Here is a 288358-nt window from a genome sequence, read left to right on the forward strand (position 1 = left end):
TCAAGTAATCGTTGAAGTAATTTATCAAGGAAACATTAAATATTTGCTGGTTCAAGCCTTTAAATATGAGGATTTGCTGCGCTTCTGTCTTTTTATTTTATTGTAAATTGAATATGTTTGTGTTTTGGAATCTTGATATCGACAAAACAAGCTATTTGAAAATGTTACATTGAGCTCTTGGAACTTGTGATTTGCATTTTTCACTATTTTTATTATTTTTCACTATTAAACTAAATGATTAATTGATTAATCAAAGAAAATAATCAACAGATTAAACGATAATAACAATAATTGTTAGTTGCAGCCCTATTGTGCACTAATAGCACTAGGATTTGCAGCAGTATTGACTGGTATGACTTTTGGAATTAAAACTTACCCAGCACTGCAGGGACACTGCTGATTGACAATTGTATAATTCTTGGGCTCTTTAAGATTGTCTTTCTCTCATTTGTATTTGGACTGAATGACGTTTTGTGGAATTTTTGCTACTGGATTCTCGCATATTAAAAAATCCTTACAATGTGTTCCAAAGCCCTTGCAACTGCGATATAAACAATAAAACTGTCATTCATCCACTGCGGCAGAACATAATAGAACGGCCAGTTGTCAAAGAGTTCTCAGACGTAGCGAAGGGTGGGTGGAGCTCAGGAGATGTCAGTTAAGTTAAATTAAAATATACAAAGATATATGAACATATCTGTAATTTATATGGTTAAAATCATTTCACTTTGTAACTCTTATTAGGGTCAGGACCCTCCTGCTAATCTATTTCTGTCAGTGAGCTTTACCACTGTTCCATTTCCACTCATTATTATGTCACAGAAGAGTGGTCACTCTGTATCTTTTGCAGTTTTTGTAGCCAGTTTACCTGCAAAGAGACACTATTTTGCTTCTGTAGAGCTCTTTTATTGCTTTGTGTTGCCTTGAAAATCTGGGTACAAAAGTGAAAATCAACAGAAACCAAAGACTATAAATAGAGCTTTTTTGAAGTTGACATACTGCTAATTGGGACTCAACAGATTCACCTTAATATCTTATTACTTCAAAGATAGTCATTTGTTTTGATTATTTTACTTTGTCCCTGTTATTATCGTGTTATATTCTATTAAAAAGAAAAGAAAAAGTAAAGCAAAACCATTTCTGAAATTAGAATTGTTTTTTGTTCACATCACTTGTTCGCCTTATGCTGCTCATCAGTGTTTACAACAATATAAGATTAGTGGTCAAGAGGGGTAAATTATGTGCTAAATGAGGGCAATGCAGGTTAGGTTAGACTTCTCTTTTTTTCTGTCTGTAAATTGGACCCTTGGGCCCTGCAAAACTGGGTGCATTTCCACCAGTGAGCCACACGGGGCGCTGCTGCTCACCCAACCCAGGACGCTTGATGGGATATTCAAAGTTTATGCAGGGCTTGCAGCATATGAGGGACCGGCGGAGGGGAGAGTTGAACAGTAGTTTTGACACCAGCAAGAGCGTGCAAGTTGCAAAGATCACTTTTGGGCACGCCACACACACACATGAGGTGTGATAAAGCAGCCTGCGCGTTAATTTCACTGAATTTCTTGCGGATGCGAGCTGTCAGCGGGCCTGTCAGTCAGTCAGTCAGTCAGCCCGCAGCACGGCCAGCGCTCTCTGAGAAATCCTCTCATCTCATACGGCGGAGACACACAGGGAGTGTGTGGGCGCCCGGTGCCCGGTACGCCTGTATGTGCGTCTGTGTGTGCGCGCGCGTGTTTGTGAGTTGTCAGAGCACAAAGTCAAAGAGTGGGGGAGCACGCACAGTGTGAGTGAGGAGTTAAGAGAAAGAGAGAGACTGGAGAAAAGAGAGGAGGAGAGTTGAGTGAGTGGGAGAGAGAGAGAGAGAGAGAGAGAGAGAGAGAGAGAGAGAGAGAGAGAGAGAGAGAGAGAGAGAGAGAGAGACCTCGGCGGAGAGGAGGAGAGAGAGAGGGGAGGAGAGCTCCGTCTCTCCCGGTGCACTTGGCAGTCTAGTTGCGGGCTGCTGTGCTGTTGCTGTCGTGGCGTGGCTGGTAGCGCCAGGCGGGGAACTTCACCACACTGGAGCCCGGAGTCCCACTCTCTCACCTGCGCAGTTCGGAGCTGCCATGGGTCTCTCGCCTGGATTTACTGTCCTAATTATTCTACCGGCCTTTCTGCTGCACACCAGCGGCCTTTACATCGCCAGTAGCGTTGGTACGTACAGTACAGTTAAACGTGGTCAGTGTTTATGTTGTTCTACGTATCTGCTGATCTCTTATCAGCAGGGCTCTTCATGCGCTCACTGGAAGTCTGGAGCTCAACGTAGCGGCAAAACACTGTCCGGTTTCTCCCGCTTGTGTTTAATTTTTGGCATGCTTTTGCAGTTTTTACAAACAACATTGTAGGACGCATTTGCAACTTCTGTGTGTCCTGCTGTGATGTTTGCAGGGTCTTTCCGGAGGTCCCTCAGCGGTGCAAGCAGTGTTGAGATTTGCTTTTCTCCCATCCAGAGGATAATGTTATCTGGGGTGTAAAGGGGCATCAGATGCACCGGTTTACTGTCGGATTTTTGCAGTGAAGTAGCCTAACATTATCTGATTCAGCCGCTGTCGCATCTATCGATTTGTCACAGGACGCTGGAGTCGGATGTCAGCCTATTGATCACACTATTATCAAATCATTCCTCTAACATGGGGGCTGAAGAAATATTAACAGTGTGTGTTGGGTTTTATCAGTCAGCAAACTTTATAAATTAGATATGACAGATGGATAACCAAATAATAATACCAAGTGCACCTGAGGTCCACGTATAAGGTGAAGCCTAACTGTCTCTCACTCTGTGATGGCACTGGCACCATAAATTGGCCTTGGCTCAGTGTGTGTGTGTGTGTGTGTGTGTGTGTGTGGGCGCAGGGAGAATCTCTCAGGTCTCCTCCAAAATGCACCTGTGTTGTCATTGTCACATGTGAGCAAGAGACATTCAAAACGTGTATCCTTTAGTAATTAGCATTAGTTAAGATACAATGATGATGATGATGAAAGGATGAATTATTGCAAAATACATCCCAATGTCCGTCATATTAATTAAAAGCGCTTTATAATTTCACTTGTGGGATCAGTTTTTTTTTATTCAGTCGGTGTCGAGGTTACAGAAATCGTTTTTCTCAGATCGAGCAGCCTGACAGTGAGAAAACAGCGCGAGAAAGCCGCAATTAGCACCTTGATCTTGTGCTGGCTTTTATTTTGACGGTGGAAGGGCACAGAAGGTGTCAGGAGCGCAGCGCGCACTGCTGAGGCTGCCTTTCCAAACGCGCACTGCTGAGCACTGGGGTCGCCTCTGGGTTCATGGGTGGGGCTGTGTATGTGTGTGTGAGAAAGGTTACTGCTTTTATTTTTTTTATTATTGTGTTCCTTCTGACACAGATTAAGGAATAAATAATTCCATGGCATGCTTGACATTTTTCTAATCCCTTATTTTTCCTCCCACTTTTTTTCCATCCTCCTATTCACCCTCTACCCATGACTCCCCATTTTCTCCACTGTTTATTCCTCATGTTTCTTCCATGACGTGTCCACCATTCCTTCTCCTCCTTAACCTCTAATTTTCTTTCTTCCCACCCTTTTCCACATATTCACATGTTACTCACTAAATAACAACCTTTCCCTCTCTCACCTGCTCCTGCCTCATCCTCTCCTCTTGCCCATTACCCCCTCCTCCTCTCCTAAACTGTCCTGTTCCCAGACTCCCTGCAGCATGTCCTGGGGGAGTATGGACTGGTGAGGCCGTTCAGTGTGGACGCAGAGGGCCGCTTCCTGTCACACGCCGTCTCGGCTGGCCGCATGGCAGGAGGGCAGCCCCGTAGGCGCCGGAGGAGGGAGGTAGGAGTAGGCAATGATGAGTGGGAAGGATCAAGAGGAGAGCCAGTGGCCTCTCGGGAAAGGCTTTACTACAACGTCACCATCTTTGGCCGGGAGTTCCACCTGCGCCTGCACCACAATGCCAGGCTGGTGGCCCCCGGAGCCAAGATGGAGTGGCGTGATGACAATGACAGCACCGGACACTCTGAGCTTCTGCACGATGAATGCTTGTACGTGGGTGACATCACCGACACACCAGGAGCCACTGTAGCTATCAGCAACTGTGACGGCTTGGTGAGTGGACAACTTGTGTTACCTGTGCTGTGCTCTCACCTTTCTGACTGCTGTAGTGTTCACTGAGCATGCTGTAAAGGTGTCTGTGGACAGAATGACATGAAGGGACACAAGAGTGCGGATAATGCATGTCTTGAGTTTGTAGGGGAACTCTGTGGTATGAAAAATTGTATAAATATACAATCATAATAGCAAAAGCAAGAGATTTGTGCCCCTTTACCCTGTCGCAATCGCTAGTGACTCTTTCTGATGAGTTGACCCCATAGCTTAGAGGCTATGGTGTCAACCATCATGGGGTCAAACTTATGATTTATACCGCTGCTCTCCCTGGTGTCCTCTAAACTGGTTGTAACAACAGGTCCGGCATGAGAAATACCTGAGTCATGTTCTCATCCCTATGTCCTCTGCCCATTTTAGTTCACTCATGTAAAAGGGGGGAGGGATTATTAAAGGAATACACTGATGTTTTACAGATAACCTCAATATTTAAGACTATATCTCAGCACAATGCTTTTAGAATAACATTTAGCTGGCTTGCACAGCTCACTACACATAGAGGCAGAAGCACTAGTAGCTGACACTACAACAGCATTTGAATTGAAACCGCCACCATAAAATATTTTGGTTGCACAACAGTTGCTCAGAGAGCCTGAATCGTAGATGCTTTTAATAGAGCTGACGATGAATAGAGGAAAAGGAAAAGAGATGACAAACAGTTGGTGAATGGCTGTCGGCAAGGGAGAGAAGTGAGATATAGACAGTGTGAAGAATGTGCACAGGAACTGCTGAGATGAGAGGATGCAGAAAGATGGAGTCCAGTGCCTGAGGAAGAGGTGGAAGGGACAAGTGTGAGAGATAAGCCTCGGGGCAGAGGAAAAAAGGCAAGTAAATAGGAGTAAAAACGGGCAAAGGATGTGTACAGGGAATGATGAGATTGGGGGGAGGAGTTCCCCTCATTAGGTAAAGTGTTCATTAGTCAGCCAGATCAGCCCACCACTGGAGCTGAGTAGCAGTGACTGGATCCGTTTAGGGTTGAGGACACAGGGGACTGAGCAAGCAGCTGAGAGAGCAGGCAAGGAGCCAGGACAGCACAGGCCTGACATGCCCACTTAGCCTGACACCAGCCAGCAGCAACTCACTGCTGCTGCTTCTTGCTCCGGCCTATCATTCCAGGGCCTATTGGCATTTTCTAAGAAAGGTTACTGTCAAGTGTAGTTGGTTACAGACATCAGATCTCCAGTTAGCATCAGTCACTAGTTTGTTGAGTGGCTGACTGCACCATCAGGCATGTCAGAATTTTAAAGGATAATTTCACGTTTTCAAGTCTGTGTAATGTAAAATAATAGTCACATGCCCATGTGTACACTGAAATTGTTTTTGTTTGCTATAATCATTCCTCCTGTCCACATTGACCGCGAAGAGATCCCTTCCTAATTTGACTCCAATTTAAGAGATGAGAAATCCTTCTTATCTGCAGAAATGCATTCTTAAAGGAACCCTCTAGAGTTTTTGGCCACTAGTAGTGCTATGGAACAGTGTTTGTACGAGTGGGTCCCCATTTTGTTTGTATCATGCACATGCACGACGACGGACATGCATGCACACAAGCATATAAAATATTCAAATAGTCGGCTTTGCAAATGTTTTATAATGGAGGAAATACGTTTATCACATTTGTCAGGCCTCAAGGATTCACACAATGCATTTTGGTGAAAAACAGTGAATGCAAACACTTAATGTAACTTTTTTTGTTTACAAGAAAACTGCACAGGGCTGCTTTAAGTGCAGTCAAAGCTATGTTAGGTTAAGTTATGATATTTTTAGTACAGAATTCTCTCTTTATTTTACTGTCCCTCCAAAGTGATGTTGATAGGTTTTCAATGTAGTGAGTCCCACTCAAATGACCACCTGTGGGTCCCAGGAAAATTGAGTGGGTCCCCAATAAAATTTGTGTTTTTTGACAAATTGTAGTGTTAAACTCATGTTTAGGGATGGGTATCGTTAGGTTCTTTATTAATAGTACTACTCTTTTTAGTTCTTTTTCATTACTAAATAATTGCTTTTAAAAATATATATTATTTAAAAAACAAATACATTCAGAACAGGATTAGAATTTAATATTTTAAATATAACTAAATGTTGTTTCTAGAGCAGCAACAGTGTTTACAACAGCAAAATCTATATAAACTCAATAATATCGCACTGCAAACAAATCTAAAATGTCAGTAAAATATATCATATACCTGACATCAAACTACTGAGTGATGTCTGTGTTATTCATTCTTTCTAACATCAGTCATATCAGTTTTTCCTCCTGTCGTCTGTCCTCCTCCCTCTGCTGCTACTGTGAATCACTGCAGGTAAGTTACCGCTGGTAGAGGGAGGAGGGGCTGGTTTGTCTCAGCCAAGTTTACAAGAATTTGCCAAATTTTCAGATTTGTAGCAGACTAAGCTAAAAACACTACAAACACACAGCTTTCATTTTAGCTTGTTTGTAAGAGTTTGCTTTTAGCTGAGCTAGCATGCTGTGCTTGTGTAAAACATAGCGGCGGTGGATGAAAGCAGATTAAAATATATCTTTCTGCATTTTTACATGTTTATGCTTGTTGAACAGGTGTATTGATAAAATTGGCGTTTTACATATGGTCTTGTGAGTATGTGAACCCATCCTTTAAAATCATGTTTCTTGAGGCTAAAGTTACTTTACTTACTTATTACCAAATATGTACATGTTGGAGTAAAACAATTTTGTTATAATGAAAATGTATTAAAAAATAGTATTGAAATCAGTGCTGTGATAGTCACACTGAATAGTGAAAACAAAAAACCCCTTTAAATAATCACATTAGTGCTGTCCACTTGTATTTAATTTGTTTCTCCCCGCCCCTGAACAACTCATGTCATTACTAATCAATTCTTACAACCTACTCAGGCATGCCAAGAAATACAGCCAAGCTCTCTCAGGCTCTGCCTAAGCTCTGCCCATATCTGCCTTTTTAAACTCAGCAGAGCCACGTAGCCCAGCTCTGCCCTGCTGTGCCCACTTCCTTAGTGACCCAGACACCTGGTTAGAGCCTTCTCTGCCCTGTGTTGCCATTCACAGCCAAGAACCTCTTGTTGGCTGTGATTCAGGGTGTGTGATGAGGGGGAGGAGGCAGAGAGCCAAGACAGGGGCAGATAGGGTTCAAACCAAAACACAAAAAAATAATAATAAAGAGGCAGTGGAGGGAAAATGAAGAGGGCAAAGGGTATAGATTTCAAGAAGTACGAAATGACCAGAATAAATAAGAGAGGATGAGAGAGCACAGAAAAAAATGAAAATCTTTGAATGGACAAATGACCTTTGGAGGGAATTGGATTTCTGTGAACAGAAGCTGTGATCAGCTGGTTAGTTCTCTGGATGGTTGAGAGCAGGCAGTACACTGTACAGTATGAGAACTAGGGAGAGTACTGTGTGTCTGTGTGTGTGTTTTTAGTCCTAGATCGGTGCAGTGCAAAATGAAATTAAACTGCAGCTGAGACTGCGTGTGTGTGTGTGTGTGTGTGTGTGTGTGTGTGTGTGTGTGTGTGTGTGTGTGTGCAGAGGGCAGAATGGGGGACTGCATGAATCAAACAAAATAAAACTCGTAAGATTAGGAGGCTTCCACTTCATGCATGAATGTTGGTGTGTTCAGTGTTTGTGTCTATGTGTCTGTGAACACCTATTTGTGCATTTGAACTATCACTGACTAAAAATGACAAGACATGTCACAGCACAGGTGTAAAAAAAATAAAAGGAATGATGGCTGAATGCCATTTAGCTCACTTTAGTGGTTTTACACTTAAACACTAAAATGGAGCCATCGTTAATATTACAGTAACACCTGTGCTTTTCCTGCTATGACACCTAAAACTGTCTGCTGTGAAAAAGGCCTACTTTTTGATTTAACTGTTTGACTTTAAAACATAGAACTGCAAATAATCACAGAATGTTGTGTATTCAAATGTTCTGTAGTCATTCTTTAGTCCTTGTTAGATAAGGATCATACAACAATTCCAAATAACGTACGAACATTTTTTAGGGCTGATCTTAATGCATGCAGCCTTTTCAGAAAGGTTTTTATTCAGTGGTGGAGGTTAACGGTGCAGGAGAATTGTTTTGTTTTGGTGTATTATTAAGGCTCTGCTATATTGATGTAAAGGGATGGAGGCTTGCATGTTGGGTGAAGTCATTTGTTGAACTGCATGTATATTTCATCTGTAGTTATATTTCAGATTTTGTACGAAAATTCTGTCTTACAGTTTAACTGTAAGCAGCCATTTTAGCATTAAAGGTAATAAGAAGAAACACCTGCAGGATTAAATTTCTTCTCAGACACACAGGCATACATGCTAACAATGCCGGAAACCTGCAGAAATGTTTCTCTGCAAAAGGGAGTGGATTCTGGTGAGAAATCACAGTAAATGCCGGGATCTCAATTCCTGAACTTGAATTCCATGTGAATGCATACGTGCATGTATTTGTTTGTGTGTCTGAACCTCTGGCCCCTCTTGTGGTCTTTTCCTTCAGTCTCACCTACAGTATTTGTTCAGAGATGTGGAGGCTGTGTTGTGCACATGTGGGTGTGAGGTCAGGTGCATTCATGTGTGTGTGTCTTTTGGGGATCTTATGTGGAATGTTGAGTGTCAGCCGAGCTCCTGCTTTTCCTCTTTCTAGAGGAGACAGACATAGTGATGGGAGCTCAAGGGTTACAAAATTATTACTATTTCATTTTTCCATCAAAAGTAATGCACAGTTCATTCATTTTCACCATATAAATCAGTGGCACTCTTCTATCTAAGCTTCTTTTCTTCTACTGTGTATGAGCCCTGTTTACTAGAGCATAGTCAGAACATGTTCTCCAAGCACACTGTCTCCAAGCGCCTCCCTCACCCAGTCATGATTTAACAAGGTGAAGTGGTCTTGTCCTTTAAGTAGCCAAAAGCACAGACTGAAACAGAGATTTTGTTGAAAGTGATTAGTATTATATGCGATAAAAGAGAAACTGAGAGAAAGAAAGAGAAGAATCTTGAATAGACCATCTTCAGAAAAATGCAAAACAAAAACTGGAAAAGTAAGAATAGACAGAAGGTAATAGAGTAAAATCCTTTTAAGTCACCAAAAATTCTTAAGTGTTATTCTCCACCAATATTCTTTCAAACCAAGCCATAAACAAGTACAGATACATGTACAGCCATAATGTGAAGCAAAACATGTCATGACAACATGCAATGTTTAAATAATCCCTGCAACTGAAACGAATGATCGCGCGCACGCACACACACACACACACACACACACATAAACACATACTCTCGTAGCGCTGCACATCCAGATATCTACCTCTAGTGAGAGGCTTCTAGTCTTCCAGATGGGCCACAGCACCTGAGATAATCAGTGAGTTCTGACAAATGGTAGGGCAGCTTCAGGTTACCGTGGGAACAGAGGGTCACACAGGTCTATGGAGCCGCTAGGTGTGCACGCAGGCCAGATGTGAGATCCAGCTGGGTGAGTGATCTTCATGTCTCAGCGTTTATAACAGAGGAAGTGTGTTGCCTGTCATTTTGGGGTTTACTCCTAATAATATTCAGGTGGATGCACACCTGAATGATGTGACACAAGTTGCCACAGCTGTAATGTACAATGTACACCTTCGCACATACATGCAATAAACACACTGCACACATTTGGTGAAGTGGGAATCATGTGCTCCAGCTCAACTGATCATACCTACAGTATGGTCAGATGCTCAGACACAGGGCGGGGACAGACAGCAGCAAAAAAGCAAAGTTCCCCTGAGCCATCTTTACCTTGCTGCATGACAAAAACCTGTGCACACATTTCTCTTATTGTCTCCACCCCTCGCTCTCTCTGTCTCGTGTTTCTTGGCCAGCAGCGGTAGCAGCAAGCAGGAGAGCTCTCCTAATGATGGTATTAAAAGAGTCAGGGAAATGACAGAGAAAGAGAAAGAAAAAGAATGTGGCAGACAGCTTTTTGCTCCCCAACACCCACAGATTCAGAGCTCCGGCAAAAAAAGAAAGAGACAGCAAGAGACAGTGTTCCTTTAGTGAGCAGTCTTTGTCTGTTTTTAGCAGCAGCTCTGCTCCCAAGTGTTGATCAGACAAGTGGTGTTGATGGTTAAGGGTATTGCCCGTTGTCTATGCAGAAGAAAGTTTAGAGCCAAGAAGCTAGGTCTAGATCTTACTAACTAGAAGATATTTTATGCCTGCGAATTGTACAATATGGGCATCATCATTTGTTGGCAGATAATTAGTCCTGATCCTGTGCCCTTTGTATATTCTGATATGTATGGAAGTTTTTATTGGACTTTATTATTTGTAAACTACAGAAGACAATCCACAAATGTGTAGCATAATACACAAATATTTCACTATCCACTAATGTATTTTTTAATTTGTGTTGTGTAAAGTCATATCCACAAAAATACAGAGCAATTTGCAAATACGCAAAAGAAATCCACAGGTTTTACTTTTACTTACTCTGTAAAAACGTATTCAGAAAAGTAGGGTTAGTGCAGCCTTTAAGATCAGGAAACAAACAAGTAAAAGACTTATTCCATCATTTCGATTATACTTTGTTCATACAAGACTGTTTACTACAAGACACAATTCTCAAAATTAGGCTCATATTTATTTAAATATAAATGTAAAACCAATACATTGTGATAAATTATTCAAAATTTAGATGAAGATGAAAATCAGAGAAGAGTCCAAAGTCGTCCAGCAGCAGTATAATGCAGTGTTGATGGTGCCTTGGAGTCTGGTGATGGTAATAGGACAGGAGAGATGAGGCCAAGGTGCTGCTGAGAAGACGGACAGAAAGAAAAGGATGAAAGGGTCAGTGATATCTCGGAGAAAATCCACAAGTCACATCATTCCCATAAACCTGTAGTAGAATCACACTAGAGACATCATGGCTTACAAAGCATTTAACTTTTAAATTACTGCCACTTTTTTACCATTTAAACTGAGATTACACATTATGTGCAACAAACATTTTAGTGGAGCTGCTCTAACAAACTGACAGGTTTGTTTAAGAAAACCTGCCAGCGAGCAGGCTAGGTTCTCAGTCAGTTACCATGGTAACATGGTAAGTTACCTCTCTTTCTGGAACTGAAAACCCAGTTTCGCTCAGTTTTCACTCAACCCGCTTTCGAAACAGGGCCCCGACCTAAATGATCTAACATGAGCTAGCTTGTACACCACTGCCACAGCTAGCTTACATTAACGTTAGCAAGTGGTAACGGCAGTAAGTAAGCAAGCACAGCACAGGACACTCACCTGGAGATGACAATGATGAACCTGATGCTAAATCACGACCTTTGGGTTAAATAAAGATGCTCCACCTTGTTTTCTCCTGTTGTACAATGACTATTTTTCAGCCTTCTTCCAGTAGCTTACAGACTGTAGTTCCGTCAGCTCATGTGAGGGAATCTTGCCACCTGTTAATGTAGCTAGTAACTGCACCTCAGTTTACAGATTCCTTTTTACAGATCTGCTGGTACAAATTGGACACAATTCCCCAAATAAATAAGAGGGAAGTCACAAATGTCACGTGGCCCGCAAGCTGACAGGAAGAAATCTATAAATGTGCAAAACCCGTTTCACGAGTAAAAATAGATCTACAAATGCGTAAATATCACTTCATTAAATCGCTCTGTATTTTTGTGAATAGTGAGATAATTGTATATTATGGTACACATTTGTGGATTGTCTTCTGTGGGTTACAAATAATAAAATAATAGAAACCTACAAAGATATGCCATATTTATGTATGGCCGTGTGCTTCAGTCTGTTCATGTGTGTTATTAGTGCACAGCAGGAATGCTGGAAGGCGGCGGTGTTATTTTGGTGCTTTCATTGAAAAGACTCAGACATCAACAACAAGGAGAAACGCCAGAGCATTGACAGGTGTTTTATTTACTTCTTTTCTGTGGGCGGGTGCTTGGAGATGGCCCATTCTTTGCAAATACTATAAAAATTATCTTCAGGGTTACAGTACTACTTTAATGTGATGATATTGTGATTGTAATATGACCAAAATTAGATAGGTTGTAAAGTTACTTAACATTACAAAGCCACTAAACACACACACAGTCTGCATGCATGCATCATACACCCAAATCTGTGCCAGCAGAGGGCTTAATCATGCCAGAGTGTGTTGACAGAGGGGCAGGCCAATCATAATAATAGCCCCAGAACTGCACTAAATGCCAGCGACACGGACACTTGCGCCAGCCATGCCACTGGAATACTCTCAGTCATTACCTCCGCATTAAGAGTCAATAGAGAAGGCAGCCCTGGGCTGAGCCAACTCATCCATCCATCCAGCCCGGCAGTTAAGCTTGGTCAGGCGTGGCAGCTCACTGGGCCCTACAGTGTGTTATTCCACCCCGGGTCACACGATAAGCAGCTCTCAACTGTAATCAGCTCAAATTGAAATGATGACATCAATTACAGCACGGCGCACAGCTGTTATTGACCCTAGCCCTCACTGGCTGTGCAGAGTAGGCTGTGTGTAGAAAAAAAAACGTGGAGAGGTGATGGTTGAGGAGCGCCTGCAGGAACCACGTGGCTGGAGGGAGGGCCGGGTGTGGAGAGGCCAGACTGCTGAGGCATGGTATGAATGGAGAGACAGACAGCGAGAGAGAGAAACGTGTTCTCGGTATCTGATTGCAGGTTCCACCCTGCAGTGTAGCTCCACTCAAACACACAATTACTCAATCTAGAGCTATTATCAGACAGAGAGAGAAATAGAGGAAGAGAGAGAGAGTCAGACAGAGAGCAGGCCCATTTTGAGGAACACTATACAGAGCAAAGGGGTGCTTTTACCAGAGCTGTGATTACTGCCGCTCACTCAGTGCACTTAACCAGCCCCCTTGACTCCCTTTCCTCTCTCTCTCTGTCATTCACAGAGTGCTGGCTCAGAGCACATGGTTTATTTGAGTGGTCGAAATAACAGGTATCATCCGAGAAAATAGAGCAGTGGAACCCCAATAATTATAGGGAAACACTTCTGTGATGTCATGATTACAGCAGGTTATTTTAATACTAAAATCAGCTCACTGGGATGTTGTAGTAGTGGAGATGAAATAATGCACTGTACATGTGATGTCATGATGCAATGCGGGTTTCCTGGATTCTGTGATGTCACTGTGATATTCCAGATTTGGGGCTTTTTGTTCAGCAGTGGAATGACCAGTGCACAGTTTATATATGTGTGTTTTGCACCATAGGTGGGTGATGTGGAATAACAGAGGGTGTTCAGTAGTAATTATATTCTCAGCCAGGCACATTACTTCATACCATTTAAACAGCTGGGACAGTCAAAACCGCACATGATGAAAATTACTCTACCTCCATCCCAATGTATATGTGAGTGCAGATTCCCTAAGCAGGAAAAGTATGCTGTCTGAGAGGTGCAGAGTGGTAACGTGTGAACATAGGAAAGACAAACTACATCCCTTTGTATGTTGAGTTTATGTTTGTGCAGATGTCCAGCGTGGACACCATGTTTTCCATGCAAAATGATGCACAGTTTAATGCAAACATGTTATGGCTCTCATAACATATACCCAAATACCAAATGAATGGACAAAAAGCATTTCATGGTCGAACGAAACATTTTGTCCATTGTGTCTTGCACATTTTGAAGAATCAGGAGTCACAATGAGGAAAACAACTGTGATGTTTCAGTGACCAAAATAAAGTTTATTCTTCGAAATCCACATGGGCCAAGAGGGTAGTAGTGCACAAAATGGATAACGTTATTCTGCAGAGTCAATGGAACTAAAAAAAGTAATAAAATAGAAAGGCCTTGTTGGAAATTTGTTTCTTGCCTGCCAAACAGCCACCACCAGCTCATCTGTCAGTCAGTCACTCAGTCAATCAGTCAGCCAGCTAGTCCCACAGGCCACAGGGCCGTGCAGGAAACTGATCGATGCTAGCCACATCAGCAGTTCTCACACTTACAGGCCCCAGCAGCCTCTGTGGAGGATCTTGGAAACAGGACGAGACATTCTCCCCGTGTTCCACGGTCTTAACAACCCTTCTGCCTGCCTACCCCTGGCTGACCTGGCCCATGTCTCCTGTGGCCATGCTGTTTTACCTCCCAGCCACCACACAGGTGGCTTTGTACTCTTAAAGTTTTCCCCACATAATCCTCACAAACAAAACACAACATGAGAGAGAGGAAGACAGAGAAAGGAGGGAGTGAGGGAGGGTAGGTGAAGGAAAACAACAGTAACACAAAGGGGGAGGGAGGAAGAGTGCGGTGGAATCTTAATGTGCCCAAACCTGAACGAGAACAACAGCAGCATCATAATCGTCACCACCAGCTCAGTCAGAAGGGCTGGAGTATGGGGGGGCTCTTCTTGATTAGCATAAAGAATTTCGCTTTTTATTGTCTGTTCCTCTTGGCTAAGGTCACTTGCCTTCTTCCAAGTACACTTAGTACAAGTGCATACTCAAACCCCCTACTACTCTAAAAATATGTGTGCATTTTGTCCTAGCCTGATCTAATTAGTTGTATTTGTTCTTCCTCTAGGTTGAATTGTTCAGCTGTCTCTTTTGTATTTTCTGTTTGCATGTTCCTTAATGGAACAGAGCCCATCTGTCTGTCTGCATCTCTGTCTGTCTGCATACAGTATCAACAGTTGAAAGTCATTTTGCTTGGCGCTTGGTGCAGCAGGCAGCTAAGCGGCAAGAATCGCACCTCATAACAGAAACTCACACCCTCCTCATCTTACTAAGGCTGCCTGTTTTTGTTTTCTGCAATAGAGAAATAATCACTTTTTCTCTCCCAGTGTATTTTGTTTGGGGTTTTTTGCCAGTGCATGAGGACCTCGGGAATTGTTAGTGTACCAGCATATGTAATATATTATATAATAATATATTGTATTCTAATAACTGACTCTGTGGGGGCTGGAGTGAAGCAGCAGAAACAAAGAAACAGATCTAGCGCTTTGATCACTGTGACTGATCGTCTGCCAGTGTGTACAAGGAAAGCTTTGGATACTGCCTTACAATTATATAATCTGTTTGCCAAGATGTAATGGAGACTTTGAGATGACCTTGTCCATGTATAGCTCTGCGTGAGATTGGGTTACTGTATAGTTGGGCTTCCAAGGTCTTCTGGATGTATCCTCTGAAACAGGGATAGGGCCAAACACCTTATCAACACTCGCAACAGCAGGCTGATATAGTTAGGCCGGACGATATGGTAAAAATCATCGCAATAATGTTTTAATATCAGTCTGTATAACAATAATAACAATATGTGTGAGCAGCAAACAGGAAATCTTTTTAAATTTATTAAAATTATTAGGGATGCACCAATTGTGAAATTCTGGGCCGATACCGATGATATTAATATAACCATCTTTCACATGAAAAGGATTCTTTTTTTTAAAATAACTGCTTCAAAAGCCTATTTTGCCTGCTATACAACAAATACAAATAACCAGCACAAAATTTAGCCAGCGCAAAATTGATGCGACACAACAGATACACGTTGGCCACTGCCATCTGTGAATGCCATCCTATTTGCCGACAGCAGTCAACACAGAGAATATATATATAATGTAATGTTATGGTTTGTTGCAGGGCTTGCTGCTCGTTCCTGGGGATAGGTCTAATTAATGGTGAAAATGCAAGCGCTTGCATTGATTGTAATGGTAATGCTGGTAATGCTTCAGGTGATTAAATTATTTTGTGGTATTTGCTATCTTTGTTGCCACCTATCTGCTTCATGTTGGATTTTAAGTGTCATTAGCCTAGTCCCGTTTGAGACTGTCTCATCCACTGCGTGGCCAAATGGGACTTTAAGTAGCCAAGGTATCGCCACACCTCTGACGTTGTTACCTCATGTATCCACTAAAGCTCTAATTTAAGGTTGTGACTGTTGAGCTGTCGCTTTCTGTGCAGACACAAAAACGTTTCTTCAGAGGGAGTGCTCGTCTCTCCTGTGTAACTATCCAACCTCTGATACCAAAATAATAGCGTGTGGTGTGTAAAGCTCGCTCCAACCCCGCAGTGCCTATTTTGTGAAGGGGGCTGTCTGTTACTAAAAGACTGCCATATGAGGGCCTAGAAACAGCTTAGTTTCTGTGCTGGGATGGGGCTATTATTACGTTGTCAAGCAATATAACTTATCAACAGTATATTGAAGTTTCTGAATTTCTATTGTGATCAGTGTTTATATGGTTTGTATCGCCCAGCCCTTTTTGCAAGTATATGATTCAAACCCTCATATCGCCTCTGCTCTGTTGAAGTGTCCTTGAGCAAAACTCCTTACTAGCTGCAAGCTGCTGCTTGTTGCCAGCACTGACCTCTGGCCTCCCTAAAAAGAGGAAAGAAATGCCGAGCAGGGATCAATAAAGAAGCATGTTAATAGTTAGCAGTTTTCTACTGCACGGTGCCTATGTTTGTGCATTAAGGGCTGTTGAGGCCTCCTATGTTAGGAGTGTGTTGTGATATTTGTGTGGCTTAGTGTGGCATATAGCGCATTAAGTTCTCAGCTATTAAAATAGGAATGAAGGAGCAAAAGATAAATGATAAAATAGTTCTGCTGTCAGACTTAGGCTATTATTGGTTATGTTTATGGCCATAGCTAGAATTGTGCATCCTTATAACTGCTATCCTCACACACACACACACACACGCACACTCACAGCTCCTCATACAGTGCGATGATTGACAGCATCACTTGGAACACAAATGGAAATGATTTTTTTCTCATAAGCTAATCCTTTGCCTCTCTCTTTCACACACACTGACACTCCGACGCAGACACACTGGGGAAAAGGGACTTATTGTCAGGTTGTGCTCTATCTCCACAGTTCATTTCTAATCTTCTTTCTCCCTTTCTGTGCCATCTCCCCACTTCCACCCACTTCTACACACGCTACCACCACCCAGACTGTAGTCTAGTAGCTCTGTCTCAAGGCTGGAATCCACCACACAAGTCCCCATTGTGGCCAAATCAGGCAACATGGTGAGAGTGGAGGGAGACTGCTGTATGTGAGGCATGCTAGATGAGGAATGAGATACAATTGAAATGAGACACACAGGAGAGGAGAGACTAGTGGAGGAATAGAGCAGAAGGGGATGTCCTTTATCCTCTCCTCTCCTCTCCTCCTCTCCCAGCAGCAGGGTGTATGCTCGCAGGGAGGGTGTGGCTGCAGCTGACTCTAATGCAATGTGACAGGGCCCTCCTCTGTGTCCTTTTTGCTGGTGTGTGACAGCATGAAGCCGCCATCCACCTCCGTCTCTTTTCCCTTCCCATCTCTTCATTTCTCTCACCGGTTGGGGAAAGAAAACATTTCTGGGACTAGCTATGTGCCCTTCCTCTAAGACTGTCTCTCTGTGTGGAGGAGGTGTGTGTACCTTTCTCTGTGTCATCTTTAGCCATATTTTCAATTCAACTGAGCATGAAACACAAAAGTTTTTCTGGCCAAAGCAACATGACAATATAATAAATAAGGAATAACAGATGTTCAATTATAATTCTCTTAGAGAAAATGTAATCAATCCAAATAAACATTAGTTATGATTAAACATGAAAGGAAACCTGTTCCATCTGATCAGAGTGGCATTTAGTGTGGCACTCTTTACTCTTACTATTATTGACTGGAGTTGCACATTAGGGGTGAGGAATTTCAGATTACATTTAATCTGGAAATTTGGGAAGTATGTACTAGTACTAATATTTGGCTGTGTTTGCAGCACACACATTTCTTTTTGAGCGCAGGGTGACCACCCAATTAGCATTTCTGTAGTTGTGTTGACCTGTTTCCACAGCCACTCTGTGCTGACAAAGGCTCTATCTGGAATTTCTTAGTTTAGGGTCACAATGGCAAGGCAGTCTTCCACTGTGTATAGCCTGTTTAAAGCCAAGTATGTTCTCCTTTTTTCTATTTCTTCCCAATACCACAGATTTTTGTTATGTCTTTTTGTGTGGTTGTGTTGTGTTTGGGCTAGAGGAACTGAGGCGGTGAAGTGAGCCCCAGAGCCAGTAGTCAGATGTAATGGGACCATTCATACACTTATACTGAAGGTCCAAGTTGTAGTAGGTGTCATGGATCACTGGTTTTTATGGCCCATTTTTGAAGATTGAATATTAGTGGGTGTACTGTAGGCCTCAAGCAGCCCAGCATGCATTTTTAGAAGCTGCTTTTTAACTCCAAATACCAATCTTGTAAATTTGGGCAAGTAATTCTGATTCTGAAGTAATTGTCTAAAGTAATTGCCTAAATTACTTGTTGAGTAAATGTAAAGTTCAAGGTAGTTGTAAAATCTAGTGAGCTCACCTAGTATGCCCCCTAATTTATATAACTGAAATGTGGATTTGGAAATTAATTTTATTCAAATTACAGTCAAATCCCATGTCTGCCTGATTTTTTAAATTTTTTGTAAAGATTGCCAAAGAGGACATTTATAAAGATTTGTGTCCCAGATGATTTAAAACGGTCACAGGAGACAGGAAATACGGTAATATCAGACATTACCTTACACCGGTTTTAGTCAGCTGCCAAATGACAATTCTCTATTTTTGAGATTGAAAATCAAAAGTGTTTCACAGAGTCATAGTATGACTCAACACAATCAGCTCTAAAATTGTCATTGCCTCCAAATGTTTCGTGGGATTCTGTATTACTCACACCATCTTCGTTGTAGTAGTGTTACTGTAAGGTTGTCACTTCCATGGGTTTCCCGCCAAATTGGTCTAGTTGGAAAGCAAAGTAGTCCAATAATTCCTGCAGATGAAGGTGACCAATAATTATAGTTGATCATGAGTAAGGGATTTGTTTTGCTGAGGCCCTTATGATTTTTTCATGGGCACAAGGGGCAGAAAGCAGAAGAACAAACTAACAAGAAGGATTTGTTTTCATGTTCCTGGTAGTTTGGCGCCTGTTGGGGGCTTTGTAGTTTGGAGCTCTTTCCAGTGACTCTTATAGGTATATTTAAAAAATTTCTTGATATGACAACACAGTTATTAGTTGCTGAGCATGTGTCTCTGAAACTGCAGATTTTATCACCATTAGAAGTGGTAACCTCTAACTAAATGCATGTATCGTGTGTTGGTAGGATGAGAGGTCTGGAGCCTGACAGAGGCAGAGAAAGGTGCTCACTTTAGGTTGATGTTTTGGACTGAAGCACTCTGTGTCTGATGTGCGTTTTTTTCTTGCTGGTTCTCTTTCCTCCACTGCCCATCCATCTTTATCTCTCTTTTGCCCTCTCCACGTCTCCCTCCCTCCCTCCCTCCCACTACAGTGCGTAGAGGTCATAGCCCCAGCTGAGCCACAAGCTGTTGTTTCCTTACACTGACTATTCTACCTGCTAATATGACCAGCGAGCCCAGTTTATCACGTTACTCTCAAGCTCTGCATGGGGAAGATCACACAGACAGCTTTAATACTTTAGTAGAAATGGCAAAAAGATGGTGTGGGACTGAACACTTCATGAAAAACTCGAATAATTATAACAACCACACCTGGACTGGCATTAGTAATTTTTGTGTTAAGGTGAAAACCTGACATCAATTGTTTTATGTTGATGGCATATTCAATGTTAAGCGATCAGTGTTGTTGTTTTTGCATTCCACCCCCACAGATAAAATGGTAATAAGTCTTTGTGTTACAAAATACAGCATTGCTTAATAATTATACCATTGTTCATACTACAGGTTTTTACTGGCATGCAAATGGTAGGGGTGGAAAAATGACTTACCAGAGAGGGCGGTGTAACTTTATTGTGCTGCCTCATCAACAAGTTTATGTGCCCCAAAAGTTACTATTCTGCTCTACCTTTTTCCTCAGAGAGTGCAGGTTGTTGTCTGTTTATTTGTTTGTTAATGAAGAGTGAGTTTTGTAGGTGGTTGTATTTTCTTTTTCTGCGTGGCAGCGGCAGCTCTTTGCTTGCATTCGTCTACTTATTTCAAACAAACTGCTCCTTGCTGCTCTCCTGTGTGCCAGATGATTTTCACTAAATGTAAAAGCTTTCATGAACAGGCTATAAATGTTATAGGACCGGTGATGAACAGTAGTAAAATGGACAAGTATTTATATGAAAATGTCAGGGATTTTCATTTTCATTGAATAAATGTTACTCATTCATTTTCTAAGGCTTTGTTCAGACTGCAGGCAAATCAGATTTGTTTCTCAAATGCAAAAATTACATCTCATGTGGTTTTTTGCTGTCCAGACTTTCTAAAATCAATCTGGATAAAATCTGGATATGCCAAAAAACGGATTTGGGCTGAACAAGGCCTAAACGTCTTTCGATTTCCAGCAGAAATATGACAGCCAGGATCTTTGTTTGTTTGTTTACTCTCATTTCTGCTCAAATGCTGCTGGACAGTGCTGCTGTCTTTCTGAGGCAGCTGTTTCTGAAGCTCATCTCTCAGTGTCTACAGGAGGAGGGGGTGGGTGAGGTGGGGTTGGTGGGGTAATTTGGTTAGGGGAGGTAACTATGAGATATGGCGGAGAGGAAGGCAGGCTTTTTGACACAGCCACTCGCTGGTGCTGTGCTGTGATGTATAATGGCAATACGAGTGAGCTTGCAGAGAGCAGAATGGCCTGCACGAACCACACACATACACACACACACACACACACACACACACACACACACACACACACAGCAAATTGCACATAAATTGAACCTATGGGCTTTCCTTCTACCATATGAACTACCAAGCACAAGCCCCTGTGTGTTTTCAGGATTAAGGTATCCATTTGATCTCAGTGAACAAATTACATGAAAAAGAATAATGTGGAGGACGTCTCGCCTCAAAATCGTATAGAATCCTTTTCCACAAAGAGCTCAAATAATTTTTGCTCTCTTTCAGAATATGATAGTTTAAGTGGCTTTTGCTGAAGCCTGGCCGGCAGTGCGCAGCTCAAAGCAGAAGCGAAAGGTGGCTTATTTCCACCCAGACAATGCGATTGTATACTACTGTGGCTGTTGACTCCGCTTCCAGGCCCCAGTAATTGGGGGCAATAGAGGAGCCTGGTGTTTCCCCTCTAGATGAAATCTCTGGTTTAGCTCAGACAGGGTGTGAATTACAGTGTCTACTGTATTCCTCAGCTCAGGAAGAGAATGATGCACATGTGTGTCCCTGTGTGTGTGTGTGTGTGCAGGAGAGGTGGGACAATTCTGAGGGCACATATTTATTCATTTGAAAGTGGTGGGATTCCCCGGTGATTGACTTTTATTTTTCTGGTGGTGACTTTTCTCTGAGGAGACTCTGTATAAATGTTTTATTTTTTTCTGTATATGTGACTGCATGTGTGCACGAGTTTATAAAGCTGTAGATGGGAGGACAGGCTTTGGTTTCTCGTTTGCACGTCTGAGATTAGAGATTTCTGTTTTCAGCCTGATATGTTGTATTAACAAAAGCCTGTGGATCAGATGTTGGAACGGGAACGCTGTGTGGATGTGTCAGTGTTTTAATTGGCACCCACAAATGTATGCAGTACAACATAGACTCATGTATGCATTCACACACTCACACAGCCTCAGGCTACATCCTTAACCCTTCTTCCCCTGTGTGTGTGTGTGTGTGTGCTTGCTTACGTGCAATATATTTCAATGGCAGGGTGTAATTTTACACTCTGTTTAATGAGGATACATTTAAGCAAGTCATATTTGGCATATATAGCATTATAACAGGCTAACAAAATACAACAAGAATGTTTTTATTTGGATCAAACATAATTTAGAAATTATTATAAATTGGTGAGAGTAATAATAATACTTTATTTATAGAGCACTTATCAAAACAAAGTACAAAGTGCTTCACAACAAGAGGAATAAAATACCACAGTGATAATAATGATAAGTACTTATAAGGATGACATTAAAGCGTATGTGCCCAATTTTGTGTGCATTTTTAATGGATTTAATAATATTAACAATGTAAAGCAATTCAATACAATAAATAGTGAGAGATAACTTTGTAAAGCTCATTATGCCTGATTTTGGTTTAGACTGTATTATTGCTTAGACTTCCTTTCAACGTCATCAAGGACAATATGTGACGGTGGCACTACTGCACATAGGAGGAATCTTCCATCTTTTAGCTGATATTACAACATGATATAAATGGTGTCACTGTGAAACACAGTTACAACCTGTTGTCTTTCCAAAAGTCAGATAAATTCACCACCATAATCACACAACCAAGGCTTATTTAGCTGTTGCTATGGTCCATAATTAAGCATGCATTCTTTCAGTTGAAGATGCAAATGCGTGGTATGTGTGCAGTGTGAAATGTCTGCAGGTATTTAATCGCAATGTCCTCTAAGGAGCACCACTCTTGAGCACAAAGACAGACCACATACTGTAGTGTATTTTGTCAATAACCCCTTTTCAGACAAAGCAGTAAGACAATGGTTGTCCCTTTTTTTCATTGATCTGTTGTATATGCCACAAATCCTGATGAAATGTTCCTAGATCAGTCCAAATTTGAAATACATCTCTTGCTGTACTAGGTAGAAGATTTTGCATTAAGTTTAAACAACAAATAAGTCACTTGCGTCCATTTATAGCAATAGTTAGACTTGTCGGAAAAGGCTCTGCTGTTTGAGGGAGCTCTCAATGAATTCCAGCAGCAACGAGGATTCTGCTGAGAGAGCAAATGATGTTGTAATTGAAGTGAAATAATATTACATGATTAATGTTCAGCTCTGTATGCTTGTCCAACAAGTCTCCATCTTTTCAAGCCTCGGGTATGTCTGATGACAAACACAACAGAGCTGCTTTGTAAACCTAGTTTCCTAAGAGGGAACCGTCTTCTAAATGACTGCAAAAGTTCCTGGACCTCATCTACTAAGAGGCCCAAGAATCAGTCTACATTGAGCATTTAAGCTCTGCTAAAAAAGGTTCTCCATTCACATCCTTTTATACTTGACCATCTACTGTACATCTCCACGTATAGATTCAGAAATTAGCTGCTTTCTCCATTCTTCACTTTGTTTGCACAAACCCAGTTCTTTTAACAAGTGCCTCCAGGGACCGCTGCACACTTCTGTAACAATAAGACTGTAGTGGAAAGAAGAATATTTGACCTTCTGTAAGTCAGAGTCACATTTCTTTCTTGACATTCTCTGTGGGTGTTTGTAGAACAGGACATAAGGGCGTATTTTGCACCTTTGTACTATTTCGTCTTATAGGTTTCCTCCATTGTGTACATTATGCACTTTGGACAAACAACATACTGCAAAAATACCCCTCCATTTCCTCAAGGACAACAGGGAATGCAGTATATGTCTATAATCATATTTTAGCAGTGTGTAAAAGAAAATAAAACGACACAACAATAAATTGGACCCAGAAATATGAAAAAACCCCAAAAAACATCATTAATTGCAGTTTATAAACAGGTTGAAATTGCTTCAGGGTGGATTTCACCTTGAGTTCCTCATGTGGTAGGAATAAGATGTGGAATAGTGGGGGAAGGGTTGACACATCACCTCAAAGTTGTGTTCACAAGACCTCCATGAAACCTTAGAATACTTGGAAACAGGCATACATTGAAGTCTCTGCTAGTCTTGTTATCTTTCTCCACACCCAATGACACACACACACACACACACACAGCTCTAAGCTCCATACAAATGTAATTCTCACTTGCAGGAATGCATATCATGCTAGAATTATAATGTGAGAAAAAAAGTCTCATCATCATTGTGGGATATTTGTGTGTGTGTATATGCTGTGCAGGTGCTTGCATGCATGTATTTTAGTGTAAACCGCCGTTAAACAATGTGTGTGTGTGTATGACTGAAGGTTTACAAAGAGTGCAAAGATCTTTTTTCTGTCCCTCAGCTTGATAAATCCTAATATTCCAAGTGTTTTTAATACAACAAGAGGAATGCAATTTCTCTCTCTCACTCACACACACACACAAACACACACACACACACACCTCTCCAGGCAAAGAGAGTGAAGCTTGGAGCATGCCTGGGAATATTCTTTCTCAATTTGTGTGTCAGTGCTGTGGTTACACGGGTGCTGGCGGAGGCCCTCCTTTGTCATGGAAACACCAATTTTTAATCTTGGGTCCTTAAACCAATGAATACAAGCCTCTCACATCGGCTAACTAACTCACTGACTAATGCATGCGCCCTGTTAGATCAGGCACACACACGGTATATTGGAACCAGAGGTGTGCAAAGACGCAGAATAAGACGATGCGATGAGGTGCAAAGGATTAAACAACACATGGATTGTTAATAACATGTGGTTGGATTAGTATTGAGGCGAGGCATGCTGATAATTGTTAAAGTGCTTAAAGTGCTAACTGAGACATGGAAAGAATAATACTTCCTTCACAACATATGAAAAAACAAAACTGTGACAGGCTATGGAAGGATTAGCAAAATCAGCTTTACACATTTGACACATAGGAAATGTGAAATTTCAGCCTACTTTATTATTAAAGATTTAATCAGTAAAATATCATTTGGTTCAATGAAACCGTAACAAGCAGTTACACTGTTTTTAATATATAAATATGTATTTTGGAGCATAAGATTGTGTCCTTAATTGTGGAATTTTTGACATGAACATGTTGCCGTCGACCAACTAGACTTTGGTCACACCCATTTTCTACATTTTCACAGGCGGCTCCGACGGTATCCCTGGCTACCGCTGGTAACCTTGGTGATACTGGTGGAGATATGCTGCAGTCAGTGGGCGTTGCCAGGGCGTGATATGAAAGCATAGCTGGAGCAGTGTGTGTGTGTGTCTGAGATCCCGATAGCAGCCTCTGCCAGAGCCTTCATTTTGACGTATCCTTTGATGACGGCATTGGCATTCGAACAGCCACACACACACACGAGAGGGGAAGGGGGAGAAATCGAGGGAAAGCTGTGAAATATGAAACAGGAGTATCTAAGTTCAGGTACACTCTTGCATAAACATCTATTAATTAATTGTAGAAGCTGCCAGCTCATAAGAGAAGAGGTTGTTAAGTGTTTTTTATAGTTTATATACTTCTACTGCTTAAACTGTAGTGTGTTCATGCCTTTCCCGGTGGGCCTGTGAGGCCAGAGAACCAGGACTTCTCTCTCTCTCTCTGTGATTTATGTCCAAATAATTGTGCCTTATCAACAGTATTGTATACTGTATCTCCACAGCAACACAGCTACCCCTCTTCAGCAGGGCCACTACTTCTATATTTGTTTGGCTATTAGGATTGGATAATAAGCTAATCAATAGAGGAATTAGCATTTGGAACTACACAGTGCGAACATAATGCAACTGCAGAGCTGCAGTTGGGGCATAATAAATTAAATCAGTTTTTTAGGTTTATTTAGTAAAATTTTCCAAGTATTTTACACAACAGCATTTGTTTTCCCATTATACTTAGTTTTAGTTCTTAAATCCAGCCCATTTGTCTTTCACATTGTGAGTTCAACACTGATAACATGTGAAAGTAAAATATATATATATATATATATATATATATATATATATATATATATATATATATATATATATATATATATATGTATGAACACACCGATGAGAACGTTTTTCATTCTGCTACTTTGTGCTAATCCTACACACTCCTGCCTTTTAATGTGCATAATCCCTCCCCGTGTTATCTCAGGCTAATGTACACGGAGAAGCACAGTAGAGTGGAGGAGATGCACTCGCAGGCTGAAGCTAGCAGCTTCCCAGAGAGGGTTGAGGCGGAGGCCAGCGATGTTCACTCGTCTGTCGAACACGCACACTGTCTGTCCTCCACCAGAGAGAGACTCCCTTAGCCTGGGCTGTCTTCATCAACACATTAGCAATATGCTGCGGCCAGCGTTTTCAACTTACTACAACAACACACAGATGCTATCCAGAGACAGAGGGAAAAGTGGGGAGGAGGTGTGAGGAACATAGTCACTGACTATAGACAATATGTAGATGACTTTATTGCCATTCTGTTGCTGTTTTTCCTTGTTTCCTTGTCATCAACCTTGCAACCTTCACTGATGTCCCTTTCCTCTCCTGTCCTCCTTTTCTTCCCACCCTCCCCTAAACAGAAGAGGTCATCACTAGACCCCCCCCCCCAGGTTCTTCATAATCAAATATTTGACCTAATGAAGGGATTTAATTACTGGTTGCTCAGCACTAGAGGTGTCAGATTACTGCTCCCCCTTTTCATTTTCCCTGCAATTTATCACTATCCTGACAACAAGGGTGTGTACGCATGAGTAACAATGTGTGTATGTGTGTGGTGCATGAGTGTGGGAAAGTATTCTTTGAAGCTGCATGTTGAAGGAGTGAGGGTGGACCTGTGTACAAATTTGTAGTTAGTTGGCCACTTGAGACTGTGATAGCAGAATGGTTTTGTTTGAAATTGCATCTAAACTATGCTAATGCTTATAGTTTTTCAGCACAAGTACAGCCATACTTTACATTCTTTCTGTGAAGTGTCCAAAAAATATGATCATCATAGCTGTGCGCTGTTTGCTAGTCAATTGAGAAGGCCAAAAAAACATGACTTCTTCACGTTAATACACAGAGAAGTTGCTATGCATTCAAATGAGAGAGAAAAAAGTGTGTGTCTTTATGGGCACATGTGTGAAAGAGCATGTACATGTGTATGCATACATGCGTGTTTCTATGCATGCGTGTTTGGACATTAGTGTGTGGGGGTGCACAGTGGTGGCCCTCTCAAGTGTGAAATGAACAGCAGTGGAAGGGTTATGTGAGTGTCCAGACTGTTTAGATTTAACTATGAATTAATAACCAGACAGGATCACAGCGCTGGAAGAAGGGCAGGCGGCTGAGGGGGCGAGACAAAGGAGAACAACAGAGGACTGAAGGGTGGAAATTACTCCTAAAGCCATTCTCTCAGCACGTTTGAGGATGCCAGAAAATATTACACAGCTTGACTTATCCTCATACTGTATATACATACAGTTTAGAGAGAGATGAGGTAAATAGGGAAAAATACCACACATAGGCAACTTCTTCTAGATCACTGGTTGATTTAAATTAACCAACTATTTTGTGATTCTGACAAGGCCGCAATGAAAGCACTTGGCGGACATTTGCTTAACATGAGGCATTTGTCATCTAGGACAGCTGCTACCAACCATCTTTAACTGCTGTTTACTATTGAAAATTACTAATTCTTCATAATTACACTGCAGACAAACATTCTTGAGTCATAAAGTCAGATACTGACAGACTTACAAAAAAACACAAATGTTTTTGCCAAACCACTTAATGCTGGAACAAACTTCTCTGGGCTGAAAGTAGGTGAGCATGCATGGGGGTACGTTCGGAGACCTTTTGCGTGACTTTCTTATATGCTTTAATGGATTTTAAGTGTAACTTTTAAGTGGTATTTTTTTCTTTAACGTTATGAAACTGCCTTCGGACAGGAGTTGGATTGACCAATCATCTTGCTTGACGCTAAGGTCTGGACAAAGTGTTTAAATTTGTGAGATGTGTGGTGCGTGTTCTCTGCATAGACCTGCAGAGATGTGTACTTATATCTTCTTCGGTGAACCATGATTCCAGCCGTAATGATCTGCAGTGTATCAACATCGTATATCCTTGTGTTAGATTATATTTATCAATCCTCTATGTTTCTCTTTCTGAATACTCTGCCCCTCTGGCCCTCAAGGTCAAAACACAATGAACATTTCAGAAAACACAACAACATTTCAGAAAAAAACATTTTTAGAAAACACATTTCACAAAACACAACATTTCAGAATACAAAACATTTCACAAAACACAACATTTCACAAATCAAAACATTTCACAAAACAACATTTTACAAAAAACATTGAGACTTCACAAAACAACATTTCAAAAAACATTTCACAAAACAAAACATTTCACAAAACAGGACATTTCACAAAATACAACATTTCAGATTACAAAACATTTCACAAAACACAACATTTCACAAAACAACATTTTACAAAACACTGAGATTTCACAAAACATTTCACAAAACAAAACATTTCGCAAAACACAACAACATTTCACAAAACATTTCACAAAACAAAACATTTCACAAAACACAACGAAAACTTCACAAAACATTTCACAAAACACATTTCAGAATAGAAAACAACATTTCACAAAACACGACATTTCACAAAGCAAAACATTTCACAAAACACAACATTTTGCAAAACTACATTTCAGAAAACACAACATTTCACAAAACATTTTACAAAACAATGAGATTTCACAAAACACAATGAGATTTCACAAAACACAACATTTCACAAAACACAACAAAATTTCACAAAACATTTCACAAAACACGACGAAATTTCACAAAACACGACATTTCATAAAACACAACGAAATTTCACAAAACATTTCACAAAACACAATGAAATTTCACAAAACATTTCACAAAACAGAACATTTCACAAAACACAACAAAATTTCACAAAACAATTTCACAAAACAATGAAATTTCACAAAACACAACATTTCAGAATACAAAACACTTCACAAAACACAACATTTCAGAATACAAAACATTTCACAAAACAACATTTCAGAAAACACATTTCACAAACACATTTCACAAATACAGCATTTCACAAAACAACGAAATTTCATAAAACATTTCACAAAACACAACATTTCACAAAACATTTCACAAAACACCACGAAATTTCACGAAACATTTCACAAAACATTTCACAAAACACAACGAAATTTCACAAAACATTTCACAAAACACAGCATTTCAGAACGGAAAACATTTTACAAAACACGACATTTCACAAAGCAAAACATTTCACAAAACAACATTTTACAAAATATAATGAGATTTTACAAAACACAACAAAATTTCACAAAACATTTCACAAAACAAAACATTTCACAAAACATTTCATAAAACACAACATTTCACAAAACATTTCACAAAACACAACGAAATTTCACAAAACATTTCACAAAACAAAACATTTCACAAAACACAACGAAATTTCACAAAACATTTCACAAAACAAAACATTTCACAAAATACGACATTTCACAAAACAATAAAATTTCACAAAACACAACATTTCAGAATACAAAACATTTCACAAAACACAACATTTCAAAATACAAATGTGGTAGTTTTGGTGTTGACATTTCCTGTTTTATTTTGTAGTAGTCTCCTTCCCTTGTGTGTCTTGTGTTTTTACTTCCTGTCTGTGTTTTCCCTCCAGTTTTGATTGTTGGTCCTCCCTTGATTGTTTGCACCTGTGTCTCGTTGTCTCACCTCCCCTTGGGTATTTAGTCTTGGTCTTTTCTTTGTTCTGTGTTGGATCATTGTTGTACACATGGTGTCGTTCCTTGCCAAGCCCGTGACTGTGTTATCTTGGATTCTTTGTTCTCCTGTCGACCTATTTTGGATTTTGGTTTTTGTCTGCTCATTACCTGTCTGCTCACCTCTGCCTGTTCTTGCCTGCATTCCACCCAACAATAAACACGGTAGTCATCCAGCTACTTCCGCTTCCTCGTCATCTGCTTTTGGGTCCACATACCTGCCTATAGCACCTCGCCATACGACAACAAAACATTTCACAAAACAAAACACATTTTACAAAACAACATTTTAGAAAACACATTTCGCAAAACATTTCACAAACCACAACATTTCAGAATAGAAAACAACATTTCACAAAACATTTCAGAAAACACATTTCACAAAACATTTTACAAAACATAGAGATTTGACAAAACACAACGAAATTTCACAAAACATTTCACAAATATGACATTTCACAACACAAATCCTTTCTTAAAACAACATTTCACAAAACATTTCACAAAACCAATATACTACTTTTCCAGTTCAAATATGACACAGATAATTACAGTTACCACAGAGCAGCATCATGATGGGGACAAACACTTTGAGAGTAAATTGAGTTCTCAGCCATTCTGCCTGCTGCGGATAAGATACAGTATATCCAGACACAAAGAGGCAATGTTAGTAGAAGGATGATCTGTAGATCCAGTTGTGCTCCACTTCTGCATAACACGCAACCATTTGTTCATCATTGCCCATATCCCAGCCCCTGTCTCCACTATCCAGACCAAGCCCCTGAGGCCTGATCCTGTTCTGTCATTCCTGTCTCTGCCTCCTGACCCAGTGCAGGTTAAATAAGTGTGAGGAGATTTGAGGGAATGTGGCAGTTTTCCCAGTCCCATTCCCTTTCCCAGGCCTGTCCAGGAATTATAAGGCTAATTCCAGCTAATGAGGGAGGTCATGCTGGATGTTGGATAGATGTAGACATGGAGGCAGTGTGAGTGTGTGCGATAAATGGCTGGCATCACTTAACTGCTAAACCACACGTATGCCTGACCTACTGATCCCTGCGTTACTGTGGAAACCAGGGGTGGTTAAACACTGAGTGTACTGATTTTAATTTCATGGAACTTATGGTGTGTGATACTTGCTTTGAAAGGTTGCCGTCCGTTATCTGCGCTTTCATCTGCAGCCTCATGTAACCCCTTCAAAATCAACTGTGTTTCTATGAAATTGAAAACAGCTTTGTTTCGCTGATTCTGTTCTCAGTGTCTAAATAGTTCTGTCTTTTCAAAGAGGCCGGTTTCATTTGAAAGCAGTCCTCTGTAACCTTACAGCTTGCAGGAATATCAATAGCATTACCACTGTGCATTCCTTGACACATCGTGAAGCAGCTCCTCCACACAGATTGCACAAGATTCTAGCTGATAGATGTGATGCTTTTCAAAAGGCTGGCTGCTCTGACAGATATCTTTGCTGTGCACACTGTGCCCTTCTCTCTAGTGTCTTGCCTGCTGTGCAGCGCTATTATGGCTGCTATTCACTGGGTGGCCTTCTACAAGGTTTCTGGCATAAAGACGACCTCCAGTGTGCTTGTGTGTATGTGTGTGCGTGCGTGCTTGATCACTGAAAGACATGGGGGCAAAGGGTTAAGCAGAAATGCAGTAAAGCTATGTTTGTGTATGCCCCTACCAACTTTACCAACCAACTAACTACCAACTTTATCCTCACAAGTTACCATACAAACCTAGTTATACAGTAGCCTGTTCATTGAGCACAAAGTTGATGCCCTGACCATAACAAAACAACAAAATGGAAAAAGAGAATGACTTGAAAACTGAATTCTTATGATTCATAAAATGCCTTTTGCATCAGGAATCATTCATATGTAAGTTGCATGGCTCACAGTGTGTCTGTCATCTCTCACTCTGATTAGCTGCTTGACCACAAACAAACTGCCACAGCTGGTGAGAGCAGAAGCAGAGTGGCCAAGGTTGTGCTGTTGAGTGGATTTGCTTACCTTGCAAAAGCTAACAGCTTAATTACCAGCTAAATGTCCTGCTAAACATGAGCTACTCATCACAGAACATCAATAAAAAATGTGTCTATTAGTGGAATGAGCTGGAGGGGAACACTTCAGCGCAGTATCTAGGAATTACATCCAGATGGTTGACCACACCTTACGATTTACGTCCAAGTGCCAATGCAGGAAGTAGTATGTAGTGAGGCAGACAGTAAGGGTGTGAAGGTTGGGGTGGTGGATTGTAATCCGGGGTTTTTCAGATTTGTCCAATATCGACATTATTCTCTGGTGAACAAGGGTTGGAAAAGTTAGAGCGACAGCTGGGTTGGACCGTAGTTGATGCAAGGAAGTGGGTGATATGGATAGTATCCTCTATCCTGGTATAGGTAATGTTATATTTATTATTATTATTAACTATTTCAATATATATCATTATTCTGTAAATAATTTTGAAAATCAGTTGAGAAATAAAATAACCAGACAGAAATGTCATAAGAATCAAGTTACTTCATCACATTTATGCAAAAATCATATAAAAATCCAGTATTGCTATAAACAGTCCTTCTTACAGTATTTTAAATATTGCCCACAATGTACACCCAGAGATATTAAAATCATAGGTACCCTTGTATAAACGGTATGGCAAAATATCTGACACTTGACAAATTTATATTGTCTCACACAAAATAAAACACTATCTCCCCATCAGGAAGCAGTGAGTAAACAAAAGTATTTTAGCCACATTTCCATTGGCCTATTCTTAATTATTAAACCGACGTGATGCATAATGTGCTGTAATGGAGTATTTTATCCTCTCATCTCACTCAGTCTTTCAGTCTCTCTGTCTCCCTCATTTTCCCTCATGTTCTTGATAATCAGAAGCACTCCATTTTGATCAGTGCAAACGTCAGTCATCACACTGTATCTAGTTCAGTCCTTGAATACAACATCTTTAAGCTATTTGAGTTGTAGCCTGATGTAAGAGGGAGAGGATACAACATTTACATGATCATCTTTTGAGTCATGTTTATTTTTTATGCATCCTGCACGTGTTCGAAGAAAATATGTGTAAAATAAAACATGTAAATAACTTCCTTTGAATAACTTATTATTGCTTAATAAATTGATTAATCTATTGATTTGGTAATGTAATGACTAGAGACAGGATGGCCTCCACTTTAACATGGCTGGTGCTCAAATGTTGATGGCAAATTATTGTGTGGTTGTTCAGCCAGTGTATATAGTCCTTTACAGTAGCTTCCTCTCCTAGTTTGCCACCGCCTCTAAAGAGAACAATTCTCACACTGAAAAGTATGGTTCGGGTGTCCCTTAGTGTCATTTATCTCAGCACATTACACAGCTAGAATGTGTAAAAAAGATGGCTGATAGATGTGATTTTAAAGCTTGTAGACCTCAGAGGATCGTATCTAACCTCCTCTCTGTAAACACTGAGTCTGTTGACTGTGTCAGAGGGCTTAATAGTTCCATTTCCAAATACTCCCTGTGGAACTCGAGATCTGATTTTATCACTTTCTGTGCTCTGGATTTTTCTTGGCCTGATGTTGATATTTCTCTCAATGTTCTCAGGGATATATGTTTCTGAATAGGTTGAGGTTATCTGGTCATGTGGAGGACTCCCAGTCATTTATAGTGCTGAGACATTTATTCCATTTATCAATTAGTTGATTAATTGAAAATTGATTAATTAAAATGTCAACTATTTTGACAGCTGACAATTGTTTGAGTCATTTATCAAGCAAAAATGTCAAACATCTTTCAGCTTTTTGTGTTTTTGAATTGGTCGGACAAAACAGGCAATTTCAATGTGTCACCTTTGGCTCTGGAAATAGTGGTAGGCAATGGTGACACGTTGTAGACAAAATGATTAATCAATTAATTGAGAAAATAATAATGAGTTGTAGCCCTAGTCATTTACAAAACCAGGAAAAAGGGTGTTATTATTTTTCTTTTGACAGTGTCGTAATTAGGAGACTTTAATGATAAGCATAAGCTCGCATCTCGAGTTCCATGATTTCACCAGTACCTTTGACGGTAATTAGCACGTTTTAGACCATACCTTTGATTTGTTAATTTAGGGATGTAAACTTGTTATGTATTAAAATTGCTCACTTATTTTGACATAAACAAACATACTGTATGTTTGGTATTTCTAGGTGATAAATGACTAACATAGTTAATCCATTATAGAAATTTTAACAACCACCTTTCAAGCCTACAGGAGGTGAATATTTGATACTAAAATAAATTTCACAAACCACAATGGAAAACCCTCCTCATGTTGCCTTTTTTCATGCCAACAATGACAAGAGGAATGAAGGCTCTTAAATCCCTGCCAAACACACTAACACACACACATACACACAGAGAGAGGACCCCATTGGCAGGTAACTTTCTGTCTCAGTATCCAGTCGCCTCTGCTGCAGCGCCAAGGGTGCCAGAGGCCTCGCAGTTGTGTTTGAAGTGCAACAAGCCGCCTCTGTCCTCGTACATGTCGCAGATGGGGAATCTAAGTTTGGCATCAGGAGAGAAAAGGGGCATCCCAGTGACACAGGAAACAGATAAGAGTACAAAAACTTGGACACGTAGAAAGGGAAAGTACATGGCACACACATAGTTGGCCACAATTTTGACTAATCGTTTTCAGTCATTTTAGCAAAAGCAAAAATGGCAAAAAATGAATTGGTTCCAGCCTCTAAAATGTGAATATCTGCTGGTTTTCTTTTGTCTTCTTTGAAAGTACACTGATTATCTTTTGGTTTTGGATTGTTGGTCAAACAACACAAGCTATTGTAATGGACATTTTGAAACTATTTTTCTGAAATTCAGACCAAAAGATGAATCGATAAATTGACAAAATCTTCAGCTAACTGATAATGAAAATAATTGTTAGTTGCAGCCCTAGTTGGATAAGTCTATATCTCATACATACAAACATCTACTGGATTGTGTTTATTTGTGTTGTTGTAGGGGGCGGCTGTGGCCTAGGGGTAGAGCAGTTCGTCCACTTATCAGAAGATTGGCGGTTCGATCCCCAGCTTGTCGATGTGTCCATGAGCAAGATACTGAACCCCAAATTGCTCCCGAAGGCATGTGTGAATGACTTAGTTTCTTTGGACTGATGAGCAGTTGGCACCTGCCATCAGTGTGTGAATGACATGTAGTGTTAAGCACTTGGAGTGGTCGGAAGACTAGAAAGCGGCTATACATGTATTGTTCCTAGCTCATTTAATACCAAGCATGTGCAATTTATATCAGCCTTTCTTTTATTGTTTTGACCAAGAATTTGCTCAAAACTGTATGCAGACATGCTTGTATGAATGCTTGTAAAAACCATCATATTCACAGACAGAAAGTACAGACAGGTTATGTCTAGATACACACATAATAGGCCCACTTAGGGAAACACACACACACATAGTACATACACACAGTCAGACAGAGGAAAGACCAGAGATCAGATGTACACAGACGGTTCAGTGCAGACGGTGCCGCTCACATCTCTATTGGCGTCTGGGCCAGAAGAGGAGACATCAGGTAATTAAAAAGAAAAGTGTGAGAAAGAACAAGAGAGGGGGGAGAGTGGGAGGGAAGGAGAGAAAGATGCCAGTAGGGAGAAAGATAATGGACAACCTCATGCAGCTTTGCCTGAAAACATAACTTGTCATTAGCAGTGCCATCAGCAACCGTCATGTTAAAGCCTGTGGGTTCTGCCACAGAAAGTTCTCCTGGATGGACAGCTGCCTCTTTTAGTTGTCACCGTCACCATCAAACTTTACATTTTGCATTTGAACTTTTAGATTTGCTTGCATCTGTGCACGAATGCATTTCTGTGCATGTCCATCTCCATGTGTACAATACAGTATTGCTGTGCATAGGTGTGTGTGTGTGCGTGCCTGTCCTGTGGTTAAATATTAAGCTGAAACTGTCAGGCTTCCTCAGGAGGAACTTTGCTTCCAGACACGTCCACCTCGGGCTCCCAGCGAGCAGGAGAGGAAAAATTAGATGGAGAAGGTGAAGAAGTTCAATCATTTGCAGTTGAATGTGAAAACAAAAACACTACTACAGAAAGAGAGAGAAAGTTTCACAGGGAAGGAAGAACACAAGTGACAGATTTCTGTCTCTCTTCCCACATCCTTCGCTCCAGTCACCTGATCAGTCTAAGAAAGGGAGAGAGACACTGAGCTCTCATTATGAAAATACAATATGTTTGTTTTGTGTTGTCATGGCAGCAGTAAGTGAAGTTAGCTTGTTTCAGGTGCCTGTTGGTTTGACCCCTGTCTTTGAAGCTGACAAGCGCTCGAAAAAACTCACTGAGGAGTTTGGATGGTTCACTTTCACGCACCCACACATGTTCACGCACATGCACAGAGAAACCGAGCATACACACACTCACAGTAAACCAGATCTCAAATACTAAGTATGGCAGGGGTGGGATTTTGGCCTGTCAGTCATGAGAACATCCTCTTTATCACCCCACATCATATATGAGGAGAGTCCATTGCATCTTATAGATAGATATGGAAGGTAGTAGAAGAGATGCAAAGAAAAAGTTGTGAAAGAGACTAGATTAGGCCTCTGGTCCAAAAGCACATCCGACATGAAAATAATTAGCACAAAACTTTAAATAAAGCTCTTGTGTGCATGAATGAGCACAGAGACAAACTAGAAAAAAAACATGTTTAGATGAGACACTACAAAAGCAAACAGAGACAAATAAGTTTGTCTCTGCACTTCCTCATCTTTAACCTTCTCCTGTAAACAAACTGAAGCAAAGGTCCAACATGCCAAGGCAAAAATGAATAAGTAAAACAAAAAGTCACACATGCACATTATTCATGTGGTGCTGTCCATTTGACTGCATGTGCTGTTACCTAGTGCAATGAAGAAGTAGCAAAGTGGCCCAGCTCTCTCTCTCTCTCTCTCTCTGCTCCAGCTGATTTGAAGTGAACGAGTCTCTCGTTCTGTACGCCGTGTAAATATTTCAGCAGTTCAGGCGCCTGTGCTAAGCCTAGCCACAGCGCTAACATGTCATTGACCATTAGTGCTAACCTGCTTCTTCAGCTTCTCAGCTTTATCCTCCCCCTCTTTTGTTTCTCAAAACTTTACTTTCCTCCTTTTGCTCCATTTCCTGTGTGTTATGCCTGTTAAAAGACTTCCTGCAAACAAGGTGTTAACCATGGAGACATCTGCTGTGGTGGTGTTTATTCCGATTATGAAAAATAATAAATTGTGAGAGCTTGAGAGGCAACACTTCACTTGCTTTCACACCTAACCTGTTTCGGTTGGGTTCAAACCATCTCTGGTGTATTTGCCCTTTTGGTTTGATTTGTTTGTGCTGGTGTGAATACTGTCAGTCAAACTCTGGTGCTGACTAAACAGCCATCCTCTGGTGGTAAACCATCAAGGAAGTGATCTTACATTTACAGTACATTCATGCAAATCATTTGGTAACCATGGTAAGGTGTCACCATGTGAGTTTAGAAAGCAAAAAGAAGTTAAAACAGAGGTTGTGTTGTGTTATTGTCCTGCTTTGTGTATTTTAGCAGCTCCTCAATAAAAAGGGTGTGAAACTAGTGAAGCATAGTGACCACACAGTAATAATAATAATAATAATAATAATAATGATAATAATAAAACTTTATTTATAGAGCACTTATCAAAACAAAGTACAAAGTGCTTCACAACAAGAGAAATAAAATACCACAGTGAATGATGAAATATAAAGAAATAAAATACACAAAAGCAATAAAATAAACAGCCAGTTCAGGTAAAATCAGGATATGCTTTCCGATAAAAATGTGTTTTCATCTGCGTTTTGCTCTTCTGCATTTCCTTTTACAGCTTCGAATACTATTATTTAACCATGGCTGTTTTCTAGTCTTTGTGTTTGGTCTAGTTTTCTATTGAGATCTAAGGTTGAAGAACACAGGTAGTTAAAAGAATCAACCAACTCGTTGGTGTTGGAGGAATCAGGAAACACATTCCCAGGAGAATTGAACAGTGTACAGAATTTTGAGGCACTATGCTCATTAAGGACGCGTGTATACTTAGAGCGGGATAAGTTCACAGTTAAAAACAATGCATAGGTGATCAGATACAAATTAATGAAGCGGATATTCCTTACTATGGAATCTACAACTATCATAGTTGGGGCGCTGAGAGGAGGCAGAGTCGGTGATCGTGGAGACCGCTGAGTTCCATCAGCGGATAGTCGTGGCCGGGGACTGCTGCGGTGAGGGGGCGGCGTCCTTCTTAGCAGAGGGGTTCTCTGCTGTCTCAGGGCGAATGAGACCTCCAGAGCGTCTCCTGATCACGGCCTCTTTTAGTAACTTGCGGCGTGAGGAGGAGGAAGACTTGACTGCTGGAAAAAGGGAGCGTCCCTCCAGTGGAGGAAAGTCCTGCGTATCCAGGATGTCAAACCTGTTGGCCAGCGGGAGGTCCTGATGTGAAGGTGGAGGAGGCAGGCGCTTTGCACCAGGTCTGTCCTTACAGGATACAGTCCAAGAAGGGATGGTCGCATTGCCTCAGTCAGAGGAGCTGAGGACTGCAAGGTGTTTTGCCTGGGCCGAGGCGACAGTGGAAAACTCCAGGATGAGCTTGTCTTTTTCTCTGAGCTCGGCTTCCAGACAGGCGATACTTTTCTTCAGCTTTGAGACGGTAAGGTGACAAGATCCATACTCAGCCATCATGCTTGCAGTTAGTCCATGAGAGTGCTCAAACCTTAAAATCCACAGTAAAGTCCATAAAAGTGCTAAAGAGCTTAAATCCTTAGTAAAAGCGACTGGCTAGCCTAGCTGCTGGGCTAAAAACAAACCTAGCTGAACTAGCAGCAGTGGAGGCAGTCCGGTAAACTACGTTGAGTTGCAGCCAGCTTAAAATCACTTAAGATCCATACGTCCGATGACTGAAAACTTTTACCGAATTAAAACATAGAGGTAAAACAATGGCCAGGAAAACAGTGTAGCGTAGAAACTTGGCTTAAAAACTTGATAAAATGTCAATTATGATGGTTTAAGACAAAGTAACTATCCTCCCGTGATATTACTATACAAGCTGCCTCTTTTTTTGGCCCGTTTCAACCAGTTTGTCACTAATTATGATATATGAGGTACAAGTGCAATCTTGACTTTTAAGCTTTACAATACATTTTTTGTGAGCTCTTTGTGGCCACAGGAGGAGATAAATAAGCCCATAAGGTTCAGTGAAGTGCTGCATGACTTGCTGTCAGTCACCGGATTTCCCCATGTGGGGTCATGTAGCGCTTATGTAGAATTAGGTACCTGTCAGTCTTCATGTTTACTCCTCTTGGTTTTGTTTTGTAATTAGCCAGTGTGAACACGAACTGCACCATGGTATCAAGTCAGTATTTTGTTGGTACTGACTGATGTTTGTCTGTGGCTCAGAGTATCAAAAGTATCAAAAGCTGGCAATGAGTGCTTTCTAGGTTCATACTTTGATTTCCTTACAGTTTCTAACCGTTTCTGATTTGAATTAGACAACTTATTTCATTTGAGTTGAGAGGTGCTTCTTTTTTTAATGAAATAAATGGGTTTTGTAGAAAAACGTGTCTAGATTCCTCAAAGTAAGGTCTTGAGAAAGGTATTTGTTTGGTATCAGTAGCGAAATGTAGGTATCAGCACTGGTTTCAAACAATTTTCAAACAATACCTGGCCCTAGTGGTAAATGAAACTTTGGCCCAAAGAAATGAAGATGAAACTTGTGTTGATTTTGACAGTAGGTAAGATGTGATGAGATCATGGTTGAGCATGTGCAGTATGTGTTTAGAGGTACACAAATCAGGATTTTTGTTAAAGGTCTTTAAACAGAGCATGGTTACACAGGGAACAGAACAAAAACCTCCCACAAAATACACACACATATTTTAATGACTTTATAAACCTTTCTTTTCTGTCTTTTGTATGCGCAGACACATTCACATAACACAGAGGTTGGATCAATCAAGAGAACAACAGGTCCGGCCTGTCAACTGAGGCACAGTCTGAGTCCAATCGATGCAGAGGCAGATCTTATTGGTGTACACTCTATTTGGGCTGGAACACACACACACACACACACACACACACACACACACACTGTACAGACTCCGACGTGAGTCATAAGCTCTAGGTCGGAATCTTTTATAGCGGCTTTGGTCCTGGTTGCTAATCCGTCTCTACCACATAGATGCTTTTGTGGGGATGTCTGTGTATGAGTCGTGTGCGTGTCTGTGTGTGTAGGAGCGAGTGTCTCTGGAAAATATCGAGGGAATTAATGGATAAAACAGGCTCCTTTAAGAGTCCCAGTTCTGCGCTTAACCTGCCAACGATTCACACTGAAATAAAAAGACTGGGAGAAGATGGAGAGGTGGTGGTGACAGAGAGAGAGATATGAAGCTGTCAGTGCACCTTCCCTCTTTTTCTCTTTGCTGGGTGTGAATGACCGCCAGACTCTTTCATGTCAAGAAAACAACTTTAAAGTGATTTGGTTTGTGTCATTTTCTTAACAATTTCACCCACGTCCAGCAGAGTTTCCTGAAAGTGTTGCTGCCAAACAATTGTCACAAAGAGCTACACCTCCAGAGGTGTAGTTAGAAGTGTAGTTGAAATCCACCTGATTGTAGTCACACTGTGCTAATGAGGAAACAATTGTGATGTTTATGTAACTACATTAATCCATCAAGAAAAGACAAAACCTCATAACAGTGTTGGGAAACAGGCTTAAATACAATGTGAGCTTGAGCATTTGAAGAGACACACAAGTGATAAAATATTCCAAACTCAAGGATCACTTACTTGCTTTTTCTGGAGCTTTTGATTGTGTCCCATGGCCTTCTTCAGCGAATGGAACTTGCTCAGGTGTCATCAGGTGACTTAAGTACAGAAGTTCAATACGGAAGTTTAGTCAAGTGTTTTTTCGGATTTGAATAGAAATAGTTAGGTTAGAAATATAAACTATAGCTCCAGTGTAATTAAGTTCTGATGCACTGGTATTTTAACACTCTGGACATGGCTGAACAGCATTATGGTCATGAAGGCTCTCATTTGTCTGCTAACATGTTAAGCTTAAGAATATTATAGTGATAATAGGTCAGGGTTGTGTTATCTTAAGTTTGTGTTTTTCTGCCTCTAGTGGCCAAGCATTGGTTAATGCAGCTTTGTATGTGATGTGGACTCATTTAAAAAAATAAAGTTCAAACAAATGAGCACCAAAACTAAATTATATCCAAACTAATTTGGACACAACCCTTGTAGCCTCATGCTAAATTAACATTACACTGTTAAACTGATGTGGTTCCATTTAATTTGTGGTGCCTCTGTTCCCCCCCCCCAAGTAGCAAGCGAACAGGTGACTTCAGATTTGTTGTTGTGGTAAGACAGCTGCATTTTTGAAAGGCAGTAAACAGCCTTACCTAAATTCACAATTTTTACACGATTATACATTCAGCATGGCTTGATAGTTTTCTCCATTTTGTGTTAATGAAGGGAACAACGATTGCCTAGTTTACTGAGCAACAGAGAAGTACAAGAAGAGTACAGTCTGTTGCACTTATACACTGTGAGTTTTGAATGTGGTAAGACCATTACATTTTTTCTCACTTTCAAAAACAGTAGTTCAAATTTTGAATAAGAAGTGTCAACCCTTGTGTGTGAACGAACATGTACATGGTGCCAAGCTATGATGAAGTAGTAATAGTTCTGGGGAGTTGCTATGACTATGTAGGTCCATCAAACTAGGATGGTTAAGCAGTGACCTCTGCCATATTTTGGGAAACACATCTCTGGGCAACTGCAGTCCAAGCATGTTATCCTGCTAACAAGATAACTTTCACACAATGTTGTTAACTTTGTCTCAACATTTTGTCAGGTTTTACACCAGTATTAGTATAAACACCATCTCTCGCTCATATTTTCATATCTGCCACTCCCTTTTTAGGCCACTCAAAACTAAATGTCCCCCACTGTGTGTTTGGTTCTGTTTGACGATTACCCTGTCTACGTTAAAGTGAGGTCCATGTCTCTGTGTCCCAGCTAATTAAAGCTGAATTATTGATACTCTAGTGAATTATTCAGAGGGTATAATTAGACATAGAAACAATGGTAAACACAGGTACAACTGCGCAGTAGAAGAAGAGAGGGAGATGGGGACGGTATGGCCTTTATTCCTCTGGCTCTTTGCCAGCCCTCTCACTCTCTGTGCCTCCTCCCTCCTATTTCATTCCCTTTACTCCATGTTTCTATCTTTCACATAACTCCCAGCCTGATATCTCTGTCCTTGACTCTGCAGTGTTCATCTCTCTGTTTCACCCCTTCTTCTGTTCCTCCTTCCTTCATTTCATCCTTCCTCACTCAGTTTCTTCCTTCCTTACCTCCTCTTCCTCGTCTGTACCTGCTCTTTACTCCTCTCCTCTGTGCCGCACCCATTAGACTTTCCTTCTCCCTGTTGCTATGACATTAGCTAGCTGTAGCACTGTCAGGCCGGTCTTGAGAGATGAGACTAAAGAGCTAAGTCTTGCTCTTTTCATTTAATTACTCCTCCCTCTCTTTTCTCCTTGCCTCCCTCCCTCCTCCCAGCCTTACTCTCCCTCCCCTTCTTTTCTCTCACATCCTTCTGCTTCTTTGCCTATTCCTCTTTTTCTACCTGACTCTGCCTTTCTTCATGCACGCATCCTCTCCCTCATGTTCTTTCTGTCTCTCTGTCTTCATCTTGCAAAAAGAAGAGGAGGAGACTGGAGGGACAAAACATCACACCTACATCCTCCTTCTGAAACTGTTTGGATCATTTGGGATCCTATAAAACTCCACCCATTTGCCTCTTGCTTTTGTCAGTGTCTTTTTTGTTTTTTTTGGCGTAAATCCGTATAAAGTGAGGCTACTGATTGTAAATGTGCCGCTAAATCCAGCTGTGCACACATACACATGCGCACTGTGGCTCTGCAAAGTGTGTGAAGGTGTGTGTGTCTGTTTCTGTGTGTTGGCCTAGGCTTGACCTTGATTACCACGGTGACGGTGAGGCTCCTCATTAGTGCTGGAAACAGTTGGGTAATGAGGGAGCAGTATTGTCCTTAGGCACACAAACACACACACATACACACACACAGATGCCAATGCACCACTTTGTATTAGTGCTTGCATGCACCTGCTGACACCTGCGCTTATGCAAGATCTCATACATAAGCTTCACGCACACACACACACACACTCACACACATACACACGCTCATACACACACACACACACATTCCTTCTGAGTACATCTCAGTCTCATGGCCCCCCACTCAGTTGTCTCGCCTCACCTTCTGTTTAGTGTTTTTTTCTCTCCCACACACATTCTGCCTCTACCCCCCGTCTCTGTCTTCCTCTCTCTGTTCTGCCCACCAGACAGACCTCGCAGACCTCGCTGCCCACTGAGTTCCTACGGGTCTGGAACATCACAGTGTCGCCCTCTGGTGGTAGCGCTTACGCGTCAGAGGGAAGTGCCTTGAAATCTCCATACGGAGTTTCATGAAAAATGTTATCTCAGGCTACACTGAAACATCAAAGTAGTGAAAAGTGACTTAGATTAGATTTGTGTCAAATTTTATTTATTCTGAATTCACAGAAAACTAAACTTTTTTTATTCGAAGTTTTTTAATAGTAGTTGTATATATACTGAAAAGCCTGTTGTTGTTGTTGTTAAATAAAGATTTTTCTCTAGAGCAACCCAATCACAGTGCAGGTCAACACGTTCCTTTCACATCCATTGGCCTCCCAATGTCACTGTTATTCATTTGTCTTTACTCGTGTTTTTGTTCTGATCAAAAAAATTTTGGTCAGCCACTAAAGTACCTTGTGAAAAAATAGGTGTGATCATTAAGTGTGATTTTGTCATTAAAATCAATTTCTAGTTTTACTGCTGCCATGCATTATGTGGGATTGTGACCCTATTTTGTAGTTAAGTGTTCATATGTTTGATCCTTTCATTGCTTTTATTTTGAAATTTGGTCTACTACAAGCAGCAACCTCTGGGGCTGAAAAATTAATCCAATGCGGATGTGCCAAAAACTGCAGTTCCTTGAATGGCCACCTAAGGCTGCCCAAAAGCTAGTTAATCCCTAAAGAGCCATATGTTAAAATTCCCAACTTTACAGCAGAAATATATGTTTACAGCCTAGTACAAAAAAACGGTTTTGGTCTCTATAGCTTTTTCCCCCTTCATGAAAACTGTGAGGGGGATGAATTTTTATATATCTCACCCGTTCTTATTATAATAAGTTATGCGTAATTAAGGACGTGGCCACTTTGAGTGACGGGTGGGAGCCCTATCAGATCGCTAGCCGCTAGGTGGTTCAACAACCAGGCTTCATTTGGCCCACCTCAGCTCCACCTCTTTGGCCATTTTTGGATTAGCCAGTCAGGCACTGCCAAGATAGCGACGGCCGCAGCCACTGGGAACCACCCACTTTGAGCTTCACAACGGCTCTTCAGAAACCTATGGGTGACGCCACTACGTCCATGTTTTATAGTCTACCTCTACTTATTTCTTATGTATGTATATACTGAATACTACATTTCTTGCCACATTGTAGCCAAGAATTGACCATTCACTAACACTCCACCCCTGAACAGCGATTGTCCAATCACAGTTTAGCAACTTCAACTGGGCGCAACAGGTCATCAAGCTTTGGATTTCTCCTCATGTTGAAATGGTGAATGGTGCTATAGTAAGAGCGATACTCTGCCTTTCAAGAGTTTAGAGAATTGTGTATTTTTTTTTCTAGCTTTCCAAAACCAAATATACAAGAGCAAAAGATAAGGAATGGATTAAACACTGCGTTTATCTGCTATAACCTGCAATCGGTAGCATGTCCAGCTAACTAGCTTACTACCTCCAGTAGTAATTGATCGTTACTTCAAATGTCATTAACTAAATACATTACAGTAGTTTGTGGGGTTACATGTTTAAAGAAGATCTGTTCACCTAAGTTTAGTGCAACATTAGCAGCTCCCTCCTGCTAAACTGACGGTTGCTTGCTAGAAATGAGAGGGCTGTCTGAAATCAAAGACTAAATGTTTCAAAAGACACTATGAATTTTCAAGTTGTAGATCAGCCACAGTTGTAAACCACATGTGTGACATGCGAGAATGGAAAGCATGACAGGCATAGCAACAGTAACTAAGTGTGGTGGGGCTTAGCGAACGGTCAATTTCTCTTTGGTTTTGTGCCAGATGTGTGCACGTAAATTTAAATGAATTGTAGCGTGATGTTGACGCTGTTTGGGATACAGTATGGGATTTACTGTATAATCCTACATTCTGCTTGGTAGTACACATACAGACACCCAAGGTGCGCACTTTAGCCCATAAAAGGTGGTTTATCTTGCACTCTCTTTCACTTGTGTATGCAGATTCTAGTTTGTTGTCTATGAGCTCTCATACATGTTGGTGGCTCTACAATAAGAATGAAAGCGAGAGTAAGAGAGAATGAGTTGGGTGGAGAACAAAGAGGCTCTGTGGTCCTTGTGGCCTCAGTTCACTGACACTCCCATTGTTTGCTTCTAAAGACTCCAATATGCTTCACGCACCAGCCATTCGCAACCACTCAAGTATACATTGTTGGCGCACTCTCGTCCTTGCACTTTCTTGGAGAGCGTTGACATAGTTTTGAAAAAAACGCGCTGACATGCTGGGCTGGTGATCCTCTTTGCCTTTATGTAACTGGAAGTAAAGTCGAAACAGTCTTTTGGGTCAATTTTAGGTCTTTATAAATACAGTAATTTGAGGAGATACCAGCTCTCACTGTAATGTACTAAAAGTCCATTAATGCTTAGGCACAACAATATTAGTTAAATATGTGGGTAACAACGTTTCATTTTGAAACTTTTTGGGAACATTAGTACATGAATTGTATACATTTATAAACTTTAGGTGTATAGGTTTTAGCTTTTGCAATTATTAGTAATAAAACTGATGAATGAATGAACAACAATTCATTATTCCAACTTTCTGTCTGCTTCAGTGTCCAGCCCGTTGATATCCAGGAGTCATGTAACGTTGAGTTTGGGTTCAGTCCAAGCTGCAGCCAGAGCTATGAGTGAAATAATTTTCATCCCTGCAGAGATGAAAATAAGTTTCCACTAAGATGAAGTGATACAGGCACGAAAGATTTTCCGTAGAAATAACTTGAGAGGAAATAATAATGTGATGTACATCAAGTAAAAAGTGTGTACAGTACCATAGGAATAGCACCGTTATTTCTCCATAAGGCTGGTCTATAAATTAAATATTGTATAAACATTTACAATCCTGCTACAGGAATACTATTAGATAGGTAATGGATAAGAGCTCTTTTGAAATACTACAGCAATATTACAGTGATTCCACCATTAAAGTAATTTCTCCAGCATTATTTATACTGCAGCAGAACTATAGCAATACTTTTCTCGTGAGCAGAGTCACAGCTATCAAAAACATTTGGTGGTACAAACAAGACTTTATGCAAACACTTGCCACCGACAATGAACCACCCGCAGTCGGCGTTGGCAGACTGAGATGTTTTAATGTTCATGTCTGGGGTGCACACTAAACAAAACGACAGTTGGCCTTAATACTACCTCCTCACGTCATCAGCACTCTACCAAACACACATACATACACATTGACATACATACCTTCACATGCACACGCACAGTTGTTCATACAGAGCTACACTGGATTTCATACCTGGAATTCTTGAAATACTAATCAGAGGCCTTTGTTGTCTTTTTCTGTTGGAAACATGGCTTGTAAAAAGATTAAATGTCTCAGCTTCCATCACGGTCAACACGTCCATGATAGTGGGATTTGGAATTTCAAAGTTTGCTGCTCTGATTATGCTTTAATGCTGGTGATTTTCCTTTACTAGTAAGTGGATTGTATATCTGTATGTGCAGATGAAGTCAAGGCGCACATGAAAGGGAATGTCTGTAGTAACAGATGTGTAGATTTGTGTGACCCAAGATGTCTCTCCTTTTTCCCTGTTTCTTCTCGCTCTGTCTCACTTCTCCATCTATCCAACAAGTCTGATTAATTCTCACAATTTCCCCGCTTTGATCGCTCCCCTCAGAAGCAGTACAACCTGAGCCGTCGACAGAGCGAGAGAGGGAGTTCTTACAATTACAAAAAGGTAGATAAGGGACTTTCTCCCTCACATGCTGCCTTCCCCGTATCCACTTCTATGGCGTTTTGACAGATTCCAGTAGAAAAGGGGAGGAATGTGAAAATAAAAGAAGCAGGAGGCAAGGAGACAGGCTAAAGAAAAAGATAGAGGGAGATGAAAGAGGGGTGGGGTAGGTTAAGGATAAAATCCGTAGATGATAGAATAAAATGAATAAAAATATGCAATACGAATAGCACTCATTTAAAACAAAAATATTACAAAGTGCTACAGAGAAAGACACGACAAAAGCAACACTTGAACAAAAATTGATTGATAAGCTACATCAAAAGTCTAAAAAAAAGTGAGTGAGTCCCTAACTGTCAGGCAGTCTTCCACAGTCTGAGCTCGGTCAGCAAAGGGGTGGTCGCCTTTTGGCTTAAGTCTAGATTCTGGTACAGCCAGAAGTGACCTGTCTGAGCATCTGAGACTCTGTTCAGACTCATGGGAACAAATTGGAAATGTAGTTCAGAGCTGTAAAAGTTACAATCAATCCTATTTTTAAGTCATAGCATAAGCGCCAAAATAAGGGTTATATGATGTATGGTGCTCTTAGCTACAGCTAGAGGTGTGCCTCCTTACCCAAGATCAACCTAAGACTAAATAGGTTTTACTTCAGAAAAAGGTTATAGCACTTAACATCTGCTTATGCACTACCTCCAGTTTGTTTTAACCTGCAGAGACTGCTCGCTTCTGTTACCTTATCCAGCTCTGAGCCAGGAAAAATTTGGGAAACATGGCTCTTAAATGGCACTCAAAACTTCCATTGGTTGGTCAGGTTATCTCACAAAGTTGTTTTTATTTCTTTCAACATTTTTCATGGACTCTCTAGATGCAGGACATAAACATCCTTCAAAGAACCTATGGCTGTAATCTCTTTCTTTGAAGGTGTGGTGGCTTATTGTATGTGACAACTTAAAGTAATTGTGTAGTCAATTCCTTCAGTTTTTAAATAGAATCTTTGCTTTGCAAAAAGAAATCTTAATAGCTGGCACTTCACATTGAGGCTCTGACTGTGGGGACCCCTGATCACTTGGGATCCTGGTTCTGTGCCCAGTCAGTTAGGTAATCCATCCATGTGGAGGAGGGAGACCTGAAAAGAATAATTTCTGATTTGTAGGGATTTTGAGACATTCAGTTCTGAATGTCTTTGTGGGAGTTGTTAAGAATATAGCTTAGGTCTCTTAGTTTTAGCCAAAGGTGTAATGTATCTGGGTATAACTTGTGTAACAAAAAAGGTGCTATTATTGTATGTCTACTCTACCAAGAGGGAGGACGAAAATGTCACCTAGGATAGAGTTCTAGTGCATGGAAAGGAAATAAAGAAGAGATGGGGGGAGGAAGAGAGGCTTTGAACACAACATGCCTTATGTTATATAGGCACATAGCAACACCAGTGCCTATAGACAGACACAACAGAGAGGAAATATGGTCTGACAGTACAGAATGAACTGGCCTTACAGATAGAGCTCGTTCTGATATGAAATGGAAACATTACACTGTGCATTTTCTGAACATCTTGAACAGCTTTATATAGCTCATCATGGAAGCTTAGTTTAGCAGTTTTTCATCAAAATTTACACTCAACTAAACACTCACACGTGTGTTATGTGTTTCCTCACTCTGCTAATGAAACATTGGTTGTTATGAAATCAACAGGCAAGTCAGCCCAATCCTGTGATCTCTCCCGGGGGCCCAAGAGACTTGTGCTTGTGTGTGTGTGTGTTAGCATCTGTATGAGGTAGTGAGTGCACAAGCATGCGTTATACATGTAAGGGCATGCGCATGCTCGTTTCTTTCTTTCTATGTGGGGTCAAAAGGATGGAGAGCAGGGGGCAACTCCAAGTTATAGCAAAGGTTTGATTGGCTCTTGTTGCTGCCCTGACAGAATTTGACTGGCTGTCAGGTCCAGCAGTCAGAGCAGTGAGCAGGTAGGGGAGGGTCTTCACTCTGCTCTGTTGCTAGGTTACAGGTATACCCAATAGATGTGGAGATATAGAGATAGAGTAGAGATAAGGATGGGGATGGGTGTGGATCTGAGCATGGATCTGTGTGTGCAAGTGTGTGGATGTATGTGTGTGTGTGTGTGTGTGTGTGTGTGTGTGTGTGTGTGTGTGTGTGATTGTCAGCATCCGGGAGGGGTCGATAGGACTGAGGGGTCAGCAGGGTGGAAGGAAGAGTGAGACAGAAGGAGAGCGACAACAAGTGAGAAATACAGAGGGATTTCTTGAAATTGAGAAGAAAAAAAGCAGGTTTATTGTGTTTTTGCGCAGAGTCTTGTTCATACAGACAAACATCATTTATCCATATTCCAACAATCCAAACTGACAGCTTATCCAAACAACTGAAATGGATTGAATATGGAGAGATCTGAAAATGCCAGAATTTTCTCGCTGTTTCATTTTGTTGTTTTTAAACACAAATGACACCAGATTCTTCACTTTGGAATGTTTATACAAGAGCCAGATAACCTCAAAATGTCATGTTTTTCCACTGACTTGCTCAAAATGTATAGGTGAAGAGATGTAATTATCACTGGCCAGCAGATCCCAGGCTTGTGGTTGGTTTGTAATTCATTAAAGTGCTGTTGTATTAATCACAGACTGCTCTAGACAACACTGCTCTGAGAACAGCTGTTCCGCTGCACTTAGATTGCAATCATAGAGCGGTCAGTTGCCACTAATCGGGGTCATTTATCAATCCGGAAGACCACACACACAAATGTGAACACACAAAAATACACACACACACACACACACACTGATCGATGGCTGGGCTAGACCGGTAAAAGGGATTGATGGGCGCTTGGCTGGTGCTCTTTACGCGTGTGTGTGTGTGTGTGTGTGTGTGTGTGTGTGTGTGTGTGTGTGTGTGTGTGTGTGTGTGTGTGTGTGTGTGTGCGTGTGTGTGTGTGTAAAAATGCGTGTTACTGTGCTGGTATGAGCACAGCGAGGGCAGGGAGCACACAAAGGCCAAACATCTGTAAAGATTAACCTCCAGTTGATTAAAATGTGTGTCATTTGTGTCATTTACAAACTAGTTTGGCTGCACAATGAATTGCAAACCTTTTGTTTTTCTGACATATTTCCACAATTCCACAATTTTCATACCAAAAACTGTACACATTCATTATAGTCTGATAAAAAAAATCTTAACTCAAGGTCTTACTGGCTTGTTCCACAGCTTTCAGTCACATCTCACAGTCTTCCTCAGTGTCCTAAGTTGTCATTCAGATAACTCAGTCTAATCTATCTCCATCAACTCTATTAAATCTCCATGGCAACTGAGCTAACTCCATCCACTCAGGATGACCATGAGATGTGGTTCAAATCACAGGAAAAAGCTACTAAGTGGAGACTTTTTTGTCTGTTTCCAAGATCAAGAATGAATTTTCATGATCAATGTACAAATATGGACATTTATTACTGTAAGCAACAAGTTAGCATTCCACTCTTCAGTATACAGTACAATACATACCTGCAGCTGCTTCACAGTAAAGGCCTCCAGAATTCTGACAAAAGCATTAAGCAAGGAGGCAACATGACGTACATGACGTGTTGAATTAAGGCTGAAACATGCTTCTCTGGGCTGGTCATTGGGAGATGTTCGTGTGACCTTTTCTTTTATACTTGTACGTAACTTGTATAATGTTTAGGCTCTCTTTCCACTCTGTTTTGAAACCACCTCCTGACAGGTTGCTTGATGTGCAGGTCCACATGATGTGCACAGTGGCTTCTCTGCGTGCTTCTACGACCTCCAAACATGCACTCTACTGTGCCGTTACCCATAACACCTTTCACTGCGTAAGTTTGCAGAGACATTTACATGTATCTTTGCAGAAACATGTTGATTGTACATAATATTAATTAATTAAGTTATTTTGATACTATTGCACAACCAGGAATCACAAAGAAGTGAAACCCCAGTTTTCTATAAATGTGTCTGTTCATGGCCTGTATGTTGGGATCATAAGTGTCTTGCAGAAATCACTTATACCCCTAAACCTGTAAAGTAAACGCAGGTCTCATTTTGTCAGGCTCCTGAATTTGTTTCAGTAGTATTATTATGGAGCTCCGCTTGTTCCTCAATTTACACAAGATAAAATTAGGTTTTTCAAGGCTTAAACAAACATTTCCTCAGAGATTGCCTTTGGTGCACTGCCCCAGGGTCTGTTTGGAGTTCTGAGCTTTTCTTAATGGTGCTTTGGCATTGTTTGGGGATGCTGTAAATGTAACACAACATCAGCTACTCTGAACCTTCCTCTGGGGCTGGAGTAAGTTTGATCCAACTATATATCAGCTTTATGTTATACAGCCTCTGGCCCTCTGCAGCAAACAGCCACCCTCTTTAGAAAGTACAGGCCCTCTGCTAATACCTGAGCCACACTGTGAAAAGACAACAGTGGAGACCAAGTGTGGATGCTTCTTATGATTTGATCTGGTAAACATTCCCTACACTTGTCCTGACTCCTCCATGTTGGTCAGGCCAAGAACATTTGGCTGTCTGGGAAAGCTGTCAGACTGTCAGACAGCTGAGAGAAAAAGAACGAAAGGGTGAGACAGAGACAGGAGAGAAAGGGACAACGGGGGAGGAGGAGGAGGACCTTTGCTTTATTTTAGTGCTGAGCTGATTATGAAGTAAATACTGTAATCTCCTATCTCTAATTTCTAATTCGTAAATTCTCCCCTATATTTTTTCCTTTCTATCTCTGTCTATTGACCCAAAATTCCTTTCCGCCTTTTTCTCAAATCGTTCTTGTTTCCACTGCTTTTCTTTTGTCTTTTCTCAAATGTTCTATTCTTTGTTAATTCTCATCTGTCACTTTCAAATTGTCTCATTTTTACCTACCACTTCCTTTCCCCATCACCTCTTCTCTGGCTGGTTATCACACATTTCATCTGCTTTAACTCCTCTGCTCATTCTGTCTTTATTTCCTCTCCTTTTCCCTTCCTCGTACTGCTGATTCATAATCTCTGTTTGGACAGAAAACAGAGGGCTGGAGCTTCTGTCCTGATGAATAACAACAGGAATTGGGAGAGAGAAAGCGAGAACGGGATACTGAGGCAGCCTCTTTTGCAAACTGTCTGTCTGGCTGGCACTCTGTCTCTCTGTCTATATGCCAGACTGTCAGCGGCTGTGTTTCTGTCTGTGTCAACGCTGTTGCCCTGAACCAAAATTTCCACAGATCATGTGGTCAGGCTAACCAGGTTTTCAGAGTCTGTTTAAATAATACTGCCTGTGCTCTGTTGTCTTTTGTCCATCTTCTTTTTCCAACACCTGGGCCTGTCTTCACTCTCACACATTTAGAGTGCCCCTACCACTTAGTATTATGAGAAACGGAAAGAGACGGAGTAAGGGAGGATGGGATACTAATGGAATTGTAAGGAAAAAATGAGGGAGAAACAAAAAGAGAGATGAAAAAGAAAAGAGGAAAGCAGCAAGCAATGGAGAAGCACATTATATGGCAGCAAGGAGATGGAGCAGATGAAGGAAGAGTGCAAATATGGAGAGGAATATGAGGGCGGAAACAGAAAACTGTTTAACCAAAGTGCACTAGTGGGGGTCTGACTCAAAAGTAGGAAGATGTTCCTGGAGATAACAGACTAAAGCCTCAGAGTGGTGTTGTAGGGAAGTCACAGAGGGCCTTTCCTGTTTATTCATGTCTCCTCCACTTCCTTTCACTGCTGTATTTTTACAATTCCCCTTTTTTCTTTCAGGGGGTCGCAGACAGTTGATGTGTATGAGCTGGCCTGGAGAGTTAAAACCTGAAATGACCCAGAACTCTGTATGTGTGTGCGCGTGTGAGAGAGATAGAGAGTGTGTGTGTAGTTTGGGTGACATACTGTGATCAAAAATTCAGGTCAAAGATGAACAATTTGCAAATGAGGTGGAGAAAGCAGGGAAAGAGAAATAGAGGGTAAGTCAGACAGGGCTACCATGCATGTTTATGTATGTGAGGTTGTGTAGGTGTGTTTTAGTGACCATTTTTAAGACACCACTCTATGTAATGAGCTGAGCAGGGTGACAGGGATGGGGCCACATTGCTAAGTCCTGCACGGCTTAAACCACACTGGTGTGTGGCTTCCACACGCACACATACACACAGCCTGAGTGTGTGTGCATGTGTGTGTGCGTGTGTGTGTGTGTGTGTGTGTGTGTTAGAGCAACTGACAGAGTAGAAAAAAGGTATGAGATGGTTTAAGTATGACAAGGCCTCCCTCCTTTCATGTGTTTACATTTGATACATTTTCTTTGCTGCATCGGATTTATTCTCCTCATCCTCTTTGCATATCCCTGATAACCATAATTGGGCAGTCACCTCGCTCTTCAGGACATTAAGCAAATAATTTAATTCACTTAATGAATCTGTCTTAATACTTAACCTTAATTGCAGTTCTCTCCCTTCTCCTGCTCCTTCTGCTCTCCACTTTTCTCCTGTGAGAGTGGAGCAGCAGAGAGGAAAGGTTTGCTAAGGGTCATAATAGCTTTGCTTCATGCTGCCTTCATGAATTTCAGATAAATTCTACATTTTTGCCAGAGCCATATTCATAATCCAAACACAAAACTTGGCTTTCTCAGAGCTTGGCGGGGGAGCATAAAGGTACAATTTGCTGCTGATGCGATTAAATACAAAACTATTAATATTTGCGGTGACGTGTCCTCTTAATCTCTCTCTGAAGTGTGTCTAATTTTTCAAATCAGCCTTACTATTGTACGAGCCTGATTCTCTTATGACTCAAAGAGTGAATGAATTGGAGGGTTACACAGTATGAGTGAGTCACTATCAAAGCTATATTTGTGCGTGGATGCGTGTGTTTGTGTTTGTGCTTGTGTGTGACTGTGTCTGCCCTGACTGCCTGCTTGTGGATGCATGTGTGCAACTGTGTGTGAAGTTAGCCAGCAGTAGCAGGGTTATGAATCAGATCAAACACACACTTACGCATACATAGTGACACCAGATCAAACACACACACACTGCCTGTGGTGGTCCGAGCTAAAGGGCCCCGACCAGGTGTGACTTTGATCCTCACCACAACATCCCCTCTTCCACTCCTACACTGCTTTTCTGCCACTCGTCTGTCTCACGTGCCCCTCAGGACACTTACCCAGGACTCAAGTTACTCCTTTCAGATCCTCAAATAGAGCTTGGTGTGCCTTTAAACACAGAGGATCCTCCTGTTGTAACTGGACACTCAGTGTGTAGGATCCAGATTTGGAGCCTGCAGATGGGCTTCAGGTCTCAGAGGGAGAGTTGTGGTTAGTGTCACCATCTCAATGTCCATGAGAGTAATAATAACCCAGTTATATATGCTGAGTTCTGAGCATATATGGGTGTTTTGTTTGATGATAAGCCAGATCTGAATATGTGGTGCAGGTTGCACTTTTCAGAATGTGCTAATGCTTTCTCTTCTTTAATCTTGATGATAAATGAATTCCTCGTGAAAGAGATCTATTCAAGGAAGTGCTTAAATTGATTGAAATGTGACCTGAAATAGATCTGACAGCTCACCAGTAAGACATCTTTCTAGCTTTGTCTTTGTTTGTTAATGTGAGTCTTTGCGAAGAAGCACACAGTCTATTGGCTTTCTTCAGCGTCAGAAAGGTTGCGGAATGATTATTGCATTTATTGTGGCATTGATTCCCATGATTCAGATGGTTTACTGAGTAGATGAATTCCACTTAAATATTTATGGTAACCAAGTGATGCAGATTTGACACTCACTACAGATAGTAGACAAAGTATCTACTGTAATAAGCTCAAATCAAAGGTCCTCACCTGAGGCATAATTGATGTGAGAGGACTGGGGGTGTAAAATGTTTATATAGATTGATCACAAAGGGGTTAAAAGGGTCAGTTAATCCCATAAAACAACAAACAAACAGATTTTTTTCTTAGTCCTACTGGTATCCAGCCATGCAGATAATTCTGAGATGTCACTGCCACCCCAGGACATTAGAGGTGAATTCAGGTTTGTTTGAAGCGCTCAAGACATTGACAGTGACATTTGAAAACATCAACAGCAGTGTTTCTTACCAGAAAATAATTCCCAGTTGCTCCAAATAATACACAGACGTGGCTATGGACACTTTCCATTGGAACTGTTTACTACAGGAAGAACTAAAAGAGTGAAAACCGTCTACAGCGACGTCTGTGGATTCGTTTTGTGGATTCATTTGTATTTTCTTGAAATCTTTCTAATAGCATTATTTTGGCATCATTAGCATTTAATGCAGAAACCATGGCCGTATTTCTACCAAGAAGCAATCGAGCAGGTGGTGTTTTTTTTTTCCATCACCATGCTGTTTACAGTATATATTGCCTCGACTATATGCAAATGATCAGGTGTTGTGGTGTCAAGGAGACACAAACCCAGAAACCTGGAAATATATAATAGAAATTTATGTGAACTAGATGCTCAGCTGTAACCATTTCAGCCAGCTGTGCAGTGATACTTCCTGCATGTGATGTCCTTTATAATCAATGAAGATGATGATAAGATGCAGAAAGCAACTGTGTCAGATTTAAGCTCATGAGGGGAGTAGAGCTAATAAGCTAAACACGTCAAACCTAATAAAACATCTTCAGGCTCATCACCCAAAGGAGCACAATGAATTTACTGTAATAAGAGAACAGCAACTGATTATATCATCTCATGTTTCACCTTGAGCTAAGACACACTCGACCTGTTGAACTAACTTGATCATACCACATCTTTAAATAACTGTACACTGCTAATAGGTGTGATGTATATGTCATTTAAATTTAAGTAGTTTCATGATTTCTTTTTGAAAAGATGGTGTCAGATAATGTTGTAGCTCATAGAAGAATGTGATAGCTCACTACACTGATTATTTTGTTCGGTGAACCAGTCACAGATAAAATTGTTGTGTGAGTTTTTGACCATCAATTGGGTAACCGAGTACGAATGCATCATTTGGATATGATTAAACAGTGTGCTTTGAACAGATACAAATAACATAAAGTTTTTTTTCCCCATCACCCAATTGACACAATTTGCCACAAACATCACACCTCATTTCTCAGAAACACACAGACATCACATACTCACTGCTAGAATCAACTCACCCTTTACAGTGATGTCCATCGAGGATACATTTCCATAAATCAGTTAAGAAATTATATAATATGGTGTTTCTTAAGGCGTCTCATAAGTCATCAGATTCAGCCTTTTTTTCACTATTAAAAGTAATCCAGGTGATTTTTGTCTGAATAGTGTGAACAGAACAGCTAATTGCCAAAGCAGCAGGACTTTCCATAATGCAGATTTGCCTAAATATAAACAAACAGATGATAGGCTAACAAATAGAAACATTACACAGGTTAAATAGTTTTAAGTTTAATATTCGGTCATTCTGCAAGGTTCATCTTCAATAACTTCTAAACAGTTTCATCACTTTTCACCATCCAGTGTTTGTTTGGGAGTGCAGGATAAAGCTTGAGTTTAAGTTAGGGACTGTCTTAAAAGTGCATGCAAAATGGCAAACAGAGCTTTTACACAGCTTGTGCAGTTCTTAGACTCAGTTTAGACTTGTTTTTTTTCTGAGATGATATTCAAATACGGTTCTTTCTTTAACATTTGATTAATTTAGGTACATACTTAAAAAAAATGTTATTTTGTAAATTTCACACACTTACACTACACTTCTTGTGTAAATCCAGTAAATTAACAGATGCAGATAGTATTATATAGATAGTATATAGTTGCATTACACCCCTACCAATAATGTGTCATGTCATGGTTGAGCTTTACATTTAGCTTATCTCTATGTGTCCCTTAACCCTGTCTTTAAATAACCAAACTGGTGTTGGCACATTAAGGCTGGTGGTGTACTGATGAATCTGAATTTCTCTCAGTTGTTCTGGACACAGTGTTTGGACAAGCCTCCCTGTAATCCCCTCGACTTGGCTGCTCCTGCTTTAGAGGAGATGAAGACAATGCTTCTCACTATGAAAATGTGTGCAGACACTTTGATGCTTTATTCATTTTGGCTTTTCAAAGGACGTGTCCAGTTCTTTGGCTCCCTCACACCTTCCCCTCTCTCTAACCCTCCGCCCCCACTATGCCTGCTCTGATCGATCCAACCATGTCTCCCAGTCCCACATGTCATCTTTTTTCTTTGACACGGCTCTCCTCTCCCCACTGCTTGGTATTCTGGAGTGGGAATGCATGCACCATCGCAGATCCATCAGCTCCGATTGGAATGCCGCACCACGGCTCGGGGAAATGGAGGGATGAGAAGAGAGAGAGAGGTGAAGAGAGAAAGAGAAGGGGGGCAGGTCAGTGGCTTGTTGACATCCTTCCGGGACCAAAGCCTCAGACTGACAGGCAGAAAGAGAGAGATAGAAGAATGGGAGAGGACAAGAGTAAAGGCAAGAAAAAGAGATCCTTTTTATTTCTGAGGGGCCACTTTTGTTAATATCCATTTCCTTTCAAATCAGCCTCTCTGAGGAATTCAAGGAGCATACAAGTTCATATACCACATTTCCTTTAGAGCTCAAAGGATTCAATAAGTAGTATCCATACTTCTATCCACAAAAGAATAGATTTCTAGAGTCTAGGTGCTTTCATAAATTAAAACTCCTCTCAAATTTGCTGTGTTCAGGCTCCATGCAGGTACTGTACTGTAGCTCATCATGGATACAGATGTGGCCAGTGAAATGACTTCTCACATGGCCGCACTTCACACAGCGGGCCCCTGAGAGAGTCAAAGGATATATTATATTCAAGTGAAGTCAAATCGATTTTATTTATATAGTACAGTGGACGGGACAGCTCAACTCTCTACAACTTAAGAAAACACGTGCAAATAGACAAGAGAAGCAAAGGATAAAACATAGTCCACACTTTAACAACACATAGGCAGCAGTTAGAAAAAAACATTGCAAATAAGTAAAACACAGGCAAATAAATAAACAGAGAGATGTTTTGGATTGACAGGCTCAACACTATGGTCCCCACAGGCCTTAATGATAGTTTCACTTTATTTTGATGCATGATATAGCATATAGTTGTATTTTTGTATTAATATTCTCTACACTAGATTGTATTTGGTTAGAGTTACTAAGCCTGGGTGTCTTTTTCTGTCCCTTCCTTGCCTCTGATGGCTATCTGAGTTTTTACACCCCTTTTGGGTGTGGTCTGCTGTCCACCTGTGATGAATGAGGTCATTGCCTTGATTTTCTTGTATATAAGTGAATTGCTGTTAACACTATTCATCCTCCACGAGGGGGGAAGCGGAAACAAATTGTAAACACAAAACTGACACATTATCACCTTTTAAGTTGATATGCCAAACTTGTTAGCATATGATTGCCTATTTACACATCCAGCGTGCAGAGTTGTAATTTTGGCCACCCAAATGAAGTAAGTCTAATATTCACCCTCCTCCACCAACTCCTGAGAAAAATATCTGGCTGCTAAATGCTCCACTACATTCACCAGCTTGTTGCCAACTTTCTGTGGTAGCTGTTTGGTGCTGGGCAGATGGCATTACAGACAGTTTTTTTGGGCAGTTTTATATATGACTGCTGTGCAAAGCCCCCTAAAAGTCACGGCGAGAATTTTTTGAGCACTACTTTTGCATTCCCTTGCAATATGTTTCGCATTACCTCTCAATATGCTTTGTGTTACCTCGCAAAATTTTGCGTTCTTTCGAAATACTTTAGTACTTTAAATGTCTATTCCCGCTCAGCTGCTCCCTGCGTAATGCAACAGTATATCCGCTCATTGAACTTTACTTTGAACTGGGCATTAAGTATACTGATATAGTACTACTGCTCAATAGGCATGCATCGTTATGTAATTAGTGAAAGTAAAATTAAACGAATTCTTAGATCAAGAGATCTCTCCAGAAGAAAGCAATACGGTAATCTGCAGGATGCTGTCGGTTTCATTCGTGAACAGTTACTGTACTCTGTGCTGTACTGGACCCCAGAGGGGTTTCACTGAGGATAAAGAGATGTCTCCAGAGGCAGAATTTCAGATGTGCAGTTCAATCTACCTCATAAAGCTAACGTGTTGTATTTGTATGATTCAAAAAAAGCAACAAACAAAAAGGCGACTGAAATGTTGCAGTCTGTGGTTCTGTCACAGAAAGAGCAGACAGCATTGAGCCACTTGCACAGATACATCAGGAATGCAGACCAACGCAGGTTGGAAAGCTTTTTGCGTTTTAGCACAGGGTCCTCTGTTCTTTGCACAAAACAAATTAAAGTAACCTTCAATGCTGAAACAGGTTTTGGTAGAAGGCCTATTGCTATAAGTATGGTGCAATAATTGATGTTCCTTATACATACAGCTCTGACCCAGATGTTTGATAATGTTTCATGTGATAACTTCTTTGCAATTGACATCATATAACGTAAGGTGTCCATAAACAATACTTAATGCATTAACTTGAGAATCTCCACACTACCTTCCATTACAAATAGACATACGGCTCAGAAGGAATGGAAGAAGAAAAGTATTGTGAGGTAACGCAAAATGTATTGAGAGGTAACGCAAAAAATATTGCGAAGGAATGCAAAAGTAGTCCTCAAAAAATTCTCGCCATGACCTTTAAGGGGATCCTTATTAATGAGAGCGGTGAGAGTGAACCAAAACAATGTGACCCAAAAACCAAAGCAATAAGCTGAAAGATGCTAAAACACTCCGTATAGCTGAGGGGAGCTGCAGATTCGGGTGATATGATCTCTGTAGGTTTGTCACAACCAATGTACAAGAAGTCATGTGATCTTGTGAATCTTATGTTGTGTTTCAGCATTTCTGTATTTACTTGCTGTGTATTTGCTTTCAAACTGTGTGTTATGAAAGTTACAGTGCATTGAGATCCCTCTGCTGCCATAATATATAGCCCAACATGTAGCACAGATTTGTTTTAGAGGGCTTTACAATCAGAAATACTTTATTGATCCCCGAGGGGAAACTCTTTATCTGAACAATCTGAAGTCTACTGAATTCCACAGTTCGGATAAGGAAAACACGCAAACACCTTCACACACTCACAAAACAAAACAAAAAAAAAACTCTTTAACATAATAAAAATGGGAAAAACTTCATGAAGTCATGAAGAGCAACAGAGGAAGGATTCCAGGGCAAACAGACCTGCAATGGGTGGTGTATATAAATCGTAGACAGAGTTAGTAGCAGTAATAGAATTACAGAATGGAGACAATTAATTACAATACATAAATAAATTACATAACATTAATATTCACTGTGATAAGTTAGGGGGTTTCTCACAAAGAGTGCAAAGTGTTTATCCTCTCAAAAAATATATATATAATAATTTTTCATCCATCCCTGAAATATGCCTATAGAGTTTGAAAGCATGACTGTACTAATGTCATTATGTGCAGTACTTGTAGGCCTTTGTCTATCACCATAAAATTCATATTAACTCAGGTTGTAGTTTAAATGTGATATATATACAGTATACTCCCACAGAGGCTAATAGAGTCAGCCATGTGTAGCCGGTCATTGTGCCCCAGGGTGGGATTTCTGACTCGAGCATCTTTCAGCAAAACTCAGTACAGTCCACACACAGCTTTTCATTGCACATTCCTCTGTAATGTATGCTGTATTTTTTTATCATCAGCTCACTTTCCTCCCTTCAACTCGCTCATCATCCCTTCCTTCTCCTGTCAGAGCGGAGGGAGAAGCAGACAAGCGCTTATCATATCGATGTTGTCTCTCTTCTTCATTTATCGCTCTCTTTCCTTTGCACTCTTCCTCTCCAAAGCCTCTCCATCCTCTCTGTGTGTTCTCCCCCATGGTTTTCCTCTACAGCAGTGCGTTGCCTTGGTAATTACCAGTTGTCTTAAACAGACAGATGGAATAAGAGAGAGTGACGGGCAATTTTCCCAGTGCCTGTTTTCCCCGTGTATGTGCACACAACTCCTTTTTGCGTGTGTGTTCTGTATGCACACTTCTTTACTTCTGGCCATCTCTTTCACCGTCTCTTTCCTCACTCCCCCTCTCACTCTCTCCCTGTGAGTTTGCATTTGTGCACGGCTGATGTGTGTTTGTGTGAGCGTGTGTACGAGGCGGATGTGGGGAATTACCTGACAGAATGTGTTAGTCCAGGATGGGAGAGGGACAGTCTCATCTCCTGTTGGTGTGTTGGCCATTTTAGATGCCAGGTGTCATTCTGGACCTCTGCAGGGACCCAGGAGGGATCACTGCTGTCCCCTCCTCTTGTCTTTTCTCCCAGCATGCCCCTAACACAGCAATGGAGTAAAGAAAAGAAATTCTTTAAACTGTCAGGGCAAGAGAGGATGTGAAGGGTGGATGGAGAAGAGAGTAGGAGGCAAACCAGGGTGGAGCAGAAGCTGGGTGTTATATGTGGTTATGTGAGGGACTGGCACACATTAATATGATATCAGAGTTCACGTACGTGTACCAATTAATTTTCCACACTCTCTTTCAGGCTGGTATGATCAGGATGGAGCAAGAGGAGTTTTTTATCGAGCCGGTCGAGAGGGGCGATGGAGTGATGGAAGAGGAGGACGAGGCGGGAGGAGGGGGAAGGACACACATCGTGTATCGCTCCTCAGCCGTAAAGAAAGCGTCCATTAGCAGCACGGCGGCAGACTACCACTCCAGAGGTCAGTCTGTGGCTCCCACTGTGCCATCCTCCACTTTTATACACCCTTCACTGGATGCTTCTCATGCATGCTTCAGTTCTCTGCTCTATTTAACTCTATCTTCTCCATTTTTACATGTGGAAGTTATTTAATGACACCGACTGCAAGTTAAGTCCCTGATTCTTCATCCTAAATTTAGAATGTAAAAGTATGAACCTTTTTCTTGACTTTTTGTTATAATTAATGTTCTCTGCAGTACAAAGGCTATACTCCCCTGAAATAAACTAGCATCTTAAACCATTCTTCCCTCATACACACCTGGTTATATAATCATATCAAACTATTGTATGCAAAGACAGTGAGTCACAGCATGAGCATACCCTGCTGTCAAAAAGATTACACCTACACACACTCAAACGCATCCTCCTGTCACGGCACTAATTTTCCAGTGGTAAAGGAGTGACATATGGAGACACACATGTTTGACTGTTAAGGCAGCACCCTCTGTGTCTTTTATAGAATAATACGCTGCCTTGGCTGCCTTAACAATTAACAGCTGGCACTCAAGTCTTTGGTTTCTCATTGTGTCTGCCTCTATTTTCCACTCTACAGATGAAATAAATGAACTGAAACAAGAAGGGCTATTATTTTAGAGGAAGAAAGATAGTAGTAACAGTTTGACATAGCATGTTGACTCTAGGATTAGAGGGAAGGAAGACAAATATGTATTCAAATAGGTTTTAATACTCAAGGTCTGAACATGTTCACACAAGCAAAATTACTTACTTGCAAATGTAATTCCTTTACAATTAAATTAGAAAAACAAAATCTTGCCTTTAAATGCAGTAAAATGAGGTTGTTGAACTTGCTTCAAGGAATTGTCCTTCAATCAGTTTAATCAAATAAATGTATCTTTATGTGTTTTTAGTTTATCTTTTAGCTGAACACAAAATAAATAGAAGTTTTGATCAATTTGGAAGTTGGTAGAATGCATATGTTTATTATTTTATATAACCCAAAGGGACAAAAGCATCAAAAGTGTCTCTTTAATTGCACAATTCTCAGTCCAGTGTTCCACCTTCCAAAGCACTTAATGATGCTGCTCTGTTTCAGAAACTCTACAGTAAGATGTACAAAAAACAAACAAAAAAACATAGAGACAATTGTGTTTCAATCTTTTATTAATCTTAAGCCTGGGTGGAGCATTTAATATGCATGAACAATAAGGATGTGGAAGAGCAATGTCATAATATGGAGTTCCGCACATATGATCCACTACACCTAATAACAGAGCATATATTGTGCTTTCATTCAATAGATAACACTTGCATTTAGTGTGACACTTTATTACTTTCAAACTAATGTCAAAATGAATACCAGGAAACCTGGAGCATACAGTGTCATACAGTATCTATTGTCAGACTTGCATATCAGATGCTTTAATTGTTGCTTTAATGTTTGATAAATAATATTGAGGGTTTTTATTGAAAGTGTAAAATGGATTTGCTGTGAGAAAGAATGTTACTTATTATTCAGTACACGTAAAATATGAATAATGCAGTTTGGAAAAGTTGTTATTTTTGCTAATTGAACAGCAATTATGGCAAATTACAATACTATTGTCTCCTTGATTTGTTTTTCTTTTGGGTATTGAGTAGTTTTTGAAATGGTGCACATCTTATTGTTGAAGAGAACAGAAGAAAAAAAGAAAGAAAGAAAAGAATAACAGGATATTCAGTATTGTCAGCTGTACTGTCACGGGTTTAAGAACTTGGCTTGCTGGGAACAATATTACTGCAATGCATGCCTCAGGCTTGTGTCAGTAGAAGTGGCTGCCCAATCACTATGATTGATCTGATGCCTACAAGTCAATCAATTGTCACCCCGACCAGCGCGATAGTCTGCATCTCAACTAATCACCAAACCAAGTCACCCATGTTGTACAGGAGCGAGTGGAAACGCTTTATAACGAGTGTATCGCAATAGATGAGATCTGTCTTCCTATTCTGAGCAGTTGACTCAAGAATGTCTAATAATATACAGAGAGAGAGAGAGAGTTTCCATAGGAACACCCAGTGAGGACAGACTGCATTAGAGTAACACAGATCTGCTCCCACTGTTACTGATACCTGGCAGTACATCCACGTACATACACACACACATATGAGCACGAGCATGCACACACTGAAAAAAACCTATACGGAAAGCAACACACACATATAGGATGTAACCGCATGCAGCTTACACAACTCCCTTGATCATACGTTTACACTTCTGAACAGACATACATGCTGCATGCACAGACACGCAGACACACACACAACACGTCTCACTGCTCCTTGTTGCCTTTGAATCTTTCTTTCTAATGAAGAGTGGGGTGCAGATCAATAGCGTAGGATAGAACAGGCCACAGTGTGTGTGTGTGTGTGTGTGTGTGTGTGTGTGTGTGTGTGTGTGTGTGTGTGTGTGTGTGTCTGTGTGCGTGTGTGCGTGTATGTATGGCGTGGGCATGAGTTCTGTGGTCGTCTGGCTTTGAGTGCTGGGATTTTCAAGGCTAAACAGACAGACTGACAGACAGACAGACAGACAAGCAGGCATGTGCTGCTCCCAGAAGCATTTGATGTGAATCTCTTGCTTTGTTACTCTTTTTCCTTTTTATCTTTGTCTTAGCTATTTTAGACCACAACATTATGTAAACATAGGTTTACCTTCCAGTTGTTACATCATATCATTGTAATATCACAGCCACATGGACACATATAAAGCAAATCATAAATCCTACTGCCTTCACACTCCTCCATTCTCCAGTTAAAACCAAATCAAATCCTTTCCTCTCCTCTTTTATTCTCTCATATTCTCTTTCTCAGACAATCACTCCCCCTTGTAGATCAATCAGGGACATTAGCGAATTAATTAATAATCAATCAATCATTTCTGGTGATCTCCTTCACCAAGCCTGCTTAATTCACAGCCAGTTATTGAATGTTGGACTCATTTCCTGGCTAAAGACAGAGGGAAGGAAGTTATATTTAGCAAGGTAATAGAGGAGCTCAAGAAGAAGAGAAAGAGAGATGAAGAAGGCGCAAGATTGATCAGCTTCTTACACCATAAGCCTAGGAGGTGTGAATCAATGTCCTAAGTGGAGAGAGCAAGCTTTATTATTAATGTGGCACATTCGTCAATTAATCGCTGCAGCGATAGAAAACGAAGGATTGCCATTCATTTTTTGCTGGGCAGACAGTGCTCCATCCTTCAATCTGTCTTTTCTTAGCCCCTTACAATTTCATTTTATCTCCTCCTTTTATCTGTGGTTTTGATCAATGTCTTTCTATTCTACTAATTTTATTTTATCTTCCTCTCTTCCCTGTTTTTCCCTGGGTTTAGCTTCTGTTGCTACTTTTTGCCCCAAACAAACTCTCGTCTCGCTTTCTGGTGTCTGCAGACATGTTTTTTTTTCTCTGAGGCTGGACAGTGAGGGTGGGGTTTAGTATTTTGTCTAGTGGGGCTGGACTGTCTGTGTGGGTGTGTTGCTTCAACTGTGTGTATACAAGCATGTGTATGCGTGCCAGTGCAGTGTTGTGTCCAGGGTACTGAGACATGCCCAAACAGATGGACTACCAGAGGGCTTTTTTCCCATAATCCCCCTCACCTAGTCTGCTACCTGGACTAAACTCCCACATAAGACATCTTTTCTTACTTTTTTCTTGTCTAGTTAAGCTGTTTAGTGCTACAGAAACAACATGTTAGGCTGTTGTCTGTTATATTTTGGTAGCATTCAGCTCTGTTCTGAACTCACATACACAGCAGGTTATAGAATTGTGTTAGAAAAAAGTCCTTTGCTGCTGACTTGTTTTCATTGACATTTCCGAGATCTGTATTGTTCTCAAGGCAGAAAGGCTCCCTGCAGCCTCTGGGGCAAAGCAATTGCAATTAGCTGGTGGGCTGACACTGGGTGGAGGACTGAGGCACATGGACCCCATGCATCTGCACAAAGCCAGCATTTGTTTTACCCCTTAGGCGCTGCTGTTCTGTGCTGATGTGAGCAGTTGTTAGGTCACTGTTGCTGAGTTGTTGGTGTATGCCATGTCGCGCAGCACAGATACAATGACGCGTCATCTTCATCCTGAGCTGAGAGGAAGTTAGAGAGGGTCAGACTGAGGCCAGTGTTGCTAGTCACTGTAGCTTAATGTCTGCCTCTCGCATCCAGAAAATGAAGGGGGCTCCCTCGAGAACCCACTCTCTCTATAGCTCTTTGTCTCTCTCTCACTTTACTCCCTCCTCCTTGCTCCCCTCTGCCCCGTATCTGTCTCTTCTGGTGTGACACAAGGATAGTCATGTGGTGCAAGGGTTTTAAGAGGAGACTCGTGACTAAGCACTTATAGATGTGAGCACACACAAACACACGCACACACCAACACATTAATGGCCTGAACTCATCTTCAGCATGTAACAGGGGGTCCCAGCAGACGCTTTGCAGTACAGCATGCCTCTTGTTGGAATCCCAAATAGCCACCTGAAAACCAGGGAAAGGTGGCATTCTTCTGATGTCATGAGGGTTATTTAAGAGACTGTGCTATGAACATCCTCTAAAGCCTTTGCTTTGGACCTCTACTACCACAAGCTGTAAGTGCATGTGGACGACAACTTTGAAGGGAAATTCCGTTTTTATACAACCCAGGTCTTATTTTTGTAGTTTTTGTAGTTTTTCATAAAAATGTCCGTTGTAAATATCTATCACAGTTTAAAGACCAGCGTCCTAGTTCAACTTTGACCTACTGTACTTGTGTACTGTAGTTGTGCAACATAGTTTTCCTGTGCATTGACCTGCTTTACAGTTGCTTACTTTTCGTTTTACCTCCAAATAAAGTGATTTCAATAATTTAACGAAACTGTTAACTTGTTTCCCACCAGTCTGATTGTCTGACCACTACATTAAAGTAAACAGGAAATTTCCTTTAATCATTACTTAGCAGATATAATGCATTTACACAACCTGGTTCCTCAAGACACTGCTCATCTCATTTCTGTCAGATTAATGCCTCTTTCCATTTCCATTACCTGGCCCAGTTCTCTGAAGCAACATATTTCCATTTCAGCACAGTCTTCCCATTCGCCCCAAAGAAAAATTGGCTGTCTAAACCCAAGTATGAATGAAATCAGGAGCTGTCTGCCCTTTAGGCTGCTGTTTTAAGCTCTAAAACCAGTAGTTTTAGAGGAGAATTTATTCACCATGTAAACAATGTCATTTGCCAAGGCATGTCTGAGGTAAAGAATTTTTAGCACAAAAAACCCAAAGCTTTGTGGCAAATTCCAGAATTTGGAAACATAAACATAAATGGTAAACCATTATATGGGCTGTAGAGCTCAAGATAGCAATCCAGAATGTCAATAGCCTATTCAGTAAAAGAAGGAGTTAATTGGAAAGCATTCAGTTAAGACTTACACAGGATCCAATGTGTGAAAATAAAAACAAGGTACTGGTCTCAGATCAGCTCGTTGTTCAGTTCTGGCCACATTGTAGCAGCAGCTGCTGCTGATTTCAGGTCAGCAGAGCAGCAACACTGCACTCTGTTTCACTGCTTGCATTATGTGCGGAACATGTGTTTTATGTATGTAATAATGTGTAATGCAATATAATAATATGGGTGTTATATTGGCCAGTAGGGATCCACTATAGATCAGCAGTGTGCATTAGCGCATACCTGCATAAACATGTGCACATGCAGCCATACACACACACACACACACACACACACACACACATACACACACACACAGATACAGTATAAATGTGTGAATGAGTGCTGGCCCAGGTGTGCCTCTGGGAGGAAATTACAGTGCTAGGAGGGGAAGTATTTCAGCAGCCAGCTGCTTCCTCTCTCCCTCTCTGTGGCCACTGGCTCTATCCCTGGAGAGCAGGACTGCCTTTTTACCACACTAAGCATATGTGTGTGTCTGTGCACATGTGTGCGTCCCTGTACATTTGCAGGCTTTATTTCGTGTTTCATTCATGACTGACTGACAGCATTTGTGTGTCCACCGGTGTGTAAGTGTGTATTTGTCCGTGTGCCTGCACTGCGTCCCTCTGTGTGTGTTCTCCCTCTGGCTCGTCTGACTCCTCACCTGCTAGTAAGCTCCCAGCAGGCCTTCCATTGAGCCATCACTCAGTGTGCCACAGCTCTGCCTTTAAACAGAGCAGGACTCCGGGGATAATAACAGGGTGCGGCCAACCTCTGCTCCAGTCTACACCGCTGCCGCACTGACCCACACACTGACTGTGTGTGTGTCTGTGTGAGGGTTTCTGTCTGTCTCTGAGACAAAGAGAGAGTGAGCTAGGAGAGGATGAGGTGGAGAAGAAGGGAAGCCTTGAAGGGATGAAGGGGTATAGTGTTATTACAGCCTCAGTGATTGTGAGAGTGTCACTATAATCATGGTGATCATAGTGTTTTGACAAGATTAGCACCTTTCTGAGCCTTAGTGCTGCCTCTGATGTGGTGTTCATATGTTCAGTACCAGGCTGTTGATGTCGAAATCCTGCTACATAGCTACATGTGTGTCCTTGCATTTTCATATTTGTGATGAACAATGATTATCCTGTATGACTTGGGTTCAGGGCAAAGGTTGTGATTAACAAAGCGGTAGTTCCCATTCTGGGGTCGGGACCCCTCAAGAGGTCATGAGATGATTACCTGTGTAGAAAATACTGTAAGTACGGGTGTGGAGGTCACGTCGGTGGGTGGGCATGTAGTGAGGAGTTTGCGTCTAGTCACAGACCTGCAATTAATGCCTAACTCCTAACTCTAACTTTTTTTTGTTTTCATGTATTTATTTTATAGTCTTTCCGTGACCTTAACCAAGTGTTTTAGTTGCTTAACCTTAACCATTGTTTATTTGCCATAACAATCTTTCTCTAACCTAACCTAATCGAAATAAAGAATATTAAGTGTTTACATTAAAAGTTTAAAAATGTTGGCATTAAATGTAAAAAAAACCCAAAACACTGTCACTGAACGTAATACAGGGCTTTGCTGAATCAAAATACAGTATGATTTTACCCTTTCAGAACCCTAAAGTTTAGAGTAAGATTAGGGATATAATGTAGAGAGAAGTATAGGGTTAGTGTATTCACAGTACAGTATGTATGTGATGACATTAGAGAACCTAATCAGGCATTATACTTAGATCATATAGCTGTCTAGACTTGTTATTTCTTTAACTCCTTAACAAAGACAAAAATAAGTGTAGTATTAATCTTAAATAAAAAACAAATGTATTGCTTGAAAACTTCACTCTGTTTTAAATGCATTTTATTGATCCCATGGCCAAGAAATCCACTCAGCACATAATAATAGTAATGATAATCATCAGAAAGTACAATTTGTATTTTAGATTCTGTGAGCAATGTATGGTTGCATGCAGTAGCTGGACTATGAATGTGCAACGATAATATAATATAAACGTAATATCATAGTATCTTAATTTTTATGTATGTAGGCTTAAATGCAGGGCTTGCACACAGCAGCAGGTACAACTGTGTGACTCCCTAGAGGTGGCCAGTGTTCTGTGTTAGCATCAGTTATGTAACCAGCCAACCTAAGGGACAGAAGCTCATGGAAGATGAGATGGCGTGTGACTTCCTTCCACCCACTACTGTCACAATGCCGCAAACAGGATCTATACACACGCACACACACACACACACACACACACACACACACACACACACACACGCTGTGTTAAATCTGGCACTCCTCAGAGAAGTGTGGGAGCCACTGCCATCGCTGAAAAGGCTTCATTGATGTGTGCACGCTTGAGCAGGAAAATTTGACATTGTTTTCTAATGTTAAAGCTTCTACACGGCCATGGTGAAGGAAAAAAAACAGATGTTTTCAGTTATTTTGGATGATTATGGCTCCTCTCAGACAATGTGGGTGATCTCCTTTTAGGGGATGGACAACTAGCACCTTTGTCATCTTTATAAGTACACAGAGTTTAGTGACTCCCAGCACAGCTCCACCTAACATCACCCTGACATGAAGTCCAATCAGGTAGAATTACTGAAAACACCTGGGCGCACAGGGCCTTTAAACTGCAATATAATGGTCCCCCAGTATGAGCAGCCTAAAACACTGCGTAGGTTAATGTAGTAATGTGTGTGTAAAGAGGATGTAATACTATGGCAGCTGATTCAGAGGTTAATGGAGCCTCTCATGTGAATGAGGCTTTCATCACTCTGGAGACCCAAATACATTCACTGCTATTACAGCAGTTTCCTCATTCTGTGTGTCTGTTTGTTGTGTGTGTGTGTGTGTGTGTGTGTGTGTGTGCACTAGTTATCTACTTCAGTGAGGAGTAAACATGTTCCTCAAGTGCAAAATCATTAGAGCTATGGTGAAGTGCGTGGTTTTGGCCTTTTAGTAGTATGTGTCTGTGATCAAATCTATATTGCTATGATAAATGTGTATTTTGTCAACAAGTCTCCCAAAGCCAGAAACATTAAAACAACAATTCTAAAAAGTTGACAGAACAATCCTAACTCAAGGTCCACCTACTAGCTTTTTTTGGTGCTTTCAACCGTATTGCATGATCTTCATCAGCTGATGGCGTGTGATCAGTTGTCATGGCGATGGCTCTGTTGACATGCAAGCCCAGAAGCAGAAGTTATGATTTCATCCATAGCACGTCTTGACTGTGTTAGTTAAGCATAAAGGTTTGTTGTTGACCTTCGGCGTAGTATTTTTCCAACCTTGGAAACTACTCCAAGATGAATAATGAACTTTGATGCTTAGCATTCTGATGTTTACATTGACTTTGACTTCAAAACAAGCTTTATGTATTTGTGTTAACTTTTCTGAAATTGACATTGCTAGAAAACAATGGGTTTTTTTAAAGTTCTTGACCTGTATTTATCAAACTTCTTCTTCACATTAATCACACATATGTTCAGAACAGGAATTACCAATCAGAGATGTGAATTTACTCAACATCTGCTATTTTGTCCTTTATTTTAACAAAATCATTGCATTTTACTCAGCAGTATGTTACTCTGCAAAAGTAAATGTCATTTTAATTTTGAAATTTTATTTGTGTAAATCAACAACAATGTAGTATATTTATAATATATAAATAGGAATTAATAAACAAAATTAAAAGCATTTAATGTCGTAAGAAGTATGATCAATTTGTGAGGCGGAAAAGTAAATAATGTTTACTTTTATTTTTCACAAGTCCAAAATTATACTTTTAGCAGTTTGTTAAACACAGACAGCTACAGTACCATTCTCCCTTTCACTTTTAAGCAAAGGGTACCTCATATTTCTTGTTGACCTTATAGACAATTTAAGATATCTTGGAATAAAGGTTTTTCTTTTAATCTGCACAAACAAAGACAAATAAACAAAGAATATTTTTCTATTTGTGGACACAATGGCAATAATGCACATACATCCATGTAGTGAAAATTAAATTGTCAAAGAGGAGTTTGCGCCTCATGGCTACTGTCTGATTAGCAGAGTGATGTGTGGTGGTGGGAGTTTGTTAGGCTGCAGTTCATTTGCCCCTGCATTCCCTAGGGAAGTTTAATTGAATGAAACACAGCTATGTGCTTCTTCATTCAACAATGGCTATAATACTAGCCATCGAGGACAGACACACTGATCTATGGCTCAGATAGTTAATAGGTTAAAAACAGGTAGGACAGATAATAAATGGATGTTTATTTTATTTTAAATGTGATGAAGAACTGTTGGATCTCCATACATAAGAGAGAGGGGGGAGGGAAAGGCAAATTCCAATCATCTCCATCTTCCCATGTTGTCAGTTCTTTGCTCCCACTGATGTGGCTGATATGTCTTGTAGCATTAGTCTGATGTGTTCAGATTTAGCTCAAATAAAAGTGGAGAATGGCTGTAGAAAAGAGAGGCTGAAGAGAGGGAGGAGAAAACAAGGCCTGCTTAAAGCTTAGCAGGAGTTGAAAATACACATTTGCCATTCTGTTTACTGCACCCAATGAACCGGAGTGACTGTCAAATCCAGACGGGTCATGTTGTGGTTGTCTGTACACTGTTGATCCCTGACCTTTTAATGGTGTGTGCTTGTGTGGAGCAATTACAGTAACACGGTGATGGTAGGATGCAAACTTCAGGCTGGGTTATTAGTCTTCATTTTTCAAAACTGCAATAATCTAATGATACATTTTAATTGTATTTCCCTTGTCTCGCAGACTCTGTTCACACCCTGTATATCATGGCTGCAGCAACATAATTTGGTAACTCTGTGGTTGAAAGGTCATGTAGGGCAATAGATGCATAATCCATAAGATACCATAATTAATTGCAATTTAATAGAATGCATACACTGACAATGAATGCTATGCAGATACGTTCAGAATGAACATTTTCTGTTGGCAGATACGTTCAGTGTATCTATAATATATATTACAGAAAACGTATTTGATAATGCAAAAGTTTCTGTGTGAGAACAATGCTGATAATCTCATAATAACCATATCAAAAGCTACATAAATTAGATCAGGGTCAGTTTGAAGTGTCAGTTTTACAGCCAGACCGGAGGGGTCGTCACTTTTTAGTATTCAGTTTGTTTCACTGTGGGATGATCTGCATCTGAGGAGCGTGTAATAGATATAATTGAGCCACTTATTTACACAGTCAGTTGAAACTGGCTGCTTTTATGTAATGGGTCCTCTGCAGCTGTGGTCACAATCATGCTGAGACTATTACCGAGCACGCTGGCATGTCTTCAGTGCCATGCTCTTTGCGTGTGTGTGGGTTGTCACAGAGCAGCTTATGTGCGAACTCTACTTCTCCAGCCATATGTGTCGTCTTGTAGCGACGAGAGGGAGATAGATCATCCTCCTCAGCAGATGTGCTGACGCCAAAGAAAAGTTCACTTCTCTGGCATATTACCTACATTCCTCCTGTGATCCTTCTCTTTCTCCAGACCTCCTACTATTGCTCAGAACTCTGGGAGATTTCTGAAAAGATTCCCAGTCAAGCTGATAAACCCCAGTGTTCTGGCTTGTGACCATCTATGTGTGTGTGTCTTCCACTTTTTCCCTGCTCATACACAGTAGCTAAACCCTCCCTTTTCTCCCCTTTGATTTCTTCTTTTGACCTCTGTTCCCTTTCTGGTTAAAGGTTTCAAGTCTTGTTTCATCTCTGACCAGCATCACTGCTGGGTGTGGTTGGGTGTGGTTAGAAGTGTGCTCTGTTGCACCCGTAACTACATCGAACAGTGATGTTATGGTGTACTGATACACCCTGGAGAACACTTCTACATCACTGCAGCAAGGTGAGAAGTTGAACCACTGGAGGTAAGGAAAAACAAGATTTTCAGGGGTTAATCGCTTTAAAGAGAAACTTAAAGGAATAGTTAATGAGAAGATCAATACCAAGGCAATTTGAGTGCAGGAATGTCACTTTAATTTTCTCCCTGCTCTGGCAGTCCTTAACGCTGTATGTTATACTGTGAAACTAGTCAGATATTGGTTAAAATGTAGGCACAAGGTGATCATTAGCAGCAGATGTCAATCTACACAATGCCACACATCCCCACTTCTGGTGTAGACAGGAAGTTAGAGCTGGAGCACTTCCTTGTAACTGAAAAGCATTAGATCAATATAAAGAGGTAATTACAGAATGTAAATAAATTAAATGTCTATTGCTCAAAAAAGCAAAGCATAAATAATGTTTAAAAGGGGGTTTGATTTCATGACAATTTTAAGGATTATAACTTTAAGTTAAGTTAGTTTCTCACTCCTTGCCCATTTTTCCTGCCCCTGAAAACCCTCTGGCCTCCCTGCTGTAATGACTTTGAGCCAGGTTTAAGATCACAGCATGTCTGACTATGCAAAGAATGACTCACATACAGTACACTACGGGCCAAGTTCTGTTCTGGCTCCTGTTCTTCCACGTTTCCTCCCACTATGTCTCTCTGCATTTGAATTCTTGTATGGCATCAATATCACTAAAGCGTAGTATATGTTGTTGACTTTCTCATAACTCCACTTGTAGTTCATATTTCATCACTTAGTTTAAGAATGTGAAGTGCGATAAATATGCATACCTGGGATGTTTGCAGTGCATTTTGAATCCATCCTGTGTATAGTGTCTTCCATATGCTGTTTGTTGTCTTTGGAGATGAACCAGTAGTAAGTCAGCAAAGATTTCAAAGGTTTCTCTTATTAGAGAGATAAACAAGAAAGAAGATAGAAACAGAATCGTAAGTAGCAAATCAGCAGAAGACACATAAGAGAAGTAAAAAGAAAGATGAGGAGATGAGAGGCCAAGTGCCTTCTCATTAAACTCCAGTTCAAACTCAGAGGCTGAAGTTCATGGCAGGTCTATCTGTAATTGAGCTGTTTATATGATGTTAAAACCATTAAAAAGAGAAAACAGAGGGGAAAAAAGAGAAACACTGTAAACAATTAACGTCTTCTTAAAATAACTGCTGGGAACACTGTTAAATGTTTCACCAACAAAGCTATAATCGAGGCCTTTCAGAAGAAAAAAAATTTAATCTGCCACGAGGAGCTGATTTCAGATTTCAGCGAACAAAACAGGAATATTGTTTTGCTGAAAGCAGCCACACTGTCACAACCTCTCTATGTGGGTTATTTTTACTCTGAAAGCAGATAAACACGGCAATTACTAATGTTTAGCTGAGCTGCTAAAACACCAAGCCTGCTAAATCCTGCTAATTAAGTCCAGAGAGGTAAGAAAAGAATGATTCTGTTGAGATATAAGAAGACATAATTTTTGTTTTAGTTGAGAAGTTCTAATCTGCTTTAATCACAGCTTTGATGGGTTTGTGGCTTTAATTCTTCTACTCTATTGACACACCCACGCAATCTAAAAATGAGGAGATCCCTCAGTATGTCTTGTTGTGTGTTTGTGTGTATTTGTGTGATGTTCTTTGAAACTGTTATTTCATGATACTAGCAGGCAAATTTATTTCCCGCAGCAAAATTTACTCGGAGCACATGAAAAACACACACAGAGGCAGACGCGGTGGCGGTGTCTTCCTGTGGCAAGCGTGTTTCTCTCTCTGTCTGGGTAGTCAGGGCTGAGATTGCCAATAAATAGTGGCCGGTGGCCTTCAGTATCACCAGCAGGGAGAGATTTGTGTCCTCGTGCCTGATTGGTCCAGGCCTGAGGAAGAGAACAAACCATCTCGTTAATCAGGGAACATTGTGGGGACACAGTGTGTGTGTTTCTGTGCCACTCACACTCAAAATACTGTCTGTGTGTGTGTGTGTGTGTGTGTGTGTGTGTGTGTGTGTGTGTGTGTGTATGCATGAGCGCGAGAGAGAGAGAGAGAGAGAGAGAGAGAGACAGAGAAAGTGAGTGTTGTGTGTGTGCAATATTATGTCAGGCGATTGAGACGGCAGCAGTGCAGAGCTGAGCTGATGGGTGACAGATGAATGGGTGTTAAAGGCCGCTGGAGCAGCCATGACTCACACACACACATGTGTGCGCACAAACTCCATGCTGCTGAAGCTGTAACATTACAATCCTACCTGTGCTTACATTCTTCCTAGCACCAATTTTCACCTTTAGGGCTGCCAAATAAAGTCTAGTGCGATGTCAGGTTTTAGTATCATCACTCTGTCGTCTTTTAGGGACCTTAAACAATGTGCTAAATTCTCAGCTTTTTTCCAAATACTGAACTTTTCAGGAATAAGAAAAGCAGCCAGGATTGATAGCTTAACTTTTTCAAGCTGTTGAATTAGTTTGTGCTCCCATAAGGGTTGAAACTCATAACAACTGTGTTTGCTTTCTTGGTACTGTATGCCTAACTGTGTCAAACTATCAGGTTTAGGGGCTCACACCCAAGCTGTAAATGTATACCTTATGGTGCTGCAAAGCAAATGTTGGTCTTGTTTTTATTCAAAAGCAACAAAACCCAGCAAGAGAAGAATTATGTGATTGTAATCAGCCAGAGCGTGTGTGGTATAGTGTTGTGCTAACATATGGAGAACAATTGAAATTCAGAGTGAGAACATGAATAAACACTGGATCATGGGATTTACATTTCAGTAAGCTGAGTCTCTCCACTCTGATCTCATATTAGCTCACACCAGGATACGGTTACACAGAAAGGTGTATGGTACATGTAAATGCTTATGAAATCAAAGGTATCTGTGTAGCTTTTGTACTGTGTGAAAAAATATCCCATCCCCTGTGCATTTCTAGTAAGTCAGAGCTGACTGCAATTCCTTAAAATAGCACCCAAAAATGGATATTCCCACAGTGCATCTGTCATCATAACATCGCAATGGAGCAACATTCATTTTACCTAAGTCTTTGTAACCTAGAGCTTAAGTATGGAAGCTGGTTTTTCCTACTCCTACTCTTTGCCAAAACCACTGCCATGACAGCAGTCAACTATGATTATATCTGACAACACAATGACAGGAAAAATATCATCTTGTACAAGATTCAGCTTTGCACTCCTATAACGTTGTCAGACTCAAGATGGACAGTTTACAAAACAGGATCAAAATCATTGCAGCACAACCAGAGATTTTTTATTTGGCACATTCTTCTTCCTTGTCAAAACCTGGCGCCCACATTTCCTGCAATGGAGCTCGACAGTCGACAGTCCGGTCGGAGATCGAGTGTGTTATGCTAGTAGCAGCTAATAGGCTACATTAACTGGCCTGAAGCAGAGATGAGGAGCAAGCTACAGAGGTCTGGTAAGATCACCTTTTTCTAACTCCACACCCTCAGCTTTTTCTTCAGCCCCAACTGACGCTGACTCAAGTGACATCACTTGAGGCAATTTATCAGACTTCACGCAGCTCCCTCTGAAGCCACAAAAGGATTTATATAACTTTTTCACATACGCAGTAGTACTCCCTAAGACCTGTAAACAGACTTAGAGATATCAAATCGGCGCTGTTCCCTTTTAAATATGACAGGGATCACACTCATACCGTATCTCCAGTTGGGTTTTTTTTTTTTTTACTTTACACAGCAAAATCACCTTGTAGTCACCCTGGGAAGAAATGGTTAGTAATGCAGCTTGCAAACTTTTACAATAAAAAGGAGCTGATCATATTTAACCTCCAGCAGCTTTTGTTGTGCTGGACATTTCAAGAGTGAAAAGGAAAATGCCTGCTTCACTATAAACCAATTAGACTGTGAGTGCACATCATTCTCTACAGATACAGTTCCTGATCATTGCAGAATATGTCTGGGTGATCCCATATTCAGAACAAGACTGAAGGTTGCTGTTATCACAATAATAAGGCACAATACCACAAAACCAACACGGCCAACAAAATAATAGTTGATCTTAATGACCTTATGATGCATTATATGATAACACAACTTTTGAATTAGCTACCAAATGAATTGTGATGAATTAAATCACACTCCTTGTGTTTTCCTTTCCTTCCTCCAGCTCCATCATCCCTTCTGTCCTAGGGGTAGCCCCAGGGCTGCCACGTGTGTGTGTGTGTGCATGTGTGCTTATGTATGTGCGTGTGTGTGCATTTCTGAGTGAGTGACGAGTTCACCTGCAATTTTTCACATGACATCTTGAACATTATGATTGTTGACATTTTTCAGTAATTGCTGGGGTCATGAGAATTTTGTGACCTAAAAACTAAGTTACAGGCCAGAAAAGATGAAGAAATTGTGCTCCATAGATCAAAAATAGAGGAGGTAGCACATGATTAACGGCAACTCACCATGTAATCCATAAATTCCCTATCGAAATCAACTCCTTAATAAATCCATTTCACTCATACTGTTGACAAAACATGCCTTAACCATCCTCTGATACAAAAAAAAATCCAAAGCAATATTGTGGCGGGTCACTGTGAAAATAATTTCCCATCATCTATATTCCCCGTCTGACATACTGAGCAGCCAGCCACGGGGTCAGAGTCAGCGAAGGGAAAGGTGATGTGCTGTATTTAAACGAATGAAATATTAATAGTCACCCAATTAAAATAGGGGCAGCCGGAGTGTCTCAGGAATCCAGAGGAGACGTTAGCACAGCGCTAATAAGATGATTTCCATCCGCCATAGCCAGACAATGCAGGTAATGACAGCCAGGGCCAGAGAGACCCGGGGTGGGTGGGGGCTCATTGGGAACTGAAGTCTGACTTGTGCCTCTGCTTGAGGGGTGGAGGAGGGATGGGTGGCGAGAAGGGTATCAGTCAGGTGGGAGAAGAGCAGCAGGACGGCCTGAAAAGATGGACAAAAGCAGGATCATGAAGCGTATGTTGCATGGATTGTAGATATGTATGTGTCAGTGAGTGATAAAAGATTGGGGAGCACTGGTTCTTTTCAATTCCTAAACAGTGTGTTCAGTTGCCCTGTAACTGCATTACAATCTAAAGACACACTGATTACCTTTTCTCTCTCTCTCTCTCTCTCCCGTACTTTCTTTTCTTCCCTCCCCCTCCTTGTCTCAATGCAGTTCAATGTAATAAATCAGGGAAACGTGAATTTTGTAGGTTTGTACACACACACGCAGCAGGGCACACACACCAACATACAGTATACACAAACAGATATACACGCCAAACAAAAAAAACATCTGGTATACTGTCCTGTCATATAAAGGCAGAATAATTAAAGTTTTAGCATAGTAGACCATTTTTCCACAAAAATAGTAAAATGGTAATAATAAATAAATAAATATAAGTAAATAATAATAAGTAATGCCAGCAGAATTTTGAAATTGGTGAATACCTTAGTTTGGATTGCTTTCCATTTACCACGTGTTACTGTAATTCGCTGACTCATCATTACTAAAAGACACACAGCTCATCATATCACACTCCTCTTTCTACCTGCAGCCTCCCTTTCTCTCTTCTTTCATGGCTAGCTACAGTATTGCTATTCTTAGCAGGGGGACGCAAAGTTCTCCATTACAACCCAACGGATTCTGATGTCTACTCATGCTTTTTGTTGGCCCCAGTGTGTGTGTGTGTGTGTGTGTGTGTGTGTATTGTGTCTAGTACTAAGCTAGCTTAAACCAGCTGCATCTCACACTCCTCATGCATGGCTTAACTGAGCGAATGCCCGTCTGTGTGGGCGTTTCTGTATATTTCTAACATATATTGTTATATATTGTATATTTCTGATGCATTTGTATCTGTGTGTATGTGTGTGTGTTGCTTATCCATGTTTAATTCTTTGTCATGTGTGTATAGTGCATGTCTGCGCATATTATTCATACACCCTCCATACCCACTTCTTTTCTCGCTCACACACAGTAACACACACACACACTGACACAAACCGACAATAGATTTATCACCATATATTAATCTTTAACATTCTCACTGTTATGTAATTCAATATTATTTAATTTACCTCAGTAATGCAATGTCAGTAATCCTTTTGGAGTGATTCACAGTGTAATATGCCAGCGACGGGCAGAACAAATACTTGGCTCACACATTGTGAGTAGGCACACTTCCATATGTGTACACACTCACACACACACGTCAACACACACACATACATACACAGTGGTATTCACAGAGTAATCAGCGCTGCAGCTATTATTAATGAGAGAGAACCAGGTCATTAATATTTAAGCAGTTTCACTGGGGCCACCGCCATGAGAGTGTGTGTGTGTGTCCACATATAGAAGAGGGGCAGAGGGACTATAAGGCAATTTCCTCAGGCAGCGTAGTGAGACCTACTCCATTACAATAGGAAGACAGAGATGGAGACATATTACTCCCTTAAACAGAGAGAGAGAGAGAGAGAGAGAGAGAGAGAGAGAGATAGAGAGAGAGAGAGAGAGAGAGGAAGACAGAAACAGAGGAATCTGATTTTGCTCCTTGTCCTCTAGTTCCTCTCCTCTCCTCTCCGTCAGTTGTTTTTGTTCTGTGGAGGATGAAGAGGCTCGAATGGGAAACAGCAGATATCTCATTACATCACACTGGATTGGATGGGCCTGGGAGCTTCCTGTGTGTGTGTGTGTGTGTGTGTGTGTGTGTGTGTGTGTGTGTGTCCGCACTGCCAGCGTGAACCCTTCTAAATGAACACTGTTGGGGATTGGGACTCTTTGGTCTGTGTCTAGTCCTTCACACTGTACATGCTCTGGTGACAGCACACACACATGAACACACACCGACACACACACACTTTTTCTCACACACGCAGACCAACATGATGGAGTTTAAGGGTGACGGTGTGAATAGTTGAAGAAAGGACTTATCATAAAAACTGTAAATGACATTAGCTCTTGCTCTCTCTCTCTCTCTCTCTCTCTCTCTCTCTCTCTCTCTCTCTCTCTCCTCTTCTCTCTCGTCCCCACAGCCTCTTTCTGTGTCTAGGATTAGTGGGTATTACTTGCTCAGCAGAGCGAGGAGAATGAGACAGGTCATACTGCCAGTTCCTAGATTGGGAGAGCAGGGTAAATATTCCTTTATAATAACCTCTCTTTATTAAATCTAGTCGGAGGACATACAGGAGCCTATTTCGCCCCCCCGAGCCGGTCGTCTGTATAGCTGCCAACAGTTGTCCTTAGATAATGCCAAGTTTTTCTGATTGAGTCATTGTTAACATATTGACTGAAAGGTAATTAGTTAATGGTGAATCCTATAATATGTAGGGGATTATTGCTATGAATGGGATTAGTTTAAATATGAGTTTCATCCCAACATAAAGCAGATCATAGTTTACTAGGAAATGAATATGTCATTTTCAAAACCTATCCATGCATAAAAGTTACAGTTTTTAGAATCAACTTAAACATTTTATCCCCCACAATCCCCCATGGATCAGCATGATAATTATATGTCCATCATGCAATTTTCATTTGGACTAAACTTTGGAGAACGACACGGTTCACTACACCATTGAAGCTGTTGAGGTTGTACTGATTGGTGCGAAGGGAGGGGTTATTGAGTAGTGATGTGGAAGAAGCCAAAGGTTCCAGAATTACACTTCCCCACTGTAAATTAGCTTTTGATAGTTTACTTAAATGATGGTTATGTTAAAGACACAGTTAAATAAAGATACACTGCTCCAGTTCTAATCACGTTTCTGTATGATAATTACTTCTTGGGATATGGCAAATATATGTCATTTTTCAGTAGGACGGTGTAGTCATTTTTGAGTAGTTTAATATAAAAATCACTCTTGTCTCTTCCTATAAAATGTTAAACTTGTAGCTAGCAGAGCATTGTAGGAGATGTGTTTGTTGTAGGAGATGTGTTTGTTTGGATATCGGCTGTTTACATTTCTAGAGAACATGGTTGAGGCTTAAAGTATTCATTTCTCCCCCATCCTCTGTGAGGGAGGTGTGGAGGCCAACGTTCCCCTAAAACTCCGAATCCACTGTATTCACTAAGCCACGCCTATGTTTGATTGATCCAATCCAATCTGAAGGATTTTTATTTAAATCCCTCTTGTAATTAAACACTGCCCACATATTGTGTCACTCAGAAATACGTCACATTACAGAAGCTACAAAAGCTCTAAATGCTGTTTTACTGTTACCTTCAAGGTTATACATTGGTTATAAATATGTTAACTTCGTTTCTGAGAAATTCTATTTTTACTGTCAGTTTGGTATATGGTAAATTGCTTGAAGCATTTGATACCTATGAGCCTCTGCCACCGTTGCTGTGTTGAAGAAATTAGTTAGAAGTGGAAATCAGAGCTTTAGAAAATTCAAAATGTGTCATAGTCACTTAAGTTCCCTTCGCTTAACTCGTACGTAACTTAACTCTCCTGAAGTTTGTATGTACACAGTTTATCTTTGACTTTCTATCTAGATCCAGAGTTTTTTCAATCCATCCATTGTCCATCTTGTACTTTACATGTCGTTTTGCTTTCTGAATAAATTGCATTAACCGGAATTTTGATAGCGTTACTAGCATCAAAGCACTTGATTCTTTATTGTTCCTTTATTGTTCATATTCACAGACGTTTTTCACAGCAGACATTTGCCTGGTTTATGCACAGAATGAACAGGACTTTTACTTCCAGAAACCCTGGATGCCTGAAATAACTCCTCCCGCTTCGCAACTTTAGTCCAGTCGAGCAAATAAATATGCATCTTCAGCCATATTCAGCAGAGATCAGCATGTTTTCTCCTCGTCTCTTTGTCAAACTTCATCAGTGATAGTGATGTAAAGGGCACTCTGAAATAAATGACACATTGAGCATTTTAAACTCTCATACTCCATGTTCAATCAGTTTTGGTTACGCTAAATAGGGGAGAGAGCGAGGATAAATCACTTATTTGTAAGTTTAAAAACTTTGTCGTAATCCCATCAAAGAGCCCCGGTGGTTGTTCCCTTATTGGCCATCTGCCTGTGTGTACAGTGATTTGATTACCTGGGAGCTTCATTAGGATAGAAAGACAGGGAGGCCGCACTGGTAGCTCCCCTATCCTCCCTACTCAAGTATAGAGTTACTTTTGTACGGAAGAGGCTGCATTGATTAGCCATATGCTTGGGAGGTGGGGGGGTGTAGCCTCACCCTGCGCCATCACGATCGCCTCTGGGGGACTGAGAGCTGGGGAAGATGGATGTGCAGAGATATATTGTGTATGGGATAGGGCTTGCAGTGATAATCTGGATATTAATATGGGAAGCTTTGGCGAGGGTTTTCCAGGAAAGAAGCGACACAGGAAACTGTATGTCAATCAACAGAATGCACACAGATAGACAAGTACATGGTTTCGAAGTCAAGCAGACACATGCCGTACTGATGATTGCCAAGGGCCTATGGATGGACTTGTTTGTGTGATTTCTCTAGCATGTTTTGAAGCTTCTTCGCAGCTTGACTTTAAGCCTGTTCTTATGCTGTTTTCTCCCGTGTTGTCACTTTTTCTGCACAGATTTTGCTTCAGTGGCCATGTGTTTGTTTGATGGACGTGCGCAGCATTCTGTCCAGTGGAGCTAGTTGGAGGTGTGATCTTTACATAAACATACCTCGGCTCTGTCAACATTAGCCTCTGTTAAAGAGCGCTAGCTGATTATGGTTTTGATTATATTTTATCAGCTTCTCTGTCAGTGCTGCTCCCTGTTCGGAGCCGGCTTTGTAAGAATGATGAATGGCTCTTTTAATTGTTTCTAATTGATAATTGCTCTGAAAGACTTTGTTATGAAACACTGCCAATTTAGTAACCGATACACTGTAGTGCCTTATTAATTCTCTCCCGTCTGGCTCGAGCACTGTGCAATTGAAAAGAACACCGTCTGTGCATTTGTGGGCCGACTAGGCAGTAATAACTCCTGGTGTAATAGCATGCCAGTTTTTAAATGCCAAAACACTTTTATTTTTATTCACCTCCCTGTGTCCAAGTCTTTGTGTATTCAAGTACTCCACGCCTTAATTCTTTAATATATTACAATATCTCTGTTGATTTACTACCCTGTTTATGTAGCTAGGTTAGAGATGGTGTATAACTATGTTACAGCCTGGCTTATGTGTTTATCATTATCATTTATGATGTGATATTGGATGATAAATCCTCATCCTGCTGCCCCATGGCAGGCATGCTTGGGCTCGGCTCTGCTGGTGAGCTTCTTAGAGAGAGCATTTGCATACATATTGTCTCACACCTTTAGATAGACTTTCTCTTTCTCTCACCCTCTTACTCCATATCTACCCTTTCAAAAGCACTTTCAAAGGTACATTTAATGAATAAAAGAGGAAATGAAGGCCGTAGGAAAGGAGATGAATGTAAAGAGAGAAGGATACTTAAAGGAAAACTTGTAGGTGGTCGTTGGTCAGACACCTGTAACCTGGTCATTTGGTATTTATGTAAGCAATTCACACAGGTGAACTGTTGTAGTATCTTTTGTTATTTGGCTGTTACCACCTGCTTTGCCTATGGGACAAGTAATTACTGGTCCACCTGTGATTGTCTTGTCAAATCATTTCTCTTCTCTTGACTTTTTCTCTTCAGAAAATCTGAATACTAATAATGAGTGAAAAATATGAGAAAGACAGAGTGATGTAGAGATATGAATGAACTCAAAGAGAAGGAGTGACTATAGTACCTTGACTGAAGGGCCAAATGCATTAGACACGATTGTTGACACACCTTGTTTGACATCTCTGTTTGATTGCAGGTTGGCAATTTGAAGCATTAACACCAAAACATTGCCATTTGCACTTTGCCAAGTATATTTTAGCATGCCATGAGTCCTGTTTATAGCATGTTAATCGACTGTTTGATTGTCATTTGGCAGTTTTAGAAAACTTTTACAAATCAGCGGACATCCCAAGCTGCCAAATGGTGCTAATTAAAAAAATGAAAACCCTTTAATGTAGAACTGCAAAATGAAAAGAGAATCGTGCAAAATGCATGAATCATGCATGCAAAAAAAAAGTAAAGAATTTAATGAGATTAAAACTTTTTTGTTGATTTTGCACTATGGCCAGCTATGCTACCCTCTATTCATGCTCCCAAAATCAAATCAAGACCTTAGTGAGGCATCAAAGCAATTTGACATTCTATAGGACAACTTGAGCGCGCATTTGATCATTTACACAGGATGGTTTGAACCTTATGCCCAAATTCAACTTTCTCATTATTATCTCACTTTCTCACCTCAGGGTTTTTTTTATCTTGTCTCCGCCATGTTTCTCCTTCTCCACTTTTATATTTCTCCTCTTCTGGCCCCTTTCCTCCTCTCCCTCCATCCCTACAGTGCTCAAGTTGACAGATGTTTGGCTGGCTGGCCTGTCATAATAACTGTGGTGCTGGGTGTCTCAGGTGGCTGGCGTTGGCTGTTCTTTGAGTACTTCACAGCCAGGACAGAACAGGACAGGACAGGACAGGACATTTCCTGGGGCTATGGATGAAGGAAGGAGAAATGAGGTTATGAGCAGGGAGGACAGGAGAAACGAGGAACAGACACAAGAGTTTTAATTTATTTTGTTTTTGTCTTTTTACATAAGATACATACAGTTGTTACATCTCAGTAAAAAAAAAGTAAACATGCAGTCCATCTGTAACCAATCAGTAACACATTTGTCAACCCACTGCAGCCTGATGAGCCAGTTAGTGTTATGTAGAATATGGTAGAGGACAGAGGTGAAGAGCAAACAGAGGAAAGGTAGCAGCAGAAGTAAGCGATAAAAGCATGTATGGTTGTAGGCTTCTAAAAATGATTACAAATTTGCTTTGCCAAATACAATTGTGAAGCAATGTAATTGATGTCTAGATTACTTTGATTGGTAATGGTTTTCCAATCCAGACAGAATGGCATTCCCTTACTGCAGAGAAGTCGCAGGGAAGAGGTCAGGTTGGGTGGTTGGGTGTACAAAGCACAGGACGTTGCTATACTTAATATTTTACAGCTAAAAAACCAAAGAGCACAGCTGAGGTAGAAGTGAATATTGGACTTACATTCTTTAAAAGAATGCTAATATTGCTCTCTGTTTGCTGGGTGTATAAATAAGCCACTGTTTGCTAACTAGTTTGCCATATTACCTTTTTAAGGTGATACAATGTCAGTATTGTGTTTACATCTTGTTGCACTGCCCCCAAGTGGCCAAAAAAATTTATTATCGCATTGGTCAAATATTTAAAAAAGTCAACGAGTCCTTCAGCTCAAACAAAAAACATTTTTAAATTGCTTAAAACTTTTTTTTCCCATAAAAGCTGTCCTAGAATACATATAGTACAGCTCACATACAAATTGATCTGCCAAAAGCCTATAAAGGGAGTCAAAATTTAGCAAAAAAGTTTTACCAAGACCACAATCTTTTGGGTTGCCCAAGCATAGACCTAAAAAGAAAAATGAGATATGCTGACAGTGATGGTTTTGCAGGTACGTTCCATTTCCTCTTTATGTTGATGAAAATATAATCCAGGCAGCATGACGCTTCCTACAAAACGTATTTGCTGATACAAATGAGTCGTATATGAACATATTTTTAGGAGACAGAGTTGATATATATGATTATAGGATGAGGTTACAGAAGGAGAGAGGTGACAGGCAGAAAGGGGTTGCAGGGTTGGGGAGAGAGGTGGCAAGGGGGCCACAAACCCTTCAAGCCAGTGGGAGGCTGTCTTCGCTGAGATTTATCATTTTCTTGAAGCCGGACCTTGCATCTCGCTGTCAGCCTCTCTCTCTTTATCTCCCTCTTGATGCACACACCGTTTTCCAGTAAGATTGATCAATAGCTGTAGAAGTTTTCTTAAAGCTTGATAAGACAGTAATAAGAGATGTATATGAAGAACGAGCCTTGTCTGCTTAAGTTGTAGTCTGCATACTGGTGCTGTTATGTGTTTATCTTTGATGCCCTGTCATGGCTGGAGATGTTTTCATACTTTTTGATTTCATAAGAGACCTTTATAAATGTCTGGCTTTCTGAGGCAGATATAGACAGACACAGGGAAGGACAGGCAGACAGGCACTCAGACAGGTCAGTTTCAGACTGGATGAGACCTGCATTAAGCCCTATATCAGCCTGGCTTTGCAGTCTTATTGGACACTAAGGCTCTCCAGTTTACATCGAGCTCCGTCGATTCAACCACAGAGCGAAGAGAGGGAGAGAGTTTGGGGACATGATTGATCTTTGCCAACAATATTGCCTCTGTGGATGGCAATGATTGGATTACTGTGTTTTGAGATGTGTTTGCGATGTTTACATGGGCTGCTCTTCTTTGCTGCAATTATTGATGTGACAAGAGGCACTCACTGGGTTCCTTGCGGCTCGTGAGAAATATCACCACTCAATTTAGGCTCATTTGTGACAACATGGGCAATCTTGAGTGTGAATTATGTCAAACCACAGTAGAGATTATTTTATTTGGTGGCCTTGCATTATGAATGTGTAGATAACTCTGCATACATTATATACTTTATGAAGAAATGGCTCAGCTCGGCTAATGAAACCGTGGTACAGCAGGACACAGGGGGGAATCAGTGTGCACCACATCACCTCCCCAGCAGCCAACAGCCCTGTGTGTTTCTGACAGACAGACAGTTATGTAAGAGGGGAGAGCTAAAGGTTGCCTTGTCTCCTGAACCACCAGAAATCCACACAGACACATCGAGCAGCGGTGAGGATAGGTGGCCCTCTCGCCTTCTGATTATAAAAAGGCTGCTTCATGCAATATTAAAAATGGTCCTCTACTCCACTTCAGGGAGCACAGATAGATATAATGCATCTTAAATATTATGGATCTTTGGACATGAAACTCACAGCCAAGCCTCGACCACTCAAAACATCTCATCAGCATTATAGAACTCAGTTAAAAATAAACAGCCCTAATCTAAAGCAGTTATTAATGAATGGGCAAAGTTCAGTGCTTGATGTATGAATAATTATTATGGTCTTCAGGGGGCTGTCCATGTAAAATTAGTTTGCTGATTGCCAGTCTAAATAATTAACGGCAGTATGATTATGGGAAGCGTAGTTCACTATGTGTTCCACACTCTGTAGCCTTTACAGCTGTCATATAGTAGCAGCTTAGAAATAATGAGCATTCAGTATGGGGACATTGTGTGGGACAGTGTGGCATGTTGCTACCTGCCCAGATGCTAGCAACAGCGTTAACAGTCCGGCCTCCGAGACACTCATCACCTTGACAGCCCATAAAGCTGTCTCCGGGGAGACAAAATGTCCATGCCCTGAGCTATGTGGCCAAGACGTGTCTGTAAGTAAATTAGTTCACGTGTGTGGATAACTGTGCCTCGCTGTGGACAGACAGCCTTGAACTCAGGTGAGCACTAACGAGTTCAACATCTCCCCTCCTGCCTGCTGCCACTAAGTAAGCACTGTGTTAGAAAAATAACCAAAATACACAATAACACTAAAGATTTTAATCATTCCCGAGGGAAGACTGTGTGTGTAGGCAGACACCCTCAAAGTCATTTGAGTATGCAAATAATTTTCATGCTATTAATATCATAATTATATTACTATTTCATAATAGGCAACCTTTTCACAGTAAGAACTGAAACAAACAAGCAGATTTCTCAAATAACTTCCACATCTCTACAACTAATACAGCAAATAATCTATCATTATTCCTTTTCCTCTAAGACTTCACATACCAAATAAACACATAGTAGTGCATTTAAGTCACATAATCTTGTGTAATTTAGCAGCCCTAACCGCACTTATCCACTCAAGTTAACACCAGCTTTATTTTCTAAGACTTAATTGTATGCACTTTAAAGTCAAGACCTTACCACATGAAAAGTGGCAGAAATAGTTGTGTAAAGAATAACAAAGGAGAGCTAGAGAAAGAAGTTCAAGCGCAGCTTACTTTCTCACCTCCATACACCTGGCCTGACCATTCTCAATAATTGGCCTCCTTGTTTATTTTCTGTTTCTGCTATTTTGTTTCTTTTATTCTGTTTTAGAAGTAAACGGGGTGTTGCTATAAAAGAGCATGTATTGCCAGCCAACCAACCCAGTTAAATAAATGTATTGTCACCATGTGGTTATGTGTCTGTCTCTTATGTGTGTGTGTATTTACAATATGATATTGTATAACTCGCTATATTGTAATTCCTCTATGTAAATACTGGATTTACTGAGTCTACTTTGCTACATAAATCACCATTTACAAGATGCTGTGTTACAAATAAGTGGCAGTTATTTTGTTGTGTTGGAGGCCCATGAAACATACAGTACATACTGTAACATGCAAACTCATCCAAATCCTTATGTTTGCACACACAAACTCTGGTGCACACCAACCTTGAGGCTGGCCAGAGTGACCATTAAAAGGTCAAAGCCAGTCATTATACAGTAGAGCTCCTGAATGCGGAGCACAGTGATGTGCCACACCTGACTTCTGAACAGTCACCTTAAACCAAAGACCACTGCTCAGTAGTAAGATGTGGCTTGACCTGAATTATCATCACCATTCTCTCTCTCTCTCTCTCTCTTGTTGTGGCTTATAGTCTCTCCATACTCTCAACCCCCCTCTCCCCCCACCTCGTATTCAGCGGGCAACCAGACATTCTTGACATTTTGCAAAGGTTGAAAGACAAAGAACCTTTGTCTCCTAATAAGGCTGTGTTCTATACCCCACCTGAATGAGAAAACTGCGAGAGAGGGGGTGGTGTGTGTGTGAGGAGGTGTGCAGTGTAGGGTGGGGTGTTTGTGTGTGATGGTGAAGGTGGAGGGGGGCGATGTATATGGGGATACAGACCGGAGTGTGAAAATGTAAATGAGGATTGAGAATGGGTGGGTAGGACAGGAAAAGGAAAGTTTCAGTTAGGAGGGGACATGTGTGTGTTTTTGTGTGTGTGCATGCAGGTAAGGGGAGTGGGAGGACTGAAAATGATACTCCGTAGAGAAAGGAAAAATGAACATTGTTATGATCAATCCCCTTTCTGTAGGTTGAGAGTGATAACAGTTAGATTTCAGAGGCTAATGAAAGCTATTGCTGTGAGAAACACGGCACTGCACCCTGATGCTTCGCCCGCAGTCACACAGACGGACTCGTATGCTCTACAAGAGAGCGATATTCTCTATCACTGCAATGGCTTGAAGCGGAACTCGCAACACCCAAGGTCCTTCTGGTCTCTTCTCATATCTCTCTCTCATCCATCACACCCCTCAGCTCTACCTCTCACCTCCCTCACCGCCTCCCTCAATCTCCCTTGCACCTCATTCCTCCACAGTTTTCTCTGAAAGACTTGCTCCAAAACAGCTAAAGCGAGAGAAAAATAGTGCTATGGCAGAGTGTAAGCAAGGACAGAGGTGCAATGAAATGGAGAGGTTTAAATAGTTAGAGCTCACCACCTGGTCAAGCCCCTTCCAACCTTTGGTTTAGAAACTTCTTGTTTTCCACTCTGCCAGTGTCACTTTGAGTTATCTCTACCTTATTCCTTCCACTTACTATACAGCTGTGGCCCTTATATGCAATGTCCCCAGATTGTCTCATGTAATTTTGCGAAGGCGCAGAGTTAAAAGTGAGAACACAATAGTGTCTTTTTTCTCAACATTACATAAGCAAAAGGTAAAAATATCTGGACCTGTCTTTAAAAGCAGATGGTGTGGTTATGACATCAGGCTCGTTAAAGGCAACTATAACTAGGAAGAGCCAAGGATTGTTGTGAAGTGCACTGCCTTAAATCCAGCTCTACTAACAAGGAGAAGAAATGTTCTGTGTGTGTGTGTGTGTGTGTGTGTGTGTGTGAGAGAGAGAGAGAGAGAGAGAGAGAGAGAGAGAGAGACAATCTATGAAACAGAACAAAAGTATGTGCTGCAGAAATCTTTAAATTCTCCTCTCATAGTCTCTTGTCTTTCTCTATATTAGTCTCCATCTTTGCCCCCCCCCTGTTTCTCTCCCTTTCTGTGTGGGTATTCTGTCACTCACTGGAATGTGGGCAGATATGGGATCATATTCAGACTTCCAGATTCATTCTGCTAGCGACTCAGGAGCCAATATTAGCCACGCGGTCGTTGTTTTACCCATGAGCCCGTTGCCTTGGAAACGTTGCATAAGAGGGAGTGGGAAAGCGGGATGCCCCTTGCTGATTGGGAGATAAGGTGGCAGATCTTTCTTTCTCTTCCCTTGTCTTCCCTGTATCTTCCTCTTGCATCTTGTTCTTTTCCCTCCACTCGACACTTGCTCCAACTGTATGTGTCAAAACACTGGAGCTCCAACTGTCCCCTCATGCCACGTGTTGAATCAACTCACCACCCAACACCTCCAAATAAAGCTCCACAGTCAAAAACAGCATATCTATTACAGTTAGTCGGCCCTGCACCCAAGCTACAACTAAATTAAAGTTCCTGTTGGAACAGTGATTTATAGCCCAATTGGAAACGTTTGTCCTCATAGTGCTCACACACAAGCACCTGCATGCACACTTGCACATACACACACACCGCTCCATGAGCTGTGTTGTGTGTCATCCTTGGCTGTGGGAGGCCTTGGCTGGAGTCAGGGAGGATAGTGCTTTGTTGAATCCACTGAGACCACATGTTCAAGACTGCATGACTTTGCCTTCCATGGCTTCCATACAAGCAAGGCCACGCTGTGTCTACATACCAGGAAGATGACGGGGAGGGGGGAGATGATGAGGGAGGACAGCAAGTGAGGGAAGGATGGCCTTGGCTCTGGAGACAGGAGGATTTATCTTCTGTATCCTCACTAACTCTGACTCTTTGCCAAGAAAAAAGGAAACGGGATCAGACTAGACACTTAAAACCTAATGCAGTCATTTAGGAGTCAGGACTGCAGTTTATCCAAAAATGTCCAAACAACATAACAACACACTGTCTGACGTACCTGTGTAGGCAAAAGAGAAGTGATTAGTGACCTGAACAAATCAGGTCTGCTGTAGGTTGCCCACTTTCCGATGGAATAACCTTAAATTGAGTTTCTTGTGTAATTTGCATTTTTTCCAGCATGTAGAAAGCCAAGAAAAGAGCAGGGTGGGCAGCCCCTGTGTGAGGGAGCTGTCTTATTCCATGTGTTTAGCAAGCACCATCTGCTGCTTTTATTCAGATGGGAGTAGAAATATTTGGTTGATTAGGAGAGGATCTGTGCAGGATAGCCGCACCGTTACCACCGGTTACAAGAGACACACATGCTTGATTCTGTCAACTGGTGTCTTGGAAAGCAAATAACATCAACATGCAAGTGCTCAAATAAGTACACATGTGCAAATGGATGTTAATGTGTAGCACACGTTAAACACACACCATAAGTGCTCAAAACACTAACACTGTAGAGAGGCAGACATGTGGAGACACACACTAGCTGAGCAGATTTGAAAGAATGCAAACTTAATTAGATTAAAAAGAAATGTCTGCTCAGTGATGTAATGGTAAAGAAACAGGACAATACACAACAATATGACCTAGGTTTGGTAAATGTCAGGACACACTTAATTGTGGTTTATATATGTATATATCATTAAAGTTCATTTGTGAATTGTTTCTTTCCAGTAAAAGAAGGTTAATGCACAATGTGCCACCATGGTACAGATCTGCAGAGATTGCATGTTTAAGCCTGAGTCTTGCTTTAGTTTGAGTTTAGCTCAGCTGGTAAAAAATTGGTTTGTGACAACATATAATTCAGTTTTAATCCACTGATTAATGCTGGCTGACCTTGTGCTTGTCCAAGCTTCTGGCTGGTTGCAGTTTATCACAGATTACCTGCTTATGTTATTAAAATACCCTATCCTTGTAGAGAATTACATAGAATTTGTTTGATGCTCTTTAATGAGATTCATACACCAACATTTCAATCAATTATAGTTTCCAAATAGAAAAGAAGGGAGTTTGGGTCTTTTTTTCCAGAGTTCATGGGCCAGTTTTTTATACTTTTCATCCCTGTTCATTTCAAAACTTGTGTGTGTTTTTTCTATCTCCAGGTGCTGATCTCAGTGGTCTGATGGACCTGGAGGCTCTGTACCGCGGTGTGCAGCAGAGCATCAACCACACGCGAGCGGGGCGAACGCGCAGACAGAGCCTGGACAGGGCCTACAACATCGAGGTGCTGCTGGGTGTCGACGACTCGGTGGTCCAGTTTCACGGGAAGGAGCATGTCCAAAAGTACCTGCTCACACTCATGAACATTGTAAGTGTTGGTGGCTCACACAGTCAGGTACTCACAATAACTATCTCAATTAAGGGGATGTGTCATTGAATTAAGCACCCGTCATGTAAACTGCTGACATTTAAGATTATTTTTTATTTATCTGAGGTATAACATCAGACACACAGTATTATATCACACACCCATCATCCCAAATACCCAAAAATGACATTTGTTGTCTCGCTTTAATGGGAAATGGGAAAACTGTTCCATTTGAGTTGAATGGGAAGTAAGTCACAGAGAGGTCAAAGAAAGAGGGTGGCACACACACACACACACCTACTGAATGAGGATTCAATTCCCTTCCTACATGTTCTCATCCAGCAATCAGCCGCGGGTAATCCTTTCTTCTCTATCTGAATATGATGAGATTTCATTTGTTTGAGAGTGTGTGTGTGTGTGTTTGGGGGGGGGGTAGGTGAGCCCTGTGCTCCGAAGGGGCTCCTACATATCATTTCATCAGGCTTTGTGTCATGCCATCATTCATTGTGAGTGATTCAGTGTGTTTGTTTGTGTGTGTGTGTGTGTGTGTGTGTGTATGCGAGAGAGAGAAACAGAGAGAGAGATGCAGAAACAGCAGGCAGTATGCTCTAGGCCACAACAACACTTAGCCAAGCACTCAAACTCCCAGGTGTTTTTACGTGTGTGTGTGTGTGTGTGTGTGTGTGTGCGACATTTAACACGCTGCAGACTTTAATCTTTGCAAATTAAACCTGTGGTGAGAGTACTGTTTGCACGTTTTTGTACGCGTGCGTGCGCGCTTGTGTGCGTGCATGGGTCTGTTTGTGTTCATGCTCCCGTTTGCTTTTGCCTGTACTGCGACCCACTGCGCAAGTAACCAATCTCCGACTGTTAAACAGGTGCAAGCATACAGCAACAAATCCTACCACACCTCTTTGTCTCAGCTCAGCGCTTGAGAAAGAACAAGAGCCGCTATGCTCTCTGCCTCCCCTTTTAGATATTTGTTAGACAATATAGGAGAAGGGAATTCGCAGCCCTGTCGCAGCCCCCCTCTAATCTGTGGGGAAGAGATGGAGAGACAGAGGGAGAAACAGTATTTTAAACAGCGCATTCAGAATAAATTACTGACAGCCAGATAAACAGAAATAAATAAATAAAGGGCTGCCTCCCACGCGTGGCATCTGGGCGACTTTCTTCTTGAAAGTTTGCTTTGCTCACTTCAGGATGGGTGTGCTTTCTCTCTCTCTCTCTCTCTCTCTCTCTCTCCCAGTCTCTCAGCAGCGCTCTACGCTGAGCTCTTTTGCATTCTTACTCCTCCCTGACTTGGGTACTGGCAACAAATCCTTAATGATGTTAAAAAACTTTATAATGTAATCAAGTATAATGTGAGTAAAAACGCAGGTTTATGAGAAGACATACAAGGTAAATTTAGGATAAGAGATTTTGAGATTTGAGAATATGTATTTGCCATAGGTGCCCTCTAAAGGCATTCATACGCAGGACAGGTTTTTAAGTTATTGTAATATTGTGGCTGTTTAGCCACACAGAAAGATAGGAATACTTTTCTTCTCTTTATTGTCCTTTCCTTGAAAGAAGATATTAGGAGGAAATAAGGACACTATAAAACCATCACATTTATCTCATGATGTCTCTTCTGCCACTCCAGTATTTTTCCTGCTTCCACCTGCTCTTCTCTTCTCAAATTCCTCTACCCAATTTCTGTCCTTACTTTCAGGCTGAATTGAGTGTATCTGACAGAAAGGCTTCTGTATGCGTGTTCATGTTTTTCAACACACCAAAAACAGTGTGTGAAGTGATCCTCTGTCATTTGTTGCAGCAGCTGTTAGACTGTTGTAGATACCTTCAAAGGATAAACAAAGCGCTTGTGTTTTAGTACAAAAGGTTATTCTGTAAAACTACAATGTATGCAGAGCTTCTCAAAGTTTATTTTCACTCATTTATTGTGTTTTTATAATTACTCTCTGCATCTTCCTCCTCTACGTCTTGCCTGTATCTCTGTCTGTCTGTTTGAATGACTGCCGAAGTGAGCTAAGGGTCAAGGTGGACAATTTGGTCTTGCATGTATGTGTGTGTGTGTGTGTGTGTGTGTTGGAGGATAGGGGGCGGTACTGCTGTCTGCAGGACATCAAAGCGCTCCCACAGAAAACCACTAAATCCTGTCTGCGAAGTTCAACAGGGGTGTCAAAGTGTGCGTTTGTGTGTGTGTGTGTGTGTGTGTGTGTGCGTGTTGAGTTAAATGTGTGTATTGGTAATTCTGCTTCCCACTCCTTTCCCATGTGTTTACCTTCCTTCCCCACATTGTGTTTTCGTTCAATTGCATAAATGGACAAGAATGGGTCTGACAACGAGGCTTAATTATTCAATAACCATTTCAAAATCTATCAGTGGATGAGAATGTGCATGCAAATATATGCATAAACACAAATAAACATGGACGGTGTAGTCCCTCATTCGTCCAGGAGTGTTCTATCAGAGAAAAGGTTTCAGTCGTAGTCATCTGGACACTGTTTTTCAGAATCAAGACGTTTGGCTCCCATCCGGAAGTCATTCACAATTGAGAATGACTTCCGGATGGGAGCCAAACGCCTTGATTCTGAAAACAGTGTCCAGATGACTACGACTGAAACCTTTTCTACGATACAAATAAACATGCACTTTGTAAAACAAAAATGACCTGTTTCGACAATGGAGAACAGAGGAGAGGAAGAATAAATGGTCTGTATTGAAAAACTCACTCAACAAAAAATGATAAATTGAGGATTTCTTTTGTGATGATTTCTATGACTTTAAAGAGATCTGGGGAGACGTCTGGATAAAGGGCAAAGTTGGACACTGGAGGTTTCTTCACCTTCTTATTACCTTTCGCAACCCAAGATCTCACTCAAACTTGCGTTATCCAGCACGACTTTTGACTTTTTGCCCTCTGTTTATTTTTAAAAAGTGTGTAAATTTGAACCAGGATATCTTTTCCTAACAACAGTCAATGTTGGTTTCTTTTAACCATAGCCAATATTATTCCCTAATCTCAACCAAAAAGATTTAGTTGTCTAAACTTAACCAAACCTGATATATAGTGGTGGCATGTCAAAAAACCTTAATCTGGGTCATTTTGGAAGGCAATGACAAACAGTTTGGAGGACCTGTTGCCTGACTCTTGATCTGCCCTCTTCTTTTAGAAAGTACAGTAATATCAGGCTACTTTGCTTAATGGTTAATGTTATTAACTGAAGTGTGACTCTATCACCACATTTTTTGTAGCAGATAATGCCTGTACATTTGTACATGGAAACAATATTGGAATTGTATGTAGATTTACAGTCAAATTTCCACAATAATTTACATTTTGCACTTTTTGTTTCTTAGATACAGTGAAGATAATTTATACAAAAAAATTAAATAAGATAAAATTATAGGGGGGAGAAGTGTTGATGTGGGGTCTTTTTATTGAAAGACAAGAGAGAGACACTGACATCAAACACTACGGAGTGTGTCACATGTATTGAGTGTGATTTAAACATGGAAGAACACACAAACAAGAAAAAACTAACCAGAAATGCAAGGCAATTACCATTGTCGAATCTAGGTGCAGTAAGGTTCACTCAGCTGGGTAAGTGGTATGAGATAATATGTGTTGGTGTGTGAGGGCAAAGAGAAAGAGAGAAAGAGTGAAAAACAAACAACACAAAAGGGGACAATTAATAATTAAGATACAATAAAAGTGAGTTGGGAAAAAGTAAAAAAAAAAAATAGAAAGGTGAAGGGGAGGAGAAATGGCTGGCCAGGTAGCTCTGTTCATTGTTTCTTGTCTGGTGACAAAGTGGGCTGATATGGGCTCTTGAAAACAAGAGTTGTGGTAAATCCTGTAAAATGTGCTGTGTGCCAAATGCCAAGTAGAGGCCATTGTGCAGTAATCTTCCTGTGGCTGACATCATAGTGATAGATTTAGTGGCCAACAGTGATCTGTCTGTCTACCTGTCTTTCTCACCTGTTAATGGAGACCTTTAGAGAGGTGCCGCAAAGTGTTAATCACACTCTCCATGGATATGATACTGCTGATAAGGGAGGCATGTTTGTGCGTGTGTGTGTATTGGGGGTGGTGGTGGTGGAAGTGGTGCCAATCGTTCAGTCTTGTCTTTACCAAAGATCCTGGAGGCAGTGACAAGTCAAATTAATAAGTGGTAATAAGAGCTGGGAAAGGAGAGGTAGTCTAGGCATTGATAGACACCTTGTTAGCTGGAGCACTGTCAGACTGAGAGCTCAAATTCTGGGTCTCAGTTTTTAAAGATTCCCGTGTGTGTCGACCAAAAGATGTCCAAAGTCTTATCTAATTTATGTAGCATTTGAGCCAGATTTTATTTGATGACTCAGTTCTGTCTCATCAGCAGCTGAGAGTGTTTTTGATGCATATTTTCAAATTGTTTTCAGAAAAAATAATGTCATTGCCTACTAAACCCACTCTCAATTATGAGTTGATAAAAACACTTAGTGCTAAGCTCAGTGTATGAAGCACTGTGAAAATATTCATGTTATTACACAGCTTGAATGTATTTTAGGCCTTTATGGGCTTATTACTACTATAATAATAATAATAATAATAAAACTTTATTTATAGAGCACTTATCAAAACAAAGTACAAAGTGCTTCACAACAAGAAAAATAAAATAACACAGTGAATGACGAAATATAAAGAAATAAAACACATGACATACAGAAAAACAATAAAATAAACAGTAAAATAAACAGCCGGTTCAAGTAAAATCAGGATATGCTTTCAGATAAAAATGTGTTTTGAGACGAGATTTAAACGAAGACACTGACTCAGACAACCTAATTTCTTCGAGCAAGTTGTTACAGAGCCTCGGGGCCCTGATAGCAAAAGCTCTGCCCCCCTTAGTTTTCATCCTAGACTCAGGAACAGACAGGAGACCCCTGCCCGAAGATCTCAAACTACGTGAAGGTTCATAAGGGATTACAAGGTCTAAAATATAATCTGGGGCCAGGCCATGAAGAGCCTTAAAAGTAATCAACAACATCTTAAAATCAATCCTAAAACCAACAGGGAGCCAGTGTAAAGAGGCTAAAACAGGTGTTATGTGGTCATACTTCTTAGTCCTGGTTAACAGCCTAGCAGCTGAGTTTTGTACAGTCTGCAGTCGTGTCAGAGTTTTTTGATTAAGACAAGTGAACAGGCTGTTACAATAATCAAGGCGTGTGGAGATAAAAGCATGCACAACAGTTTCTGCATTACTAAGATTTAAAATAGATCGTATTTTTGCAATATTTCTGAGGTGATAGAAACATGATTGGACAAGCTTAGTGATATGTTGCTCAAAACATAAATTGCTATCAAACAGGACACCAAGATTTCGTGCAACAGGCTTGATATGTTGTGACAGGTTACCAGTGGATGGCAGTATTTGTTTAGTGATGTGTTGGGGCCCAATAACAAGGATTTCAGTTTTATTTGAGTTGAGCTGAAGAAAATTTATCGACATCCAATTTTTTATGTCAGACAGGTAGTCCTGCAGAGAACTCAGCGTACTAAGGTCAGTGGGCTTGACAGGGAGGTACAACTGTGTGTCATCCGCATAACAATGAAAAGAAATACCATGTCTGTGGATTACATCACCCAAGGGAAGCATGTATAAGGAGAACAATATTGGTCCCAGAATTGAACCTTGAGGCACACCATACTTGATATGGGAAAAGGATGACTTGAAGTTATTAATGCTAACACAGAATTTTCTATTGGACAGATAAGATGCGAACCAGTCTAGTGCAGTGCCAGATATGCCCACCCAGTGCCTCAGTCTGTCTAAAAGAATGCCATGATCAATTGTGTCAAAGGCAGCACTTATGTCCAACAGCACAAGAATTGAACACATGCCTGCGTCTGCATTCATTAAAAGGTCATTAGTGACTTTGAGAAGGGCTGTCTCAGTGCTGTGGTGTTGACGAAAGCCAGATTGGAACTTTTCAAAGGTATTATTGTTTTCCACAGCAGCAAGGAGCTGCTTAGATACAAGTTTTTCGAGAATCTTCGAAATAAAATGCAATTTGGATATTGGGCGGTAGTTATCCAGGAGGGTGGGATCAAGCCCAGGTTTTTTTAAGACTGGCTGGACACAAACAGTTTTAAAGAAATCAGGGACGCAGCCAGTAGACAGCGAGCTGTTAAAAATAATTTGTAAAAGGGGCGCAACTATCCCTTAGTCTTTGTAAGTCTTTACAGAAATAGACAAATTCTTACCTTATATGTAATTTATAAAGTAAGGTATCGTTGTAATACTAAATGTAGGTGTGAACCTGTGGATGAGCAGCTAATAAAGTGCAGATTAAGAGTAGCAACCTCTTGCTGCCCTGTGACACAACTGCTCGTGTCTGAACTACCCCTCCTTCTCTCTTTTAGCACTTACTCCCGTTTGCTTTGCTTTTGCAGCAGTTATCATCTCTATGCCCTCCTTCCTTTTCATACTCGAGATTTTAATTTAATCTCTAACCCATCACTGAAATTGAAAAAAAAAACAATGTGATTGACAGGTTGTAAATGCACAGACCAACAACAGCAGAAGTGAAGTTATTAATGGTTTCTGATGCCACTAAAGGTTAATTTACATGAGTTTTGTTTGTAAACATGAATCAAACAGGCCTGTTTCCAATTATGATGTGCATAAACAAACAAAATCCTCATTATTCATTTTTAAGTCAAACATTGGAATTATTTATGTGGTTAAACAATTACCAATGGTGCCTTAAATATCACTCCTTTATTTCATCTTCCCTCTTCCAGACTTAAATGAGAGGCCCTGGCTGCATTATTTATCTGATAGTAATGGTTTTGTGCCTTGCTGACCTCTAGGCCTGCATTAGTTACTCCACAGACAGACAGACAAATCTAGGTTACCTTGGATACCTGTAGCCTGGGTGGTAAGTAATGACACCTGGCGTCACCCTTCAGAACGTCAGAGCACAGCCAGCAGCATTAATGAGAGACAGGTCTGTACAGTTGTTAACAAGGAACTGTGTGTGTGTGTGTGTGTGTGTGTGTGTGTGTGTGTGTGTGTTTTTTGTGAGTGTGGGTGTTTATGTGTGCATGCATGGGTAAGCACATTTCAGTGAATATGTGGGTGTGTTTGGTATTATGAATTGCTGTGCCATATCTGTCCTCTAGTGTACAACAGCATCTGGGTGTGAAGTGTCCAACTGTATGCGAGTGTTAAAGTACATGAAGACATAAAACTAAAGTTGGGACTGAAAGTACACTACGCTGCCTCTGTGTGTGTGTGTGTGTGTGTGTGTGTGTGTGTGTGTGTGTGTGTGTGTGTGTGTGTCTCATTAGAGTGGAACTTGCGGTGTCGGGGTCACCTGGAAGTCAACCGTTCCTAATTGGCCTAACAGTTGTCAAGGAAACGGGCTGGATCAGGCCAAGTGTGAACTGACCCACCCAAGTGTCCATGTCATCTCAGACAAACAAACACAGCTATACACACACACACACACATGCACACACGAGACAAATGTTACCAAATGAGAGACCAGTAGCGAAACAGACAGGCAAGATGAAAACTGCAGACACACACACACACACACACACACACACACACACACACACACACACAGAGTCTCAGATAGGGTTAAACTGAGAAGACAACAGAACCCTCTTGGTGGTTGCTTTTTTTAATGTGTAAAAGGAGCATCCAAAACATGGAACTGAAGGTCACTGAAAGAAAACTTTTACTTGTGTCCCTCACTCTAAAACTCTTCTCTACCACTCCTCTGTCGCTCACTTCAGGAACTAAAGCCCATTATCAAATACTAAACGTATATTTAAAAAAAATTACATTAGTTGTAACACCATAGGTTGTTGCCCCTGAACTTTGTATATCGTATATATATTATATATTAAGTACAATTTTAAATTACTACTTTCAACTCCATGACATTTCAGAGGCAAATATTGTATTTTTCACTCCACTAAATTTATCTGACAGCTATAGTTACTAGTTACTTTGCATATTAGGATTTGACATTCAAAACATATAATCAATTTATAAAATATGATGCATTGTTATAGATTACCACTTTTGGAAACTACAGCAGAAAAATGTTACTTACATAATAAGATAACATTTTTCTGCATAATGAGTACTTCACTTTTGATACTTTAAGTACATTTTGCTGATAATATATTCACAACAAGAGTTGAATAATGGACAAAAAAGTCACTCAGGAATATGTGTCAGTTATAGTCCTGGATGAATTATGCAGGTATTATGCAGAACTGAATTGTCCTGCAGGACTTTTTTGCTCACTTGACAAATCTCAGTTTAGGCTTTTGGCTCAGTTTCAAAGATGTGGCTGTTAGGCATGGATCATACCACTGCCCAGAACTCAGTCACCTTTCCGCCTTCATCAGACCACATGCCAAGAACCTGGGTGATATATTTTATGGCGATCTAAGTTTAAACAGGCAGGTAAATTCCGTTGTCAGGTCCAGCTTCTTCCAACTTAGAACCATCTCCAAAATTAGGCATTTCCTAAAACCCTCTGATTTAGAAAAAGTCATTTATGCACTAATATCATCCAGAATGGACTATTGTAACTCCCTTTACCTAGGCATCTCTCAGGCTACCATTTCCCTTCTACATCTAATTCAAAACGCTGCTGCCCGGTTACTAACAAGGTCCAGGAAACGAGACCACATCACCCCTAACCTTGCATCCTTACACTGGCTCCCTGTTCATTTCAGGATAAACTTTGAAATCCGTCTAATTGTCTAGAAATCTCTCCATGGTCTCGCCCCGACATATATCTCAGAACTTCTCACCCCCTGCAGCAGCACCAGACCCCTCAGATCCTCAGCAAATTGAATTATGGGAAGTGTAGGATCCAATGTTTTTGACCCATACAAGGGATTACAACTCAGGAAATCTCACCCTCTTCCACATCAGTTTGACCATTTATATTTTAATCTGTCTCTTGCAAGACCCCCGACTTTAGGGGGACTTGCAAGAGACAAATAGCTGGAGTGCTCTTTTAATGTGGTTGCATTGCCTTATATTGCCTTATGATCACAACTTCTAGTATTACTCTTTCCTTTCCCTCACGTAATACTCTGTTCCATTCACAGTTGAAGGTCAAAAAGTCCCAGTTACTTTCACAGACTAATTACAGCATTACTCCATTATTTCTAGTGTTCCAGCTTGGAAAACCAACAAATGGATGCCTACAAGATTTGACTTTCCTGACATAAAATGCTGCTTCCACTGAAACCGCTAATGTTATTTTAGTGCTACATTAGCAAATTAGCTTAGAATGCTGGCAACTGTAAACTTTACATTTCAGAAGGTTAATTAGTATATTTGATCATTTACCAGATAAATGCTCCTCATAAACACAGAGCTGAAAATGCTGAAAATCAAACACATGATTTTATTTTGAGGTTTCTGAAAATGATGTAAAGCTGTTAAGCCTTTACATTGCAGCCATGCTTATATGTTGATGTAATCAAATACAATTATTCCAGATGGTTTGTGGTTAACAAATTAGGATTCTGACTAGAAGGATCACTCCACTGGATTTTTCCTAATAGGATGCTGGAATTTCCGACTTTACGCCACGTATGGAACAGAGCATTAGGTTACTCCAAATTTCTCCTCTCTTCTTTAAAAACCCTTCTCCGCAGCTCTATGCTACATTTGTTTTCTAAGAATGCACCGTTTCCGCTCTCATTCAAGCTTTTTCTCTTTTCTCACTTTGCCTCTGTGCTCCTTCTCCCCTCTCTGCTCAACTTCTTGTCTCTTTCCCTCTGCCTCTCTGTCTCAATTCGAAGCATTCCTCAACTCACTCTCATACCTTTCTCTCGCTGGGTGTGTCTGCAGTTTTGTTCTTCATCTCTGTACCTATGTGTGTGTGTGTGTGTGTGAGTTTCTTTCTCCACAGCATGTCCATCAGCCATCTCATTATGGCTGTCTGTTTTTACATCCCTTTGCCTCATTAGGCACCGCACACAGCCACTGAGGACAGCAGGCCTCAAATCCTGCGCCAATTTACCCTTCTCTCTCTCTCTCTCTCTCTGTCACGTGTGTGTGTGTGTGTGTTTTTCGCCAGTATAATGCTCTCTGCATCTCCCTTGTCACACATTACTTTGTTTCCTTGCATGAGGCTCTTTCCTTCTTTTGCATCTTTTTTCCTTCATCTTGTCTCCATCTGTGCTTATGGGAAACTGAGTTCCTTGCATTCTGCTCAACTTTCTTTTCTGTCTTTTTTTGGTTCCTTCTCTTCCCTTCTAGTCTCTCATGTCACTGTGTTGCTGGCTGCTCTTTATTGTTTTGTGTTCTATTTACCACTTTCTAATAATCAGGTTTATAATTTGTAACTAATGGATTTATTCATGGTTAATTAGTCATATAAGAAGGGTTTATAAATCAGTTAAGCCATAAGCCATTTATAAGAACAACTTTTGGGTGTCTTGGTTGTGAAAAAATATATTTGTTTGGTGTTTATTCTCATCTAGCATGCCACTTGCTTAATTTCTTTTTAGCTATCTCTTTTATTAATAAAAAACCCCACTCCAACTGACTAATTACCTTTTTGGAAAAGGACTGCAGAGCATCTAGACCAAAAAGCCATTTTTTAAAGGAATAGTTTGACATTTTGGGAAATACACTTTTACGGTATCTTACAGAGAGTTAGACAAAAATGTTGATAGCCCGATCATATCTGGCCGTTATGAAGCTGCAGCCATCAGCTGGTTAACATAGTTTAGCATAGTGACTCCAGGTAGTCACTGCAACCACACAAGAAATAGAAATAGTAAACATGGTTTAAAAACAACCACGACTTGTTGTTTTTACACTTCAGTTTTTGTACGAATTAGACAAATAAGATATAATGTGTTAGTTTGTGAGCTTTAGAGGTGCTGGTAGGTGGCTTTTGTTACCTTTAGACAAAGCCAGGCTAGCTCTTCTCTCATGTTTTCAGTCTTGATCTTAACCTAAGCGTCTCCTGGCTGTAGCTTCATATTTACTGTATAGACATGAGAGTGGTATCGATCTTCTCATTTAACGCTCGGCAGAAAGACAATATGGGCATTTCCCAAAATGTCATACTATTCCTTTAACTTTTTATTAACATTTACAACTGCAAACTTGATGAATTATTATAAAAACCCTTCTTTATGACTTACTAACATGTATAACAGACCTGGTGGCTTATTAGAAAGTGAGCACTTAATGAGCATTAATTAATGGATTACTACCATCACAACCTGGAAACTCAACCATTAATAAAGCTATTAGTTGCAACTTACAAACCCTTTGATATTAGATTAGATTTTGTTATATTTCTTCCACTGAGATTTGTGTTCCCTCTTGTGTTTCTCTGTGCAACTCCAGGTGAATGAGATCTACCATGACCAGTCTTTGGGAGCAAAGATCAATGTGGTGCTGGTGCGGATTATCATGCTTAGCTACAGCAAGGTAAGACCTGACGAGACACGAGTTCTACTGAAAAGTCGACTGAGACAATCACTTTAAGTACCTACAGTAAGCACAGCCAAGTCATACACAAACACACACTCATAAACAAACACACAGACACAAACACGCGCGCACTCATCAGCACGCACTGTTGCCCGGAGCCTGTTATTCCAGTGGACTGAGCAAAAGAGGAACTAAAAGCATGCAGCATCCCAGGGGAGTGTTTTCAAGTCGCACGCCTTCATAGTTCAGCACCAAAGCACACAGAAACTCTGTTATGCAATCAGCCTTCCTCCCATTAGCCTGTAGCACAGAATCATGGGAAGTCCAGGCAAAGATAAACAATCAATGGTAGCCCTCCCTCATTCATAAACAGAGCGACCGGACAATGGGGGTAGCATCCTTTTCTTCTTGACTGTAACTCTATCTACCTGTCTGTGCTGAAGGGAAGAAGAGAGGAAGAGTGGGAAAAAGAGAGATAAAGCAAGAGATGGCAGGAATGGAGGAGGGCAGGGATAACCGCACAGGATGATTTTATTGCTGGTTAGGTGCTCTGTGATACACTTATGCAGCTGTAGCCTTATCTCTTCCTCTTCTATCTACATGTCTACAGTCCCAGTGGAGCCCTGGAAACACACACTCCCACACACACACACACACACACGCACACACTCCTGCATTGGTCATTCTGGACCAGCCCCTGTGCAGCTTCAGCCAAAGCTCCGGCTGTCCATCATCCCCAATTACCGTGGCAACAGAGCTGCACCCAGACAGCCTGCAGATTGGCTATGTGACCCTGAATGAAGGCGCACCCACATACCCACACTTCATACACACACACTCCAACACAACATGCACGACACACCATTACAAATACATCTTTAAAGATCACAAAAACACACTGAAACACACACACAAGCACCTGATGAACATGATAAAGCACACATACACGTATTCGGTGTACTCTGTCTTAGGGGTGTTTGTGCAGAGGCAGGCCATATGTCTTCACTGCAGCACACTCACACTACACAATACACTCTTTGCTGTTTGATTCAGCTGTGCATTGTGCATGTGAGAAAACAGCGAGGAAATGTTGAAAGCGAGGCAAAAAGGAAGCAGTGGAAGAGAGAGACGGAAAGACTGTACAGCAGAATGTAGGGAGGAAGAGGAGGGGAGCGGAGATCATAATGAGGAAGAGAATGAGAGTTGAAGGTGAATGGAAGGAATTGCTGGCATCTGGGTGTCAGTATTATGCATTTAATCATAAGTAAATATTCTGTAATTGGACATGTTTTGACTATTAGTGCATAGCTCATTAATAGGCAGCTCTGTGTTCAGTTTCATGTTCATTATTGAAACCATCAAGATTACAGCATCCTAAGCATTATTGTGTGAGCACTCTGGATCCCTCAGTGTGTGTGTGTGTGTGTGTGTGTGTGTGTGTGTGTGTGTGTGTGTGTGTGTGTGTGTGTGTGAGTGTGTTGTACACCTCAGCAATTTGCAAGATGTGCTGACAAGATATAACATTGTGACACTGCCCCCTACAGGGTTGAATAAAATGTTGTTGTACCAAAGCTGAAGCAAGAAGCTAATCTTTACACCCTCGTCTCTCTTACCCTGTGTGTGTCTCCCACTTTCCAGTCCATGAGTTTGATTGAACTGGGTAACCCGTCTCAGAGTCTGGAGAATGTGTGTCGCTGGGCCTTCCTGCAGCAGAAGCAGGACACAGGGGACGCAGAGTATCACGACCACGCCATCTTCCTCACACGACAGGAATTTGGCCCCACAGGCATGCAGGGTAATGAAAGACATGAACATATACTGAACCCTTTCTGTTTAACATATAGTACATACATCCAAACTGCACGCCCACCCTCTTGAGGACCTAAAACTCATATGTACGCGCAGAAAACTCCCTTCTTCCTTCCTTTGCCTCATATAGCTGCATAGTGCACTGTGGGTTTGGTGGTTGGTGGTTTTCTGTGCAGCAGAGTGCAGGCTAACAGGCAGGCCCAGGGGAGAGGCCTCTAAAGGCAGTGGCCTAGCTATCCAGAAGCACCTTCAGCTGCCCTTGGGCTCAGCCTTCAGCAGCAGAAAATCAATAGGCAGAGCAGGGCCAGCCACAGTCCCACAATTAAAGGCAATACAGAACAAACAAGCACACAGGGAGTTGAAGATTGGCATATATAGGGGTGGAAGGCGACAGTTTAGGGTTAGGATTAGACACACAAAAGTGCACACTTTTGCGTATGTGTGTGTGTGTCTCTTTCTGTAAGTAGCATACATTATGCATATCTTTTCATAGAAAAGTCTCAGATTTAAGGTAAAAAGTGAGTATAGTTAACCGAAATCAGTTTCATCTCACGGATCCCTTGACTGACATGAATGCACATGCTTTAAACAGATGTGTATTTTAGTATATGGAGTCAAATTAAAGAGTCACCTAGAGACTGACTTCAAATATTGTTCATATATTATTCAATTTTCAGAAAATGTATACAAATCGAATAATTTGACAATATGAACTTAATGAGTTATTTATGTGTATTGGGATGTCACTGATGTGTATATTTTGGTAGGCTTGGGTATTTTGCAGCAAAAGTTGTTGAAAGAAATAGCAGATAATTTATCTATCTTACCTATTTATTTTGAGAAGGGGGTAGGTAATAAAAGTTGTGTATATTTTGTGCGAAATGTTGTGTTGGTTATATACTGTACTCTGAAATGAGCAAAAATGTAATTCATTTAAGTGAAACTTTACCTTTGACTGTCCAAGCAAATTGTCTTGTTTTAGCATTGGCAATGGTTTTTGCACTCTCTACAGCTTTCAGTACAACACAACAGTAAGTCTACAAATCCTGACGATTGTGTTTCTCTTCCTGGTTGCCTAGGTTACGCCCCAGTGACGGGCATGTGCCATCCGGTGAGGAGCTGCACTTTGAACCATGAGGATGGTTTCTCATCTGCCTTTGTGGTGGCACACGAGACCGGACACGTGTAAGTGCATTTTGCCATGGTGATGCCTTCAAGCCTGCTCTCGTGGTACAGCAAACGACAACAAATCAGTCAAAGCAGACCATATTGATTTAGATTTATTACAGTTTTGGTCCATTGGTCACCTTAGTCAATATCTGATGAGAAAATTGCTACTACCTCCCTCCCTTTGTTCCTAGTTCTTCTACTCCTCCCACATGTTCCCAATCTGTCTCCACTGGTTCATCTCCTTTCCCTTCACTTCCCTCCTGAGTCCTCTCTTTTCCCTCTCACTCTCTCTGCAGGCTGGGGATGGAGCACGATGGCCAGGGGAACCGTTGCGGAGATGAGGTGCACATGGGCAGCATCATGGCTCCGCTGGTGCAAGCTGCCTTCCACCGCTTTCACTGGTCAAGATGTAGCATGCAAGAGCTGGGACGCTACCTTCAGTGAGACACAAACACACACACACTCACACACTCATGAGAGGATTTCATACTTTCATCAATATAATACAATATTAGTTGTCATTATCCTAAAAGCTATTATTATTACGAAGCGTACAAGTCTTATTGCCAAAATGACAGGGAGGTGGTTTTCAAGGTGAGAAAGCCTAAATTGTAAGGTCAGGGGACTCTTTCCATGAAATCAATTTAAATGATATTTTAGGTAAGTTAAATTGAAAGTATAGTGATTCTCCACACATGCTACATGTAAAGCACTAGGGCTTTAAATTAATATTAGACCTAGAAGTATTTTAGGTCTAAAATGACAGAAAATTAGTCATCTATTTTGATTAATTAATTTTGTTTTTAAGTGAAAGTGCCAAAAATTCATGTTACAACTTTTCAAATGTGAATATTTGCTTCTTCTTTTTTTTTACTCCTTTTGCAGTTCCTATGACTGTCTCCGGGACGACCCCTTTGACCACAACTGGCCATCTTTGCCTCAGCTTCCTGGTTTACACTACTCCATGAATGAACAGTGTCGCTTTGACTTCGGTGTGGGCTACACGATGTGCACCGCGGTAAGCGATCCCCATAGTTTGATAGTGACTTTACTACCATAGCTAGACTTTACCAACACTAACTAACTGCACTAACATACTGAAGGTAACTTCTACAACAGTTGGCATCAATCAAGCTTAGCATCACTCTATCTTCTGAGATGATGCAGTTTGTCAGAGTTGGGGTAAAATCACTTTGAAGTCTGTTTATTCAGAATTTGCTGAATTTCACAGTGGAAGATACATTTGTATGGGAACTCCTGAGCTGTGAGGGTTTTCCTAGTGAAGCGAAGTGAAGCACTGACATCTATCTCTGATCTACATTGTAATGAAAGAGTCACACATATACATCTATTCACATTCTTCTGATGTCCTCTGCTTTCCTCTCCCGGCCACTGGTGGGATTGGCATCTTGCTTAAAAGCAGGTAATTGGTTTTTGTAGCTATTTCTTTTGTCTGTTATTAATGTTAATTATGATAAAGAATATTTATTTTACTAGACACTTACATTTAACACTTACCTTGATACCACAGTGCCTTTACATGAACCTGTCACAAACAGTATTATTGTAAACACAAAACATCAGCAGTAGACGAGCCTCACCCAGCTTCAGCACCTTGCCCCTGTCACCCTCACCCACTCTTTGACTGTGAAGCCACTGTGGCACGCTGTTGGGAAGCTGTTTCTTGATTGACAAAGGGCTTGTTCAGGGGCTTTGCACACATTGCTAGATTACCCTCTATTCTCTTGTCAAACCCATTCCCCTCAGCTACAAAAGGCGGGCCAGTCAGGAACGCAGGTAAGGTAACCCCACCTCCCGGAAGACATGTGGCCCGTCATTTGTTTTCTCAGATTTTCTTTTTTCTATTTGTCCTCTGAAGTTGTAATTGTTTGTAATGTTGCTCCTTACTTTTCTTTTTTACTGTACTTTGTTTCTCTGTTCTACCCATCGTCATATTTTGGACGTTAGTCTGCAGGATTCTAAAATGCTCATTTCCAGAGAAAGTGGCTGTAAAATCCCTAAAAACTGTGACTCTACTGGTTCAGTGGCTATGGTGCAGTTCAATAGTTGAACCGTACCATACCCCGATTTTTATCCTGCAACTATGTGTTAAATCACAGCAGCGCTGGCAGGAAGAGCCTCATTATATTGGCACACCCACAACTATAAACGAGTGGAAAAGATTGGAAAGATGTCTTTCCTATCCAAGGGGAAAGAGCTGAGCCAGAACAGAGGCTGTTTTTCCATGTTTCACTTCAGCTTTTAGGATCCTCCAGTCTGATGTCATTGATGATTACCTACCACAGTCTAACCATTGATTGTGACTCGCCCTCTGACCTGCAAAGGTCCCCTGGGCTCATGGTGGGTAGGGAAGTCTGTGGAAAGGAGGGAGGAGGGCACGGCCCCTCAGACACTGGACTGCAGGTTGGTTTGGTGGTATCCTCATCATCAGACAAGGAAGAGAATTTGGTCCTTGATCTGTGTCAAGGGGCATTTTAGAGGTCAATGAAACCTCACCTTTTGGCCTTTTAACCTTTTGCCCTCTGCCCTCTGACCTCCCTTGTGACCTAATTAAACCACAGGCTGTCTCATTCTGAGAGTCTTGTCTCTCTCTCTCATCCTTTGGTTTAGTTTGCATGAATGGCTGTGTGTTTCTCAGTGGAGCGTAGTGTACAGTGACACAGTGCAGGGTCGTTGTTGTTATTGTTGGGTATAATACTGTTGTGGTTATTGTTTAGTGATACTTCTCTTCTCATCTCTATTTTTATTATCATCTATTTTCAGTGTTAAGTCTCATTCCAGCTGTCTCATGACAGTTGACTTGTATTATTGAAGGTCAGTCTGTTACCCAGTGTGTGTACTGTATGGTAGACTTTTCATTGAAAGAAGGAGTCTCTCTCTGTGCCCTGCAGTATCGCACATTTGACCCATGTAAGCAGCTGTGGTGTAGCCACCCAGACAATCCCTTCTTCTGCAAGACCAAGAAAGGGCCGCCCATTGATGGCACCATGTGTGGGAATGGGAAGGTATTTTTACTTTAACATACATTCTGTCAAAGAAAGACAATTTGAATGCACACTGTATCCGAATAGCAACTTTGTCTTGTATGCTTGGCCTATTACAGCACTGCTTTAAAGGTCACTGCATCTGGTTGACTCCTGACATCATAAAGCAAGATGGAAATTGGGGTTCGTGGAGTGAGTTTGGCCAGTGCTCCCGCATCTGCGGTGGAGGAGTACAGTTTCGCACACGCGACTGTGACAATCCCAGGTATGAAACTGTGTTTTCCAGTGTGTGTATATATGTGTGTATAAAAAAAGTGAAATTTCAAGTTTTCAGCCTGTGATTAATTATGCTAAATTCAACTGAAGCTCTCTTTTTTTTTTTTTTTTTTTTTTAGCAAGCATACCTCAATATAAGTTTGTGATAGTAACCTCTGATATTTGTTGTGCTGACTCTTCATAGTGATAATTGCAGAGGTAATTTAATATTTAACATAGATCAAGCTAATTTGTACAAGTGTTAAATGTATCATTTCTAGCCCAAGTTTCCAATGAATTTTAGAAGTGAAACACAACACACATTTTGAATGATTACAAAAAAAAGTCCTCTGCCCCGCAACCCTCTCAGACCAGCCAACGGAGGCCGTACCTGCATGGGGGCGACTTACCAGTTCCAGATGTGTAACACCAACGAGTGTGAGGATATCTACAGTGACACACGAGAGGAGCAATGCCACGCTTGGGATCCTCGCTTTGAACTCAACAGCAACAAGCACCACTGGCTGCCTTACGAACACTCAGACCGTGAGTATATACCCACAGATGGAAAGGGGATGAAGTAGTTTGGTGGAGAGATGGATGCAGAAAGAGGCTGTCATAACAAAGATACCAGCCTGAGAATGACAAACCCTAAGTGATGATACACTGTGGAAGTTGTAAATACGAATGAAAGCCAAAAAGAGGAAGCAAACACATAGTTCTTGAATGCGGTTGGGTTTTATAGGGTTTTCTATAGAGATTGTGTTCTGTTATGGTCATTGACATCTGGCTGTCCTGCCGAGTACAGCTTTGAGCTACGACTACGCCCTCCCATAAAAACACGGCACAATCTTCTTTGAACTTCTCTTTCTTCACCCTATCGCTGATGTCATTTGAACCTCACTAACCCCGTCTTCCTCCAACTTTTTCTTAAGACAAACTATCAGATTCACAAAGGGATCCCATCCTAAAGTTCTCCACCCAATATCCAAAACCTCTTTACTGTACATTATAGAGAAGTTTTAAAATGTATGTGTGTGGGGGGCGGGGGTTTTAAGACCAACCCTGTCTCTAAGTGGAGATGTCACTGCCTTCCTGGTAGGTATTAAATTATCATCCAACTAAAGGGCAGCCCTAGAGAAAAGTGCTGAGCTGTCTCCATATCTAATCGGAGGTCATGCTACGCACACTCCGCTAAGAGGGGCCTTGCTAAATTGTTTTTCTCCGTTCTTATCATTTCTAAATGCCATATTTTTCAGCAAGGCTTTCTCAGTCTCAAATTACTTTTCCGTGAGTGTGTGTTAGTATGCGAGCACTGACGTCTATGTGTATGTGAGAGAGAGAGAAAAAAAAGTGAACAGGGAGGTGAAATTGAATTCCATTCATGATCTGTCATCTCCTGAGTTCTAGATAGTGTGAGGAAAGAAAAAGAGTGTCTGCTTCGCGTGTGAAATTGTAGTATTTATTTAGAGACGTTTGACACACTGTTGTTTTTTTGTCTCTATTTGGGTCTTTTCCCAAGTCAACAGATATACTATAAAATACTCTGGAGCAAAGAAACATGAAACGTAAGGCTGCCCTGTGTGTGTGGCTGTTCAAGCTGCTGTTTACAGGGATTCATCCAACCCTTTGGTCCATCTCTCTCGTTGAGCAGCGTACGAACTATGGTGGATTTTTGGATGGTCTCTGAGCCGTTAATTAACACCTTGGACCTCCTGAAAATCTCAAAATCTAATTTTGGGGGATTTATCAACACTGTAAATTTATTTGCATGTGAAAATGTTAAAAGGTGAGGAGCAGCACGGAAAATGTACTGGCAGCTAAAGTACAGTGTTTGTTGCTGGTGCGTGGAAAATAAAAATACACTCTGCTATAGCTATTTAACCTCTGCAGTTCTGCTACAACACTGCATATTTGAAAATCCTCATTGCCCTTAAAGTCCAGTAAACGTACAGTAAACCAATCTTCATATCCCTTAAACCACAAATGGGTGGCTAATACGGACATGCTTGGAGGTTTATATAAACATATTATAAATCTACCTACACTGTGACTCATAAGTATAATTACACCTGTAATGCACAAGCACGGCACAGGCCCCCTCGATTATCATAGTGTATTCAGCACACTGTAGAAGAGAATTCATTCAGATCACTGAGAAGAGAATTATTATTATTATTATTATTATTTCTGTGCATTCTCAGTTCAACCTGAGAAAAGTGTGTTTTCTCCACATATTATAATTCTACAGTAGCACGTCTGCCACCTGCTTATTACGGTCAAAGCACCATAAGACAAGGTCTCTGGATTTTATCCATCTGTGATAAACATGATGAAGTAGGAGTGTTCGTTCTCGCTGGGATGAACTGCCAGGTTTTGTCTCTGGAGGCTCATGTAGTCGTAGTATGAGTCACACAGACAGACACAATGAGACAGAGCATCACGCTGACTCATGGAGAGCTAATTCAGAAAAAATACAAAAAATCACATGTTGGTTGTTAAGATGAAATCAAAAAGCATCCCACATGTACCATTCTGACAGTCATTTGAATAACTGGGTCATTTTTGTGTGTTTGTATTTGTTTCCCAGCTAACAAACGCTGCCACCTGCATTGCCAATCCAAGGAGACACGAGACGTGGTCTTTATGCAGAGAATGGTCCTGGATGGCACACGCTGCTCATACAAGGACCCGCACAGTGTGTGTGTGCGTGGGGAGTGTGAGGTGAGTGATGTTATGTGTGTGTGTGTGTGTGTGTGTGAGAGAGAGAGACAGAGACCAAGACAGCTGCATGTGTTCAGATCTACATGTGTTAAACTTTCCATGTTCTCATGAACAGAAAGTGGGCTGTGACAATGTGGTCGGCTCCTCAAAGCAGGAGGACAAGTGTGGAGTTTGTGGAGGAGACAACTCCAGCTGCAAAACCTTCAAAGACACCATCACACGTACTGCCAAGAAACAAGGTGAACACTCTAATAGTCACAGTAATCCTTATCTAAATCTAGGACAGACTTGACATGGTTCCATCAGTGTAGCAGCTGCCTATCATTGTTGTTACTGTAAGTACAGATAAATAGTTGGCCAGTTCTTTTGCTTATAGACTGTGCACATTTCGCCCCATGTTTAGTTATGTTCAGCTAAACATCGCCCTCTAGAGGAAGATTTGTAACAATGTCCAATTCTGAGTGGACATGTTTCCATGTGAGTCGAGCATTGCCTAGAGGTTACGTCAAACCTCACTCTACAAATGTATGTTTATTAGTATATTATCTAACTCCTGACGTCAGAACAGACCTACATTACAGCACCAAAATTCCCAGAATCAGATGTTTACACTGGATGAAAACAGTCACGACTGTAACGGTTTTAACTAGTGAGCAGGGATACTTGGTTGAAATGAGTAAGAGCTCTTTACTGGATTAGCTGAGGCTCTCTCAGGAAACTGTAAAATGAGCTTTTGATGATGTTGGAGTCACGAACCAGATGTGTGTTTTCTTTTCAGGTTTCCTCAAAGTTCTTGAAATCCCCAGAGGAGCGAGACACTTACTGATCCAAGAGCTGAAAGCGACCTCACACACTTTAGGTATTTGAAATTGTACATTGTTTTTCTTTTCAGGGTGTATATGTTGTATTGTATTGTATATATATGTGTAGTACAAGTGTAATCAATGTATATTTCTCACCTATCTACAGCTGTAAAGAACATTGCGTCAGGACTGTTCTTCTTGAACGGGGAAAATGAATACCCAGAATCCCGCTCACTTATAGAGAAGGGCGTGGAGTGGGAATATGAGAATGACAACGACAAGGAGACACTTCAGACCACTGGTCCTCTCAGACATGGAATTCTGATCATGGTACACATTGAAATGAATGAAGACATTGGTTATACACAAACATTTTCTGCATACCAAATGATCTAAAAAAAACACTCAGTGTCACTTTTTGCCTGAAATAATGTTGGTTATCTAAAGTGTTAATTAAATTTTCTCACTTATTTTATGATGATCTTTCTGTTTGTAGATGAAATTACATGGAGACGAGGATGTGAATTTGTCTTATAAGTACATGATGAACATGGACAGTGACTCTGCCATTCAGAACAACATGCTGGTAGAGGACAGTGCCTACAAGTGGGCTCCGAAGAGATGGTCCTACTGCTCCAAGTCCTGCGGTGGAGGTACAGTAGAGCGAGAAATATACTTGTTGTGAAACTGTTGTGTCTCTGAGATCAACTATGTGCATTTAGCATGCCTGTCTTTATGTTTCTGTACTTACATTTGTTACATTTTCCATCTCCTGTAGGGAAGCAGTACCTGCGCTACGGCTGCAGAAGAAAAGTTGACAGTAAGATGGTTCACAAGAGCTTCTGTAACAAATCCAACATGAAACCTAGAGGAGACACCAGAGACTGCAACCAGAAGCCCTGCCCTCCCCCCATGTATGCAGTGTATTATATGTCACCTTACTGTAAAAAATGTAACTTGATACAGACAACTTCCTCTTTCATTGTTTACTGCATTTTGACATTTTGGATGCCCTCAGAACTCCTGTTTCTCTCTTTCCTGTGATGTTCTCCAGTTGGGTGACAGGGGAGTGGCAGAACTGCAGCAAACAATGTGGAAAGACGGGGATGCAGATCCGCTCGGTCAGCTGTGTCCAGCCCTCGGATGACAACACCACACGCTCCATCCACAATAAACACTGCAACGATGACCGGCCAGAGGCTCGCAGACCCTGCAACCGACACCCCTGCCCCACCCAGTGGAGAGTGGGGCCGTGGTCACAGGTACGGAGGCTGAACATGGGTCAACGAGAATCGGGAAAACAGAAAAGAATGTTTGGCCAATTTGGGTTTTTGCTGGAAAATACTTGAACTGCTATTTTTGTATTAAAGCCCAACAGCTGGTATTTTTGTTAGACATTCAGTGTTTTAGATGTCAGAAGACTACCTCAGAACTGTATTCTTGGCAGGTTTGACAAGCCTATGAGAAACAGATCATAACCACCAAGTATAATGATTAAAACAACAGTCATGATGTTCATGTACATGCATTTTTACTGCTTTACCATGAATTTGAAAACATTTTATGTCCATATTTACTAAGTGATTTTATAATGTGTGGTTTGTGTATCTCCAGTGCTCAGTGACATGTGGTAATGGGACCCAGCAAAGGCAGGCTCTGTGCCACACCAGGGACAACACCATCGGCCTGTGTCTGGACAGTAAGCCCGACACCATCAGAGTCTGTCGCCAGGATCCATGTCCCAGTGAGTGTTAAGGAACCTCCAACCCATAGATAAATTGCCAGGGCAAACCGTACTATGTGGAAGTAGATACTGAAATTAATGTATTAATTTATTTGTCTTTAAATCAGTTAAAATCAGTTTATTACAACATGGATCTTTATTTTCATGGTTTCGGCTAACATCTACAATACCAACATCATTGTACTCAGTAAATAGTAAACAGTAAATAGCTGTTAAAAATAAGTGCAGTATGATGCATCAAGAAACACAAGCAGTCAAACAATTATACAGATTTTAAACAAACCCCACATTAGCCAAAATGATTTAGAAGTTGTAATCATCCATCACAGTTTACAAACCGACTTTATGGTTCAACTTCGAAATACTGTACTTACCATATTAATGCGCTTACACAGTTATTCATGTGCAATGAGGGATTATTAAAGACATCATGGGTGTGCTGACTTTCGGTTCTTCCCCAAAATGTAGTGGTTCAGTTAACCTGGCAAAAAATCACGTATTTCATTGCCCCCTTGAAATTTTTTGGGGAATATCACCATGTTGCCAGATCTCAGCAATTACTTGTAATAAATTGGAACCATCCTTGAGTAGCTAAACAGGCCCTAATATCAGTGTAGAAAAAAGAGGGCAAAGGTGATTACAATAACCATAAAATAGTTCCCTTCACACCTTAACTACTCCATCATTCTCTCTTCTTTTCTCTGCAGAGGGCTCATCAGACCTCAACAAGAACGGCAACATCCTGATCCAGTGGCTGTCTCGCCCCAACACCAACTTCCCGAAGATCTCCTCACGTAAAACCTCCCTCTATAGTTCCCAGCCTGGTCTCCACAGCAGCAGCCGCAGCTGCATGTCTGTCCTCTGCTGGGCCCTGCCCATCTCTGTCCTCCTGTCTCTGCAGGGCCGGCCCCGGCTGGCCCCCTGACCTGCCCTCCCCCACACCCCGTGCCTGTGCCCACGCCCGTGAGCAAGCGGCAAAGCTTTCGCTTCTCTTTTGGAGGGGGGGATGTTGCCTCTCTCTCTGTGTGTCTGAGACGGCTCTGACTGGGGGGAGGTCTCTGGCTCCTGTGTGTGCTAGTTGGTTCTCTCTTGCTCTGTCTCTCTCTCTATCTCTCTCTCTCTCTCCTTTGTGGAGCATTGTGTTGTAACCGCTGGCCAGTCGAAAACTCAAAAGATCAACAAAAAAATTGATGTGAAAAGGATTCGAAGCGGCAAGGCGAACAGGTTTTCATTGGCACCTCCTGAGACGTGTCGAAGAGCCGTTCATATGTGAGGGACCCCCTCTGCATTTGGCGGCCATGTTTTGCGCGAGCTAGCTGCGTGTTGTCATGGGTTACCACTCCTGAGATGCAGCTGCGCTTTTTTCTTTTTGTAGCGCACTGTCATTGTGGGGAGAAACAGGTGTGAAAATAAACAGAAAAGGTATATAAATATCTATATAGAAAAAAAAGTTATAAAAAAATATGAAAGCTTTATTGTGAATGTGATCTTGTCACAATGAGGACATCTTTGCTAAAGTGCTCATCTGACATCCTGGTTCCATTCGGGGATGTGAATGGTGTCTCATTCTACATTCCATTCTCAGATTGACAGGAACTCAGCACAGGGACAGGAAGTGACATCAGTAAACCTTTTGATTTTTGGGGGAGGGAACTGTGAGGTGAAGAATCTTGAAGTAAAGGCTAATTTAAAGAAAAAAAAACAAAAAAACAGGGTAGTCTGACCGCTTGAGGTTGCTTCCCATTTCACCTCATCATCAGCCATCCTCTCTTTGACTGTTATACTAAAGTTCAATAAATGCAGCTTATTTGTGCTTGCAGACTTTAAACAAATACATCTATAAATATATTTGTATTTATATATACCTATAAATCTAAATCTATATGAGTAACAATAATATTAATAATGTTTTACCATGAATAAGCTGTAGCTTATTTGCCTAAAACCTTTGGACTGCTATTGATCGCTTAGATCCTTGACTGTTACGTGTATTTTTTTATTGATTTTACATGACTACAGATGAATATTTAATAAAGGTAAAGTGTTTCGGGGGGAAGGGGTTAGACCTATAATATGCAGGACTTGGTCAGTTAGTTGCCTCTCCATTCTCTCAGATGGATCAGTGGTTTACTGTCGCTTCTTGTTTTCTTTAAGGATAGGATCACATTTTGTCATGCACATTTGCATCCATCACCTTTATGTATGTGTATATATGTGTGTGAGTGTGTTAGTGCATCTGCGTGTGTGTGTCTATGTGTATATGTGCATGGATGCATGGGTGTCTTGTGTGTAAACTTAGATGAGTGAATATATTAATGCATGATTGAATGAGATATACTAGTCTTGTCAGTGAAAGTGTGTTTGTGTGACTGTGTGTGTGTGTGTGCGTGTGTACGTGTGTGTGCATGTGTATGTGTGTAAGGAAGCTTCATCATTCTGGCTTTTACACATCGCAATCAGATACAGAAATACCTCATAAACTTTGAGTTGAGAGCGTCCGATGATCTCATTTTATTTTGATGAACATTAACCACATGAACAATGCCTTATCTTGGATTGAATGTAATGGCATTTATCTGTGAAAGAGATGGCTTTACTCATTCAAAGTTTCACTGGGAATAGAGGCAGCTTCAAACCAACTTAAACTCACACCCGCCAACCATCAAACCTACCAAGGTGATGTTGGACCAATGTCCGACTACTGGGAAGGGTTTACAAAAGGCCTAGGGTATTGACACATGGCATCTAGAAAAAAAAAACACTTCAGACTTGTCATTGTATTGTGATCACATATTTCTGTTGTGACTATGTAGCGAGCTATCCAAGGTTTCCTTCTGCTGGAGTTGGACTGTATGAGACCAAGCCAGACCTAGCAGTGCGACTGTATATAACATTGGTGTTGACTGTATTTAATAATGTTCATGACTGTTATCTTCTTCTATAATATTCTATACTATGGGTAACTGTTTTGTGGCTTCACTGGCCTGCTGCGTGGGGCTGGCTAACGTTTGGCTAACGTTGAAGAAACATTCAGATGGACTACGTGCACTGCGTCTATATGCACTTTGATTTATCAGGGAAATTTTATTAATGTTTTGTAAATGTTTCATATGACACTTAATGTGCCATTCCAGTTTTTACATCATCATGGAAATTATGTATTTTATTTAAACAGCAAATATCATTTATGTACTTCATGTTTTTTCTTTTCCAATCGATAAACAGATTGACTGGTTGATTTCCAAGTAATGAAGTGTTTTACCAAAGTGACTGTGAACTTGTAACTTTCGATACAGTTGAATTATTTTTCTTAAGAAAAGAATATATCTATATATTGAGCAGGGGGGGGGGCAAACATCTCATTGTTTCAGTTACTGTCATTCTCAACAGCAAAGTTGTATCAATAAAAATGTTTTAAAAAGTGTGATCTTTCTCTCACCAGGAATGTTCACTGGCTAGATGTCAAAATACCAAACATTGCCAGGAGAACATGTTTATTTTGATTGGCATGGTACAAAAAGGTTACAAGTCAAGTGGTAGAGGATTAATATTTGACAACTGAAAAATGATACACAACCAGTCAAAATTAGATATCAGATTTAGATGAAAAATTCAGACTTGAATCACAGTTATATTTACAGCACAAGACTGGCGACCTTTCTTTTTCCATTTCAGTTATTGCTCTGGACTAATCTCATGACTGCTCTTGATGTTTGGGTTTTTCTCCTCTTCCTTCCTGCATCCTCTGCTAATGGTCTGGCTTTACTACTGTACTTTGCACGGTGTGGAACCAACACACACACACACACTCACACACACACACATATGCATGTACTTTATGTATAAACGAACATGCACACAAAGACTAATACTAATGTAAAATATTCTTATTGTTGAACATTCTTTCGCATACAAAGACATATCCAGGCAATCGGACACATACACACACACCTCTTCATAGTCTCTACCCCTGGCTGCACCCAGTCTCAGCTCTCTGTTCTCTCCTTCACAGGCCAGCGTTGTCATGGAGACCGCTCAATGTTCTGTCGTATGGAAGTACTGAAGCGCTACTGCTCTCTACCGGACTTCCAGCGTATGTGCTGCAAGTCCTGCAGCAATGTCACCATCACGGAGCCTTCACCCAACTCCATCTCCAGATCCACCCCCATCACCTTCATCCGACCCAGTGTTACAGCTTCTCCACCCACCAGCACCCTCAGCTCTGGCTCCACCATCCAACCCACCAAAGCTGTCATCACCACCATTTCAGCTTCTACCATCAATCCCTGGACCACCACTCATCCCCCTACCTCCACCACTGCTGTTCCTCATTCCACCCCCTACCCACTAAGTGCTACACAAATGATCACCACTCATCCTCCAACTGCCACCAGTGCTCCTGTCCTCCGCACTACATTTTCCATGGCAACCACCTCAGTTATTACAACCTCTCCCAGCGTTACTGCTCACTCCCTGCCTCTGCCTACCCCAGACATAGACAAGAGCACAGAGCCACAGTTACAGAGCACTACAAATAGTCCAACAACATCTGGTATAACTACCACACACCTTCCAGCAACAACCTGTCCAACTATGACAAATCCAACAGAAAGCAGTACAAAAACAGACACCTGGCTAAAATCCAAGCCCAAAAAGTATATTCTGCCAAAGAAAACCCCCAAAAAGATGATTCCACCTAAGATCAGTCCAAAAAAGAAAACAAACACTACTCCAAAGAAGAATACTTCAGGGAACAGCAATCCCCCAAAAAGTAAGCCAGCAAAAGCAACTTCCAAAAAGACTACTTCGGCAAACACTGCTCCCAAAAAGACTGCTCCGGCAGAAACTACTCTCAAAAAGACTACTCCGGCAAAAACTGCTCTCAAAAAGACTACTCCGGCAAACACCACTCCCAAAAAGACTACTCTGGCAAACATTACTCCCAAAAAGACTCCCCCTGTAAAGACTACTCTTAAAAAGACTCCTCCAGTGAAGACTACTCCCAAGAAAAAACCCAAACCTAATCCCAAAAAGAACATTCAGCCAAACACAAAAGTTACAAAGCAAACTCAAACAAAGACAAATCCCGAAAAGAACCCAAAACCAGGGCCCAAAAGTACCACAAACTCTCAGGCCAAGGTTAATCAGAATAAGGCTACGGTGAAAAAGACAAATCCAAGAAGGAAAACACTTAAAACAATGTCTTCATATTATACCACAGCTCCCACTCCACATACAAGTCCAGAGCAACTGAGAGAGTACTTTTCTTCCACTATCTCATCTAGCACTAGTGTATATGCGACAGCTGCAGGCATGCCTTTCCCTGAGTCCAGAATCAATGTCACGTACATCAGTAACAACACAGCAACTACAGATGAATCTCCATTCTGGTACCGTGATGCTTTAGCCACAACACCCAGCGCTTTTGATGATGTCATAACACCGACTGGAACTGTTCATTTTGAAGATGTCAACATTCCTAGTAGAACCATGCCATATAGTGATGTCACAATGACCAGCAGCGGTGATGTCACAGTAACCAGCGGGACCATTCTCAGTGGTGATGACATCACATTGTCCTACGGCAACGTGGGAGTGATCAGTGACACCATGGTGCTAGACGACAGCCTCACCATGGAGATTCCGACCATCAATAGCAAGGATATGATGGACCTTGCATCCTCACCCTGGCTGGACCTGTCTGAGTACATCCCTGTGAGCATCCCTGTTCCGACGACAACCTCAGACCCTGCCACAGCCTCAACTCTCACCACCATCACTCCGAAAACAGAAAAACCAGCCATCACAACCATCACCACCTCTACTATAAGACCTCAGCGAAGACCCGAGGAGAATAGTGAGAACAACTCCGTCGACGTCATATACAACAGGATCGTCGGCGTAGATAACGACATCTCCCAGAACAACCTGATCCCAAAGCGCCGGGTCAACCTCAGAGAGAGAACCAGAAACAAACGCATTCAGGAGCTTCTGGAGGAGAAGCGGAACTTTCTCCTCAGGATGAAGAGAGGCCACGCAGCATGATAGACCAAGCCTTTGCATTTCTCTTATAGAGATGAATGTTGTCTTTACAGACTTGCGTAAGCCCTGTTTAAAACCCTCAGGCCTTTCCACCAAAAAAAACCTCTCTGCCATATCACTATCATGACAATCAGGACTGTTGCAGACAGAGAATATCATGGCCAAATGTTTGAACAGTTGCTCTGATTAAAGAAAAGCCCTTTGGAGCACAGACTGTTGCAGATTTGAAGCAAATCGCCCCACCCGTGTAAACACAATAATGAGAAACAGAAGGGATGAAAAGTGTACATCCAGTTTGACCAGCACTTTACAAAGCAAGTAAATAAGGTGTAATGTAGTTTGTGGAATGGTATTATCCCTACTGGCACTTATGGAACAACAAAATCTACCACCTTGAATTCATATCTCCTTTTTTATAATTATGTTATAATACAGCTCAGGATTGCAGCTCATTTCCCAACAAACAGATATTAATACCCCTCAGCCCTTTAAACCTCTTTAACATGAGCTACTGTAGGACAAGATGAAAATGTCTCCTCGTTAAGTGGCCAGCACTCTGGATATCCTATACACACTGCAAATTGGAGCTTTTGGAGGCCTGAAAGCAATATGGTAATGCTATACAATCAGAAAGTCAAAGTTTCCTCTTGGTTTAATTGAATTGTGAAAGTTTACACTGTTTGGATTGTGTTTCCAAAGCAAACGTCTGTTTGACTGCATGGGGTCTCTCATCTCTCAGGAAGTTAAGATATAGTATGGAAGACTGGTGAGGGACATTGCCAAACACTTGGTGCTTCCTGAATTTTGATGATATATTGTGATATCTCATTAAGCTAGGTGGAAAAACAAAATAACTGAAGAGAAAAAAATATTTTTCTTTTTCTCTTTTTTTTAACGGTCAGTCAAGTATGGTGCTTTTTTTGTCAGTGTTGCTAAAAGCAATGTCCCTCATGTATTCATTTATGTACAAAAATACAAAGATATAATGATAAAATAAACGAGCCTGTTTGTATTAACTGTATCCAAATAGAAGCTTTGAGGGCCTGTTTGTTTTCTTTGTAAAAATTGTATTATTGGTACATCGCTAACTTGCAGCAGCTGCAAAAGCCCTTACGGATCTCTTTGTACGATATCTGTACATATGAAAAAGAACTTAATGTTTAATATTTATTAAAGTTTAAGTGCCTGTGGTATTTTGCAAACTGTCAGTGTTGTGTGATTTTTGTTCCAGTGACTATTATCATGCTGCCCCTCATTATCTTTTTGGCTGCAACCAGTAGTTGTTACTTAGTCACAGCTGCTGTAAGCCTCACTGCTGTTTTAGGTCAACCCAGTGATATAAGATTTCACAACTTCTAACTCAGTTTGAGTCAGTTAATCATCAAATTATCAATATCATGCTTTCAAACTGTTCTTCAATCAACTGATTTAACCCGATTGCACAGTAATGCAATATGACACATAGGGGGTGACATAACACTTCACGTCACTGTATTGCCTGTACATGCCTGTGTAAGCCTCAAACCAGTCTTTTTATTGCCTTTCCTTTGTCTTGACAGAATCAGAATATCAGGTTCAGAGGATATCAGGTTCATTGGACTGATGTTATTTCCAAAATATAAAGTCACTGATTGCTAAAATGAAGTCTGATATATTAAAGATAAGCTCAGTCTCTTCATTCTTGATGGAGGAGCTCCAGTACGAGTCAGCATGACTTAACCAAATGTCTGACTTCAGTGGAGTTGTTCTCACCCGTAGGATTCAAAATTTAACCCAGGAAATTACTTGCCTACATTTTTTCATGGGGAAATCTTTTCTACAGAAGGTTAAAACAGTAGTGAAAATTGTTCACATTGAGGTCTGGATACTGTTTCTGAAAAAGCATAATCAATGCTATTGATTTTTTTTTTATGTAATTTTTCTTCACTTTGAGCACTGCAGGATTCCATTCACCTCTGTTGTATTGGGGATGCAGATAATCAAAACCATTGTAAATAAAACACAATCTGCATGGCTAGATATCCTTGGGGTAAGACAGATTTTTTTGTCTGATTTGGGTTAACTGACCCTTTAACATGAGATGTGCCCCAGAATAATAATAATAATAATAATAATAATAATAAAAAACTTTATTTATAGAGCACTTATCAAAACAAAGTACAAAGTGCTTCACAACAAGAGAAATAAAATACCGCAGCCATATTTCTATGAGCAGATATTAGTTGTAAACACATTTTATTTGATTATATGTGAATATACCACTACAATGCACTCCAAGATTAGGCTGCACATCTAACTTTGCATTTGGTTATACTGTCTTCTTTTCCCTTTTGGTTGTTTTACAAAGCTGGCCACAACTGGCCTCTGTAAAGTGTCCACACCACTCTTGTTACAGTTATTGAAGGTTCCACTGTGTCAACATGACGCATCAGAATATTAGATTACTCATAAATTCTTGTCAGGAACGCTGTGCAGCAAATTCGGACTGCATGGTTAATAATGCTAACTGTCGGTTAACATTTTTCCCCACTGGGAGAACAAAGAGTGTAGTGTACGCCCAAATAATACCATAAAAGAAATTACTAAGGTCTAACATTTGCATCCTCAAAAGTTTGGGTGATACATTTCGGTGGTTTGTGCTTGTTAATTTATTCAGACTAATTTTTTGTCGGATTGAAATTATCATAATTAAAACACTGCAGTTTCCCACCTAATACAGTATAATGTCAGCCCTCAGAGCCACAAATTGTAAGGCTCATTGATTTTTTTTCCCTTTCTGGTCTTGTGAGATGAATAGATTCCTCCTCATATGAAATCCGGTTTGTCTTGTTTAGGCCTACTTCTCCTTTAAACACAGTAGTGGTGAAACTGGTGTCTTCTTTGAAAGAAAACTAACAAGCTCATAATAGCTCTTGTGACTCATTTTGGATAACTTACCCCTTGTGCTTCATACTCATGCTCAAACTCAAGGGGTCGATTAAAACGTACAATAACAGCAACACCTTAGAGTCTAATGTAATCAAAATAGCCCTGCAATCAGTGCCACCATGGTGAAGATTATGATTGTGATCATTATCATGATACTGTTTCAGAGAAGTGTTGAACCAATTCTGTTGATTCTTTTAGGTAATAGTTTGAAGTTTTGTTGCAATGGATTGCTCAATGTTGAAAGTCTTCATAAAATTTAAATGACAAAAATTGAACACTACAAGCTTCATGAATCTAGATGCATTGCAATGTGATTACATTTACTGTAACTGCATTATATTGTAATGTGCTCTTGTTATTTATTTTGCCCACCCACTTTGATTTCATTTTTTCCCAAAAATATTTCAAGACAACTTGTTCTAAAAGAGGTAGTCATCTTTCAGAGAAAGCTTCCCTCTCTGCTCTTCAGAGAACAGCTATATGACCATTTCTCACAATCCCTCTGGCAGCTGGAAGCTCAGTGATAAAAAATCAATGACCAGGCTCAACAGTCAGAGCCATTCCATGTATCCATCCTTCAACTCAAAGTGTCTAGCTCTTTCTACCTGTACACTGAAGCTTTTATCAGCCATAAAACATAAGCATCCTCCTGTATCAATGTAATTCTCATTGAACCCATAAATGGATGAGAACAAGAGGTTCAAGACAGAGAAGAGGCACATTTAACAGGAATGGAAGTGTTTTAACCCTCCTTTTGCCTTTGCGTATAAAAACATGCCTTTTCCGTACAGTATTCTGAACATACTATGCTGACATTGTATGTCACTGGGATAAACTGTTCAGAATTATCACTGCATACTGTTGTAAGCTTGGATAAAAGATTGAATTTGATAGTTGGAAGAGTATTAAATCTTGATTTCACGGCAGACACAGAACAGCAGGCCATTTTTCACAGAAAACATTTTGACATGTCACAGTAGGAAAAGCACAGGTGTGAATAATACACTTAATGATTCCATTTAGCTGCTTCAGTTTCAGGGCCCTGGTGTTGTTCATGTTGGCTCCCTGTCGTACTGTGACACCTGAATATAACAGAGCCATTGTTAATGTTATTAGTAAACCTGTGCTTTTCCTACTATGACAAGTCAAAATGTTTGCTGTGAAAAAGGCCTGTTTGTATGTGCAAAAGATCCCTCTGTTGAGTATTTATTGATGATATTATAAATCTGGGGCTAAAAAGAGGAAAAAGGGAATTTAGAGAACGAAGGAGAGTTTTTTACTCAGAAGAAAAACTAAAAAATAATTGCAATGTTTTTCTGCCAGATCCCATTATTTCAAATCTATGTGCTGCAGTGGGCAGGACCTTAACAATCTATACATACATTCATACATATATAAACATACAGTCTTAGTTGTCCAAGAATATGACTTTGCTGTGGCTAACTGTCTTTCTACAGTACACACCTCATAAACACGTCAGTGTCAGCAGGCTCTGGGTTGGTGTTCAGCTGAGAGCCATCAAGAAGCAACTCGACCCATTCGTAATCTCTTTAATATGCCTTCCTTGTGACTAGTCCATTAGAGACCCATAAAAAGCCAGGGATCTTTTTATAGGTTGGATGCAAAGAAGTTGTGACTCATCTGACTCATCAGAGGTCATGCTGCTCCCAACAGACAGACACACACACACATGCAAACACTCCATAAGGCTGAAAGCCTTTTTCTCCAGACACAGGGGCAGCTTGTTGACCGACCCTTCAGCAGGATGTTCCTGTGTATAAATCCTCTGGTGAGCAGTCCTGTGATCCTACACAAATATATACACCATGTGAAATATTGATGGTGAATGTGTCACATTCACCACCATATTTTCTTAAGAATATCTATATATATGTAAAAAAGTAAATTGTAAAATGTGTCTGAAATTTGATAAAGCATAACTTGCTGTTTGCCAGAGATCACATTTGTGAAATGAACACCTGTGAAATTAATGTAATTATTACATATATGAGGCTTTTGTTTACAAACCCATAGCTGAATAAACACAGTGGTCAGAACCCTGAATCTCACAAAATGTCACATGGCCTCAAAACAACTTGAGTGTCAAAGAAACAAGCTTCTCAATGCAAATGAAATCAACTCATTTTCAGACAGTAATCAGAATCTGAGCAAGGGAAATAAAAAAGCGTTGCCTCCATCCAACTACCTGCTGCCCCATTTTTATTATAAGCTCTGCTCTTAAGCAAAGCAGCCAATTTAACCACAAAGCTGCCCAATGCTTATGTAAGTCTGCCCCAAATCCTTAACAATGAGTTATTCTTCAAATTGTCCAGTTTACAAGCTGAAATGGTTGTTTGGGAGTAAACAATATCTGCTTTATTATTCATTGCTTCTAAATACGTCAGAAATTCAGAAAGTGTGGTCTTTGCCGGAGGTCACATCTGCCTAAAATTTCTTAGTGGGACTCAAGTCTTAATTTACATGAACTACAGTCTATAGGGCCCACCACACACACACACAAACACACACAAGTAAAAATGTGCAAGCCTCTCACACGCGCATCAGATTTGATGCATGTTACATGCTTTACACAGTTAAGGTCAAATATTTTTACAACAGCACCACACTATGTAAATTTCTTGTCACAAAGCATCATTTATTTTGGCATTTACCAAAATTACAGGGGGCGACTGTGTTCACTAAGTAATTTTTAGAAATAGCACGTCTTGAAAAAAATAAGAAAAAATAAACCATCTCTTTTCCTCCCCGTTTTCCTGTTTCGTTTTTCCGTCTGTCTCCTCTTTCTCTCTCACTCTCATCACCCTCTTTCTCTGTCTATTTCTTAGTCCGTTCTCTCTCTTCCCTATTTCTCTGCCTCTGTTTTTCTCTCTCCATCAATACGTGTCGGCCAATGACAGTCCTGGGGCTGAGGAAATGGATGGTGTGTCTATTTTTAGAACCAGGGAAGGAGGGCAAACCTAAGCTAGGGAGGGAGGAGGAGGGATGTGAGGAGAAGATAAATCTGCATTCTACCGTTGCCTCTGGTCAGAGACAGTTGGAGCTACAGTGAAGCAGCATCACTGGCTGGAGACAGAGCATCATACATTTAAAACATACTCAGCTGCAAAAAGGCTGCAAGCTGATATTTGAGATTGCAAGAGCGGAGAAAAGACGAAACGATCAACTGGACTCGACAAAGACACAGGTGAGTGGGAAAGCAAACTGTGCAGAAAAACCTTACATTATTACTGAAAACGCATGACGTAAAAAATACACAGGGTGCCTGTTCTGTGCTTCAACCCAGGGCTGCTGCCGTAGAACCATTTTTAGCCGCTGTATATCGAAGGTGTGGTCTAAATTTAGCTATGGTTACACCTTGGAAGAAACTGGGAGAGGCTGGCATTTTGGTTTGGCTTGCACTATTTTTGGCACGGAGGTTGAGACGAAAATATATCATGAGCTACACGCAGGGTTATAACAATATTGGGTTACATAACAAAATACACATTCTGTGGCTCTACATGACTGAGATGGCATTTAAAATAGCCATCTATTTATGTTGCCTCTTGCTGCTCCTTGCTGGGATTGTTTGTATTTTGGGCTGTTTACACTGCCCCTCCAAAGTAAGCAGAGGATGGAATGGGGAAGAGGAGAGTCAGGAGGAGGAGAGGAAGGTTTGCATGTGAATTAAATTTGATTGATACAGTCAGGGGCAAAAATAGACGGTTGTGTTTTGAAATGCTACAGGCTACTAAAAGTAATTTATGGTGTGAACAATGTCCAGATGTGACAGCAAAATTATGTCATTGGAAAAATACATACATCAGATGAGGTATTTGCATAATGGACTCTGGAAAACTCTGCTATTGGATCCACAATAGTGTGTATGAATATGATGTTGCATAGCATTTTACACGTGCTGTTGAATCAAATAATGTTTTCTTGGACGGATAGCGCACAGATGTGGTGATATAAACTGTTTTCTAATAAAGCAGAACCTGGCACAGCCTTTATTACACCTGATTACAGGGGTGCCACCAGAGATTTTGGATCCCATGAAAGAATATATTATTGGGCCCCCATAAATCACCCACATAGGCTACATTACTGTAACTAACCACACCTGCAAAATCCATTTGACGACCCCAAATATTAATAATAAATTGATCTTTGCAGGCTGGAATCTCTACTGTAGTCCAATGTTAATTACCTCAACATCATAATTTCAACTACCAACATTTTCTGGTGACTGACTGGGCAGGTCTGCACATACTACTTTCAAAATCTTGCTGTCTCTCGGTAGTTTCTCCAACGTTACCTACCTTAGCTTTAAGTGAAATCTAACCACCAGAGTGATGTTAATGTACTGTATTGTACTGTTGACTGCCTTCAACATTAAGCCAGGATATCAACAAAATGCTAACATGGCTGTGTAAAGGTTTTCATGGGAACTACATGGGCACATGCATTTCTTGGATAAAAATTGGGCAACAAATTGTTGCCCTTTGTTCTCCCTTTCAGCCCTTTTCTGCCTGTTTTTCCATTTCTGGCATCCTGATTTTGGTTTTGAGTTTGACATTCTGTAGAGACAGCTCCCCTGCCCGTTCAAATCACATCATCATTTCAATTTGAGCACTAATACTATCAGCCAATCATTGTCCACTGATCCAGTTACTGTGTTTAAATCTTCTTTTGCAAGAAAAACCTCAAAAGATTCAGTGAATTTACTGTAAAACTGAAATCAATAGAAAATGGCTTTCCTGAGGCTTATACTGTACATTAGTCTGTCTGTATGTTCCCAAATATTTGACAGATGTTTTGGCTCTAAACATGACCTCTTTCCTTCTTGTCTTTCTTTCAGCTATGCGGCCGCGGTCCAGACTGCTGTCCAAGCGAAGACTCCTGCTACCCACAATTAGAGAGGGCACAGAGGAGACAGTGAGGGATTTGAATGAGGCCAACACACTCCATATCGCTGGCCACGGCCAGGCTGTCTCCTCAGAGGACTACCTCCTCTCCATCTGCCACCTGGCCCACCCCACCTTCACCACCAGAGATGTGTCCCCCTACAACATCCACACACGGCAGCTGGACTCTGTGCACCAGAGGCTGCGGCTGTCACGGCTCAGTGGGAATTTAACCACCTTTGAATTCAGCCCCACAGAGGAGACGCATGCCACCGATATGCAGCAGGGAGAGGGGAAAGAACTGATCGGCGAGCTGATGTTTGGCAACTCTGACCCTCTGGAGTATCTTTATGGACACCAGAACAACATCTCAGGGGGTGTGAGAAGGGCATTTGTCGAGGGAAGGTTTATAAGGCAACATGGGAGTACATGGGAGGGCCAGACTCGCTCCAGAGCTCACAGCATCCCCCGTGCTTCAAGTCCAGACCTCCCACACCAGCGCAAGAGCAGCTGCCCTGAGTTACACACCAGCAATGACACTTCTATACCAAACGTCTCCCCAAAACACAGCTTATCCAGGTTGGAGGCCAGGAAAGGAAGCCCAGCAGACAGAGGAGCTGAGGGGGAGAGACAGAATCCAACCATCAAACAATCCCTCATCTCCCAGTGGATCTCTGACTGCAGGTTGGCGTGGAGGGAGGCGCGTGTACGAGCCTGCATGCTGCCCGCCATTGCTGAGATATAGGGTGCAAATGGACAGACACTGTGACAGAAGACATTCCTCAATAAAGTATCCTAATCTTTTTCTGTCAGTGCATGAGACATTGACGTTAGGAGATATGTAGATGACTATTATGCAGATATATATAAGATATATGATTAAATACACATTTGAAAACATACAGAGGCAAGTAAATATTGTCATAATTGTCCATCTGTAATGTTACATCAATGTCATTATTTACTATTATGACCTACCTACACTTGATGTATGCTGATGATCATACAAAATCTTTTTTTACCCTCCAGTCTTTTGTGAACTAAGTATGAATAAATACACAAATCTTTTGATACTCTCAACCAAACTGTCTGATGAGTGTTTTTCCCCGTGCCATGATCTGTGTTTTCTTGCATGTGTAAATCCTTCGAAAATTAACTCCACTCTCGGCTCTGCTGATGCCAGGCGCTGGAGTTTCTATGGTAACTGTCGTGGGATCCTGCTCTGGTAAACACAAGTGTGGAGAAATAAAGGCTGAGCACAGATGACACCGCTGAACCCAAACACGCAAGATGCAGGTCATGTGTTGCGACTGCATATCACAATCAATATTAGGGAAACTGCAGGTGTAATAATGAACTGACTAGTGAAATTACTGATTCACATGAATACATTTCAATATTATTAGAAGATTCTGAATTTAGTTGTCGGCTATGATTGATGAGAATTGTTTCCATCTTAGTAGGTTTAGCCAGAAAACACACTTCAACAACACAAGTGACCTTTGGATGTAGTTTTAAATCTTAAACACTAGAGGACAGGCTTATGTCATTCATTACTATAGAAAATTCTTTACATAATGTCACACATTTTATGACCTCAAATCTATAAGCCCTGAAGGGCCTTAAAATACACATTTTATTGAAAACTGGTACATCAGAGGTCATTATAAAAGTGTCAATTTACCCAAATACCAAAAAGAAAAACAAAAAACATATACCTTTAGGTATCGAGCCATGCACTTAGTTTTGGTTTTATTTGACCAGGATTTGATATATCTGCCTCTGAGATTTCTGCCTCCACCCCAATACAATGAAGGTGAATCAAATTGTGTTTGTGCTGATTAAAAGATTCACAATTTACATTTGAAAAATTTCAAGTGTCTTTCCAGATACAATGTCCATGCATCATACACTGTGAACAATTTTGATTGGAGCTACTTTTTACAGTCCCTGAAAACAGTTGACAGCATGTTCTGAGGATTATCCAGAGCAACAGGGACACTGTGTCTGGAAAGTGAGGCTGCTGCTGTTGTTGCTGTTTCATATATGCATTTTCAATTATATAAGCACCAAAAACTAAATTTCATTTATTTGCATTTTGTTGGGGTGGAGGCAGAAAACCTGCGTGGCCAAAACTAACTCCATGATTCAATACAACCACAGTAAGTGGTAAAATATGTTACTTGTAATTTCAGTGAATAAAATCAAAAGTAAAATTATCTTGCAGGTAATTAAATCCTGAACATGAACGACACATAATAACAACATAGAAGACACGACAAGTTCTTCCATTCCAACAAGGTGGGTGATGAAAAAGCCCATGCTGAACTCTCTGATGGAGATCACCGTGACTACAGGTGGAAACCCTTTTTGAATCATTTGGTTTTGCACTTTAGAAGCTGAAAGTTAAAGTGTAGTTGGGCCAGGCTGAGACTCTTCTTTCCCAGAAAGAGACAGCAATGGCTGTTTATTCAAATAGCTTAAAGGATCGTTCTGGCTTACACAACTTGGTTCTTAATGTAGCAGTTTTAGCGAACCATCCTATTGGTAATAATATTGTTATTATACCCCATCTTTAATTGCTAAGATACGGGAATGCGGCAACATTACTAAAATTAAGTCTGATGGGGGAAGGGCCAACCTACTTGCCGTAGATGTGCCCAAACACAGTTTTCCTGTGCAATGAGGGATTATTAACAACATTTTTGGTGCTCACTTTTGGTTTACCACCAAATAAATTAGTTCATGTGTCTGAATTGTTGGCTTGTTTACAACCTGTCTGAGTGCCTGAACACGTGTTTCTTTCTATTCGTGTGACTTTGTTGGGGAGATGTCGCCATGCACCCAGATCTCAGCTTTCTTTTTTCTTTTTTTTCTTTTTGGTGAGTGCAATGTTATCATAACTAATTGTATTGACAGCCAAACCTACCAAACAAAGATGTTGTAATAAACCAGAATTATTATTTAAAACAGCTATTAAGAAGCTTATTTGTTAACACTGAGACTTGGACATAAACTGGAAAAAACGTCAGAATGAAAGGGTGAAACATACACATGGTTGGTTCCAGTGAGAAAAAAAACACCACAACTGTCACAGGAAAATAATTGTTTAGGGGCTGGAAACTCTTGAAGACTCTCATGCGGTCATGTCGACTCTCAATTCTTTCTTTCTTTTCACACTTACCTCAACACACAGAAATGTATGGCGAGGTCTCTTGTTACCAACATGATAGTCAAGACAGGTGGTGCCATGACAGTATATAAACTGTATATTAAGACATTTTCATGCATTTAGTTTAATTGGTTTAATGTAAAATGATAAATCTGTCTTCCTGCAGGCTGTTTCAGACAAACTGTTTTAATCTTGGATGACTATGGCAGGCATGTTTCATTATTTTTACTGCTCTGTCTCTGAGGCTAAAACAACACCCTATTTAATGACATGTATTTGTAAAATATCATTCTTATCTTTAGCCATAATCTATTTGAAAACAACATGAAAACTTAATCATATGGGACTTATGACAAATAAAGAATCATCTCGGTCATGCCGTGGAGGGGATCAACCACACTTAGGAACCAAACAAAGGAACTATCCTCAAAATGTCAAATGAAACTACTGTGTACCCTTTTGACCTTTACCATCAACTCAGCAACACAAAAACTCTGCCCTCTTTGTACAACAGTCTGAGGCAATGGGTCACTTACAATGCAGAGTTGTTTATGTCCAGAGAAGAGTCTACTTAACTTTTATGTATACAATGTATAAAATAATGTACAGGCTGCCCCCACTTTGTGTAGACATTGACCAATCAGGATTTGATGTTATGCAGTGGTGGAAAGTTAATTTACTAAACTATGTTTATATTTTTATATTACTATACTAAAGTACAAGTTTAAGGTACTAGTGCTTTACTTGAGTATTTCAATATTATGCTACTTTATACTTCTACTTCACTAAATTTCAGATGGAAATATTGTACTTTCATTACATCCATTACATTCACAGTTACTGGTCACTTGAGGTTTTACATAAAATTATATATAATACATAATAAGTTAAAAAATAAAACCCACTGTTATAGATTAAACCAGTGGTTCCCAATCATTTTGGCTTCTGACCTCTTACAAAAAAGCTGTGTCTATTTGGAGCCCCCACTTGTCACATTTCAGATGTCTAATATGAGTTGTTAGCAGTTCCACCAAAGAGTGATTTCCCTTCTAAACTAAGCACAAAAAGGTAAAATTATCCAATATTTCATAAAAAGCAAAGATTAGAGAAAAGTCCAAAAATACAAATTTGTGTATAGCTGACCTTCTTCTTTCCAGCCCTCATTAATCATCTCATGACCCCCCCAGATTTATATTGTGACCCTTTGGAGGGGCAGGACCCCCTAGTTGGGAACCACTGGACAAATCTAACTGCATTTAAGGTAGTTAAACTTTTAAAATCTCAAGCAGCTACAGCAGTAAAATGCTAATTACGAATTGATGCATCGTGATGTATCATGTTTATGCAGAATGAGAACTTTTACTGTTGATACTTCTGTAGTTTGACTGAAGTACTTTGACATTGTTGTATTAGTACTTTAACTTAAGTAAATCTGAGTACCACTGATTTTGTGTATGTTTTCAAGTCAGCATTTTTTAACTTTTAACTTTTTTAACACTTTTCACTTTGTATTGTATTGTATTGTATTTCATCACAGCCTTTCTGCTGACTGTAGAAATCACTTAAATGAAATGAGAAGTGTAACCACATCAGGCTGTATACCCAAAGTCTACAGAGGAAGAGACTTTGTGGCTTTTCGTGAAGAGCTGCACTGCTTCACAAAAAGGAAACATGAATTGTTAAAGATAGTTGGCAATTCCCTTGCATACCCAAACTCACAATCACCCCCTACACAGCTAACAGGGCAACTACAAAAAACAACAATTTTCCATGAACCATGATGGTCATGTATGTACTGCCACTGAAAGGTGGGCCGCAGAGTCACCCTTTTCTGTTCTGTCAGAGTGTATGAAGGAACATGCTGTACTTTACTGATGTGAGCTGGTGCACTCTCCAGTCCCTATTAACTAAAACCCGTGAAATATTAACTGAAAGGAAATATAAAATATTCAAGCTTGCTAAGTACAATCTGTCTGTCAGAGTTCATCAGAGGTGGCAGCAGCATACTGTATCACCGCAAAGCACCGTGTGATCACTAAATCCCCCGATAAGTCAATCAGAGCTCTTGATATGACTCACATTTTCCTACGCTCATGCTTTTTTGTGTTTTATAGTATTTAATTTGTGTCATAAGCTCTCTTTTGTGACAAAGTCACTCTTGCTGAGCAACTGACCACTGTTGTTTTGTCTGTATCACATGCAGAAATAGATGAAAGTCCCTTTCACTTATTGTCAGGGAAGACCCCTGTGTCATAAATTAGCACAGCTTTTGTTTTTAAAGAATTCAACAAACTCAATCTTCAAGGGTTAAGAAATGTGTAACATCAAGCAAAAATCAATTTTTAAAAAAAAAAAAAAAAACAATTTTCAAGTCCTCACCTGAAGACAGTAAAAAGTACCAAAGTACCTCAGGGTTAACAACTGAGAACTATGAATATCCAGCTATGATGATTTTTAAGATACACTGTAGGATTATTATATGCTCCCACTTGCTCACAAAACCTTTTCAAAACGCATTGGATTGTTTAAAAATGCACTGTAACCATGTTTAAAGGGTCAGTTCACCCAGATTAGAACATAACATATTTTCACACTTACCTCTGGTGGTTTCTAACAATGCAGATGGTTTTGGTTTTACTTGCCCAGGTTTTATTTTGAATTTTAAACTATCTGCATGGCTAGAACCTGTTACAGGTAGGTGGGAAAATGTGCTTTATTTATTTATTTATTAATTTTTGTAGTTTTTGTGAACTAACCCTGTAAAACTAGCCAGTTTTTTCCCAAGTTTCTGAAACTTGACATTTTGGGGATATGTGGCTTTCACAGGACACAAAACTGCTTTTATCAGTGATATGGCAATATAGCAGTCACCTTCCTTTGCCTTTAGGGTCCTTTATCATTCTATTTAATGGTCATGTGTTTCCTAATACCTGTCATTACAAATGGCATAGCACATTACAGGAAATTAGGATCTTCAGTACAATTTCAGTGTTTTTCACACTACATCCTCATTTTGTTTCATTCCGTCTTTGTGGCAGAAGAAAAGAGAAGGATATCAGAAATAGGGAAGGAAAAAATGTTGTGATGGGATTTCATTTTGTCCAGAAAAGTGAAAGAGGATATAAAACTGAAACTAACTTTCAGACCATGATTTCTGTTGAAACCAAGCATTTCCTTTCAAACCTGTGACCTTAGGAGGGGATATCATATCAGGTCTATCTGATGGTGCTGTTAATATCTAAGTACAGAAAATAATACATAATACAATACAAGTACAGAAGTGCATCAGAATCAATAAGATAATGCTGATATTGTTGATTTATTCACACCACAAATGTCATGACAGTGTAACTGCAATGCAACTACAGTGGAAATCATAATGAAATCATACGTGCCTTCATTTTTTTTCCGAGCACGCACCCATTTGATTTGGTGCTGTAAATGCTAAAGGTGTTAACCACTGATGCACACGAAATACAGACAGAACCTGATGTTGTAAAAGATCACCAGCCCACACTTTGTGCTTGCAAATATAACATAGCCCACACATATCTAAACTAGCCTGATTTAAAAGTTCATCCGAAAACTTTTTTTTAACAAGTATATCAGAAATGTAGGAATGTAATGATGTCAAATAATTTGGCATTTTTTATGTTTTACATTAATTTCCTGATTGTGGCAGAAGGGATGTAACAATATGCCAAAATAAGAGATTTAGTGTGTCATTCTTTTTTCTTTATTATTGTATTTTATTTTACATTTATTTCAGTTGTGTCTTGTGTGATATAATTGTATGAACCCCATGTACTTATTCGCAATCAACCCAACTCAGCTCAACAGGAAGACACAAATGTCACTTTCCAGCACTGTACTCATATGACATGAGCTTTGTGTTAACTTTATATTGCAAATAGGTAAAAAAAAAAAAAAAAAAAAAAAAAAGAGAGAAATAAAAACACAGGTGACCCAAATGCCATCATTAACTTATAAAATATATAATAATTTTTAAATGGCCCATTTGTTTGGATCTTTGTTCTTCATGGTATCAAAATGGTATGTGCAAAATGTCCAAAAAGATTTGTTTCTAGGTCATATGACAATTTACACAAACAGCGTAAGTTTAATTGTACATACAGGTTTACAGTTCCAACAAGTTAAACTGCTGTTTATATATTCTTATTTTCATGCATAATATTTAAATTTACTTTTAAAATCTAAAAATCTGGTTAAATTATTAGTATATATAACAGAGGGGATAGAGAGTGGAAGGAGTGAGTGGCTTTTTTTTTTGTGGTTTTGGAGTTTCACTTTCCAACCTCAAAAAAATTCCCTTGATCACAGGAAAGATGAGATATGTGTCTGAAGAGAGTATTTAAGACGACCCTCAGCCTCTATCCCTCACAGCACTCCTGTCAACAAACTTTGCTTTCTTTGACTCTAGCTGATCTCTCTAGCTGCACTTATTACAGCTCCTTTCTAACATTTTCACCACAAAGACCAAGATTTTTCTAGCATCAGTGTCATCTTGACCAAAGAGGAAACCAACAATGTCCAGCATCATGAAAGTGTTTCTGCTCCTGGCTGTCGTGGTTTGCATCTCTAAAGCCCAACGTAAGTTTATATATTTTTCCGTCATTTACAAATATAACATTTAGTTTAGTTGACAGACAATGAGAATAGAAGAAAAACATTTTGATATGATTTTTGATACATTTTGGTATTTTGGTGAGCAGAAATCTGTGCAGTGAAATAGATTTTAATTAAATTAATTAATAGATTTGTCTATTAAATCTTGTCTTTCTCTCTAGTCCACGAATCAGGACAGTGTCTGTGTAATCGTGTCAGGAGCAAAATTGCCTCAAAGTCTGAAGTAAAGGACATCCATATCTACCCAGCAACCACCTTCTGTGACAGAGTGGAGATTGTGTAAGTTACAGTAAAATCTTTAATTATGATTGTTGGAATGTGGGATTTTAACATGTCATAACATCTACTGCATTTGGTGAAGAGAGTGTGCCTTTCCTAAGTCACTTCACCTGAGCTCACCTTTACTGTCCCTTTCAACAGCGTCACCCTCAACAACAGCCTTCGTTATTGCCTGGACCCCAAGATTAAAGCAATGAAAAAACTCCTGACTAACATCATGTGAGTATATTTACAGACATGAATCCAAGCTTCATCTTCAGAATACACTGACCACCCAACTACTAATATTAATCGTCCAGTGAATTACCATATTTGGTAGAAACAACAGTAACGAGTGACATAATGCCTTCTCCGCTCTGTTGTAATGTGTCTAATGTGCGTCCTCCTTGTTTTACTGTCATTTCTAGGAAACAGAAAACCTCTACAACAGCCAGACCAACTGAGCTCACTTCCACCCCAGGCAGCACCAACACAGCTCGCATCTGACTCTCTCTTTAACTCCTTGGATCAATAAGAAGCTCAGTTGACCTCTGACCCCCAACAAAGGCACCTTAAACAAATGTAGAAACAAATGTGAAATGAATGAACCTTTTTGTCTTTATCATCTATTTATACTGATGTGCACTTACAGTACATTTCCGTTCTATTTTTTTCCATTTGAATTGTTTTTGTAAATAGATGTGTTGTAAACCAAGTTTTCTGCATTTTGGTAAATTCAGCTATTTTGATAATAAATTTTAAAAAAAATCAAGTGAGCATGGAGTAGTTGTTTTCTGTTCCAAGTCTGATACCATTTGTGTCCTGTATCAACAGTGCTGCCTTGTGGTTCAGGGCTGCCAATGCAAGAAATACAGTATGTGTGTCAGTTCACACATCCTGTAATCTCATGCAGAATTACATTGCCAAGAATTAAATATCAGAGGGAGTTACACTCTAAGGTGTCTTCTAGACACGATTAATGGTCTTACTAGTACTTACATGTATCAGATACCAGAGGACACCAAAGCTGCAGGCAGACTCTGGGATTACAAGTTCAATATCCAGCCAATACCATGTGTTCCCGCTCTATGACAGGGGCGGCTCAAATCGGTTGAGTCTCATAGGCTGCAATCCTCTACACCATTCACAGACACACACACACACACACACCCACACCCACACACACACACACACACACACACTGGCATCCATTCCCTGGAGATTTACCCTAATCTTATTCCTAACTTTAACCAAAACCAAGCAGGCTATAACCCTAAATTGTATTGGTTTTCCTTACAGGGACCAGCTTTTTGACCCCAAATGGGTATCGAGCATCCATTATGGGACTGTGTGTGAACAGATTTTTGCCCCCACAAAGTGAGCAATACCAGGACACACACACACACACACACACACACACACACCCACAAACACACATTTGGGGAGTTAAATATGCTCCATACATAAAAGATGATATTTAAGGCCGTTTTTGATGCAATTTAAATTCTTACCCAAATTTTACAGCAAACCTTCTATACTTTATTGCCTGAGCATCTCAATTTTGAAATATGACATTTGAATTGTGTGTTTTCCTCACACTTGCTGGCATTGTTGTATATAAAACGGTAACACTTCACAATGCCGTTATACTGCAAAACAGGCTGCAGGCTTTAAGTTTGGGATGATCACTTCCGCCGGCTTTGTTGCCGGAGAGGTGCGTTCACTGGTGCTGTGTGGACGTCTCAGCGCTCTGTTCACTCTTTGCTTGTCCAAAAGTCATGGATGAACCAACCCGTGAACAAACATACAGTGTTTGGTCATTCAGTCTGTCAACGCGGCGCGACTGTGACAAAGAAATCACTGCAGCTGTGGAATAATTCCAACAGGAGAGGAGAGGAAATATTGACAGGTTGAGGTAAGTGTTATTTTAGCATTCATTACAAGCTCTTGCCCTTCATGTAAACGCTGCAAATGACAGAACAATATAAAAAAATGGCTTCAATGAAATTTAACGCATGGAGAGATTAACACACCAATCAATAAATGGTTTAAATACTCGACAGTTTTTAGTGTTTAGGTGGCCTCCAGAAAAGTAAGTGTTTTTGTAGGCTATAGCCTAGTTTACAGATTGTTTAAAATGTTATTCCCACACGCCCATGGCGTGACTCCGGTTCCTGTTTTAGCAAGTCACTGTATTTGGCTCCCCATAGTGCTGACGTGAGCAACAGCAGATAGATGTCAGCTGTCTGCAAGTAGACACCGACCTAAATCTGCAAAATATCAACTCTGCCAGAATTTAGACTCATATTTTGCATATAGTCCTATCATCATTCGTTTATGATGCAGGTGGATTCCAATGGAAAGTGAGCTCAGACCACAGGATAATTAGCACTGATAAGGCAGACAGGTTCACCATAACGCAAGAGGACTAATGAGAGTGGTTTTCTTTGTATTTTACACAATGAGGAAGTAACTGTAGAACAGGTTGCATTCTTTAAAAAACAAACAGTATTTCCTTAATTCAAAAGGATTCATTTCCTTGTGAAAATGAACTTTAACTCACAGTTTGTCTGTTTTTCTCTGCCATGGGCAGACCAGAGGCAGGTATGTGGCGGGGGACTCTAACATAAACTGATATTGATGAGTATGCTGTAACCAGACTCTCTGGTTCTATTTGGAGTAGGTCAGAAACAGGACACTATGTGCTGTGTACAGTCAAAACAAGTCTGACTTAACTATGGTTAGGCTAATAAAACATGCATGCATACATTTATTTCTTAGCCTCACTTCTTCTCCAAGGCTGTAGTGACATCAACATGTTGTTGCACTACACACTTTGCTTCCATTGGAGCAGGCCTTTGTCTGTCTAATGACCCTATAACACTGTGTGGTGTCATGTGATGAAGTGATCAGATTTGGAGTCCAAAGCAAAGCAGAGTGGACCTCCACACTGTCACCCTCCAGTCTCCTGTGGTCAGCCCCTCGAAACTGGTTTCAAAATGGCCTCAAGACAGGGAGGCATTCCAGGTAATTTTAGATTTGGCAAATTAACAGACATATTTAGACATGTTGGGGATATTCTTTACATTTTCTAACTTGTGAAATGATTGCTGGTTTTCTTCAGCACTTGAGCCTGGCACGTCATCCGGACCCTTTGGTGCCTTTTCGTCTCCCATTGGAATGACTCGGCACAATATCAGCTATGACGAGCACATGGATGCCCCCATGCATTCACCACCTCCAGACATGACTGTCAACACCTTATGGAAAGACCCTGTCATCCCACAGCACAAGTTCAGAAACACTGCAGAGGTGCTTTCCTGTTTGTTCTTTCTATCTGATCTAAATGGTTGCCCGAACAAAACACTGTTTGTATTGGCTTGTGTGAAACTTGATTTGCTCGTCCATTTGTTATGTAACTGTGTGTGATTTGTAAATTAATCCTAACAGCATAAACTTGTGCAACTAGGAAGGCGAGAGTGGTGGGAAGTTGCTGACTTTTGAGGCAGCAGCGCCAGCTAAGTCCCCAGTGCCTGTTGTGAAAGCCAAAGCCACCTCTTTAATGAGCTCACTTATGATCAGTAAGTCAACAAAACCAACTGTGTAACTTAATTGAAAAACATTTTTCTTCATTTTGATAAATATGTAGACTTACAAGTTACAAAGACACAGATAAACTAAGTTTCTTCACTACATGTCACAGAATTATGTAAGCTTTGCCTATGATTGTCCAAATGGCTGCTGCCTTGGCTGCCAAATATGGATAAACAATCTTCAGAGTGGGCTTTAATGGAGTGCAGCATGTTAAAACATTGACTAATTTTGTCTCCACTGTTGACTGTATGCCTGTCTTCACTTAGAGCACACCCAGGAGAACCTACAGAAGTTTGAGCACCAGGCAGGGCTGACAGATGCTGGGTATTCTCCCCACAAGGGGCTCTCTGCGGAGGACACACGCTTTCACCGATTAGGTGACGGCACACTGCCAGTAAGTATGAATGTGAGGTAGAAGCCTCACGTGCCAAGGAGCAGTGAAATGTTTCTCTCTGGCTTCAAATAATAATAAATAACAAACAATATAAGTGTGGCAGGTGTGTTAGAGGGCAGCACAACTTGAATAAAAGTGGGGAACAAACTCCTACACACTGTCTTGCTAACTGCTGGTTTAAGTTTAGGCCTTGTGAAAGGTCACAGGTCTCACCTTCATCAGAGATACCTGATAAACCTGATCACAAAGTCTGTTTAGGCTGGAATGTCATAAAAAGTGTAAGAGTTTTTAAGTTTTTTTTCTACCTCCAGTGAACTTTTGGCAAGATTGAGTTTATGAGATTACAGCAAGTTGGAGAAATTTGGTTTGTAAATATGAGGGGCCGTTATTCAGATTTACCATGCATGTACATGTACTTTTCCTCTCACATACACAAATGAAACCAAACTCATTCACATACTATACTGAAAACCACACACACATACAACTGAAATGCATTTACATACACAACTGAAACACTCACACAAACAACTGAAAAATAATACGCTCACATACACAACTGAAAAGGTCTCATATAAACTATTGAAAAGCTTTCACATATACTAGTAAAGTGTGCTCATATACACAGTTAAAATGCTCTCATAGTATTGTGAAAACCTTTTACATAAACTATTACCTTGTAAATAAAGTTACCTTGTACCTTGTACCTTTTTATGGTAATTCTGAATAATGTCCCTGCCCCTCATACTCATATACCTTTGTGCATCCACGCAGTACCTGTGACTGCATGTATGCACAAAGGTTGTGTTTTCTTTTCTGTCTAAATTTGTACAGTTTCCCTGCCCACTATAGCCCCCGCTCACATATCAAGTGCTATCAACTGACCTGTCACAAGTACAACAACATTCCACAGTGTTGTGATGTTGAACACACAAGATCACAAGCACAAGAGGAGGACTATATTCTTACTAAAATAATTACAGTGTCTGTGTTATGACTTAAAATATTATTGTGAGAAATTATGTGATAATACCATATTTGTGGTGGCAGTTAAGCATAATATGCATTTGTGATAAAAGCAGCACATTATAGATATAGGGGAGCTGCAAATTTGGCCCCTGAGGGACATGGCAGCCATTTTCCAAAATGGCTATGTGTGGGGACAGGCACTACTGCCATCACCTGCATAACCTTTACCAACTAGCTAGGGTTGGGCCAAGACAGATGAGGGTCTGTATGAACCTCACTGGACCATCCTAGCAGAGGCATCCAAAGCCTCAGGGGCCAACAATGCAGCGCACCGATATCTACATCTTTTCATAACATATAAACCTATATATACACATATAAATCTGTGCCAAATTTGTTACTTTCATCAATTGTTATGAATATTTCGACCTAGCTGCCCCACTATATTGTTGTAGCCTGTTGAGTGATTGCAGGCTAAACATGGAAAAACATCTTGGTAAACAAATTACGTAATTAGCCCTGTGCTGGTTCCATGGACTGGAGCTTCTATCGGTAGCGTTGCCAGGCAACGCCCTTAAATGAATTAAGCTCCCTTATTTTCCTCAAACGGACCAATCACCGAGCTCCTAACAAATGAGACGTTTCTAAGGCCCGCTGTGTTGTGTACAGACGGTATCGTCTGTGTTTTCGAGAAATAGTCCCTTAAACTTGGTAAAACAGCTAATTATGGACAAATTTAAGGAATCTATCGGACTGGAACGCCGAAGAAACCTAATCATAAAAAGGTATGGCAAGGAATTATTGTGTTTAGCTATATATATTTGTACATTCCGGACGGAAAGCAGGCCCTTAGCAAAGCAACATTGTAGGCTAGCTAGCAAAGCTGGCATTCGAGCCAGGTTAACCCGAGTAAACAGACTAATTTCTTCATAACGTTAACTGTCAGTTATCAACCTAAGTCAAACTACTTAAGCAGTTAAACTACTGTGGCGCTCATAACTAAGTCAGAAGCGTATAGAGTCTGTTTGCTGATGTTAAGTTGGCTAGCTTTAAGTGACGTTAGCTTAGCGTCTGCTAACTAACGTTAGCGGTACACTTAATGGTAACACTGCTTAATGTGAATGGAAGCTACAGAGAAGGAAATTCATCAGAGACTGCTCCTATGACTCTAGAGGGCTGTGGGTTTTTGAACTGCTGAGGACACCGTTAAGCCCCTATATCCCCCCAGCCTCATGAGGGGAAACTAGCTTCAATCTGTGCCCCTCATGTATTATCATGCAAGCTAGCTTAATAATAAAGCAGAAGCACAAACTGGGGATAGTTCCACTTGCCTTCACGTTTGCTAGGTTTATTTAAAACATATTCCACACTAGCCCCATGTCTACCTGCCATGAGCTATCATGAAGTGATAATAGGATTTTTTTTATAAAAGTATTTGTAATAACATGTAGCGTTACCTGCCTGTCTTTTATAAATACACGAGAAGCACTGGATCTAGTGTGGAACATGTTTTTGTTTGGCTTTTCCCTGTCTCCACTGTCCGCACAATTTTATAAATCACACTAAAATAGTTTCATCTGCCAAAATGTTGTAGAGGCCTGATTTGGAATATTCTGGCAGAGGTCCAGCAGGGTTGGAGCAATGATTGCTAAATTTAACAGGATACTGATCCAAATAATACACAGGGGATTAGAAGGCAAGGGGTCGCTCACTGTTATTCATTTGCACGATGTCCACTGCCCTGAACCGAATGCAGGACCCCATATGCAAGATTGATATGAGTTTGGATGGAAGTTCAACATATGGATGGGAATATACCCACATTGAATGGAGACTGAACATTGAAAATATTCTTCCAGAGATCATTACTGAAATAAACCTTAATGCTAAGGCAAGTATGGTTAAACATGTACTTAGTGGTTTAGTTATCAGGATCTAAAATTAGCTTTTGCACATTTATTCTTCGAATAGAAGAGGAGTGATACAAAAATCAGAGCATGTTATATTTACTTTGCCTGGTGGTTTTGCAGGTGTTGCAAGTAGAGCAACCCGTTTTCTGAGTGAGTTTCAAGCAGTTTATATTCATAGCAGTAATGGCCTTTTAAATAAAACTTCTTGGCTCAGTGCTTATGTTATGAAAGCTTATTTTGATGTTTAATAATAATGTGGCTCATCAACAAATCACCATTATTTTATCATAGAGCACTCCTCTCTGCGTCTCTCCTCTCTTTCTTTTCCCACCCACACCCCGTGGTCACAGGTGATAGGCTCAGAGGGTCTGTGACGCACTTTGTTGTTATTTTTGACCTGCAGGTCCAGAAAAACACTGCTGACCTTGTGCATTGTGTGTTCAGGGAGTGTTTGCTCTTTAAATAAGATAAATGCTGTGTCTCTGACACATCTGTCACAAACGTGCTGTTAATCTAACATGGACATTGGTGGTGGGGTGGGGGTGGGGGGGTGCCACAGTTTTGCTGTTTGTACAGCGTGCATAAGTCAAAAACAAACAACCAGCCAACCGTGGTAATAAATATTAAAACTTGTTTTAATCACTTTCAAATGTACAGGGTGATTCTGGATCAGTGGAGGGTATTCCTTCAGTGTCTGTTTGTTTCATTGCTTGTTTTTTCTGTTTGTGCAGAAGTTGAGAATGCCAAGCGGGGACTTCAAGGAGGACAGGCTTACAACATCAGCACAATCCACCCCAAGTGGCACCCCGTCTGTCACCCCCTCCGTCACCCCCTGTGTTAGTCCCCATACATCACCGGCTCTTAGTCGCAGGTAAATGTCATGCTACTGAATTGGTTAGCACATATTATTATTTGATCTAAACCCAGATCCAACATGTTATGTTGAAATGGGTTGAACCGGAACCCCCAAATCTTAACATGCTTCATTTCCCAACATGGCCCATATTAAGTGCCATGTGGCATATACTTCCCATATTTGCTTGTATGTTCATGTCTTTCTCTTGCTTGGTGGTAATACAGGAGCTGGCTGCAGCTCAGTTCTGCGCCTTTTCTTGCCACCCCAGAGCTCAACAGTCCCAACCCCAGCTCAGACATGGGAGGAAATGAGGGAGGAGGAGGAGAGAGGTGGAGCTTCTTTGGAACTCGGTCTGTGGTGCAGAAGTCCCCCACTGACCCAGGCTCTGACACCAGCACAGGTGAGAGATTTATACCCAGTCCTGCATCTGGATCTTGACTGTATTTTTATGTTATTAATGCACAGCAGATGGTATAGATTCTCTTAGCAGTAGGTTGAACCCCGTGCCACGACAAACTGTGGTGAGGCCCCCGCTTTTTGTTTTTTCTCCGAATACAATAATGATGGTTCCACTGCCACAGATGAACCCTGGTTGCAACTCAATAGGTCTTGAAATCAGTGGGTATTTTCCAGTGACAGGGTGGGGCTATGTTGAAGCCACAATCTGTGATCCAAATGTAAACGTAAGAGTTGCCCCACCACCCAAAAATCAAGACACTAGATGGGACCCTCTTGTATTACATGTGTACGACGGTGAGTAAGATGTTGGGTAGTTGATTCTGTCTCAACTTTATTGGAGTTTGTGTGCATTTGCATAAATAGGGCAGTGCAGGCAGAGTACTTTCATAATGGCTGGTGCTCCTTATTTTTCCCCAGAAGAATGCACAATGATAATGTTTAAAGAAACGTTAACAGCCAAATCTAACAGCAGGGGCTTGTTGGCAGCGCATTGCCCACAGAGTAAATTCATAAGTAACTTTACAGTGTTCTTGTTGTAGGCCTATATTCTCCATTTTGTCTTACTGACTTGCCTTTCATTTGTAATATGATTGAGGTGCAAGGTACAACGGCGTATTAGAGTGAGGGTTAATAATCAGAGGAAACATTATTATGACATTATAGTCATAAATTTACAAGAGAAACCCTCTGAAAACTCGCTTCACTTTGCCAGGCTAAGGCAACCTCATCACACCACAGATGCGGCAAGCCTCAGCTTACTGTATATTAGGTCTATGCCTGCAGTTCAGGACCTAATCAAATTATACCATCACCATATTTTCGTAAGCACCGGGACTTTATAGACATTGCCATGAAGGGGGGTTAAAGTTACTCTTTAACATCAGGGCACTAAAGCTGCTCCCTATAACTGCTGGATTTAGGTCATCAATAATAACATCTACCACTTCCTTCTCTCTCCTGCAGGCTTCTCACTGCAGTCCTACTTTGGCATGCAGAAGTCCTCTACTATGGATGGCACCAACAGCCAGGTCAACTTCAAGGTGGAGGACCCTGCTAAATTCATGCCCCCCAAAATTGAAATCTCGGGCATTGAGGCCAAGCAGGTGCACCCACGGCCACACAAACTTAAACCTCGGGACATGAATGTTTTAACACCTTCAGGCTTCTGAAGCAAGACCAGCTGTGTAGTTACACTTCTGTACCACATCTGAATCTGTTTGCTCATTTGTTTTCCTGCCTTCCACTGTTCCCTCCACCACCCTGCAAATTCACTGAGGCTGAGAAGAATGAGGACCACCTATAGTATTAGCTCATCAGCCCCAGAGCCATCACCGCACTGTTACTCCTCCCTTGACCTAATTAGTTGGATTGCTATCTTCTATTAGTTCACACCATCCCCTTCCTATCTCTTCCAACTCATTGGCCAAAATATAACACTGTATAAAGTAACTTCAATTGTCATTCCTCAAGATGGCACTGCTTTGTATTATTATTATTGTTGTTCTGCCACGTAACGGGTACATTGGCATGCATTGCCTTGCTGTCCTCATTCCATTGTCAGTGATGGCATGAGATTGAAGTTGTTGAAATATCTTGTCAGTCCTTCGCTCAAGCTAGTCACTTTAGCATTGCTTCTCATACTAAAACTGACCAGCTATTTCAATTCATAATGCTCAGTTGCCTCATTTGTATTGTAATTTTATTATTTTAAATAAGCTCACAGATTTGTAGTTGTGTAGTGCTTTTCTGTTAGCATGCAGAGTATAGTGAGTATAGTATGACTGATATTGTGCCTGAACTTGCAGTGTGTTTGCGTTTGGCATTCTTACCATCTAAGCTCGCCTTTTGTTTTGTTTTTTTTTGTTTTTATTGTGTGGAAGAGCATCTTAATTTACTTTGTGAGAGTATGACTGCTGACCTGAAGTGATTTTTTTATTTTTTTATTTTTTTTATTATTATTTCAACTTTTCATCATTGTTCATTTCAACATTGTTCATTCTAAATAGTTAGTATGTTGGGTTTATCACATTTTTATAGTAATTCATTACATGCATCGAGATATTGTTTCAACATGCTATAAAAATACAAAGCATTGAAGTGGTCATTTTCAATTTTGCATTTTCTGTGCCACAATCCAAGAATCCCTGCTGTTTTATTTGGAAAAAAATAGATGAATTCCAGTAAGAAATTGCACAAGGGAGATCGTCTCCCACTTACAGCTGTAAATAAATCTGATACTAACAAGCAAAAATGGTTCTCTGGTTCCTTTTTTCTTTATGCAAACACATGGAAATGTGAGTACATGGAGCCTGTATAAGCACCCCACTCTCTTATTGTACTGTGCACTCTTTTTGTATCTACATAGTGCACACAAATGTATAAATGAATTCCATGTGTATTCACAGCATCATGCATTTTTTTTATTGTAAGGAAACACTATTTTGTGATTAGCATATGCAATATCATAGCAGTTGTGTTTCAGAAGAATAGTGTTCTTAACTGACCAGAGTTTTGAGCGTCACAGGATATTTCCTTATGTATTTACGGTTGCTTAGTAAATCAAACTATAGCAGAATATGAATTGTGCTGTGAAAGTACAGCCTAATAAGCAGACTGAGATGCCACTTAATATATTTGAATTACTGAACAAATCAGGGATGTGGGTGGTGATTCAGAGGCCTGGAACCAGGCAATATAAAATAGGCATTCTTTTCACATATATTAATTGTATACCATGCTTCAAAGTAAAAGTAACAATAATAGTAAATTTTCCTTGTCATGGAAAACAAATCAACTAGCAACAACCTGAATTTTCTATTGCCATGATGTCAATACATAAAATGTGGTGATAATGTGCAAGGATTTTACACCAACCTTTAGCTACAGTCTTTGGCCAGAAGATGGTGCAATAAGCTCAACATGAAATCACAGGGTTGTTGCAAAATAAGTTTTATACTCATTCTTTTGACTTTAATATTCCATTATGTGTTATATTAAATGGTAAATGGACTGTACTTGTATAGCGCCTTACACTACATGTCATTCACCCCATTCACACGCTGATGGCAGGTGCCAGCTGATCATCAGAACAAAGAAACTAACTCATTCACACACACTCACTTGATCAGAATCTTGCCCAAGGACACTTCGACATGTGGGCTGGGGGAAGCTGGGATCGAACCGCCCATCTTCTGATTAGAGGACTTTACCTCTATTAAGTAGCCATGATATACATTTTTTTTCCCAAAATGAAAAGTGTGAGGAGGAAATTAATTTTGCCATGAAGACATGAAGGGCAGAGTTGAGAAGAATCAGAATGAGAGTATAAGTCTCTCTGTTGACTTTTCCAAAAGGGTGTGTGCACTAATTAGTCTTGTCCTATTGTTGTCAGAGAGATTGATGTTACTGAAACAGCAATTATATTGCCAACAATACCAAACGATACTAAATATTATTAACTTCTCGACCTGCTCTCTCCACATCAAAGCAAACATCCAGGCCATCAGACAATGAGCCAGCAGGTAGAAACGGTAGATTCCTCCCACGTAGGCTCAGCCATGAACTGGAAGCTCTCAGCAGTTACTGTCTGATGCTCTGTGTGTGTGTGTGTGCACGTAGTAGATTTATTACTAGGTGTGTCTGTTGCCCCATTTTGCTGTTACTAAATGCACCAGGATGCAGATACACAACATTTAAATTGTACAGTATGTTCTCATTCTCAAATGTATAAGCCAATAATGAATCGTCCTTTCGATTTGGTGCTGTAGTTCTAACAGAAGCGAGCCCTCGACTTGAGGCGAAACGTCACTTTCTTTCTCATCAACTTTAAACTTTGACTTTCATTTACTCAGAAATTAGCTGGAGCTCCTAAAGGGAACATTCCCTTACTCAATTACAGGCTGTAGAGTGTCCCTGTCTGGTTTTCAGGTGGTGCTACAGGAGCAAAGGTGAACATCAAATGAGACAGGCAAGTGCAGACAGAGAGCTGCAAGTCAAAAGCTGGAGGTGGCAAATAGACTGATGGATAGACACAAGATGAGAGGCAGAAAGAAGACAGGATGAAGAAGCCACAGAGAAAGACATTTGGTAAAAGTACAAACACAGATGGAGATATTCAGTCTTGGGTCACATTTCTGTTAGAGGCATGCAGCATGGCACATAAACAACTGGGCAGCGATGACTGTGTCAGTAACACTAAACCAAAAACACACACAGCAGTTAAGCAAAAGGCAAGAGAAACTGGGTGGGGGAGTCTGCGTGGGAGAGAAATGGGGAAATATAGAGAGTAAAGGGTGGGGTGCCCCTGCAGCCATGACATAATACAGATGGCTCTCTCTCTGGGTCCGACATGACGTGGTTGCGTAGCCCACACTTCTCGGGTCCCCGCCCCCACCTCTGCTCTGATCCCACACAAATCATTTAGCTCACTCACAGATGTGCAATGGCAAGCACCACCCCGCCAGAGTCACCACGCACCAAAACAAACACCAGAGCCCCATCTGCACTCTGACATGGCACACTCACTTAGTCATCTATATTTTGAAAAAACAGTCTAGCCTAATTCCCCCCTTAACAACCTCAAAACAATGACTTTAAGTCCACAGACTATATTTTAATTCCTCATACCCCTGTGACACAACTTAGACTTGCGGACACAAATAGGAATCAATGCCAGTGCCAGTTTATAAGAAACCACAACATTTTTTTTAAGATCAGTTGGCTCCAGTGACACAGATTTGTGTGTTAGTGATATTGTTAACGTCTAAATGTGCCCTTTGAGGAAGATTGTGTAAACTTTCATCCAATACATGTAGGAGTGGTAGAAGAACTTTATGTCAGGGTGACTTCAGGAATATGCCAGGAAATCCTCTCACCAGCTCTCGAGTGCATGAATTCCAGTACAGACTACATAACAACTGCTGATACCTGACCTACACAGAGTAATTACCCTCAAGCAGCAATAAACTCTTTTAAAGGCTCCTGTGATGCAAAGTGTTTGTTTTGTGTTTTCTACATTATCTGTACATGACATGTTACTTACTAACCTATGAAGAAAATCTAGGTCTAAGTTAAGATCTTAAGTTACGCTGAAGAAAGCTGCTGTGATAAGATAATATCTACAAGAGACAGACATGCCTTTATTACTGGAATTATGTTTTGTTTATAGCTTATACAGCATATATAGTAACTCTTATCCATTAAACTCACAGCGTGTTGTGTAACAAGCTTCACCAACCACAGTGATGACTAATGTGGTGTTACTGGAGGTAATTTAGTCATTCAGACAATGACACAAACAGCTGCTGATAAAACTTGTCAAGGGATTTGATGGGGGGCGGTCCCTTTTGACGTTTGCTGCTGGGTGGGTTCCCTGTGTCGTATGCTACACCATCAGAGCCACATCTGGGGCTGATTCACAGTGAGCTGGCCCGGATGTGAACCCACCAAGCTGAGAGGAGTTTGGGAGTGGGACGGTGGGGGACACAGGGACCTAAGCAAAGCTGATGACTGTCTTCAGGTACTGTATCCTGTGAAAGTAAACATCAATCGTGGAAACATTGAACGTTTTCTCCAGTGTGAGGCAAAGTAAGTCTCATTTGACCCATTTCTGATTTCCTGAGCTTTACCGCTTACCTTGAGTCTCTTTGCTGCTGATCTGAAACTATCAAAAGGTTGTTAGCCTCTGTACCCTGCTGGCAAAAAACTGTCAATGAAAAACAAAACAAAAACGAAACTGAAGGGTCAGCTGTTGACATGAAAAAGCTAACATACACTATATGAGGTCATCCATTCCAAATGTTAGGGGGCTGTACACTGTTTATGTATAGCAGTATGAACATGTATGTTTTTCATGTGTGTTTGTCATTCTTTTTCTTCTTTTTTTGTTTATCATGTTATGTATGTATGGGGAGAGGTATTACCTTTGTGTACTGCACTGTTTTGTTTTTGCTCTGCTCTATATTGTGTCTTTGGGAGAAAAAAAAGACAAAAATCAATGGATAAAAAATGTTACCTGTTTTATATAACCCAGTTTCCAGCCTCTGGCCATCAGGCTGTGTGTCTGTGCTGTTCATCAGGCATTCTCCTGCCATCCCCCACTGAGAAAGAGAGAGAGAAGCTGAGTGTACTGTTGGGCCCTCCTGTACTGGCCCCCAGGGCCTAACATGAAGCAGATGTGGAACGGGAGATCCCCTACAACAAGGTCTGAACAGTCAGCTGGAGGTGCTCAGTTCACTAGGGCCACATCCGGTTGATGCACTCAGACCTTCATTTGGAAGCTACACACACCCAGAGAGCTGCTGATGCCTAACACCGCTTCCTAACATACAGTGAGCGAGAGAACTCTTGTGGATGGAGCGCGAAAAATTGTCCACATATACTACGAGCAATGTCGCCCATGTTGACTACTGACTGAAGGGGAAACGGAAACGTCAAGGACGTCAGCGTCGATTTTGACCAACGAAAATAGGTTGGAGGTGGAGCAAGTGCACGAAACTTTGCAAAAATAGAACCAGGGCTGTCGGTTTTTCAAACAAGCAACATGCCGCTTGGCATGTTCGCTGACGCACAAAGCACGTTAAGACATCATCATTACGAAACACTGAAACAATCTGATGTTCACTCGTTCGCATCAGTGTAATGGTATGTTCAGACCAAAAGTGAAGTGAATTTTTCACGCAACGTGATTACATACAAAGTCAATGCAAAGATGCAAATAGATGTGTTAATTGTAAAAACTTTTTTTACAATCAACACTTGAAATGATGAAAGCACTTGCAAATGACAAGGTAATACAAAATGTAAACCATACTTTGGTGCTTTACTTTAAACGCTTCTTTTTTTCTCTTACTCAAATAAACCAAAACACTGACAAAGAGGAAGATCTTGGACACGAATACGCATCCGCCCGAGTTGAAAATGTTTCAACTTGAGCGAAAAATTTGCTGATGCAGTGTGGCGAAAGCCTATCAGCGTTGTTATTCCAAAAAACACTCCAGCAGGGGTGCCCCAAATAGCTCACTTGGTAGAGCGCCATGTCATCCACCTCTCTCTCTTCCACACATTTCCTGTCTCTCTTCAGCTGTCCCAATCTAAAAAATGAAATAACAGCGGCCGTATTCGTTTGAGTAATGCAAGGTGAATATTCACGTCGCGTTTGGTCTGAACACACCTTAACGCTTAAAGAGAAAATACAAAAAAGCATTTTTACAATGTGTATGTGACAATTAGAGAAGATCAATCACCAATGTACAGAAATCAAGTAATATCATAACCTAACAAACTAGATAACAGAAGTGAAAGGTTAAACTGTCAAAAGATAAAAGTGAAGATGAATTAAAATGTTGAAACTCCCTGAAATTCCTTGATTGGCAGCAAAACCTTGCTGTTTGTCCATCATTTTATATCACCATAGTAGTTAAGGAACCTTTGATCTTTGGGGTGGATCTCATTAGATAACAAAGTCATGGTGCACACATATTTATACTTATTAATCCCTTAAGCCCGAGAGGAATGTGGTTCTTTGGCTCCTGTCACTGGTTCTCACTCACGCACATCTACAGCACACCCAAACACATGTTAACCTGCAGGATAAAGACAGATGCTCATATGTAAAATCATAGAGTTGTGCACTGCGCAAAAGGGGCTTCAGCTCAACATCAGGAAAAATATTCTTAATAGTTAGCATATACAGTATATAAAAACATAAAAATACATGGGAAGACATATGCACAAACACAGGCTTGGTATTCAGATAAACATTTAATGTATGGAGTTTTGTGTAGCAGTTCCAAGGTGTGGGGCTGGGAGAGGTTTCAAAACAAATGTGAAATTATATGTTTCCATACACTCACAATAGGCCTCTTGTAAAATGGTCCATCCCTGTTCTCTTTCATCATGATCACATATTGGCTGATGTGGTTTGGACAAAGCGAGGTGAGGCGTGTGACTTGGCGAGACGCTAACACATTCCTCAAGCAGAGACGTGGACAGTAAGTGGACATGATGTGGTCAGTGAGAACACACGAGCACCCATTTCATACTTCTCTGATTCTGGTTTTGTGCATTTCTTAGTCATTTTTATACCTCTTCCTGCCTACACACTGTCTCACACACTCTCTGTGTCCTTCTATCCACTCAGTGCCTGTTGGTACCCATCCAGCTGAGAAACAGTCAAAGACTGAGATAAGCAGTGTCTCTGTCTCTCACTGACATCTTTCATATGTTTTTAAATATTCCAACCATAGTTCAAATGTAGTTTGAATAGATTATTAAACCATAGCAGTTTATAGTTTATTTTATACAAAAATGTAATCTCCCTTACTAACTAGCTTCTGCAAATGCACATTAAGCCTGTCCAAGTAAATTAGTTTCTATCATTTATTGCTCTAAATGTTGCCTGGCATTAGATCTGAGCTCTGGCAAGACATTCGCACAGGGAAAACTAGAAGCAGTGGGAATCATCAAAGTAATAAGGTTACAGTAGGTGCGTGACGTCAGTGCTGGAAAGCTGTTTCAGTTGGAATTTTGGTTCGGTAACCTGGTAATACAACTCAAGCGCTGAAACAATTTTGTGAATGATACATCGGAATAAATAATAAATAAATCTGCTTCATCCAGTCATTTTTCAAATCAATAGTTTTGTAGTCTCTGACCTGGCATTTCACAAGACTGTCATCACTGTTATTACAGCTCATCTGTTTGATACCTGAGACGTCTATAAATCTGCTTTCCTGGAGCATACAATAGAATGATATATATTCATATCAACATAACAGCTTTCGCTCTAACTGCACAGGCTACTAAAGTAACAAATGTTACAGAGTCCAGGAAATATTCAGAGATGATAAGGAAGCAACCTGTATCAAGCAGGATAGGATTAAAGAGGTGCCAGTGGAATTAACTCCCTCAGTTTCTTCTAAAACAACTTACCTACGTGCTACACACACATATACAGTACATATAAATATAAAATACATATAATCTTGCTCTCAGGGTCTTTCAGAAATCCATTACTCAAAATATTTCACGTTCTTATTTCCTGAGTTGCGACTTGTTCTTTCTAAGTCCTGACAGGCTTGATGTCAGATCATCATCAGTAGAAGTAGAAACAAGTGAAGGGTTTTATTTATTTTTTTAATTCCACACAGAGTACAATTCATAACTGCTCGACCAATGTTGAAGAATTTGTAATGCCCCACTGCAGTAACTTGAGTCAACTTGAACCAAAAAAAAAAGACAACAGATTTCAATACAAGAGTTTTGACATTATTCTCTGTAACGGCATGTCACTCCCTCTTCAACAGAACTAAGCAGCTCCACCTGACAATAGTATGCATCGAGATAAGGTGTGCTTATTGAGAGTTATTACCTGGAAATGAGGAAATAAGATTAGTAAATAGTTAAGGAATGAGTAACAAATAAACAAGTAGCTCCGAAATAACACTGAATGAAGGCCTGACTACATGACGTAAACCTTTTCACTTCTATAGGGCATTTACACTGGCAACCCATTGCCATTTTGTGCCGCTTTCACTGTCGTTTCCTCCCAAAATCCAAACCAGTATCTTCATCCTGGGATGCAGAACCATGCAAAGTACAGGATTGCCAAACAGGGGGATGGATGCTGGGTAGCTTTGCCACCTGGGCCAGCACAGTTTGAATACATTGGCCAACGAGGCTCTGGTGAACCTGAGTGAGCCGATTTCCTGCCCACAGTGGAGTCAGTGGATTACAGAGACAACCACAGTGATGATACAGGAAGTTGTTTCACACAGAATCAGTCAATAGAGGTCAATCGGTAGATTCAACATGTTCTTGACCCAGTATAATTAGTTCAGAAAACTGTAAACCCCTTATCATTCCTGAATCATGTTTCTATTTTTGTGTTTCCTTCCTTGAAAAGTTGTACAACTGTAGTAACTGCAGTTATTCAGGAACTCACTTCATTAATTAGCACTTAGTTCCTTCTTTGTTGCTCACTCATTCCTTAGTAACTACTTTCCCATTGTTGGGTAAGTACAGTAGAATTAAATGTAACTTAGAAACAGTACAATAATATAAATAGGTTCCTTACTATGTAGAAACAAATATATGAAATTGCTAAAGAAATATTAAGTTAATCTCCAAAAATATGATGATATCTTCCCATTTTTTTAACATTACATTCAGTTAGATTAATTACTATTAATTTCAAAGATTAATTAATGTATACAGTGCGCTAGATTTTCAACAGAGTTAATAGAAAAACAGAAATACTTTTATAACCTTTAGGGAAAAGGTTTTATTATAAACAGGGACCAACAAGTCTGTCAGCTAAAGCTTTAGAGAAAGCAAAAGTAACTGAGTATACAATTAAACCTGTTCTGCATCGTTAAGCACAATAAATGAATCATCTTCCTTATCATCAAGATGCCTGCTAAAAAAAACAACATAGGCTGTTCTGTTTCATTTACATTCTGATTCTTCATTCACAGCCTAAAAGCTTGGTGAAAACGGTTCAAGTTGACGCAAAGAAGTCAGGACCAAACTTTTAGCAAATAAATGAAATAACTGACAAGTGAAAGTAATAATTTTAGTTGTACTGTACGTATGTCAAACTGACAGATGCAAAAGCTGAACCATCACCTATCACCTATTGTTTCTCATTGAAAGTCGACAAAGGGTTGACAAATAATTGGGTTAATAGGTGCCTGTCCATCAATGACAGATGAAGTGGTGAATACCTGTGAGGCAGCAGGACCGTGTTGTCAGGACTGGAGAGCTGTCAGAGGAGGTGGGGCCGCCGCCTCTCCAGGAAACACCATTTAAATGAATAGTGGGAGTGTGCAGTTGCTGGATTTAACACGGGAGAGGCACAAGCATCACTCCAACCGGGAAACTACAAGTCGTTTTCTCACAGAAAGGTGTCCAGCAACGACGGCAAAGCTTGAGCCATGTGTGGTAAGTTTGCGTTTTATCGAGTTCATTTTTTTTTAACTTGTTGGAAGAAATTGCGCGTATTACGCACGAAAATTGCCTTGACGGGCTCCCGCAGTGCTATAATGCCGATGTCATCCGTGTAACCTGAGCGATACAGCGATCAATTTGCAAAGTTATCATATCATACAATTGGTCTCGTGTAGTTATTCCGATCTTGTTAGATTTCAGTGGTAATGAAAATATTAATTCTTAACTGCAACAGTTAGATAAATGTCTCTGTTTTCTGATCTGTGTGGATCCCTGAAGAGTTTTTAACACAACTGCTACGTGTCAGTGTTTTCACTCACTGGTGAAGACAAAAGGACAGGCAAGTCATACCAGCTACTGTCAGAATGTGTTACAAGTGCTTGCGTTCATGAAGTGACTCACATCCACCCGCCACAACTACCTAAAGTGGAACCATTAGTGCACTTCGCACATTTTGACAGCCTCACATGTCGCACTCTCGAACAGGGGGGGGGGCGTTTATAGCTCAAAGTAAATCTTTAACAGCACTTCGGCCTCTCCTCGTTCTCTTCAAGGAAGAGGCCAAGGCTGTGGGAGTTACCAGCAGCCTGCCTACCTGGCTGCTCCAACACTGCGCGCAATGTGCGTCCGTCAATGGCCAGCTGTGTGCCTGCGGGAGCAGAGCTGCCCGGAACATTCCTACACACACACATACACACACACACACACACACACACACACACACACACGGGCAGGCATATATGGACAACATACCCAGCAGCCTCGCACTGTATACACTGCTATTTTAATTTAAAGTAAGGATGCATCAGCTCTATGAGCTCATGTAATAAAATGTATTTCTTGTTTCTATTCAGCCTGTTGTGAGTTCTTGTCCTTCCTAAGCATATTAGTGTTAGGTGAAGATTATTGACATTAAAATAATGCAGCTGGAAGCTAGGAGGTGACCTCATTGGTCAGCCATGTTCTTCCGCAATCATGTATTAATGAACCAGAACATGGATATTAATGTCATGTAACAACCATTGGCCACTGCTCTGTCCCTGTCTAAATTATAGATTTATCCTTCAACAAAATATGATGATACTTAACTCAAAAGATGCCTCTGTGCTCTTTGCAGTCGTGTAAACTCTGGTTTGAGCATCTCAGAGGATTCAAGTTCTGTTTCTCTTTCTCCCTCACTAAAAGGGATCTTTGCCTACCTGAATTACCGAGTGCCTCGCACCAGGAAGGAGATATTTGAGACGCTGGTGAAGGGACTGCAGAGGCTGGAGTACAGAGGGTACGATTCAGCAGGTAAGACACTCGGCTTCACAGCGTTGCCACACACACAAACACACACCATGCACAAAAGCTTATAGTACTCTCTGGCAGCACCTGTCATGTCCTTAGCAACATTTGACAACATTCAAAGCATTAAGAAAAACAATTTGCCAGAAATGTAATGATTTGGATTTGATTTTGAAACACATATATACATGCTTGAATCATGTTTAACTGACAGTCAGTAAATTCTGGGGTCTCTTGTTGGATTGGTAATGTAAGGACATGAGCACACCCATGTCCTGTGAACTGCTTTCTACTGCACATGTGATTCTTGTTATTTTGTTACGTTGAATGAAATGAAGAGAAACTGGTATAACAGCTAACACCTATAACTGCTTTTCAGAGTGAGGCGGGTGTCATGAGGGCCCACATGGCATATATCCAGAGAGGCAGTATCTAATAGACACACTGCTTCTAGGAATATTATATTTTAGCTACTCCAGTGACTTCTAACTCAGAACATCCTGCCACCTGGATGTTCACACACACACATACACAAACACACACACACACACGTACACACTATGTGTTTATTCATCCTATTTGAGCAGGATGAAGCCACGCAACTAAGAGGCCCTTTCATTGCTGTTAAACACCATATCCTGCACACACACACACACACACACATATACACACACACACACACACACACACACCGCCAGTAACTAATAACTAATACCTCAGTAACGCAGTAAACAAATAGCCTATCTGCCTTTTCATGAGGAAGTTGAATCTGACCTCTCATCACTAATATATGGAAAACTTTGTGTGCCTTTCTTACCACATCATGAAAGTATCTATATCATTCCCCTTCTGGTCTGTTTGCAGGTATCGCTGTGGACGGCCCTACCAAGACCACCACCGACGACAACAACAACACCACCATCTGCTTGATCAAGAAGAAGGGGAAGGTCAAATCTCTGGATGAGGAGCTATACAGTGGGTTTATGCACATTTGCATTGACTGATTTTCTATGTAAAACTTAGTTTCAGATTTTTGTTGCTTAGTATTTCACTTTGGATAAATTGTCCTCCATGTATACTGTTTGAAAAGCGTCCTTTTAGTTGGTCAGGGTTATTTCCATTTTGAAGAAATTCTCATAAAATCAAAAGCTCTATGCCCCACCTTCATTGAACATAATGTGCTGCATTTTTCTGTCTTTAAAATTCCCTGCTGTCTGGTCATGTCAGTAAAGGGATTGGTGTTGTGTTTTGCTTGTTCAGAGAAAGACTCACTGGACCTGGACGAGGAGCTGTGCACACACTTTGGCCTCGCTCACACTCGCTGGGCCACACACGGAGAGCCGAATGCTGTCAACAGCCACCCTCATCGCTCGGACAAGAATAACGGTAATATGTACTAATGTACTTTCATGCATGCTCACATATACAGTACAGTACAGTGTATAAAGGTATTTAACACCCATGCTCAACCAATTACAGATCTATGCAAAACATACTGTAGGAATGTCAATATTAATGGTTGTTTCAGGGTCTCAGTGCAACACAGTAGCTTCATTTGATAATCAGGGAAAAAAAAGGAAAAATCAAGATCAACTCTGACCTTTTTTTCCTTTTTTGAATCAATTCACTGTCATCCTGTTATAATAGCCTATACATCTTGTCTGAGCATTCAAGTAAAAGGTTAAAATGCTATATACATTTATTTAACAAACCCTCACACACTCTCTCTTCTAACCGAATTTACACCCACCTCTTTGTTATTAGTATGCCAGGTCCAAAGTGTATCTTTACACCTAGGTATAAACGCTCATTAAAGTCCAAAGTGTGAGAGTCCATATTACAGAAAAACTGTGCTATAAACATATTTGTATTATATTATGGTTTATTATTATATTATAATATAGGCCTATTATTACTTGGTTATCATATATGCTAACTTTCACCTTGTTGTAACCCTTTTGGTTGTATTTGGCTGCTACAACACATCATTGTGCTCATACTGTATCCGTGTTATTTCAGTTGCTGCTAAATCCACTGCTTTGTCTACATGCATTAACTTCTATTGTTGAAAGTAAGATTCTTTGAATAACAACAATCTGCCAAAAAATAAATTTAACATATAATTTTTTGGATTTATAGGTGTGGCAGATGTCATAGCTTTATTTTTAGTTTGTTTGGACCGCAGACAAAATGTAAACCCCATTAGAGTGTGAATCCAAATTAGTTTCAAATCAGGAAGGAATATGCAAGTGGTCTTATTACGACTTCATAGACTCGTTTTTGACATTAAGCCCCTTTGTCTCATCTGTTCACTCTCATTGCCTTTCTCAGAATTTATCGTTATCCACAATGGCATCATCACTAACTACAAAGAGCTGAAGAAGTATCTGGTAAGTCATCTTATCATCAGAAATTCCTCTTGTACAAACAAATGAGTTAGAATCCTGTTTATTGTCCTTCTCAGACCCTCCCTTCAGGTTAAAGCTCATCATACAATTAAAAGGTTTCAAGCAGTTCTGTCACTGTCTCTTTGAGAAGTCACAACATCCCTCAGATGAGTCTATACTGTATAATGTGGCAATGAATGTCATGTTGTTCTGTTTACAAGTTAGACAAATGTAAATATTTGCCTGTGTCATTTGTTATGTATATTCAGTTGGGGTTTTTTGTGAATCAGTCTGCCCACTAGGTAACCACTGCAAGCAAAAGACCTACAAAACAACAATATCATATTAATGGACCAAATGAATATAAGCTAGATATTCAGAAAACATTAGACTACAATAACATGTTATAACATTTATGAGGAAAAACAAATCAGAGTATTTGACTTTTGTTTTGTTTTTAAATCACTCCATCTGTCATCACTAGAACTATTGAGGCAGCATTATGCAGTACTACTGATTAACTATGAAGTGATGTGTTGCTGCATTATGCATGGGACAAAAGTCAGTCTTGACTGGAATATACCAACTTGTGCCACATAACTTCCATGTTATCCCTCTACAAGAAGCATGGAGGTTGCTTAGTAGAAGGGGAATGCATTTTTGTTGATGGAGGATGAAAATCAAATTATTAAATGCTGAAATAAACTTTTTTTTAATATAGCACAATTCAGCTAACAATACTAATGAAGTCTGTTCAAACTAGAGTGTTGTACATAAAACATTCAGTGTGAAATTACTTCATCGGCCCATGCAACTTAAGTGTGTAATATCACCACTTTAGCAAATAAAGTATTGAAGAGCTTACTTGGTCAGTCGAGGACATTTTCATTTATTTGAGTAGGTATTTGTTTACACACAACAATGATATGAGACACAAGTGCGACTCTGGATGCTTAGCCAAAAATGTTGTCTTTTGAACATAATTTCCGTTTCCTTTAATCAGCGACATGCAGAGAGATATGGATTACCACCTTAAAACTGAAAGCTTTTATCTTTGTTTGATATTAATTAATTTGATATTTGTACAGTCCTGCTTGTGTTTACAGCAGTTAATAAACCCTTTAAATATACGATGGTGAGAATTAACAGCACAGTGTACTGTCACCAACCTGTGACTGTCAAAACCTGCTGCAGTTAGATCTTTGCAGGATGACTGACAGTATATATCCTCAGTGTGTTTATGTTTCTATTAATATAAACTGTATCTCGCACCTTCCTCAGATCACCAAAGGATATGAGTTTGAGTCAGAGACAGACACGGAGGTGATTCCGAAATTGATCAAATATGTTTATGACAACCGAGAGAGCGACAACGTCACCTTCTCCACCCTGGTAGAGAGGGTTATTCAGCAGCTGGTGAGTAGCTCACACACAGCAACACATAATTTACAACACTGACTACTACCATGCCTCAAAAACACACCAACCCACTTTACAGCAGCACAGGTAGTGTTAGCATGCTACACATACACACACACTAATTTGCTCATTCTGCAATGTGTGAAACTGCTTGAATTTCCTGTCCATAAAAACTCTGTACACCATCACAGAAACAGTCTCTATAGCAACCGCCCTAGCAGCATCACAAGTTACATCATCGCTTGTAGAAACTGATTTTTTTCGGGTAAGATTGAGCAAGCCTCTCTTTTCCATTGTGTGACTTTTATGCTTCAGAGCTTCACACTTTTGGTTGGAGTGGGTTCTCTTAAAAGTAGCCATTCTGGATTTGTAGTAATGGGAACCACAAAGTTAGACCCACTAACATCCTCACGACCATGACACCCTCCCCTCGCCTCCCTCTCCATGCTTATCCCCCCACTTTCAACACCACACACAAACACACTGCTGGCCAGTTCTGCTTCTAACCACCACAGGCAGCATTGCAGTCAGTGCTTTTGAAACACAGCTGATGTTATACAATAGAGGTCTTATTTCTCTTAACCCACCCCCTGCCTCTACCCCACTAATTCCCAACACTCCTCCACACCCCCACCACAATTGCCAAACCCCACAGGGCCAGAAGAAATGAAGGTTTGTGTATAGAAATCATTTCTCTTAAAGGTTACATACTGTCTAGGAATACACGACTAACTTTACTTTATTTTTATATTTTGAATAGTTTCTCCTCCTCTTCGCTAACAATCAACTTCAACATTGGTGTATTTCAGTCTTTCATCAAGCTCAATGTTTCGTCTGATTCTTTCTGTCTCAGGAGGGGGCCTTCGCTCTGGTGTTTAAAAGCTGTCATTTCCCTGGAGAGGCTGTGTCCACCAGGTTTGTGCACGCGCACACACGCACACACACACGCACACACACACACACACACACACTGTGACTGACATTTCACTTCACATTTTGGTCCAGTATATGTGCAGCGAGCCAGACTCATGGAGGTGAGTCATCCCTGCTATTACTACTATGAAGCAATCCCAAAAATGATTTGAGGAGACTCCTTTTATTCAGTCATTGTGGCTTATCTTAGCTAAAATCCATTACATGTGGCATGTTATGAGTCTGGAACATGCTTTGCTTATGATAATGGACCATTGTGCTGTTTTTCAAACGAGTGTGTAAATTCCCGTCCGCCTGCGTGTGTCAGTCCTATCTGGTGTCTTAAGACCCAGGCAGAGTAGGAGAGCAGAGCAGAGGTTGAATTCAGGTTTTCCCTCTCCCTCCTGGGCCTCTGGCCTCTGGGCTGCTGGCCCTACGCCGGCTTCTCTGTGACTCATTAAGGGAAAGAGTAGAAAGTTTCCTGTTTCGGCTCTAGGAAATGCTCCTGCCAGAAAGACTCCTGGTTAATCACTTCTCATCATTTTATTTTACTTTATACCTTCCCCCGGTTCAGTGAGCCGTTATGGATCAGGGGAAGGTAAGAGAGTAAGAGAATAAGAGAGGGAAAAAGGAGGAGGGCAGAAGGGCAACAAAATGAAGAGAGATAAGTGGGCCATTACTTGTGGTTTATGCAAACAGATTTGGTGTCATTGTTGGCAAGGCTGCTCTTGGCACACATTCTGCTAAAGTCAGGAACCTTTGGCACGTCAACTGTGTATTGTGTGCTTGTAGTTTCTGGTAGCTTATATCAGTATACTGCACATATTGCATTGTCTCCCAGGATGGAAGAATGTTTGTAATTATCTACTGATGCTAGTCACCACCTGCCCTTTGCCATCAAGGATCAACCTTCAAGCTGGGCTTTTACTCTCTTTTTTTAACTTTCTATCAATTGATTGTTCTTCCATTCTCTTTCTTTACACCCCCTGTCTTTCACTTACTTACTCCTCACTTTTCTGACATCCTTTGCTTCCCTCCCTCAGGATAAATATTGTACTGGATAGCGACCTCATGTTTCTGTTTGCAAGCCTCCCTTTTCAAGCCCCACACCCCTTAAAAACACCCAGTGGTCTTACATCAGCACAGCCGAGCAGCAGAGACTAAGCAGAGAGAAAAGAGGGATCCAGACAGAGAGACAAGAAATTAGGGGATTTGGAATGCAGTTTCTCAAGAGTTGGTGTCATAATAACACATCCGCCATGAAGAGGTTTTGTTTTGAGACTGTTTGCACTGCAGCAACAAAATGTGTGTAAAGGCTAATAATCTATATTAAGGTTGGTCTCCTCATACCCTCCTCCCTCACCTGTCAAATCTACATGTGGTTGCACCTTCTCTGCCTCCACAGCCAATAGAAGAAGCCCACGTGGAATCAGTAGCCAATGAGGAAGCAGTGACTCAGACCAGGAACTGTGAGCAAATCCTAGAGGGATGTAGACGAACGGAGGATCAGTTTACCTGTCTGATGTTCAAGCTTAGAAAGTTTAAAAGAGATTTGGAATAAGTGGGAGGATATCTGAGCCTCTGTCTGCACATGGACAAACTCAATCTCAGAATTGTGTACAAAATGAGGTAAAACTAATGTTACAAAGATTGAATTTGTGGTGGTACAGGGAGGAAAAAATGAATAGATGGAGGAAAAGAGAGAAGAGATCATAAGGAGTGCCACAGAACTGTTTTGTTTGGAACAATACAGTAGGATTGGATGTCAGTTTACCTCAACATTCATACTCTTACAAAGCACCACGTGAGAGTGTGTGTATCTGATATTGCTGTGTGTCTACAACGTTTAATCCTCCCCTTTTCTCTCTTTGCTTCATACTTGTCCCGGCAGGAGAGGAAGTCCATTGCTCATTGGTGTGCGAAGCGAGCATGAGCAGTTGACCGAAAACATCCCCATCCAGTACAGCAGTGGTGAGCGCTGTTCCTCTCTCTGCCATTATCCGCTTACACTGCACCCTAAATATCAGTAAATACACACTCACAGACATACTGTAGGTACACGCATTCACAGCAGCATACACAAAGCTCGGATAAATTAAATGTAAGAAGAGTATTCATAATTCATTAGCATATTCAGTTTAAAAGCACAGTAACTTATCTGAAATAATCTTGTTCCTAAATCACCTGACAGTATCTTTGTCTCTGAGCTGCAAATATACTCCAACAATCACAGTTTCATTGGTCAAGTGTGTTTGTAAATACAGGGATTTTGACTTCTGAAGCTGCTTGCTTAGTCACAACACAGCAAAGAAGTATAAAAAAAATTAAGAAATTAAATATGGACTTCCAGATTCACCACCTTAATAGGAAGTTACAAAATACTTTAGTTTATCAAGCATGGTAGCAGGGAAAGGACACAAATACAGACAGGTAGGTGCAGATCAACCATTTAATGATAAGAAACACAAAAGGCTTACACAAATTTCAGGCCTTCCAACAGAGGCAAAACAATACAGACAGGGAGCAGGCAAGCAGTCAAAGCCGAAAAAACAAATCCGATGGCAAGCAGGGAAATCCAAAATCCACAGACAGGCAAGGTACAGGGAAACAATGAATCCACAGAACAACAAACCAGCACGTTTGACATGGGTATAATGATGAACTGAACAAAGGAAAAACTCAGGACACAGGTGCAACTAATTAGGGCGGGGCAAACAATCAAAAATAGAGGGAAAAGCAAACAAAGACAGGAAGTAAAACAACAAGACACATGAGGAGAGGAAAACACTACAAAATAAAACAGGAAATAACAGGACAAAAACCCAAAACCATGACAGTGTTGTGAACAACTCTATTTCATCACTGTTTAAGAACTATATTACTATGTGGGAAATTATGTCAATTATGATCAATTTAAAGTGAGAGGAATCATGATGTTTCCCCCTCTTCATATTGTGTGTTATCACATTTTTTAGATGTTCTAAAACCACTTTTAAACACATCTTAAGAGGATAAGGCAAGTGAAGACCCAAACCAATAATGCATTAGTCTGTCTCTCAACACTCACTGACTTGAGCCCATTCATTCCTACTGAAGTTGTAAATCTTGAAAATGGGTCATAAATATATACTTTCATTTTAGAAAAGGACTAAATCATTTCCCCAAACAGTTAAGCACTGTAGTTTTGAGCCAACTCAAACAGGAGTAAATATTTGTTGGGGGCTATTTTCAGCCACTGATATGGTGCGCTAGTGAATATTTACAGCAGCAGGATGGTGTTGACTCAAAAAAACTATACAGTGCCTGTGTTTATTGTAATAATAAGGAACATGTCACCCAGTGTGCACCGATGTGGCCCAATGATGTGTTTTTAATGGTTTTTGGACCACACTAGATCTCTATGGCATAGAGGAATAAGCTAAACCAGGCTTTGGCTACGCTGGTATACTTGTTAGTAGGATAAATTCATTGTTGGTTTTGGCCTTCATGGAATTTTTTTGACAAAAAAAAAATTATATATATATTACCAGACCTATCCTTTCATGGGTTATTAGTAAATGCACTATAGGTTAAAACTGTTTCTGATTCAGCATGATATGTAGAAAGTAGCCCTAAACAGTAGCCTATACAGTCCTCAATGGAGTGAATACAGTGTAATACTGCTCTAACTATTGATTTTCTCAGATGCACTGTAACAAATCTACAATGACTCAGTCAAAGTGATGCTCTTGGCTAACTGTAGAAGTACAAGAAATGTTGTGGTTATGTTATTTATTGCGCAATAATTCTGTTAAAAACTTTGTTAGAAAGCTGTTTGTGTTGCCAGGGATTTCTGTGTGTAGTATTAGAGTGTAGTGGTCCTTTGGAAATTCATTTGGAAACTTCCTGCAAAGAATGTGGTTCTCATAGAGTTCACAGCAATTGAGAAAGAGTTTAAGACAGAGTTTCTCTTGTAGTCTTTCACATACTCTTGTTACAATGAAAGCATCTGTCATTATGATTATTTATTGTTAGCAACAACCTGCTTGTTGCTTCATCACTTCTGCGCGCAGGACTGCGTCTTCACTGTCTTATCGATTTACTTAACATTTATGGTTCTTTATGGCTCAAGCGAGACCAGTCCAAAGTCCAAAGCAGAGTTCGGTGGTTCAGGGCTGGGAGGGAACAAAGCAGGGTGTGTCCTTTTAATGGTCGAAAAAAAAAATCCTTTCTATTCTCTTTGGCCCTCTCTTTTTATAACATATATAATAAATATTATCTTAATTATCACATCTTCTGTTAAAGTGGTTTGTCGTTTAAACAATATATAAAATACGATAGCAAAATTACCAAATAAGATAGTAGATGTTTCCATTGAATTTTGTTGCCACTGCAAGAAAACCCCCTCTGAAATCATTATAATCGTTTGCACTTAGAAAGCGTCCTCATGTGCTGTAAAGTAGTTTGGCAGATTTCCTCTAAAGTTTGATTTTAAAGCAGTATGTACAATTTGAAATTTCCCAGCTTTGACGCCCCTGAATGGTAGCATCAAGAAAAACAGTGTCAGTCAGAAATGTACGCTGCTGATTCAGCAAAAGCGAACAAATCTGATTACATATAACATTCACTGATGATTGCCACCAGGTACTAGCCAGTGACATCAGTTTAACATCATTTTCATTTGTTAACATAATGCAATATGGCCGTATATTGATGATCATAATCTGTTATAGATATTCTGTCTTGTGCCAACTGCTGTTATCAGTTGAATGTTCCACCTCAAATGTTTTCTGATCTTACATAAAATCACAATTTCATGACATGACAAACCCATTTCCACAGCAGTGACTTGACTACATCTGAAAGTTGAGGGGAATAATTCAAGCGATGGCCACATTGTGATTGTTTTAGTCACTCAAAGTCACTGTGCGACCTCTGACCTTTGACCTCTGACTTTGGACCCTGTAGCTCGCTTTAAGGAGGGAGTCCAGGAGAAGAATAGCCATAATCGTCCTGACTGCTCCAATGCCATCAACTCTGTGGGGGATGGCAGGGCTGTGGAGTATTACTTTGCCTCTGATGCCAGGTGAGATACCAATTGTCTGCATGTTTTGTGGTAAATGCAATATGGAACCATATCATGTCTCCCTGTCTCTCTCTACCACATCTATCAAGTATGAGTGAAAATAATCTGAAAAGAAACACGTTTAGTGCCCTTTGTAAATATCAGACTATTGGACATCATCATCAGTTCACCACATGTATCCATCTTATCTCTACGTGCAGTGCCATCATTGAGCACACCAACAAGGTGTTGTACATGGAGGACGATGACATTGCAGTGGTGACCTGCGGGAAACTCTCCATCCACAGGGTGAACCGGCAGGCTGGTGAGAACCCAGTGAGGGCAATCCAGACCCTACAGATGGAGCTGCAACAGATCATGAAAGGTCAGATAATGGTCAAAAAAGATAACTGTTTTATCTGTTGGATATGAGGACAAGACATTGCCTTTATTTTATCTTATTTTAGAAAGTTTTAAATGAAATTCTTAAAACAAATAAGAGCAGAGGTTTTAAAGAACACTAACAACACAGCTTCTAACAAATCCTACTGAATACAATGAGAACATACTGTATGCATGCAGTGCTACCAATTAAGTCTAGTTTGTAGATTTATACTTGCTCACCCTCTGCTGGCTGAAAGTGGAAACATAACAGTGCTGTCAGTTTGTCAGCCTCTTTCAGCACAGACCCTACCTCTATATGATACGGAGGACCATATACAGTACCACTGTTTTCTGTCTTATTTTATTTTATGAGGTGTACTGACCAGATAATCTGATGTACATGTATGCTCCTCCCTTTTGCAGGTAACTTTGATTCCTTCATGCAGAAGGAGATCTTTGAGCAGTCGGAGTCAGTAGTCAACACTATGAGAGGCCGGATTTGTTTCGACTCCAGCACAGGTGACCAGTGATCTTACAACCTGCTCTGCCTTCAAGGTTTAGGGATATGTAGGGCAGCTGAACAGGTTCCTGATCCCTTGAATCAATATTAGCAGGGACTAATTCAGGCTATGCACGCATGATCTGCTGTTTGTTTGTATGCCCTTCAATAGATAATGGTAACATTGTCTATTTGAAAGACAAACAGCAATCAGGGACTATAACATTTCCACTATTTCCTCAGTGGTTCTTGGTGGGCTGAAGGACCACCTGAAAGAAATCAAGCGTTGCAGACGGCTAATCATGATTGGCTGTGGCACTAGCTTCCACGCTGCAGTGGCTGTGAGTAGAGCTATCAATGGGATAAGGATGATGATGATCATTTTGTGACAGTGTGACAGTTATGATTAGTAAAAGTAAAGTTCAAAACATGAAATTACTGTTTGTATGGAGAGTGGTGGTGATGATGATCATAGTGAAACTGCTGCTTTTGTTTTACCAAATTTTCAGACCAGACAGATCCTCGAGGAGCTGACGGAGCTGCCTGTTATGGTGGAGCTGGCAAGCGACTTCCTGGACCGCAACACGCCTGTTTTCAGAGACGACGTTTGCTTCTTCATCAGCCAGTCAGGTGAAACCACCACACAAAAACATGAAAGGCCTGTCCTTACAGTAGGTCTGAGGTCATATTTTTGGGGTCACTGGTTTAATTTTGTTGGATTTTAATTTATCATAAACAGTCATTTGAGATGACGGTCTTTTGTTCCTAAGACAATTCTGACCATGACACTGGCTTTAAAGAGAAACTTGCTTCACACTGTCAGGTCCTATGTGAAACCTGTTGATAGCATCATCATCTTTTTATTTTTTTTCCTCCAACAGTGGCCTTATTGTGCTGTAATTCAGTATTGTAAGCATATCTTTTCATTGCCTCTGCTCCCTCAGGAGAGACAGCAGACACCTTGATGGCATTACGCTACTGCAAGGAACAAGGTGCTCTGACAGTTGGTATAACCAACACTGTGGGCAGCTCCATTTGTAGAGAAACAGACTGCGGAGTCCACATCAATGCTGGGCCTGAGATAGGAGTGGCTAGCACAAAGGTATAGTTTATACTCTACATCCCATATGTTTATAAAATCTTTTCAAAATCTGGCAACAGCAATATGTTTTTCATACTAAATATTTAAGTTTGATGATGAAATTGATCTCAAGGATACATAATAACACAGGACTGTGCTAATTGCTAGATAGGCTCTTCTTGCCACACTGTTCAGCACAGCTTAGGGTTATATGAGTGTTTCTTGTGTATGTGACCCAGGCCTACACCAGTCAGTTTGTGGCCCTCACCATGTTTGGCCTGATGATGAGTGAGGACAAGCTCTCCCTACAGAAGAGAAGACTGGAGATCATCAACGGCTTCAGGGTGCTACCTGGTCAGTGAAACAAACACCAGTAAATCACAAACACAAAGTCTTTGTGGCCTCAACATGAGCAAACAACATCTTTAAATGGAGACAGACAGATTCTCAACCATGTTCGACCACCACTGACAAAATACTGTATCTTTTGTTTAAAAAATGTGCACTCGTATTCTCACTGTTACTTACAATAATATCTCCATCTCCACATGACTCATTCGTCTGCTCTCCTAGAGCTGATAAAGAAGGTGTTGGCCCTGGATAAGAAGATCAAGGCCATCGCAGATGACCTGTATCAGCAGAGGTCTCTTCTGGTCATGGGCCGAGGTTTCAACTACGCTACCTGCCTAGAGGGGGCGCTGGTGAGTTAAGAAAGACACAGTAGTCTGTAATTCATTTCTGCTAGAATAAGATAAAATATGAGGTCATGGCAGAAACATTAGATGAAATAACAGAGTTGTAATGTCTTTTGTGCTGTATGTGTTTTGTTATTATCCAGGATAATGTACTGAGCTAGTTTTATTCTTCTTCTTCTTCTAATGCAGAAAATCAAGGAGATCACTTACATGCACTCAGAGGGCATCCTGGCTGGGGAGCTGAAGCACGGTCCTCTGGCACTTATAGACAAAGACATGCCCGTCATCATGATCATCATGAGAGACGGCTGCTACACCAAGTGCCAGAATGCTCTGCAACAAGTCACTGCCAGATCGGTAGGTCCTGGATTAACACATACTACTGTAATAGACGTGCAGGCACTGAAACACACACTTGGACACATGCACAAATGTTACATACCAAGTGCCACAAATGTAACAAAATGAACTGACTGACTGACTGACTGACTAATGTTAATGTTCTTGCTTGTGACTCTCTCTCCATCAGGGTCGGCCCATCATCCTTTGTTGCCAGGACGACCCTGAGGTGACTAAGAATGCCTACCAGACCATCGAGCTACCACATACTGTGGACTGTCTGCAGGGCATTCTCTGTGTCATCCCCCTGCAGATCCTGTCCTTTCACTTGGCCGTCCTGCGAGGATATGACGTAAGTAGTCTACCAAAACCTCAAGGAGATGTGTTAGACTTTTTGTCTGCTAATTTCAGTACTAATCTGAAATAAGGGAGATCATACAAATAATGAAATATTATGTCATTACCTTTCTATGTAATCTTATCAGGACACAATCTTCATATTGAGATATTGTGGCTCATAACTATTATGTCTTAATACTGAAAATGTCATTGTTATGTTTTATTAAAACACCACTTGACTCACTGTGATTTATCATGTGATTTTGAAAAGGTCAGTAAATATTGTCACATATCAATATCAAGATTATGCTATGAAAATTATAACAATATTAATTTTGTCTATACTCAAAACTGTTTAAGAATATGAAATTTAAATGCACATACATTCTAAAACATCTTGTGCTTGTATAATTTGCTATTGAAATGCTTTCAATTGCCTCTATTTGCATATGGCTTTGATATAGTTACATATTAGTTTTAATGACGCGCTAAGTCTGAAGTTCAGATACATGCAGTGTTCCTAACTAGCCGATGTAGCACTGAGCAGTACAACATGAAATGTAAATCGCGTAGAGTCTTTTTTAATTTAACAATAATTATGAAAATCAAAGTATAATTTCAACATTTCAATGGAATTTGATTTGCATGCAAAACAATACTCTGGGAGAGTCTATTTATTGCCTGCAGTTGATTAATTATTAACATATATATACAGTGGTTGAGGAGACCAGCTTACCAAGCTGCACTTGCTAAAGCCTTATTTGTATCTGTGTGTATGGGCAGTATGTTCCACTTTGAAATGTTTGAAAGGCTTGGTTTTACATATTAATCTCATGTTTTCACCCTTGCTTTAAAAGTCTCCCACCAATTTGGACAGGCACCATGTCTATACATTTATGTTACACAGTTATGGCATGTGTAATGTCCACTGACTTTACTTATCATTAGAACAGGAACTGGTCAGTGACTTAGGCATCAACATGTACATTGTGGCACCATTTTTCATCCACCCTTTCTTTGCTCGTTAATGTTTGATTGTTTTAGCGTAAAAGGGAAGTGTATGTTTCCATGTTAACATAAAGTGAGAGCACTTTATGTGACACAGCATGTAAACCTTAATACATATGGCACATCTCTACCAGTGTGCCACTTGTTATACCCACCACCCTAATATGACGTGAGTGGCAAAGTGTTAAAAATATGTACATTACAGCCACAGTCCTGATCACAAGTAATTTGCTCTAACAAACTGCTTTCTCTTTTTGCAGGTTGACTTTCCCAGAAACTTGGCCAAGTCTGTCACTGTGGAATAATTGCAGTTCACAAAGCACGAGAGCGGTATAAGAAGACTCATAGATTTACAGTGCAATTGTGCAATTGAACGTTCACTATGTTTGTATGTGTGTGTGTGTGTGTGTGGCAAGTTTGGTGTAGTAGGTGGCTATGTATGTGTGTGTGCACAGATGAGGGTGTGAGTGAGAGTGAGAGAAAGTAACAGATGAAAGGGGAGATATACGGTACAATGACTTTTAAAAAAACAAAACAAAGAGAATGTGAAGTCCGATTCAATACACTGCTGAGGAAGTGCCATTGCCACTGAGGCCTCGCGTACCAATCTATGAAAACAACTTTCATACATCCAAAGCAACATGCTATGCCTTTTGTCTTATCTCGAGTTGAGCCAAGAACACATACAACAGGCTTAGCAGAAAAGCATTGATATGGTATATTGAAGTGTTTACAGTTGTGCAATATGTGGACCAAATGTGCATTATTTATGTACACAATCATGAATGAGGTGATTAATTCTATTCCTGTTTTATTAATTTCTTATTTCTTAGGGCTTCTTACCTCTCTTTGCAGAATGGGAAATGTAGGAATTAAATAGTTTTATTCCAGAGAGTTCTCTGAAAATTCTGAAAATCAGATGGGCCATTAACCCATAACTTCAATATTTTTTACCAGAAACTACCATAAGGAAGTTCCTCTATCTAACCTTTACATTATTACTTGATTTTTTTTTATGTGTTTCTGCTCTATTTTATTGTTATTTCATTTTAATTCAAAACATTTTGAATTCTGTTTCTGTCTAAGAATTGCAGTTTAAAGTCAGTTCATGGTAAAACCTTTTTTCCAGACTTTCTTTATACTTATTCTTGTCATAGGGTGGAGTATTTCCACACAGACGAGAATTATTTAAAGAGCACTCATGCAGCAAAAAAAAGTAAAGTAAAAGTGACTTTCAGTAATACTTTTTTGTCAGCCATTTGTATGGGTTTGTGATAATGACAATATTGTGTATTTATCTGATTTTTGATTTTATAGGGGCTTAAGAGAGGGTTTGATTTATATGATTGTCTTTTATACTGTATGGTTTAAAGACATAAACAGGCACTATCAATCAATAAATAGATGAAGCATTCTATTCAAAGTGTGCAGTTGTTTTTCTTTATTTCTCCTTACCTGCCAGTTTTTGTTATAGTAAGTAATATCACATTTAGATGCTATATTACTATGACAGGAGGATAATAGCTGCAGGTACAGTTCTGAGTTTCTTTTGACAAGAGGTGGTATGAGCCTGCATGGCCATTAATTCAGTCTAGTTCAGTCTAGTCTAATTTATCATCATTATGAGATGTCTATGAATGCATAGATAAGATATATTGCAGACTGAAATGACAGTAATGGAGCCAGTTAACAAAAATATTTAGAATAAAAGTGTATATTTTACGATCCCTTCTGACCTCTTGTTATCTTTTGGAAGTACAGAGTTTGCTGGATAGTTAGGCAGTGGTGGAATGTAGCTACTGTAAGTGCATTTATTTAAGTACATTACCTAAGCACAGTTTTGTTGTACTTGTACTTTAGTTGGAGAGTACTTCCATTTTATTCTTCTTCTCCTCCACTACTTTTCAAAAGCAAATATTTTTTACTCCACATTTTTTTCACCGCTACAGGTACAGCTACTTTTACATACAAAAAATGTTAATGAGGCAAACAGTTAAAATTTGCTTCTATCAGCTATAACAGTAAAATGTTATTTACATGTTAATGCATCAGTAATAATGTCAGTGTTATATAATAATATAACACTGACAGGGGTGATTCTAATGTATAATGTGTACTTTTACTTTTGTTACTTTAGGTAGACTAATGCTGTATCTTAAATGCAATATTTATGTTATACATTAGTATATTTTAATTAATAACGTGCAAAACAAAAAGTTTTTCCACAAAGTTTTTGTGGAGAAAAAAGTTTGCGCCCACGTAAACTATGCGTGATGACATCATCCGCATGCTCGCTCCCTGCATGCTGTGGCGTTCCCTCCCTCCGCACCCGTCCCTCCGTCCGTGCTGCCGCTGGAGTTAGCTAGGAACTGGAGGAAGGTTTGTCTATCGTGACAGCCCGTTCTCCTAAACTTTTCCAAGTATAGGTCGTGCCTGAAAGACGGAGAGAGTGTGTTATCTGTCTTTTCGATGCATGGGAGTGCCCTGGGAGCGGTGAAGGGAGAAGGTAGGTCTCGCTGCCGCCTCTGCCGCCTCCTTTGCCGTCCGTTGGTCCGTCAGAGCTTGCAGTTCAGCCCCGGCCCGACTACCGCATTGCTGCCGACAGAAGTGAAAAAGACGGGAAGTGTAGGCCTAGGTAACTTTGTAAGCTACCAAACGCGACGTGAATTTAACCGGCGTTTATGTTAGTGTGACTTAGGCTGTGTGGACCGATGATTTCTGACTGTGTTAAACCACCGAGTGGCAGCGGTGCTGCGGCCGCAGTGTGTCATACATTGGTGACTTCATACCTCTGTGTGTGTCTGTGTGTATTTTAGAGTAGGCATGCTGCGTGATGAAATTATAAAACAAATCTCTGTTTTACTCCTATGTTATAACACAGGGTTGTCAGCGTTCATAGCTTACCTATTATAGACCTACGCTGATAACTACGTTTAGCCAAATGAATGACATTTCTGTAGGCCGGGTACGCTCAGGTTTTCAAACCAATACCACAGTTACCACGAAAACAGGTGTAGATGTGATGAAAGCTAATGCTAGTGCAATAGATCACCTCCCTCTAGTTTATTTGGCATGGTTTGTCAGAGGCAAGTTCCAGCTTGTCAACAAATCAGGCACCATGTGTACACGGGATTAGTGTGTCATGTCTAAAGTCTAAGCATAAACAGGTTGGCTTGGGTTGTTTTAGTCAACAATACAGTGGGATCATACATACACACACAGTACACACATGAAAGGATACCAAGAGTGTTTCTAGCTGTGCTATGTTTCAAGAGCAACACATGTGGTTCTGGCATCTTTTTCCATTAACACATCTTTAGCCTCCTTCATCCTCTTCAAGAGACTGGTTTTACAGTCTCAGCGGACATCTCCAGTGCAGCAGCATAGATGTAGTTTTACCCGCCCCTGTGCGTTTTGTAACTCTGCTACATTAGGGTGAGATGCTGAGTCTTCAGGCCATGCTAATCTGATATCACAGCCAGCTCACTGACTCCCATCCAACTGAGAGCCACGGCCACGTCAGACCCCAAGGCTGGACAGGACTGAACTGTACAGCGTGAAGGTCAGGTGTTGAAATTAACAGAATCACATGCCTTTATAACTATGGATTTTAAGCGACAAGGAAAAGAGTGTGTGTATATATATCACCCTTAAACATCAAACTATACTAAAAAAACATAAATGAAACTTAACTTTTAATCAAAAATATAGTAAATAAGTTTGTCAGTCTGTCTCTCTAGCAAAATATAAATGAAATTGGATCACTAATGTTCCCAAAGAGAAAGCAACCAGCTAAATTATTCCTACATAGAAAACACTGTTACATTATACTGGCAGGCTGTCTTTGCAGTGAACGCGCACTTGCATGCAGCCTTAATAATGTTTGGGAATCAGAGACTGGTTAATTACAGCGTTCTCTGAAGAAATGTCTATGATCAGGCAGTTTGTACCTTAGCAACTGGCAGTTTTGTTGTAAGTTAATATTGTGACTGGTCAGGTTTAATTAATTGTTGAAGCCAAAATCGTGATCACCATTATTATATGGTTAATTGTTCGCCCCTACCTGTGGTATTTTGCCATTGTATGATTTCCTTCTCATATTGATGTGTTGTAGATAATGATATGAATATTACATTCATTTATTTATTTTATTTATTAATATTACAATATTAGCTGTATCATGATACTGTCATTACTGAGGTCAAGCAATGTGATTGTACTGCTATGATTAATGCTATGATCACATCTTTATTAAATATGTCAATATGTTAAAGCTGGAGTGCAGAACTTTTGTCTCCCCCTTCTGGTAGTGAGAGTAATCACACAAACACTGTTGACGTGTGCTTATGATGTATGCCTACAGTGAGCTCACCCCAGGCTCGTGTTCAGAAATATTTACAAAAATACAGAGAAATTTCCACAGTTCCAAGACAATAATCCATTATTCAGGTAGAGTAAATGTAGCTACATAGCCTACTCCAAATATTTTACCAACCTGTCCAAGAGCAGTAACATGACATCTGTGTCTGCCCTCATCCTTCTCTCAGCACTCTCCAACAAGGTAAAGCTAAAGCTACACCAATGGTTATCCGTGTTTGTCCTCGCCGTCGAGCGCTTTCTTTTTTTGATTGTAATCCTTCCTCTGAAAGCTGAGTTTCTTTTTTATCTGGAGCATCAGAAACGTTTCTTGGACGCTTCTTAGGTTTTACTCCTAGTTGATGTAACCTGCTCCATCGCTACGGTTTCTCCAGAGCCGTGTACAGAGAGAGAGAGAGTTGCATCAACTTTGTTCAATTTAATTTCAAGTGGATTTATTAGCATGACTGCATACAAACATTGCCAAAGCACATTAACACAAACTATAAAATCATAATAAACATAAATAAACAAAATAAATAATAAACAATTCTCAACAATAAATATTCTCTATTTTTTTTTTTACAACAATTGCGGACCGCAGAGATGCATGGCTCTGGGTTTCACCCCACTTCTGCTCTGGCAAACCAGTCATTGCTGGTTGGTGTAAAACGCATCATTACCGGTGCGCCAGCATGGGAATGTCACCACAGACACCAGATTTAAAAACTCTACTATACTGCCAAATACAGAGAGATTCACCTGGTGGTGATAGGTTTATCAGCATTGTGTGCACTTGTTTGGCAAGGGCTTGAATGTTACGGATGTCCATTTATATGAAAATGTCCCGCACTCTAGCTTTACGCATGTTTATTCTTTCTGTCTTTATATCCTATTAGTCTTTGATGTGTCCCACTTGTAGCCTACCTGCAATGGCCTATTTCCCTTGGGGACATTAACATTCATCTACACTAATCGAATCCACTTTGAATTCGAACAAATTCCTCAATGCCTGCTGGCCAGAACCTTAACAGGTGCCTGCTGGCATCTGTCTGGCTTTCTCAGCTTACATGCAATTTTCACCTGACTTCAGTTGTTCCCTGTCAGTGTCCGTATATCTGTGCTGAGTCAACTGTACATTTAACCTATAGTTGTGCCTAGCGTGGCAGCAAGTGAAGGATTGTACATTCACCGTGCCCGTTGCAGCTGAAATGGGTTTTGGTTATGATTAATGGCCCCTTCATAGTGTTCTTTAGCTTGATGTGTGTGTTGTGAATCTGTGCACCAGACCTTGAGGTAAAAACTGGAGAAAAATATCCAAGTGCCACTGTTAGCCAATGCACCTTCCAAGCTAAAACAGCATAGCCTGTATTTTCCTCAGAGGGAAATGTGTTGCAGAAAGTGTTTATGTGCTGTGTTGAATCCATGGCCTGGAATCCATGCTGCCTGCATGTCAAGGGAAACTTTAGATTTATACTAAATTGAGCACAGCCAAGGCCTTAGCATGTTGTTTTTTGTACTTGCATTTTAAACAAGTATGTAACCAAGTGGGAAAAGCTCTGCTTACATGTCATAATCCCCTCAGTGGGGATATCTTTGAGGAAGCCGCAGGGAAGATGGGAGAAAGCCAGAAAAGGGCAGAGGAGTGAGGGAATGTCAGAAGCATAAAATAACGACAAAGGAAGACAAAGGTGAGGAAAATGGAAAGAGTCAGAGAAGCACAAAGGAAGTAAAGGTCTTTGCAGCACGTCTTTACATACGTGAGGAGGAGAAAAGGCTGGGGAGACAGAAGAAAGCAGATAGAGATGAGAAGGATTAATTTTTCATCTGCGTAATGGTGCAGTTGAAGACCCACACCTACTACATGTAAAGACATATTTTGTCAGTGTTTGTGCATTTACAAAGCAACACAGAAAAGAGAAAAGATGGCATGTTCAAGAGAGTTTAAAAACCCAAGCATATAAAACACACAAACAATTCAGAACAAACCAACATAGGAAATAAACAAAAAAACAAAATGACAAGCAGATACTCTGTGGGATTAGATAACACAGTCAAATGAAGACATAAACACAGTGGGAAATACCTCAACAAGATGCATGTTTCTTACATATGTTGGAAAGCAGTCACATAATCAGGATGGACAAGTAAGATTAGTGTAGACAGGTTAGTCACACGACAGACCATGTTCAGCAGAGGAAATCACACATCAGAAATCTCACACAATGTGACACAAAGGGCAAAACAGAAATCTACAAATGTAGAAATATATACAAAACATCTTAAAACCTCTTATTATTTAAGTGTTCAGTACATACAGGCATGACGGCACATAACATTTTTCAAAGAAGAAGAAGACAAGACAGTTTCAGAAAAGGAGAGGAGTCAATTTCCCCATTCAAACCAGGGTATTGCGTAGCTTTCAATGTATATATCCAAACGATTATAACATATTTATGTTCGGCCAGTCTTGCCTCCCAATATAAAAACAGCCACATGGAGACTCAAGTCTGTCAACCACATATGAGGTATTGCAATTTATAAATTACTTTATGTTATACTTACAACCTGATGTTATGTCAGTAAAATAGTTGGTATTAGACATATTACCACAATGATTGCAATTCTCACACTTACCTGGTAACCTGCTCTGGTGGTTAACCAAGTTTTATGTTGTACAGAAGGCAGATGACTCTTCACAAGTTTGTGATTAAGGGTTGGGGCTCTTCTGAAGCTAATGGTAGGGGCATGGGAAGAGCTTCTCTAAGAGAACTGTCACTTTTTAATATGTCCCAGTTGCTTTTAATAATTTGTTTAATTCTATTTGCTTCACTGCTATATTGTGTCACAAATTACACTAGATCTGAGCACTTGCTTCTGTTTATGGACCAGTCACTGTTCTCTAGTAAGACATTTTGCTTTATTGTGAGCTGTGGATATAGTCTTATGTTTATATCCTCTTTTCTTAAATCTTTGGCTCACGTCTTGAGCATTTCTTTCAAAATCTCTGTCTCTGAAACTGACCGAAGGGTATGTTGTCTATCAACCAAGGAGGATGGAAACTGTCTGCCCTAAGAATGGTGTTGCGGTCAGTTGGTTTTCTAAATATGTAAGTCTGTAAATCACCATCGTTATCTTTAAAGATCTTTAGGTCAAGAAAATTATTTCAGGTTAAGCTTTAAGTTGCTATTAGTGTTGTTTAAATATGAATGAATATGAAAGAGTTCTGTCTCTGACCCAGTATACCATAGTAGAAGAATATCATCTATGTACCTGCCCCACCATATAATATTTTCCAAATAAACACTTAGGCTGGAATACACGAATGTTTCCTCCAAGGTCCCATAAACAGATTAGAATAATTAGGTGCAAAACACACCCGAGCAGCACTCCATCCAGACTGTTTTGTGACTATCAACTATTATTTAAAACATTTCCAAACTAACAGTTATTTATTTATTATTTTTATATGTACATTGTCTAAAAAAAAGGAGAATCAAATAATATATTTTCAAATAAAAATATTGTACATTATATGTATGTTTTTTATTTAAAAAAATCCCTAGACTTAAGCCTCACAGAGTTTGTTATTGTCCTGCCTAAGAAGTCTATGCCAAGACTGATACATATACGAAAAACCTAGGGCTGGAACTGCTGTAATTTACTGATACTTGTTAATTACTTGTTTACTTCTTAAAATGGCAAAAATAATAATAAAAGAGCTCTAAGTAAGAACTTAAAAATGATGAAGATTTGTTTCTTTAATCATCAGTCATAATTACAGTGCTGCTTCTACTACCACTACTAAGAAGAATATATACTATCCGTTGTTTGCGTAATAAATTACATTGTACAATATGATTTTTGAAACAATATTTTTATCAAGTTATCAAAGCTTTTTTTGTTTAAAAAAACATAATTATTTGTCTTTTGATAAAGAAAATTGGCTGCAGCATTATCTGCTGTTCATTTATAGTAATATGAAAGAGAAAAAAAGCCACAAAATGCAGGCTTAACCACCATTTTGCCCTCTCTCCACTAATCATTTAAAACTAAAGGCAATAACAGTGAAGTCGGTCAACTGACAGTTGGTCCTCCTCTGCGCACTGATGTAGCTCACTGCTCACTCACTGCAGTTCTTTTTAATGCTGTCACGGTGTCAGAGCTGAGACTGAGTAGCTTTACAATTCAAGCAGCTTGAGGTGTTTTTTGGCTCTATTTGATCATAACCTCTCCCCTGCTGCTTCTTTCTTTTCAGCACTTTGTCTCTCTGACCATGAAAACCAGCGAGTGCTCGTGTCCTTGTTGCCTGTCAAACAGAAAAAGGCTAGAATATCAGACTCAATTTAACCTGTGGCTGTTTTCTGAAGGAATGAAAAACAGCCGTTACTGCTCGCTGTTGCATTGCAACATAATTACGTGTCCTTGCACACACACACACACACACACACACACACACAAACCCTGGCCAAGAATAATACTCCTCCTCCACTTCCTGCCTGAGGAATCAATGCTAACACTGACATATTTTTTTCACGGGTTAACATTTATTAACATGTATCAGTTACCATGTGCTCATCCCATGCTGATGGCTGTGCTCACACTTGTGAAGCTGGATGCAGATCAAAGAATAATGAACATGCTTTAAGCCTAATGCTGCCTGCATCAGTGTGTGTGTGTGTGTTATGTATGTGTTTACTGCGCATGAGTGTGTCAACATGAGTTTAGAGATGGCAGTGAGAGCCTCAGGAACTCCAAGCTGTCGGCAGCTTCTGTTCTCCACTACACACACACACCAAAACATTAACAGCCTCAACTTCAGTGTTACCTTTGTCAGATGAACAAACTGAGCAGAAAGCGGTCATAGATTGCTTGGCTTTAGACTGGGCTGAAAATGAAGTGAGTGATGCCAGGGACTGACAGATGGAACCATATTAGGCCCTGCCATTCACTGTGGATCATTTGAGTGATTCAGTGGACTGAAAAAGGTTTCAAGTTCAAGTGTAGTAACATCATCATACTGATTTAGGCTTATTAACGTGCTATAACTTGTTTACCATTCTGCACGGCTATTTGGAGATAAGGGATTTTGTGCACAGCTGAACTGCCTGGCATGAAGTCAGTCATGCTGTTTGGGTGTTTATCTGTTTTTTTTCTGTATGTGTGTGTGTGTTGTTGTCCCACTGCAGACAGTGCTGGTGGTACTGACTGTTCAGCAGGATGAGTGAGGCGGAGAGCCAGTTCTACAGTGTTCAGGTGGGAGACTCCACCTTCACTGTACTCAAGCGCTACCAGCAGCTCCGCGCCATCGGCTCCGGGGCCCAGGGCATCGTCTGGTGAGAGGCTGTACTTTAATTAGCATGTTGGTGATTGTGTCACCAGCCCATGTCAGTTGTTGCATGATTAAAGTAAACTTTTGCCTCGCTAGTGATGGGCCCTAGTAGGCCTATTTCACTACAGACATGTTGACATGTCACGGAAGGAAAAGCACTGGTGTAAATGATAAAATGAATGGTGGCTGATTTCCATTTAGCTGCTTCAGTTTTAGGGTCCTGGTATTTGTGTTATCAGTAGCACTTGTGCTTTTCCTACTATGACAAGTCAAAATGTCTGCTGTGGAAAAAGGCCTATTATGGCAATGTTGGTTAGTCAGTCTGTCTGTCTGTTTACCACATAAATCCTGAGATGATGGATCAAGATTATCAAGATAAAGAACTACTAGCCAGATTGCCATTTACCCCTTACTATCAAGTGTCCTTTAATTTGACCTTTGAGTAGCTTTAAGATTGGAGAATTCTTCTTATTCCACACTGTCTGACAATATGATATATACGGTATATTCTTTGTTAGCTTATTCTCGGTCTTCTTTGAAGCTATATAATGCTTCGACTGAGCAAAATATTCATACCCAAGACTCCATGTTTTTTTGTTTTTTGTGGCTGCATCATTTCATTAAATGGAAATATTCTAGATGTCTTGTGCGTCATTTTTCCAAATTTTTTCATAGTTGGTATCTTTGGAACCTTTGGGATGTCTACTAGAATGTAAAATAAAGTTCTGTGGGTTTGAGCAGTGATAGTGTTATTAACAAGGGATATTGATATTTATGGGCCCCTGATGATTTTTCCTGATTTCCTGATTTGGGTGAGCATTTGAACTTGTTTTTGCACCACTTTCAGGTCTAAATTTTCTACTTGAACAACAAAGTGGTCCATGACAAGGTATCAAGAAAGCTAATGGCCACATTTCCATGAAATTTGCTGTGGATATTATGGCCCTAATAATATTTTTGGTGGCCCACTGACCTGCTAGCAGAGCTATAGAGTAAAGTCTCCTTTATGCTGATTCCTTGTCTTTGAGGATTTGATTACCTGCTCTTTTGGCTTTGTCCAGCCCCTTTTAGTGTTTAAAGTGAGGAGAGAAAAAATGTCTTGCACCTCTTTTACCTATTTTAAAAGATAAATGACAAGAGACTGTTATCTAGCTTTTCTCGTCAAGTTGATGGTAAGTCAGTCAACAGCTTTGCTCCACAGGATGCATTGATTTTTTTCCTTGATAACCTTTGTCTCTGTCTCTTCCCTCCTTCATACAATGTGCGACCAGCTCGGCTCTAGATACAGACCTTGGTATACCGGTGGCAGTGAAAAAGCTGTGTCGGCCCTTCCAGAACCAGACCCATGCTAAGCGTGCCTACAGGGAACTGGTGCTGCTCAAATGTGTCAACCACAAAAATGTAAGACTTAGATTTAAAGGATAGGTTTGCATTTTTTTTAAAGCCATACCTCCTGTTGGTACTGGCCATTAAGAGATCCTTTCCTAATGTGTTTCCAATAAGTGATGGGAAAAAAATCCACAGACCTTGTTCTGTTCAGAAATATGTTACAAAGTTTATCTGATGCTTATATGAGACTTCAGCAGTCTCAGTTACACAAATCAAGTGGGTATCACCCAAACTTATAATGCTTTTAGTTCATAATTGCCTATTTGTGTTTTAGACAGTGTTTCTGTGCTGAGCTGCGATGGAGGGATAGTAACACAAAGAGGGATGAGGCCTCATGTTACACTCATCTAAAGTTTGGAATGTGTTTTTGCACAGAACGAGGACTGTTGTCTTTGTTCCTCATCACTTATAGCCTGCTGGAAGTGCATTAGGAAGGGATTCCTTAATGATCAGTATGAACAGGAGGAACGATTACAGCAAGCAAAAACTGTTTCAATGTTCATATGAGCACCTGACAATTGCTTTAAGATAGACTTGAAAACTATCCTTTAATGTCAGGTCTTTTTCCTACCTTCTGGAATATGTGCTGTATGTTTGATACACATATATAAAGTACTGTATTATAACATAATAAAGCAGTTAAAATACTTTTTTTATATTTTATAAATTATGCATGGTGGTTAAAAACTGTTGGCAGTCAAATTAAAATGTAGCTTGTATCCTCACATCTTGAGTTGAAAATTATATTCCTCCCTCTTTTATATAATGGATTTGATTTACAGTACTGAAGTATGACTAGCAGCCAAAGCACAAAGACTTTAATTGTCTGTTGAGATAAAAAAAAATATTGAAATAATGTACAAACTTGAGAAAAAGATAGGGTCAGCTTGCAGCAATGTGAATGTAATTTCTTTGTCAGAGTGAGAAAATCCAGGCAAACCCATTTAGTGCTCTAGCTCTCCACTGTGAAGTGGATGTAGATGGGAGAGTAACAGAGTGGACTAATGGCCTGTCTCTCTGCTTGCAGATCATCCGTCTGATCAATGTGTTCACGCCTCAGAAGTCATTGGAGGAATTCCAGGACCTGTGAGTGGCTTTTCTGCCTCTTTGTGACTGTTCTTCTAATCGCTTATCACTTATATCTCTTATCTACCATTCTGCCATTTTTTAGCCCAACTTCTTTTCATTCCTCCCTCCACTTTTAGGTATCTGGTGATGGAGTTGATGGATGCCAGCCTATGCCAGGTGATCCACATGGACCTGGATCATGAGAGGATGTCCTATCTGCTCTACCAGATCCTCTGTGGCATCAGGCACCTGCACTCTGCTGGCATCATCCACAGGGTAACAGAACAAGGAATAATTGTGCTGTGGGCTAAATGAGTTAACAAGGAAGAAGATAATGTTTTTACAAACTGCAGAAATATCTTAAAGAGTAACTTAATATCAGGCTCAAAAACAGTGTTTCACTGCCCTCTCTGGTTGATTTCAAGTTTGTTACGTCAGAGCAGAAGCCTGCTCTGTTGCACCTGCAACCACAGCCACAATGTTGTCATGGTGTAGTAAATACCTCAAGGGTAATGTTTTTGCGTGTGTATGTTTGTATAGATTTATAGATGTTCTCTCCCCTCAGGACCTGAAGCCCAGTAACATTGTAGTGAAGTCAGATTGCACTCTAAAGATCTTGGACTTCGGCCTGGCTAGGACAGCCTGTACTAACTTCATGATGACCCCCTACGTGGTGACCAGATACTACCGTGCCCCAGAGGTCATATTGGGCATGAAGTATAAGGAGAATGGTAAGGACAACCAAGCACCAGTCTTACAACGGTAGTTTTAAAGATCTTACATCTCTAAAATGTTGGCATGAGCTGAGAGGGATAGATGAAGGAAGCTCCATTGCTGCAATGACCACATTGTCATACAACACTGCTCTGTCCCAGTACAGTTATTTTGAAATTTGGCATCACAAAGGTATTGTGATAATTTGATTAACATCACATTATATACCAATGTAATACGTTCATGTGTAGAAAGGAAGAAAATGATCAACAGTTCTGATATTATAAATGCTTAAACACAAAGAAAAAACTCTTCATGTTCTTGTTGTCCAATGCTCCATTAAAAAAACAGTAGCTGTGGTTCACTGGAACCTGATACAGTACAGCAAACAGCTGTCATTACTGGTTTATATTGGTTTATCATACATTCATTCAAATCTTACCTACTGTATATGTGAGCTAGTACGCAGAACACAATGCAGATAGGTCATTAAGACAGTGTCATCATTATCACAAGTCCTTATGATAAGATTGTCTGACGTTGACTGTGGTTAGTTATTGGTTTGATTAATGGTTTACAGTCTAATAATGTGTGTTTGTATTGATTACTGACAGTGGCTGATCAGGCTAATTATCAACTAATTGTACCAAGTTTCTAACGGCAGTATGCAGTAAATGGTTGCCCTTTGTGTGCGTGTTTTTAAAATACTTTCCTAATTTATCATGATGTGCTTGATGGTGTTTGACTCCTGATGAAACTTGAAAGCTCAGTATTCTCTTGTTGCCCTTTAGCTTCCCTTTTTAACATTTATTCACCCAGAAAAAGCTGTATTTCTCTGTATAATATGACCTCATCTTTCTGGCAGCTGCTGTGTGTCTGCAGTGTATTTACAGATTTGGGATTTTATTTGTTTAATTTCAGATACGTTTTCAACAGACATTAATAACCATAATTATAACCATATAACCATCAAGCACGAGTTTAACACTACAATTTGTCAAAAAGAGCAAATTTTATTAGGGACCCACTCAGTTTCCCTGGGACCCACTCAGATGACCACCTGTGGGTCCCAGGGACTCACTACATTGAAAACCTATCAACATCAATGACTCATTATGACATACTGACCACCAGCCCATTAATTCATAATGTACTGTATGTTGAACTCAAGTCAATGATGGTGTAAGACACATACCCTGTTACTGCAAAGTCACCGGTTCAAATCCAGCTCGGGAACCTTGGTGTGTGCATCCTCCTGTTTCTCTCTACTGCCTGTTGTGATCTCTGTTCACACGCTGTGACTTTTATGCTTTAAAAGCTGTTTAATGCAAGTATGTCAAACAATGTGCTCGGACCCTGCTTATTGCTGCTATATTTAATTTCGGTTTAATTGTTATTGATGATAACAATGAATGTCCTTACCATGCCACTACTCTGCTGCAGTGGACCTGTGGTCGGTTGGCTGCATAATGGCTGAAATGATGTCTCACAAAATCCTCTTTCCTGGAAAGGACTGTATCCTTCCGTGTTTGTCTCTATTTCAGTTGTTTTCTCTAAGTGGATGCAGAAGACCCTCAGGAGACTTACATGTTGTTGTTTTTTTAAATCAGGAATAGTTTATTTACTTTTAGAATTAAAAATTAGAACATATACCAGTGAGAAAAAAATGATAAGAAACACTAGTTTGATTAATAGGTTTACATAGTTCTTTCACTGCCAAGAGCATACTCCACAGAGAGCCGTGCAAGTCTACATAAGCCCATTGTAGTCACTGGGATAAAGACCCTGCTAAAGCGATACCTAAAGCTGTCAGTTTGTGCTACAAATTAGTACACTTTTATAACGTGTCATTTGTCTACAAAACACAGTCAAGTTGTTTATATCTTTTCTAAACTAGCTTAACTACAAGGCGATGCATGAAACATGAAACATGACATAGAGGTAGGGTTTCAAACAGGAAGTAGTCAAAAACTTTTATGTGGCCTGGCCTAGCAGGAAGTCTTTTTGTCCAGTCAAGAGTGTAATTACCCACTTAGAGCAGTCACAATGAATAGTGTAACCTGTCCAAAGTTAAAATTTATGATTTATGCTTTGTGTTTATAGACTTGACCTAAAGTGGTCTATATGATCTTGAGACGTTATTGGAGCAGAGAGACCTTTCCGCTTCAGTGAAACTGAAATAGAGGGAAGAGAGGAGTTAATGGCTGTTTTCTACATATACACACTCTAAAGCAAACAGTCCACTCAAAGAGAAAGAGAGGAAAAACTACATCCTCCTCTGCTAAGCACACACTAAGGGAAAGTGAGGGAGAGAGCAACAGCTGTGTAAACTGATAAGCAGAGCTGCAGAGGCGAGGAGAAAGGCCTGGAAGGCTGCGTCTGGTTCCCAAGCCAGAGAGAGAAAAGAAAGCCAGCCTGAAGATGAATATGATGAAAGCATTAGACCATAGCACAGCTAGAGGGTGGACCAAAATAAGTAGAGCTAGTGTTCTGCATTTCAATGTTTGTCATCAAATTTAAACCATGTTGTGCATCTGTGCAGCCTCCATATGTCACTTTACTGTATATTTAGTGTGCATTATACTATGTGGTTGATGTTATGTGATCATTATTTAATATATTTTCTGTGTGTGTCTGTGTGTTTGCTTGTGTGTTCTCTGTTCCCAGTGGACATCTGGTCAGTGGGGTGTATCATGGGAGAGATGGTAAAGGGCAGCGTCATCTTCCAGGGCACCGACCGTATCCTTTACCGCTCTCACCGCCTCTGTGCCACTCGTCCCACTGCTTCCATCTTTCACCCTCCATCAAACTTCCATTTAGTACAAAGTGCTTGACTATTTTATCGTCTTTGTATTTCTCCTAGCACACTTGTCTGTCAAGACATTTCCCTGTTATGCCCTCTATCACAACCTATTGAATAGGACCCCTCAAGATTTCCAGCACACCCTAATTTAAACAGAGAGCTTCATGTGTTCCCTCCCCTCTTCAATGATAAGGAATCTGTGGAGTTGTGTTTAGATAATTGTAATCCCTTTAATTGATAGAGGGAATCAAATTGAAGCAATTCAATTCATTTACATTTATATTGGCCATTTCTCTGTTTCTAATGGGTTTGGTCACCTCTTCACTCACCAGCTGGAGTGGCACATTTACACCCAAGTAGCTGAGAATAGATAGCTTTTCATCAGGGGAAGTATTAGCCTTTTACTACAATTGTAAGTCAGTGGGCCCGCTGAATGTGCATATCAGTATTTTTAGCCATGCTATTGCTGTGGTTCTAGGAATAGCAGTGGTGGTCTGTTGGTCTACCACTTTGGTTCAGACTGAAATATATCAACATCAACTAGATGGATTAGTACAACATTTTGTACAGACATCCATGATTTCCAGATGATGTATCCTACAGTACTGACTCGCCACCATTAGGATGACATTTGTTGTTTTTAGTGAAATGTTATAACAACAATTGGATATATTGCCATGAAATTTAGTGCACACATTCATGTTTCCCTCGGGATGAATTGTAATAACTTTGGTGATCCTCTAACTTTTTATCTAGCATCATCATCAGATTTCAATTTGTTACTTTGGTTTATGACCAAATATCTGTAAGACATTCCCATCATCCTCAGCTGTACTTTGTGTTTTATGTTAATTAGCAAATGTTCGCATGCTAACACACTAACTAAGATGGTGAACATGGTAAATATTATACCTGCTTAACATCAGCAAGCTAGCATTGTCATTGTGAACATGTTAGCATGCTGACATTAGCATTTAGCTCAAAGTACAGCCTCACAGATCCACTAGCATGACTGTAGACTCTTAGTCTTGTTTTGCTATTATCTGCACTGAACGTGATGGATATTTATTCATATGCAAAGTGAATCAATTTCATGTATTTTGATTCTGTGCCTTATTAAATGTTCCTATCATTTGCTGACATACATATATACCCATAATGCAGCTAAGTTGTCCATAACAAGCGTGCTGTCCAGACATTGACCAATGGAATAAGGTAATTGAGGTTCTGGGCACGCCCAGTCTGGAGTTTATGAACCGACTGATGGAGACCGTGAGGAACTATGTGATGAACAAGCCGCAGTATCCTGGCGTCAGCTTTGCCGAGCTTTTCCCGGACTGGGCCTTTCCTTCTGACTCAGAACATGACAAACTGAAGAGTAAGAATTTCAGACACTAAAATACACTTGTTTAACTTAACTTTAAATGAATATAGTTACAGTTTCAAAGCATTGTCAGATTTACCAAGGACATTACAATGTATTACAATTACAATGTATAGATTTTAGTAAAACAGAGGCATTTGTCTGCAGTATATTGATGTAATGAGACATTTCCCAATAAAAGTACAGGGACACAAGCTGCAAACTGGACCACTTATACAACTTGTTTAGAGAATGACCATGCAGGTCAAAAGTTTTTCTGCCCTGATCTGTGGCATTTAGAGTTACAGATCACATCACCGAAACAGGAGAACAAATCTTGACATTCCCAGAGATGTTACCCAACAACGCAAGGGGAAGTAATCAGTTCTCATAAAGACTGCTTAAATGAAGTGATGCCATGGGCCTTTTTCCATAGTAACACTGCCCTTCCTCTGTTGCCATAACAGCGGGTCAAGCTCGGGACCTGCTGTCCAAAATGCTGGTCATTGATCCTGAAAGCCGCATATCCGTAGAAGAAGCCCTCAATCACCCGTACATTCACGTGTGGTACGACCCTGGAGAGGCAGATGCGGTGAGGGGACTGTTCCAGTGGTGGTACACTTTATTAATGCAGCGGCTGTGCAGGACCTTGCTGATATATGTATTTCTCTTTGTTTCACAGCCTCCCCCCCAGATTTCAGATAAGCAGCTGGAAGAGAGAGAGCACTCCATCGAGCAATGGAAAGGTAGGACATGCTGCCCTCTAGGGAAATCTATCAGATGTGCAGCTTAACTTCACATTTTAACATTAACATTTTAATTAAAGTTACAAGAAACTAACCCGATTAAGAATCATGTTTCTCCCATATCTATATGTAGATATACTGTGCATGTGATGTGCTGTGCACAGCGTTTGAAGTTACAGCAAAAATCACCATTGTTTATTTTGACTTGAAGTCCATATGCCAGGAAGGAATGCGAATAAAACCAACAAAGATCCCAATACAACAAAGCCACTTGGTGTAGGTTGCTATCGCAATACACAAACATGGCACAAAGTGTAAAGGTAACACAGGAATCCCACAATCCTGGAAAGTTTGTGTGTGCTGAACACTGACAGAGTGTACCTGAGGAATAGACCTGCTTATGCTTCAAATCCATTCAACAACTCTATGAAAGACAAAACAAACTCTGTACTTCACTTTGTCTGTGCAGTTGTAGCAGAGTGAGTGAAAGAGAGGGATGAGTTAACAATGCAAGAAACTGTTTAGCGTTACATTTGCATCCCGATAGCTGTGACAGTAAAATATGTGTAGGTAATATATATATATATATATATATATATATATTGCTGCTATTTCACAATTACTTAGGGAAAAAGTCACCTGTTGCACAAGGTTTGTTTCACAAAATTCCAACAATTGCCGCGCTGCCTCTAGGACTAAATTGTTAACCAGTCAGTTATTACCTTAGTTATTTTGTATCCAGTTCTGCTGTAATCCACACTGCACACACATATCTCTTTTCTTTGTCACTTGGAAAAAGCTTCCTGGAAGTTTTATTATGAAAAGTGAAATATCAGGCAAATGTATATCTTCTGTAATAGTCCATGCACTGTTCAACATTTTTTCATGTGACAAAACACTGCCAAATTGTTCTAAAGCATCCAATCCAGGAAATAATTGTAAAATATTTAGGAACATACAAAAGGATCAATTAACAGCAATTGATGACATTTCAAAGAGCTGATGGCAGGGCAAAAGATAATTAACACATATTTGGCTACAAACAAATTCACAATTTTGAATTTCCTGTACATTTAAGGCTACATTCTGAGTACACAATGATTGCACCTAACATTTTCTGTTTTTCTACAGAACTCATTTATGAAGAGGTGATTGACTGGGAAGAGAGGAACAAGAATGGATTGATGAAAGAAGATTGCTCAGGTACGAACATGCACCATCTTCTTTAATTATTTGCATTATTGGGCACGAAACTGCTGTGAGGAGTGGTGTCAGAGCATAACTAGCTTGAGCTCATGACTGGTTTCCTGAAATATGCCATTGTGTTCACATCTGTTCCATTAAAAATGCATAGGAAATGCACTGTATTAACTCCTAATAGTATTCTTATTCTTATTTTATCTCCCGGTTCTCTCCATTGTGTGTGGCATGTATCAGATGTGGTGTCAGGTTCAGCTTCGCAGTCCTCATCAGCCAACGACATCTCGTCCATGTCCACGGAGCAAACCTTGGCCTCGGACACAGACAGCAGCAGCATCGACACACTGACGGGACCGTTGGACGAGAGTCAGTGAACACAGTCCATGGCTACATGTCTCTGCCTGCCTGCCTCAGCTCGCATTTACAATATCCAAATATCAATCATCCATCGCCTTCCTTTCTTCTCTTTACTCACTCACCCCCCATTTTCTGAATCTTTTGTCCTTTTTTTGTCCTGTGTTTCTCTTCTTTCCTCTTTTACCTCAATGAGGTCTATTTTTTCTAGTTTCTTTCTGTGTGTGATATGGTGGATCTTGTTGATCATCATTAACTTCAGAGTTTGTTTTGCCTAGAGGTCAAAGCTATCTGTTCTTTCTGTTGGGTCAAAGGTTTATCTCTCTCTTTTTTGTGGATATTGTTTAACAAGTATATATGATGTATGCATCCATATTGATTTTCAGGTTACCAGGAGTAGGTGGGGGATTATTGTTTGTTCTGTATGCCTGTATTTTAATAGTTTTATTTTTTTAGCGAATATTACGTTGAGACCAGATGTTATTGTCATCAAATTAGAGCAGACTCGCGCTAAACATAGATCACAGCTGCCAGCTGCTCTTATGCATGTTACGCCAGTACGAACAAAAGCTTATCATAAGTCAATCGCACCAACCATCTGATCTCCATCTGATGATCAAACACTCATCCAAAGTTTGATCGATCCTTTAGCTAGCTCGCAGTATTGCAGATCTCCACAGTGGTGCTTTCTGCACAGTGTTTTTTAATTAATTGGCTTGAGTGATGTGGATTTTGAGCTTTTCCTCCTGACAGCTAGGGGAAGCCGTGGTTGCAGTGTTATCGTTTTATATCCTGATATAATGTACTGTATGTAAAAATGTCATGATCTGACACTCATAGTGGCTGTAGACCCTTTCACTGCTAATATATAAGGTGTGCTTGTTTTGTTAAGAAACTCAACATATCTGTAGAACCACATATTGCAGTCACCCACATTTGACATAAGGTACTGACTAACAATGTGTATATCAAAAGAATAGAGGCAAAAAGATACATGTAGTATTTATTTTTGTGTTCTTGCAAAATGTTGCACGCAATCACATTGAGGCCCACGTAAGTGAAGCCTCTGGTCAAAGCATTTCACCGACAAAGCAATGCATTGGCTGCTCCTTTTCTAAACCATTCCATTAGTACTGGAACAGTAACAAATTTAATCATGAATCAGACATCATGTAAAGGCAGTAAAACACAAATAACAGTGTTTAACTTGCATGAAGGCATTATAGATGCCAATAAGATACCGTAGTTCATGTTATAAACAGAAATCTGTTCAGGTCAGTTCTTTTACTTACAGTACCTTGAAGTTCTTGGTTCTGAAAGCCTGTTTGATGCAGATGTTGTTGTTTTTGTTTTTTTGCCTTGTAAGCCTATGTGTGTGTGTGTGTGTGTGTTATCAAAAATGTACTGTTCAGCTTCTCTCCTTCATTATCTCCTTTGAATCGTCCTTAAAGACAGCAGTCGCCTGTTTGCAAAGTCAAAGTCATTGGAGGAAGTTGGCCCCTCAACAAAAAGCAGACATGTTGTGGTTTAAAATGAGTATGTGACTGTGAAGTCCTGAATGAAAGTCTGGACCTTGGAACTCAAGATGGAAACTTAAAGATGGACTGTGGAGCTGCTTTTTGCAGAACTGGTTGCACAGTGTGATGGACATGCAGAAATATGACACTATGGAGTCACTGAGGACTTGAAGAACCATGCTGTACACTATATTTTCCTTTTATAGACCATGACCTTATTCTTTCAGTCATGCCTTAAATGACCAGTGGAGTGGCCAATTCACTCCCAAAAATCTTATCAGATAAGGACTGAGCATTACAGTGCTCAGAACATCTTGTGTGTTTACCATTTTCTTAAAAAAAAAAAAAACCTTCATTGTATACACTGTACAGCTCACATTTTTGTTCATTTTGTTTCTCTTTTTATTTTCAGAGATGTCCTGTGTGATTGCAATGACCACAATATAATCACTTGGCCAACATCTTTTGCCCTTACGTAACTAATAAAGTGGACATCAGTGATTCATTTTCTTTCAGTGATGTTGTTTTGTATATTTCTCAGATTCTTAATAAAAATAACTAACTGATAACTGTATATCACGTAAACCTTTCCCAATTAGCGAAGGAAATATTGTACATAGATGGTGACAAACTACTATACGAGATCCTAACTAGAGTTTAAAGACTAGCCAGTCTTGTGCCTTGTTTTGTCCTTCGCTTTACACACACTGTTCATATCATCACACACAACCCATGTATTTTTTTCTCAAAAGCTCTTGACAATACATTCTGTCTTCTTGGCTTCATTGTTGAGCTCTCCGAAGGTGTCAAAGAACTGCTCCATCTCCCTCTGCAGAGTTGCATTGTGTAGTTCTGCAGCAGCCCGGGCCCTTTCAGTCTCTACAATCTTAGCCTGGACAGCCTGGTACCAGTGCCGTTGCTGTGCGAGGTTTGTTTTCAACCGAACAACCTCTACCTGCAGCTCTTCATTTCTTTGCTCCAGGCTGATCATAAAGGCACAAGAAAGAAGGGAAGACAATAAAAAAATGACTGGGTATATGCAAAAGGCTGCCTGGGTTGAACTGGGTTAGGCTTTTCTACCAATGAGAAGGAGTGAGAGGAGAGGACAGTATAGTGTATTTGTTGGTCAATCTGTAACATATATGTTGATTGTTTGGTTTTAGTAGGTCTGGTTCTTGATGCCTGATGTGGTTAGAAAAGGCAGAACAGGTGACTTAGAAGGTTGAGTTCAATTGTACAATTAAATGTATCTAGCTAGCTATCTCCTTCCTATACTCTGTCAAGCTAAAAGAATTAATTTTCCTCTTGTCCTCGCCAACCAGCACCAATGACCTTACACTGAGACTTGCTCTATCTATATCAGTAATAAATGAGGTATGTGTTGTGTCTAGGTCAGCAGCATGGCCCCTTAAATTAGCTCTCTTCCCAGTGCCATGAGCTGTTTCTATAGGTCAACCACACAGGCTGTGCTGTTTTCTACTAAAACCAAACGGCTATTTACCTATAGGAAACACTGTGAATTTGTCTTTTAGGCCAGTGGAAAAACCACAAACACATGGTACATCCAAGTAGTTAGCATAAAATATCTGATACATTGAGATTTCCAGTAGACTGAAAACACGTGAACAGAAGTGGTTAAACAGATAATTAGGACTTAATTCGAAATAATCTTAGTACTGCCAATTTTACTTAAACATAACACATCATGGGAAACTTTAAAAGAATCTAATAACAGTTGTCGGTGCACTGTGAGCTAAACAGGATATAGGAAGAAACTCGGGATCAACTGACGTCCGGGAACATTGTGTCACCCTTCACTGGAAATAACCCAAGAGTTGGAAAATTCTCACAGGCAAGTCACTGAACTGACAGTGTAATACTGAAGCCAAGAGCATAAGCACATTCAACTTCATTTGTCTTCTACACGGTGTGCCTAATCTCTGTAAAGTGATTATGTGCACTGTGTAGTTTGAAATGGAAATTCAAGACAAAACAAACATAACATTACCTGATTATTCGTGCCTCGTACTCCTCCCTCTGTCTGACTATTTGCTGTTGGAGGCTAGTGAGGAGGCTGCGAAGGGCACTGGCGGAGGGGTCTGCCAGGGGTACGGGAGGGGGCACCCTGGGAGACCAGGATGGCTGCTCTGGGTGATGGGCTACAGCTGGGGGCCACAGAACCTGGCACTCAGTTTGGGACGGCTGAGGGGAACTCGCTATAAGATGTTGTTGAGGAGGTGACATCGGGAGCCAGAGATGCAGCATCGGGTCCCCCTGCTTAAATCCACAGGATCCTGAGTCCAGCTCTGGCTCCTGTTCATGCTTCTTGTCTTGGTCTGGATTCTGGTCCTGGTTACTGGAACCACTTTCAGCAAGGATGATCTCACAGGAGGACCAGGGACTCTTGTCTTCGCTCACTCCCTTGCGGTCCATCAGTCCCTGCATCTGCTCAGGGGCCCATGCTTGGTACATCTGCTCCTGCAAGTGCTCCTGGAAGCTTGTTTCCATGTCAAAGACCTCTTGGAGGCTGTCAGGTGTGACTGCGTCAGGGAGGTTATCGTACAGAGAGAGAGCACTCCTGTGCTCCTTGCTCTGTGATGGATTGGGGCTCTGGTTCAAATGAGCTCTGTCCTTAACTCCGCAGCTGCCTCCCTGTTCTCCTCCTCTTGCTCTGTTTATGCCTGGATCCAGCACTGCTTCCCAGCCCTGTCTTCCCAGGCCTCCTCTCCAGCTGCAGTAGCTGTGATCTGGCCAGACGCCAGTCCCTCTTCCCCCTCCGACCAGTGTGGGAACCTTAGCCACAGCTGGGGCCAGACCAGACAGAGGGCTGCTGCAGGGCCCTGGGAGTCTGGTTACAGCCGGGCACACAACCCTGCTCTCCATTTCCTTTTCCCTGGCCCTCCCTCGCTGGGCAAAAGGTGGGCAGTTGTCATACAGGGGGTCCGTGGAGCTGGAGCTGGCTGTGGTGGGGGTCTCAGTAGGAAGGCAGTGCAGCTCCATGATCCAACCAGGCACATGGGGGTGCTGAGAGCCTTAGATAACTGCCCTCCCCTCCTCTGCCTGCCGCAACTTGGGATTCAAGCCTTGGATTGTGGATTTGTGAGCGTGGGGAGAGGAAGGTGTAGGAGCCCTCCTCTCCTTTGGCTGGCTCTCTGCTGTGCCCTGCTGCCTAATGGTAGACAGGTTGTATGGTCTGTGTGTGTGTGTGTGTGTGTGTGTGTGTCTTTAAGCAGGACTGACATCAGCTGTTACTTTAGCACAGCTTCTGAGGGAGGGACCAGGGTGTAATATAGTCTGGCTCATTCCTAAAGACAGTCACACATAACTGCAACCACAGAAATAGACAGTGGCCATGGGCACAAAGTGTGAAGCACACACAATGAACCCCATAATCTGCACGCAATTTTGCAATTTGTGCAGTGCAATCTGCCAAAACACATAAATCCACACATATTTGATATATACACATTTCTTAACATATAAAGAAATACTACAGTACTTATTGGGCCTTTTACTGCTTCCACAGGCCTATTACTTCAGCTCGGTCATTGATTTCCCTTCTCTGTTTTAATGCACTCTGTTTACACTGGCACTGTAGGATGTGTTAACAGCCAAGTGCTTGTACTGTAGACAGAGTTCACCCATGGAATCTGCTGCAGTGCATTTGTCACATCAGCACCAAACCAATGAAATGCTGTCAACAACAGGAGCCAGGTGACAAATCATATAGTGTCACCTGGTAATATCAGATCATGGAGGTTGCAGATTTAACCCACGGTGTATGGCAGAGAGGAAAACTGTGCCTGATGTTCAGGAAAGGACAAGTGAAAGACACAGAGGTATGATAGGAGGAATCTGCATGAGAGAAAGAAAATGAGAGAAAATATATATCTGGCTAAATGGCAGCAAACACACACTTACACAAATCCTCACTAGTGTTATGGTGGTGTGTGTTTTAAAGTGTAGTGTGTCTTAATACCACAAGATGGAGCTATAGACAACATTATGAAAGAATTCTTTAAATGGGCGGTGTACCTTTGAAGCATTTAAGATAAGGGTGATGTTTCAGAGCTATGCTATTCAGATAAATATGATTTAATTTGGTGATTAAATATAACTTTATCGTCTAAGATAACATTTTAGTCATTTTGTGAGCTGTTTGCCTTCCATGCACTCTTTTTCAATTGGATGTTTCTTGACTTCTGTTTATAGCTAAAGGTTACTTTTTGGTCCATGTTTGAGTTGAAGAGGGAGTTAGTTGGTATTTGGAGCTTTATAAAGATCTGATAAGGCCTATTGATCCACTATTGATTGAACAGCCCACTGAAGAACTTTCTCTTTAGTGTGATGCCATGGAGGAACCACTATCAAAAGCACTTCTTCTTGATCAGAGGAAACATCCATACAGGCACTTTGTCCTTAAATCACCTCCAGTCAAATGGCTGCACAGAGTACAGAGGAAGTGACGTCTCTCCAACTGTTTTTTAACCACAAGTGCTGCCTATGAGTACTACTTTGAGAGCACTGATTTACTCTACATTACTGAGAACAAAGTGTTCCACGAGAGCCTTGGAGTGCCACTGCAATGCACAAATCAAGGATGCGCTGCAAACTTCCTTTCTGCATGGGCGCATTAAGCAGTCAGTTGTCCGTCAACAGTGATAAAACTCCACTCTTATCTGCCCTATGTAAATCACCCTGCGTCCTTCAAGGCTGCACAGACAGAGGAGGAATCGCAATGTTTTATCTGTTTTTAGACCTACATTGCAGGATTTAAATGCAGGCAGAGTTTCCTCCTTGTGTGTTCAGGAAGAAGCTTTTGGAATAGGTGAAAAGTGTTGTAGCGCTTAAGGTGAGATCAGGAAATGCTCGGAGATGTCCCCACTGAGACAACAGGGGCAGCATAAAGAAAACAAGCAGGAATAACCAGACATGTGCTTTAATCTCCTTCATTTCCCTCTGAGGCTTTGCCCTGACCTCCGTCTGTCATTGACCAAATGATGAACAATCTCGCCGCCTTTACCCCCTGACCCTGAACCCTGTGACTTATCACAGCTGGATCTCCACTATACAGAAGTTAAGCTTCCTCCAAGACACCTTATTGCCCCGGCCCTCCCTTCTCCTTCGTCCTTCTCCACTTCCTGTACATCTGCGTAGTTGTTTGTAGCCATGACGACAGAATCCATGGCAACACACATCCCCATGGTTCTAAATAATAAAGGTGGATGGATGAAGGAGGAAGGGGGGTTGGGGGAAGGGCTCTGTGGCTATTTTAGCAAGTGCCTCAATGGAGAGTAATTGAGGAGGGCCCTTGTTAACAAGAGACTGGGTCTGCTTAACAAGCGAAGCTTCCAAGGGCAACACACAGCCAGCTTCTCTGCTGAGTGGTTATACAGAGGCATAAGGTATATATAGTCCAGGATACAAAGTCAGTCGGTATAAAACTAAGACAAATCAGGGAACGTGTGGCTGTGGATGTCGTGTGGAGAAGTGACAAGGAGTCGAGCAGATAAGCAGCAACTTGGACTGTCACGGAGAGAGGAGAGATAAGAAAAAAGCAGACAGCGTTTGTCTGTAATGCAGTGTATTCCTCCATGCAGGTGTGTTTTTGAGAGATTAACATCCCTGCCTCCCTTTCCTCTGATCCCCAACCTCTGTGTGTGTGCGTGCTTTAAAGCTGCAGTGCTGCCTGAGCAGATTATATACCATTTCTTTGCTGTTTACTCATGTTTTATTAAGACTTCCATGGTTTCCTATGCAGCAGTCACCTCAGTAGCTCTCCACGAGGAAACAAACCCCAACACCACACTGAGTCAGACTTTGGTGCTGCTGTAAGTATGTTGCTTTAGGATGAGGAGCATCTTTAGTCTTTTTTTATTCCAATATTCTGAGTTTCGACAAAGGATATTTTGTATTGTGAGTACTTTCACTTTTGATAGAGTGGCATTGCTACTTTTACATAAATAAATTATCTGAATATTTCCTCCACCACTGGCGAATTCAATATGTTTAGTTGACAAAACAATAGTAACTGTTCTGGAGCTTTCAATGATATTACCTCTTCATTAGCAGATACCCAGTTATCATGGAATTGTAGTTGATTTTTTAAGTATTTAGTTTACAAATTATTGTTACAGTGCATTTAATATACATAGTCTGGTAAATCAAAATATCAAGTGATACGGTATGGTTCCTTTTTTTTGTAAAAAGTGATTTTATACAGAATGTTATCCATATGAGGTTATGTATGCACAATGATGTGTAGCTCCATTTCTACAAAAATAATTTATTTCTGTTAGTTATGGTATGTTTCATACCTTAAAATCTTGAATACTAATAGAAAGTAATTATAGTTGCCCTGCAATGATGCTTTCAGTAGTGTTTCTAGGGCCCCCATTTATTTAAACAATGAATAAATAAAAAGATTAAAAGCCCCTTTATCTTCTTTATTTACAAGTTGCATTTCTTAAAAGAAATGTGTATGACTATGGTTAGATCGACCTGATCCATAAGGAGAGTAATGACAGGAGGGTTTTTCTTTAAAGTATGCTCAAAGGTAATACTTGACTTAGTTTTACTGGTGGGATGAAGACTACTTTTCCAAAAGATATTTCCTCATTTGGTGTTTTCATGATGATGGTAGAGAGTGCTGTCTAACACATCAATCCGAAACCTCCCATTTTCATACTCATCAAACCAATCAGTGACCCCCTCATGCCCTGATGCATGTATGCATCGGCATTGGTTATTTATTCAGAGTTGGTTCTTAAACTTTCTTCTCATGTTCAGAATTCAACCCGGACCCTGTTGAAAACTCTTCGTGTCATGAAGCGTCTGTACCTCACGCCCATCCATTTTAAAACGAGTGTCTGTTTCAAGGTTTCATTCACCACAGTGGATTACTTGAGAACATGATCAAGGTGTCTTCAGGCAACAAGAGGCACACACTTGCATGCACACACGCACACACTTCTGCTCTTGCTCAAACAATCCCACATAGATTTATACATTGGAGAAGTGTATCACTGGTATCCATGTGTGGGTAGGTTATGTTGCTGCCATGATAAAATGGATTTTATTGCTTTTTTAAAACCACCTTTCCATTATATACATTCTCAATTAAGACACTGCACATTTTAACTTCTGACACGTTCATGCTTGTGTGTGAGTGTCCACGGGCTCTACAGTTTCATTATAGCTCATATCATTAACATTTTGATTAGATAGCTCTTACTATCATCTCTTGAGGCAGCTGTGCGATGTGATTATCTATCCAGTAATGGGATGGTATACATTTGTTTGCAGGATTTTTTTCTCATCATGGAGCATCACACATTTTGACAGTCAATTAACAGACCTGGCAGAGTTACCATGGGAACAACTTCTTTTAGAGTAGACAGGACAGGAGAGAGCGCTCAGGAGCAACACCTTCAACAACCAACCTGTCTTTCTGACTGACTGCAGCCGTGAGCAACTGATGCATGTGTTACATGTATATATGCAACTGCCACTTTGCATCACACAGCTGTCGCCCCAGAGTAAGGTGAGACAGATGTTCGTGTTACTCGAGCTGAGAATGAAATGGAGGGGAAAAGAAGTTAAGTTATTAGAGTGTCCTGCTGTCAGATTCCTGGGTGAGCAGAGGACAAGGAAATCTGATACATAGAGTAAAAGCAATTATTACAGAGGGAAGGCGAGGAGAGGTTTGAGGAGTAAAATGATGGAAACAAACGGACGAGGAAAGAACGAGAGAAACAAAGTAAACTGAATAAAAGTTAGATGTGGAACAACTGAAGGGAGTAAGGCCTGGCAGACACGGAGAAAAGAGGGATGAAAATATTTGTGTGTGTAGAAAGAAAACAGGGCAGCGCACACGGGCCAAGACATTGAAGGTAAAAAGAAAAACGCAGCTGATTTGATGACTTATTCAGGGTTTCTCTAGAGCTCTCTTCCAAGGATCTCTTTGAAAAGGAGCATGTTTGAAGTGTCTGCATATGTGATAGTCTGTCTGTCAGTGGGAAGTGGAGCAGGGGGTGGTAGAACAGACAGAAAAACAGATACAGAGTGTGAGGAGGTGAGATAGCAAGGGAGGAAGGAGAAGGAAAGGACTGCTGGAAATAGAGGGGATGTGAGCAGAGGAAGACAGCATATCAATGCTCTCCTCTACACTGTGGAGGCCTCTGCAGGCATTGGCAATGTTAGAGCATGAAAACAGTGTTTTAAAGGGGCTCAAACTGATCTCTCACCCTTGATTTGTGCAGAAAAGAAATGCTAAAGGAAGCCAGGAGAGCAAGATGGGATAGAAACTGCTTTTATATGGGCAAAAGGCAGAAGGAAGCAATGGAACAAAGGAAATAAATAGGAAATAAAAAATGTGCGAATCAATAAAAAAAATAAACAATGAGAAGAAAACAGCAACATGAAAAATTGGGATCCATAAAAGCTGGGAAATTGTACCTCAGGAGCTGCAGGGACCATCAGCTTTTCCACGCCCTTGTGAGGCGTAAGGACATGTCCGACCTTCTAGCTGGCAGCTAATGGGCAAACAGAGGCCTGACAGTTTCTCAGTTTAACAGGATGATCTGGGCTCACAGTGTTGGCTCCCAGGCCCGTAGTGTGTCTGTGTGAGTCTGTGTGTGTGTGACTGAGCACACATTTGAAACAAGTCCAGTTTGCACAGAGAGCTCGGCTCATTGGCCAGCTCCGCGGCGGTCACCGTGGGAGACAGTCCTGGGACGGCTGATTGGGTCTGGGAGAGTAAACAATGAGGATAATGGGAATAGCCAGTGTGAGGATCAAAGGTCAGCAGGGTGGATCACACATATGAGCTGTCGTCACCTTCCTCAGTTTACCCTGATATTTTCATGTGTGTGTGTGTGTGTGTGTGTGTGTGTGTGTGTGTGTGTGTGTGTGTGTGTGTGTGTGTGTGTGTGTGTGTGTGTGTGTGTGTGTGTGTGTGTGTGTGTGTGTGTGTGTGTGTGATAGTGCTGAGGCAGTACTGCATGTGTACACTGTCCAGGTTAGCAGGCCTCCTTGTAGCATATGTAAGATACCAGTTTTACCCATTGTCCCTTTCTATTTATAGGTTCAGAGAAAGCTACAGCTCATATTTATTTACACAACTGATACACATGGAGATAGCAGAACTGAGGGCTGTTATACTGCAGATCAGTGTGCCTTTATAAGGGGATGCAGGGAGACTGCAGTGTTTTATGGATGTACTTTTGTGCATCTCAGAGATCGCTCTGCTTTTAAATACTACAGGGGTTTGAACAGAAAGCGGGAAACCGATCATAATGACTCCATGGGTGATGATTGTATTTGTACTGATGGTGTGTGGCATGCGTGTGTGTACTGTGGATGTGTTTCTGTTGAGAGAGCTGCCAGGCTCTCCCATCCCCCTCTGAGAACAGTTGAGGAACGCTGTTTCTGCGCTGTTTACACTGTAAACGGACAGGAGCTGTGCATGGCTTTCATTATTGCAGTAGACACACAGAACCACTGCTGCTCTGTCTCATACAACATATAAGACTGAGTTTCTTAATGACTTAATACAACTTGGCTCTTATTTTTATTGTTTTGGCCATTATTTCTATCCATTATTGTAAGAAAATAGATCTTTATTTGAAAGCTTTATTTTGAAACATTATTTGGAGGTAGGGCTGTCACAACATTAGATTTTCACTACACGATTATTGTGGCCAAAAGAATTCACGATAACGATATTATTGTGATATCTACAGAAAATTTGAAATAACAAAAAAATAATGCCATCAGTCAAATTCATCTTCTTCTTTTTTCCATTTCATGGCAGGTGGCAACCAGTGTTAAGGTGCATTACTATGACAAAGCGAGAATGGAGAGAAACAGAAATAATTTAAGAGGCGTTTACATGATTATATCATATGTCTATTATTAATTCATTCATAATTCATTCAATGAATTTTTCAGTAATTCATTCAATAATTCATTTTTTAAATATCGCGGTTATCGTCAATACCAGTAAATCGTGACACCACTATTTGGCGGTAGAGCCTCAAGTACAGTAGGTCAAAGCTAAATGGCAAAAATTTGACTGGGGTTTGTTTTAAACCTTTATGGTCTATGGTGATTGGTGGTTTGGTCTGAATGCTCAGCTGCATTGTTTTTTATCCTTTTATTGATGTTGCTGCATTCCCACATCTCAGCAATTAACTTGATGAGTATGATGTTATTGTAAGCAATATAAATGATGCCCAAAACTATGACCCTGTTACATGAAACTGGAATTTCCTTTTGACATCAAGATGAGGAAGTGTAAAAACAACATTGAGAAAAGGGCATGAACACACACTCTCTCGCTCTTTCTCTCTCTCACACACACACACACAGGGTGATTAACCTGCTATATGTGCAGCCAAGCCACAAGTGAAACACCCCTCAGCACACACTTGTAAATTTAATCTTTATTTCACAACAGGCTCCATGTGCATATATGTTATGATCACATATGTCTTAATTTTAAACTAAAACCTTTTCATGTTATTTATGGTTTTAACTTCCTCATACACCTACTGTAAAATGGCATACATTTATATGCTAATTGATGCATGGATTGTTTCAAGCTCTGTCAGAGTGATGCCAGCAGGTGTGTCATACACACATTCTCCCTCTCTTTCTGACATGCAGATTGTAAGACTATTACAACTCGTTTTATCAAATCTGTTTGCAGTTGTGTTTGAGTGACTACAGGGAAATGGCTCTCCCTCTGGTCATTTTAACAACCTGAGCTGAATATTAATGATACAACTGTTACAACAGGAAACCTTTGAGGAAGTGTATCCCAATTCCTGGCACATTACTCTAAATCCAATTGCCTTCCTTATTGCCAGACACTGAACTGAACAAATATTTGCTTCCTGATCAAAAGTTGGTGTGACCTTGAAGATGACACAAAAGCAGGCAATGTTTTACCTCCAAAGCTGACTGCTGGTTCTTATCCCCAGCTGTCTGTTTTCTTGGTACATGTTTGTTTCACTGGTAGAGGTAGTATTTGTGTAGAAGAAGAGAGTGGTAAACTGAAGGAGAGATTGGAAAGCAAAGATGAAGCTGAGTAAAAGCTAAAAGCACTAAGAAGAGCCAGGGGTATATGCTCTGTGTGTCTATTTCATACCGCTGTCTTCCGTAGTGGGAGGGCCGATGATCTCATACTCAAATGTCTACTTCTGTGTGTGATTCTGCACACCTACCACTTCCAGCCCTGCAGTCACAGACATTTGCTATCTATAGAAAGATTGCTTGCTCTTTAATTCAGGCTCAGTGGAGACTTGTGCCGCAAATGACAATAATAAAAGATTCACAGAGCAACCATTTGCTTCCTTCTCTGGATGGTCGTTCAAATTCCTTTCAGAGGATACAGAAGCGTTTTATGGTGCACAATAAGAAGACCAATACTCCATCTGTCACACATAATTCCCAAACCATTATCAATCCTTCCATGAGCAAAATATCCAAGTATAAATAGAAAGAGTCTCATCTTCTACAAGATTATGAGTGAAGAGGGAGACCATAAAGCGGGGGTGTAATGTGTTCTTTTAATGTACCTGCTGCTGCAGAAGCCCTCATCTATCAGCCACTCTTTAAATTCTCTCACACAATGACAGGAAATAGGCTCATTCAAGCTTACAGAGTATCCATATAAGATCAAATTATTGAACATAATGCTCTCCTCCTCTTCCAGCTCTGTCTCTATCTTTCTGTCTGTCTTGTTTGCACACATGAGTTCTCACTCCCTGCTCCCTCCTCCCAAATTCTACTCTCTCTTGTCTTCGTGAACAGGCTTTTTGAAGATTTTGAGATTTGGTTCCCATCAGGAAATGTGTCAGGCAGAACAATTGAAATATTCTTTCTATTTTGCATCAAAAAAAATAGGAGGCCGGTAATTTGCTTCTCTTTATAATGCAGGATCATTTTCGAATCTTTTGGATGTGTCACCCATTTGCACTTTGAGAGCAAGAATGAAGAGAAGTGACAAAGAAAGTGAGACATTCTTTAATCTATTTTCAGAATGAAAACATTGTTCAGTAAAATTGTACACTGCAACAGCGTGAGGGCACTTACAATTTAATGTCAGCTCACATCTGATCCCCACCATTCCACCACTCCATATTGACAGTGATTTATACAGTATTATTACATGCTGTATGGATACAAGGCCATCATTCACACTGTCCTCTGTAAATTATCCTTATCACAGCCATTACAGCCTTGTTACATGACAGTCAAGAGGCTCTAGTGTTACGACAGTGTCCTCGCTCTTGCTTGCCCACTATTATACTGTTTTGCACTATTCACCTTCATTTCATCACAATTAGTTGCATTCTAATGCAGCTGTGAGCAGGTCCTCTTATTTCCTTTTTGTATTTCATAGTGTGACAATGGTGTCCATCAACAGCAATGAATAATCAAATTTAGTACGCATACTAACATCTTTGAGCAAACTCCATTTTTTTACTTTTCCATTGGGAATGCACCACATACTGAAAACCTGCTTAGATTTGATAGGTAGTATGGGACTGGGTCACAGCTCAGGCATCATCAGCTGAGTTTCCCCACCTGACTCAGCTCTCATTGGTTAGAATGAAATGCAGTGGACCAATCTCTCATATTAATACCCTGCATTAGGACACCTTGAAGTGTGAAGAGAGTCTATTCTACCTTTGACTGCGTTAATAGTATGATTTGTAATTTGTGTGAGAGTTCATTGCATAGAAAATCTGTGTGTGCATACAACTACAGTAGGTACAGAGTGTCAAGTGGTCATTTACAGCTTTTAATTGTTTCATTATTTCATGTTTGCTTGTGTTTTCTCTTTCAAATAAGTCCAGTCTGATTATCTGACTGTTCATGTTTCTTACCCTGTTGGACTGAGCCACACAGAGTTCACTTCAGCGTACCATCTTCACTATGCACACAGATGGTTTCTGTACAGGGTAAATAAAAGAGTTTTTTGTAGATAAGTGAGGCATTTTTGCATTTTATTTTTGAGTAAGGATTGTCAGGATGAGTTTTGTTTTATTGACAGCTTTTGTTTGGCACTAACATTTTTGTCATGTTCCCTCACTTGTTTGGTACAGTTGTTGTTTTTTTCTCCTCAATTTCCGCTCTTGGAGTATTGGAGACATAGCAAGTTTACACATTACACAATCCCACCTATTGACGTGAAATAATTATATAAATAATTGGTCCAAAGAAAGATTCTGAAGCGATTTTCAATTTTATGGACGCATGGATTGTTCTATAATGGTAATATTTATTATTGCATCATTATATTTTTATTCACTGAGTGTGTTCTATCCTTAAGGCCCTCAGCAATTTTCTGAAGGCACTGAGGAGTTCCTTGTAATCATTAAATATGTGTTTCAGAGCAAACCATGACTGGTGGAGTATCTGGAGGTGTTATTTGTACTTGAGCTTCTCCTTGTTTCCCACATTCTTTCTTTCTACACAAGCCTGTTTCATCACATTTGCAGAGAGGTTTCCTCTTACTTTGGTTTGTGTAATTGCTTTCTCTGTTTCATAAGAGGCCTCATTAAAGGAGATGCAACACCCAGTCTCACACACCCTTAATGACTATTCCCCTGGATCTTATTAGGCCTTATTCAGGAAATCAATTAGGACCCAGAGAAAGATTACAAAGATGTCTTACCTTGATCAGCCAGCAGTTAAAGATGAGATGTGTAGTCATTATCTAACCATTAGATCCACATCAAGACAGGCAAGGACTAGAGGATGCAACAAGCCAGCCCCAATACCACAGATAGAGTGGGAGTAATGATGGAAGAGAGAAAGAGGAGGAAGACAGGCAGAGGAGAAGGAGGAAGGCTACAAAGCGCTGTCAGAGGTAGAAAAATCTAAATTGGCCCATTGAAGAGAGTTGGAGGGAGGCAGAAGAAGGGAGGAAGGACAGAGAGAGAAAAAAGCAAAGAGTATGTGGGCCAAGTCTCCCTAAAGGTTCCTGTCACATTAAAAAGGCTCCACTCCTCTCTAAAGGTGCATCTCGTTTGAATGAGCTATCATTTTAGACTGTTTGACTTCCTAAACCAAGATTCATAGCTTTTATATCCAAGAAACCAAATTCAATAGAGCACATCTCAGTATGTGTGCAGTATGAAAATGTGTCCAGAGCTTTTCTAAAGGGCTGTGATGTGATTTGGCCTGTCTCCTATCCATAGTATTTTACAGACAAAAGAGGAGCCCACGCCAGCCCTCCTCCTCCTTCCTCTCCCTCCCCTCCTTCCTCCCCCGCTGCCGGTAGTCATTTCTCAACTATCCATTAACTGCACCAAATAGATGCCTGGAGGAGGAGAGGAAAAGGTCCTCACTCTGTTAAAGGGATTTTCTGAGAGATGGAAGGACATGGAAAGAGGCAGAGCGGGAGAGGGAGGCAACAATGAATGGGTGGTGGAGGAGAGGGTGAGGGAGAGATAGAGAGAGAGAGAGAGAGATGGGGGAGGAAGAAATGGCTTTAAAAATGGTAGATTGGAGAGAAACAGGAGGAGGTGGATGGAAGGCTTTCATCTTGGTGAAAACACGAAGTAGAAAATATCCTGTGACCTACTTCTGAACATGTCAGTCATTACGTTCCTCTTGGCCATTTCCCTTTCGCTGGTCACTCATTAACTCTCTGTATAGTCTCTTATTCACTATGCATGAGATAGGGCCATCAGTCAGAGCATGGAGTACTGCACTATCTGAACAAGATATGCTACTGCTATTCTTCCACAGCAGACCACAATGGCAATATTATAGGGAGATGAAGTGCTCCCCCCTTTTCAAGCTGGCCTCTGTGCCAGCAGCCTCAGCCAGACCGTGTTTCTTTTTAAATAGAGAGATTCTTTTATTAGTTTTTCTAAAAAGCTGAAACATGACACTAAGGCTTCTGTTTACATTTTAAGCCAAATGGGTATTAGCTACTGTACTGGAAATTTTGAGTGCCTTATTATTTTAACCAAGATAAAGCAACAGTTATTTTGTTAGCATTCAACAACTGCGCTTTGGATGAGGTTCTAATAGCTTACTTATAACTAAGGCTCAGCTGTAGTTGATGAATGCCAACAAAATAATTGTTGCCTTATCTTGGTTAAATAATAAGCTGCTCATATTTCACTGCCCAGTATAGTAGTAGATATTCATTTAATTCAGTATATGGATATAAAACACCAGTATTATGTTTTTAGTTTGACAGAAATAACAATGAAAGAAACTCTTTATGAGAAAATACGTGGAGAAACGAAAGCTAGTGGTACAAAAGCCAAGCCAGAATTGGGACTCTATGTACTCTATATTTGCGCTGAGTAACGGTTGTAAGTTTTCGTGTTAATGTGAACCTTTGGAATTATGAGATTCTGAATTACATTTGAGTCAAAAATGCATGTGGGAGACGTTTACCCTCAGGGCTTTCTGCCAGAAAGCCTTCCTGCCAGAAAGCCTCAATTCTTGGTTAGGTTTGGTCACCAGAACTACTTGCTTAGGTTGGAAAGGCTGGAAAAGCCCCGAAGGCAAACTACTCCCACGTGCTTCAAAAATTAGGTATTAGAAATAGCAAAATTATGTGGACTGAACAAAGTAAAGGGACATTCAAACTTTACTCCCATTCGGGAGTATTAAGATGCTCATATAACTGCCTCCACTCTTCAAGGACATTTTTCTAAAGGTTTTGGATTTTGGATTTGCTCCAATTCAGTCTGTGTTAAATAATACACAGCAAAGGTGTTGGATGGGTTTGACGTCAGGGCTCTGTGCAGGCAAGTCAACTTCCTCCACACCAAACTTGGAAAACCATTACGTTATGGACTCTTGCTTTGCTTTTAAAAACAGGAAATGGCCTTTCCTAAGCTGTTACCTCAAAGTTGGAGATACACAATTGTCTAAAATATTATCAAAATAGCATTAAGATTTCCTTTAAGGTTGGACAGGTCAGCAGGTCATTCCTAGAGGTAAATAATAAACCAAAAACACAATGTCACTATTAATGTTAAAGTTTTTTTGTATGTGAACATAAACATCCATCACACACACACACACACACACACACACACGCGTGAATTTAAAGTTCAAGAAACCACCTGAAGTAACCTATATCAACATAACCTTGTGTCACTTTTGGCACAACACTGTGCTCTTTTTGCTGTCTCACCTTGTCAGAAGGTTGCCATGTGAGATAGCTTGTACAACACCTTTATTAGTTTCTCTCACTTGTCTCTGTCTTATTGTAAGTATATTGTGTATTAGGCCTACTGACCTGAAATGTTGAGGTGTGATGCGCTTCAGTGAAATATGAATATACTGAAACTTCTCTCCCTGAAGCACAGAGTGAATTTATAGATCACTCATGCATCAGAAACTGGGCCATATGCACACCACACCACACTGCACAGCTCTCTGGGTAATCTCCACAGCTCAATCTGCTGTCACCCCTGGGACAGAGCAGAAGTTCAACACACACACATGCACACACAAGCTTAAGCATGTGCACATATACACTATCTAAAGCAGGCCAGGAGTGGGACCATCACACTGTGCATCACCTGATTCCCATCACCACAACACAAAGTCCCAGTTTGATACTGTAGATATAGATTGTGAGACTGCTAGTCAACTATGAGACCACAGCCTGCAGCATCTGGGTGTTTGAAGGGAGGGCTTTCTGCTGGTGGACTGCCAGAGCCAGACAGCTGGGAATGGCCTGGCTCTAGATGTAGATCTGGGTTCAGACCCTAGACGCAGTCAGTCTGTCTGCCTCTCTGGCCTCCAGTGCTTTCAGCCTCCTCTAACTTCCCAGACTGAGGTAATGGATGAGCTAAATGCTTTTAGTTCTCCTTAGTGTTTTTTGCTTTTGCCTATTTTCCCTCAATAACCTTAAAAACATTTCCTCTGGACAAGCTTACTGACAACCTGTGGTCTTGCAAGCTCTACTTTTTTACAAATACGTTAATTATACATTGTTTATGGAAAAGTTAAATGCTTTCAAATTGCCCATTAAGTGGGTGATGAATGTGTAATGAGTAGCAACGGGGTATATTAACCCAAAACGATGGGTTCAAACTCGGTCTGTGGCAGATAAGGTTTCTCTGACGACTTGGTATTTGCATAGCTGAGGACCTGTTAAGGAAAGAGGCATCATCCAGAAACACACACAAACAAAAAGATTAAGATGAGAGAACAATGAAATGCAGAGAGGGAGATTATCTCAAAGTGAAGTCCAGTGTATTGTGTGTGTGTAGAGTAAAAACCACAGACGGTCATTTTGTTGTCTTGTATTTTTTTGTTTTTCTATCCAGGTATGATGACGACTCATCAGATATAACAGCAGAGGTGGAAGGGAGTAAAAGCAGAGATGCAGGTGGGCTTCTTAAATCACCATGGACTGAGGAGAAAAGATATCACAATAACAAACCATGCTCAGAGGGAGGGCACATGCAGTAAACAAATAATGTACCTCGGAATGAATTTGCCTATGGTTATTCTCAGTGGGACAACTGGCAAATTGCCATGATTGTATTTTGTTCCATTGTGTGCACATGTGTAGTATGTCTGCCTGTGTCTATATATCTGTGTCTATGGGTGCAACATGCATTACCCACATACAGTAATCAAAGTGTAATACATTTGAAGGGTAAGCTGAAGGACATTGACCCGTTCTGTAACAGGACCTCTTGGGCCTTACTGAGATAGAAAAAGATCTCATACCCGCCTCCATCCTTCCTCTCTCTATCCTCTGACTTGTATTCTCACACATTCAGTCGCCCCTTTGTCTGCAAATGTCTCTGCTTCTCCGGCACCGATGTCCTTCCATACGCCCACATTTGATCGTATTCCCTTCTCCTTCCTCCCGAGCGGCCTTCACCCCCACACCTCCTCCCCGCCAGAGCAACATTCATTACGTCTAAAACTGTCCAGATGAACACAGATCTGCAGTATCGGGTCTTTGACTTCCCATCCCTTGTCCCAAATGTACTGCATTGGGAAATAACTAATTTGAAATTGGTTCCATTTGGTTTCATTTGGTTCCAGTGTAAGAAGAAGTGTGATGTTCACACAGAACAGGTGTCAGAGGTCGGGGTGGTGGATTAGTGTACACAGCATTTGACACCAGAGGCTTGGCCTGGTGTCCTGTTTCATAATTCAAGTCAGAGTTTAGATGGTTAAACATAACCATAAAAACTCATGCTTTATTTGCTTTGATCAGATATTGTAGGGAAATTAAAAAGAGATGTTGATAGAGAAACCTTTTGTAGATACATAATCTGGCCCGCATTACAGTTCTTTCCTATTTTATGAATGTATTGCGGTGAGTAAAACAATGGGTGATGAATATATTTTTTAAAAATCCCAGGACCACCAAGTTAAAATTAACTTGCAAGTCATTTCACATTCCCTCTTTTGGACTTGTTGGATGCCATTTTCCACAACCTCAACCGCAAAGAAGTTTGAGCATCCCACTCTGAAGCAGGCTAATTAACACAAGGTGGTCTGTTTAAGAACACATTTAGTGTGAAATACACATAAAAAACAAAAAATTGTACTGTACCTGTCCTGTAGTTCATGAGGCATTCAGTCAAAGTGAGGACATTTTGGCTGCTCCTTACTTCATCAAAGGGGTGTTTCAGTGATTTAGGATTGCGTTTTCATATATTTGGTGGAATAACAAGAGACCTAAGAAATAATTTGAAGCAGCAGGGGTCAAGATATCCTTGCTTTTAGTCACCTAGTATTGGTCAAGCTCAAAAACACTGGATCCTAAATTTGCCATGATGCAGCCAGCAACATCTTTTTGTTAGACCCTCCCTGCCTGATAAGTACCCATGTCTTTAAAACTCTATGCCCCCAGTTTGTAACATAGGTGTTCTGCTAAAAAAATGGTTTCAACTTCTCACCCAAGCTGAGATAACTATTGATAACATCATCAATCTATGAGACATCATTTTATGTTCAGAACCACATACATACAGAACAATTATACAACTGTTTTAACAGATGTGGGTAGTACTGTCCATGATGAGTAAACTGACCTTTATGTGTGAAACCGGTGGAGTTCCCCTTTAAGATTCAGTGTAAGTTAAAAGAGCAACAAGAGAGAGATTTGTTAGGTCATAAAAAGACTGCAGTTTTAATGCGTTCATATTCACATAACACACATATTAAGATTGTATATGGTGAAAATGTCAGCTGAGAATGATCAGTTTTATTAAACATTGCACAAGGTCCTCCTCCCACGAAGGCCACCATTTTCGCTGCATGTTCACATATTGGATAAAGCTTCCACTGTGCATGAAAGTCCCTGCAAAAAATTCCCTTCACCATGCTGTGAGAAATGTAAGCTGGCCAGCAAATCAAGTATGAGAGGTCATTGTTAAAACTTTACTGGCAAAAGAATAGTCTGAAATAAATATGATGAAAAAGAGAAGAGACAAAACAACAACTTGAAAACCCCTAACAATGTCACAGTTGACGGAATAAAAAATTAATCTAATTAGATTTATTTCATTTTATTTCACCACAATGGTCATTATGCTCATGATGATGTAATTTACATTAGTGCTTCTTGGGCCATGAGATTTGGGAATATAGAATGCATTATGCCAGTCCTTACAAGTATAGTAATATAGTAATGTGTGTGTGTGTGAGAGAGTGTGAGTGAGACCACACACCGGAAATGTCAACATAATGAAGTACAGTCTGATGATGACAAATTGGAGAGCAGAAACACACCCCACTGCAAAATGAGATTACTGAAGCATTAAAGGTGATGTCACATTTAAAGGGTTGGTGCAGGTAATGAGGAAGTCATTATTGGTACTTCTCGGATGCAGAGGAACACATGCAGTACATACATTCATTACTATTACAACAAGAAATGAATCATAAATAGATTTATTTTTAAAAATAGGATATAATAATTTGAACTGATGTAGAACTCAGTGTTACTCTAATTACTTATCGTTTCAGTTTTTGTTTGTTTTGAAGTTTTCAAAAACAAATAAATAACTGTAAACAACATTATATATATACAGTTAAATATTAAGAAATAGAGGGCTACAATTTCTACGCTGTTAACCTACAGTAAGTAAAACACTCTCTGCTTTAACCTCATAGTCCTTGTATAATGTTAAAACCAATGTGCTTTTGTTGAGTCAAAAATATGTCAAAATATTTACTGTCCACACTTGTAAATCACTTGCAAATTTATATATATATATTTGAATTTTGTCACATTGTCTCACTCAGTAACTTTTTGCAGTTGGTAACAAAATGTTCTGCTAAGTCTGCAGTCTGTTACATTTTCTTCCCATAAAATATTCAACTTTTCAGTCTGTGATAGTGCAGGAAATGTGGGGAGCTCAGCAATATTTTTTGGCAGATAAGTCTCTAATCTGTTTATATTTTGTTCAGAAGAAATGAGAACAAAGTGAGTCTCAGTTTTCACTTCTCTCTTCCTCTCTTTGTGGCCAGCCATGATTTTTTTTATGCTGTCCTGTTCCAATGACCTGATCACTCACTGACCCTGTACTCTCTCTCTCTCTCTCTCTCTCTCTCTCTCTCTCTCTCTCTCTCTCTCTCTCTCCTCTCTCTCTCTCTCTCTCTCTCTCTCTCTCTCTCTCTCTCTCTCTCTCTCTCTTTCTCCAGATCATGTAATGAATCATACAGGAGCACAATCAGCCTATAACACAGACCATAAATCTCTCTCTCAAACACACACTCACACACACATACAGCAGGTTTCTTGTTGAGCTGGTGCAGCAGCACGGAGGCTTTCTCCGCTCCATAACAACCATAACAAGTGTCTGAGCGGCCTCTGGGCCTGCAGAGCTCCTTCTGTACATCAGCCAGACTCCCGGGGGTTGAAAGAGGACATGAAAAGTTTGTGTACAACAACTGTTCTGATGTTAAGCTCGTAAGCATTACCATCTGTCTGTATGTATTTGTGGGTTGTTGTTTTTTTCATGTGCAAGTACGCAGATTACTGTCAGTCTTACCTGTACATTTCTGCATAAGAAGGAAGCCTGTCTGTCCAAGCGGCCTACATGAGTGTTGTTGTTCATGTGAATTAGAGCCCCACTAATGGGAATGGTTTTATGATTGAGCTGAGAGAGAGGGAGAGCAAGGAGACAGGGGCTAGTTATCCACTTGCTGATGTGGGACCTCGTGTAGGGAGCAGAATATAGTGGAGACTAATCTTTCACCCTAATACAGCACTACCAGCTAACTCCCAAGCCCCTGCAATGAAGACAAATGATAGTGAATGGCTATGATCAGTGGGAGCGGGAATTCATTTGCTAGTGTAAGAGAGTGAGAGAGAGTGTGTGCATGTGTGCATGCGTGTGTGTTCCAGCTGTAGAGCAGTGATAGAGAGGACAGAGGGATAATGTTTTCACAGGCCATTTCCCCCAGGCTTTCTGTGTGCACAGGCGGAGCCTACAGAGACACTGCAAAGATAGAGACAACTATTCATAAAGCTTAAAATAATCAAGGTAAAGTCACATTACAATAAACGTTATGAACGTTATTGAAAGTAAGCAACAGTTTATTCTCCTCTGAGCACATCAACTCTAAAGTACAGATTACGACTATGATAAGCATTGCATTGGCAATCATATTTTTAGTTATGCTATTGGCTCTAGGGATGGCAACGTCATTCAGTCAGTATGTCAGTCTGTTGGTCCACCACTTCAGTCCAAACTGTATATCTCTGTGGAATGGATTGTCATGAAATTTTGTACAGTCCCCAGGGGATTAAGATTACTGACTTTGGTGTTCCTCTGACTTTTCCTCTAGCGCCAACAGCAGGACAAAAGTGTCACTTATTTTGTAAAATATCTTTCATCATTCCCAGAGGGTGAATCCTAATGACTTTGGTGATTTCCTGACTTTTCCTCTAGCACCACCAACAGGTTGACATTTTTGGTTGTGAACAGTTTCCACAGTATTTGATGGATTGCCATGCCATTTGGTGCAGGCTAGTGATGTGTCGGCTTGTGTGCATGACGAAGGACAAATTACACTTTTGAACAGAGCAGAAATATTTTTTTGTTTCATATCATATGATTCATGCTCCTTGCTTGTGCAGTGTTTGCCACTAAGAACTTTGTACCTTACATCAGTCTTTCTCGGCACAATCAAACACAATAATCTTCCTTGTAAATGCAATATAATGTACTTGAGGAATTATAATGAGTCTGAATGTGGCAGCGCTCTAAGCTCTTTTATAAATGCAGCCCGAGGCCTTGGCAAAGATTCACACAGGCCATCTGGGTACATGTGAGGTGCAGCTGATGCCACATAACTAGTCTCTCTCTCATTAACAAGAAATGTAATCGCTAGCTAGGAATCAATATGAAGTTAAATTAATTTTCTTTTTATAGCTGGTTGACAGCAAAAGATAAATAAATAAAATATATGGTATGCTCACACACAAAAAAGAAAATAAATGTTTATAGTAAATTTTTGAGTGATCTTTAGGGAGAAGCACATTTTTGGCTACTGTGTTCGTTCCCATTTATTTTCCTCATGTTCTTGTGTATCAATAAGACAGTGAGAGATTAACAGCCACTGGTGTTTAATTCCCCCCAGGAAAACATGAATGACACAGAACAGGAGGTTAGGTAGTTATGCAATAAATGGAATGTCAAATTGGGAGATGCCCTTTTCATATGCTCCTTCTGCTCTTTGCACCTGAGGGACATTTCAGAGGCCTGCATCTGCTGACTCATTAATGCAAGCAAGATAATACTGCTCTGTACACACTCTATGGGATTCTGTGGCTACACATGCATGCACACACTCATGCACAAGCACGCACACACACATTTTCTGCTAGTAATCCCCCAGCTCTGTCTTTCCTAGCCTCAAATCAAATTGAGCAGCCGCCGCAGTAAACACCACAAAAACAATTTGGTTCCCAGTTAGCTGTGGAAGTGGTGACCAATCATCAGATAACTGTGGCTGGAACATTTGTAGAGTATCTGACACCTTGCTTCTATACAAGGGAATACACACTGAGAGATGTACTGGAGACAAAGCAAGAGCGGGAGGCTGGAAATGACAGAAGCACACAAACACAGAGATAGAAATGTTCATACACCAAATATGTACACACATTTGCTCACACACTCATGCATGCACATGCAGGATATTCTGTAGCAGCTCAGAAACACATGCACAGATAAGCACACATGTGTAAATGCAGGTAATTCTGTGCAGACGCAGTTACACGTGCACAGAAAATGAACACCCTCTTATCACTCCATCCCCCAATAACAGCTCACACATGCCAGCATGAGTGGAATTGAATAGTATTTTGGATGAGCTGCCCTGACTGATTGGTGTGGGTGTGTGGGCAGTAGTAGGCACAGCATCTTCAAAGATACATTGTTTAGTGATGAGGTAGGCATGAAAACAAATCCCTGGGACGAGGAGTATAACCCTTTGTACTTCATCCACGCACATATACATTTTCTATACAACTATGACAGCTATGCTGTTATGTAATCAGCTGTGTATTGAAGCTGTCAGAGTCTTTAGCTGGCTGCAAAGACACGCTCTATACATAGACGCCTCTTTCTGCTCCTCCTGCACTAGGCCTACACACTCTGACTCACCAACAACCCCACGCTGATTCTCCAACAGCATGTATCTTAAAGACAGATATCGTCAGTGCAAAACTTAAGTGGCAAGGCTTTGTCCTCTATTTTGTGACTTTTGAAAAATATTATTAAAGGAAGTCAACAGGGATGTTCCCAGTAAATCCTCGCACAATGACAAAGTAGTAAAAGGAACTGTATTGTAACATTAAACACTGTTTCCCAGCTCTTCACCATAGTAACCACTCTGGTCTCCGCAGGAAGTTGGGTCATAGCTGGAGGCTGAGTGGAAATGACACAAACAAATGCACTGAGCTGGGAAGAAACATGAACGTTTAGTGTAATTTCCTTTTCTTGGTCTGTGTTCATTTGCATTTCCAACTATGTCCTCAGGATGTTGGCACTCACGATTGTAAGCATGTATGTTACATAAGAAATCATAGCAGGGATACAGAGTATATCCTATACTATACAGTATGATTGTTACACATCTGCCACCACTCTGTAAATAAGAATGGCCCACCCATATACAGTAAAATCACTGGATCCTTCTCATTAAATGACAAAATATACCAATAAACAGTAAATAAATTTAAAAAATCAAAATGTGGCTACACTAAATTGAAATTAATCATTGTGAGGGAATAGCTGTGGCACTTTGAAGGTGATGTATATGGATTGCATTCATTACGTGTTTAATATGAGGTGAGTTTTACCGCAGTTATAAACATTGAGAGTGGGGCGAGTGTGAGATTAATATTTAGCCTGAAGGAACATCTTTTATTGCTGTACAACTTGTTCCAGCATGCTCAACATCTCCACCCACACAATACCGGGTGGGGTACATGTGTATGAACACACATACATACAATATGTACACATACACAAAGACACACATCCAAGCCCACATCACAAATTTAGAAATACAGTTTCTTTTTCTCCATGGGACCTCTTTGTACCAGGCAAAATATCTTGTTTTTTCATCCTCCACGCATCCTTATGATTTTCCTCCACCTCAGCCTCCTCTACTTCTTCCCCTTTCTTTCCTACTCGGCTTATTTATCTTTTCCTCAGTTCGCATCCATGCTTTTTATTCCCTGCCTAACAGGAATCACAGGTCTTCTCATCATAACACAAGTCAGATACATAACATCAATGCTCCCCATGGATGACAACAAACTGCATGTGTGGTGTGTGTGTGTGCATGTGAATGAGTGTACCACTGTACTGAAGGTGCACTGAAATTATACTTGTGTATTTCACTTGTGACCAACTGCAAAGGAGAAAACTAAATTACTTCAAAAATGCAGTCTTACTATCAAAAATCACATCACATTCAATGATATAAATTATTTTAAAAATAAATTAGTCTTCCCTGCAACATTATTCTGTTTGAAATGTAATTTAAATCTTCAAAAGAGTTCCTTTTAAGGGAGAACCAATGGTAGAAAAAGTATTCAGATCTTTTACAATAAGTAAAAGTACAATGTAAAAGTAGAGAATACACTGTATTTTCTAAGATGGTCATTATGTTTATATATATTTATACAATTTATATTGTAAAGTGTTCCTCTGCAAAGTGAATTTAGCTTTCAGATAAATGTAGTGGAGTAAAAGGTACAATGTTTCCCTCTAAAATGTAGTGAAGCAGAAGTATAAAGTAGCATAAAATGGAAATACTCAAGTAAAGTCCAAGTATCTTGAAATTGTACATAAGTACAGGACTTGTGTACTTAGTTACTGTCCACCACTAGAATAGATCCTCCAGTGTGCAATTTTACCGTGTAACTGTATTTGACAAAGAAAAAAAAGAACATAAAAAGCAGCTGAAGTGGCTCCTGCAGCATTAAATCAGGGGAGGATGCAGAGTAGAGGGCTAATGGGCAACCTCTTTGATAGCTGCCAGTCTATGGGTGTCTAGGAAAAGACTATGAGCTGGGGAGGGTCCACATACCCAGAGAGCCTCCCTTCCCTTCCATTAAAGTCATTAGAGGGCAATCAGGATGGGGACACTGTTTACCCCCCTGTGCCAGCCCTCACACAGACCTGTTGCTAGGAAACCCAACAGAGGCCCGTGGAAGGACTATCAAAAACAAACCAGCCTTGTGCCTGATAATAAATTCCCTGCATCATTGAAGGTATCACCGAATAAGACGCTGGCAAATGCAGACATGGTAATGTGATGGAGGAGTTGTAAGGCTGAAAGGCAAGGCTACCCGACAGGTAGGAAATAGGTTTTGATGGCTAAGAGATAGTACTGAATTCATCATCTGTTTTATTTAATGCACTCTGAAATTTACCCATTTCGGTAAACTGGGTTAAAGAAGCAAGGAAAGTCGGAAGAAGCTATGAATAGGCTATGACGCATGTTGTGCTTTGTCTCCACAGGAGTGATATCAGTGCTACTGTATATAATGCCCTGTGTGTATCCATCCCAGTAATGATGGAGCAGGTTGGTAATTATGGAGAAGAGGGGAAGACATGGGTTGATTATCATACATAATGAGACGGGATGTTTCTTCTTTACACATCTTTTCAATCCCTCCACCATTCTCCCTCCCTGTTTTTCTTTCTCTTCCTCTCACTACCTCTATCTGACTATGGACAGCAACTGGCTATACTGAGATCTGGGTAAGAACAGGGGTTGCAGAGCAAGACTGGGGAGAAAGAGAAAGATAGAGAGCAGGAGGTGTGACAGCATAGAGGGTGCGATGAAGCAAAGGCAGAAAAGTCTCCTGGAAAGTGATGTTTTCATCACGGAATAATTCACTTGATCGGCAGCAGCAATCAAAGATAGCTCACAACACGAGACTCTAATGTTGTGTTTTGATGAAGGTCATGTGAAGTTTGGTATGTCAACTGGGTGAATCCTGTATGAGTCCCCATGAGGAATAACTAGCCGCTGCACAGTAGCTATAACAACACCAGGTCACTCAGCAGGTGTTGGGGCATGGCGAAGGTGACACATACACATTACAGACACAAAATAATCCTAACTCAGACTGTACTGTCCGTGAGTCACACTGTAGCAGCACTCTCATTGCTCCTCTCTTTGCATAATGTACCATACTTGGAGGATCATAGTCGTACACCCACTCAGTGCCCCTGAAGAGTTCTCTGCAGCTGTCCATGACTTGGAGCGCTGCTATAGTGATCTTCATGCTGCAGCAGGCACTTTTATACAATAATTCCATCCATAATCCCCAGACTATGGATCCTCTGGTAATGTAAAGCCACACATGTCATGGATGACAAGATATAACCAACATAAGTGGGCCTCCACATCCTTTTCCAAATAATAGCTTTAATGGACAGTCTCTTTGCGTGTGCGGACATGAGCATTGCCAGAATTTTATTAGTCTAAATCAATGCTGCATTCGGATTTCCACTGTCAAACAACATTCTTTTTTCCTTCCTGCGTGCCTGTCCATGTGTATGCTGAGGATTCTTTCTCTGCAGAGAGCGCAATCTTGCTTTTTTTCCTTCCTTCTCATTCTGATAGGGTGCTGTCAGAATTAGTGATACATACACCGCTGACTGTCAACTACCAGGACACTTACCAGCATGTGCGCAGGCAGAAATGTGCTTTGTGGGGTGAATTTCATGCGCAAAATATTACCCACAATCTCTCACCTTTGACAATGCGTTTTATCCTACTGTCACTGTTGAATGCTGACAAAACTCCCCAGGGTAGCAGCCATGCTGGTGGAATATTGCTAGAACATGAGGGTTGCTACCTGTTATTTTATCTCATATTATCTTATAAGTGCTGTGTCCACCCTTGTGGCTGTCACCTAGAAGAAGATCAAAGCAAGCTAAAATATATTTGCTCAGATCATGTTGAACTCTCAATAATTATGGTGAGAGTGGGATGTTTTATTTTAATGCAATAACTGATATTTCATTTGACCTTTCTACCTTCAAATTATTTTGTGCAGTAATCATACTTGGATGTATCACCATTGTCTTTTGTGTTTTCTCATCAACACTTTTGAATCATATTTAAAAGACTACACATGTGTTTTGGTGCATGTGTTACCAGTGATGCAGTGCAGTCGGTTCAAAGAGAAAAGGTGTTTTCAGGATTCAGTACATGGAATCAAAAAGCAACAAATTCTCTCTTGTCTCTCAACAAATTCCTTATGAATTGGAAGTGGTTCCAAATACTCATGTATTTGACTCCTGATAGTCAACCATAGCTTGGAGGCATGTGTGTGTGTGGGCCTTGTGGATCATAGGGGTGTGTGGAGTGTAAGCAGTGAAGCGTCCTCCCCATGCTGTTATACGCCATTCACCATGTCTGAGCATCTAAATTGATTTTCATTATCCACCCATAATTAAACATACCTGCTGAACAAAAAGGGTGAACTGCTGTCAGCTGTGCATGTGTGTTTGTGTATGGGGTATTTTTGTGTGCGCATGTATATATCAAAGAGAGACAGTGTGTGCACATGTATCTAGCCCCTCATGACTAATCCGACAGTCACACTTGTCCACCTGGTTCTTCCTTCATTATCACTGCAGACGGCTCAGCGTCTCACCTTGTTCCCTTGTCTGCTTCTTCTCTCACATGTCTGGCTCCCAACAGGGAGGTAATATACTCACCTCCAAATACTAACACACATCAAATATGGCACCATGGAAATCTGGGAGGTGGAAAGGTTACAAAAACATGATCCAGGTGTACAACAAGAACCTTTACGAAACAACAAAGGCGTGGTTAGGAAGAAGAGAAAATGAAATAGAGGAGAAAATTACAATAGCTGAGAAACCAGAAAATATCAGTCAGATAAATGAAAGTGGGGGTGCCCCAGTAGCTCACCTGATAGAGTGCGTACCATGTATCAAAGGCTGAGTCCTTACTGCAGAGGCCCAGGTTCAACTCCAGCCCAAGCCCTTAGCTTCATGTCATCCCCTGCCTGACCTAATCAGAGATGAGGACATGACCTCTTAGAGCTGTGACCTCACAGGAACAAGTACATATGATAAGAGCTTGATGAGCGCTATTTGTATAAGTGTGTTTGTCAGGGAATATGTGCGGCTGTTCACATGTTCCAGTGATGTTTGTCATCCGTTCTTCAGTAGTGGTTTGCTGTTTCATCTCTCCGTGGGAACTCACCACTTTCTGTCAGGGAATCTCATGCGTGTTTCCCCAGATTGTTATTTTTCATTTATTTCATTTATTTTCAGAATTTCAGCCTGCTTCAGAGAAGAAGGAATGTAAAAATCTACAGTATGTAGTGTGTTTTAGGGCTCCACTACTGTTGTTGCTGTAGCGATCTAACCAAAAACAGGGCTTAATAAGAAGAAGCATTAATCAACTGATTAGACTCACCAGCCAGTGGCCCCATACATAAATGCAATGTAACTGAATATGTGCCAAAAAAACCCAACTGATTTTCAGCACCAAAGATGTACCATAGGAGATGTGTACATGCAGTGACAGTGTGTGTGTGTGTGTGTGTGTGTGTGTGTGTGTGTGTGTGTGTGTGTGTGTGTGTGTGTGTGTGTGTGTGTGCGTACGTGTGTGGGTGGGTATTCTTACTTGCTAAATAGTGAGGACTGAAATACGTTTTTTACCTACAGATTGAGGACATTATTGGAAAGTGAGAACATTTTGGCCAGTCCTCACAACATTAAAGGTGATAAATGCAATGTAACTGAATATGTGCCAAAAAAACCCAACTGATTTTCAGCACCAAAGATGTACCATAGGAGATGTGTACATGCAGTGACAGCGTGTGTGTGTGTGTGTGTGCGTACGTGTGTGGGTGGGTATTCTTACTTGCTAAATAGTGAGGACTGAAATACGTTTTTTACCTACAGATTGAGGACATTATTGGAAAGTGAGAACATTTTGGCCAGTCCTCACAACATTAAAGGTGATGGTCAAGGTTAGGGTAAGGGGCTAGGGAATGCATTATGTCAATAATGGTCCTCACAAAGATAGACGTACAATGTGTGTGTGTGTGTGTAGAGCAGCTGGACAACTGAACTGCTCTGTGGCCTTGTGTAAGACATCTACAGGGTGAGGTAACCCTCTGGAAGCTGATAGGCTCCACTGACTCTGATTACTTTATGTATGTGTGTTGGTGTGTTCATTTTGTGGGTAAAGTCCAATGAGGGAATGTCACACTCCATTATCCTCAGATAGCTCTCTTAGGTGTCTATTTGTGTGTACATGTGTATGTGTATGTGAATGGTCTCCAAGGAGAGTCTGTCAGAATGGACTGGAGGCCGGTGCTAACAGAGCATGGGAGCAGAGACTCAGCACTGTTTGGATTACTGAAATGGAGGAAAGACAGGTGGGAGAGAGGAAGTAAGTTTAGGCCACTTCACTCTCTAAAGGTCCCTGTCACATTAGAGAGGCTCCACTTCAATGCCTGCTCTGTATAGGTAAACCTCATTACAATGGACTATTGTGTCTGGCTTTCAAAACCAAAAGTCATATCCTGTGAGGGAGAGCTCAACATTTGTCTACTTCTGCTACAGGTGAAATAAGTAGAAATATGACTTTTACCTAAACCTATATCAGATACTACATATTTGTAATGTCTGTGCTAGATATAATATTACAAAGACTTGGAGTGGGTTAAAAACCGGTGGACACGATAGGATGGGACATGATAGGATAGGGTGGGATAGGATAGGATAGAATCAGATTGGATCCGATCAGATAGGATAGGATGGGATAGGGTGAGATAGGATGGAATCAGATAGGAAAGGACAGGACAGGATAGGGTGGGATAGGATTGTATTGGATAGGATAGGATAGAATCAGATCAGATCGGATCAGATAGGATAGAATCGGATCCGATCTGATCGGATCAGATCGGATCAGATAAGATAGGGTGGGATAGGGCTGACAGGATAGGATAGGATGAGATAGGATAGAATTGGATAGGATCAGATAATATAGGGTGGGATAGGCTAGAATATGATAGGAAAAGATGGGACAAAATAAGATAGGATCGGATCGGGTGGGATGGAATAGGATGGGATAGGATAGGATCAGATCGAATTGGATCGACTTTGGTTTGCATGCAGGCATTAGCACGCAGGTCACAGGCATACACTGATGGCAATGAACAGCAACAAGCAATAGTCAAGGACATAAAAGCAATAAATATACAGTATATATAAATATATTCAGAATATTTTATATATTCTATATATAGAATATTAAAAATAATAATAATAATAATAATAATAATAATATAACAAGAAAAAATACATAAATAAAAACAGCAAAAGATCAAGCCAAAAACAGAAACACTACTACCATCCTGTCCATAAAAAGTGAAGGATAAGATTAAGACCAAGAGCAAGTTTTGTTTTTTTTTTCCTATTTATTATTCATACCTGCTGCTGCAATACAACTTATTGCTTATATTATTACATTGCATTTATGCCGCATTATCATCATCAACCGGTAAACCCACTTGGTACTTCACACTTGTTTTATTTTATACTTATACCCACTTGGTACTTAATTTATTTTCAGTACTTTCTCCTGTGTGCACTGACGTAAAGACGAGCTGCTGTAACAAAGAGTTTCCCTTCAGGGATCAATAAAGTATTTCTGATTCTGAGCTGCTGTAACAAAGAGTTTCCCTTCGGGGATCAATAAAGTATTTCTGATTCTGATTCTGAAATATATAGAGTTAAATAAAGTGCAGTTCCATGTAAGATAGAGTACAGGTGTGCAAGTTTCTATTACATTAAGAAATTTTATCTTTCAATGGCTACAGGAATAAAGTGAGCCTAAAGTGATATGTATTTATTTTGAGCATCCTGTAGTGTTGGCCTGAAAGAAGGAAAGTGAAGTGTAAAGTGGGTGATCAGGACAGTTAAGAATTATTTGGGCCTTACTAATTACCCTTTTACAATAAATGTCTTGAAGCTGAGCTTGCTATACCCCAATCCCTTTGCTTAGCCAGGTTGTTTTTACTCAACAAACCAAGCCACAATACAGTAGGTAAGAACAGATTCAATAAAACACTGGTAAAATAAAGGCATAAGAGCATTGCACACCTTAAAAGAATTTATCTTTCTTAGAAAGAACAAATGCTGCTTGACATTTTAGTAGGCAGCATTAGTATTTGACTCGAAAAAAACTTGTTATCAATCACAGTGCCAAAGTATGCGTACTCAGGAACAATATCAATGTGTGTATCTTGAATGGTTGTGTAAGTAACACTGGGCTGTGATCTCCTCAAATCAAGGATCATGTCTTTGGTTTTTGGGACATCCTTTATCCTTAGATAAAACCCCAAGACACAAAATCATTGACAGCTGGTCTGAGTTCATACTCATTATCATTTAACAGACTGACAATGACAAATTTCAAAACATGCTTGTTATCAGTCGGATCGGATTGATGAGATGGGATAGATATGTATCGGATATGAACTGATAGGATAGGACAGGATAGGATAGGATAGGTTCAGATCAGATAGTAAGACATCTTAGGATCAGATTGGATCGGATCAGATGGAATCTGATTGGAGAGGATTGGATTAGATTTAATAGGATAGGAGTGGATTGGATCGGACTGGATAGGACAGGATCGGATCAGAAAGGATAGGATAGGGTGAGATGAGATGGGACAAGATAGGCTGGGAAATGATAGGATTAGATAGCATAGAATAAGATCGGATAGGATGGGATCAGATATGATCAGATCGTACTGGATAGGACTGGACTGAATAGGATAGGGTCACATTGGATAGGATAGGATCAGATCAGATCGCAAAGGATATGATAGGATAGAATAGGATAGGATGTGATGAGATAGGAGAGATGCCAGAAACAAAGATAGCAGGTGTGCTTGTTTAGCTTTCACACAGGTTCACACATGCATGTATTAGAGTGTGAATACACCAGTTTGTTTGGAACAGCACATAGAGAGTCTAGATATGAATCATTCTTCACACCTGGTTCAGTATGATAAATGCCCAAATTCTTTCAAGCGTGATTCAGGACCTGTAATTATTACTAGTGAAGACACTAAAACAGATTATTAGACACCAGCGATTCTAATAATCGACTCACGCTGGATGATGTCAGTGCCTCCGTAGGGAAACTGTCTGACAGATGATGTCATGGGTTCAATGCTAATCATGTCCAAGCCTCCACACTGGTGTCTAGGAGCCTGACTGGATTGGCGACAAGCACAATGCATGATGTCACGCATCTCACTTGGCACTGACCCAATTGTGCCATGGGCACTGCCTGCATGGATGATGAACTGTGCTAATAGCTACACTGTTAGAGCTGATGCTTAGTGGCAAGGAGAAAGCCCAACAGAAGAAAAGGAGAAGAGAGCTAAACAAAATGAGAGTCGCTTTTGCTGGAGAAGTAGCTGCCTCCAGGCTGTTTTTTGACCTGTTCTAGTTGGTTTTGAAAACTCCTACCTTTGATAGTGCAGACAGGCAAAACATTGCACTTAAGCGCCCAGTGTGGCAGAGAAAAGGAATATTATGATTGTGAATCACGGACAGGCCCTCACAGGCACTGGCCTGCTTTTTATGTCAGCTAACACTCCAGCCAGAGAATAGTGTGCAAGATTGGTGTTGAGCAGAGTGTGATAGACTATGAGACACTGTTGCAGTTAGAAACATAAACGAACACTCACTGTACACTGTTTGTCTGTATCGCTGTCATTTGTCATGGGAAGTGTAGGATTGACTGAGTCTCACCTACCCCTCCTCTCTCCCGCTCGCTCACCAATCTGAGGTGACAGAGATGGAGACGGAGTGTTTCGGCAGAGAAAACCCATCTGTCACCCTGGCAACGGGAGAGGTGGGCGGGGTATTATCCAGCGGAGACACAGCACAGGCCTGTCAATCTCGCCGTCTCCTGGAGCCTCTTGTTGTGAAGTGAGAGAGGATGAATAGGCAGGTAAGGATAGACAGGAGGAAGAAGTGTATAGAGACAAAATGTGAACATAAGAGGGACAGAACAGTGAGTGATAATGGGGTGACGTTTTCTTACTAATTTATTATCAGCCAACTGTTAATTCTGATGCACCTGGACTGTTGATGTATCACCTTAAAAGTTGCATTACTCTCTCTTGCTTATGGGATCTCGTTCAGTGCCATCCAGCGGCATGCTTGTCAATCCATCATTTTAAAACTGAGCAGTGCCCAGGTTTGAGACAGAAATAGCTTCACTGTTCCTTTCAAGTAATGTCTTCAAAAACTGATCATAGGTTCCTGGATAAATAGCATTCAGATGAAAACTCCTACTCTTTTAGTAGTGCCTTCAGAAGTAAGTGTAAGTAGTACATCAACTGAAAATAGCTTACAGTTGCTAGCATATCCAGGACATTTTCGAAACTTAAGTGATTTACTTTACCACCCCAAAATTTGGCTTTTAAAGTTATGTAAACCAATTTATAACAGTTAAATCAGACATGTACGTTGCTTGTGGTAAATCCAGGAAGTTAAAGAAAATTAACAAAAAAGTATTATAAAAATGTTATTTTCTTTGAGTTTCAGTAAGAAAAGATGAGGATAAAGACATGGTTCAAAGGGTAGAACCTGAGAAACAGAAAAAAGATAGAAAGTAAGATGAATAGATAGCAAAGAAGTTTTATGAGGCGATTCAGTGTGCTGAAGAAAAAAGAAGAAAGCTAGAGGAAATCAGTAATAGCCATTCAATATGAATATAAAGAGTTCAGCACTCTAAATGCATCCTATAGCCATCTGGCCATCTTTTAAGCTGAAAAGAGCTAATTGCAGTGTGAGTAACAGAGGAAAGAGGGAAAACATCATTCAAATACTGGTACACTTCCCACTGAGATTCAGGTACACATGAGATATTTAATGGCTTTTAGACTGCAGTTTATCTTTTACAGACCTTTATTAAACATAAAACGTGCAGCAGTGACTCATCACTCCATCAACACCTATGTATTCTTAATGTCTATCAGACATTCATCGGCCACACAATAAGCTATTACTCATGAAACACTTCACTTATAAATGACTGCAGAGCTTCTCACAGCTGTCAAGGGCAGAAGACACAACTGACTAGGCACAGGTCAAGGGAAACAATGAAGGTAGTAGAGCAGCAGTGGTCGATTGTTTTACTCAGATCCACATGTACAATATAAAGAAATCTTCTGGTGGCAGTGCTGATTCTTTATCATTCAGCCTGTATCGTATCAGTGCTCTTACTCTTCTTGCATAAGATTCAAGTTTATTAAATATAATTACAATTGAGCCCAGTGGCTCTGGGGATGGTATGTTGGTTGGTCCACTATGGTCCAGAGTGAAATATCTGAACAACTATTGGATGGATTGCCCTGAAATTTGTTACAGACATTCAGGGTTCCCAAAGTATGAACTACTGACTTTGGTGATCCACTGACTTTTCATCTAGCGCTATCATGAGGTTGACATTTGTGGTTTTTGTGTGAAATGTCTCCACAACTATAGAATGGACTGGTCATAGAATGGTCATAAAGTTTGGTACAGGCATAAATTGTAGGTAGAATGGATGAATCGTCCGAAATTTTGCGATCCCTTAACTTTTCCTCCAGCGCTATCATCAGGTCGAAATTTCAGTTGGTCAGATACTATGGTTTATGACCAAAACCCATAAACTAATGACATTCTCATCAGCTTCAGTCGTACTTTGTGTTGAGTGCTAATTTGCAAATGTTAGTATGCTAACATGCTAAACTAAGGTGATGGTGAGCATGGTAAACATTCAGCATTGTTAGCATTATCATTGTGAGGATGTTGCCACGCTAGCATTAGAATTCAGTTCAAAGCACCACTGAGCCTGACAACAGCCTCACAGAGCCGCTAGCATGACTGTAGACTCTTAGTCTTGTTTAATATTGAGATTATCAGCAAAGGGATGTTTGATTTCAGAGTGCCAAGCTTTTTATTTCATATGTCATTCATTCTGTTGTAACTGTAAAGCAGATACTGAAAAGAAATCAATATCTAACATGATGAGCAAATGATTATATTAGGCAATTCTGAATGGTCTTATTTATTCTGAACCTGTAATATTTTGTAAAGAATGACTGCCACTGAGACATGCAGTATGTACAGTGTATGCTCTAAAGCCTTGGGAGATACATGGTGTAAAGGACCAAAGCTGTCAACATGGATTCCTGGACCTGGAGCTTCACGGTGACCTTGTATGAACCAATCAGTCCTGTATCCTTTCTTCTTTCAGTGTCAACATAAGACACGACACATGTCAGAAACTGTCAGGCACAACCATGTCAGAGCAGCTCAAATAAAACACACTTGTGCCCTGAAATTATTGTATGCACAAGCAAACAACAGAAAAGATTCATGAGGCTGTTTAACAAACGAGAGTACACATCTTCTCCCCTTAGTCCTGCTAAATATTGCAGCTGACACGGATTTGGATCAGTGCTGTTTGTGCGTCTGTGTCTTTGATGAGGAGCACAGACGTCAACTGAAACATCAGATAATCCTTCTGTTGTCTGGAAACAGCTGAGGAACATTGCAAGTTGCAAACTTGAAGATTCCTCAACTTGAATGAGTTTAATATACAAGAATAGAATAGAGTACTTTGATAGAACTTTATATATTGTTTTTAATCTAAACTATTCCAAGTGTCTAGGAGAACAAATCTGAAATGTCCTTCAGCGGAGAGCACATTTCCCTCTATGTGGCCATGTAATCCCCTGTACCCTGCTGATCCCAGAACCACAGGGACAGTGACAGAGGCCCGTAGCCCATTGTAGGAGCTCTGTCCTGGGCAGGCTGAACACAAACAGACCCCTTCACCCTGGGAATCCCGCAGCAAACATGCGAAGGATTATGATCCCTGTTTGAAAACTCAGTGTGTGATTGACGTCCAGGCATACTACACATGCCAATAACGTCTTTAATTACATCGTCCTCTTTGATAGAATAGCAGGGGTAAGTGCTGTGTGGGAGGATGAGTCTGTGAATAGATGCTTGTCATCACAGTCTCCTCTGGTTGTTAATGACAGGTGGCAGCATGTGCAGGTGAGCAAAGAAAACTTAAGATGATAAAGACCCCCTCAGACACACACTCTGTGAAAGGTTAAAGATGTCACACTGAATCACCAAGACCTCTTCTAACACAGAGTCAGTTTAAAAAACAATTGCAGTCAGTTTTTTGTTCTTCCTCTTTGTGTTCATCTCTGTTCATCTGTGTTCATGTTTTTACTCTCCCACCGGTGTGTTTATAGCTTCATGCTATCAACATCTGTGCATTCCTCAGTGTAAGCAACAGACCCAGAGACCTGACCTTTAGTCATTTTTACTGCACTGCAATTATTGTGCACAGCTACTGCATTGCAATCTGAATTACCAACAATTTATCAACCTGTTGCACAGGCTGATGGGAGGAAGGAGAAAGGCTAAAAATACCATTCTGTGCCCTACAGGCCAAGAAAAAGTTTTGACAATTTTCTGATGTTCTTTCTGTACAACAAACATGGGACAGCCCTCTTTGAGCTTTCACACATATATAATAATAATAAAAATAATAAAACTTCATTTATAGTGCACTTATTAAAACAAAGTACAAAGTGCTTCACAACAAGAGAAATAAAATACCACAAGAAATAAAAAACACATAATATACACAAAAGCAATAAAATAAACAATAAAATAAACAGCCATAAAATAAACAGCTGGTATATAAGGTACCGGTAGCTTGTATCTCAGAACTCCTTGCTGGCAGAGTCAACATGGATGGTTTCTAAGACACACAAAAAACTATGAAGTGATGCCCCAGAAACCAAATATAACCTAGATTTAGAAGTGTACCACTTGATGGGGAGAAAGTTTGGTATGTCATGTTTTGACATGTTGGAAACTAACTTTGCTTACCATAATTTTCTTGACATCAATACACTTGATCACATGGTTTCGGAGTAACCGTAAGTATGGCTTTGGATTTTTCCACATGCGGTGTGCATGGGCTTTAGTAAGAGTAATACTCGATACAACAAACTTTTGGAGGGTTGTGTCTATTTTTGAGTCTTTCCATGACCAAAAACACAAGCGCAAAACTGTAAGGAATGGATGAAACACTGTCTGCTCTAACGCAAGATGCGAAAACTAGCTAACAAGGTTACTATAGTAGTAATGCTAATCTAGCATTACTTCCAAAGCCAAGCAGCATATCATTAGCTAACAACATTATTTTGTGGCGTTAGGTTACATTAGAAAAATCCCCCTTCAGTACTAGGACATCCACTCTGAAGTATTTACCCACTATAGGAGCTGGTTCTAGATGCTATATCATAGTTCAGTGTAACATTACTGGCTCCATCCTTATTTGAGGAAGTTTACACTTCAGCAACACCAGCCCACCAGCAAAACACAACAGTTGCGCTGTTGTTAGCTAGCTACAATCAAATCTGCCAGCAACAGTTGAAACTTAAGCTGGCAATGACGGTTGTCAAATAGAATTGGGAAGCTTTGTTTGTTTCAGAAATAACCAAGAATCTTGAGTGGTAAATCCTCCGTCATTATCACTGTAAACTGCATATGTCCTGTGCAAGAAAGCTTGGCGGGCGTAGCAACAGTAACTAAGGGAGACAGGGCTTAGCGAACAGTCAATTACACTTTGGTAACACTTGGATAACTGTATCGTTTGCTTCATTCGGTGTAGGTGCTGATGCTATCAGAATCTAAAAAAACTGTGGTCCAATGGTGTGGAGTCAGTATAAACACCTACCTACCTTTTTCTCTGAGTACAAAACAGTTAACACTCATAGCAGGGTCATATTTCATCAACTCCAAGTAATACTGCCCTGACCGTCGTTGTCTTAGTCTAGAACACAGTATTCAGGCCTTGTTATTGTGTCTGTTCAGTCCTTACCACTTTCCAGATTTGCCTGCCAGAGGGGGGCCTACGGCTGGGATTGTCAGACAACCCTCCCTTTCCTCCTCAACCACCATAAAAGAGTGCTCTTGTTTTGTCACCTCTTTCTGTTCATCCCCCTCTTCTGAAAGGGGGGACATGGGACGGGTGGCGTACAGACTGAGCCATTCGCCTAAGGAGACAGAGAGGCGCCTAGGGAAATGAGGACTGATTGGCCAGTGTGGCAGACTAGACTTGGATCTGGCACTAACAATGCTTTGGCCAGCTTGCACTCTTCACAAGTAGCAGTGGACCAACAAACGACAGACAGCAAAGGTCTCGCAACTCTTATAGAAGCAAAGCCTCCAGGAATCTGTCCTGTGAAGTCTTTGAGCTCCCTATTCATGCTTTTCAATGTAGCTTTTTCTCTCCTGAATGCGTCTCCTCTTTTCTCTTTTTCCTCCCACTCATCCTCTGGCAACTAGTTGTCTGTCTGTCCTGTTGTGCACAGGGGAAGTTTTGCTGAATAGTCACTACCAGAACATCCTCATGTTACATCATAGGCCCTCCTCCTTGAGTGTTAAAACCAATTCTTTTCCACATACAGCAGGATTAACAGAGTCTAACTACACAGCAAAGTGTGTTTGTCACATTAGACTGAAAACCTAATTTGTTTAGTAGAACTTATAGCCCCATTTAGAAGTGATTTATATTTGTAACAGATGCAAAAGCAATTTCATGTTGTTTTGGTACATTTTCAGTGGCATAAATAATGAGTATGCTACTGGCAAGAGATGTTGGGCCCTGCAGGAGAGCCACAGAAACAAGGCAAACAGACAAAAAACTAAAGAGCTACTCGAAGTCAGAGACACAGCAGAGGAAAACCAGAGAATAGGTCCTAATAGAAAATAACAACTCTTTACCTTCTGGAGAAAGATTTTAAGGCTTTGTCAGTCAGTACCCATTAAGGAGCCCCCTGCATGTAACAACTAAAATTTCTGCAAGGTCACCTCCACTGCAACCAGCTTCCTTTATTGCTATATATTTTATCTGGCCTACACTTTACTGAAAGAAATTTGCATAGCCACTTGTCTAAAATTGCTTTATCATTGTGCTAATACGGTTGGACTGCTGCAGTTTCTGTGAAGACTATATTTGTGAACCCAGCATTCTCACCTATTCATGCTGTTAGGGCTTGATTTGATCTGTAACTGTCAAGTTTATCAACAGCACTTCTCTTGGATGTCGTTCCCTTGTGCCGGGACCAAGCAACAGCTTTTGGTAAAGGCGCAATGTGGGTGTTATATACTGCATGCAAATTATTTTGAAAAAAGGGGGGGGGGAGCTGCAATCAGCCTCTGTCACGTCACTGATACTGTTGCAACACCTTCAGTGTATGAAGTGAGCCTGCGAGGGGAGAGTGGGGAGCAGATGCAATGTGAAACATTTGAATGTGCCTGTGTCTGCTTCCTCTGCTATTATAGAAAGGCTGTTTGGAAACTGTAACAACAGCCCTTCTCACATGTGCAGGGGAAACCACAACACTCTGTTGTGTAATCATTAGTTGAGGCTTCTGTTCAAGTACACACATACTAGACAAACTAACCTAAGAGACTGGTGAAGATTAGAGAGGCAGAGTAAGTGAGTGAATGTCTGAAACACTGACAAACGTCCTCGTAAACAAACCCCTCATATGCTGGCTGAGGCATTATTGTGTTTGTATGTGTACTTGCATTATTCACATCTGTTCACACAGTCACACTGCTGGGAATTACCCTTACATCTGGGGAAAAACACTTGGTCACCACACAAGCTTAAGCATAAAGACATTTGGTTTTTGGTTAAGGATAGGTTACGGGTTGGGGTCAGACATTCAGCAATTAAAGGTTTATTACACTTTGGATCTTATCATTTCTATCAATTATGATAACACACAGATCGACATTCTGTTTTAATCTTGGCCTGCTGTACTTGCTGTAGTTGCGTGCACTGTGAAGTGAGAGATTATTACCAACATTTCAGGTGTGCTCACTTTTGGTTTCACCTCCAGATAAAGTGGTAGATAATTTAGCTATACTGTCGCACTGTTTACAACCTGTCTGATCATCTGACCGCTCATGTTTCTTGCAACCCTATTGCCAGACAAGAATGTCAATATTGGACAATTTTGCAAGACCTTGGATCACATTCAACACTAACGTTATTTTTTTTACACCCAATGCCAACAATTTATTTTTCTCAATTTCCACAAAATCTGTGCATGGAGACTATAGAGTTATGGTTAGGGAAATATCATAGTTATGGTAAATACATTATAGTTAAGGTATGGTTAGACTACCGAAACAATTGGTTAAGGTTAGGGAAAGATCGTGGTAATGGATAATAGAGAAGCAAAAGTTAGTTGCAGGTCTTTGACAGGAGACAAAGTCTGATCATCTGCACACCCTTCCTTCCTACATTGGCAAGGAATCTTGGAATTTGATTCAAATCATGAGGTACATAATAGAAAGATAGAAAGATCCTGGGCTGATTTTTCCCCCTTCTTACTTCATTTTTGTGATGACACTGCATTCTCAGTCTCAGCAATTACTGTGGGGAATACAATGTTATCCTGACCAATACAAATGATGGCCAAAGCTACAAAACTAAGACATAAGTTGTAATAAACCAGAATTATTCTTTAAGATTAAAGTAACTCTCCATGGAACGGATGTAAATCATTTCAGTCTGTCAGAGTGTGTGTTTGTTTGGGGATGAGTACATGAGTGAAACAGCATGCTTACATGTTGGTAAATTCTCACCCTTCACTGTAACAGGACCCTTAGCACCTGCTTCAGTGCCTCTGTGTGTGTGAGAGAGAGAGAGAGAGCGAGAGAGAGAGTTTTATCTCTGTCCTCTGCTGCAATGTCAGCCCCATCCTTTCCCTCATCCAGAGGGCCCAGCGGCAGCCGTCAAAGCTCCAGGGACAGCAGCTCACACACAGCCCCTCATGGCCCGACAAGGACCTTTACCACTGCCTGCATCTCATCCGCTTAATTATTTCTCTCTCAGTCCGTCTCCCCCGCTCTTTCTCTACAACACTTCCCTTCAAATGAATTACTCCCCTCCAATAACTTACATCTCAGCCTTGCAAGAAACATGATGACAGCAGCAGCCGGGGCAACACCAAGCCACACCCCACTCCCTTAACCCATCATTCCAGCTTCTCATCTCCACTCAATAGGGAGGTTTTGGACATCCCCTTGTTGTTGTTTTTAAATTAGGGTAATGCTAATAATTAACTATGGTTTTAATGGAAATACAACCTGGCTTTGAATGTCAGAGTCTCATTTCCATATTCAGATGTGGCCCTTTCATTCGGGGGTCATGGCTAGCAAGTGTCACTCAGGATGGAAGAGGGTTTGCCTGGGGATTACTAATGAAAAGAGTGCCCATTGTTTCTTGTAATCTGCCCATGCTGGGCAGGTTGGATAACCCCTCTGGTCTGAAGCTTGTGTATAATGGGATGACTCATTAGCCAACCAAAGAACAACTCTGAATAATAAATTCATTCCTGTTTTGCCTATTATATTGGCTTTGAAATCAACATGGCCTTGCTTGGATTCAAAGGCCCACTGGTGAACATACTGTCTGCATTTTTTACAACCTTAGTAAACGACATATGCACCAATACATTTAATTGCACGAGATGTACAGTACACAGAAATAGGAAGATTGGATACAATCTGTAGTCCTTTGAAATGAGAGAGAGTGCCTGAAGCATCAGAGATCTGAGACTTGAGACTAGAGCGTGTGTGTGTGTGTGTGTGTGTGTGTGTGTGTGTGTGTGTGTGTGGAGACAACAGAGAGAGAGAGAGAGAGAGAGAGAGAGAGAGAGAGAGAGAGAGAGAGAGAGAGAGAGAGAGAGAATGTAGCCCTGCCTGCCCACACCAGTATCAAACCGCAGACACAATAAGCTACCGGAAATCAATTTCCCTTCAAAATAAAAGCAAACAGATATATATTATACTGATAATATTCATAATACCGATTTCAGCACTGACTGAAATTACAAAGATGATGGAAATTTGTGTGAATGAGCTGTGAAACAGCGGTTTAAAAAGCCCCAGGTTCACTGTGTGCATGGTTTGTGAGGTAATTTGATTAACTGCAAATTTATTTGGGTAAATGCACCACAAAATTACAGTTTCAAATGAAGCTAAAATGACAAGTTCTTTTAAATGGGCCCTACATTCATCTTCAAAAACTAGCTTTACTGGGCTACCTTCACTATTCAAGTTTATATTGCGCTAACTAACAAAATGCATGTTACTATTTAACCATGTTGAATTTGTTAACTTAAAGGTGACAAGATGCAACGGAAAGATGTTGGTGGTGGTAGTGTAAATAGTGGCCCAAAGCTCATTTTTGCCCTAGGGCCAACAAGTGGGCTAATCAGGTCATCTTGGCATACCGTACAAGAAATTGCAAACTCTGTTCGTTTGAGTGTCTTATTTTGAAAATCTAAAGCGGACGTCACATTACTTTGCATGCTTGACCGATGTGAGAGTAGTTCCCTTTCCTCTGCGCTGTCTAATCACTCGCTCCGAGGACGTGTGGATGTGCTGTGCAGTCCGCTGTCTCTCCGTAGCGCAGGACAGGACGGTCGCCACACCTTCAGGGACCCACTTTTTCACGGCGTCAGCTCTCCGTCTGTGTCCGCTGTTCACCGGTGGAAACCTGTCCAGAGCCAGGACGTTTAACAAGCCAATAAATAAAACAGACATTTCCTCCTCTTACATCAATCAGACTGTGCCTCCGGAGTCCGGCTCTACTTCTCCCACTGATGCCAGTTGAACAGGCTGTTTTGTAAACGCTAATTAATTTGGGAATATCTGGAGCGGCAGTTTTATTGATTTGACATCGGATACAAGTCGGATCAAAGATGGGGATCAAAGTGTAGTGTTGGTAAGTAGCGTATAAAAGCAAGGTTACCCCACTACTACAACATTAGCATATTGAGATTGCGCTCACGGCCACAGCCTGTGTGTGTGCATATGTATATGTATGTGTGTGTGTGTGTGTGTGCGTGTGTCTATGCGTGTGCATGAGTGTGTTTGCATTTGTGAGCGTGAGAGGTGATGGAATGCTTTATATGCAGGCTTCCACGCATACGTTCTATTTTCTGTGACTAGAACACTGTGTCGTCACACTTAGAACTTTACTAGCAACAGTGATGACATCATAATTCCTTATCGTGTTCGAGATACTGTAGCGCCGCTTGCATCACTTTACTACGATGAAAGCATCACAGTCTATGGCGTGAGTCAGCGGTGCCCAGGTCTGTTTAAAGGGCGTGTGAGGGGATCCTGCTCATTTTAGGAGCTGGGATCACTGCGTCTTCTGCCTCTGACATATTTATAGGAGAGAATATAAGATGACAGGTGGCAGGTGACATTGTAATAGTCGATGGATAGCTCTGAAAACAAAGACAGTAGCCACTGATAACTCGGACAAATGTCCCATGTTATGGTGTTATTTACAGGGTATGGTTAACTGGCTACATGGTGCGAAGCTTATCTCATTTTGTGTAATTATTAACGTGTATTAACGTGGGAGTAAAGCCTCTGTAAACTCACTGCTGATTTTCTCAAACACTCACTGACTCTCTTTATCAATGCTGTCTCTGCATATGTAAATTTAAGTGTAGGGTAGCCTGTTTGATATTTTTCCTGAGAGGTAGGACAGAATGAACAGGTGTGGCACCGTTGACATTTTACTCTATTTTCCTTGGAATGAAAAAAAGTCTGCATCCAAGAGGTGGTAAGCAGCCTTTTCACCCATGGGTGGTGTAGCAGCTTGCACAATACAACCAATACAAGCCAAAAGGATTTGTTATCTGTCTCTTGCAGCTTTTTGCAAGGTGCATGAAAGTAAGTAAGTAAGAAACCAGTTAGATGGGGAGAAATTCTAGCTGGGGTTGTCGATATTACCAGAAAAGCCGCTGCTTCTCCCGCCACTCTCTCCCACACCCTCAGCTCTGGTCTCCTCCACCCTCTATCAGCATGGAGCTCCAAGAGGCAGCAGCAGCTTCTCTCACCTCTTTCTTAACACATGCCCTGCTTCGTCTTTATTTACTCCCTCCTCCTGTTTAGGATGCGACCCTGGGAAATGTGTGTTTGCTCCCTCTCACCTTCACTTGCAGTATGTGCGTATCTACCCCAGAGGGGTGACAAACAAACATTTTTTTGTTCTGTGTCGGGGCTTGCTGAATGAAGAGCTTCCTTTGTGAATTGACAAAATGCTGTAAATCAATTATTTGATTCTCTCCAGTCTTGCAGGAGATTATCACTGAATTTTTTTGATCTTTTACCATCATTAGCACCCTTTGACTTTGTCCTCCAGTGATCAAGACCCTCTTCTTCTGGGTTCACCTATTCAGTTGAGCTCGTCTGTGCTGTGCACATAAAGCCTCGCTGCCCTCGGCAATAGAATGGTTTTGAATTGAAATGACAGTGTGCTCCATCAGTACAGTAGATTCCGGCTGTGTCACCCGAGTAGGGGTCTGTCAGAAGTCGCCGGAGACAAGTCTACAGGTACAGACACAGACTAAATCACATGCTCCCTCCAATTCAGGCCGAGTCTGCTGAGAATAACAGGTGTGCTGTTAATGAGGGCATTGCTTTGTTTGAGACTGAGAGAGGCAAGTTCCCAGAGAGTGAGGCCAGTCATTGTGAGTGTGTGTTTGTGGAGAGAGAGAGAGAGAGGCCCGGGGTCTGTGGGGCAGTTCGACAGGGAGGTAAACACAGTAGCTGTTAGTCTGGTAGCAATGACAGCTTTATCACCACCACAAGGTTTATGGCTGTGTGTTTGTGTGTTTGTGGATTCGGAGGAATCATAGATCACACACTATTCTACTCTACAGATATGACAGAATTCCACTACTGCCTTGTGGCGGAGCAGTCAAAACAGGAATCCACTACAACATCCTACTGGCAAATCTGTTACTTGTGCTCGAGGAATTCCAGTTGATTATGTCACTGTTAAACACACATGAAGCAAACAAACCTATAAAATAAATGTATTGAATGGTCACCCACTCCCCCCACCCCCACCTTCCTGTGTTGTATGGATGTGTGAATTATCAATCTTCTTTTTTTGTTTTTGCTGAAGCAAAGACATTTTTCAATTTAGAGAAGCTCTCTTAGGGGAATTACATAACAATAAGAGGAAACAAATTATAAATACATTTTAATTTCGATTCATGCCTCATTCAATGTTCCTGCAAAATGGGGAAATCCCCAAAGTTACCCGATTGAAAAAGGGACAGAACATCGTGATGGCCTGGGTACCTGACAGGCCTTTCAGATGTCCTTTGGCTACTTGGCTGCTTTGCCATGGACACTGGGATGATGAGAGTGAGGGTGATGAAGGTTCACATGTGGAATCACTCCATCACAGCCGGCTGCTCTGTCACCAGAGCGAAGAGAGAGAGAGAGAGAGAGAGAGAGAGAGAGAGAGAGAGAGAGAGGGGAGGAACAAGGGATTTTTATTGAATAAAAGAGAGAAAGGGGGTGTCACGGTGGAGAGTCAACAGGCATCTAATTACCTCCCAACAGGAGCCTTGACTTCATGGAAACACTCTCTGCTCTCCAGAGCTGGTCTTAGCTGCCTCCACATGGCCTGCATGCTGTCATATGGGCAGCTATTGATAGTCCTCCTTTATGGATCAGCTTGGTCAAAAAAGCAATGGAGTATGATTAGATCCCTGGTGTGTTCAGTAAAGCACAGGAGTAAGCATATAGCTTACTCCATCAGATATAGGCTCCAAGTAATTAATTTTTTCCCTATCATGTGAACAGTGTGGCTCATCAGAATTTTAATTTGGTTTATCAGGCTCGAGAGCTTCTGCACACCTGAGGTACGAGGTGACAGGTGTGTCACCAGTTTACTATTATTATTATTGTTATTATTATTATTATTATTATTATTGTTTGAATCGTGTCCATAGCAACAATTATCAAAAACTGTCAGGTAACTAATGCTTGCTCAGATTCACACCCTTTCTAATAATATGTTTTGCCAGAATATTATTTAGGCAAAGTTCTTGTGTTTAGAAGTTCAGCTTCTTTTGTTAAAAAAGGGGGTTTTGTAGAAAAACATGTTTTTATTCTTCAAATTAAAGGTACCCTGTGGAGTTTTTAACCAGTAGTAGTGCTATGGAGCAATGTTTTGAACGAGTAAGTTCCTGTTTTGTTTGTATTCTGCGCACACATGTGGATGCACACACACGCAATACACATTCCTGCCGCTGGTTGAACGCTAGCATAGCAATGTGCCAAAAAAGGCAGTGAAGAAGAAATAGGCAGTAAACATATACAATACAGGATTCAAAATACTTTAAAAATCTGTGTTTACCTGAATGTAAACATAACTTAGATACCAAATCATTTTGTTATTGGTAATGAAACTCATGTTTCAGCAATAGTATTGAACATTTTCAAATACCTAGCCCTATTTGGAATTTATATTTTTGTTAATGTAACAAAGGTTTGAATTGTTTCCAGGTGGGTTGAGGTTGACATAGTATGTGAATGTACCATGTTCTAGCTTAGTTCAAAAATCTGTATGTCAATAAGAGTGTTATTTCAGAAAGCATTATGGACACAAAAACGAGGTATAGAGACTTGAAATCTCTTTCTGTCCAAATATCAGCATGAAACAACTAGTTGCGGATTAATGAAGCATATACTGTATTCTGACCTCTGTCTCTCTCTAATCATATCAAAACACATGGGGCACGAGGTGGACCAGACCATGCAATCCCTCAACACTAATTAGTACGCATTGACATCATACATCAGCAGTGATACACCGCATGACCTCTGCCCATGCTGGTTGTAATGAGCAGATAGATGTACTTTAACAGGAAAGGAGGCAGCCGTGATGAAATTAGTAACGTCTGGTTATTAGATTTGCATCTGTTACCGTCTCGCTCATTAGTTTGCGGCGGTTATTGTGCAGGTTTGATTGAGAGTAATACAATGCTGAGTGGGTGTTTGGTTGAACAGTCTAATTTTAAAAAGCGCTTAAAGGACTATTGAGGTAGCTGCACATAGGCATTGTTTCATTCAGCCTTTCTGTCAGGATGCTCTTAATCACTCCACTCTGTTTTTCCTTCCCATATTCTTCCATTCACTTGGTGAGCTGGTAATTCCTCATAAGTGGCACTTGAGGCAAAATCATGCCTGTTAAGAGACAAAATCACTCTTGTCCAATTCCCCTCAAAGGAGCATTGCATCAAGGGTGGTTGTAAATTGGAATATTATGAATAATACATGACTGTTTTTTAAAGGATTATGACCATTGTGAATGACAGATTTAGGGCGCCCAAAGCTCATACACGTGCACTTAGAGTCAATCTGTGCTCAGCTCCAATTATCTCTAAGTAACTTGATAGATTGCCCACACCCATCGCATGTCACAGACCTTCAATTCATTTTAGCACACCATTTTCATCTACTCTGAACAGGGGAAATAGATTCAGATTTTGTATTTTTCACACATGTGAAGTGGTTTGAAAGAGAAGTCAGTGGATAATGGTGCTCAACCCTTAGGGTTGGTCTCAAAAGCACAGGCTGATGGTTTTGTGTAATGCTGATCCTGATTCCATCTAAATGTAAATATTAGCTAGGTGATAGTTTGACTTTGGGAAAGTGTGCAGTTTCTCTCGCGTAACGTCTTTGCATCTTGCTTTATCTCACTCTGGTTTTGTTCGAAATGTGAGAAGACATTGAACTACAGCCGCACCTCTTGGAGAACAGTAGGACAGATGGTTGTATTCACAGTGAAGGAGTGACTTCACTTGGACTTGGACTTTCACTTTGACTCTCTCAGCCCTTTTGCAAGCACATGCACATGAGTACAAGCACACAGCTGTGTCCAAACCAGCTCAGGAATGAGGATGGCTACACATGTGCACAGGGTGTGTTCAAGGAGGAGAATTCGCAGTGAGCTTTACATTGGGATTGATGGAGCTGGTGGGTGTGGAACAGGTGCCAGGATGTCAGGGTGGCACCACTCAGACACTACAGGGGAATTCCAATAAAAGGGATTTGGGAAGTTTGTCCCTGTTGAGCCCTGAGTGTGATTCCCAACCTCTGTCAGGCTCGTACCACAGAGAGAGGCTTGGGAATGGGCGGGGAGCTGGAATGCCTCATCGGTAATTCAATCCTGTGTTTGGCTGCTGTGTGGGTGCAAGTGTGCATGCATGTGTCAAGACACAATGAACTTGTTTGTTTTCAGCTCTACTCCTCCTCAAACACACACACACACACACCATTAACCAACAGTAGTGCGCTGGTTTGATTATGTTGCAACACGTGTGCGGTCACATATGTGTGGTATTTTGCGCTCTCTCTGTTGTCAGCGGTGCCAGGCAGTCACCGTACAGCTCAGCAGCCAGACTGGCTCGGCCCCTGCACCTCGGCATTCAGTCTGGACGCCAGTACACTTTCGGGCTGCTGTTGAGACTGGGGATGATGGGCTGGGCAGAAGGCCAAGAAGCCTCCCATGCCAACAGCTCCCACTGGGAGAGCAGGCGGCTGCAGGGCCATCTGTACAGGCGTCCTGACTGGGCTCATTGGAAAGTAGGGCGTGGAGAGGGAGATGAAGGAGGGGGGGGGGGGGGGGGAACAGGGAATGAGAGGCTGGATGACAAAGAGGTGTTTACTTTCTTTTAAGCCCCTGCCATCATGAGAATACTCTCATTATTTCTCTAGTCGCTTCATTTCAGCTTTCAAAGAACACTTTAGAAAAATTAGGCCAGAGCTGCAATACTCTAAGGCACACAAAACAGTGTCAGGACCAAAAATACACGAGTATCTGCTCTTTTAGAGCGCAGCACCAAAATAGATGAAGTGTTGAAACTGTAATGTGTTGAAGGAGCAAACATGTGGATGCTAAATTAGAAAGGAAGTGTTAGAGTATGTAAATTAGTGGGTGAGGAGGTAGCCCTGGAGTCATATGATGAAGTCTGCAAGGGAAAAGAGGAGTTTAGTGAGTCTGGCAGGAGGCGAATTTAACATAGAGCCTAGACTGTCTGCACACAACCCTGGGGGAGAATATCACCCCCCTCCACAGCCCACCTTTCTCTCCTATCTTTGCCATCTTATTCCTATACTCATCGCATCCCTGAGCAAGGTAGGGAATGCAGTTTTTACCTCAGTCTTTTTACCTTCCTTTAACTGTGTGATCTCTGAAACCAGGAAGCAATTACAGAAACGAAACAAAATGTTGCTGCAATACCCATGCCAGATATTTGCTGTGCTTACCTCTGAAGATTTGCCGCTCCTCTAAGAATAATATTTCATCACGTCTTGGTTTCAATCTTGCTTTGCGGTGTTTCTCAGTATTGTTAATTCGATATGCCATATCCTTTCTGTTAAAATAAATGTATTCAGTCAGTTATACATAAGCAGTCCTAACTAAGGAGAAAGCAAAAAATATATAAGAAACTACAAAATATAGCAAAAAAAAATCTAACTATTTTAGATTTTGACGTTTCCTTGGAAGCAATAGGACAGTGGGTTATAGACCTCCACTCTCTATATTTGATCTTTTCACCCAACAACACACCAATCTTGTCACCAACAAATTCAAGCCCCCTATCAGTTGAATAAGGTCTGCTGGTGCAGGAATAGATTTAATTGGCCTTTGTATCAGCTGTACCCTCAAGGACATAAAACAGCCTTGAAAGCATGGTTGTTTGGGGACTTGGTAGAATAATTCAACTAAAGTTGGGGGTTTGAAAATATAACATTTTGTATACCATCAATATTTCAAACTTACTTATCAGAAATGCATGTCATTCTTGTCCAGAGAAATTGTATTTTTTAGCATCCTTATGAAAGGATCTAGACTATTTCAGCTACTATAAAAAGCATGCAGGTCTGGAATATATACCTGTAGGTAAGTACCTTGTCCTTAACTTTCATTTGGGATGATGATGAATAGACATGGCCAGCAGTGCCAATGAATCAAGGTCAACTGTGACAGCCCTAATGGAAAAGTCTTTCTCTTGAAGACCTTTTTAAAAATGTCCCTAACTTCAGACAAAGCCTATATCGCCTCAAAACTGAGCCAAGCAGCAGAGCATTATTACAACAACGACCCCAGAGTAAGTTTGGATCCATCTGCCCCCACCAAGGAGCCTTAACTCTTCACCTTTGACCCTTGACTCCTTAATGATAGAGGTCAGACAGTGGTTTGGTCTGAATAAGCCTCTTCAGCGGAGAGCAGTCTCTAATGCTGATAGTCCTCATCCATTAACTCCTTAGTGGCAGAACTGACTTGTCAGCAGCTGTGTCACCATTCTCTTCAAAAAACACACACACATAGGTGTGAGTTATCCTATTTATGTGGTGAAACAGGTTTTACAGAGACCAAGATATAAAATGGCTACTAGAATACAGAGATTAACAGAGTTGTGAAACTGCTTGGTCATGTCAGGAATGCCATTGTTTTATCAACACACACCACACTTACACACACACACACACACACAGACAGCTAGACAGTCAAGGGTGCTGATAAAGATTGTGTGTCTCCAGACAGTGCCATTCTGTTAATCTGGATAGAACAAAGCAGGCGGATCCCCTGATGGCAACGATAACAGCCTGACAGAATCACAAGACAAAACACATGCACGCACGCACACACGCACGCTGCAAGGGTCCTGAACAATGACACTCCCCCAGCTGTCTAGACAGAGTGCAGGGCTGCCGTTGGCTGGCTGCTGGAGATCTCTGAGGGGATTAGAGCACACACCACTACACTCACCTGTTCTTAGCTGCTTGTTTCTCAGCGTGTTATTTCATGCAGTGTTGATGCAATGTGACAGGCACAGAGGGAGCTGGGTGTATCATGAGGTATGGAAACAAGCTATACATAGAGTACAGCTGTGGATGACTGCTTGGTCACATTGTAGGGAAAACAAGCTGTGTTAGCGATATGGTTGTAAAATAATATAAGAAGTTATAAAAAGTAGTGATCCATGACATTTTCTTGGAAGTAGCTGTCCATTTTAGTTTGCATTTTCCGGTCACACGAACACACAAAAGTAAAACAAGCAGTAAGCACAGTGTACCTCACCAGGAGTAGTCCCATTCAACTCTGACACTTCTATAACACTGTCAGACTCATGATGGACAGTAAAAATAACAGTAATGAAATTGATGCAGAACAACCAGACATATAGTTGTTTTTATTCCACACATTCTTTTTCTTTGTCAAAATTTGGCACCTACATTATCCAACTCGAATGCTGACAGTTTAGTCGGAGATTTGGGTGTGTAATGCTAGTAGTGGCTAATGTAGCCTTGAGCTGCTAGCCTAAAGCAGAGATGAGGAGCAGGCTACAGAGGTCTGGTAAGCTCAGTTCTTTTATTCTTTTATTCTTTTCAAGGTTTCAGGCAATTTATCAGCTTTTGGGCAGTTCTCTCTGGAGCCACAAAAGGCTTTATAAAACTTTTTCACATATGCAGTAGTACTCCCCAAGACCTGTAAACGGACAAAATACTTTGATGTGCAAAGTTCCCCTTAATGCAACTGACTTTAGAGAATCTTAGGGAAATTCAATGTGCCATTTTCCTGTAATTGTCACTTTTAACCAAAATGGCCGCCGTTCAGCAAAAAGTTACATAGTCTCACTTTAACTTGATATGAGCACTCTAAGATGCATCAATGCAGTTTCCCTCTTCTTTGTCTTTATCAGCTTTAGTGGCACAGTGATGACAAGGTCGAGGGTGTCATTCACAGACACTGATGACTGGTCTATCATAAGATGTACACATCTGTCGAGGAGTTACCTGACTGACCTCGACTGCTACAGACTGTGAGGTATCGACTGACAGAGACGCAGAGCTGTGATGAAATGATGAATACGAGCCTGAGAAATGTTGGAGGGAAGAGAGGAGAGCTGAGGCGGAAGCAACTGGGAGAAATAAGGAGAGTGAAGATGATCATAAATGATACAGAAAATCATTGAGAGTGTGGGCACGTAGAATAACACTCTCAGTCACTTCCATACTTATATGAACACAAACACACTGGTGTGTGTGTGTGTGTTTGTATGCATGAGATGACTCACAGATAAACTCCTGGATTTAGTCACACACACTCCTAGAGCTAAGCAGAGTTTGTCTTCCTGTCATTCCTATCACAGAGGAAGTTCCTTCCGCTTACCATAAGGCTTTCCTACTGCATCTGTGTTGTTATAGAGGCTTGTTGGATTTGTCCACTTCTCTGTTTATCGGGCCATGCCTTCTCTGTGGCTGCATGTTGTAATCCAATCTAGAGGAGGTCGCTGCAAGGACACCTCAGGTTTTCTCCTTTTGGAACCTAATCTAGACAGTCACCGTCACTTTTATTGGAGGAAAACAGCTCAAATGTTGTATTGAGGAAATTTTAGACCAGCATTTTAGATTATGGTAGTAATATTTTTCAGCTGAGGTTCCGTGGTAATGTCTAACCCTGCTTCTTGAAGTTCAGGGCAGTGAGACACACACAGATATGAGTTTTCTGTCTGTGTCTGTGTATGTGTGTGAGAGTTTGCCCTATTAAGTGTGGTATGTAGCTTCAGTATGTAAATTGATACAGCTCAATCAGATGTCCTGAGTGTCATCTGCTCGCTTAAACATGTCTTTTTTCCCTCTCACACGCTGTTGTCACTCTTTCACAGAGTGGGGTACAATAGAAGAGCCATGATTATAGCTCAGAGGAGCAGACAAGAACGGTCCTCTTTAACCACAACATATATGAGATATGGCTGTAGGTGTCAGCGGTGTAAGTAGGAAGGAAGGCTGTAAAAAGACTCCCCATCCCCCAGCCTTTTATGTGCCTGTCTGTGTGTGTTCATGTCTAGGTCTGTACAAGTGCATGAATAAGTGCTCATGTGTATGAAAAGAGGGAGAACAAAGGAAAGCTGAACCCCTCACACAGGAAACTTGAGACATTACTTCTGAACGCCAGTGTGCGCTTGACCTTTCACCCCAGGGAACTGTGACACCGGTTTTTCAAGGTGGCTGATAGGCGAGTGGGGGGGGAGGGAACCTGAAGGTCACAAGACGATGAAACAATTGCAGCAAACCTGGACCATTCCTAGGTTTCCTCCAGTGATTTAGGATGATAGTTTATGTGGCCATATCATGCCATTTCTCAGATTTTCTTTTTCTTCTCTGAAATTGTATTATTTTTGTTGTGTTACAGTTTATAATGGTAGTTTTAGTCAAGCTCTGCCTTATCTGACAATATTAGAGTGGAGGGAATGGTTCTCTTCACCTCTCTTCTGCTTTACACTTTATGTGCACATGTGCGCAGGCTGTTGTCTGAGCTACAAACAGCAGGAAGAATATGGCGTGTTTACATCTGAAATAACTTCCTGCATGTTGCTCAAGGTCTCACTGTCAGCAAGTGGGTTTGCTGCCTTTCTTGTGACTCCTGCAGGCAGAGAGGCTATGTGCCACTGAACTTGCCTGAAGGCGCCCAGAGACTGCCGTCCTTGGTGATGATGAGTAATTCAGGTAGACGTAGTCACCAGGTTCGGTCAGTGAGAGCAGGAGCCCAGCAGAGTCTATTTTTATGTCAAATTAATGTCAAATTCGGACAGGAAACCAAAACCTATCAGTATTGTAAGTACAAAATTTTATTTTATTTAACCAATATTTTCTATTTCCTTTGCCTTGCCATTTTAAAACTAATGAAGGAGAGGTCTGTATGATTTATCAGTTACATGTAGATGACATTAAGGTGATGATGAGTGATGATGATAATTGCACCCTGGGGATCACAGTGCTCTCTATTTCTGTAGTATCTCTACTCTAGCGTGCAGTACAGTAAGTGCTTCTTTCCACTACAGATGCAGTGTTGGTCCATTGAGGGAAGGAGAATGTTGAATTTTTAAAATGTGTAACCCAAAGCATTCTTAAAGGGAAAGACATACAGGGCAGAGATGGAGGCCACACGATCGCTTTCAGGCATCAACTGTCTCCACGGCGACTGAGTGACCCAGATTTTCGTTCTCTCCTCTGTCTTGTCAATGTGGGAGACGGGGGCAGCTGTTTTGGGGGGTATTCTGTATCCCCCGACTAAGGCATCGCTTTATCAGTTGAAAGAAATGAGTGTGTTGCTGCGTAGAAGGAGAGTGAATAGGAGATGATACACCAGAAAGAAGACTGAAAAAAGAGAAAAGTGTGTTAAAGAATTCAGGCTGAATGAGAGGTTTAGCAGATCTAGTGCAGTGAGAGTGTGAAAGATAGAATGATGCCTTAGTGAAGTTATTTATTGTGTCATGCACTTAGAAGTGCCCAGCCCACATGGACTTACTGTGTAAGTAAATTCTGCTTCACATACACATACATAAGGAGCAATATGCGCTGAGCATTATGTTACCTGTTTTAAAATTGTATTAATAATACAAAATAAAGCTTTCATCTCACTAATCCAGGGATGTCCATGCAAAATGTCCCTGTCAAAGATCTTTATATTGAGCATGATTGGAGGTTTCCATCCCATATCACATTTACCACTAACTGCTAGAAGTGGAGTAGTTGTGCCAGACATCTAATTTGAGCAACATGTGCATTAAATTAATTTCCTCTTACCAAATCAAATGAACTACTACCAGTAATGTACTTGATTTTCCTTTTCATAAAACCCAACCTTTTCCCTCTTCCTCATTCTTTCTATATTCTGCTGACAGTTTTTTTTTCTGTCTATTTGTATCTTAGACAGGAATGCCCCAGACTGTGTGCTCAGGCACCATGTTCACCACTCCCAGTGGCTTCAGTCCTCATCTGGCCTGTGCTGAGCCTGAGGAGGAGGAGGAGGCCCCACAGGAGGGCCCGGGTCCCGGGGCTTGCCTGGCTGATGGGCCCCCGATCACCTCCGCCTCCCTGGACACCCTGATCCACAACTTAGTTCCCACTGCCGATTACTACCCTGAGGTAAACGGAAATGTACTACAGTCACACCACTGTTCATTATAAACTTCATCAGAAAGTCCATTTCAGTTTATGGTTGTAGTGACAGTACTGCTACTTAGACCCATGTCTCAGTTTAAAGTGCTGCTCTGCTTCCTTTAATTACAGAAAGCTGCAGTGTTATTTATTGATGTAGTGGCAGTGTTTTAGCGAATGTCTCCTTCTGTCCTTTGACAGAAAGCCTATGTGTTTACCTTCTTGCTGAGCGCTCGTCTGTTCATCCCTCCTCCGGAGCTGCTTGCCAGGGTGTGTGAGCTGTGCATCAAACAGCAGCAGCTGGATCAGAGCCCACTCGATACGGTCAGCACACACAAATACATAACTCCTGTTTGAACATGCACAAGCTAATTATCAGAAACACAGGCACAGCAAAAGCATTCAGACTTGCTTGTGTTCTGCATGTCAGCAACCACGGATTTTTTTCCAGATTGCTGACTTGATTGATAGTGTTTTCTTTTGCTGAGGGAGTCCCAAATGTAGACCACACTAAACCTCTTTCATTTCTTCAACAACAGGTAAAAGTGCGCAAGTTTGGTCCCAAGATCCTGCAGCTGCTGACAGAGTGGACGGAGACGTTCCCGTCTGACTTCAGGGACGAGAAGATGGTCGGACACCTTAAAGACATCATCCACAGGATAGCTCCATGTGATGAGGTACACTAATGACACGGAGCTGCAACCATATGATAGCAGTCCAGTCATCTTCACCAAAGACTGGAATTCTTTTCTGTTTTTGGAATAATGCTCTTTAAAAAGGATAAAATAACAAACTACTCATGAAGTTATACATTTCTACAGGACAGTAATTTGTGATGGGCTGTAAGACTCCTGATTTTGATAGTGTAGTTGTTGCCATTATAGCCTTTATAAGCCGTAGCCAAAGTGAGAAACGCTCTGATGGGGAACGAAATTCAATTATCATCACTACCACTGTAGCAGGTTGATGGAAGGAGTCAGTGTAGGGTGAGTAGCCACAGCTCCGTGTTACCCAATCTTACATTACAGGAGAGGAGTGAGGAAGGAAGGATGTTAGAGGAGTGGCTCTATCTGCAGCCTCGATGGAAAATAGAGGGAGGGAGATGGATGGAGAAAATGGGGGGATGGGATTCAGGGGCACAGAGAGCAGAAGAGAAGGTAGAGGAGGAAGAGAAGGAGGAGGAGTCAAGAGTGGAAGACCAGGAAAAATGGAGGGAAGTGAAGAGAGGACAAAAAGAGGGAAAGGGCAGGTGGTGATGAATGTGCTGCTATTTACAGCCTGCTGTCTACAGTATGGGTGTGTCTGCATGTGTGTAGATTCATGTGGGAGCTGTGGCTCTGGGTCAATTGTGAGACAGACTGACCTAACGGCCCCTGTGACCAGTTATCTGCAGGGAGGGGAACAGCAACACACATTCCTGGACACACAGCACATCGCTGCTGTTGTGAGAAAACTTCGAAAACATGTTTGAATTCAACTGAAAAATGACATTGTACTCTTTAATTCTTCTTCTGGGCTCATTAAATCCTTTCAAACACCATTAGATAAAGTCAAAATGCATTATTGTTGTGCTAAAAATAGAGATGTTTTTAAATCTTAATGTTTTGGAGATTTAAGGTTTTCACCAAACAGCAACCAGCCACACACAGTGATACAGTTAATGAGGCACCAATTAATGCATATAAAGAGTTAACAAATAGTCAAATTTATTAATTCTTTACAAATCATGAAGTAGATGTTACAAATTACAAACTTACAGCATGATACAGATACAGACAGAGCTAAACAGAAGAGCTGGAACACAAACTATATATATATATATATGTGTGTGTGTGTGTGTATATACAGTATGTATACTGTATGCAGGTACTATTAGCAAAATGGACTCAAGTATCAAAAATAAAAGTACTCACTGTGCATAATGGTCCCATTCAGAGTGTTATGCTAGGATTTATATTACATAATTGGATTATTATTACAGATTCCTCCTGCTGCAGGTCAGATTGTTATTATGTACTGCATGTACAGGGCTCTGGTACAGGTTGTGTAAGAGTGCATGGCAGTGCAAAGAATGCTGCAAAAAATACTGTATGGATATTAAGTTACTCTATTTACAGAAGTGGGTTAATGTACAGAAATACAGTCTGCTAAGATCTATTTCACAAGAAAGAATGCATAAATACAGACAAACTTTGGTTTGCCCAGTTGTGAACTTACACTGCACTGACATGAAAGACAACTTTATACGGAACATATCCTGACATCTGCCAGTCAGCTTGTTTTTTGTTGCTAGTCATTTAATTAATCATGAGCGATATTAATTGGTTTTCTGGTTGCCAATAACAACAATAATAATTAATGACTAACTAATATTAATAGCTGTACGCTTAATAACTTATTGTAAAATAAATTGTTCACAAGGTCTAAAATAAAGAGCTGGGATAAAAAGAGTGAGCATGCTTACCATGGCAGAGAATAGAACGCTTACATATTGGCTCACAACCTGCCAACTCTCCTCTCCTCTCCTCTCCGCAGGCGTACTGGAAAACCCTGAACCAGGTGCTGCAGAAGCTTAGCCAGAGGCTGGCCCTGATGAGCCAAGGGGAAGAGAGCATTGTCAAGGTCTCCCTCAACGCCTCCTCCATCTCTGACAAGCTGGTGGCCTTCAAAACCAAGCCTCCGCCTATCCAGAAGGACATGCTCTCCATCTGCAATGACCCGTACACACTGGCACAGCAGCTTACCCACGTGGAGCTGGTGAGGAGAGGGGAAGGGAGAGGGAGGGAAGTGCAGGTTACACAGAGGTCAGAGTAAGAAATGATAACAAGGATTGACGAGGAGGAGTGGAAAGGATGTTAGATGGGGGGAGAGAAGGAGCTAAGGATGGTGAAGCATGGGTGGAAACATAGTCCAAGTCAAGGACTTAACCATGGAATATAAGACATCAAACAGGGAGATAGAGTGGATAAAAAGAGATATGAGGGTGATAGGAAATGACTGTGAAAGAACAAAGGAAAAGACAGTGGGAGGTATAATAGCAAACTAAAATTGGCAGAATCACTTAACATTGTAATCTTTTAGCATTTTAAAGCTCACTGTAGTATAACCTTAATTATTACTTGTCAGCTATTCCAGCACTAACTAGTCGTCAACCAGTGTAATAAAAAGGGAATAATGCAACAAAACATACATGAACAAAGGATCTCTGCAGTGTCCCTCACATTGCATGCGTGGCTCCTTCAGTGTATTCATGTGTGTCTTGATGTCGGCACGTGTATCTGGGAGTGGTTGTGTTTCTGTGTGTGTGTGTGCCTGAGTAAGCTTGTACCCTTGTCTGAGCGGTGACATCACCCTAGAAGTCAGTGATGTGCCTGGGGCTTCAAACAAAGGGGATAAAACTGCTGTGGATATATGTGACCTGACAGCTTCACACTCTGGCACACACACACACACACACACGCACAAAAGGAGAGAGAAAGAGAGAGATAGACAGGCATGTACAGTGCTCACATACAGGACTATTTCTAATGTAGGTTTTAGCAAGATGCTAATTCAGATTAAAAAGAATTAGACTCCATTGTGCTTTCTGTCACTGTGTGTGTGTGTGTGTGTGTGTGTGTGTGTGTGTGCAGCACTGTTTTTGTTTTGGATTATATCACTAGTTGAGATGGGTCTAATGAGTCACTTTGATTTGCACATGTATGTGACTGCACAGTCGTCTTTTAATAGAAGTGAATATTGTCTCTTGTGTCACTTTGAGGAAATATGATTCCAATGAGTCACGTCAGTGAGTCATTACTTCCCCTTATTGATTGCCTTCCATTACCGAAATGAAAGAATTATTAATGGGACTACCCCCATTGGTGTGTGCATGTGTGTGTGTGCATGTGTGTGTGTGTGTGTGTTCGTATTCCAGGAACATTTGAGTCATATCGGGCCGGAGGAGTTTGTCCAAGCCTTTGTTCAGAAAGACCCGCTAGATGGAACCCAGGTAAACTTTTATTTTGAGCATGTATAAATCCTCATTTTTTTCTGTGTCAATATGATTTTCAGGAGTAATGCATGAATGTATGAATTCTAAAATTTTGTTTTGTTGGGGAATCCTGTAGGAAGCAGAATTTGAAAAGCTGTCACAGGAAAAAAAAAGCATAAAAAGCCTTGTATATTGTGTTGTTGGGGTCTAAAGTCTAAGCAGGATTTGCTTCTTAAGGGGACATATAAAGGTCAGGAGGCCACTAAGGTCACATACAGCACAGCACTGTAATATAACACGCTGTAGCAAGCACACACAAGTGCTTCATCTGCCCTCCCTGTATAACTGTTGAAACACTCTCTTCTTCCACTGTCACTCGTTTACTGTAGTTTTTCTTCGGATTCAGTTGCAGTCTCTTTCACTCCTCTCCGCTCTGTCTGTCCTTCCCCAATGGTTTTTCTTGTGCTCTCTAGTGATCGTGCTATTTCCGCTCCCAGCTCGCTGTCTTTGTCATTTACACTCACGTAGGGGGTCAGCCTGTAGACAGGAAACTAATTAGGATGAGAGCAATTCCCGATGGTAGCACTCCCTATACTGACTAGTGTATTGTGTGTGCATGTTTGTGTATCATCAACAGCCATGCTTCAGTGACCAGAAAAAGAAAACCACCAACCTGGAGGCTTATGTCAGGTGGTTCAACAGACTGTGTTACTTGGTAGCTACTGAGATCTGCATGGTGAGTGGCAAATGTCGGTACACCAGGTGCTCATTTATTCTGACATTAGACTTCAGAAGCAAACAAACGGCACACAAAATATACTCATTATGCCAAAAGTGAGTATGAAAAACATTAAGAACGCTTGCCCTGTTCACATAATCGGAAAACTACTGATAAAAAGCACTTTAATCATGAAATATACATGAAAATGAATGGGAGGAGGCATTTTTATACATAGTTTATATTCTGTTGTGCCGGTTGAGTGGATATTTATTTCTGAAACATATTTTTATTTATATAGCGCCAATTCATAACAGAAGTTATTTCATTGCACACATACAACTGAAAACACTGAAATGTTAGCAACACTATACAGTATACTTGGATTTTATATTTGTATTTATTATAGCTCCAGTCCTTCTGTATTTTTTCAGATTTAACTTTTAATTTCTTGAAAAACTTCATATTGTAGTAGTATTTCATTCTTATAAACAAATAGAGGGGCAACAGATTAAGGCAGTTTAGTTGTTACAGAGCATCACTGCCCCCTAATGGTTACTCTGTGTTATTACACTCTGACTGGCAAGGATAGTTGAACTGTTGTACCTGTAGAGACAGATAACATTCATTATGAAAAATAAAGACAATATGAAACAAAAACATCTTTTTTTGCAGCCAGCGAAGAAAAAGCAGAGGGCCCAGGTGATAGAGTTCTTCATCGATGTTGCCAGGGAGTGTTTCAACATTGGAAACTTCAACTCCCTTATGGCCATCATCTGTGAGTCTAATTTTGTGATATCTGAGAGTATTATCACTGAGAATTCTCCTGCATGACCTGGTATTAATAGTTGAAATCTATTTCCTCCCGTAGCCGGTATGAACATGAGTCCTGTGTCTCGGCTGAAGAAGACTTGGGGCAAAGCCAAGACTGCCAAGTTCTTCATTCTCGAGGTAAAAAAACAATCTAACTATTCACTGACTGAGAAGTACAAGACAGGTAATAACTTGGAGTTGACACTGTATTGCTGGTTGCTATTTGCTTTGACAGCATCAGATGGATCCTACGGGAAACTTTTACAACTACAGGACAGCCCTGAGGGGGGCCGCCCATCGCTCTCAGACTGCCAACAGCAACAGAGAAAGGGTAGGGCTCCGCGCCACATCGCTGCTATCACTCTGAAAGCATGCTGGCATCAACTCAATCATTTATTTTCATCTTCACGTCAATAATTCTAACATCTTCCGGCCTGTTTTCTCTCTTCAGATTGTGATCCCCTTCTTCAGTCTGCTGATCAAAGACATTTACTTCCTGAATGAAGGATGTGCCAATCGGCTGCCCAATGGCCACGTCAACTTTGAGGTGAGCCAGTCCCTTTTCTAATGACCCTGCCTCATTTAACCATCCGGAAAAAAAACTTTACTCAGTGTAATTTTGTTTCTTAGAAATTTGTGGAGTTGGCACGGCAGGTTGGGGAGTTCATGACATGGAAACAGGTGGAGTGTCCATTTGAGGAAGATCGGGCCATCCTACACTACCTCCACACTGCTCCCATCTTCAGCGAGGACGGTGAGAACCTGTTTTTACTTTATAAACTTCTCTGCACATGTTGATCCAAGTATTTTCACTATTGTTTGGGATAGTTTGCTCTTACTAATCAATCCTCTTTACTTATTTCCCAACTATGTCTTTTCTCATTCTTCCCCAGGACTCTACCTCGCATCCTATGAGAGTGAGAGCCCAGAGAACCAGGTAGAGAAGGACAGATGGAAAGCACTCAGGTAAGAATAACAACACGCGTCAAATGAGAAATACTGTCGAGTGTAAACTGACACACCATGCTGCAACCTTCCGTCTCTTTTCTCCCATCAGGTCTAATGTTCTGGGAAAGACATGAGGCACTGGCGGCAGCTAACCCTCCCACCAGCGAGGGAGCATGTGTGTTCTCATTGCACTAAAATTAACTGTGAAGGAACCTAGCTGGTACTTAGGTGTTTTTCTATGAAGAAATGATGGGGAAAAAAGAAACACGATGAACAGGATTCATCAAGAAGAGTGTAAAAAAATAAAAAAGAACACATCACAAAAAAGTGAATTTAAAAAGTTAAGCTATGGAAACTGGAGCAAAATGCCTTTGCAGCATATTATCTATCAGTGATGAGGTACAGTATGTTGGAGAGGGACACAGCCTCTCCTCCCCCCTTCCCTCGATGTGTGTTTACTCTGTGAAGATATGTTTACTACTATAGAGAGTACAGTTACAGGGAAAACCACTTTATAAAATGAAATTCCTACTGATGCTATCGTTGTTTTTGTATTTGCTCCTCTTCACCCTTTCTCTGTCTTTCTCTTCTCCTTTGGTCCAAAGCCTTGTCTAGGTATTTAATTTAACTTTACTTGTATTGTACTGTAATGAAACTTACAATGATGTGAAGGGCGCTGGCTAGCCCGTATCAGCTGTAAATTTTTATAGGTTTACTGAAGGAATTGTAACTGTGTGTATCTGGAAAGACAGAAGAGGACATGCCTTGAGCATTTTGCCAGTTCATTTCATGTGTACTTTTATGTGTGTGAGTGTTTGTGATGCACTCATGTCTGTCCGGATTGTCACTGTCTTGTTTTGCATGAGAATGACTGGAGAAGCCTGTTTATTGGTCATCTCTTCATGTATTATTATTTATTGTATTTTATTTTGGGAAAGTGTTAGATGGGCAATATGAACTGTTAAAAAAAAAAACGTTTACTCCATTTAAATGTATTGTGCCATTAATGCAAGACAACTACAGTATAGCTTAACAGTCACAACAGGAGCCAGGCCAGGTGTAGATTGTGTACAGTTGACATTTACCCCTCATCTTTCTGCTCTTCAGGAAGTTTTCTCTGACTGACGTTCAGTTGTCTGATATATTTATGGAGATTTCTGTGCTGACAGATGTATAGTTTTTATTGTAACTTTCCTTTACTGAATATGAAGTCCAATGGCATGCTACGACAAGTGTTTTTAAAGGGGCATTAAGCGTATCCACCTTGTAAAGATTACTGCAACACAAACTTTGTAGTCGTGATGCACTGTTGCATTCTGTGGAAAGACAATGATGAATTAGAGACTTTTGTCTTTCTATAAAGTAAAGAGGAAAACTTGTGCCATATGAATCACTGGTTGTCATGACAATTCAGGTTCCTCTGACTTGAAATGTGTTGTTTATCGTTCTGTGGGATTGTCACTGAGCTTTGTTTTTTGGCAATTTTGTTGTGATTCGGGAGCCATTTTTGCAGGTGGGTGGTGGGAGGAGAGTTATGGGAAAGGGGGCGGGAACTATGTAATTATAAGTCTTATTCAGTTTGCTATAATTGATTGATGTCAGTGTTTTCTCTCAAGAAGCACCTTTCCCTCTCAATAACAGAATAACAGACTGACTTTAATTCTCCCTCCTCATTTGTCATCAATAAACTTGCTTTCCCTGTAACACGTTCCCCAGTTAGGACTATAGAGAGCCAGAGATGTGAAGTCAAACCTGCCATTCAAGGTGAAGACATGTTTTTAAAAAAAAACATTTCCTGTGTTGAACATGTGTTTTCAATGACAATCGCATACATTACATCAGTTCTGCTCTTTTTAATAGTGTCATTGCACTGCCATCTTTGAATTTTTGCTTACACACATGCATTGCTGTGTGCAGTTCAAGGAGTGGAGTGAATTCAGTGTTTTTCATGGTTATTGAGGCCAAGCAGACACATCTTTGGCTTCAATATCACTGCAAAATTTGTGACTGGTTCCTAAAAGCCTTTAATAAAAGTGAACCATGCTTAGTTGATTGCTTGCAGTTGATTTTGTTCAGGACAATGCTCGGTCCGATTGATTTCCATTTTTCTGCCCATTCACGGTCTGTGTCTTGATCAAAGCATTGACTATGAATTCACACAAACAAGCAGGGTTTTCAAAATAATGAATGAGCCCTGCCATTTTATTGATGTACAACCACATGACAAGCGCATTACAAGATTTCATCTGCAATCCAACTCAAAGCTCAAAGTCAGCAAAGATAAATGTATTAGGCAATCAACAGCGCCAGTTTCAATCCCATGTTTAACAGTATCATGTAAAAAGGGATGCAACTAACAATTATTTTCCTTACCAATTAATCTTTCAATTTCCCAAAGGCTCAAACCTCTTCAAATTGCTTGTTCTGTCCAACCAACAGTCCAAAATCCAAAGATACTGAATAAGAAAAGCAATAAATCTGCACATTTGAAAGGCTGGAACTAGCAAATGGTTTGGCATTTTGCTTTATGAATCACTTTAACAATTAATAGATTATCAAAATTGTTGCAGATAATTTTTCTAACTAATCATTTGATTGTTTCAGTTCTAATTTTAAAAAACATACTTTACACTGATTGAAAGTATGCCTAATTTTGATAACAGTTTTATCTCCTTCATGCATAAAACTAATTTAGATTAATTTTTTTTAAATCATCTTGATGTGCCCAAAAAGCAGTGAATTATGCAATCTTAAGAGAGGTAGCCCACGCTTAATTTTATTTCTGGGGAATGAATCTCGGCCATTTGAAATGGTGAATTTGATTGGCATTTAACCCACGAGTCGCTACAAGTCAATGCACACAAAAATGTTTATTTTAAGGTTCATTTTAGTCTTTGAGTTCCTCTCCAACTGGGCCAAATGTTATCTTGGCCAGTTTAGTGTACGTTTCAAAGTGCCTGGAGCTCAGGTAGGTGCCGAAGAAGGCCTGGAGCACGAGTACTGCCCTCATTCTCCTCAGGATCGGTCTGGAGAGGTCCACCCAGTACCGGAGCAGGTTGCCCTTCTCTGGCATCGGTGCTGTGTCGTATCTTGTTGCAAGGCCAATATTCACAGGTAAGGCCAGGAGGATGGGGTACACCCCACCGCCGACCACACCAACAAGTGCACCTCGCATCAGGGCACAGGAGGGACAGTTGAGGTCACCGGACAGGAGGGGGCTGGACACTGCTGCGTTGTACAGGACAAATGTGGTCAGGAAGGGCAGCACGGCCATCGGCAGGCTGGAGGCGATGGGCGCCTGCGTGACATTCAGAGCTCTGCGATACAAGCTGTTGGATATCAGTCCTGCAAGGCCACCATTTCCCCCCAGATACATGGGGCCATAGATGAAGAGTTTCTGATCAATATCGGGCAACCTCTCGAAATTCTTGGCCAGCATCTTAGCAATCGCTTCTCGTGTGAGTGCATGTCCAGAGACGCTCTCCTTCTGCGTGTTTTCCGACATCTTCAGAATTAAAGTCCACTGGTTTGTAGGTAGAGATGCTTGTTAACAACTGGGATGACTCAATGATCACATTTAGGTAAGGTGGTCATCAGGATGAGGACAGGGCGCAGACATGTCTTACCCACAATTCAAAGCGCACAACTGTGGGTTGTTTCCGGGTTGTTGTTTTTTTTGTCCTGAGTGCAGCCTCCCAGGCAGAGCGCCGAGGCTGTTTAGTCCACTATTTATCTTTGTTATGGAGGGTTAAGAACAGGACAAGACGTTCTCCATAGATTATTCATTCATTAGAAACACAATTAAGTCCAAACATCTGTCTAACATGGATGAGCTTGGGTGTCAGTATACAGCGTCCAAAAATATCATTTTTTCGACATGTGGTCTGTTAAAGAAACAGCTATAATAAAAACATTAATAAAGAATATGTTTATTATATGTTAATATAGATTATGTGAGGCTTTTTCTAAAACTATTTTCCTAATAGTTATTTTTCTAATATCTAGTATCTAATAGGGGACAATCTGCTGTGTTAATCATTCCAAATAATAGTTTCAAGTTTATTTAAAAAAAAAACAAGTGCACCAAAGTGCATTAAGAGGAAACCGTATACCCTCACACACATACCTCATGTGGACACAAATACATAAACACGCACATACACACAGGATATATATGTTTGATCATTTAAAGATTTTTTATATGAAGAAAACACGTATTTATACAAAGAAACAACACACCCGATTCATTCACCAGGTTTCAACCAACCACAGATGCTCTAAACACAAAAATGCTCTAAGACAACCTATAAATATTGACAGTCAGCTGATATTCAGAGAAACTGTTCAATTGTCTAGGTTTTAAATCCGACAAGGCCACCGTCCCTTTTCAGATGTATGGGGACAAAATTAATGTTCCAAGACTTAGATAATGTTTCATGCATTCATGCTTTTTAAGCATGGTCAGGAACTTATTAGAAGTGTAATTGCATTGTACGTTATCTGGAGAATAGGAATGACTGGGTTCAGTCATTGTGCTGGATCTCGAGATTAATGCAGTATCATAGAGAGCTATTCTTGCAGACACAACTTTCAACTAATTCATCTTTAAATATTACTGACAGCTTCAAACTCTAAACTATTATACCAATGCTTGATAAAGCAATTCACGTCGTAGTTTTGTATCAATATTTAATGAGGTGTGTGGTCGGAACTGAATGGGGAGCTGACAAAGAAGCATTATTACACACATACAGGGCTTTGATGAGAGCTACTTTGGATTATGGTTGCATGGTGTATGAAGCAGCAGCAAAAACTCATCTAGAAAATCTGGACAGGATACAACACAGAGCACTAAGACTTAGTTTGGGAGCAGTCAAAACAACGTCCATTAATGCATTGCTCGTTGAATCTAGTGAACTGCCTCTGCATCTGAGGAGAACTAAGTTATCTCTGACATACTGGATAAGAATTCAGGGAGGAGGAGACTTAGCATGAACTGTTCTGCAGAACTGTTGGGAATACACAACATTTTCTGGTAAAGGCTTTAGCTGGGACATTAACAAGAAGGTGAAACAGTACAAATTAGATACTATACAACACAGTCCAGCAGTTATCCATAGCAGCATTTCCCCATGGATATTTCCACAACCCAAAGTAAATCTTCAAATATTAGAAAAGAGGAGAGAGTGGACAGAGAGGAATAATAACAATGGGTGCATGGTTCAAGAGTATTTGAAGAAAGGTTACTATAATTATCTTAATATTTTTACAGATGGATCAAAACGCTCAAATAACGAACATGTAGGGTATATACATCCCAGAATCTGACAAAGGAATTGTTAAGAGAATCTCAAACAGGTTATCAGTATACACGGCAGAAATGACAGCAATAATCATCAGTCTTCAGTGGGTAGAGGAGGTTAAACCGATTAAAGTGGTGATATGTTCAGATTCTGCTGCTGCAATACAAAGTATACAGTCAGGAGAAACAGTCCGAGAGGATCTTTTAATTGAGGTTTATATGAGCCTACTAAATCTGCAACAACTAGGAATACATGTTCATTTCTGCTGGATACCAGCTCATGTTGGAATAGAGGAAAATGAGATTGCAGATAAATTTGCTAAAAATGCACTAAACAAAAATGATAATGACATTTTAGAAATTTGTTTGGGGAGATCAGAAGCAAAGTCACTAACTCATCAGGGAATAATGACAGTAAGGGTAGAGAATACTATGAAATCCAAAAATCTGTCAGAGTCAAAAATAATCATGGTAAATGTAGGAAAGAAGATGTTATCTTTTCGAAGCTAAGACTAGGACATCAGAATCAGAATCAGAAATACTTTATTGATCCCCGAAGGGAAACTCTTTGTTACAGCAGCTCGCCTTTACATCAGTGCACACAGGAGAAAGTACTAGCAAAAAATATAATACAATACACTATAAAAACAGGTCAGAAAATACATTAAGTACCAGGTGGGTATAAGTATAAAATACAATAAGTGTGAAGTACCAAGTGAGTTTACTGGTTGATGTTGATAATACAGTATGATAATACAATGTAATAATATAAGTAATAAGTATTGGTGCATGTACTGTTGAGTTAAGTGTAGTTTATTGAGATTATTAAGATATTGCACAGCAGTAATGGCGGTATGAATAATATCAATATCAATAAACAGGAAAAACTAAAATAGGAAAACTAAATATTGCACGGGAGTAATACACATAATATTGCACAATTAATTTTCAAGTATTGCAGAGATGTAATAATCAATGTCCAGTTTGGTGTGTTCTTGGCCCAGTCCAGTTTATTTATTATATGTGTACTCCCAGGTACTTGTAATCCTCCACAATGTCCACAATGACCACCTGGATGGAAACCGGGGTCACTGGTGCCTACATACAGGACTCAGTGCTACCTTGTATGCCATGAAAAAGTCAGTATCAGATAAATGTGAGACTTGTAACTGTAAGGAGTCTGTTGAACGTGTGCTGGTGGGATGAAGGAGGTTCAGTGTAGAAAGAGAGAGACTGAAGGGCAGAGTGGTAGAGAGGCAGGGAGTGGAGCATCAAAGGTCTGTTAGAGACAGCGGATAAACCGTTACAGGTTCAAAGGGCTTTATTCAAATATTTAAAAGAAACAGGTATAATATCTAGAATATAAAATCTCTATAAAGTGTTATTTTTTTGTTTGTTTTGTTTTTCCCCCGTTTGTTAGTTTTGGTCATGATGTTATACACTGCGATACAGTAGGTGGCGGCATGCACCTTTAACGTTGGCTTGTAGCCCGCCAGTAAAATCAAGGAAGAAGAAGAAGAAGAATGGGCGTTCTTATTGTGCGTTGCGTCATGGAATTTGTTTAAGAACGTTCCATCGGATTCTAGAGAAGCTCGCCATCTTTGAGGACGACGGCATTTTTCTGTTTCTTTGTTTATGTGTTTCACATAACCGATAAACCTTCTCTTTCGAACCTCATAATTGTTAAAGAAAGGTAAGGCCAATTTTTGGATCATAGCCACTTTATTCTGTTAGCTACAGTTTAGTGTATGCCCCCAATGTTAACGTTAGTTAACGTGAGCCCGCTAGCTTTTCCGACATTCGACGTCTCGTCAAATGGCAGATCTTTATCTGGCTAATTAGCTTTTGCTAGCTACGAGAATTGATTACCTCGGATACTGTAAGCTGGCAAATTGGGGCGCAGCTTTATATAATGGTGGCAGTCACCACTTAAAGTTGGTAGTTACCTAAAATAATGGACATTCTAGTGTAATAAGTTAGGCTGACTGACGTGACGGTAATGTTGAATGGGTGGCTAATATTGTTAGCGTGCTCAACCCTCGATGGGCCTTTGGATCGAAATCAAGCTAACATTCGACGACTTTCTGCTTTATCTGTTCACCTGTAGCCAGTTGACAAGTTATAATCATAGACGCAACCAGAGTACCACATTTCGAGTTGCAAATTACCATGTGTAAATGCAACAGTGGATAAACATTGGAGTTGATGTGCACGATGTCGGGCCGTTAAAGACCTTTACCGGTATTATGTCGTTGTGGAAACGTCGACCACACGTTTACGTTGGCACCAAGTTATAACTTGTTTGCGTTTCATGCTGTCCTAGCATATTCTCAACTAACATTTAGTTAAGTTAACGTTACGTAGAGTGGATGATTAAGTTGTTTTGTTATTGACGTTAGCTCTTGCTGTCATTGCACTGTGCATTCTTATTTGTTTGCAGTCATTTACGCAATAATGATATGGAAGGTTTTGTTTTGAAGTTTTGTTTTGAAAGCTGCAGCTAACGATAATTTACATTGACGATTTATTTAATTGAATAATCGTTTTATTTATAATTTCTAAGAAAATTGTGAAAAATATCCATAACGTAATCTTAGAGCTTGAGGTGACATTTTCAAATTGCGTGGTTTGACCAACAGTCCAAAATGATATTTAATTTACCACGATATGTACGAGAGAGAAAATCCGTAAATCCTCACACAGAGAAGCTGAAGCCAGAGTATAGTTGTCATTTTTTTCATGGTAAATGACTGAAAAGATTAATTGATTATCAGCATTGTTGCCGATAAAATTTCCATCTATCAACAGTTAATTGATTCAACTCTGCTTGTTTTATTATTTACACTTACTGTTATCCAACTCTACATTTTATCTGGCTGCAGCCCCATGTAATGTGTTAGATTGGCTCTTTTGTATTGGGGGAGGGGTATCTCTAGAAACAGTCCCATTTGTAATGCTGCAACTGAGTCCATGGCTTTCAAAACATTGCAACGGTTGATGTATAACAGAAGTTAATTTCTTTAGTGGAATTCTTAGGTTATGACATTTTGACTTGTTTTTCCATGTCTTTCAGATGCGCCACTCAAAGCGAATGCGCTCACCAGGTGTCTGGCTCGATGAGTACAGCTGGGAAGAGAGAATGGAGTGTCGTAAGAGAAAGAAACGAGATTCACACAGCAGCGAAAGAGAAAATAAGTCCAGAAGAACTCACAATCACCAGAAGACATATGAGGGGTAAATATCTATCAGTATTTGTTGTGTAAGGTACCTACTCACGTTTCTAAGACCTCGTTCAGGGTTTTGGTTTCATAAGGTACACATATAAACTGAGTTGAACAATGATCGGCTAGATTATGTGATGGAGAATTACAGTGTTCGGTAAAGTCTTAGGTATACTCAACATTCCTCTTGGCATTTTAGATGGATTTTGATTTTTTAATGAATTATTTTGCCCTTAAATGATAACGTAGTCATTTTGAAATTTCAGTGTCATCTGGTGACGTTTTGTGCAATGTTAATATGATTTGCAATTCTAGCTTTTTGTGGGCGTGTATGATGTCCCTTGGAGTTACATTAGATGTTTCCAGATCTACTCTAATTTTAATTCTGTAGAGAGGCAGACTTCTTCCTGGAAGACAACTGACACCACCAGGGTGCTAGGGCCCTAGGGGTTTCTTGGTCTTTTTTAGATGCTTAGGTGCTAACATGGCCTGCTGAGTGGGTGTGCTGGGAATGAATGGAAACATTCTGAGCAAACATCCTTAGTGAGCAAACATTAAGATGTTTAAGAACAAGGCATATGTAATGAATCGTTGGAAGATAATAGGATTTTTTTAAATGTAAGGAATAAACAAATTTCCCTTGAGATTTTTTTTTTTAGACCTCTGCATTTCATATTGGCACGAATGGTACCACATAGGTGTTCAGTTCTGGCGTACGGAGTTCTGCAGGTGTAGAATCACAGATTGAATTACGCACCATCAGGTTGTGCCGAAAAGCTTTCAGCAACTTTCAATGCCTCACACTTTATCTCTGCCAATTTGGCTCTCTGTCAAGGTGCATGAGTTTTAAGGAAGACGTGCTTTGGGTTGCCAAGGAGACAGCTCTATAAATGTTAAAATTGCCCAAATGTGTGGCATTATATGTTTGCATTTGCATACTCCTAAAACTTCTATTTTGCACAGCAATAATCCATTATTAAAATGCTTTCTGAACTGCAGTCTCTCATTGAACAGGATGCTTGGTGTTTGGTGGCTGTAAATCAGTATGTTGCTAATTACAAATGTTACATAAAAGGGTCAGAGGATAGAGTGTCAGGCAATAGGCGGACCATTAGCACCATCATACAGTCTTCATTTTAGAGCTTGATCACAGACAAGGAACTGGGCTGTTCTTGACCTGACCTACACTTTCTGGTCCTTGTTTTTGATCTGTTTGTGTCCTTTTTTGTTTGTCTACAGGCACTACCTGGAGAACCACAGTTTGAACCAGAGGCTGGACACTCGGGAACGACACACCCAGGATCACAGTTTGGACATGGCCTGTGAGGAGGACAGTCGAGAAGCCACCTGCAAGGACAGAGACCGTGACTGGCACCACTACAGCAAGTCGTCCGGTCGCAGCAGGCGAAGCAGACACAAAGACAGAAGGCGAAGACGTAGCCATTCTCGCCACAAGTCCTCCTCGGTACGAGAGCCTCCTCCTCACCTCTACCTCCCTCTCCTATCTATACCACCAAATCGAATGGGTCATTATCACTGGTGTTTAGCCAATGCTTAACACCTATCTCTTTGTCTCTCTGTATCTCTCTTTGTGTCCTACTCTTCACTATTAAGCATGATTTCCAGTAATGACAAGTAGGGGACTACGGGGGGGCTCAGGAAGTAAGAGATTGAGTGTTTATAGACTTGCAAGAGAGAAGCGGACCCAGTATTTGTGCTGAAATCTTAGTGGGACGTGATGGTAAAGAATTAAGTTGTATAGGAAGAGTTACAAAGAACTACATGTAGAAAGACTGCAATCAATCAAGTTAAGTTTTTTCTGTACTACTCTGAGAAAGTCTCATCTGAAAATCTTGTTGCCATGTTTTTCTTCTGTAACACACACTATGTGGTGGCTGGCGCCCAATTTCTCTGACGGGGCTGAATTTGAATTTGCTGCTCCGTCCTTCCTGGCGGTGTTACTGAACGGGCCGAATCTATCCACCCCTACACCTCCCCCCCTTGGCCTGGTTGAATGAATGACGATGTCGCATTGTGGTGGCCTGGTGCTGGCTGACTGATGGGTTATTGATGTGATGGCGGATTGCGGCGGTTCCGGTGCAGAGGAGGAGCCATCACCGCAGGAGCAGGAAAAGATCCAGGAGTTATGAGGATGATGACGAGGGTCACCTCATCTATCACAGTGGAGACATGCTGAGAGCGAGATGTATAGAATATATACCTTTTTTTTTTTTTTTTTACTGTTGTTCACACTTTGTCTCTCTCACTCTCTTATTGTCTGGTTTTTATTTCCAAACATTAATTTAGAGGCTGAAGTATTTGGACCAATAGACATAATTTCTTTGGTTAGTTATGGCTTGTCAGTGTAACATATTTAGCATTGAGTTGTATGTCAGTGTTCAGAAGCTTGTGTTATAGTAGTGTAGCTAAACAGAGCAATGTAACATCAGGCAGTGAACCAGCCAAAGGGCAGTGTTTCATTTTGTCAGTGCTGTGTTTCTAACTTCAACTCTCTATTTTCTGTAGATGAGATTGTGTGTACTCTAGGAGAGGGTGCCTTTGGGAAGGTTGTCGAATGCATTGATCACTCTAAGTAAGTATTAATCAGAAAATATTCCTTGTAGCTCATTGTTTTTGAATATTTTTTCCTACTCACTCGATATTAAATATATGTATATTGTGTGTTTCCAGTGATGGAGCTCGAGTGGCTCTGAAGATCATTAAAAACATAGACCGCTACCGTGAGGCAGCTATGTCTGAGGTAGAGGTGCTTGAACAGTTGAAGTCCCTCGACTCTGATAAGAGATAGTAAGTCAATCCATAGTAACTTCATACCACAAAAGCCTGATCACCTTGTGGTTATGACATATGAAAATATGTTCTGGTTTTGTCACACAAGAAACTTACTTTACATCTATTATACCTTTCCTCCCATCAAGTGCTTGTGTGCACATGCTGGACTGGTTTGACTACCACGGCCACGTTTGTATCTCCTTTGAGCTGCTTGGCCTCAGCACCTACGATTTCCTCAAGGAAAACAACTTCCAGCCTTTCCCCGTAGAACACATCAGGCACATGGCGTACCAGATCATCCGAGCTGTGCAATGTGAGTAAATTACATGCATTTACAGAAAATACTGTATGTTTTAAAAATAACAACTTGGGGAAAAATGTATGTGGTCTTGTCTTTCAGTTATGCACAAGAACAAGCTGACTCACACAGATCTGAAGCCAGAGAATATTCTCTTCATTGATTCAGACTATGACATGGAGTACAATCCTGACATGGTAAGCGTCCTAAATATTTATCCAGAAAAGTCATACCTGCTGAATGCAAACGTCTTGTTTGTGCCAGCAGCTGTGTGAGTAGCACGATTGTGTTTTTGTCCTCAGAAACGGGATGAAAGAACATTGAAGCACCCAGATGTGAAAATTGTGGACTTTGGTAACGCCACATATGAACATGAGCACCACACATCTGTGGTGTCTACACGTCACTACCGTGCTCCTGAAGTCATTTTAGGTAAGTGGCTGTTTTAAAGCACTGCACTGAAGCTTTAAATGGATCCTTTACTGGTGACTTGTTATTTAGTTAACCATTGTCTCTTTCAGATCTCGGCTGGGATCATTCCTGTGATGTCTGGAGTGTAGGCTGTATACTCATTGAGTACTACCTTGGATCTACTCTCTTCCAGGTAGGGAGCAGTAGAGAGCCTAATGAAATTATTAAAACTGACATTTACCATGGCATTTGGCAAGAAGAGTTATATTGTTTTCTCCTTCAGACCCATGACAGTAAAGAGCACCTTGCTATGATGGAGAGAGTCCTGGGCCCCATCCCCACAAACCTCCTACAGAAAACCAAGTAAGGCGACCACACTGGCCTTCTTGTTTTTTTTGTTTTTTTTTTCTGTGTCTGGGGAAACAAATTGTGAAAAACAATTTAACACTATTTATACGGTCACCTGAATATAAGCCCAGATGGAGTTAATTTAATTGTTTTGATTTGTAATTATTTTATAATCATTGTGTTTCACAGGAAACAGCGGTATGTTCATCGGTGCAAGCTCAACTGGGATGTGCACAGCTCTGCTGGGAGATATGTCAGGAAACACTGCAAACCCCTCAAGGTAAGAGGAATACTACTGGAGACAGCCACATCCAGTCAATGTTTGAGTGCTCCTGTACTCTTAAGCATTACATCTGAAAATACATCTTCCAGCAACTCCAAAACTTTGATGTTTGCATGTTGTATCATGTAAGCTAACTGTTAGTGGCCATCAGTACTTCCAAGAGTCACCTGAGTTTTGTTCAGTTACAACACGGTACATAACCCGCATCTTCACAGTAAGAATAGGATTCCTAATTTGCTGCATGCAGCCCCTAAGCCCAGCTGTTGGTCATAAAAGACTCCAGGTGTAAACGAACTGTTTCTAAGTGAAATACACATCATGCATGGAAATATGACTGCTTTTGGAGTTGATGGAAGGTACCTTGCCCGAGCTAAGCTAGCTGTCTTCCCCAGCAGCCAGTGATAATGCTAAGCTGGGCTAAACACGTCCCAAGTATTTGAATACATGACAATTATGAAATTACTTGATCCTTGCATCTTATTCTTGAAAAGATGGCACACACACATGTATTTCCCAAAGTGTGTTTCTTTAACAACATTATAAACTATGACCTATTTAACACCTGAAAGTCAAAGTCAAAAGCAAAAATTGACCGTCACCAAACTGATATTTACTGCAGGGCTCTTTTCTGTTTTGTCCACCCTGTACATGCTATTTATTATAGTAGTTCACACATGTAATATAGAACTACATTGAAAATGCAGAGCACTAGATTAACTGTAACATATTTTAAAGTGATGATTTACAAATACTCCTTTTCCCATTAGCATTACATGATGTCTAAGGGCGAAGACCACCAGCAGCTGTTTGACCTGATTGAGAAGATGATGGAGTATGACCCAGCTAAGCGCCTCAGTCTGGAGCAGGCCCTTCGACATCCCTTCTTCTCCTGCTACCGCAAGAGCAGCAAAAGTAATAGCAGCAGAAGCAGCAGTAGCAGCAAAAAAGACTGAACTTCTGAACCTGTAACCTCGGTCAGGGCCTGGCTGTCACCATGACATTTATCATGGCGCTCAGAGCCAGCCTCTACTTCCTGACTCTCCAGGAGAGGTGTACCTTAACTGACTGTATCAGTCCACTGCCCTGCTCTGCTGTCCTGTCCTAAGCCAGTGTCTCTTGGTCTCACTCGTCAAGTTATATTTTCATCTGTAGCATGTTCTCATGCATTGAATCCCCTAGTCAATTTCTATTTATTTGCCATTGTAATTTAATTCGTAGCTTCCAAGCATATACTGGTAGAGCTGTATTTTATTCATGATTAGTACAGTTTTGTCTGTGTTCTCTCTGTGCATTGTCAAGTGGGTGATGTGTAATGTAACAGATTGAGAATTGCTTTACCCTGCATCAGTCTCTCACCAGTAATAATTTATTCAGCATTGTAGATATAAAAAAAAAAGTTATTGCGGGCAGCAAATCTTTGTACATAGAATTTGTTCAAATTTCTTTTTTCACTGACTGGTTATGTAACTTTTGCAGTATCATGTACATTTTCTCAATAAACGTTAATAGACGACAGAAGTGTCTTGTGTGCATAATGTGTCATAATGAAAGATGTTCATTTAGGTGCAGTAGCTGCATTAATCCGCAGGATGGCAGTAAAAAGCTTTTATATTAGAAGACCAACATAGAGCTATCTGGATATTACAATTACAGCATTGTAGACTAACAATTCTTTGGTTGATGAGAGATTTCCGCTTCGTCAATGTTAAACGAAAAAGTATATGCATTAAAAGTATGAACATTTACTTAAAACTGAATTGATCACTGCACCGGTCTCCGATTAGTGGGGACAGTAGAAAAGTCGGACCGACAACGAAAGTAATTAGATGCATTCCAAACTGTATTAGGTTATCAGTAGCCAGTAGCCTATTCTTAATATTTAAGCTGTTTCGAGATTGAATTTGGGAACACCAGTATACAGTGAAATTGTCTTGACAGTAATCTGGCTGATTTACATCCTTCTTTGTGAACGATCCTTTTCTGAAGAGGATACACCGTCCGTAACACAGTGTGCGCAAGATGCGTACTATTGATGATACACGGCTACATACAATCCAGTTTAAAGTGTCATGAACATGAACCAGATCCCGGTCATCTATTTGGAAGTCTCATGAACAAGTAATTATTAAGCAACTTTCACAATTTCTCAAATTAACAAGGCACATCGCCATCGGTCACTGTTCTAATTGTCCTTTTCAGTCGACTGTAGCGGGTTTGGAAAAATAACACAAGCTGCAGAGACTACACCGTATTGAACTGAGGTCCAGTGATCAGAAGTTGGCCAAGCCAAACCCTCACAGTCTTACTCACAGCTGTCAATCTGCAGCCTCCCACGTGGTCAGAAGGGCGGGCGCATCTCAACTAGTTGAACATGCAACTTTTAGGGAGGCAAACAATTGGCCCCATTGGTAGTTGCACTTGCACATCCATGTAGGATACTCCCCGACAGGAAACAACGACCTGCAAGTCAATAGGCGCCTCTTCTCATGTTCTCTGGGCATCCAGATTGCTCCCGTCTGTGCCTGGCGTAAACCCGGTGCGCACTGCTGCTGCCTCTTGTTCCAAGACTAATTTAAGACAGCGCTTTGAACCCTGAGCCTAGTGTACTGGAGTTAGTGTTGTGAATGCGTTAGGTGCGCTGCTCAGTTTGTCCACGGACCCTGGCTACAGTTTGGTTGCAGAACTACACTAACAAAACAAGTTATTTTCTTTTCATCAAGAGGACTTTGAAGCAGGATTTCAGCATGGATACAGCCAGCGACTGTATCGGGGAAAGTAAGCCGGTGTGTCAGTGTGCGCCCAAGTCCGAGGTCCAGCGGAGGCTTCCAGGTTTTCCCATCGCTCTGTGCTTGCTGATGTCCCTGAGCTCCGTCACTGTGTGTCTTCTGATGAGCTTCAAGACCTACCAGCTGGAGAACCGGCTGCAGATGGAGATGGACAAAGCGTCCATCGTCCACCCGCCGCACAGGGCTTTTCTCAACGAGGATGGGACCCTAATTCCAGAGCTGAGCACATCAATAGGGAGGCTCGTGGAAGAGGTACATGACTAAAACTGATTGACCTGATTGTGCGAAATACATATATTGTGTATGTGAACCTCTGACAGACGCGCTGCTCGCCTGTGCGTAAAGTGTGCGTAATAACACGGAACATATGCAGTGAGGTTTACAAACGCACAAACTTGGCTTTTTGGCAATTGCACCCCAATTATTCCCCCTAAAATCAGTCCCTTCTAATGCATGACCTTAGGGATCAACCGTGCATGCAGCTGGCCAATTAGTTTTCAGTTAAAGCTCTTTATAGGGTGGCATAACCACTGATGATACACACCAACCTATAATTTTATCACATGGAAAAGAAATTGAGGAAACTCCTTTCTTTCTAGAGCTGTATGTAATGGGAGAAAGATTATGATCTCATTATATTTATTGGTATTCACTGAGTTTATTTTAATCTTATTTCATTCTCTGAATTTTTGCTTAATGATTTTCGTTTATCCCCATTTGTCTGACAAATATGAACTACTCTGTGGCTTACACAACTTAGTCAAACCAAATGAAAACTTAAAATTTCATAATTTCCACTGTTTCACATTGAGAATATATTCATTTTTAGAGTCATAATTTTTATCTTACACTCGAATCTGCTCTGTGTGTCTGCAGAAAGTGGTGGTGCTGATGCCGAAATTGCGGACAACTAGGGACATTGGCCAGGAGTGCTCCTGTCCTCCAGGTATCTGTAACATTAGCACCTCTTACCAAAACACACAACCAGAACAAACAAGACACTTAAAACCAATCCCTAATAGGTAAAAGTTACAGTCTAGGCATGTTTGTGAAACCTGGTTGTCTGTCTGCCTATGATGCTTTTGGCAGTCCTCCTGAACTTTAAGTGTGTGTGTGTGTGTGTGTGTGTGTGTGTGTGTGTGTGTGTGTGTGTCTTTTTCTGTGTGGAGGATTATGGCTGCTAAGCCTGTGGAGGGCCCATACTGTGATCAGTGGGGTTGGGATGTCCAGCCTGAGCCCCGATGCCTGGTGTCAGTGGGGGATGCTCACTTTAATAGATTGAGCAGCCGTGTGCCAAGATTGGCCGCGTTTGGCTTGTGGTGTTCATTACAGGGCTTGTGATAGTTCCACGCGTGGAGAGCAGTGTTTGATCCACATGTTACACACAGAGTCCCCTATTATGCCTGTGAATTAAAGAAAGATGGGATTTCTTTTGTTTTGGGTAAAGTTGCTGATGTAATGTGTCCACACATATTGATGAAGCGTGAATATCAGTGGGTGTGACCATCCAATCTCACCTATGGAAAGGAAAGTTGTGCTTTATTGCCAGAGAAATTCTCTGGCTTGCAGCAACAGGCTGTGTGTGTGTGTGTGTGTGTGTGTGTGTGTGTGTGTGTGTGTGTGTTTTATTGAAGCTGGATTACGACATTCCAGTTTATAAAAAAATTGCAACTCAAGTGCAATCTTACCATTGTTACTGAGGACAGAGCATGTGCTTGGACACATTTCCTTCTCTTAAATGTTTGTATCAAGAAGTTAAGGCAGAGGTTGCGTTTTTAAGATTCTTATCTACACATTTGGGGAATTTTCTTCCCTGGCTCTTCTTTCTTTCTTTCTTTCTTTCTCTCTCTCTTTGTCTCCGGGTGTGAATAGCCCTACAACAACAAGAACAGGTGAAAGTGTTCACAAGTGGAATTTCTGGCCCGCTTTCAACACATTCTGTTTTCCAGTCTGAAGTCTGCCGTGCCAAGAAAGCTCGCTGGCTCTGGCTAGTCAGCGAAGTTGGTGCGAGTATTTGTTGTTTGCATTGGATTCAGCAGAGCCAAAGCCACTGATACTGTTAATGCAAGTTGTAGTTCTTTACTGTAGTTCCACTTTCAGCATTTTGTGCTTTTCTACTTAGTATGACTTTATTACAGAAATATAATCAGAGGTACATGTATGTTGTAAAACATTGGCCAATTAGGATTAGCCTGCACAGCCCTTGCTGGGTACTCATGCATTTTAATGTAATTACTCCATTAGATCATATTATTGTATCAGATGTTGCATCCCATTTTCCTGTCAATTTTGCTGAACTGCTGTGTAATTAAGCGGTTTTCGGCACTGAAATACAATCCCTCCACAACTATTCAGAAGTCTATTCAAAGGTCTCTCTTTCCAGTTTCTGTTCTTTAAATATGGTGTTTTGTTTTTGGTGAAACAAAAGGCTATTTTGTTTATTGTGGCTTTGTTGGCAACCGAATGCCTGTGGACATGCACTTTTTTCATGTCCCAACAGTTAGATTGCTCAATACAGTCTTGTTAACATTTGTCTGTAAAATGTGTTTATTTCTAAAGAGGGTTTCTCAGCTGATAAAGTTGGATTTGGAAAGTTTTTCCAGGTGCTTTGTGCTCAAGAAAGCCAGATGAGCTGGGTACTATCAGCTGCATGTGTTTGTGTACTGTATGTGTGACTTATGTCAAATGTTTTTATGTACATTTATTTGAGCTGTGCTATGCCTACATGTGTGCATCTCATCTGTGTCCTTGAGAGAGAGTGTACTGTCTGTATCATGGTCCCATGTGACTGCGTGTGGTGTCTGTGTGTGTGTGTGTGTGTGTGTGTGTGTGTGAGTCTGAGTTTCTCATTGAGCCTTTGAGGGGCCGACAGAGGCACCTCTCTCAACACGACACTGTAAGAAGAGACCCTCCTCTCCCTTTAGCACCAGCTCTTCCCACCTGAAACTTGAATCTCTCACCACCAGGATCACAGGCCAAGGTATTTCTGCCTGTATGTGTGTGAGAGACACACTGCCACACAGCATGAGCGGCATTTCTGCCATTAAAGCTATGCCCTCTGCATCAGGGGTGCTCACCTTTCAGCGTGCATGAAGACAGGGGCCCAACAGGGGGCAGCACTACTGCAGCAGCGCTGGGAATGATGATGTTGAATTTATCATTGACACTTCTGCCTGAATGACTTACTTCTGATGAAAAAATAAAGTATTTTGAAGGCTGGTTCAGTCACCACTGGAGTCGCAGAGACACTGTCTATAAATTGTATTTGACCACAGGCTTTGACTCGAGGAACATTTATCTCTCAAATCCACTCAATGGAATCAGCATTGTGACACTTTTATGCTCACATATACGACACGGCCAGCAGTCGTTAAAGCTTAGGCAAACTATGTCAACTCTGCTTACAAGCTTCAGGTGTTTGCAATTAGCACCCTCCTGTTCTCGCAACAGACACACACGTATGCTCGCACACAAACGTACACACACATTCATTACTTACACATGAACACAACACCTTTGGCTTGGCTAATTAGAACCATGTGAGGGCTGTATGTGTTCTGTGTAGGGGGAGTGTATTGTCATCTCTTAAATTAAAGGCTGTTTAACAGGTCTGATACCGGCTAAGGGGGCGCACAGTCTGCCCATACTTGGGCACAGGACCAAAATGAAATACCAGCCAGAGACACCTATTAATATTACTCAGTCACCAGTCACCGAAGGCTGTGCAGCAGGAAAGGGTGCTAAAACAATGCAGTCATCACCCATCCATTGAAATTACAGTTTGGGGGTGGGGGGGGGTTCATGTTTTAACAAATTGAAGGCTTACATGGTCTTAACCTGTAACCTCTTGAGTAATGAAATCCTTTCAGGGCATTTAAATACATTTTAAAAACACAATGGCAAATCTACAAACAAGTCTTCTTGCTTCCTGAAAAAAAATACTTTGGGGTGGCAGATTATTGGAATGCATGCAGCTTTGACAAAAATATTCTTTTTAACTCTAAAAATTTAATGTTGACATCAGAGAAAAATGATTAGTCAAATAACAGACTAGTTGATTGTCAGAAAGTGAATGGGCAACTATTTTGACTAGTTACACCTTCTCAGTCGTGAGGATTTGATGCTTTTCTTTGTTTTTTGTGATTGTAAACTTAATATCCTTGAAGTTTGGACTGTTGGTTGCACAAAAGAACCAATTAGAAGATGTCACTTTGGGCTTTAGGAAATTATGGATATTTTTCTGATATTTTATAGACTAAACAATCGATTAACCAAACCCTTGTTGATATATTGTATTTTGTTTATTGATTAGATTAAAAACACAGTTGCATATCCTCAAGTGTACATTTGTATCTTAAGTCATAGCCTTCAGTCAGTGTAGGGCATCTAAGCCTTTGGTGTTAGTGTATATGTGGGCAAGAGGTCAGACCCCTGGCTGTGCGGTCAGATCAATTTCCATCAGATACACAGGCCACCAGTAGATGTGTATTTGTGTATATTTATGTGATTGAGAGAGCATGCTCACAGTGGGGTTCCTTGATGTATGCACACATACCAAAAAAAAAATGTATTTTTTTATATAATTCTGTCTGCTTTCTGCACAAGTACAGCTATTTTTTGTATTGTTTTCAATGTGTCTCCAAATTCCTACAAATGTGGTGGGTCACTATTATACTCCCACTGTCTGCAGCAGTGTAATGTCTAATAGACTGAGAAATACAGGATAGTGTATCGTGTGAAGCCCATCAGCTGTCTGTTGGTGTTAACCGGCCTGTCCGGGGATCAACCTCTCACCCAGGAGGCAGAGGGGAGGCTGCACGCTCTCCCCGGCCAGCTTCCTGCTCTCCCGCCTGGAGAAGGAGATGGGGGGAAAGCCCGGCTTTAGGGAGACGGAGACCCCCAGGGCTGCATTTTGTTTTTAAAGTCATAATAAATCAGACAGGAAGCTTGCAACTACCTATGCAATCTATCACCACAGGAAGAATACATAGGCCATATAAGATCCAATAATGACCATTTTAAAATAATAAACGCAGGAAATTTGTTTTCATAAGTGGTCTCATTTTAGATTTGTTCCGCTATAGCTGTAGGCAAGTATTAATATGCTGGAGAGTGGGACATAACTAGCTCTGTGTATGTGTGTGTGTGTGTGTGCTTGCACCCGTGTGTTTTGTGCACACGTGTTTGTTTTGATGTCTGCAGGCATATGTTTTAGTGTGTGGCTCCCAGTGACCGACTGCATTGCTCTAAATTCACGGTGTATGAAGTCAGTTAGGAAGAGGGTTTCCTGTGGCAGAAAATCCAGGTGCCTTTTTACATTATGCTGCAGGGGAAAGGAGATTTCAAACCAGGGAAGAACCTTTTTAAAATAGAAATACTTTCTATCCTGCTGCTGCACAGAGTCCAAGTGTCTGTGCATGCACACAAACACACACACATATTCCCCAGAGATGGTCAAATATGTAGTCGAGAGTAAATCACTCACTACACTCATCACATCCCGGTTTTTTATTTACCGAATAGTTTCTCTACTATCTACCTGACATATTGTACACGTTCATTAGGGAAAATCAGGGAATTAATTCAGAAAGAGCTTCACTGTATCTTAAACTGGGATTTAGTTTTTAACATAAAATGCTGCGTAGGAAATGTTGATGATTACTTTATTGGTGGTTATTGCTTTACGATGGACATTGTTAGGAAGGAAGTAGCCTCATCCTTTCCCTCTTCCCTTTGTCCTTCTTTCCTTGCGGACTGCTTTGTATTTAGCACTATATCACAGACTGCAGTTACCATCATCATATGGACAGCAGCTATGATGCGCAGCTGTGCGAGCCTCAGGTTACTTTTATCCTTCAGTTGATGTGTCTGTTATTCCCTCTTATCACTGCAAGAGTGGAATAAAAACAAGTGACTCTTCTTGATATCTTGTTCTCGTTCGGATGATGATCTTAGAATGCTCGAGTGTGCTCAGTTTATTTGAAGACGAGGGGAATGCTGCCTCTTGGATAGTTGGAGATATTTAGTTTGGAAACGGTTGTGTCTGTGTCGTTGAAGTCAAAGGCTGCACTGAAAAAACTATATTTCTAAGTGAGATGATTTAGATTTAAAATCTAGTCTGATTTGTGTTGACTATGGATTGGGTTATCTAGTGAATAAAGTCTTATCTAGTTTATCTAGTCTGATAAATTGCCTCAGGTGATGTCACTTCCATTACCTCTTTTACTCTTCAATCTAAGCGGGTCATATGCAACGGTTACTCCTGGCAGTTAGTAGGTGTTCATATTTAGTAATAACTAATCTCTATGTGAGAAGTAGTTTGTGTGATGCAACCCGTTTTAATTTAGTGATGTGTACATCTCTACTTACAACCAACTATTACAACTATAGGCTAAGTTTGAACTTACGAACAGCTGGTGCAACTGGCTCCAGGTGTGTATTTGTATGTGCGTGTGTAGCCCGTCTTGACAGTTGGTTAGCAGCACATACACACACACACTCTATGCACACTACACTACACATAAACCACATCCAGACCCCTCCCCTCTCTGTCTCTCATCAGCCTTCTTATTAAAGTTAGCTTTGTGAAACCACAGTGTTTAACAGCAGGGCCGACATTCTTCCTTTTGAAAAATAAACAGCTGGACACAGACTGGCCAGTCGGCAGCCCATGAAGACCCATGAGGACCTCAGGAACACACAGAGGAGCCAAGGGTCGGGTGCCGGGCAGTGAAGCCCGGGATGTGGAGAACACCCACAACAGCCAAGAGGAACTCCCTGAACAGACAGACTCATCCTGTAATGATAGTTACAACACTGATTCATAGAAAACATCGCTGGATGCAATTTTCTATTGACATAATATCATATGTCAACCGGGAAATGATGTGGTGCGGGTAAAGGAGGAAACACGGATTGTAACATATTTAAAAGATTTTGCATCCATGTGTTCATACTTAAGCATCAGATTGTAGGTCGTCACCTCTTGGCTAGCAGTGGAAATATTCATTTCCAAAAAAGAGCCTGTTATTGAGCAAAAAGCTATGTACAGCCTGTTTATATTTATATTATTGTCTTTTTCCAGGCAGGTCAGAGAACTGAGGTAGTGCTGTTTATGAAGCTGAGTTTCTCATGCCCTCATAGCTCCATATAGTGGTGCAAGGATACAAAAACAAGAACTATTCTCGTACACACCCCAAACAAAAACATGGGCCAGATTAATGTTTCTTATTACCACAGGTGGAGTATTAAGTTTTACCATCATAAGTTGTTATTTTAGCATCTTCACAACAATGTTGGATTCAATTAAGTGTTAATAAATATTTCTTTACAATTATACAATACAGAACATTTGAGGAGGTTTGGATCAGAATGAGATATCAATCATTTGAAAAACACATGGCATCAAAGTAAAACTTGATTTAGAAGAACATCTGATTTGCGGCTTTTCATACAGTAATGTTTTGTCTGATACACATGATTTCAAAACACCAGTTGTTTTCAGCAGACTAATGTGCATCAAAAGCATCAAGTGGTGTGTTAAACTGCAGGGACATAATTCATTTCTTCAGTCTTGGATTGATTTAAGAGCATCACCGCAGAATCCTTCATGGTGTTTCTGGAGCAAGAGAATCTGTTAACTTAGCAGATGGCTGTTTGAAAGGTTACATGTAATGTAATGTAACAGTATTTTTTTCTATCTAGTAATTATTTAATAAGTCCTTATTATATGTGCTTGTATTCAAAGATGCTCTTGTCCAGAAGGAAGCTACAAGCAGCAAATAATGTCAGAGCATAATGCAACTTTTCAACAAATTAGTGACTTAAGTGGCAGGCAAAGCAGACCTATTTAATGCTAATATGTCAGATCACACAGGAAAATGTGAAAATATGAGCGTTGTCAGCCACATCTGTGTAGGAGTTGTGTGAAATTAGGAAAGTAAAATTAAGCACATGAGTTACATTTATTTGCATGTTGGCTTCAAGTTTAAGGCAATACATCTGAAACTATTACCAAATACTAGTAGCTTGGGGATATTTTAGTAGCTTTGTTAAAACATTTTTTTTCAATTTTGTCCTCCTTCCTTCTTAAAAACAACTGTGATAAACGTCTTATTTTAGGCAACCCTAAAAAACTCTAAAAGAAAGTATGATAAGGCCATAATAGATTCCCTGAAAATCTCAAATAATCAGTTACTATCTATATATTTTCACGGGGTTGCCATATTTTCAGCAAGAGCTGGTATAGTCTGGTTGACAGCAAAGTAGGAGTGGCAAGAGTTTACCGAGCACTGCTGAGCACGGTACCAAATGTGGAAACTATTATGATGTTTTCTTTAATTATCACAAGTGGCAGGTGACAAGGTGAATAGCCTTTTAATGGGGGAACAGAAAAACTCTTTAACACCACCGTGTGGCCTCTGGCTGGCTGACAGCACTGTGAGGTCAAATGATCCCTCTCTGTGCTGCAGTATGGGCCTAAACCTCTTTAATTATTTATCTTAATTTACTGGACAGTGAGGATCTGAGATCTAAAAAAAAGCCTGATGACAAACTCTTTCAAATTGTGTTTAGAAATGAAAAATAATAACACTTGAATACTCCACCAAACCTGTAAAGAAGCTTTAATTACAATCCCATCATCTGTTAAGATGTCGAGCATAGATAAAGATCCACAGAAATAAGTTTCCAGTATCAGTCTTTTCCTTGGTATTTACAGCCCCGTTAAGCCAACAGAAATGTAGCGAGGGTGAATCCAGCTGCAGGACGGGACTCACACGGACACACCTGGATTTATTGGACAGATAGCATCTTTGGACGTGAACCCAGACAAACAGGGAGGCAGAGTTGGAGCAGAGGTTAATGTTTATTCCTGCATCCCTCCCAGACACAGAGTGGAATGAGCAATCAAGGTATCTTTCCTTGGGAACGGTGGGGGGTGGGGGTGGGGATACAGATGGTCTCACTGTGCCGAATATGCTCCTGCTTAGTGTAAAAGCCTCTCGACAGGCTCGTCACTCTCCCAGCACCTCTTTAATGAGAGCTGAGCTTGTAAAACCGGGCCTGAAACCTTTGAACAAGCCCTCAGCATCACTGGTCCATGTTATTCTGTCATAACAGGGAGGCAAGGGCATTTTGGAGTGGAGCGCAGGACAGCTCTCAACAACTTAACACCGCCACTTGGTGAAGGGTGTATTTACGTGTGTCAGACCTGCTCTCTCTCTCAGTGTGACCTTTCCAAATGTGTCTTTTTGTCCCTTATTTTTTCTCCCTGTGTCCCAATTTTTTGCTCTTTTACAAGTGATGCACTTCTCCCCTTTTGTTTCCTCCTTTCCATCATTGTTTCTATTTAAGATTTGAGGAGTGAATATGTAATGCAGGCTCTGGGATCAGGATGGCCTGAGGCTGCTGTACATCCACAGTGGGTCAGTCTGTTCGCTGTGTGTATACATTAACCCAAAGTTCAGGCAGGAGTGAGGTGGGGGGATGGAGCTGGCTATCGCACATACTGTAAACACACAATGAAGACATGCAGAGGAACATTCTCAGGGTGGGCGCTCCTTCAGGTGTGTCTATCTAACAAGCTAATTTCCTGGTTTTATAGCCGTGAGTGACAGCAACAGATTACTGGCAGCTCTAGTGTGCTGAGGCAGAAAATTTACTAGTGGACCACAGGCCTCATAACTTCGCTATGGAATGAGAAATTTGAAAGAATAACCCAGTAGTTACACATTTGTGTTTTTAATAAAAGGAACCGTGAATCATCAGGGGTCTTGGTCAATTTTGAGGGAGTGAAAACAAAGCGGAGACACAGTCAACTCAAACACAGTTTAAATCCTTAAATGGCAAGAGTTAACCAACCAAGACTTGCTGTTGTTCTGCTCTCATGTTTACAGCCGTGTGTAACACAACTACGGCATAACATGGAACCGCAGTGGCTGCAGTTAAAGTATCAGCTTCATTGTGTGTGAAACAGCCTGCCAAACTCTCTGAGGTTTTTCTCACCCTGATTTGAGGATTTTGCACACAGTCGTTTCCCAGCAGCGTGGATATCTGAACATAACTACAATGTTACACTAAAATTGCCCTGTGTCTAACCGGATCCGATCATCGGCCAAACTAGAGCCTGGTTAGAAATCAGTGTAGGTACGTATACCTTTACGTGTGCCAGCAATTGTGTGTGCATCAGCAGGTTTGTTGCCAATGGTGCTGTGACAGTGTGATAATGGGTGTTAAATAAGTGTTAATGAGCGCACAGTGGTGGACACGCACCATGACCTGTCTCCATTGAATTGAAACACTTGGTTTCTGTCAAGAACGCTGCCGGGGGGGTTAACGGTGGAACTTACTTATACCGACATATACTGCACATGTTAAAAGTTTTTATCAGCGTTCCATCTGTTTTCTACATATTGAGCAAACGTTTGTGTGCATTCTTGTTGTGTGTGTCTTTATGTGTGGGACTGCATGTTGGCTCACCTTGCATGTGTGTTGTAATTCTCATGTGTGAGCGTGTGTTCCTACATTTCTGCATACCAACCAACCATCTCTATTGCCAGCCTTTATAGGGACATCTTATCTGCATATTTGCTGTTCCACTCAAGAATCATAATATAATGAGTCCTGAGTGTATTTTGGGAGCCAGGAGAGTATATCACAGATGTCCAGTCAGCTCTGGTTACACATGGAATATCTGGGTTGAACATGTGGACAATCTATCAGGTCCACCATCTCTCTTTCTTCTCATTCTCTCATTTTCTCTCTAACTGCATTCAAACTTCCTTTCCTCCATTTTTTGTTTCCTTTTCTTGCCTTTCTTTGTACATCTGGTCTTTCTGGACAGTCCGCGCACAAATGTAGTAATTTTGCACACATTTCGGGTTTAGATGGATCAGATCCTGAAGGTGTTGAAGCATCAGATGCGTGTGAATGTGATCTAATGATTTTGTGCATTTAAGAATGTGTTTGTTTGTACGTTTTTGTGTCCGCTACAAGATAGTTGTCGCGGTTCAGGAGCTGCAGCCTTGACACACGTCAAGAAGAAGAGGGCTGCTGTGGTTTCACAAGACAGCAGGGAAAAAAAATGCTTACGCGCACACGCACACACACACACACACACACACAAACATACAGCCAGAAATATCCAGATGCATACACACATTTTTATGTTGCTGTCACTGTTTTACTTGCTGTTAATACTTCTTAAATCCAGGCACCAGGGACTCACTTTTGGAATCTAGCATGCTCTTTTTTGGTCTTGTTTATTTACTTGGTGTGTTTTCTCACGTCCATGTGGTTCTGATTGTGTTATTTGGAACAAGGACAAAGACGGGGAAGGGTAAAGAGAGCAGGGAGAGCAAAACAGCGGTAGGAGGGAGTGTCAGAGAGACGGATGTGTGCAATGTGACTGATAAATGGAAATGCAAGAATTTAAGATATATGTGAAGTGTACATATGAAATCTAATATTACAATTCATTTCAGTGTCTTTCTGTCATTTTAAATTGCACTGTCTTGTCTCAATAAGCAAATTTGCCATTGTTGCAACATCATCTTGGCATGCAGTGCTGCCTTCACTGCCTCAAGCCCCATATGATTCCTTTTACGTTCTAAACTAAGAGTTAGGCTGTTTTAAAGCAAGGATTAAACCAAAAAAGTATGTATACACTGCTATAACCGCCCAAATAGGGAACTCATTTATAACACACAACGGGCCAATAAGGAGGTCTGATCCGAATCAAGCCGCTCATCATAAAACATTTTGTTGAGAGTAACAGCCAAATCACCCGTGCAAAGCTCTTCTCTAATGTAGTTTTAATTGGGAGAACTGGCTCGAGTTATCATCTATGAAGCCACAAAGCCAGCATACGGGCAGGAGAAAAATACTGCTGATCAAATTAGTGAGCATTTTGAGGCATGAAGATGGGAGGTCGGATTTCTGGCATGTGGATTAGCTTTTTTCAGGATCTGTCTTTTTTCTGGTAGTCTTTTACAAAGGAGGATATGGATTTGTTAGATGCTTTTGAATGTTTTTTTATGCAAGGCACTGAGTGATCTAAGCCTAACCATCGCAGAGTGATTGACTGCAGGGATACTTGTGGTGCTCTGTTCAGTTCCTAAATGATATTTTGCGTTGCCATGCTGCTCCTTAGCACATTATAAAAAATCTGTCTGATATAATTGACAGATTGACATGGATATTCACTGCCTTTGTTTTCATCACTGCCTGTCTGTCTGTGCCAGCCTCCTCCCCTGAAGAGAGAACTACTATTCACAGAAAATCCTCCATAATACCTTCCTGTTTTATAGTTTTACAATAGCACAGACCTGACTTCTGGACAACATTTGTACCTAGCACTTTTAGGAAACAGGAATCCTTCTGAGCCTTTTTAACAAGCAGATGTCGAGGAGACATCTTTCCTGGCACAGGATGTCTTATTGATTTATTTGTGGCAGATGTTTTGATCAAATCAGACGGACGTGACAATTTGTCTGTCTCCTATACCAGTTAATTTGCAGTGCGGATCAGCTGATTTGATTTGGCCTAATTACATCTGAACTTTTAAACTCTCTGTTCACATTGGCTATATCTGTCTCTGTTTCCTCCTCTATCGGGAAGACAGACAACGGTAAATGGAGCGTAAGTACCGAGATGTTAATCTTTCCTGTCCAGGACTTTTGCTCCCTGCATGTCTGAATGCCTGTGTGTGTCTGTATGTGCAAGTCCACGTGTATTTCGTTGTGATCATGTGTTTGCGGACAAAGTAGGTGAAATACAAGGCATCACATGGCTTCTTTGCCTGTTGGAGGTATAATGTGGACAGAAGGGGTGACTGCAGGAGATCGGAGGGGTAGGAGGGGTGGGGAAGCGCTGTGTGTACCCCAAGCAAACAGGCCAGATAAGATCAGAGTGGAGGGAGCGCAGCTGGAAGCCTTCCTGAGTTGACCCCTTTCTCCGCCTCTCTCACATTCCTCCAAACCTCTCACTGCCCTCTTTTCTCCCCATTCTCTCTGTCCCCACATTTTACCTCCCAACATCTCTTTCCTGCTTCAACTCATCTTTTCACTCCCCACCCCCTTTCAGCCTTTCGCTCCATCCATTATTCTTTATTTTTCAAACAGTATCTTCATGTTTGGAGTTTCTTTATGTCATTTTTTTTCTCCTTCTGTGTGGTGTCTACCCTCCTGTTCTTGACTTTACAGCTTCTTCTCCATCTTCCTTTTGCTGCTTCTCCCCCTCTCAGCAGGACCCCAGTAAAGTGGGGTCAGCGTTTAGCATGTAATGCTATGTTTTTCCTCTGTTTCTCCCTTGCTCTTTGACCATGTTCATTAATACTAGCCTCTCTAAACTGACCGATTGCCTTTCATGTTTTCCCCTGGGTCATGTCCTAGACATGACAGTAGACCTAACATTTCAAAGTAAGGTCTCTTCGCTGGGGCATGTATGCTTTTTGTGTGAATTTACATTTGTGTGTCTGCCTTTTTAATCGGATCAAGACAAAGCAAAAATAGTGCAAAGCAGCTGTGCTTGTTATCTTTTGTGACCTAATTTAATATCATCGAGTGAAGCCATTGAAGGCATAGGGTCGTATATCAGGAGTGAGAGGCAGCTGAATTTCTTTTTTCTGCTGCAAAAATAGTTGCACTCCACATTAAAATGAAAATGTGTGAGGAAGATGAAGAGGAAAAAAATGAGGAATGGGGAGAAGACTATGAAAACCCTCACAGTCTGTGATGTCTTGGGATGATTGTCATGTATATTTAGCTCAGGGTATGGTCACACAAAGACACTTTTATTTTGGTCTAGCGTCAGTCCCTCCTGTCACTTTAACCAGACCCATATCTGAAAATAGTCTGTTGCCGCTGACAGACTGTTAAGACAGATCACACGCTGCAGAACTGAGATATTATCTTCAGATATTAATACAACTCAAGGTTTAGGAATCTAATAACCCAAATTAACTGAACTCAATCTCACGTTCAGTTTTAGACATTTGCTGCAGGCCACACCAGCATCAGCATGGTGTTGTTTGTTCAGCGTCTTGTGTCCAGTAATAATCCTTTGCCCTCAACCTCTTGACCTTTTAGCAAGAGTGGAGCCCCATAATCTCTCCTGCAGTAAGCTTTAAACCCTAAACAAGTTCTGTTTAGTGTGTCCAAAACAGGATGCCAGAGGTGCAATTCTCCACCCCTCCTGCCCTACCCAGCCTCTGACCCCTCCCCTCTTCTCTCTGGGGATTGGACCTCCATCAGCACCCTGGCACTATTCTCACACCAGAAGTAGAGAGGGAACTGGAGGATGGATGGGGTAAATGGGTACTGTAACAAGCAGAAGAAACTTCATCTGAGACATTGTTTTTCAGCAATTTAGCTGAAAATTGTGTCTTAAAAGTACCATTTGCTACACAAGCCCTATGCAAATTAAACATTGCTTGTTTTGATGGTTACTTGGCTAATTGACAGGCCATTTCTGTTTTGTCCACATTTTTCTCATGACTTTTAATCACCAGAGGACCTTCTGAGTTGTGCTCATTACAAGATGTCCAGTTTTTGCTATAAATTGCGGTGGTGAGCATCTTCTTGCAGCAGGAAACACAACTTTTGTGTACTTGTGACATAAAATCCTGGGATTAAATCAGTTTAATCCAGTCTGCTCCTTTTAAAAAATATGTTATTTTTTAGTTAAAAATAGTCCTGAGTGGTCAAAACTCTTACAACACTTGTAGTGTAAAGAACACCTTTATTGTGAGACCAGTCTATTTTCTGCTTGGGGTCTTCATCTGGGACCTCATCATGCACCTTGGAAGTAGCTGAACCTGTGCCAGAAATCCCTATTCTGCTTCAGTTAAATATGATAAAATCCCAAAACATATATGCATTCGTTATTTTATTTTATAACACAATATTATATTTATATAACTGTTATATATTTATAACAGTTATCCTTTTTAGGATTAGTGGTGTAAAAGGTGAATCAACCATCATTACAACAAACATCAATACAGAAATAAAGAGGATCAGGGCTAGGTCTCTTTAAAGGGTAGAGGGTAACAGGGGGGAGTTGCAGGAGAACTGTTGGTCTGTTTACAGGTCTGCCAACTGTCAATCATTAGTCACTTAGTCTTGCACATGCAGACACACACAGACATACACGCACACTATGCCCTGGCTCCTTAGACCAATATCTGACCCCCGGCGCTAATACCGACCGTGGTTGATGTTGAAGTTGGAGATGGAGCTGAATTGAGTTAGTCGAACTCTCATTGGATCCATATAGCACGAAACAAAAAGACCCCGAGGAGAACATCTAACCTGGTTACAGAGAGCAAATAAATATGTTTCCACACAGGGGCCAGTATAAATAGGTATATGAATATGTACACAAATGCAAAGCTTGCATGCCAACACATACATGCAAAGCAGTACATACACACACATGCATAGTAGCCATATGTGCATGTGATAGAAACACACACAGATTTTGGATGCAACCCAGCAAACCCATGAGGACTCTGACTGTACTCCAGCATGTCCAACACACACACACACACACACACACACACACACTGAACAGAGAACATCAAGCAACCAAGTACAAGAGGCGTAGAAAGGAACAGAAAAAAGAGGAGGCGCCTTTCCTGAGCCATCTTTCCTCTTCTCCCCTGAGGGCCACAGAATGAGACTATTGTTGTCTGTCCTCTTTCTCTTCATTCCAGCCATCATTTAGCCCTCTTTCTTTTCATCCTACACAACTGTGCTCTTCACATAGTTTCGATACCCTATATGATCGACATCGAGTGTGGAAAACAGGCCTGCTTCATGCCTAGGAGACCCACACCATGCCCCTCTCTCCTGCTGGTTGTGATTGTATGTGTGGTATTGAGCTCTTTAGTCTTGTGTACTGTGGTGTCACATTTGTGCTATGTGGTGTGGTATTGTGGTAACAGCGAGGGGGCGGAGGTCAGACAGGCTAAACAGGGCTCTTCTTTAAAATGAATAAAAAGTCTTCAGTTTCAGTAAAATCCTGTTTTTCATTCACATTTCTCTGACACACACTGGCATACACGGACATGTGTGCACACTTGAGGTACACTGATGATCCTGTCTCTGATTTAGATGTTTTCTGCAAGTGTAGCCCATGTGTGCAGGGTATGACGCTAGGTTTTGCCTATGGAAGTGCACTCAAACACCACAGACAGCTCCAGGATAGCATCAGTAAAATACGCTTTGACCAAAAGAACCTGCATCTGGCTGTCGTGTGCTCCTCAGTGCTCCTCCACTGAGCAAGAATGGCACTTAAAAAGTCCTTTTGAATGTCTGAAAGAAATAACTTTCATATATGTTCATCAACAGAGAAAGATTTTTTACATGCATTGATGCGTAGTCAAAGTGTAAAAGAAAACAAAAAAGTGTAAAGGAAAACAAAAGTCATGAATTGTGTGGTTTTAGTAATAATGGTACCATCAATGGTAATTTCTTATTAGCTGTGTCCAACAGCTGTATAGCTCACTCTGTCGGTCGGTCAGTCCCCAAAAATTTCCCCACCCTTTGCCAGCCACAGTTTTTGCCCTGTAGAAGGCTGAAATTACCGTGGCAATGGGAGTGGCCTATCACAAAAAGGCATATAACTTCCAATTCACAGACTTGCACAAGATTTTGTGGAAAGGTTGGTAATGAGCCAAAGGAAAGATGATTAACTGTTCATGCCAATTAGTAAAAAAGGGTTGTGGGAGTGGCCTATAACAAAAAGGCGCATAACTTCTGAACGGATTCACGTAACATGAACAAACTTTGTAGAAAGACACACACACACGCACGCACGCACGCACACACGCACATAGACAGACACACACACAAACACCATGCGGCTCTAAGGATGGCATTTTTGGTTGATCCACCACTTTGGTCCAGACTGAAATATCTTATTAACCACTGGATAGATTACCATGACATCACTTTGGTGATCCCCTAACTTTTCTTTTAGTGCCACCAAGAAGTTGACATTTGTGGTTTTGAGTGAAATGTCTCAACAAATATTGAATAGATTGCTATGAAATTTGGTACAGACCTGTATGTCCTCCTCAGGATGATTTGTAATAACTTTGGTTATCCCTTAACATTTCAGCTAGCGCCATAGTTAGATCAACATTTCGATTAGTCCAGTACTTTGGTTTATGACAAATTACCTGCAAAACTAATGACATTTCCACCAGCCTCAACTGTACTTTGTGTTTAGTGCTAGTTAGCAATGTTAGCATGCTAACACACTAAACTAAAATGGTGATCATGGTAAACATTATACAAGCTAAACATCAGCATTTTAGCATTGTCATTGTGAGAAGAACTGCTGTGCACAGCCTCACAGAGCTGCCAACATGGATGTAGACTCTTAGTTTTGTTATTAGATTAGTTGTACTTAAAGTTTACAACACGTTTTATCCACATGTACATCAGCCCGAAAATGAAGGTAGAAGGGTTAATACAGTACACCCTACATTTGTCTTTTTTCTGCTTTAAAAAACATAACCGGACATCATGTCTCTAAACATTTTCTTCATATGCTTTCTCTCCTGCGACCTTGTACAATTTTAGAAAGTGCTTAAACCACGTCCAATCACAAATTCCTGTTTTTGACAGATTTTAGTTACTATATATTGATGGTTAAATTGATATCAAACTTAATCCCATTTTAAGAGCCAGAATCCTGCTTCAACCCCAGCTCTTGTCGGTTTCTCAAATCCTTTGTTTGACTGGGTTCGGCAGAGCGGGGCTCAGCCAAAACCACCACTGTCACTTTCAATTGACAGGATGTCAGTTGTTGTTTGATTGGCGCTCTGGTCTTTTCAGGCTGTGATTCAGTCAAGATGTTTCCACTGTGAAGGACTGTAACAGTATAATGCTATAATGAGGTTGCCAGCACATTATTCGACTCCACACACACACCTGCAAACCAGTCTTAGAGGGCTGGGATTCTCATTAGTTGAATCAAGGGTCTTTTCTTTTTACTGTTCTTGTGTCTGTTCACTTTGCTGTTTTATGCTTTTCATTTTTAATCAGTCATTTGTTAAGTCTCTTCTCTTGTCTTCTCTTCTTTTCTCTCTAAGTGGGAATACAGATGTCAGGGCCATTTGCTGCCCATGTGTTGGAGAGATGGGGGTATTAAAGGGGGACAGTAAAAATCTCAGACCACTGTACATGATCCTCAATGCGCCATTAACCATCAGCTGACCTGATCTGATCTTTCTTTCCACTCTCCTTCCATTTTTTTCTCTCTCTTTATCAATTTTCATTCTTTCACTCTTGTTCTCACTCCCTTAACCCCTCATTCTTGCTCACTCTTCATATCTTCCAACCAATCATCACCATTATATTTTTCTTCCTTCTTCCATCTTTTCCATGACCAACCTTGTGTGTCATCTTTCTCTCTCAGTCTATCTACAGATCTTGGCCAGATAGTATTCGGAAATAATTTGGCGTCTTCTAATTTGATGGTAAAAAAACAAATAATGTCTGGCCAAAGTCAACTACAAAAGTGATGCTACATTACCGTAAAGCATTTTTGTTCTGTGTTGTTTAATATTTGTGGCATGCCAGAATGAAATTACATTGTCCTTTTGTGAAAACCACAAACAGCAGAGGCCCCAAGTGAGTTTAAACCAAACACTAAGAATGATTTGTAGACAGTTTAATCCAGGTCTGCTATTTACAGAGCAGGACTCGTTCTTTTCCCCTCACTTACCCATCCACTCATTTCCTCCACAGATCTCAATCAGTTGCCCCCCGGAGTATTTGGTGTCCACAAATCTCCTGAACGTGGACTCTCTCTCCCCCATATAGCCCTCATGTGTCACCATAGACACGCGTGTTAGCCTATTAGCACGCTAAGTGGCACTCTCCAAA

The 288358-nt window shown here is 40.7% G+C and overlaps 11 protein-coding genes and 1 long non-coding RNA gene across 28 annotated transcripts in view; 10 read left to right on the forward strand and 2 right to left on the reverse strand.

Annotated features, from left to right (window-relative positions):
• Window positions 1–1885: 1885 nt before the first annotated feature.
• Window positions 1886–122037, forward strand: LOC122880386 (A disintegrin and metalloproteinase with thrombospondin motifs 2-like). Of its 3 annotated transcripts, none has more exons than XM_044205451.1 (23): window positions 1886–2190; window positions 3719–4128; window positions 61122–61299; window positions 91595–91800; window positions 103197–103280; window positions 104922–105078; window positions 106172–106277; window positions 106559–106702; window positions 107148–107280; window positions 108027–108059; window positions 109175–109288; window positions 109387–109532; window positions 109893–110068; window positions 112113–112246; window positions 112362–112485; window positions 113025–113105; window positions 113216–113379; window positions 113546–113702; window positions 113828–113963; window positions 114104–114311; window positions 114664–114793; window positions 115501–115587; window positions 118806–122037. In XM_044205451.1, the coding sequence occupies exons 1-23, from the start codon at window positions 2103–2105 to the stop codon at window positions 120836–120838; spliced, it is 5229 nt and encodes a 1742-aa protein (XP_044061386.1). In that variant the 5' UTR covers window positions 1886–2102; the 3' UTR covers window positions 120839–122037. The 3 variants fall into 3 exon arrangements, with proteins under 3 accessions (XP_044061386.1, XP_044061387.1, XP_044061388.1); XM_044205452.1 differs by having other exon boundaries at window positions 108030–108059; XM_044205453.1 differs by lacking the exon at window positions 108027–108059.
• A 4689-nt stretch (window positions 122038–126726) lies between these two features.
• Window positions 126727–129750, forward strand: si:dkeyp-72g9.4. The gene is made up of 2 exons (XM_044205454.1): window positions 126727–126968; window positions 128625–129750. Exon 2 carries the CDS (start codon window positions 128627–128629, stop codon window positions 129413–129415), a length of 789 nt encoding a protein of 262 aa, XP_044061389.1. The 5' UTR covers window positions 126727–126968; window positions 128625–128626; the 3' UTR covers window positions 129416–129750.
• Window positions 129751–136232: 6482 nt separating this feature from the next.
• LOC122880389 (C-X-C motif chemokine 11-like) lies at window positions 136233–137519 on the forward strand. The gene is made up of 4 exons (XM_044205455.1): window positions 136233–136453; window positions 136651–136768; window positions 136910–136987; window positions 137176–137519. Exons 1-4 carry the CDS (start codon window positions 136390–136392, stop codon window positions 137252–137254), a joined length of 339 nt encoding a protein of 112 aa, XP_044061390.1. The 5' UTR covers window positions 136233–136389; the 3' UTR covers window positions 137255–137519.
• Window positions 137520–138446: 927 nt separating this feature from the next.
• On the forward strand, window positions 138447–147180 carry LOC122880390 (putative monooxygenase p33MONOX). The gene is made up of 8 exons (XM_044205456.1): window positions 138447–138662; window positions 139654–139774; window positions 139872–140059; window positions 140217–140328; window positions 140608–140735; window positions 144346–144485; window positions 144695–144870; window positions 145893–147180. The coding sequence occupies exons 2-8, from the start codon at window positions 139747–139749 to the stop codon at window positions 146096–146098; spliced, it is 978 nt and encodes a 325-aa protein (XP_044061391.1). The 5' UTR covers window positions 138447–138662; window positions 139654–139746; the 3' UTR covers window positions 146099–147180.
• Window positions 147181–150235: 3055 nt separating this feature from the next.
• On the forward strand, window positions 150236–151812 carry LOC122880391. The gene is made up of 2 exons (XR_006378921.1): window positions 150236–150515; window positions 150961–151812. It is a non-coding gene; the product is annotated as an uncharacterized LOC122880391 (long non-coding RNA).
• Window positions 151813–155717: 3905 nt separating this feature from the next.
• On the forward strand, window positions 155718–172687 carry gfpt2 (glutamine-fructose-6-phosphate transaminase 2). The gene is made up of 19 exons (XM_044205457.1): window positions 155718–155870; window positions 157062–157169; window positions 158028–158138; window positions 158424–158549; window positions 159495–159553; window positions 160832–160966; window positions 161823–161884; window positions 163773–163852; window positions 166829–166946; window positions 167147–167310; window positions 167733–167828; window positions 168052–168149; window positions 168318–168438; window positions 168753–168910; window positions 169129–169243; window positions 169463–169590; window positions 169774–169941; window positions 170114–170275; window positions 171531–172687. Exons 1-19 carry the CDS (start codon window positions 155864–155866, stop codon window positions 171573–171575), a joined length of 2061 nt encoding a protein of 686 aa, XP_044061392.1. The 5' UTR covers window positions 155718–155863; the 3' UTR covers window positions 171576–172687.
• Window positions 172688–173573: 886 nt separating this feature from the next.
• On the forward strand, window positions 173574–192617 carry mapk9 (mitogen-activated protein kinase 9). Of its 3 annotated transcripts, XM_044205460.1 has the most exons (12): window positions 173576–173776; window positions 180816–180962; window positions 182230–182359; window positions 183375–183433; window positions 183553–183691; window positions 183981–184146; window positions 186797–186868; window positions 188128–188310; window positions 188763–188887; window positions 188978–189041; window positions 190173–190244; window positions 190479–192617. In XM_044205460.1, exons 2-12 carry the CDS (start codon window positions 180847–180849, stop codon window positions 190613–190615), a joined length of 1263 nt encoding a protein of 420 aa, XP_044061395.1. In that variant the 5' UTR covers window positions 173576–173776; window positions 180816–180846; the 3' UTR covers window positions 190616–192617. The 3 variants fall into 3 exon arrangements, with proteins under 3 accessions (XP_044061393.1, XP_044061395.1, XP_044061394.1); XM_044205458.1 differs by having other exon boundaries at window positions 173574–173776; window positions 188763–189041; XM_044205459.1 differs by lacking the exon at window positions 173576–173776 and adding an exon at window positions 173788–173905 and having other exon boundaries at window positions 188763–189041.
• LOC122880394 lies at window positions 192434–195391 on the reverse strand. The gene is made up of 2 exons (XM_044205461.1): window positions 194121–195391; window positions 192434–193095 (listed from the first exon to the last, which is right to left on the reverse strand). The coding sequence occupies exons 1-2, from the start codon at window positions 195110–195112 to the stop codon at window positions 192858–192860; spliced, it is 1230 nt and encodes a 409-aa protein (XP_044061396.1). The 5' UTR covers window positions 195113–195391; the 3' UTR covers window positions 192434–192857.
• A 39737-nt stretch (window positions 195392–235128) lies between these two features.
• LOC122880395 (ras-GEF domain-containing family member 1C-like) lies at window positions 235129–256064 on the forward strand. Of its 2 annotated transcripts, XM_044205463.1 has the most exons (15): window positions 235129–235518; window positions 244325–244449; window positions 247338–247553; window positions 247767–247889; window positions 248105–248242; window positions 250101–250322; window positions 251482–251556; window positions 252176–252274; window positions 252932–253034; window positions 253128–253207; window positions 253305–253400; window positions 253521–253616; window positions 253700–253823; window positions 253963–254035; window positions 254127–256064. In XM_044205463.1, the coding sequence occupies exons 3-15, from the start codon at window positions 247344–247346 to the stop codon at window positions 254149–254151; spliced, it is 1464 nt and encodes a 487-aa protein (XP_044061398.1). In that variant the 5' UTR covers window positions 235129–235518; window positions 244325–244449; window positions 247338–247343; the 3' UTR covers window positions 254152–256064. The 2 variants fall into 2 exon arrangements, with proteins under 2 accessions (XP_044061398.1, XP_044061397.1); XM_044205462.1 differs by lacking the exon at window positions 244325–244449 and having other exon boundaries at window positions 235130–235518.
• A 106-nt stretch (window positions 256065–256170) lies between these two features.
• Window positions 256171–257675, reverse strand: tmem126a (transmembrane protein 126A). The gene has a single exon (XM_044205464.1). The coding sequence runs from the start codon at window positions 257520–257522 to the stop codon at window positions 256905–256907; it is 618 nt and encodes a 205-aa protein (XP_044061399.1). The 5' UTR covers window positions 257523–257675; the 3' UTR covers window positions 256171–256904.
• Window positions 257676–260854: 3179 nt separating this feature from the next.
• On the forward strand, window positions 260855–268188 carry clk4a (CDC-like kinase 4a). Of its 2 annotated transcripts, XM_044205478.1 has the most exons (13): window positions 260855–261012; window positions 262393–262553; window positions 263780–264005; window positions 264644–264746; window positions 265067–265133; window positions 265232–265348; window positions 265480–265646; window positions 265734–265828; window positions 265934–266063; window positions 266153–266235; window positions 266326–266405; window positions 266580–266670; window positions 267441–268188. In XM_044205478.1, exons 2-13 carry the CDS (start codon window positions 262393–262395, stop codon window positions 267624–267626), a joined length of 1506 nt encoding a protein of 501 aa, XP_044061413.1. In that variant the 5' UTR covers window positions 260855–261012; the 3' UTR covers window positions 267627–268188. The 2 variants fall into 2 exon arrangements, with proteins under 2 accessions (XP_044061413.1, XP_044061414.1); XM_044205479.1 differs by lacking the exons at window positions 260855–261012; window positions 262393–262553; window positions 264644–264746 and having other exon boundaries at window positions 263867–264005.
• Window positions 268189–268844: 656 nt separating this feature from the next.
• The window catches only part of col23a1a (collagen type XXIII alpha 1 chain a), a 133530-nt gene continuing 114016 nt past the window's right edge, over window positions 268845–288358 (forward strand). The window contains exons 1-2 of one of the 11 annotated variants that reach the window (XM_044205470.1): window positions 268845–269711; window positions 270336–270405. In XM_044205470.1, coding sequence (XP_044061405.1) covers window positions 269418–269711; window positions 270336–270405 — 364 coding nt within the window. In that variant the 5' untranslated portion in view covers window positions 268845–269417. The remainder of the gene's footprint in view (window positions 269712–270335; window positions 270406–288358) is intronic. The other 10 variants (XM_044205465.1, XM_044205467.1, XM_044205472.1 and 7 more) reach the window with 10 other exon arrangements.

Source organism: Siniperca chuatsi, linkage group LG8, assembly GCF_020085105.1.
Source record: "Siniperca chuatsi isolate FFG_IHB_CAS linkage group LG8, ASM2008510v1, whole genome shotgun sequence".
In the NCBI taxonomy this organism is placed as follows: domain Eukaryota; kingdom Metazoa; phylum Chordata; class Actinopteri; order Centrarchiformes; family Sinipercidae; genus Siniperca; species Siniperca chuatsi.

Bases quoted from the DNA above. Each gene is read 5' to 3' on its own strand.
- LOC122880386 (XM_044205451.1), top strand. From the start codon at position 2,103: ATGGGTCTCTCGCCTGGATTTACTGTCCTAATTATTCTACCGGCCTTT. The intron at 61,300-91,594 runs GTCAGTCTGTGG...TTCTATCTCCAG, and splicing joins GGCAGACTACCACTCCAGAG to GTGCTGATCTCAGTGGTCTG. The intron at 107,281-108,026 runs GTAAGCGATCCC...ACCCATTCCCCT, and splicing joins GCTACACGATGTGCACCGCG to CAGCTACAAAAGGCGGGCCA.
- si:dkeyp-72g9.4 (XM_044205454.1), top strand. From the start codon at position 128,627: ATGCGGCCGCGGTCCAGACTGCTGTCCAAGCGAAGACTCCTGCTACCC.
- LOC122880389 (XM_044205455.1), top strand. From the start codon at position 136,390: ATGTCCAGCATCATGAAAGTGTTTCTGCTCCTGGCTGTCGTGGTTTGC. The intron at 136,769-136,909 runs GTAAGTTACAGT...CCCTTTCAACAG, and splicing joins TGTGACAGAGTGGAGATTGT to CGTCACCCTCAACAACAGCC. The intron at 136,988-137,175 runs GTGAGTATATTT...TGTCATTTCTAG, and splicing joins AAACTCCTGACTAACATCAT to GAAACAGAAAACCTCTACAA.
- LOC122880390 (XM_044205456.1), top strand. From the start codon at position 139,747: ATGGCCTCAAGACAGGGAGGCATTCCAG. The intron at 140,060-140,216 runs GTGCTTTCCTGT...TTGTGCAACTAG, and splicing joins AGTTCAGAAACACTGCAGAG to GAAGGCGAGAGTGGTGGGAA. The intron at 140,736-144,345 runs GTAAGTATGAAT...CTGTTTGTGCAG, and splicing joins TAGGTGACGGCACACTGCCA to AAGTTGAGAATGCCAAGCGG.
- gfpt2 (XM_044205457.1), top strand. The intron at 158,139-158,423 runs GTGGGTTTATGC...TTGCTTGTTCAG, and splicing joins TCTGGATGAGGAGCTATACA to AGAAAGACTCACTGGACCTG. The intron at 167,311-167,732 runs GTCAGATAATGG...TCCCTTTTGCAG, and splicing joins GCTGCAACAGATCATGAAAG to GTAACTTTGATTCCTTCATG.
- mapk9 (XM_044205458.1), top strand. From the start codon at position 180,847: ATGAGTGAGGCGGAGAGCCAGTTCTACAGTGTTCAGGTGGGAGACTCC. The intron at 184,147-186,796 runs GTAAGGACAACC...CTCTGTTCCCAG, and splicing joins CATGAAGTATAAGGAGAATG to TGGACATCTGGTCAGTGGGG. The intron at 189,042-190,172 runs GTAGGACATGCT...GTTTTTCTACAG, and splicing joins CTCCATCGAGCAATGGAAAG to AACTCATTTATGAAGAGGTG.
- LOC122880394 (XM_044205461.1), bottom strand. From the start codon at position 195,112: ATGGAGCTGCACTGCCTTCCTACTGAGACCCCCACCACAGCCAGCTCC. The intron at 193,096-194,120 runs GTAATGTTATGT...CTTTATGATCAG, and splicing joins TACGAGGCACGAATAATCAG to CCTGGAGCAAAGAAATGAAG.
- LOC122880395 (XM_044205463.1), top strand. From the start codon at position 247,344: ATGCCCCAGACTGTGTGCTCAGGCACCATGTTCACCACTCCCAGTGGC. The intron at 252,275-252,931 runs GTGAGTGGCAAA...CTTTTTTTGCAG, and splicing joins TAGCTACTGAGATCTGCATG to CCAGCGAAGAAAAAGCAGAG. The intron at 253,617-253,699 runs GTGAGCCAGTCC...TTTGTTTCTTAG, and splicing joins ATGGCCACGTCAACTTTGAG to AAATTTGTGGAGTTGGCACG.
- tmem126a (XM_044205464.1), bottom strand. From the start codon at position 257,522: ATGTCGGAAAACACGCAGAAGGAGAGCGTCTCTGGACATGCACTCACA.
- clk4a (XM_044205478.1), top strand. From the start codon at position 262,393: ATGCGCCACTCAAAGCGAATGCGCTCACCAGGTGTCTGGCTCGATGAG. The intron at 264,006-264,643 runs GTACGAGAGCCT...GTTCCGGTGCAG, and splicing joins CTCGCCACAAGTCCTCCTCG to AGGAGGAGCCATCACCGCAG. The intron at 266,671-267,440 runs GTAAGAGGAATA...TTTTCCCATTAG, and splicing joins AACACTGCAAACCCCTCAAG to CATTACATGATGTCTAAGGG.